Raw genomic sequence first — 259,269 nt, forward strand, 5'->3', positions numbered from 1 at the left:
CATTCTGGCTGGTGCTCTGCATGCTCTCTGTGACCTGGGCCATAGCCCTCTGTTCCTGGAGCTCACACAATGACAGGGCTGAGCTTGGGGGCTCCAAGTGGCTTTCCTGCCGCGGATTGCCCATGAATCCCTGCACCCAGGATGCTGGAGGACTCTAGCTGCTCCAAACGGACTCGCCAAATCCAGCCTGCTCACAAAATCAGCCAAGTCCCATGCACGTCACATCTATTTCTGCCCTGCTGGGTTTATAAATATGTGGGCCTGGGAACCAGCTTCGACAGAATCGGAGAGACTGAAGTCATGGCTATAAATACAGGGCCAAGGCTGTCTGGGGTCAAGTGGGGGATGCCCGCAGGGTCAAGGCCAGCCTGGAAAGACCACACCCCAGGGGTCCAGCACTCGGTCAGTCTCCTGCAGAAGCGAGAGCATGGAAGCTCCAGGGGCAGGGACTTGCCCAAGGCCACTTGGGTAGTAAGGGTCAGAGGTGGGCTTGGAGCACCAGGCCCCTGGCTCTGAATAGAGCCTGTTCCTCACGCTGCCTACTGACCAGGCTCCTAAATACCTCGCCCCAACCCTACAGCTCTCCTGGGCTGAACAAATGCATATTATGATTCAAGTTCATAAAATAAGCTTCTACTAGTAACAGACTGCTTTTTATCCGTAAGATACATTGGGTTTCTCAAAAATTTCAGTTGAGAAAGAGTTTAATGACTAAAGCGTCAGGAAATTACTAACCATATCTAAACTCCCGCTCAATAGGACTCTCCTCCATGTGGGGTGGCCTGGCTGCGTGCTGAGGCCTGCCATCCTGACCCAACAGCCCACTGTGGGACTTTCTTCCCAGGTCTGCACTCGGTGACGTAACTCTGAGAGCTCGAAATTGGCCATGGTGGGACTTGTTACACGGTAGAGATGGGCAGATGCTACAAATCAAGCTTTTGTTTCTCCCCCCCCACCCCCTGCCGGAGAGCCAGTTGTTAAATATTTATCAGCACGCCACTGCTTATGACCATGGCTAGTGAATCCCTACTATGCCCGTTGCCTGGCTCGCTGAAGTCGAGCCAGTTATTTTACCTCCGTGAGCCTCCATTTTTCCACTGGTAAAGTAGGAACCATAGTCATACCTACAGCATGGCTGCAGTGAGGCTAACTGAGCTTGTACCCCTAAGGGTTAGCACAGGGGTTTCCAAACTTATTACTTATTACTGTCTGCATGTTAGAATGCCTGGAGGACTTTCTACAACCTCCAAAGCTCTGGCCATACCCCAGGCCAATTCAATTACAACCTGTAGAGGTAGGGCCTGGGCATCAGAGTTTTTGGAGATTTCCCAGGTGGTTCCAACATGCAGACAGGGTTGGGAACCCCTGGCTCACATTGCCTGCCTCTTTGCAAGCACTGGGCAGCTGTCCAGGGAAGAAGAGAGAGAAGGGGGCAGTGGTGGGAGGGGTTGTTTGTTTGTTCTATTTAAAGACCCAGTCTGCCTAAAGTGTGCAGGAGATGCTGCTTCCAGGGACCACAGAAGGGAGTCTTTGCCCTCCCTTCCAGATGTACTCTTGGACACCCTACACGCTCCAGAGCAGATGGGCACAAGCTTATACACCCCGAGGAGGCCTCACTTATTGGTACTCAGCTGGCCAGCTGGGAGATGAAGAGGCCTTAGCCAGGCCTCTCCCTCCCCTCCTAGAGAGAGTAAGGCTGGCTCTTCTCAACCCACAGGCCAAGGATCCACAAAGTTTGGCTTAGCCTGGGAGACAGCAAGCTGCCGGCTTGGAAGACGCAGATTAAGAATAGAGGTATCAGTGCTTGTGCCAAAGGTTTGGGGCCTCAGCCCCCCTTTGCACTGGACCACCACCAATGAAAATTGGTGATAAAAATAAGTGTAAGAGTGGCCAATATATATTGGATTCTTCATGTGCAGTAGCATATACCACACAAGCACCTTGGCAGCCAGTCTAGTATAGAGCCACACTCTCCAATCCAGTGGCCGCTGGCTGCCTGTGCTACCGAGTACTTGAGCTGCAGCAAGTTCAGACTGAGATGCGTTGTAAATGAAGGATACCACCGGATTTCAAAGATTTTGTACTCAGAGGAAAATGGAAAATGTTTCATTGATAATGTTTTAAGGATTTATGACATGTTAAAATGATGCTATCTTGGACTTAAATGAATGTATTATTAAAATAAATTCCCTAAATTCTTTTTTTTCCCTCACCTCTTGCTTTTTACTTATTCAGCATAGTTGCTAGAAAATTTAAAATTACATGTACTCGCATTATTTCAATAAACACTGCTGGCAGAGCACCGGGGTGGCTTAGTGGTTGAGCATCTACCTTTGGCTCAGGGTATGATCCTGGGGTCCTGGGATCGAGTCTTGCATCAGGGTCCCTTCAGGGAGCCTGCTTCTCCCTCTGCCTATGTCCTGCCTCTCTCATGAATAAATGAATAAAATCTTTTAAAAATAAAAATATAAAACAGTGCTGGCATGGAGGTCAGGAGGGCATACTCTCTAGCATCTCGATCCTGGGCTTTGAATAGCACTCTCCACTCTGCCACTTACTGGCTGTGAGACCTTGGGCAAATTATATAACTCTGTGCCTTGGTTTCCTTATCTGTTAAATTAGGATAATAATAGTAACTATCTCTTGTGGCTCTGGTGTGGATTTAGTGTCCTGGCACAGAGAAAGAACCCATGAAAAGTCAGCCATCGGGGGACCATCTGGCGCACCGCTAAGTGATTTCCTTGGATTATGTCATGCCTCAATAGGTGCCGAGCTCCCTGTCACTGGCAGTGAACAAGTGGAGCCTGGGGAACCCCTTGGCAGGCTGCTCTAGAGGTAGTCAGAAAATTGAATGTGGGCGGGGGACTCATTGATGAGATGGCCTTTGAAGATGGCTCTGGGTGACACTGCTTGTGCTGCTGTCTGCCCCTGGCTTAATGTTCACTGTGAATCTTCTCCACTGTTTCCTTTCCTCTCCCAGATTTTCACTCAACCCAACTGAATGTAATAAACACTTAAAGATGCCACTGGGAGCCAGCATCCTGCAGAACACCTTTGGGGAAAACAAAAATAAAGCAGATGTAGGGACGCCTGGGGGGCTCAGTGGTTGAGCATCTGCCTTTGGCTCAGGGCATGATCCTGGGGTCCTGAGATCGAGTCCCACATCAGGTTCCCTACAGGGAGCTTGCTTCTCCCTCTGCCTGTGTCTCTGACTCTCTATCTCTCTGTCTCTCATGAATAAATAAATAAAATCTCAAAAAAAAAAAGATAAAGCAGATATGGTTTCTGCCTGCAAGCAGTCTGGCATGGGCAGAGGGCATGAGGCAGCGACTTAGATATTTATAATACAAGGCAGAAGGTGACAAGGGCCATGAGCAGCTACCTAACCTCTCCAAGCCTCGATTTCTCCACCTGTAATATGGGGCCAATGACAGAACCACCTTCTAGGACTCGTGAGGAGGATTAAATGAGATCACAGGGGAAAAGCACTCTGCACCATGCCAGGCACCCGGCCAAGCTCAGGAAGTGCTGGTCATCATTCTGGTCCCACAAGTGCCAGCATCATGTCAGTTTTGCTCACTGATGGTTTGTTCATTCATTCATTTATTCATTCACTCACTCATTGAATCAGCAAGCAGTTTTGGAATATGTGCTGTGAGCCAGGGCTGCTCTGGTTGCTGGGAGTTCTCTGGGACAAGTCACTCCCCTGCACTGGTAATGTTGAGAGCTGGGCTTAGTAGGACAGGGAAGACAGACAATAAACTAGTAGATGAATAAATAAGCCAGGTAAATGCAGATCATGAGAAGCACTCTGTAAGTGACAGAGGGAAGAGACACACCCTGCTCTAGTGCGGCAGCTATCATCCCTAGGACCGCACGCCTGGCACCTAGTAGGTGCTCACTAAATGCATGCTGCACAGATCTCAAATGAGAGACACTGTGGGATGTGGAAAAGGAGTGGACTGGTTCCACATGGAAATTTTCTCTGACAGGGGGTGGGGTGGGGCATGAGAAGGAATCAGACTGTCACTCCATCAGCGACCTGGTCGGACAGGGGAGCAGGCACCCAGGTTGGAGACCTGGGTTCAAACTAGAGTTATGATTTGCCATGTCCTACAAGCCACTGACTTCAGGCAAGCCCTTTGTCCTCTCTTGCCTCAGTTTACCCCTCCATAAAGTGAGGAAGTTGGACAAGATGCTTGCCAAGAGTTCCTTCAACTCTGGTAAGTCTGTGGATCTACCTCACCTGAGATTCTGTGTCTTGGTCCCGGAGGGCAGTGGGTGGGGGAGCAGCATGGGGAGGCTGTGTAGCATGGAGACACCTGACTGAGAGAACATACCCAAGGCCCCCTGGGGACCCCCCATTTCTTTCAATGCCCATGTCTCTGCTGGGTCGTGTGGTCCCCCAAAGGCCTCGCTGTATAATTGCTACTCTCATGCCACATCCCTCACATCCTGTATCTGTGCTGTTGGCATTTCGAACCCAATGGAAGATTCTGATCTGCATTTTAGTTAGTTTGACCCTCTATGGAAAGGATTCCCAGTGAGTGGTGGAGTCAAGTTAAAAGAAAATAATTATCACCACCGACACCCACTGCCCCCTGCCCGCACTTACACACACATACAGGATAAAATAAAATAATGGAAGGGAAACATGTTTTGTCAACAGTTACCCAAAGCTATTATTAAGGAAACTCTGAACAGACTTATCGAGGCAATGGCTGGCTGGCTGAACAAGTGTGAGGTGTGTGGCACCAGACACACAGGTGTAGGAAATAGAGGTTCAGTTTTGGGGGTCAGGGCAGGTGGGGGAAAGGGAGTTGTAACAGCAGGTGCAGAAGGAGGAGGCCGGAGGTGCTGAGTCTGACTCTGACCCCCGCTTCTCCTCTCCATGGAAGCCTTGGCCCAGCGCACGCAAGGACACCCAGCCCCGTTCCCTCTGCTCTCTGTGACCATGGGCAGGGCGCTTCCCTTCCCCAGGCCTGAGAAACAGAGGCAGCCTCAGGGTGCTGCTTCATGGGGCACAGACATTGGGGGCAGCACAGAGCCGGAGCCTGGCACCCCCAGAGATAGCGAGGGGCAGCCCTCAGCCAGTGGGCTCTGTGCTCTGGGGGCCTGCTGGGTGGGGGTGAGGGGCGCTGGACAAACTGCATGACATTGGCAGAGTTACTTCGTCTCTCTAGTGTATTTTCCCATATGCAAACCAGGGCTAATTACAGTGCCCACCTCATTGCGCTGCAATGAGGATTAAACCAGTTCATGTAAGTAAAGGGCTTAGAGCTCACCAGTAAATACCCGGTACGTGTTATTGTGGTTGCAGTGAAGGGCTGAGCCAGGGGTTCCAGAAACCCTCCATCTCAGCACCTGCCCTCCAGCTCAGAGTTGCCGCACCATGTGTGTGCGTGTGGGCGTATGTGTGTCTTGTATGTGTGTATGTGTGCATGTCTCTCTGCATGTGACTATATGCCTGTGTGTGTCTCTGTGTGTCTATCTGTGCCTCTGTGTGTGTATCCGCATGCCTGTGTGCAGCTGTGTATGTGTGTCTGTGTATCTGTGTGTGCGCGCGCACGTGTGTGGGGTGGCTGTGGAGTCTGTGTGCAACACTGCTGGGAGTGGCCCAGGAGGTGGCTCCGCCAGACCAAACAACCCCAGTGCTCCAAGCTCCAGGCTTTTCTCTGACTCTGTTTGCTTTCTTTCTCTCCTTTCCGGTTCCCCTTTAACTGGTTCCTGCTTCCAGGGAGCAGAGCTGGAGGGAGGCCCTGGCAGGGTAGGTACAGGGCCCTCCCCTTCTCCCCTCCTCATAAGGTTTCTCAGCCCCTGCTTCCCTGCGACAACCCCGTGCAGGCCCCTTTCCTCTCTGAAGGGGTTCTCTGTCCTCCTGGTTCCCTCCTGGAGGAAGCCGCCCCACAATCCTGCTGGCAATGCTACTGAAGAGCGCTGCTATGCCCACCTACCGCCCGGGATGGGGTGCAGTGTTCCTCCAGGAGGTGGTTCTGGTAGTGTCTGTGGCTAGACCCAAAACCAGTCCCCAGAGGAAAAGCCCCCCTGGACTCCCTGAGCTCTTGACCACCAGCCTTCTACCTGTAAAGGCTGTGGCCCTGCCTGGGGATAAGAGGGATTATTTGGGAGCATTTTGAGGGGCGAGGACCCCCGAGGCCAGCCAGGGGGGCTTCAGGCCTCCAGGTCCCCATTCATTCAGGGCACTGTTCACTGAGCACTCACTACCTGCCAAGTTGGCTCACTTAACCCCCACAGACACCCTACGAGGCAGGTGCTATCCCTGCCCCAATTTTATACACGAGGAAACTGAGACTCAGAGAGGTCAGTAGGCTGCTTAAAGCTACAGACCCGAGAGGAGCAGGGCTGGACCTGGAGCCCGAGGCTCAGAAAGAGTGGGTACTCTCCCCTCATCTCTGAGCAGTCACAATCCTGTTCTCACCTTCGTGAGGTGGTGGTGACACCCTCCACTTACGTCAGCAGAGTTACTAACAGGCCCAGTACTGTTGAGCTACTGTTTATGGGGCGCTCGGCCTCCTGTACCATCATCTCAGGGGGCTTTGTGACAACCCATTTTATAGATCAGGAAAGTAGAGCTTGAGAGATGAGCAGCGATCTGGGCAGGTCCCTCTGCCGCAGCAGGAGCAGAGCACGGGTCCACTTCACCACTTTTCTTTCCTCTCTTTTTTTCCTAACCCCACAGCAAATGCCAGCTTTCCTTGGCCTGAAGTTGATATCGTCACTGGTAGATCCGGGGGTGACTCTATGGGGAAAGTGCCTTGCTGCCGCTCCACGCTCTACATTTTGCAAACCCAGGAAAAGGAAATCCAAGTGAAATCTAAGGAAGCGGAGTGCCCAGGGCATCACTGTGGCCAGGTTCAACTAGAATCCTCTGCCTCTGTCAGGACCCACTGCTTAGCACAGCAAGCGTTACGTGGCTAAGTGGACCCTGGTTGTACGGACAGCTGCATCTTCTAAATGGGAATGTGACTTTAGGAAGGGGTTGCGTTCTGAAGCCCGCTCCTCCCAACTGAGCAGTGCTACCTCCCGCACCCTGGTCAGGAAGATCTCTCTAGAATGATGCCCAGACAGCTGTCCAGCACATTATAAAGCAGGCTTCTGTTTGCCCTTGGCCTTGGGTGTAGCTGTTGGTAGTTCCGCAGGACCCACAAAGCCACTGAAGGCCACCTGGAATGTGATAAGTTCTGAAAGCAGGGACTGTGCCCCTGACCCTGGCCAGCTGCTTCTCCAGAACTTGAAACAGCTGGTCCAGGCCCCAAGGGAACCTGGTGCCAAGGAGTGTGGACACTTCATTTGGTCCACCTCTGCTCCAGGGAGCCCAGCCCCTAACTTCACAACCTCCTAGAGGAACAAGAACTCCCTAGAAGCAGATGGATATTGCTCCATCCTCAGACAGAGCCAGGGAGTTACTGTAGCCTTGCTGAGCACAATGCCTCCTGAGGCTGGTGAGGTGTGGAGGCGGAGGTCCTGGGAGTGCAGGGATCTTGCCCTGGGCAACTACCTCTGCACCTGAAGGGGTCCTGAATCCATCCCCACCCAAAGATGCTGTCCACATCCTTGAGCCAACGTGTGGTGCCCTCTGCCTGCTGCAGGATGAGATAAGAAGGGACTGTCTCAGAAGCCATGCCTCCCGCAGCCGGGCAGGGTCGTGCTCGCCTCCAGTCAGTGATGTGACAAATCACAAATAAAGATCCGTGGGTAAACTGTCATTGTCACGAGTAACAATAACAGCATTGACCAGCCTCTTAGTAAGGAGGGGATTTGCAGGGGGCACATCCTTAACGACACAGCCTGGAGAAGGGACCGAGGGGCTCTATCAGGGGCTCCTCACACCCCCTGCATCCTCCTAGGGGCGGTCCTGGGTTGGCACATAGAACACAGCCAAGTAGCCAGGGAGCCAAGGCTGAATGGCAGGAAAGCTGAAGCCAGGGTGGCCCCTCGCCTACCCGTCCAACCCAGTGATTCAAAGCAAGGCTGAGGCCGGATAAAGCACTTGAAAATGTCAGTCAGGGAACAATCTCTTTTCCCAAATTCCCTGCCTTTGACCTTGGGCACCCAGCCCTGACCTTGGGACGGGCTGATCTTTTTCCCCCCCCCCGGCTCTGCCAATTCCATCCTCTGTCTTTTCACACACACACACACACACACACACACACGCACACTCACACACGGTGTGACAACTGGGCTTTTCACTCTAATCACGGAATAATAAAACTACTCATTTGTGGAGGCCAAAAGATGGTTTACAAGTAGATCACACTGAGTCCTAGACAGCCAGAACCAACATTCTTCTAGGCATTTAAAATGGTAGAAGCATCAAGAGCACCTGTTGGACACTCTTGCTGGAGTGGACCCCAGGGACCTGCTAGCAGTCCCCTGTCTTCATTCATTTGAGTAGTTTATGCTTTCATCTAACGTATGTTTATGTATTTTTCCCTAATGTCAGTAAAAATAACACACAAGCCTTGTTAAAATGAAAATTAGTAGTCCACGTGGCACCATCTCATGAGCTACCAGGGCGGCACACTCCGCACTTCGGGAAATACTGACTTGGCCCAAACTTGCCATTGTAGGGATGGGGAAACTGAGGCTGAGGAAGGGTCTCTTCCATAAGAGACCTGTCCAACATCCACAGGAAGGTAGTGGTGGGGCCCACCAGAACCCCGATCCCTGCTCCCAGCAAGTCTCACTCCTTATGGAGAGAAGACCCAGGACTCAGGTCACTGGGGCCCCCGGGTACCCCTGCTTGCCCCAGAATCTGAGGGCAGCCTCCAGCCTCTTCCCTGAGGCCTGACCCCTTCTGGAGCTGCCAGCCCCCACTGCTGTCTCCCTGATGCTGTGGGAAAGCTGTCCCCTTGCTTGGGCTTGCTTTCCTCACCTTCCAGGGCTTCAGTGAAGATGCCTGGAAGTGAGAGCTTTGAAAAAGATGACAACAGACGTGGGAGAAAAGGCCTTGCTCTGTGCCTCAGCCTTTCTCTCTGGGAAATAGGCAGAGGTTTGCTAGTGTGAGAAGGCTCAACTGGGTTGGAGGAAAAGGAAGGAAGGAGGGGGTGTCCCTGCCTAGAAGGACCAGCGCCGACTCAGCTGGGGTCACCCCAGAGGACCCTTCCGGGAGGCAGCCAGCAGCTCCCGGGCTCTGGGAGATAGGGAGGAGCCTGCCCAGGACGCTGGCCACAGGAGGCCAAGAGGGAGGCCAGTCTGACCCTGTGAACAGGACCACACCGACCTGCAGACACGCTCACACGCACACACTCATCCATGCAGCATGTACACACGCAGGACTCAGACATCCACACGCACTTTCTGACATGCTCTCATTCGTGCAGATGCAAATGACCCCAACCCTTCCTGCCCCCGCCACCCAGCCCGGGCACACAGCGGGGGCCAGCCTGCCTCTTTCCTTCCCCCAGTCCCCAGCCCCAGGCTTGGCGGCGTCTCTGTCCCGCTGCCTGGGAGACACATGTGGTTTCAGTTAGCAGCAGAGCGGGCATTTCCGTCCCAGACAGCCGGGCCCTGCCAGGGCCCCGGCCCCACAGGCGCCCGCAAGAAGGGCCACCTCGCCCCCCGCTCCTCCACTGGCCACCTCGGGCACCCCAGAGGGCTCTCTCCCCTGGAAGACCCTGCTCTCCTCTCGCATGGTCTCCCCCTCACCTGGAGCCGGAATCCGCACCCACTCGCGCAGGGGCCAGCTGTGCCCGGGCCTCCGGCCACGACTGCCCGCCTGCCTCCTCGCTCGCTGTCTCGGAGCAGGCTGAGCGGGATGGAAGGAGGGCAGGGTGTCAGGGGGCGGGCGGGAGGGAGGGGAGGGGGCGTGTGGAAATGAAACTTTAATAACAGAGCCCCTTTTGTTTCCGAGCATATGGGATATTTCATACATACTGAAGACATTAGCCGTCTATATTTTTAAGGGCTCCGGCTAAAGGATGAATAAATACAGCCCATATTCCACTCAGCAAACACGCACATGCAGAGCGCTGACTTCTGGAGCATTTCAAAACCCAAAGAGAAAGCCCCCAGTGACACCGGACACTTTAAAATAAATATGTTTCCAAAACCTCTCGCTCGCCTTGCCCCCCTTACAGCCACCTGGAAGCCTTGGGGCTCCTTTTCTCCCACCCCCCGCCCTGCATGCCCTCTACCTTCCGCTTCAGAGCAGGGAAGCAAGCCCCTGGAATCCAGCCTCCATCCCAGTTCTCTGTCCCAGGACTGCCCGCCCCCTCCCCCAGCCAACTCCCAGCAAGATCCTAGACTGTCGGAGTTCCCAAAAAAGCTTGGAAATCTTTGCCTTCCTCTTTTCAGAGAAAGGGTACCAAGGCCCAGAAAGGGGCAGGGACTTGCCTGAGGTCACACAGCAAATCAAGATCTTGAGCCAAGGGGCAGTGCCTTCTTCTTTCAGTAGAAGGGATCCCTCACTGCCCTGCCTCGGGCTGGGGATGGGGAGACCCCAAAGCCCCAGAGGGAGGCTCTGGGGAGCCCCAAAGCTCCCCAGAGGAGCCCCAGAGGGAGGGCTAAGGTATGGGCTGGGAGAGTACCCGCCTGCCTTTCCCACCGGAGTGCAGCTCTGGGCACCCCTCACCCCCCAACTCTGGGCACGCATCCAATGGAGACGTCAGCAGGGCTGGGAACTGGGCCGGCCCCAGGAAATCCCCTTCAGGCCGGCAGATCCCAACAGGCCTGGAGGCCCCAGGTGAGGGAGACTCCCTCCCTGACAGCACGGTTCCAGTCCCTTGTGCCCTCCATCTGTTCTCCTGGGGAAAGAACGGAGGCCTAGAGGGGGCTGGGCCTTGGCCAGAGTCACATGGCAAGAGGACGGCCGGGTGGGAAATTGAGCGGGGTTTTCAGACCTTGTGCTTGTTGGCATGCTCTGCTGGCAAGCTATTCCCCAGCTCCCCAAGTCAGGGCCCCCATCTCCTGGTCTGTAGTACCTCCCACTGATGTTTATTCACCCCCAGCAGCAGTCTCTGCTCCCCACTCCTGTTAGAATTCAGTCCCTCCTCACCAGCTGTCTCACCATCCATTTAGTTGTGTACTTTACACAATGACTGACACTTAGTAGGTGCCCATAGGTGACTGACCATAACATGAACCATCGATTGCCATGACATTGCCTGAGCTTCTGTGGTGCACCGAGCCTTGCACCAGGCGTGGGGGCTGTGACATTTACTATGAGACAAGTCGGCTTCCTCCCAGGGCTCATGGAAGAGAAAGAGCATCCCCTGTGGCAGACAGCTCCACATTGAGAAGAAACTGAGGCCCAGAGAGGTTCAGATGCTTCTCCAGGCCACATTGGTGGTAAATAATGGGGCTTAGCCTCCAACCAGGATTCCCTGGCTCCAGAGTCAGTGCTTGTAACCCCCCAGGACTTTTTTTTTTTTGCCTTTTTTTTTATTGCCTGGACGCCACCCTGGTCCCAAGACTGCAGGGCTATATTGTTCTTGAAAGCCTCTACATTTAGTAAGCATAGGCAGGTAGAGCCACCTCGAACCCTGCATAAGGAAGGAGCATTGATGCAGGAGCTGGAGGCCTGGGTGCTTGGCTTTGCTGTACCACTGACAGCTATGAGAGGTCCCTTCTCTAGGGACATGACTTTAAAAAAAAAAAAAAAAGATTTTATTTGTTTATTCTTGAGAGACAGAGGGAGATAGAGAGAGGCAGAGACACAGGCAGAGGCAAGCTCCGTGCGGGGAGCCAGACGTGGGACTCGATTCCGTGACTCCAGGATCACTCCCTGGGCCAAAGGCAGGCACTAAACCACTGAGCCACCCAGGCATCCCAGGACATGACTTTTTATCTCTGTAAAGTAGAGATAACCATTTCGCTGAGTTCTAAAGATCATGTGATCTAAGGGATGTGAAAGGGGGCTTTGCCAAATACGTGGTGATTTTCCTGTCTGGAATTTCATGCTGTGGATGGATCCTGGCATTAAATCCTGTCTGGGTTCCAACGTGCCCTCACTGGCCTCCTGGCCAGTTAATGCCCCTCACTGTAACCTGCATTAGCCCCCAGAGTCAGCTTCCTGAAGAAGGCCTTACATCTTGCCACCCCCCATGGCAGTTTCCCACTTCCCCAGGGCAGCCAACAAGTTAGACTCCTGGGAACCTGGTCCCCACCTCAGCCTCCCAACTCTTTCCCAGTCCAGACCCTCTACCCATGTCAGTCTGGTATCCTCAGGCCTCAGGAAGCCTTTCTGTCCCCAAGTGATCTGAACTAACTTACTGATAAGAAAGGCCCTGTGAGCTTTGGTACACAAACTTGCGACTCTATTGGTGAAAGCTCAGAGGACTTTTAATTTTTTTTAAAGATTTTATTTATTTATTTGACAGAGAGAGAGAGAGGAGAATACGCCAGCAGAGGAAGAGAGAGAAGCAGACTCCCCTCTTAGCAGAGAGCCCTACCACTTGTGCCTCGATCCCAGGACCCTGAGATCATGACCCCAGCTGAAGGCAGATGCTCAATCGACTAAACCACTCAGGCGCCCGTCAGAGGCCTTTTTAGAAGGGAAGCTTCATATGAGTCCTTGGCTGGGCTCTGCAAGGTAGGAGGGTTTCCAGGTGAGTGAGAAGTTATTGTCTTAATGCTAGTTATTTCATAAGATGATAATAAAGCAGCCATTTGTGGAGCATTTTAGTCTTTTGTCAGGTACCCTGCTAGTATCTATCTATCTATCTATCTATCTATCTATCTATCTATCTATTTTTAAAGATTTTATTTATTTATTCATGAGAGACACAGAGAGAGGCAGAGATATAGGCAGAGGGAGAAGCAGGCTCCCTGCAGGGAGCCTGATGCGGGACTCGATCCCAGGATCCCCGGGATCACGCCTTGAGCCAAAGGTAGATGCTCAACTACTGAGCCGCCCAGGGGTCCCACCATGCTGGCATTTAACATACATTGTCTGCTTGTTCCTGACAACCTACAACTGTTTGAGGCTGGTAGGTAGGTTAAGTTGTTTCCCTGAAGCCCCCACACCTATCCATGGCAAAGCTGGTATTCAAGTGTGGCCCGCCCGGCTCCAGCTCATGCTCATAAAACTGGCTTTCAGGTCAGTGTTTTCTATCCCCATTGACAGTGTGAGCCCCTGGGGGAGTGAGATTTGGCCTCAGACTTCTCATTCTCTGCACAGAACTGAGTACAGTGCTTTGATCTTAATTGGCATTAGTGAATATTTGCTGGATTGAACACTGGAGCAATTCTGGTGATATTCAGTGATGGAAGGAGGTAGGGCAAGGGTGTGTGCACCTGCGTGCACTACTTCCCCAGCCTGGCAAACCCAGCTCCACTCACACGGAGCCCATAACCATGGTGGGTCACTTGGAGGACAGGAGGCACTCATAGGCATGATTCCACTGCTGAGAAGCGTGACTCGCTCTGTTTCCAGTCCTTTGGGCAATCTGGTGGCCCCAGACTCCTGGCAGGTTACTAAACGGATGGGCACAGCTCACTACACCCCAGAACTCTTGGGCTCAGTGACCCTCCTGTGAATGTGGATGGTGAGGGATGGGGAGGCTTGATATCGAGGAAAATAGTTCTTTAGCAATGGACTCAGCATAAGAGGTTTTAAATGCAGACTTGGAGAAACAGAAAACCCTAAAGCCCACTGCCCTCACTTCCCAGCTTAGGAGAAGCTGCAGAAAGACAGCAAGGATCACTTTAATTTCCCAAGGAGGGTATCCTAACACACAGCACTCCATCCCCGACCCTCACTACTGCAGCCTTGCAAGAAGCACCAGCCTTTACCATCCAGGCTTCCTGCTAGGGGTCGGAATATAAGGGGAATTGGTAAGGGTTACTACCCTCACAGATTCCATGCTGGGCCTTAGCCAGACCTGTTGGTCTAAAATTCAATCACCATCTTCCTTCACCTTCCAGCCTCTAGGTGCTGATTCAGGTCTTGAATGGACAGGGGGCCTGAGACAGAACAGGAGGTTCCAGTCCCTTCTGTGTCTTCAACCCCCTGTTCAGCAGGACACTGCTCACCAGGCCTGTCCCCCCAGCGGCCCTGGGAGGGCACCTCGGGCTGTGAGAAGGGTGGACCACACGTCCAGGAGCTCTCATCTCTGGCCGAGCAACCTTCACCGGGGCCCCCTCTGACACATGAGCCGTCCTGATCAGATCACCGGTAATTGAGTTGCTTTGGGGGGTAAATTCCATCCAGATGTGGAGGGCGGGGCAGACTTCCTGAGTAGAGCAGGGGCGGGGCACTGATACATGGGGGCAATGCAGCCAACTTGCCAAGCACCCAGGAGGCCTGAGCTAGAACATCGTCTTATGAAAAAGCCAGAGGTAGGATTTCAGTGCCAGGATATGAGTCCAACCCCCTCTCTTAGCGGAATAGATGGAGAAACTGAGGTGTGGAGAGCTTATAGAGGAGAAAAGACTGGATCAACAGTGGTTGGTTGGTCCCAGGTCTCCTGTCTGGCCAGATTTCTTAAGTCTGGGAGTTTTTTGTTTGATAGAATGAGGCAGAGTTTCCCATCAGCCCTTGGATGAGGAGGTCAGGAATGGAGGTCATAGAGTAGAGAATCTGCAGGTGGGGGAAACTCTAATCACCTCAATCTTAAACCTCCAACCAGAGAGTTCTGTATTCCATTTGCAGGGATTGGGGGGCGGGGAGGGAGAGGGCTCCCAGGACAAGCCTGGAAACCACATGCCCCCTGCACCCTACCTGGCCCTTGCTGGTAGTGGGAGAGTCTGTGGTGTGGCCTTCTTTTCCCAGGGGAAGCCCCCTCCATCCTCATCTTTGACCTCCTCTGGGCCACATACCTTCCTGGCTCCTTTGGGCTGGCTTACTGGAAAGCAGGAAGGGGCCAGACGGCCGGGTGGGTTAGGTTGGGGGGGGGCATGAGAACTTGCAGAGAATGAGAGGAAACGAGGGGGGGTGTAGTGGGCTGGACAGAGTGAGGCGCGGGGGGGGGGGCAGATTAAGAAGAGAATTTTTTTCCTCCTGCCTCATGTTTTGGCTGCCTTAGTGTGAACATGTCTAGGCGCCTTATCGCAAAGGCCAGCAGAGTCTGCACAAGAAAGAAAATAGTGTGTAGCGGGAAAAATGACATCTTGATAAAATATCCTTTTGGAATGGCATTGTGGGCCTCTTATCAGCAGGCAGCTGGACCCCACATACCTCTTGTCTGACTATCCCCAGGCTCCTACCCCCCTCTTCTTCCCCTTCCCTGGCCCTCTACCCCACTGCATCCCCAGAGCGGCCTGTGCTGAAACTGTGGGGGAAGTCAGGAGACCCGAGTTGTAGTCCTGTCTCTGCTGTCTCTGCTGGTCACACACTGAGGCTGTGTGACCTGGGCCAAATACCTTCCTCTCTCTGGGCCTCAGTTTCCCTTCCGTAAAGGGCAGGGAGGCATGGGACCAAATGGTTTCTAAAGATCCTTCCATCATGAACACTTTGTGATACCAATATGTTCATCCTTTGTAGTTCTATGTGTTGTGAAAATTTCCAACTTCCACCCAAACACCATCACATGCTAAATGTCTCTGATAGAAAAAAAACATGCGGGGTGGGTGGGGGGGATGGGGAAACTGGGTGATGGGCATTAAGGAAGGCACTAGATGAAATGAGCACTAGGTCTGCCTCCCTGTCTCTCTTTCTGTCTCTCTCTCTCTGTCTCTCATGAATAAATAAATTAAAAAAAAAAAAAAAAAGAGAGAGAGAGAGAAGAAAGGGCAGCCCGGGTGGCTCAGCGGTTTAGCGCCACCTTCAGCCTCGGGCATGATCCTAGAGACCAGGGATCAAGTCCCATGTCAGGGTCCCTGCATGGAGCCTGCTTCTCCCTCTGCCTGTGTCTCTGCTTCTCTCTCTCTCTCTCTCTCTTTCATGAATAAACAAATAAATAAAATATTAAAAAAAAGAGAAATGAGCACTGGGTGTTATATGCAACTGATGAATCTCTAAATTCTACCTCTGAGACTAATAATACACTATATGTTAATGTAATTGAATTTAAATAAAACATTTTTTTAAATGTGCAAATCCCCTTCATTTCCATGAGACACCTGAAGCTCTTGCCTAAAGCCCAGGTAGAGCTATGGAACCCAGAGCTTGTACAGCTGATAAGGAGGTCCTCCTCAGCTCCCACCTGAGAAGTCCAAGGCGAGCACAAGGCTTTCAATTCTCTTTCGATACAAATATTTTTCCCACAAAATGCTTCCTACATAGAAATCCATGTGGAAAACAGGCAAACGAAGTAATTGTGCCTGTCTGGCCCATGCCCCCATCCCCCACACTCTAGGAGTATGTAAACCACCGGGGCGGTGGATGGAGGTCTGGACGGGGCCACAGGAGCCTGGCTCAGCCACTATCCCACTGTGTGAACTTGGAAGACCCTTTCCTTTCTCTGAGCTTCCATTTTGTCATCTGAAAACAATTGGAGGGGTAGTGCCCACCAAGCCCACCTCATTAACCACCAGGTTGTCGGGTGATAAACTAAGCAGGAAATAAGAAAGTGCTCTGTAAACTGTAAGAGCTTCTTATTGTTGAGAATTTGCAAATGTGACCATCTAGTCTGGTCCTTCCTCACGCAATGGGGGAAACTGAGGTCCAGAGAGATGGGTAGAGCCAAGGTCACACAACAAGATAGCAGCAGAAACAGGGGCCGGAGGGAGCCGGGAAGGTGGCAGTGCCTCCTTTCCTGACCATCTGTCCTTGGTGAGGACAGTCTGTCCCAAGGCGGGCTGGCTGGTTTTGGAGGCCATGCCCAGCTTGAAGATTGAGTACGAGCCCTCTGAGCTTCCCCTCACTCAAGGGCAGGGCCGGGGAGAAAGCCCCTTTGTGTAGCAGCCAGGCCCCAGCTCTGACTCGTGTTTTTGTTTCCTAAAGACCTTCCCCCTGGCAGAGAAGCCCCATCTGCACCCCTAACCCCGCCCGGCCAGCCGCCCCCCCACCCCCCTGCCCCACCTCCGCCTTCGCCTTCTACACCAGCCTCAGGCCCTGAGTCTTGGCCTGCTCACAGGACTCCACAGAGCACCTCTGTCCTCTGGCCGTCTGGGTGGCAGGGTGTGGGCTAACACACGTGTGCGAGTCTGCAGGCTGGAGAAACCCACGGCCAGGGCCAGCTTGACCATGCAGAGTGCCTCCCCCATACCTGACTTTATTCCCAGACTGCCACCGTCTTGTCCACGTGCTGCCCAAGTTCCCTCTGACCCCAGACCCTGCCCAAGATCCTGCCCTCGTGGAACCCTGGGTGGCAGAACACCCAGCAACCAGAACAGGCACAAGTGTTTTCACCCTACCCTCTATAAGAACAGATCAAGTCCCTCACAGGGCATAGAGCAGAGCTAAGGCCCAGGAGGGAGAGGCGGCTTGCTTGAGGCCACACAGTGAATTAGAGGCCGAGCAGGGACAGACCCCAGGTCTCCCAGGCTCTTCTACAATTCCTGCCAGCATCTGCAAGAAAGAAATTTCCCTCCCATCCCGGTCCTATCCTCTCTACCATTCCCAGCATTCTCCATGGCAGCCTCTTTCCTGCTCTCTGACTAAGGGCAGTACACCAGTCAGGGCCACCTCAAGCCATGTCCCTGTCCCAGGCCCTCCCTAAGCCATTTCCCTGTAATAGAGGACGTCTGAAATCACACTGTCTGAGGTTCAAAGAAATGGGTCTGACTAGATGTGAAAGGCCTACCCTCATGATTGATAGATCTCTGAAGGACTGTCCTGGGCCAGAGGGGTACCCTGTGTTCAGAGGGCCAAAGTGAATCTACAAGGACTCTGCAGGAAGGCAGATTTCTGTTCAGGCCAAGGAGGGGCTTTCTCACTGTCAACACTGCCTAATGATGGAAAGAGATGCCTTAGGAGGTAGTGAGCACCCCGTCAACTGGCAAAGTGCAAGTAAGTTTCAGGTTTCCACACAGGGCAGGCAGGGGCTGGGGGAGGTGTTGGAGGAGACTCCCTCAAAAGCCCTTTTGTGTCCTGAGAGGGTGTGATTTGAGCAAACACACACAGTCTCTCATGCTCACAAGCCACAGCTACTCAAACACATGCCCCTCTGTAGTCTGAGAGCAGGGTTAAGACTGCATCCCTGTAGAGTGTCTTCTGTCCCTCCAGGCCTGGGGGTCAACGGGGGAAGGGTGTGCAGAACTGCACTCACTGGTCGCTGACTGGGACCCAGACCCCACACCGCCCTCTCCGTCATGAAGCCTTTCAGAATTTCCCCAAGTGCATTGCTCCTCCCCACCTCCAAATCCCCATGCCAGCATGCTTGTTGCTTGTAGAATTAGAATTCTACCTGGAATCAAAACAGCTTGTCTCAAGATTATTTTTGGTGGCACAGGGATACTGCATGGAAACATCTAATCTCCCAGCAGTGAGAAACTTATTCCTTTAAAAATTGTCTTTCATTCATCAAGGAGAGAGTTGCCAAATTTAGTAAATAATAATACAGGATTCCCAGTTAAATTTGAGTTTCAGATAAACAACAATTTTTTTTCAGTATATGGATATCCTATGCAACACTTAGGATATACTTTTTAAATTACTATTCATGAGAGACACGGAGAGAGAAGCAGAGATGTAGGCAGAGGGAAAAGCAGGCTCCCTGCAGGGAGCCCGATGCGGGATTCGATCCCAAGACCCTGGGATCACAACCTGAGCCAAAGCAGATGCTCAACTACTGAACTACCGAGGTGCCCACTTAGGATATACTTATATTAAAATGTTATTCATAGCTTATTGGAAATTTAAGTTTAACTGAGCATCATGGATTTTGTCTCACAGCTCTAATCAAAGAGGCAGTCTTAGTTGGATGCCAGCCTGTCTTTCTCTCACATTTGCTCATCTCGTTTGTTTTTATCAAAGAGAGAGCAAGTCTCAGGCTAGTTAGAGTTGAACACTGTTTTGTTTTTATTTTCTTTAACATGGTTGTTCTGCATGGGAAGTGACAGAAGTCTTCCATTTACAGTAGCAATATGAAGTTCCTTTCTCTTTTTTTAAACAATTTCCTCTTTTTTTTTTTAAGATTCTATTTATCTACTCCCAGGAGACACACACACACACAGAAAGAGAGAGAGAGACACAGAGAGAGAGAGAGAGGCAGAGACATAGGCTGAGGGAGAAGCAGGCTCCATGCAGGGAGCCTGACATGGGACTCGATATCCCGGGACTCCAGGATCACACCCTGGGCCAAAGGCGGCGCTAAACCGCTGAGCCACCAGGGCTGCCCATGAAGTTCCTTTCTAAAGAAATGGATTCATGTTTTGAAAAGGAGTCAATTTAAAGAAAAACGTTATATAAGTAAAATCACATGCTGAACACAGATATGACAAAAAACCAAGAAAGTAGAGCCCAAGGGACTTCCTGAGAAGGTGCTTCCCCCCTTCCCCACCTGTGAGCTCCTAGGACAGGGCCCCTTCCTCTCAGACTTGGTCCCCTGTCCCCTAGAAGTCTCCAGCCCTCAGGGCAAGCCCTTGGAGACAGAGAGGCGGAGGAGGCTCGGCGGAGGGGGCATGTGTTGCAATTCTTGGGGGGAGGCTACAGCCTGTCCTCCATCACTGAGGTCCCCCGAGCCCCTTTATATAAAACAGCCTCCCCAGCCTGGGCTCAACTTCAGAGAGGCTGTTTCTGAGGAGGCAGCCGCCAGGGACTTCTCAATGTGTTTCCAAGTCAAATCCAAAGCTTTTCAGCTTTGCCAGGAAACCAACCCCCCTTTCCCACCCTGGCTGCCTCCGGGACTGAGGGCTGCAGGGCCACATCCTCCCAGATGCCCCTCCCCTGGCTCTTGAGCCTCCTGGCCCAGACCCCGTGGGTGCCCCACCCCATGCCTGGTACCAGGTTTCCATCTGCCCCCACGCCCTCCAGCTGAGGCCCAGAAGAAGAGGCTTGGTATCAGAGGTGGAGAGTTAGGGGAGGAGCATAGAAGGATCTCATTCCCTGGAGGCGGTGATGGTCTGGCCCCTCCTGTGAGCCTGACTGGACAGGGCTGCTCCACACCAGCCCCCTCTGCTTAGAGACTCCCTATCACCATCATCAACAGCAATGGCAGGAGCTATTTTTTTGAGACTCTGCATCAGGCACTATGCTAAGTACTTGCAAGAATCTTAGTTCCCCTGAGAACAGCCCTCTGAGGTGGGAATGTCTCCACCCTGTTTCACAGAGGAGAAAGTTGAAGCTCAGAGGTGTTAAGTAACTTGATCAAGGTCGCACAGCTAAAAGAGCCCGGGATTTGAACTCTCTCAGAGGAACTGCCCCTCCTGCCTCCGTTAGAGGGTGTGAGCACCAGGAGGGTTCTAGGAAACAAGGTGGGGGAAACTGAGATGCCAACTGAGGCTGCCAGGTTCTGTTCAGTTACAGTTGAAATCCCCTTCATGGCCTCCCCCCCCCAAGTCTGGGCACGATCTGAGAGGGGACACTTTACCAATTCATTGTGTGGCCAGGGGTAGCTCCTTGCCCTCTCTGGGCCTCTGAGTTCCCTTCTGGGTTCTGGGCCAAGCAGAGATGGTCTCTCCACTCCCCTCCAGGAGCCTGTGGGCCCAACAGGAGGGGAGCCAGGGGGAGCACATCAGGTGGGGAAAGGCCTGGGGACCATCTCAGCTTGACTCCCCTCTTGATCCTCAGCAAAGATGCTTCTCCCCGAGGCGGGGGCAGGCTCGGCCCAGACATCAAAGGGCCTGCATGGCTGGCGCTTTGATGGGAGTCTTGTAAAGTAATAGGAAACATGAGGATGACACTGTGCCCCAGCCCAAAGCACGAGACTTGGAGAAATGAAAAGAAGAAACTCTTGGCAGCCGTCTGCGCGGGTTTTGGCTGAACTCGGGCCCCTCACAGCTGCCGACAGCCTGTCCTCTCTCCACTATGCTGCTTGCGGCCCCAGCGGGGGATGCGGGTCCTGCGCGTGGCCATGGCCCTGGGCCTGGGGGCCTCCCCCACAGCAAAGGAACCTGTCCACTGCTCCCCTTCCTCCCAGCCTCCAGGAGGCATCGCAGAGAACCCTGGAACAGGGAGTTTACAGGGGTTCTGAATTTTGGGGATCTTTTAGCCTCCCTCCACCTTGAGACTCTGTGACCCATAATCATATACCTTGCTCATCCCACGCCCTCCCTCCCTAACTATCAACCAGAGCTCAGAAGCCGGTCATCCCCCTGTTCCAGACTTGCCAGGGGGGCAGTTTGGTGATGTCACCTGAGTGCTGAGCGCCGGCCCCCTTAGACTCAGCAATACCACTTCTAGGAATTTATCCGGTGTGCACCAGCCCCTGCTCTCAAAGGTGGATGCCCAAGAATATATTCACCCTGGGATTGTCTGTGGAACCAAAAGCCTTAAAAAAAATGCCACTGCTCATTAGCAGGGACCGGGTAATGAAGTGCAGAGAGTCCACACAGGGGAGCAGCACTCCGCAGCAAAATCCGTGCTAAGAAATGACCTGAACTGCATACATTGCAACTGAACGGTATGTTGGATATGCTTCTGTTGTGTTAAAAGGAGGGATGGATACATTGAATAAATAGAGTGAAGAGTATCTCTTCAAGGATAGAAAAGATCTAGTACCAAGGGTCACTTCTAGGGAGGGATTTTGGGATAAGGGAAGGGAAACTTAGATTTTACTGAGAATTCACTTGTACTATATGCTTTTTCTTTTTCTTTCTTTCTTTCTTTCTTTTTTTTTTTACAATGAACATGCAACATGAGTTTCTTTAGTGTCAAAAAAAAAAGCGAAAGAAGAAGTTTCCCTGCTTTCTAGGGATAAAGTCCAAAGGCTTCAGCCTTACTTTATGGCCCCAGGAATCCTTGTGACTGCCACCCCAGTCTTCTCTTCTGTCCTTTGCCCCCTTCCTGGACCCCACCCCATACCTCTGCCACGGGGCTGTTGCCTATCTCTGTCTCTGTCTCTGTCTCTGTCACACACATACACACACACACACACACACACACACACACCCTCCAGAATCGCCTTCTCTTTGGACTCCCACAATCCTGTGTCTGGGGCCTCTGTGTACACTTAGCACCTAGTTTCTTCCAGGGTCACCACAAAGCCCCCTTCCTTGCCAACACTTGGAACCCCTTCTCTTGGAGGCTGGGACCAACAGCCCAAGGCTGACTCGGAGGGGATTCTCTACGAGGAAACATGCCCCTCCCTAGCCTCAGAGGCTGAGATCATAGGTGTCTAGGTAGGTGAAGAAGCTCCAGACAAGGCAGGTGGAGCCAGAAACTCACAGAGGGGCCCTACAGCTCCCTTCCTGAGGGCACAGCTGAGACTGCAAAACCATGCCCTGAGATACAGCTGAAGGCCATGCTAGTTCAAGAGGGAGATGGAGGCTGGTCTTCCCACTCCAGACCTGGAGCCTTCCCTGCCCTCCACCCCAGAGGCCTAGCGTCCACTCTAACAGCTCCGTTGGGCTTTGAGAAGGGTGTGGGGAGGGTATCTGTACCCAAATTTGGCAAAGCCCAGTGAGGCTGGCCTTTCCAAGAATGCAAAGGAAATTCTAGATTTTGTAACATTTTCTTCTAAAGAGGAAATAGAGGCCTAATGACTTGTCCCAGGTCACATAGAAGCCATGGAAGATATGGGACTGGAACCCAGGACTTTGATCCCTTCCCCAGAGGCTGTTTTGCACAATGGTTAGAAAACAGGGATGGGGAGCGGGGAGTACTTAATTTTCTGTGTGATCATGGATAAATCTTCTTCACTTTTCTGAGTCTCTCTGCTCATATCTTATAGGAGGAGCTGAGCTCTGTAATTGCCTCTTCTAATTATGATGCTGAGCTGTTCTAACAGTGTAATGCAATTTTTAAAAGTATGACTTTAGCAACCTAGAGTCTCATGGTTATTAATATTCTTATAGTCTAACATTCCAAAGTTCTACTCACCCATCCTTTCACGAGTGCATCTGTCCCTCCACCCCTCCATTCATAACCCATCCGGCACCCATTCAAGAACACATCCTTCCACACATTCACCCTTCTATCACCTATCCATCTGTCCATACACACACACGCATGCGCGCACACATATATACCTACCTGCCCACTCATTTGTTCAACAAATAGCTCTTGGATTTTTACTATATGCCATGGCTGTGGACACTGATGACCATGAATGACTCACCTCCTCCCATCTCAGAGCTCACAGCCAGAAGGGGGCACAATATCAATCAAATAATCCCACAAATGAGAACATAACTACAAGCTATGCTAGGAAAAATCCCAGTTCTAGAAATGCCATTCTGAAGGAGTTTGTACCTCCAGTGTGTGGTAGAAACTGGAAGGTAGATATCGGGGTGCCTTCCCCCAGGAGGGGTCACTTGAGCTGAGAACTGAAGGAGGAGGAGTTCGTGAACCAGAAATTAGGGTGGGACGTGGAGCGTTGTGTGTTAGGAGGTTCCTGGCATAATTATTCCCTGGTTCTTGTACAGTGTGCTGGATCCTAACTCCCCGTGATTTGGGGATTTGACTGAGCACGTCGGAGTGCTGGTCTCAGCTGCCCTGCCCACCCTAGACAGAGGCACGTGGCACTTCCTCCCCCACTTGCCAGCCTCCGCCCGGCACTCACCTCTGCCAGCCTGGCATAATGGTTGGTAGTCGCCGCACACGCCAGGGAGCTTGATGCCAGTGGGTCCCAAGGACCTTCAGAGTCTGGTTCCTGCACCTGACCTGGCTGGGTCCCTCTTCAAGGATGGCACCGCCAGTAGGGGCCTCTTGGCTCCTCCTTCCATGGCACCTAATTAATGACACCACGGAGAACTTTGCCCCGTTCAAGGTTTCCTGTGGTTTCTCTGGGCCAGCCCTGCATGGTCCTCAAGAGCACTCCAGACCAGAGCCGCAGGGCCAGCTTCACCCATTAGTCCCTCCTTCAAGAAAGGATCTGAGACATGGGGAGAGCTCCCCTCACATTGGTCTGTCCCCTTGTTGGTGCTGGGGCTCCCAGGTACCTTAGTGTTAAGCTGCATCCACATCCCACGATGTTCCCCTCTCTCCTCCCATCCTTTTAAAAGCCTGCTCGAATCCCAGCTTGCCAAAGCCTTCATGTGTTGGGTGCCACAGTCCCTTCTTCAACCAAGGCAGTATGGCCTCATGAAAGAGCTTGGGTTTTGGAGAAATAGGCCAGGGTTTGAGTTCTGACTAGCTGTGAGCCTTGGTTTCCTTACCTGTAAAATGGGAGAAAGATGGTAATAACAGGAACTACCTTATTGGGTTGTCAGGAGTAAAGAAGAGAAGACATACAAAATGTGTGGTGCACACAGCACCCCCTGTAGCCCACTGGCGCTACAGTTAATGTTTCATGCTGCTCTGAACTCCTGTAGGATTCCATGTCTGAGCCACGTATACAGGGTACAGCACAACATTAGCTCTCACGGTGGGTCTGAGCTTGTCTCCCCCAGAAAAGCCCTGGCCTTGGCTTAGGAGACTTGGCTGTTAGGCCTGGCTCTGCCACCCACTCCTTGCATGACCTTGAGCAAGCTTGTCCTCTGGGCCTCATATGACTGACTGAGCTCTCAGTCCCTCGAGGATGGGAGCCTGGGCTACCCTCCCTGCCAAAGCCCAGCATTAACCTCAGTGCCAGGCATACATAAGTAGGTTCTCAAGGCTGGCTGGAGAGGGAAAAGGAGGAGAAAGAGGGGAGATGAAGGAAGACGGGGAGGGGACCAAGGATGGGTGGGTGCCACCCCTTCCAGTTCAGAAGCACCGGTCTGGGGAATGTTCTGGTTCTACAAGACGGTGGTTTACAGTCTGGATTTACTGTGTCTCCAGATGCCTGAATCTGGACAAGCCTGGTCTGTTCAACTGTGTACCAAGGTCTGGGTGAGGCTCAGAGGGACTCCGATGGCCAGCACTCACTCGGTGGCCCCCTATAGACTGGGCAGGAAGGCAGCACATAAGGAGCCAAAATGGGCCAGGGTGTGTTGGAGAACGAGTGTGGGAGTGTGGGAGAGGGGCCCCCTGTGTGCCCAGGGCGGGGGTCCTCTGCTTACCACCTCTGTGATCTTAGGCAGGTGGCTTCACCTCCCCTGGGCCATGGAGCTAATGATCTTGCCTGCTCCTGAGAGCATTAAATGGTACATGGGAAGGGTCCAGCACATAGCAAATGCTCAATACATGTGCTATTACAATTCTTGTTATCCTGTTATTATTACTATGTATCTGAGTATGACCAAGTGTGTGTGAGGCAAAGTGCAGGCTTCGGTTTGTGTTTGTGTGTTTTGGGTGGGATGTATGGAAGGAAAGAAAGAGGATGCTGGGATGTTGTCAGGAGCAGTTGACATGTGGGTTTGCGGGTGAAGTTGAATGAGAGTGTGCACAACTGAATGTCATGAAAGGTTCTGGTTCCATGAAGTTCACAGGATTCTTAAGTTCCAGGAATCCTTGGGAGGTCACCTCCAAGCGTGTTCCCCTCCCCTGACACTTCTCCAAGAGGTCACAACTCAGGCTGCATTGTCACACATCCTTCTTCCCAGGGACCCAAGGAGGCAAGGCCCCTGAGGCTCTCAGGCTGTGCCCCTCACCCCAGCCAAGTATTCCTGAGTCCGTCCAGTGGTCAGTAGGCCTGTCACTGCACAGAACTGTGCCTGTGGTAAGTGCTCGGGAGGCGATGTCCAGCCCACGTGCCTACCACAGTCCCCACACCAGTCGCCAGTCTCAGAAGTGCCCGCCAGCTAGGTGGGATCATAGAAGAGGTGCAATCATTCACGGACCATATGACCTGGAGAGAACCGTGATGCAGGCTCCCCCAGTTTGCAGAAGGGCAACGTGAGGACCAGACAGGATTTATCCAGGTTCTCCTCAGTTCCAATCCAGGACTTCTCCGCTGCTTGGTGTCCTCTAGGGAACCTCGGGGAAAGATGTGTCCCTGCAGTCACTGCCAGGTGACCCTGTGGGTACCAACCACCTTTCTCCACCTTCCTCCCTGAGGCCAGGGCAGGGTGGACATGGGACGGAGCCTCCAGGGTGAAACACATGAGCTGAGTTGGGGGAATGAGGTTTTACGTGTGCGAATTAAATTGGTTCAGGTTTCCTAAAGTTCGGTTTGGTCATCTGTCCCTCTAAGCCCCCATATGACATACTCTTCAACCACCTGATTCTACTTCTTGGAAGGTATCCTAAGGAAATAATCTACATGTGTACAAAGGTACAAGAGAGACTCAGTGCTGCATTGTCCTTTTGAGGGAAATTCTGAAAACTGACTGCCCAAGAGCCAACGACATGGGACCAGACGTATCATGAAAAGGCACTACCAAGGTTCGTGTGGATCTACATTTCTGAATGTGAGCAGATGCTCACAGCGTGCTGCTGAGTGGAGGAAGGCAGGTTACAAAGCTAGACATGTATGATGCGCCCACTTATTTGAAAAATATGCATCATAAATATTTATATCCATAGATTCAGAACATAAGTAAAAATGAATTTACACCATGTTAGCAGTTAATCATCATACATGGTGAATCTTAGGGGTAATGCTTAGTTCTTTTTGTTGTTCCTTATATATATTTTTTTCCTGTTTTCTTTTCCATTATGATCCATTTAATACTAAAATCATTAGGAGGCCAGAGATGATGTTCTGCTCTTTGTTACAATCATGGTTCTTAAGAGGAGTATATGAGGCAATAAACCTTGTGTGGATTTTAGCACCTGCTGTGGAGCATCACTTTCTGACCCAGGATCTGCCTTCAGCTCTATTCCCTAGACCACAAATCCAGGGGCCTCCTTGGATCTTTCCACCCTGTGGAGGGCCCAGGCCATGGTCATACCTCTGCCTATGGCTCTTGCCAGAATAACACAAGGACCTGAGGTAGGTGAGACATTTTCCTCTTTGGAGCTTGAAGCTGTTTCTTGGGCAGCTGCACCTCACCCAGCAGGACACAGTGGTTAAGGACCACCATCCCCAATTCTGAACAGAGTCAAGACCCAGGAAGACATGGCCACAGGCCAAAGGTCAACAACAGAACCCAAGCCACCTGAGCGCAGCTGCGGAGGAAAAGGACATAGAGGTCCAACATCTGGGCAGCCGCTCCTGGCCCACTGCCGGCCTTCCCTGCCCCCATCCCAGCTTCCCAAAGTCCAGGAACATCTGGCTGCTGGCCTCATTCCAGGAGGGGTGAGTGGCGGCGGAGGGGCCTCCTTCCGCCAAGCCCTGCTGCTGTGGTTGCAAGGCACATCAATCAAGGCTGCAGGGCTGGCTGGTGCTAGGAGGGGAGCTGATTCCTTCCTCGCCCCCTCCCCAGACATTCCTGCGTAATGGAATCTCCTTTCCTGTCTATTTATTACCAACCCGCCGAGCTCCGCCAAGCTCAGTCTGCAGATTCAAATCCCACCAGCGCTGACTTTTCCTGAGGAAAGGGGTTCCCCATGGGGGATCTGGGAGGAGCACCAAACCCTAACCCTCACCAGTATGTCCCACCCTGCTCTTCCATCCTGCCAGTGGGTTTGCACAAGGGGCCAGATCTGAGTTAAGCACTTCACGTAGGGATTTTGTGTACCTGGATCTGGGAAATGAGCACTTTCTCATTATCTTCATGTTAACGAATGAAAAAAACGTATGCTCAAGAGAGGTCAACTCGCTTACACAGAATCACATGCAAGCTGAGGCTGCCTCAGCTCCGGACCTAAGTTCTTTCCTTGCTCTTTTCTTCCTGCTGAAAATATTGTTCTTTTTCCATTAAATGATCTAGGCACCCTTGTTGAAAATCGGTTGGCCACAGAGATATGGATTTAATTCTGGACTCTCTGTTCTATTCCACTGATCTAAATGTCTAGCCTTGTGCTGGTACCACAGTGTCTTGCGTACTGTTGCTCTACAGTGAGTTTTGAAATTGGGAAATGTGAGTCCTCCTACTCTATTCTTCTTTTTCAGGGTTGTTTCGGCTGTTCTGGATTCCTTGAAATTCCATATGAATTTTGGAATCAGTTTGTCAGTTTGTACAAATATGTCAGCTGGGGTTTTGATGGAGATTGTGTTGAATCTGTAGATCAGTTTGGGGATATTGCCATCTTAATAATGTTCATGAAGTCTTCTGTTCATGAATGTATGATACTTTTCTATTTATTTAGATCTTCCCCAGTCGATTTCAACAATATCTTGTAGTTTTTAGAGATAAGTTTTGTACCTTTTTTGATAAATCTATTTGTATTTTATTCTTTTTGGTGATACTGTGAAAGAATTCTTAATTTCATTTTTGGATTGCTCGCTGCAAATGTATAGAAACACAACTGATTTTTGTATATTACTCTTGTATCCTGCAACCCTGATGAACTCATTTTTTAGGTCTCATAATTTTTTAGTGGGCTCCTTAGGATTTCCTATGTACAAAGTCATATCACCTGTAAATAAAGATTACTTTTACTTCTCTCTTTCCAATCTAGACACCTTTTGTTTTGTTTTGTTTTCTTGTCTTGTAATTCTGACTAGAATCCCCATTACAATGTTGAGAGAAGAAGTAAGAGCAGACATGCTTGTCTTGGCCCTTCTCTTTTTCCTGTCCTACATCTCTCTCTGTCTTTTCTCATGCTTCCTTGTCCTCATCTTCTATCTCAAACAGTGGATGAGAGTAGGGGGTATTAGGAGAGAAATATACACAAGGTAAGTGACAAGAATAAAATGAGAAAGAAGGAAGTCAATGTATTGAATATCTGAAAGCTCAAGGAATACATCATGATTCCTACTGAGAAAACCGACACCCAGAAAAAAGGTGTGACAACATTAAGCACCTACTATGTACCAGATACCCAGGATATGTAGATGAATCAGACACTGAAGGGTTAAAAGCTGGAATCCAAACTGAGCTCAAAGTTCAAGGAGACCTGCACTGTCATCTTATAATAAGGGGAAACATAAAACATTATTGTCACACCAAAACCTCTTTCAGTTTCTAGAAGTGGCAGGCTCAAGAGCTGTCACAAAAGCAACAGGATAGAGTCTGATTCAGGTTGGGCCTCAGTTCCTCTGCTTCCCAGCTGTGGGATGTTGGGTGCACAGTGAGATTCCCTGTGACTTATTTTACTCTTCCACAGAATGGGAAGAATTCTAGTAGCTACTTCAGTGGGCTGTAGTGAGAAACAAAGCAGTTAATATGTGAAATGTTTAGAAGAGGTGTGTACTGGAGCTGTGTGACTGGTCCCTCTTCTGTGTGTTTGGCACCCTTAGACACCAGCCTGGCTGTCTAGAAAGCAGGGAGGTGGGGGGCTATGAGGCTGCCCATGCTGGGGTCTTGGGAAGGGACTTGTCCTTGCTGCTTGGATCCCTTTGAGTCATGGAAGAAACCGACATGACTTCTGTTCCCATGGTGTTTGCCAAGGGCTTACTATATCCAGGACCACTGCTGGACACTTCTCAGAGAAGATGACAAGAATAATGACCATTATTCTTATTTTAGCTTACTATATGTATTAGTCAGGGTTCAACCAGAGAAACAGAATCAGTAGGAAGAACACATTAAGACATTTATTGCAAGGAACTGGCTTATACAAAGTAGGGGCTGGCTAGGCAAGTCAAATCTGTATGTGATGGTTAATTTTATGCCAATTTATCTGGGCCACGGGATGCCCAGATATCTGGTGGAACATTATTCTGGGTATTTCCCTGAGGATGTTTTTGAATGAGATTAACATTTGAATCAGTAGACTGAGTAAAGCAGATTTCCCTCTCTAATGTGGGTGGGCCTCATCCTAGCAGTTGAAGGGGTTAATAGTACAAAAAGGCTACCCTCAGCGGTTTAGTGCTACCTTCAGCCCAGGTGTGATCCTGGAGACCCGAGATCAAGTTCCACGTCAGGGTTCCCTGCATGGAGCCTGCTTCTCCCTCTGCCTGTGTCTCTGCCTCTCTCTCTCTCTCTCTCTCTCTGTCTCTCATGAGTAAATAAATAAAATCTTTAAAACAAGCAAGCAAACAAACAAACAAACAAAAAGGCTACCCCCCTGGGTATAAGGGAGAATTCTTTTTGCCTGGCTGCCTTTGGATGGACACATTGGCTTTTTCCTGTCATTGGACTTGAACTGAAACATTAGCTGTCCTGGATCTCAGGTCTTGGGACTAGAATTGGAACTACACCAACAGCTTATCAGCTCACCCATATGTATATACATACACACATGTATAACCAGTAGAATGTATATATACTTGCATACATAGACATTCTATGGGTTCTGTTTTTTTGGGAAAACCCTGCCTCCTACAGCAGGGCAGGCTGTCAGGAAGGGCACACTGGAACTGTCAGGCCCAAGTAGAATCTATCCATCAGGGACTCCTGGGCTCTGCTCTGAAAGCCTTCTACCTGATTCAATCAGGCCCATCCAGATTATCTAGGATAATCACCTTCACTAAAAGTCAACTGATTGTGGACTGCAATCACATCTATTAGTCACCTTCCCAGGAACACCTATATAGGTGCTTGACTGGATAGCTGGGCACTGCAGCATATAACACTGACCAATACAGTGAGGGCCGAGTGGGACGCCAACCAAGCCCATGGCTACGTGTCAACTAATTTGTTTCTCTAAAAGTCTCATGAGGAAGATTTTTTTAAGACTCTTTTTTCTAGAAGAAAGTGACTTGGGGTGCCTGGGTGGTTCAGTCAGTTGAGCATCAGACTCTTGGTTTCCGCTCAGGTTGTGGTCTCAGGGTCATGAGATGGAGCCCTGTGACGGACTCTGTGCTCATTGAGGAGTCTGCTTGAGGTTCTTTCTCCTTCTCCCTCTGCCCCTTCCACTCATGCTTTCCCTCTTTCTCTCTAAAATAATAAATAAATCTTAAAAAGAAAAGAAGGAAGAAAGCCAGCCAGCCAGCCACTTGCCCAAGGTTGCACAGCAGAGAAGGAGGAAGCTGGGGTTTGAAGCCAGCTGCTCCCAGTGCATGCTCTTCACCACCGCCTCCCCCAACCTCCTCCATTCTGCATCACTACCTGCTCCTCCTCAGCCCTCACATAGCCCTCTGTGGACTTCTTCTCTCTGCTTTAGAAGCAGGTAGAGAGGTTCATAGACGGTAGGTGACCACCCTGGTCGCTCAGCCAGGAAGTGGAGGGCTGTTTCACATCCTCTCAGCTTCCCCTCCTCTCAACAGCCACCTTCTCAGTCCCCTTACCTCCGCTGTCTACCTCAAAGGAAAATGATGGATGAGCTTTTGCACCTGAATGCTCTACGTGTCACAGGAACCCTCTCCCTCCGGGCTTCAGGAGGGGCGAGGCTCTTTTGGGTCTGACATGGGAGGGTCTGGATGCCCTAGAGCACAGGGTGGAGCCAGGGCCGCCTGTCTCCAGGGAGCTCCTATTCTGGGGCTAGTCCACCCTCGGGGATGTCCCAAGTCCATCCTGTGGGAGACACTCAGCCAGGACCAAATGCCCTCAAAGTATCTCTGTAACCAGCCTCAGACTGGACAGGACCTGAGTGGCCCAGTAGAAAGCACATTCCTTGGGAAACCAGAGCGCCTTCTGGGACACCAGGCCTCTGAAGGGTCCTGGCTCAGCCAAGACTGTGGTCACTGCTGGCCCCAGCCTGGCCTGCACACCCCTTCCTGAGGGGCCCTCAGTGCCAGGGAGGCAGCCCCGTGAACAATGCTCTGCTCTGTTCTTGCCCTGGGAGGGGGTGGTTAGTTCAGCCGCACCTCACACCAGCTGGGGAGCCAATGCTCCTCGGCTCACCTCCACTAACTGGAGCCTTTAGGCCTCAGAGGAAACACAGACACCCCACACTTAGCACCCTCCAGACTCCCAGACAAGCCACAGCTCAGAGGTCAGGAGTTAGGGCCAGAATGACTTTAGGAGCCCTAAAGATGGCACCTCAGCAGAACCAGCCACAAACACCCAAAACCCCACCCCAACCAATGTCGTTGTTCAGACCCTCTGACCAAGCCTTAGTCCTCATTTGGTGAATGAGAAGGGCTCAGAGAGGCTAGGCAGCTGGCCTCTGGTCACACAGCTAGGAAGCAGCAGAAGTGGAATTCAAACCCAGGTCTGTGAGCCTCCAGTGCCTATGGTCTTAATCATGGCACCAAACTGCGCTTTAGAAATCCCCAGGTGACAATAAGTCCCAGGGCTCAGGGTGCCCTGCATAGATTTCAGGACACAGAAACACATGCATGGGCACACACATGTGTGTACACACATGCACGTGCATACACACACCTTCCTTAGCAGCCAGCCCTGCCAAGGACAGCCTTTGAAAGGACCCTGAGACTCTGCAGGCCCAGGTCCTCCCTCACCTGGGAGGGGCCTCTCTGCCTCCCAGGTCCCCAGTATGGGCCCAGGGCTCAGGGTCCTCTGGGCGTGTGCACTGTGCACTGGTGGGGGGAGGAGGTCAGCCCTGCCCCGGAGCTCCCCCCAACCCGGCAGGCCTGTAGGTCGGCTGGCCCTCCTCCCCCAATCCTCCCAGGGCCCACAGGCCCAGGGCCAGGCTTGGCTTCCGGAGCTGCCGCCACCTTGGCCGGCTACACCACACATGGTTTCAATCAGCAGCCTGCGGGATGAATGGTGCCTTGTGAGAGCCCTGCAGGGCTCACCTCGCAAACGCAAACATAAGCGGGCAGCCAGGTGGGCCGGCCTCCTGGGGGAGGTGGGAGTGTGAGGGGACCTCTGATGGGGGATGGGCTAGGGTGCAGAATGGCACACACTGAGGAGCCAGGCCCTGTGGTCAGACAGAGAAGAGTGGGATCCTGGCCCTGGCGCCCACAACTCACCAGACATCTCTAGGCCTCGGCTCCAGGAGAAGGGCAGTAATGAGCCCCCTTCAAGGGGGGGTGAGAATCCCAGGAGATGATGCCCAGTGTGCAGTAAGGGGCACCATGCAGGCGCTCTTCCTGGGGTCCAGCTGGACCTGTCAGGGGAGCCAGGGCAGGAGGCTCACAGACTAGATTAGGCCAGGGAAGGGAGAGGACCTTGCTTAGAGCAGGCGACTTCATTTGCCAAGGTGAAATCAACTGCTTCCACCGGCTCCCTCCATGCTTTGAAGGGAGGGGAGCATAGAAGAAGCCCTCGGCTGGGCTCCCCAAGGGAGCAGAGCCAGCACCCCAACACAGGACAGCTTCAGGGTAGCCAGCACAGCCATAACTAATGTTTACTGAGCACTTATTGGGTGCTGTGCTCTGCAGGTCAGGGGCATCGTGTTATTTCATCCTCCGCCTCCTTCTATTAATGTTTCCATCTTACACATAATAAAACCATGACTCAGAAAGGGAAAGCACTCGGGCTGCAGCCACACAGCTGCAGGGAAGCAGAGCTAGGGTGTGAGGCCGGGTGCCATGCTGCTCCCGAGCCCAGACTCTTGCCTTCCACTCCACCTGCTGCCCTGGTGGTGGGCACAGGACACCCATCCACCAGCTGAGAGCTCCTGTTCTGAGGGCCTCCAGTGCACAGGGCTGGTGGGGGCCGCGTTCCTGAGCATCGCTGCTCAGCCTCTTTCTCCGCCCAGAGTTTCCGAGGACCCAGGACCCAGGGCCCAAGGACCCATGTCCTCCTTCCCACCTCTCTACCACCACCAGGCTGAGTACTTCACAGAGAAGAAGCCTCTGGGCATTGGAGAATGGAGGGGAGGGAGGGAGGGAGGAAGTGTCAGGGAGAGGCGAAAAACTCATGTTTCTTTGTACTGAACCAGTACACGGGTCCTGCCAGCAGACAGTCACGTGCAGAATCCTTTCCCCTTGAACAAAGCCCTACAGACCCTGCAAAAGCCTCCAGCTTTATCACCCTTCCTTCCTTAAACCACCCTCCCTCCCCCCCAACCTTCTCTACTCTCCAGGCTGAGGCCCCTCAGGTGCCCAGCAGCCCTTGGCTCTCTGTCCCTCACCTCCAGGCTTTGCTCATGATTTCACCTGCTGGGACACCCCTCTTTTCCCGCCCTGGCTGGGTAGTCTTCCAAAAGCCAGCCAGGCACTCTGTGCCAGGATGCCCAATCTGCCCCCCTGGGCTCCAGAGTATCCTCCCAGGTGTTTCTGGGAGCAGGGCCCTCCCTAGGGCCTCATGGACTTTCTCTGGGACTGGCCCCAAATTCAGAATCTAATCTATCTCTGTGGAGGAAGGAGATGCTTCCTCTCCCCTCTGTTGGAGATGGAACATCACCTTTTTCAGACTGGTTTTCTCTTCTTCCTTTTCTGTTTTTTGTTTTGTTTTGTTTTGTTTTAGGTTTTATTTATTTACTCATGAGAGACACACAGAGAGAGAGGCAGAGAATAGGCAGAGGGAGAAGCAGGTTCCATGCAGGGAGCCCGATGCGGGACGACCAGACTGGGATCGCACCCTGAGCCGAAGGCAGACACCCAACTGCTGAGCCACCCAGGTGTCCCTCTTCTTCTTTTACTGACTCAAATGTCTATGGAGTCAAGGGAGATGCACTCATGTGACTAAGTGCGGATCATTTGCTGAGCGGTTCATTTCTAGCTCTTAGCCTTTCAGTGGTTTCTCTGAGCTCCAATGAGAAACTATCTCTGGAGCATAGTTTATTTTATTTATTTTTAAGATTTTATTTATTTATTCATGAGATTCACACACAGAGAGAGAGAGAGAGAGAGAGAGAGAGAGAGAGAGAGGCAGAGAGAGAAGCAGACTCCCTGCAGGGATCCTGATGCCAAACTTCATCCCAGGACCCAGGGATCACGACCTGAGTCAAAGGCAGACACTCAACCACTGAGCTACCCAGTGCTCCTCTGGAGCACAATTTAAAGAACAAGCCTTGAGCAGCCCCGTGGCTCAACGGTTTAGCGCTGCCTTCAGCCCAGGGTGTGATCCTGGAGACCCGGGATCAAGTCCCACATCAGGGTCCCGGCATGGAGCCTGCTTCTCCCTCTGCCTGTGTCTCTGCCTCTTTCTCTGTGTCTCTCATGAATAAATAAAATCTTAAAAAAATAAAATAAAGAATAAGCCTTTTCTACCATCTTCTTCTATAGATAAAATGTCCCTCTCAAGTAGCACCAGCTCAGTCAGGACCAGGGTATGCACATCTCACATATCCCAACCACCCTGACCCCTTTGCCCTTTGGTGTGATGGGTCAGTGAGGACCACTAGAGAAAGCAGCCCCGTGGGAATAACTATGGACATTCTCAAGGGTTAAGCAGCAAAAACGTCCAGTGTGGCTTTGTTTAGGATACTAAAAATCTAAAATAATGCATGTATTCAACTATTAAATAAAGTGTGGTACATTCACAAACTAAATCCCATGAGGAGGAATTTTTAATGACATCTGAAGATAGTCATAATTTATCACTAAGAGAAAAAAAAAGATTAGGAAACATTATGTTGGAAGAGGAAAACCAGCCTCTGGGCAGATAGGTAAAAGAAGCAAGGTTGTAGGATAAGGATATAGACTTGGAAACTAGAAGGCCTGGGTCCAAGGGCCGACTTTGCCACCCTGTACCCAGGAGACAACAGACTCCAAACCTAAAAGCTGGGCTTGTATCATTTTTCCAAGTGAGGAAGACACCGGTCCTATGATATGTACTAGGCACTTAGCACAGTGAGACTGGCACAGACCAGGCATCCAATAGACATGGGCTTTGCTGATTATATATACACCAAAGCGTGGGCGGTATTTATTGCTATGTTGAGTAATTTTAATTTTCTTAGGTTGGTTTATTTGTATTTTTTTAAATTTCTGCAACAAATGTAAATTACTTGTATTAATTAAAAGAATATAAATAAACATGACCGCATAAGGAAGCAGCCCCACAGAATTCATTCTTGAATTTTTCACTAGCATGTTGCTGAGGACATTACTCACTTTGATGCACTGATGAGATTTTCTGGGAGAAACTAATCTGCTTTTGGTATTAGGAGGTTTCCCAGAACACATGGGCTGCCCGTGGGCTTCAGGCCACAGCTGGGTGCCTAACCTTGATGTCCAGTGCAAGGGGATCATTTAAATAAACTACGACCCAGCTTTACGTGTGCATAGGACAATGTGTGAAGGAGTCCCACCAAAGAGTTGGAAGTGCTACCCCAGGGACCACTGGGACCAACAGGGACACTCATGCTTCAGATTTCGTGCACTGCACTGGTGATCCCAATTCTTTCACAACAATCCTGTCACAATAAAAATGGAAACAACAGAACTTGATGTCATAGAAAAATATTTAATAACACATAAAAATGTTGGCAATTTATTAGGATTAAAAAGAGGTTTGCAGAACAGAATGTCAGTACACTCCCATTTCTACAAGAACAACTTGACACATCAGACAGAAGGGCAAAGTCCTAAAATAGGAACAGTGGTTATCCTGAGTGGTGGGATACACTTTCAAAAATTTTCTTCTCATTTGTATGTTCTCAATTTTCCACAATGGACATCTACAATTTTTGTGATTTTTTTTAAAAATGCATTTTCTTAAAAGGAAAGATCTTGCCCCAAATTTTGCCTGCATTTCTGAGCCTTTATCTTGCCTCCACATTCTCCGCACCCCCCCATCCGCCTGTTTTCTCACCTGATTTTAATTGACGCCATCTTGCTGTCCCTTCTGTGTCCTTGAGAAAGGCCTGAAATCCTTGTTGGAGCGAAGCAAGGCACAAGCCAGGGCACAGGTCCAGCCCCCTGCTCCCCATCAGTGGTCCCCCACCAGTCCGCGCTGCCTCCTGGAGTATTGTTCTAATTAGTGGGGACGCAAAGCAGACCCAAAGGCGGAACTATAAACACCAGAGGCAGAGACCCATAAACAGCTGGGTAACTGACTCCAGCTTGTGCAGATGGTCCTGGCTCTCCTTCACACTACGGGCTGGATAGGGGGCTGGGCTGGCCATTGAGGTCTTCCCTCTGCCTCTGCTCCTTAGACCACAGGCTGCTAACTGCCAGGCAGTTAGACACTTGGGGGGAAGAGGTGTCTTGGGTGAGCTTCATCCACATGGATAGAATGGGGGACCAAGGACCTTTAAGGTCCCCAGAGCCCCATTACCTGCCCTTGGGCCTCAATTTGCCTATCTGTAAAATGGGGGAAAGAAGAGCTAAGAGACTAAATGGGCCTTTTTAAAAAAAAATTTATTTATTTGGGAGAGAGGAGAGCGTGAGCGGGGGAGGAGCAGAGAGGGACAAGCAGACTCTGAGCTGAGTACAGATCCCAGCGTGGGGCTCAACACGGAGTTCAACATGGGACTCAATCCCATGACCCTGAGATCATAACCTGAGCCGAAATCAAGAGTCAGATGCTCAACCGACTGAGACATCCAGGTGTCCCCTCAATGGGTCTTCTTGCTACCCCATCAGGCCTACATGTATGCACTGGGACTAAATGCCTACAATATACCTAACTGTAGTATAAGAACAATATCTACCATGTGATAATAGAAACAGAGTATAACATTATCTGCAATAAAATCCATACATCATATTATGTATTACTATAAAATACTCCAATATTATGTTTCCTTTTTTTTTCTAATGACCATCTATGGATATCTGTGATCAGAGAGTATGTAGAGGCAAGCCAGGAAGACTTCCTTGTACGAAGTAGGATTGAAGGGCTGTGGATTCGACAGGCAGAGGAAATATGCCTCCAAAAATGTCATAATGGAGGGGAAGAGAGGTCTCGAAAGAGAGGGAATTTATGGTGCTTTTTGTGGGGGTCATCTGGGGCAGGGATCCACGTCTGTCTTCTACCCTGGAAGCACATAGCCTGGTGCTGCAGAGGGCAGGAAAACAACATGCTGGATTGGAGTGACCAAGACTTGCCAGCCTCTGGTTACACAACAGAACATCTGGGGAATTTGGTAAAACACAGATTCCTGGGCCCTTCCCAGAGTTCCTGCCTCAGAATCAGGAGCAACAGGGTCAGGCATTTGAATTTTAAAGATTGCTCAGTTGATTTCTGAGGCAAGAAGTGTCCATGTCCGGCACAGGTGAGCATTTGGGAACCTGGGGTCTGGCGTTCCCAGTGGCTGGAGATAGAATGTGGACTAGGGTAGATTCTCCTGCCCTGCCTCGTGCAGTACAGCTTCAGAAGCAGTGGGCTTCAGGCTGTGGAGTCTCACAGACCAAGGACTCCCAGCTGTGTGATCCTGGACAGTTACTTAACCTGTCTGAACCTCAGATCCCTCATCTATATAATGGGAGTGATACTAATACTTAACCTCAGCGAGTTGTAGAGCTAGTCCTTGACAAGCAGAGGGCCTGACACATGAGAAACACTTTTTTGTATTCATATAATTTAATAGATAGTATTTGCAATATTATTCCTCCCCTCCAACCGCCCCCCTCCCTGCCGTCAGTAACCATCAGCCCAGCCCAGTCTTGGGTAGAGAGGTTCGCAGGGCCTCTAGCAGTGAGAAGCTGGGCTGACACTGCCCCTTGCTGGACAAGTGCTAGACTGCGCCGGAATAAGTCCAAATCGAAGCTCCATTTCCTCCCTTTTACCTGTGAATACTTGAGCGTGAACTTCTTCTGAAAAATGATATATTCTTAAATAACAGTACAATTATTAAAAGGAGGAAATTTAACATTGATATGATGCTATATCCAATCCACACAGTCCATATTCACATTTTGTCAGTGGTCCCTCTGGGGTCCTTTAGAGCTGATTATTTCCTGGTCCAGGACCCATCCAGGGTCACACATGACATGTGACTGCCAGATGCCGTTTCCTCTAATTCTGAACCATTTCTCAGCCTTTATCTTTCATGACCGTGACATTTTTAGAGTGCAGGCCGGTTTATTTTGCAAACTGTCTCTCAACAGAGATGTATCTGCCGGCTAGATTCATGCCATGCTTTTGTCAGAAACTTCACAGGCATTCAGCTGGGTCCGTCTCATACCATGTCAGTTGTCCAATTCTGATGATGTGGGCTCTAACTCCCCCATCTGTTAGCACGTGGGAGCTGAGCTCTGAGGGTCAGAGAGGGCGGGGAGACTTGCCTACGGTCTCACAGCTAGTCAGCGTCCTCAGCTCAGGATCTTGACGAGAGCTCAGGGAAACTGCAGCAAGGCAAGAACGTCCCCCCACTGCCCTGAGCTTTGATGGGAGCCCAAGGGCTTGGCCAAGGACACCCATATCGCCTTCATGGCATCACCCCTACGACAATCTGGGTGCCCAGAGCTCTCCTTCTGCTTCACCCATTTCTAGTTATTTGTTATTAAGACTTTCATTTCACAAGTGATGCACAAGATTATCTTTGTTTTTTAAAAAGTGCTGTAGTCAAAGCTGAAGTCCTCTTTGAGCCCTCACCCTTTTCCCAGTCTCTTCTCCCTCCTCCAGAAGTAACCAGTTGCCAGTTTGGTATGAGAGGTATGTATCTGCACTCCCAGGAAAAATACACACTATATAGCATTCCTTCCAAAAATGGTCACACAGTAGGTCAGTCTCATAGAAATTTCTCTGGCAGGACTTGAAGACTGAGCCAATTATTTTCAACTATGTCATCAGGTTGTTTCAGCTTGTGGCTATACTGGAGGCTATTTAGCTGATCCCCTATGGATGGACATCTAGGTTGTTTCCAGCATTTAGCTCTTATGAAACACACTGCCCTAAGCATGTGATCCGGGGCTTCTCTTAGGAAAATGCCTACTTCTGGGAGCCTAGACTGCTCCTGGAGTAGAAGATTCCTTGAGTGGACTCCTCAATTAGAGGATGGGGAGAGGTCTAATGTGCCTTTATTCACTCAACCTATTAGAAATGCAGACTTTTGGGACCTCTGAGAGCAGGCGGGCTGTATTTTCACCATGTGTTTCAAAGAATTTTAGGGTTCCAAGATAATATGAGGGACAGAGAGGAGGAATTAGCTGGGGAGAGTCTAGACCCTGACTGTACCCCAACCACAGCACCCCTTTACCTGGTTTTCAATTTTCTCTTTTAAAAACAAATATTGACTATTTTAAAATTCAAAAATCTCTGATGTGGCCGGACCCCTTAACTGACCCACTGATAATCTCCGTATCACACCTTCTGGAACTGCTCCCATTAACACACCCTCCAGCCATATACTGTTGGTGATGCCACATGACCTGTACCAAGCTCCCTGGTACACAGCTGACAAACCGTAAAAGTCTCTGCAAGCACTGCCCTCGTGCATTGAGTTGTTCCCAGCTGTGTCCTCACACGCCCCTCAGCAGCTGTCCACGTTCCTCTGGACCTTCTCTGGCTCGCACTCAGTGGCCCGGTTCAGCATTCCCAAACCTTCCTGTGTATCAGGGAGTTTGTTAAGATGCACTTTGCTGGGTCCCACTCCCAGAGGTTCTGAATGAGTGGATTTCGGAGAGCCCAGCAATTTACATTGTTTGAAAGCTTCACAGAGGGTTCTGAGGGAGCAGGGTCCAGAGGTCTGTGTGGCAGACAGGAGACTGGGGCCTCTCTGCTCTGCCCCGTCCACCAAATCTCAAGCTTGGCCCTCATTCAGGCTAGGAGGGCTAGAGTCATGTACTTTAGCTAAAGATTTGGTTCCTCGGATGGCGGGGCTCTGAATTAATTAGAATCTGTAGGACTGATGGGTCAAAGCCAGGGTTTCCCACAGTGGGGTGCCTCAGCATGGAGAGGCTAAAATGCAGATGGCTGGGCCCTACCCCACATGTCAGAAATGACTCTCTGGAAGTGCAGCCCAGGCATCTGCATTTTAAGCAAATTCTCCTGGAATAGGCACTGAGTCCAACTTCTTACATACCCCTGAAAGACGAGGGAAACTGAGGAACAAGATGATTTATCCCTCACCCCCACCACCACTACCCAGGGGTGGCCAGACTGCCTGTGGTCTAAACCTCCCTACCTCCACCCTCCCCGGCAGGTCGTTCGAAAAGTTCAGACAGACAGACATGACCAGTGTGTACAAATAGAACCCCACTTTATTAGCAGTTAGTTCGAGATTGTACATTAATGGAGGAAGGTTCCCACTTTTAACACAACCCAAAACGGCTGGTTTGAGAGCCCTGATCAGGTGAGCTGGGTAGCACCCCCTCTCTCCCCCTCCCCACCCCCACAAGGGAAGGAAACCTGTCTGCTCCCCCAGCGTGCCCCCCACCCTCTCCAGGCAGCCCTCTCCTCTCCCCAGGAAATGACATGAATTTCATGCACAAATTACAAAAGGAGCCCTCTTGCTGATAATAAAAGCTAGCACAGTCATAGAAAACCCTCTCCTCCTTCATTCTCCTCAAGGGCCAGGGAGAGGAAGGAGAGAAGGAGGATGAACTTATTAGGATAAAACACAGCCAGAGTCTCCCTAGGCCCTTGACATTGACCCCTCATAAAGCCCATGTCCACCCTTTGTGGGAACTAAAAAAAAAATCTCTGGCTGCCTGAGCTGGCAAGGGCAGGCCCTGGGGAGCAGCCAGCCCAGGGCTGCAAACCAGGCACCCAACATTGCCTAGAGGACGGGGTCTGGGCCCTCCACCCTCCCTTCAGCTAAAGCAGACCTGCTTTCTTCTTTAACATTGGAAAACCTCTGCTCTAGCCTCACCTGTTCATTCTACAAATGGGGAGGTCAAGGCCCTGGGAGGAAAACCATCACGCAGCTACTAATTGTACCCAGTTGGGACAAAATTTCACATCTCCTGCCTCCGGCCCAGGGCTCTTCTCCTTACACCACAGCTTGGGAGAGGCAGTTCCCCAGTGAGGCCCTTCCCTGGTACATCCCAGGGGCCTGGCTCTGTTCCAGTGCACACAGACCACTGGCCTCCAGGAAGTAAAAACCAGGAGGCCACGAGAGAGAAAGAGAGAGAGAGAAAGAGATGCTATTTGTGCCCTGTGGTCCATTGCCAGGATCAGAAGGGGCAGCAGAGGCTCTCCTGAGCCAGAGGCATCTCCTTCCCAGGAGGCCCAGCACTGCCAGCCCAGCCTCCTCCTTCTAGAGGGGCCCAGGCCAGCTGCAACAGGTGCCTCCCTTGCCTCCCCTGAGCTCCCAGAGCTCCACCTAGCCCTCATGTTGGTTTGGCACTTGGTACAGGGGATGGTAGAGGGGCATCTCAGGCTGGGGCGAAGTTATAAAGTCAGCACAAAAGGCAGAAATCCACACAGCCTAAATAACCCTTGACAAGACAGGGGCTGGAGAGATGTATTCTGTGACACTATGAAGAAATGATCACCCAGATCCAGAATGTGGGACTTCAACAGGACAGCAGGCCTGCTCTCCTCAGAAATAACATCATTTAAAAAACCAAAGCGAGCAGAGAGAGGACTTTTCAGCATTTAAGAGATTGAACGAAAACCAAAGTTACAAGATGTCACGTATGCACCTAGATTGGATCCTGCTTCCAAAACCAGGTGTAAAAGTTATCTGAGGGGAACAGCGAATATAGATTGAATAGCAGCTGTTCTTAGGAAATCACTGTTGTCTTGGGTGTGATACAGGCCAATACGTAGGACGATGTCCTAACTCTTAGGGGATGCAGGTGGAGGCATTTTGGTCAAGTCTCGTGGTATGTGCAACTTATTTTTAAACTAATTCTCGGAAAAAACAATACAGAGAGTGAGAAACCAAATGTGGCAAAATGTTCATTTTAAATCTAGATGGAGGAGAGTGAACGTTCATAATAAAATAATTGGTACAACATGTTTTCACTTGCTCTTTCAATAACGAACCCAAGGGGATTGCTCCTACTGAGGCCACCAATCTCTGGGGGTCAGCCTAGTTGTCCTCATTGGGAACAGATGGCTGCTCCTCAGCTGGGCCCCAGAGGCACTGGCTGCTCTACTCACAGGCTTGAGAGAGGCCCATCTTTAAACTCATGCTCCAAGCACGAGATGCCTGCATGACGGGCAGTTCTAGAACACCGAGTAACTGAGGCAGCTGCAGGAGACCATCCTACCTGTGCCCGCCCCAGGCAAAGGCTCATGGGAGGCACGAGAGAATGGATGGTGGAGACTACTACATGATTTAAGCTGTTTCTCTCTCTTTCTCTTTTTTTTGGCCAAGTACAGTGAATTAGTGAACATTGAAGATGCAGAGATGCTGTACCCACTGCCCTCTGGTTTGCCCCTCTCATGAGGAGGATCTGTGTGCTCAGAAGCTGAGCCCCTAGAGGGATATGTCTGTCCCCCCACCCCAATATCTACAGGTCCTGGCAGTGGGTCCACGAGCAAGATTCATTAGTGGGAAGGGAATAAGTAGCAGTGACCACAGAGACATAGAACATGTGGCAGGTCAAGACCCCAGCCTCCCAGAAGGGCCCGTACAACATTCTCCAATATTTCCTTTACTCCCATGGGGTCTCAAACCTGCCTGCTCCTTCCTCGGGCCAGAGGCAAAGAGAAATGGAGCTCCTCGCCCACCAGCCATTCTGAACTCCCAGAGATGGGGGCAGGTGTCCAGACACAGAGGGAGCTGTAAGGTCTGCACAGGCCACAGAGCCCAAGCCCTTCACCAGAAGACGGGAGATGAGGCCCGGGGTTTGCACTATGGAAGTCGCTGCCCCATTCTGTGAGTCTGGTTCCACGGCACTGGCAAGTCTTCCCGAGTGTACAAGCAGGCATGCCACCCTGTCCCCAGACACTCTGTTCCTCATCCCCTGCGGGGTTGACACTGGGCTCTCAGGCTCAAAGGCCCCGATGAGAAGCACGATGGGAAGGCTTCCCTCGGGAGACCATGAACCCACATGCAGCTGTCCCACTGAGTACTCGCCTTTCTTCTCCACCGCTGGCAAAGAACTTGAGGCAAGGGGACGAATTCGGAGGTCAGACAGAGCCAGCCCCGTGCAGACGGGGGAGGACCTCTCAGGGAGAGCAAGGCAGGACTGCACACGCAGACCAGGAACTGAGAAGGCTCAAAGGCACCCTGGCTGGGAAGGAGTGGTTTGTCCCCTATCCTGGAATGACCACGGGGGTGACTGAGGGAGAGACAGGAGCCTGGCACAGAGCAGGGTCCCCAGGATGGGCTCAGAGGCAGTGTGGCATTGGAAGAAGAGCACTGGACTCAGAATCAGGAGCCTCGAGTTCAATTCTCGGCCCTGCTCGCACCCAGTTCCGAGACTTTGGCCCGAGAGGCCGCCTCGCCTTTCTGGACCTGTTTCCATACCCATCAAAGGACCCTTCCAGCCCCAAGATGCTAGAGTCTTCTGCACAAGACAAGGCTCTCCAGAAAGGGTTTCCTGGATGTCGGCTGGAAGCTGAACTGGCAGTGGGAGGGGCTGGGGAGAGGCGCCCAGCCTTAGTCACTTCACATTGTTAATGGAGGGGGTAGGAGCAGACCCTAACCGGAAGACAGCCCCGAGATCCCATGGTCTGCAGGGGGCCTGGAGACAGCTCTGTGGGTCCCAGTGGGCAGCCCAGCTCCCAGGGCAGCTCCCAACCTAGCACCATGTGAGGGGGAGGGGACAGGCCTGCCTTTGGCCCCCAGCCTCCCACCCCAGCCCTGCTGTTTCCTTTGGCCGAAGTTCCTCCAGGGTCACTGCGCTTCATGGAGCCAGGTTTCCTGGAGAGAGTAGGTCTTCCCTGCACATCTCACCACCTCTGTTCAGCTGCAGAAGCCCCAGGGCAGCCACGACACTTGGGGAGGGAACAGAGACCTCTTCCAGGGGCACCTCACCCTCCCCTCCCTGCCATCCCGTTCTCTAGCACTGAGATAGGACACTGGGGCTTGCCACCATTTTGTACAACTGAATTAAAAACAAACCCAACCAAAAAAAATATAATATATATATATACACATTATATATATATATAACACAGTGCGACCCCAGCACCCAGGGTATAAACTCTGGCACCAAGAAAAAAAAAAAAACAAAATATTAAAATACTTTAGCTTCTTAGTATTTGGGGGGTTAATGGGGGTGGGTCTCGAGGAGCCCTTGGCCACAGGTAGCTGGGGCAAAGGCGTGGGTGGCAGGCTCACCCACTCTGCCCAGGGTCTGCCAGGGGCCAAGGTTGGGGGTGGGCATGGGGAGGACATATGTACATTGGGACATGGATACTGGCAGACTCCTGAACCGCCTCAGCCTTTTACCACAGGAAATACCACACGTCCTATCCCAGGGTGAGGAACAGGGGTAAGGAGGCCTGGGTCTCGGGGTCCGATGGCACGGCAGCGCCCCAGGGTCCCGACGAAGGCCCTGAGGACTGGGTCGATGCTGTAGGACTCAGCGATTCTTTCCTCCAAAGAGCAGGTGAGATGGGAAGGGATTAACCAGAATGTGTGTAGAGGCTGCCACCCCCACATCCAGCCTCGTGACTCTGGGTACCCAGCTGACCCCTCCGAAGTGCCTGGCTCGAAACACTCGGGGAAGCGGCCCCTCTCTCTCCCCTGTTTGGCAAAAAGCCCCGTGGGGCTCCTCCCCCTGTTGTCTGGAGGACAGGGAACATATGGCAGCTAATACTGAGGGGACACCCTGCCGGGGCAGGGGCTGACGGGGTGAAGGGGAGGGCGTGGTTGGTAGAACACAGTGAGGGACAGAAAAGGAGTCTCGCAGACTCCCTCCTACCAGGAAGCGGCCCTTCCACCAACAGGGAGGGCCGAGAACGGAATGGACCTCTGGTGGCCAGGGAGGTCCTGGAGGCCCCAGACCCAGCACTGGATGCTCTGAGGCGCTGCGGACCCGCCTGGCCTCTTCTCCTGGCCCTGCCTGGGCCTCCGCTGAGTATTGCTCCTAAGTGCTCGGCCAGCCCAGGCCCAGCTCCCCACCCTGCGGGTCAGTCTGGCTCAGCGTGCGGCAGGCCGTCCAGGCCGGCACAAACGTTCAGTCTGGCTGTGGCGGCCGTGGCTACCTGGTGTTCTGGAGGTCCTCCCGCAGCCAGGTGGGCAGGGTCTGGCCCATCTTGTACAGCAGCTTGGAAAGCTCGATGTTGTGGTCCCGATAATAGTCCTTCAGGAAGGCACGGGACTGGAACGGGAAGGAAAGTTCGGGTCTCGGTGAGGCGCGGATCCGAGGGGGATCCCCCCTCTCTGTGAAACCACCACTCTGTCAGCGCCCACCCACCCACCTATAGTTTATTCACCATCTTCTTCAAAAAGGTGGCCTCTGAAAGAAAACTCCTGTATAGCAGGACACAAGGTCAAAATCCTTGTGATGGGGAGACAAGGGGGAATCGATTAACATCAGGACAATTGAAAGTCACAGCGTGTGACTCCTCCATCGTTGGACGTTGGACGTGCCATTGTCTCCTGCGAGAACACCCAGCCCTCCAGCCTCGGTCCCAATGCTGCCCTGTCCTTGCACCCCGACTCCAGAGTCCCTCCCAGCCACAAGGAGCACCTCTGCGTTCTGAGTTCCCCTAGCACGCGAGCGCGACTCTCTTACTGCCTGTCTTGTATTCTTATGGGTGTGTGTGACCTATTTCCCTCCTAGACTAAGAGTCCCTTGAAGGCAACGAACATGCCCCATTCATCCTCAAAGCCCACAGCATTCAGCCCCAGGCACAAGGTAATAAATACTCACTTGACTAAATCATTTCTAACCTGCATGTCCCAGCTGATATTCCCTCCTTTTAAGAACCCCATCCAATGGGATCCCTGGGTGGCTCAGCGGTTGAGCGCCTGCCTTCTGTCCAGGTCCTGGGACTCCAGGATCAAGTCCCACATCAGGCTCCCTGCATGGAGCCTGCTTCTCCCTCTACCTATGTCTCTGCCTCTTTCTCTCTCTCTCTCTGTCTCTCATGAATAAATAAATAAAATCTTTTTAAAAAAGATTAAAAAATAATAAGTTAAAAAAAAAAAAGAACTCCATGCTCCCCCCTTGCTCCACATGCATGCCAAGGAATGCCAAGGCCATTAAGGTGCTGGGTGCAGGGTAAAGGGGAGATTGAATCCCCGCCAGTCAGGGAGCCCCTCCAGTGATCCAGCTGCCACAGGCAGTGTGTCCACTTACATCCAGGTCCATCTCTGGGTATTTCCGGCCCTTGCTTTTGCCCAGACACTTGGTTTTTCCTCCTTCAAGCAGTTGGCACCAAAATCCTTTCTTTGGATCAAACCTGTGGAGGTGGGGAAAGCCTGTGGATGGGAGCTGGTCCAGCCCATCCGCTTCCAACCTGAAGGCAATGTTCACAGAGTGGCAGTGCCTAGACCATGAAACCCACTCTCCTAAGCATGCTCTGGAACCCACAGATAGATGGATGTGTGGGGCTGGGGTTTGCCCATGGGCTACACTAAACCCGCCTGCCCCCTTCTTCCTCGCCGAAGACAGCTTGCATGCTCTGAATCTCTTCTTGTTCTGGCTGGTCAGCCCAAGTCCCTTTAGCAACCCCACAACACGAACACGTGCCATCCTTCAGGATATGGGGAAATCTTCCCTGAGCATTCTCCTACTCAGGGCCGAGCAACGTTTTTCACCCAAGAACCCAAAAGGGGAAAAAAGTTTCGTGGTATTTTCTGGGTGCGTGTTTCAATAAATTATCTATTTTTCAAGAAATGCAGTGTCTGCAGTTGTACTTAAGCATGTCCATCACTGGGAAGTTTTAGCTTTGGGAGTAAATTTCAGAAGTGACAGAGCAAGACTGCCTTCAGGATTGGAAGTCAAAGGTTTTTTGTGGGAGGAGATGAGATCTGAAGCCGCCAAGGAGAGGGGAGGCACACTGGCATCAGAATTCCACCCCAGATCAGGAACCAGTAGGAGCTTCTTGGGCGTGAGGACAGCCAGAAAAACAGAATTCACATTTGGCAGGTGTGGGAGACAGGGATTTCTGAATGGGTCACAGGGTAGGCATAAAGGAGGAAGAAGATGATGGTGATGATGATGATGAAGATGATAATTTTTGAGCATCAGTACATGCCAGGCACTGAGCTAAGAGCTGCACACGCATGCCTCATTCAATACAGTCACCCTTGGGAGGTAGGAGTTATCTATCACCTTTATCCCCAATTTGCAGATGAGGAAGGTGAGGTCTGAAGGGGCTAAAACACTTGTCCAAGGTCACACAGTTAAAGAAGTAATGGGTCTGGGATCCTAACCAGGCATCTCTGATACCATAGCCCAACACCTTTAGCTGTTGCTCCTGTCTGCATCAAGGTAAAAGAAAGGACTGTTTCTCTTTTTCACCTTCAACTTCCAAGATAGTGAGAAGGGAACATTCTTGCTGCATGACTTTCTCAAGAAGGTAGCCAGGGAAGGTGACTCTTTTCCTCCCTCTTGAGACCCCCCTTCCCTATTCAGCTGCATGAGTCACCTGTCCATATAATATGGCACTAGGAGACACCACTCCCCGGCCCTGAGCTCTTGCAACACAGGTTGGCCTCTACTCATCTTGGAAGGGCATTCCCAGTGCGCTTGTACCAGGTTCTGAGTGAGTGGGATTATCAGTCATTGACAATATTTATAGTTTCCTTTTCCTGAAATTATATTTAGATCATAATCTAATGCTAAGAAACCCTTGTGGGAACTGGGGCAGCTTAATGTTAATCTAACTTACTTCCATAAAAGATTCTGAACATGTTCAGGACAGACTGAAAAGAAAACCCCAGAGGTGGAACTCACATATTTATCACCTCTTTTTTTCTTGAATTGATACCTTTGTTAATGTGACTCAAACCATATTAATATTAGCTTTTCTGCTAAACAGCCATCAGGAACATACACACTTTCTAACACTCGCTAACTCTAATTTATCTGTGTCTCTCCCACCATCATTCAAGACTTTGGCTTTTTGGTCCAGGTGCTTGCTCAGAAAATCACCCTGTTGAAAAGCCAAGGCAATACTCACGCCAAGGTTTTGTGGTAGTCAATAGTGTTGGTCACCCCAAGGAACTTTTGCACTGTGTCCATCACTTTGGCAGGTTCTGTTCGCAGCAGTTTGCCATCCAGGACCAGAATCTGGAGAAAAGAGAAAAGGGAAAAGGATGATCTGTGTTCACTCCAGTGTTCACGTTAGTGGCGAAGAGGTTCCCAGTCTCCTGGTCAGCAGCCACGGTACAAATTGGGGACTCTTCACTCTACAGCCTCCGCCTCCTCTTCCACTTCTGAGCAGTCCCCACACCTCAGGCTTCCACAATCCAACTCCCTGCTCTCTGCCAGCTTCCCTCTCCTAGAGATGTAGCTATCACCCCAATCCTGTCTGCCCCTCACAATCCTACCATATCCCTCTCTGCCTCCCTCCAAGCCTCTGGCCCAACATCACTCTCCTACCTAAACCCTCCAAGGCTTTCCCTAAAATGCCTCATGTGATCTGGCCCTGCTTACCTCCTGGATCAGGCTCTCTCTAAGTCACCACACCCTTCCCAGGAAGGTAGCCTATCCTGGGACTTTCAGGGGCCCCTTAGGGACACAGAACCTGTTATGATGGGACAAGGGCTGAGGGGATTCTCATCCATCAGCCTTGGGATAAACACAAATGAAATTTTCAAAGACCCCAAAGGTCTAGCTGGCCAATGAGGGCATTTCTGGCCCCGTGGCTGACAAAAGAGATTTGTAGCTCTCTGCTAGCTGTCACAAGCCAGAGCTGTGAGTGCCCTCCCAAGGGTCCGGGACAGGTGGCTACCTGGTTGGCATGAAAGGCGCTGAGCCAGCGCTCGATGTGGGTGGCGTACCAGCCGGGGACCAGGCAGCGGTTCTGGAGGGCACGCAGCTTCAAGGACGCGTCGGGCCCAGCCGTGATCACCTCGTGAAAGGTGTACTTCAGGGCCACTGGGTCATCGTGTGCGCGCTGGTGCTACGGGGAAGGGACAGGACGGTCAGTACACCACATGGAAGGCACAAAGGTCTTGAGGCCGCAGCTGTGAAATGGCCAGAAGACCCAGGACTGGAGCCCTCAGTTCAAGACCCGGATCTGCCTCTCATCCTCTTTGACTTCAGAGAGTCATGGTCCCTGAGTGCTTGAGTTTTTCCATCTTTGCAAGATGGGAGTTGGATTGGATCAGAGTTTCCAAATGTGGGTCATCCACTCACTGCCTCTCCTATTTCTGCCACCCCCACAAGCCACCTGTGTTGCCAATGTCAACGTACTTTGATTTATATTGACTCATCTCTCTTATTCACATAAAACTTATTTCAAAATCAAACTCACTATCGCCTCCATAAACAGAAAACCAGAATCAGTTGTCACATAAGGAAGGTAACCATTCATAAATACAATAAAAATAAAACAATGTTCTCAAATGCCAGCCAGACATCAATGTCTGCTCTAGGTCCTGAGCTCACAGCTTGTACTCTTTTCGTTGAAAGTAGAGCTTAGCAACATTAGAAAGGACTTAAGAGCCTTTTACACTAAAGTGAGAATTTGTCCTTTATGGATTAACTCTTTGTGTCCCCTCCCCAAAATTCATATGCTGAAGCCCTAACCCATAATATGATGGTATTTGGAGGTGGGGCCTGGGAGATAATCAGAGGTAGCTGAGGTCATGATGGTTGGGCCACCATGATGAGGTCAGTGCCCTTACAAGAAGTGACACCAGAAGGCACCTGGGTGGCTCAGCGGTTGAGCGTCTGCCTTTGGCTCAGGGCATGATCCCGGGGTCCTGGGATCGAGTACCACATGGGCTCCCTGCATGGAGCCTGCTTCTCCCTCTGCCTGTGCCTCTGCCTCTCTCTGTGTCTCTCTCATGAATAAATAAAGTATTTAAAAAAAGAAGTGACACCAGAGAGAGCGGGTGCTCTCCCTCTCTCATGCTTGCATTCTCTCTCCCTTTCCCTCTCCCTCTCTACCTTGTGAGGACACAGTGAGAAGGCAACTGTTTAAAAGTCAGCAAGAGGGATCCCTGGGTGGCGCAGCGGTTTGGCGCCTGCCTTTGGCCCAGGGCACGATCCTGGAGACCCAGATCGAATCCCACATCGGGCTCCCGGTGCATGGAGCCTGCTTCTCCCTCTGCCTGTTGTGTCTCTGCCTCTCTCTCTCTCTGTATGACTATAATAAATAGATAAAAAAATGTTTAAAAATAAAAAAAAATAAATAAATAAAAGTCAGGAAGAGCCATGTCACCAGGAACCAAATCCGCTGGCACCCTGATCCTGTACTTCTAGCCTCCGGAACTGTAAGAAATAAACCTCTTGTTTAAGCCCCCAGTCCATACTGTTATGGCCGTCCAAACAGACTAAGACAGGACAAGAAAAGAGCCAGAAAGGGGCAAATGCCATGTTTGAAGCACCTACAATAATGCCACAGGCCCTTGGCATCCAGAGACCAGGAGCCTGCCCAGCAGGGGTCACTCTTGAGCCTCCACGCTCACACACAGCTCCGGGTGGGCAGTGAGAGAAGAGAGCAAGTAGGGTCTGTACCCGGCCCCCTGCCGGCACTGTGGACAGCAGTGAGGCTCCGGAGAAGAAGTGACAGGCTCAGAGGGTGGCAGGGAGGTGCTGAAAGTGGCCATACTGAGGAGGTCTTCCCCCTATACCCTGGCACTGGATCATAAAGCCAGGAAGATTGGCAGGCAGGGTAGGAAACCCCCAGAAGGCCTGAGCCTAGGATTTTCCATAAGCCTAGTAGAATGGTGCTCAGATGAAATTAAGTCAGGTCATTGAAGTTAAAGAAACTTCTAGTTCTTACATAGTCAAGTAGGAGTTAGGAGTCATACCCTCTCTAGCACAGACAAGAGTCAGGTAACTTCTTTATCTGATCAGGTGTTTGCATCCTCTACTATAAATGGGGAGTCCTATGCCTTATCCTTCTCTGAATCCCTACCCTCACCCCACCCAGAATCTAGCGAGGAGGCCAGTTAGTATGATCACTGTTCACCAAATCTCACTTTCATCAAGGTAGAACGAGCTTCCACCTCTTGTTGGTGTCAGAATCAGAGGCGGAACCCCCAGTGAAGCTGGCAGGGTAAGTAGGTAACTGTAGGCTGGGATGCAACGTGGATTTCCACCTGTCTCCTCTACTAGGCTAGAAGCACTGTGGAGGTAGGACTCTGGTCTTACCCACCACCCCATTCCAGAAGCCTAGCTTAGGGCTGATCCACAGTAGGTGCTTAGTAAACACCTGCTGAATGAACACATGAGTAACTGAGTTGTGGACAGAGCCCCATGCCCCTACCCAGGGCTCCGCCCCAGCCCCGGCTCACCTGGTACCAGGAATAGGCCCGGTCCGCTGGGTTGATGAGGATGGTCAGGACCTTGGCCTTGGGTAACAGAGCAGCTGCCCGCCGGGGCGCCACTTCCGAATCAAAGTAGTTGGCGCTTTTCTCAAAGTAAAAGTCGGAGGTGGTGTTGGAGGGGATAGGAAAGAACTCCATGTACCTGCAGGAAGCCCAGAGAGAAGAGCTCACAGGCAAGACTCATGAGAAGGGGGTCCGAGGAACGCATCATGAGAGGGTGAGGGTCGGTGGGGGTAGCATTTCAGAAAGCAAGCAGGGCGCATTAATCCCAAGGACCTGCTTCAGGCAGGGATTCTAGATGGATGACCACTTTTTCGAATCCAACGCTTTTCAGGGGGTACTTTGGAGTCAGGAGGATGTGAAGACTTATAGAAGTGATATGAGTTGTAAAAATATGGGATGGGGTCAGTGTGGAGCGTCTTTGAATCCTAAACCAGATGTTCCCAGTTAAAGTGATAGGGCCTCAACTCACTGCCTCTAGGAGGAGAACTGGGACACCTCTGACCCTAGGAAGAGCCAGCATGGACCTGAGGGGTGCCCTGTCTTGCCTCTAGAGTACAGGATTTCTTTCCTGATCTAGGATGGCGCTTTCAACACTGTCATTGTGGACCAGGAGACAGGGGTGGGGGGTGTGGGGGAATAGGGTGTGTGGGTGTGTCACTTTCGGCCAGCCACACTTCTCCACTGGCCTCATGTGGATCAGCCTGACGGTTTTCCAGATGAGCCTCCCATATCCCACCCAGAGTGACTTCCACACCAATCCTTTGGCTCATTTCGGAAAGCTAAATGAACACTCCAGAGCCTCCCAGGGGCACCTACTCATGCAAAATAGTGGTACAACTTCAGGGGTTCATGGAAGCCAAAGGCTGCTGGCCCACCTTAGGTAAGGGTGTAGGATCCCTACTATATCCTGGGAGACAGGGCTACTCTAGGGAGGTACCAGGAACCCCTTTATCGGAACCACCTTGGGGCTTCGGAGATTCCTCACCCCACCCTACACCTATCTACAAAATCAAAATCTCGGGAATGGAGCTGAGGAATTGTTCGCTCTCTCCTATGTCTGAATTTTCTTATTTATTATTCTTTAAAATCCCAGCTAATTAACATATGGTGTTACATTAGTTTCAGGTGTATTTCTGAATTTTCTTTATGAAATAGCATCTGTATGCCCACAGTCCATTGTTTGTGATACCTAAATTGAGAAAGCTCTAAAAACAGAAGCTTTCCCCCTCAAGTTTATAGCAAAGCCATTTGGCAGCAAAACTTGATGTATTAATCTTAGAGGAAGGATTCACAGACTTTTCTATAGACATATTAGCGCATGTACTTGCTAGTGGGGCACCTGCTAATGGGGTGCTGCTGGAAGTGTTGCTAAATGTATAGTGTCCTAGCATACTACCTCCCTAAAATCTGAGAGATGGTGACTTCCAGTGATACACCTGGCTACACTGGTTTTAGACAAGAGATAGTAGACATATTAGAGATACAGACAGGTAGGCATCTAGGTAGGCAGATGATAGATAAATGAGAGAGAAAAAAGTATAGAAAAATACAAACAAACAGAAGAATGCCCATAATCTCTCTAATCTCTCTACCCAGGTAAACTACTGACATGAAAATAATAAAGAAGAGTAATACACGTATAGGCTAAAAAGAGGTGAATAGTAGAGAAAGATGCAAATTGAAATAAGTGGAGTGTAAAACTGTCCCCATGAAGCCGCCCCTCCATATCCTTGGGTGACAGGCTCTGGTGGGGAAGCTGCAATTTCCACCACCTCCTCTGGCAACTCCTCAAAGGCTAGTAAGCCGCCTCTGAAGGACTCACAAGAACACCTCCTGCTCCGTGGTCAGACAAAGTTCAGCCAGCTCTCAGGGTGAGAACACTTGGATCTTAGCCCCTGCTCTGTCCCCAACTCTGTCCCCAATTTTGGGCAAGTCCCTAGCCTCCTCTGGGACTCAGACTATTTTCCTGCAAGCAAGGGATGGGCTGGCTTTCACTTCCAGCAGTCTTTGACCCCAGGAGGTGATGAAAAAGGGCAAAGGGCTTCCTCATCAAATGTCCCGCCTGTGACAAGGCTCCAACATCATGACTCAAGGGTCACTGAGCTTTGTCCCTGTTTACAGGAACTTTAGCTGTGTGAGAGTAAGTGCCAGCTGCTTCCTGCTGTGTCCACAGAAGACCTTCTCCAGGGCAGACTCCATGACAGCCTTCCCATCCAGCTCTGGTCAGAAAGGGCCACTCACCAGTCGATGCCTTTGTGATAGTTGTGGCCATTAAAAAACTGGATCTCCTCAAAGGTCTCTGAGCTGGGGTAGTTGCTGCTGAGGTCCGGGTGCATGCCCAGGAACAGGTAGAGGGCCGTGGTGCCTGCAAGGATGGAAGGCAGCTGATGGAAGGCAGATGGAAGGCCCAGCCCAGAACACAAAGATGGGAGTCTGAGATCCTGGGTTCTGTGTCCAGCTCTCCATGACTCACTGGGAGATCCTGGGAAAGTCCATTGCCTTCTCTGGGGCTTAGTTTCTTCATCTATATAACCAAAGAATTTTACGAAAGCCAGGACAGCAAATACGGGGCATGGGTGTGGGCACCTCCCACTCCTGGCTCCATTGTAGACATCACTAATCAATCATGGCATTTCTAAACACTACACAAGAAATTGGCCTCAGAATCCTTCCCAGCCCTGTACTCTAGAAGCCATGCCCAGTTCATTAGTATCATCTCATAATCTCAGAACTAGATGGTTTCCAGGTCTGGGCCTCTGTCCTCTGATATGTGGGAGGAGCTCAGGGAAAAGGTTGCCCCAGACCCTGCAGTCTGTGGATGTGAAATTCGTGAAGAGCTAAGAGATTTGGCTCAATTGCCTTCTCTTCTGGGCATCCTTCCCTTACCTACACTTTCTGCCTTACTCGACAGTATAGAACCTACCCCCTCCTTTAGAGAATTGATTCCTTTCCTGTGTGTGAGTCTATGGTTTGTATGGCATAATGAGATGTCTTGGAAGAGAAGGAGACTATAGAGTTTAGTTTCCTTAAGAGTATAAGGTTTGGGGGTCAGAGAGATAAGGGTTCAAGACTCAGATCTGTCATTTTCTAACTGAATGTGTCAGGGGAGGTCACTTAACTTCTCTGAGCCTCAAGTTTTCTATCTGTAAAATGGGATTACGCAGTCATGCTTTACAGCGTGTCTAGACAGCAAATACTTAGCAACCATATCACCACTCCTCCCTCTTGCACCTCTGGCAGACATGACTAATTGATTACAGTCCTCTTTGCACTGAACCAGTTTTGCCTGGCACTGCTCAAATGTGCAGAACAGCTGATCTGGGCTTCTTTGCCTAGACTCAGAGACTCCCAAGAAGAGAACTCCCTAAGGTTGTGGTTCAGGACAGACAGGAATATTCTACACCCACCTCCACCCCCTCCCCATTTCCATACTGATAGGCAGTTCATGTTCATCCCAACTTCACTCTCACTTCCTGGGGAAAAGGGGGTAGATTGTTGGGGAGTAGAACCAGGGCAAGGTGGTCCCCAAAATTCTATGGCTGAGACAGCAGGCAGTGGGGGATGCTGGCCAAGAGCAAAGAGACTTGCCTGTTTTCTGGGGGCCAATGATGAGGAGCTTTGGGAAGCGGTCACATGTCTTTTCCTTGGACCAGATGTCTTTGTGGCGTTTGTCCTCACAGGGGTCCTAAAACAATAGTGGAAGGAATGTTGGGGGAACGGGCAAACCCAATGAATGGATTCTCATTGCACATGGATACATGGTTCTTACAGTACTACCAGGTGGAATAACTACATGTGTCCTTGACATATCCCCACCTCAGGACACTGAGCTGCCAGCAAGCAGGGACCACTTCTGGTTAGTCCCAGAAAAATACTCAGTCCAGTGCTTAGCACATAACAGAAGCTCATGGGCCCTTGTTGAGTTTAACTGGATAAGCTGGTGTCTGGACCAGGGGTCAGCACACTTTTTCTGTATAGTTCAGTCAATCTTTTGGTAAGTGCTTAGTAACTACTTGAGGCTGGGGTACTATCGGGTCTCTGTTACAACTACTCAATTCTGTTGTTGCAGCATGAAGGCAGCCATAAACAGTACATACAAGAATGAGTGTGGATGGGTTTCAATAAAACTTTATTGACAGAAACCGATTACAGGCCAGATTTGGCCCATGAGCCATGGTTTATGGACTCCTGGTCTGAAGCATGAGACTGTTTCAATTCCAGCTTTGCTTCAGTTTCCAGATTTTGACAGCCCCAGGGGAGACTTCTTCAAGAACTGCCTGCCAAAACCCTCCCATCAGCCCCCTTTCCATGGTACAGAGCCTACTAGTGTGAGAAGGGACAAAAAGGATGATCTAAGAGTCTAACCGGGCCATACAGTTGCTTTCACCTGCACTTGATCTATACTATGTTCACATATAGTTCTGTAGTCCTTTTTCAGGTATGTGTGAGTGTGCATGCACGTGGGTCTGTGTGGGAAGTGTATACATACCTGTGTGTGTGAGAACAAGTGAGTGTGCCCATGCTGGTGAGCAAGTGCGCACCTGAGTTTACGCTCAAGAGAGAGCACGAGGGGGTAAGGCCCGAGCCCATATCTAGCATGTGTGCCTGCGAGTGGTGGGCATTCCATCTCTGCAACAAGACACCCGGCCCACCACCCCACCCACCCACCTGCCAGAGTGGGTCTTTCTCCTCGGAGAAGATCTGGAAGTACTTCTGGGCCAGCTGCACTGGGGGCAGCGTCTGCAGCCGGAGGTTGGTCCAGGAGTGCAGGAAGCGCACCAGGTGCTTGAAGGTATACAGGCCCAGGCGGTCATTCCCATAGTTAGACAGGTGTGTCATGAAGATGCTGATCTGCTCCAGGGGAGGGGAGGTGGGGGGACAGAGCTGGTCAGCATCTGGAGGTCACAGCCCCACCCCACTTTTGACTCTTCTGGTCTTGCTGCAGCTTACAGAGTCACTCTATGACCAGTCCAAGGTTCACTGGGGCCGTTAACAAACTCGCTGTGTGACCTTGGCCAAGGCACAGCCTGGTGAACCCAGGGGCTGACGGACCACCGACTATCACAACCCTGAAATAGGAAGCTGACCTACTGTGCAGTCATTTTGTTGTTCTTTTGTATTTTTTGGTGGGGTGTTCATGGAAGACAGGAGTACTCAGTTATCACATAAAGCTGAATAACATTACCACTTGGTATCTACTTAATACTATTAAAGCATGAATCATTATTTCCATTTCACAAATAAGGAAAGAGAGAGCCAGAAAGCTCAAATGAATAGTTTAAAAAATATATATTATATATATACATATATATATATAGTTTACAGATTGATGATTCACCGTGTATATGAGCATATAACAACCATATATTTATACACATACACAAAGACTGGAAAGAGAACACAGACAAAAATGCTCACACTATTGCATTGAAGTATGAGATTCTGAAAGGAAAAAGAAAAGACAACTCAGATTCTTTTCCCAAGGTCACGCAGCAGAGCAGGGCCACAGCCAGGGGTGCAGAGTGGGTTTCCTGACTCCCAGCCCTCATACCTGCTGCCACCCCTTCTCCCCGGGCCCAGGAAAGCCAGCCTCGGCCACAGACAGCTGCCCAGCACCAGCCCCTCACCACCAGCCAAGGGCTATGGAGCACTCACAGGATTGAGGAGCACGGTGAGGAAGAGCTCGCCCCCATTGATGATCTTGTCCAGCTCACTGGAGCCACCAGGGTACTCATTGTAGAAGATGGTGTGTGTGAAGAGGCCACATGTCTGCCGCGGGAGGACCTGGGGATGGGGCAGGAGAGAGCTGTGGCATCTCCAGCCATGGGTGGAGGTAGAAGACCCTTCCTCAGGAGAAGGGCCAGGGTACCTCCTCAGAAAGGCAGCCTCTTGTGTGACTACACAGCCCCCACTCTTGGGGGTCTTCTCCCCCATAGACCTCCTGCAGCCTGCGACATCCCCTCAAGTGAGCTCACGGCCCTTGCCAGTTTACATACTTCAACACTATTCTCTGTAACAAAGTGAGCAGGCCCAAAAGTCACAGAGATAGGCAAGCGAGAATGTTTGCCCAGTGAGGGTCCCTGACCTTCTGCAAAGCAGTCCTCCCAGTCACACTTGCAACCCCCTCACAGCGTTAGAACCTGCCTGGGAACGCTCCCAGTCACACACTGGTTTAACTGTTGATTCTCTGTCTCCTCTCATAAAACTGCCCTCCGAGAGAGCAGGGAACTTGCTTGTCTGGTCACCACACCTCATCCCCAGAGAAAATATGAATGCCTGATATTGAGGAGGCCAGTGGAAGGAGGGATGCATGGATGGATGGATGGACAGACACGTGGATAGATGGACAGATGAGAGCATAAATCTGGCCTTCCCACACATATCCCATCTGGACTGTCGACAGTTCATCCTTCTGGTGGCTTAGGCCAACCCTGGCGTCATCCTGACTCATCTCTCTCCCCCACACCCCACCTCCACCTCACCACAGATCCACCTCACCAGCAGATCCTGTTGGTCCAACCTTCTAAATAAGTCCAGAATCTGATCACATCCCAACATTACACCCTCATGGAGCCACCACTCTCTCATCTGGAAGACTGAAGTGGCCTCCCAACTGGTCTCCCTGCTTCCCACTTTGTCCCCTCCAGCCATACTGACCTCCTAGTTGGTCCTCAACACACAGGCTACCTCAGAGCCTTTGCACTTGTTTTCTCTGCCTTCAATACTTTTCTTCACATAGCAGCGTGGTTCATTCCTAAGAAGGCCCTGCCTAATCACCTTATCTATCTACCATCTATCTATTTATTTTTAAAGATTTTATTTATTCATGAGAGACACAGAGAGAGGCAGAGACATAGGCAGAGGGAAAAGCAGGCTCCCTGCAGAGCCCGATGCGGAACTCAATCCCAGGACCCCGGGATCACAACCTGAGCCAAAGGCAGACGCTCAATCACTGAGCCACCCAGGTGCCCTCTAATCACTTTATTTAAAATAGCTTCTGCTCTCCTCTGGCACTCCCTACCTCCCTTCCCTGCTTGACTCTTCTCCATGGCCCCATCATCACACCATCTGACCATGCGTTACATATGCCACACTTTTATGAGCACACTGTCTGCCTCTTGCCACTAGAATGTCAGGCCTACAAGGGCAGGGACTTCTGTTGGTTCTGTACACTTCTGTATCCCCACTGCTTAGAAAAGGGTCAGACACACAGTAGAAGCTCATTAAAAATGTTTAAACAAGCAAATGAACGAGACAGAGGCCTGTTCCCAGAGGCCCTTTTAAAAAGGATCAGCCCCTGATCCCCCATCATGAAAGCTAAAAAGGAGCTCATGAAAGGGCCAGACCAGCAGCCCACCTTCCCTGGAATGGGGAGAGCCTGGATGCCGGACAGGGGCAGCAGAGCCTGGCCTGAAACCCCTAACCCATCCACCAAAACCGTGCTTCCCCAGACAGCGTGCGCACCTGTGCCTCTCGGGGGCCCACTCACCATGATGCCGTTGTGGATAAAGCCACGGCGGTAGCGGGCTGGCTTCAGGTGGGGGTACTCCTCTGTGCTGGTCACGCGGATGCTCCACACCTGCTTCCAGGCCTCGTACAGCTGTACATGCACAGGGTACACCCCCGAATGGTGGGGCGCCACCGCATAGCCCATGTCTGTGGGGATGCCGTGCTCCTGGGGAGAGGAAGCCAGGGTTGGGTGAGTATGCGGGTCCTCCCCCACTGGCTCTTGTTTCCACTTTGTAGAATGGGAGAGAAATCAGAGGCTAGACTGCCCTGGTGCTACAGATGAAAGCTGAGGCGAGGGGAGGGAAAGGAGCCCCCCGATCGGAGGGAGGGCCTGACCTGACCGAGCTGGGGGGCTCTTGGCCCTCAGCACCGCCTGTGGCCATGCCCTCCAGCACCCAGTCGTGAGGGGCCAGGACAGGGGCTTTCCCTGCCTTTCTTGGCCTCTGATTGGCTGGTGGGCCCAGGCTGAGCCCGTACTGGGGCCTCCTTCCCTCTTCTCTGAGTACCAGCTGCAGCTTTCCTGAGCCTCCCACTCCGGCCCAGGCCGGGAGACAGAGCCTGGCTGGACCTCCTCCCAGCAGGCGTGGTCTTCCCTGAGCTTCAATTTCTTATCTAAAAGTGAGAATATCAACAACCACCTCTTGGGGTCTCTGCGAGGCTTCAGAGAGACAGTGGCTATAGAGATGTCAACAAAATGCTGTCAGACGGAACTGCAAAAGCAGCGAGAGGCCAGCAGTCCGGAACCCCCAGCCCAGCCCCTGGCCCACCCAGCTCTGCCCTGTAGAGAATCTTACTCACGACAGCGAACTTCTTGTTCAGGGCCATCTGCTCGGCCAACACCGACTGGTTGTGGAAAAGGTGGGGCTGCATGTGGCTCCACATGTGGGGGAACCACCAGAACTCCTTCACATACGACAGCAGCAGATCATCCCCGGCGTCCTCAGCATCAGTACCTGCAACCAGAGCACCACAGGCAGCTCAGCCCAGCCCACCCGCCGGGAGGCTCTCCAGCCTGAGCTGGCGCCCGGGGACCAGAGCACTGGGGCACAGCCCACTCATGGGCTGCTAGGGAGGGGTACCTGAACTACAGCATGGGAGCAGCGTCTGGTCCAGGGCCCTGCGTTCTGGTCTAGAGTATGGCCTTCACTCAACGGGTGACTTTGGCCAAGTCGCTCTCTTCTCTGGGCCCTGGGGACCCATGCATGCCATCCATGGTTCAAAGACAACAATCCCAGAGGTTTCTCCCAACTCTCACATGCCTTCTCTAATACTATTCCTGCTTTCCTATTGGGCCATTTGCCATTTGTCTTTTACTTCACAATCTGAGCAGCAATTTGTGTATATATATATGGGATGTCTGATCCTGTCTCATACTGTGACTAACACTACCTCTGATAGGCTGAGGGCCGAGAATGTGAAAAATGTATACAGATGACCCAGTATTGGTCCTATTTGGCTTTGGTGCCATGTTGTACCCTTTCTCCCCACAACTGCAGAGTATTAGGGTTTTTCCCAGAACTCAAGAGAGGCTTTCCACACTGTGACCCAAACAGAAGGCAGCTACAGGGAACATTTCCTATAGATGACGACTCAGGGGTCTTTCCCTCTTGCTCCGTCCAGAAGGGCAGCATGTGAGGAACTTGGGAGAGCCTAAAACAGGAGGGAAGGCAACGAACCAGGCAACCTACACCCTCAACATTGACCCTTAAGGCTTGAAAGTGAAATGGCAACGGCCATCTCTGGGGCAGGAACAATTATAGGGCATTCTCTGATTCTATGCTACATATTTCTGCAATGCTCTTCAAATCCAATCAATTACTTTTTAAAGCAGACGTAGGACAAATAATTTTAAAAGACAGTGGAGAGGGGGCGACAAAAGGATGCCCCCAAAAGACAGCACAGTCCAGGGCACCTGAGTGGCTCAGATGGTTAAGTGTCTGCTGTCTCCCAGGGTACTGGGATCGAGTTCTGCATCGGGATCCCAGCTCCATGGGGAGCCTGCTTCTCCCTCTCCCTCTGCCTGCTACTCCCCCTGCTTGTGCACTCTCCCTCTGTCAAATATATAAATGGAATCTTTTAGAAAAATACAAGTAAATAAAAAACAAAACAAAACAAAAAACCCCAAAAGACAGTACTGGCTGAAGGACAGGGAGGGATGAGTGAGGGCTGTTGTTGCATTACTGCTGCCCTGAAATGCCCTCTGCCTGGGGCCGTGACTGCTCTGTGGGCTCTGGATCAGGGACAGGCCACCTGGGTCAATGTGGCCCTAATGTGGGTCCATCAGCCCACCTGCTGCCCCTGTGGCACAGCACTCCAAGAATCCAGCTGCTGAGGGCCCCTGGAAGTTGCTCGTGGGGTCAGAGCCAGGCCCACTTACCTGTGTGGAAGAATTTCCCTGAGTAGCCCAGGTTGAAGGTAAAGTTTGGGATGTGTGTGCGTAGTTCATTCTGCGTATCAAACAGGGCCTAGGAGAGGCAGAGGAGGAGGAAGTGGGTGAGGCGGAAGCCAGGAGCTCCCTGTTCTTCCCACTGAAGGCCCAGAAAGATCCTATTGTTGCAGGACCACCTGCAAGGTTTGTTGGGCCCCACAAAAAATAAAAATGTGGGCTCTGGCTCCAAAACTATTTAAATGTCAAGAAGCCCATGGCAGAGCGCTAATCTCGTGCAGGCCCCTTCTGAGTGCAGGGTCCCACATCCAGGAAGCCAGCCCTGGGCTGCCACCTGCACCAGGTCCCTGGCCAGAGAAGACCTGGCTCCAGCCGGCTCTGCTATGCACCCTCCGGAAAGCTTTGTGACTGCCTGAGGCCTCAGTTTCCCCAAGTATGAAATGCAGATGGTAATTTCTCTCCGGGTACTTGAACAAGACCCTGCGTGTCAAACTGCCCGACATTTTGGTAAGTAATGTGAAATGGTGGCATGGCTGGGTGCGTGGTCACGGCCACTGTGAGCCTTGTATCTAAGTCTGGCAAACATGGAGGGTCTCTCCCAGTGAGTACAAGGCTGATGTCCCAGGATCATGATTTTTCCAGAGACGTACTGCGAACCCAGCCACGCAATGTCCCCGTGCATGGCACAGGCCATGCTGGGCAAGCCAAAGAAGGGATGTGGACGCTTGTAGAACAAACACACACTTGTACTCTGGAGTCAGGACTCCAAAAGTTCCCACCCTGCACACAATGCACAAGGCTGCCAAGAAACCTGCAAGAAGAGCCAGCGTCAGACTCTAAGTCTGCAAATAGAAAGTCCTGGCCTTCCTGGGGCCACCATCAGCATCTTACCAAGGCCATGCACTACCTAACAGACAGGCATGCTCTAGCTGTGTGGCCTTGGGCATGTTACATCACCTCTCTGAGCCTTAGTGCCTTCCTCTGTAAAATGGGACTTGCAATGGTGCTCACCTCATGGGGCTGCTGAGGATCAGCCGAGGCAATACAGAGAGGGCTAAACATAGAGCTTGGATTTGCCAGCCCTGAAAAAGCACCTGCTGCCCCTATGGCCTAAACTGCAGTGCAAGACAGTACTGTACAAGTTAAGGAGGTGACATTCATGTCCCTGAAAGAAAGGCTTAGTTGCAGCCTGTGCTTGGGATTAAGGGACAGGGGAGAGAGAAAAATCTCTTCCCTTTCAGACCCACAAGGATGTTTAAGGTGAATGGGACCCTGGCTGGAGGAGCACCTGGCAGTCTACCCTGAGCCGAGCATACGGAAGAGGGTGTCGCTGTTAGTATTCTTCTACAGAGATAGCTCCAAACTGCTCTCATCCCTCTCACTGTAAAAGCGAGGAAAAGAAGAACTAAGCAAGGCAACCTCAGGCCCCAAGAGGGACACAGTGAGCCTGGTAGCCTGGTTTCCTTGCGGGATCAACCCTGAACCAGTATCAAGGACTCGCTGGACAGGCAGCAAACACTGAGGTTACAGCAGGAGAGAATGGGAAGCACACCCATTAGTAGAAGTAGAAAACAGAGCAATTTGCTTTGTTAGACGTGGGCTATGGCATCGCATGAAGCATCAGGAACTGGAGAGCCTCCACAAGGAACAGTCTTAACACTCAACAGGACGGCCCTCAGCCCTCAAGGAAGCGAAATCTCAAGTAGCAAACACAACGTGTAAAGCAGATCAAAGCGACACTCCCCTGTCCCACAAGATGGGAGCTGGGAGGACTCAAAGCCTGGCCCCGGGGTGGGATGGGGAGGAACAGCCTGAAAGCTTCCCATCTGCCCCTCTTGTCAGTTCACCACTGAGGTTCAGACATGGGAAGGGATGTGGCCAAGAGTTCCAGTTAATTAAGGGTCAAATTGATCTTGACTCTCCAGACAGCGCCTGCTCCCCAACACCACCTGCCACACTCTTCTCCTCTGGAGGTGTGTTCACTCCTGCCCCAGGCAGGAGGACTAACGCTCCCATGGCCTTCCTCCTGGGCTCTGGGGCGAACCCCAACAGTGACTTCAGGAGGACATGGGACACAGTACCCACAACCAGATTCACTTGGGAGGAAAGCCCTCCTCTTAGAAGTCTCTTTTGCAATCCTAACATCAAAGAGGAGTCGGTGTTAATATGTCCTAACGCTTGCTAATCTCCTAAGGGAGGACAGGGTCAACAGGCAGCAGTATCTCTACAGAATTTAATCCCTTGGTTTTGTTTTCCTTGGATCTACTGTGGTCCTTGCCCTCTGTTTGTGGCAACCAGTACTGATTTCCCCCACACACACCCCCTCCCGCATACGCTAGTTATGTCTTTTTCTTTGCAAAGAACTTTGCAGTAAAATAAGAGACTAGATGAAAACTGCATTTTAAAGCCGACTTAATGGTCTTAATTTGTAGGCTTCTCTTTAGTAGTGCTGCATGCGTGTAAAATTTCGTGGTCTGCAAAATGCTTTTACATGCAGTTTAGTTTGGTAAACACTTTTTTAAATAAACACATGCACTCCACTATTTATATAGACCTCAGTGAAAATATGTCCGTGTATGATTCAAGCTCTAATTCTTGTTTCAAAAGTTCTGTGGGAGCTCTGGAACTGACATAAACATTTTCAAGAGTGAAAAATCACCTCTGGATTAAAAGGCAGATAAGCAACCCTGCATAGCTTCAGTGACCGGGTCTCTCCCTCTGCGTGTACATTTCTGAGCTTCACCTGGCAGATGCAAAATTCTTCTATATTCAGTACTTCTATGTAATGTCTAGTGACACTTTTGTCTAGTCAAACAGTTACTAAAACTGCCTGGCCGAGGAAATGGGATGGGGGTGCTCACAGCACTGGGGAGAGGCAGACAGGGAAGCCACGATGGGGCATCCCCAGGGTCGAAGGCTGTCAGGCACCCCTCACCCCAACCTGTCTGGCACCCCCTCCCCTGGCCATACCTTCACATCCTCCACCTTCATGCGCGTGCCCTCCTTGCCCACAAAGATGTCATCGATGTCCACCAGGATGTAGCGGTCCAAAGGCAGCGAGAGGCGCTTGCCCGTCAGGAAGGCCACAGCGTCGACAAAGACCAGCTTGTGCAGCCAGAAGTTGAGGTTGTTGCCAAAGAGCACACGCTGGATGCCGTCGTGCAGGCCCAGGTCCTGGACCACCGTGGCGTGCAGCGCGGCGTGCAGCCCGGCGTCCGCGCCCAGGTGCGGGATGGACTCGGAGGAGCGCGTCTTGGCCAGCAGCACCGGCTCGTAGGTGGAGTGGTTCGACTGGAACACCGTCCAGTCCTCGCCGGGCAGCACGCCCTTCTCCACCTCGCTGGGCCGCGTCACGTAGAGCAGCGGGGACTTGGGGTTGATGCTGCAGTCTTTCAGGCCCAGGTTGGAGTGCAGGAACAGGGGGAAACCTTTGAGCTGCGCGCTCAGCAGGCTGTTCTCGTTGGCCTGCAGCCAGGGTGGGGAGAAGGGAGCAGAGCTGTCAGATCCAGAAGCCCCGAGGGACCGCAGACCCTCAGGTGGGGACCGCTAACAGTCATGTCAACAGTACTCTCTAACGCTCACGGAAGCCTTATCGCGTCCCGGGCCCCGTGCTAACCCTAACCGCGCTGGTGCAAACCCAGCTCCGCCCGGCACAATAATACATTAGCACCATGTGCTGATCAAAGCCAGAAGCCCAGGTCACCCACCTGGCATGCAGGGGTGCTATTAATACTCACAGTGACCCCACAGCCGAGGTGTCACTGTCATTCCCATCTTACAGATGAGGAAACTAAGGCCCAGAGAGGCTATGTAACTTGCCCAAAATCACACAGAGAAAAGTCTAGCGGTTGTGAGTCCAGACTCCACCGCCAGAATGCCTGGCCTTGGGCAAGTTTTGCAACCTCTCAGTGCCTCCGTTTTGTCTGCTGTAAAATGTACCTCATGGGATGGTAGACGATGATGAGAGTTCATCCGGGCAAAGTGCTCAGGACGGGGCCGGAGGCAGAACCAATTGCTCTTTTGGTCCCCATACCAGTCTCAGGAGGCAATTCCTGTGTTATCCCACTTCATGGGGGAGGAAACTTAGGCTGTCCTCGGTCGGGCAGGGTCAGGAAGAGCCATGCCCCTGGAGATGATCTGCCCCTGGAGCCCACACACCTGGCCACCAGGCTCCCCTGCTGGGCTTTCCCAACCGGCTCTTACCACATCATCCTTTCCTCAGGAGAAATCTTAGGTGGGTGCCAATGCAGAAGACAGCAAAGAGGAGGTGTCTGCTGGGGGTGCAGGACCAAAGCCACTCTGGCCCACAGTGTCCCCAACCCTCCAAATGCACCTAGCACCTAGCCCAGCTCGCTGCACCTCCCTTCTCTTCCCAGGGCCTGGTGCTACCCAGCTCCCTGGGATCTGCAGGCAGTACCCATGGCACTCCCCCCTTGTCGTCTTCCCTAGGCTCATAGCTCCTGCTCCTTCATACCATCCCTCCCCCTCCCAGCCACCTGCTGCTGAATATAGCACAATTTGTTTTTGTCCCTGTGTCAGCTCCATTCTATTTTCTTGGCCTGACAAACTCCTGTTCATCCTTCAAAACCCAAAGCAAAAACACTCTTCTTTGCACTGACCTCCCTGGAACCAGGTTAGAGCCTCATCTGCAGCACTTATCACCTTGGCCACTGCATTATCTTCTGTTCAGAGTCTCTCTCTCACCAGTCTGCCCTCTTGAGGGCAGGAGTTGTATCATTTCCACCTTTGGATCCCCAGTGCCCTAAACAGGCTTGATACCCAGTGGGAGCAAACACATGTTTGATGAGCTAACTGGGTTTGTTTTTTCTTTTGACAGTGGGGGGGGGGGGTGTGGACAGAGGGAGAGAAGAGAGAGGTGAGAGGCTCCATCTCACAACCCTGAGATCATGACCTGAGTTAGAAATCAGGGTTGAATGCTTAACAGATTGAGCCATGAGTTAGCTGGAGTTTTAGAAAGAATAAAAAGGAACAGTTCCCTAGTACCTGGCACCTGACAGATATTCAATACGGGTTTCATTTGTTCATTCCACAGCTATTTACTGTGCCAGGTACTATGTTAAGTGCCAGGGATATAGTAAGGCAATATAGACGTGACTCCTGCCCCCATAACCTTAAAATTAAGCAGAGAAGAGAGGCAGCAATCAAAATCACAGAAATAAATATAAAACTTCAATATGACAGGATGCCTGCATGGCTCAGTGGTTGAGTGTCTGCCCTTGGCTGGGGTCGTGATCCCAGAGTCCTAGGATCAAGGTCCGCATTGGGTTCCCCACAGGGAGCCTGCTTCTCCCTCTGTCTATGGCTCTGGCTCTTCCTCTGTGTCTCCCATGAATAAATAAGATCTTAAAAAAAACAAAACTTCAATGTGGCACATGCTACATAGAGCAAGTTCATAGATCCTGAAGAGTCAATAACTGGCCATAGTCAGCTGGCTCAAAGACTTCCTGGAGAAGGGACTTTTGAACTAAGATTTAAAGAATAAGTATCAACTAGGGAAAAGTAGGAGTCCCATTCAAAAAACAGCAAGTCCAAAGGCTCTGAGGAAGGAGGGGGCTCAAGGAATAGCAAGAGGCCAGCGGAGTGACCAAGAAGGAGAGGAGGAGATGAGCCAGAAAGGTCAGGCAGGGCCAGACCTGGGACCCCGGAGGACTGGAGTGGCAGCGGGAAGCCATCAAAGACTCTATCAAAGGGTTTCAAACAGAGGGATGACAGCTTCCAATTTGCATTTTAAAAAGATCCATCTGGCTTCCGTGTGGAGAATGACTGGGGTGGGGCAAAGCAAAGGGGACCAAAGGAGGGCACCAAAGGAGTCTGGAGAGAAAGGTAGGAGAGTTATACCAGGCCATCCAGGAGAGCCGGCCAGGTGAGCACTGCCCAAGGATATTCAGCTGAGGGCCGAGCCACATGCCCCAAGTGGAGCTGCCTCTGCCTAGATGGTGTCTTTTGCTAATATCCACCACGCAGGAGTGCTTGTTTCAAATTCCCACAAAGGCTCTGCAGGGCTCTGGCTTTGTAAAACGCCAGAAAGAACGTGCATTCAATCCTCCACACACCAGTACTTGCCCATGCCCCACCCTCTCCTGAGCCTGAGTGTTAAGACCCAATGCAGAGCGCCAGCCCGAGAGGTCACTCCGCCCGGCCCCAGGGTCCATTGGATCCCAAAACCAGCGCTTGGGCTACGAAGCCAGCACTTGGGCTATGTGGGGGCAGAGCCAGTGGGGTCCGGTGACATTTCAGGCCCTGTCCATCACCTGCTGTGGCCGGGGAGGCCACACTGGACTGCAGGCACTAGGGGATCCTATTTCAAAGCCCCATTCCTGAGCTGACTGCCAGGTGCTGGCGGTTCAGCCAGCTGCCCAGTGGGGAGACATGAAGGAAGGGAGAAAGCCAAGTTGCTAATCACCCACCCCAGTCGGCAATGGAAGGAGCCAGTTGGGGAAGGGAATGGAGAGTATGCCTCAGCATCCCAGAGACCAACCCCTACAGTGGGCCTCAGCCCACCAGAAAGGAACCCCTCTTGCTCCTCAGCACCAAGGACTCACTCCGGAGACACCAAATCTCCCAATAGATTCATGCAGGCAGAGGGGTCCTGGAGTCAGGAGGTTGGGACAATTGCAGGAACCAGGGTGATCAAGGAAGATCTGCCCCCCGCCCCAAGGACCTCATAGGGGTGCATGTTAGAGCCACAAGACAGACAAAAGTGACCACCAGCTGTGTTTGCTGAACATGGGATGACAAAGCAAGACACTTCCATTCATTGGGTGGCTCAGGGTACCACCCACTGCATCTTCGACATGGCCCAGTGAGGGAGGTGCTATGATAGGGCCCACTTTACAGATGGGTTTAATATCCTGCCCCAGTCGGAAAGATTTGAACCGGAGTCTGGACTTTTCAGCCCCTGCTCTTACACTGACCTGGGAATCCAGCACCGGTGGGAATTGGAAAGTGTGGGTCTCCAGGCTTCTGGAGTCCACAAACCCTCTGGGTTTGACAAGCCCAATGCACAGCACAGACGTGGGCCTTGTGGAAAGAGCCAAAAGATGGAGCTTAACCACCAGATGGCTCTGTTTGAGCAGAAAGTCACAGGCCTTTGCTCAAGACCAAGGAGGGGTCTGGTCTTAAGCAATATGGTAGGAAGAACATGAAGACTGGAATTTCCACTAACCTCACAGTAAGACTGTGAGCCTGTCCCTGCTCCCTAGGGCCTCATGTTCACCTTCTGTAGAGTGAAGAATTGGGGCTAGATGGGATCCAAGCTCTGGTGTACCAACTGTGCCCAGTGACCACAGCCCACTGTCTGGTCTCCAAAGACTACGGAAGCTCTGGGTGCTGATGTAAATTCTACTCCATAAGCCACATTTGAGGCCCTGGACTCATCACAAAGTGGTTACAACTAAAGCCTCTGCAGCCAGACTGCCCAGGTTCAAATCCTGGATCTGTGCTTACTAGAGGATGAGGGGAGGCACACTTCCTCATCCCTCTTTGCCTCAGTTTCTTTTTCTCTTAAAGCAGAATGATATCCACCAGCCTCAGAGGATGGAGGGTGAGTGTTAGGTGAGTTCATTCTTCACACAAAGCACAAGGACAGTGCATGGTGCTGGGTGAGCACTCAATAAATGTCAGCCATTGTGATGTTCTTCAAGCCTGGGGCTCTGAATCAAACTTAATGAAGTTCATGGCAGGGAATGGAAGAGTCCAGGAGAAAAGAAAAAACAGACAATAAAGGCAGTCTGAGGTTATGCTACTGAAAAGCCATAAACCAGGCCAGCATTTCCCAGAGGATGCTCTGTGAAATAAAGGGCTTTGTGATCAAACCAGCTGGGGAACAAATCTCACCAGGTTGCTCTACTGCAGGACTTCTAAGGGCCTTCAATTTCTTGGCCCATAAAATCTTCTTTTGGTGGCAGAGCATCCTGCTGCATTAATGCATGAAAGAACACATGGTGGGAACCCTTCGCCTGGACCAGGCTCCTCCCTACACCAAGCACAGGGCCCCGTGCACAGGGGTGCCCACAAATGTCTGGGGACACATGGGCACCCGTCAGCGGACACGGGCCACTTCTGACCCACCCCTGCTCCTCTCCCAGCTCATGCCAACCAAGAACCTGCTTTAGGATCTGTTCACTTACTGTTACTTCTGCCTGGAAAGCCCTTTGCACAGAGAGCCATGCGGCTCCTCATCGCACATCATTCCAGTCACTTTGTCAAAGACATCCTTCTTGGCTAGCAAAAACAGTGTCAACTGCCCATACCCATCACTCCCTATGCCCTTTCCCAACTTTATTCCTTCTTGTACTTATCACCACTTGCCACATGGTACGTTTACTTGTTCACACTGTCTGTCACCCACTCCACCCCACTGCACTGAAATGTCAGCTCCGTGACAGGAGTGACTCTGCACTCTCTGATTACCATTCTGTCTCTGGTACCTAGCAAAGGACTTGGAACACAATAAGCACACAGTAAATATTTGCTGAATGAAGAAACAAATGTCTCCAGGCACCTACCTAGAGTCCCTACCACCCATCTTGAAGATGAGAGTCCTCTGGTCAGAGCCTCTAGATTCCCCGATCCAGCTGTTCCAACCTTCTCCTCCCCATGGACAGCTTCTCCATGACACTTTCAGCAAAGACTCTGATCCCAGCAGTCATTATGGGTGCCCCACAGAGCCCAGAGCAGCTTACCTGCTGTTGGGATTCCTCTCTCCTCTTTCTTCCAATGCAACACGGCTCTGTTCAGGAAATCCATAAATGCCACAGCCCACCATAGCCAAGAGGAAAGAGTCTGGGATCCAGAGCCCAGACTAAGTCTGAGTTCAAATCATGGCTCTCCCACTTAAAGGCTACCTAGCCTCAAATACGTAACCTTCCTAAGCCTTGGTTTTCCCGTCTGCAAAATGAGGACACACCCTGTCCCTTAGGAAGACTGCCATGACAATTAAGGGACCAAGCCTCTCCTAGCTCACACCCATTCCCAGGGCTTCCTTTAGGCGTGTGACTATTGTGTGCCAAGTCCCATGCATAGCAGGCAATCCGCCTGCCATGCACTTTATGCCATGCATAAAAACTAATATTTAAAAAGCACTTATTAGACATCAGGCGTGTGTGTTCCAAGCGCTTTACACATACTCATCCACTGACCCTTCACGACAATCCTAGGAGGTAGGCGCTACCATTATACCCATTTCACAGATGGGAAAAGTCAGACACTTGGCTATAGAGTGTAGAAATGGGACTCAGAATCAGCCAGAGCTATGAACCGCTTGGGGACCCCAGCCCTGTGTACCTTGAAGAAGCCGATGATGCCCACGCCGTAGGCCACACAGTACTTGTCCAGCAGCTCCCGGTTCCAGGCGTCCAGGTTGACGTACTTGAGGATGTTCTCATAGATGATGAGGGCGAAGCGGCCACGGCCCTTGTCGGTGAGCGTGGGCATATCGCCCTTGCCCGGCGCGATCTCCGTGCGGTACTTGAAGCGGCTGGACTCCAGGATGGCCACGACCTCCTGGCCCAGCTGGGAGTAGAGGCTCTCCACAAACACCAGCACCAGCGGGTCCGTGCGGGAGGGGGCGGCCGCCTGCATGGGCTTGAGCGGCAGCAGGCGGCTGGGGGCCACGGGGGGCGGGTCCCCACAGTCAGGCTCGGGGGCGTCCGCCGAGGGCTCCAGGCCCCGCTTCCAGCCATACAGGTAGTAGGCCGAGACAAAAACGCTGAAGAGGCAGAAGACGAACAGCAGGAAAAGGACAGCCTGCGGGGACACGTGCCGACACAGCCTCCGGAGGCGCGCCAGGGCGGGCATCCTGGCCCCCGAGACCTCGGCCGCCGGGGGCCCGCCTGCCCTGGCCACCCCCAGGCCCCACGCAGGAGGAGACACCAGAGTCGTCCACTGGCCAACAAATTCACAGACGCTTAGCAAGCACGGCCCTCGGTGGGCAGCAGGAGGGGAAGATCCGGGCCCCCGGCCCTTCCTCCCAGCCAGGGGCACAGTCCGCAGGCCGGTCGCGCTCCTTCCTTCCTCCGCGCCCCTTTATGTCACCATGGCAAAGCCCCACGTGGTCCTGTGCACAGCAGAAGTGCCCCCAGGGCGTCAGGGCCTCCTGAGGGTGCTGGGCAGCGGGCTGAAGGACTCTGGGCAGGCCCGGGGATGCCACATGCCGCTCACTCAGTGGGGCCCTCGGGGCCAAGGCTGTGGAGAGAAGAGGAGAGCCACAGGTGAAAAGTTGGGAGTGTGGGCTTTCCAGGGGGTCTGCCGACTGTGGACACACAGGACCTGAGCTCACGAGTCCATGCTCAAGTACTGCTGCCCAGCCTGTGTGATTTCACACAAGCTTCACATGATCTCTCTGAGCCTCAGTTTCCCTACTTGTGAAAAAGGGCTGACAATAGTACCTGCCTCGCAAGAGGTTCGGGGCTTATGTCCCTACCTCTAAGGCGTATGATGTGTATAAATCACTTAGAGCGATACCAAGCATATGGTGTCTATGACGGTGGTTGTTATTTATTATAATTATCAGAGTCCAAGACTAGGCCAAGCAAATCCCAGGTCCAGAGAGGACAAAGTGAAACAAACCTTTGCAAGGCCTGGGAGCTAGAGGTGGAATTCTAAATTGCAGCTGAACACCCCACCCTTGCCGTCTCCTCCTCTCTCACAGTGCTTTCCCACACATTTCTCTCTCTGAATGGGCCGAGCAGCCTCATCAGGCAGCCAGAACTTGGGGTTCCTGGGTCCTGCTCAGCCCCATCCCCCACCCAGAGCAGGCCACCTGTATTGGTTTCACTGGGGAGTAAATGAAGACTGCACCCCACATCCACTATACTAAGGCCCCAGTTTCCTCACCCCAAATAGCAGCCCCCAGTCTCCCTTACATGAGTGCTGGAGGCTAGCAGGAGAGAGAGAGGGATGGGGACAGGGACAGAAGGCACGAGGGTCTGGGCAGGCACAGCCAGGAAGACAATGGAAGCCTCAGACCCAGACCTGGGGGTGAAGATTTTGAAAATCCCTCCCAGGCCCAAGATCCACTGCACTGAGTGTTGGCGCAACATACCAGAGACCCAAAACTGCACTTCTAAGAACTTATTATCCTAGAGGTTGTAACTCCAGAAGTGTGTAATGATTTCCCCACAAGAATCCAAATCCCAATGCTGTTTATAATAGCGAATGCTCAACAACAGGAGATTGTCCTTAGCAATTATGATGCAAGTACCAGATTAGAATCCCCGGCAGCTGCTTGCTTACAACTTTTACAAGATATGGAAGAAGGACATTTACTGACATAGAAATATAATTGCCATACATGTTGTTAAAGTAGAAAGCATTTATTTATTTATTTATTTATTTTTAAGTCTTATTCATTTATTCATGAGAGAGAGAGAGAGAGAGAGAGGCAGAGACACAGGCGGAGGGAGAAGCAGGCTCCATGCAGGGAGCCCGATGTGGGACTCGATCCAGGGACTCCAGGATCACACCCTGGGCCGAAGGCGGCACTAAACCGCTGAGCTACACAGGGATCCCCGTAGAAAACATTTATAAAACAGAATGCATGGTTATATTTCTGCTTAAAATTGTTATGCATAAGCTAGAAACTGGTTTTAAATCCAAACAACAACAAAACTCCAAAACGTTAAAAATTATCATATCTGAATGATTTTTTTCTTCTTCTTGTTTCCTAGATTTTCTACCATAATCATTTACTATTTTTGTGAAAATAAGGAAACAAATGTTTTTAAAAGACGTGCTCAGGGGCACTGGATGGCTCAGTCAGTTAAGTATCTGCCTTCAGCTCAGGGCATGATCCCAGGGTCCTGGGATTGAGCCCCATGTCCAGCTCCCTGTTCAGTAGGGAGTCTGCTTCTCTCTCTCCCTCTACCACTCTCCCTGCTCATGCTCTCTCTTTTTCTCCCTCTCTCTGCCAAATAAATAAAATCTTAAAAAAAAAAAAAAAAAAAGGATGTGCTCAGAAGCAAGAGGCAGGAGTGTGAAATGAGATGAGGATATGTCTCAGATACCAGTGCTGCTCCCAGTTCTGCCAATGACATGTTATGTGATGAGGAGCACGCCCTAACCCCTCTGGGCTTCCAGCCTGTTTGGGAGGAGCTTGGGCCAGACAATCTCAGGGGGCTCTTCCGCTGCTGATATTCTTCAATTCAGTCCTTACTATGCATGTGCCAGCACATGGGGAACCCAAGGCAGCCAAGAAAACAAGCACCTACAATGCAGCGGGATGAATGTGATAGTGGGGGAAGGGCATTTGAGAGAATTCAGGGGCACTTAACACTGTTGTAAGTGGGGAAGATCACGGAAACTTCCTGGAGGAAGTGGTACCTGAACTGACCAGAAGAACAAGTGCTAGTTGGCCAGGGGTAGGAATGGGGAAGGGTACATGCCTCAACTTGGAGATAAGGGACTGCGCAGAGCTTTCCAGGGACTCCTTGCAATTCTAGCTGAGAGCAGGGCAAGAAGGGACAGGTTTCCTGGCCGGAGGCTGGAGGGTTGAGGTGACAGGCCTGTTTATCCCCAGGTTGCAACTGCAGTCCTATTTCCCACTGATAAGGGTAGCCCTCTGCCCTGTGGCCATAGTGAGCCCCACCTCTTGGCCTTGGGGCTAGGACCTGATCACAGTGGGTAGAGGGGTACAGCCACCTGGATGATGCCCTATCTGTCTGCCATGCCTGGGGGCACCTGGCCACTCCGGCCACCCAACCGTGCTTCCCCTGCAGGCCTGGGTGCTGTGATCACTGGCCCTTGGTCGATTGCATTAACAGACTTTTACTGTTAATGATGCAACCAGCAGTCTCAGGCATCTGGGGGTCATAGACCCCTGTGGGACTCTGACAACATTTTCCTATAAAAAATATTCATATATGCTGGAAAATCTTGAAACAATTTTAAGGAGTCCAGATTTCATGCCCTCAAACCCACCCATGAACCTAAAGCCCTACATTAAGAAAGCCTTATGGTTACACAAAGACCAGAAGCCGGCAGCTTTATTCAAACCCAAGCACCACCTCCCAGGAGCCATGTGATCTTGGGCAGGTTATCTAACTTCTCAGTGCCCCCAATTTCCTAATCTGTAAAACAGCAAAGTTTGACATGCTCCCAGAGTTCTGAAAATTAAATGAGTTGATACATATAAAGCACACAGACCATGTCTGGCACCCAGCACCGCATGAGGGTCAGCCACAGTGTGGGTAATAACTGAGCCCAGAAAGCACGGTCAAGCCAACTCCAGGCTCTCTCTCTAATCTCTGACAGCCAGTCCTCAGAATCCCAAATCGCCGTTTTCAGAGGCCGTGGCCTTTGCCCAGAGATGGACAGAGGAGCAGGAACCAGATGGTTAGAGGCCAGAAGGCCAGGGAGAAAGCCATGGCAAAGCCTGGGCTCAGGAGAGGGTAAAGGGAGAAAGAGAGTGGGCCAACTAGCCCCAGGCCCCAGAGAAGGTTAAAAAATACTCTGGGGTGGGGTGGGGGGCAGGCAAGATGCTGCTTCTTGTACAAAGTGCCAGCCACCAGCGTGCTGGCTAGAGGAGCCTCCAGCACTGCCCGCCCTCTGCCCCTGCAGCCCTCTTGAAGGCCTAGAGGCAGCCATTCAAGACCCTCCACACCCACCTGCATTCCAGAACTCCTGTACTCAAGGATGGAAAACTGGGGGGCTTCTAATCCCCCTGGAGCCACCAAGTCCTCCAGGACGGCTGGAGGCTGAGGCCTCGATGCCCCCCGCCCCCCGCCCTGCTGCCCTGGGCCTGCCTGACTCTTGCCGACTTTGCCAGCAGTTTTCCTAAACTCCAGCCTCGCCCAACCAGTCACCAATCTTGGTCATGCATTTAGGCCTTTGCTAAGGAACTTCCCATTGCCGGAATGCCTCCCCCTCCCCCTTGGGACACTTACTCATCCTCCAAGACCCCAGTTCCAGTGTCATCACCTCTCTGAAGTCATCCCCATCCACCCATTCCTCAGGCTTCTACTGGCCCCATCCCCACTCCATAGCTCAGGATGGGAAAGTCAGGACCCCTCCCCCCCCAGGCTAAAACAGAACGCAAATGTGCATTCTTTGGCTTGCACAGCATTTTTCTTAAATTTGAGATTAGTTATCGATATTTCAAAATCAGGAGATTTCACATAAAAGTTAGAACTTCTAACTTTTCTTTAAAAAGAACATGTTCGGTTGACACTGGGCACACATCCTCACAGGCCAGCACTGACTGAGGCATGTATTCTCCAGTTAACATGGTCCCACAGCCGACCTCCTTCCTTCATTTGGCTTCCCGCCCAGTCCCTGGGTGCACCTGAGCATGAGGTCCATGCACCATAGACTTGAGGTGTTTCTATACACAGCTCCGCACCCTAGCCTTCAGGTCCCAGGGCGGGACCAGGACTTATTGACCTCTGCCGGGGCAGGCCCTGCCTGGCACCTGGTGCACAGAGGCCCTCCACAAATACTAATTTCATTCCTTCTCCTTCCCCACATGCCTGGGTGCCCCAAAGGGCAGGGACAAGTCTGATTCATCGTGGAAGCCCCGCCGATCTCCCCAGGCAGAGGTCGTCCTAATTGAGTACTCAGGATATGAATGAATCATAATGAGTTGTTATTACTCCCAATTTACAGATAAGAAGACTGAGGCTGCAAAGCGAAATGCCTTGACACAGTCACACAGGAAACCGCTAAATCTTGACTCAAATAGGTTTCCTTCCTAACTTCAAATTTGGTCTTTTATTCCTCCACAGGGAGCCCCTCCAAGGGGGCAGCTATAATAAAAATAGTATCAGTGATACCATTATAATCATCATCATTGTTATTTTCACTGCTACATGTATCAAGCACTTACCACCAGGCTGGCACTGGGTTTATTTAACACTTTTACACACCTTACCTCATTTAAGCCTTATAACTACTACTGTCACTATTTACATTTACAGTTGAGGAAAATGAGGCTCAGAGAGGTTAAAGCACCTGCCCAAAATCACACAGCTAGCCCTGGCAGAACTGAAATTTGAACCTAGACTCCAGGAGAGAGGCAGCTCCAGAGCCTGGCAGGGACACCTTGGCTGCGGCAGGGGAGAGCAGGAGGGGGCCTCAGCCACCAAGACCTCTAGCCCTCGGCCAGGCTCCCACTGCACTCTCCCAGCCCTAGGATCAGCTCTCCCTGCCAAGGTGCTGGGGATAATGAATGAGATGCTCTTGTCGTCATGGAGATGCCATGGCAACGCTGCACTTTCGGGAAATACCACGGTAACTGTGGCCACTGCTCTGGAGTTGAAAGTCACTCCCTACCCCCCCACCCCAAAATGCTCTGCTTCCCTCACCATCCTCTCTAAAACCTAAAGAGAAAGGAGGAAGAGGCCAAGGGCCTTCCAAAGACCAAGCTGTCTAGAAATCAAGACTGGGAAGAGGGTCTAGCTCTGCCCTGGATGAAAAGGTGTACCCCAGGAGTGAGACCGGGAGCTCTCTGAGGCTGAGCTTCCTGTGCCTTTCCTGGTGTGGTGCACCCAATAACCAGCTCTCATGTACTTGGTACCCACTACATGCAGCAGGCCTCCAGTGAAGGGCTGCGCATGCCATTCTGTTGCATCCCAACCATCTGAGAGGTAGCAGTGTGCTAGCTGCTAGCGGTACGGTAAAGGGCTGAGACTGGAGCCAGCCTGCCTGGGCTTGAACCTTGCCTCCATTATTTACCAGCCTTGTGATCTTTGAGCAAATCCCTCAACCTCTCTGAGTCTTGATTTCCCCAGATGTGAAACAGGCTTTATACTGCTTATCCATCTCACATGGCTGCTGCTGAAACTAAAAGAGGTGGTGTGTGTAAAAGAGCTCAGGGCCTGGCATATGGTGCTATGGGCTAATGAAATGATTAGCCATTTAACAGATTTGGAAACTGAGGCTTGGGAAGCAACTGCCCCAACGCCACGTATCAAATTCACAGTGGATCCAGACTACACTAGAGGCTGGGAGCAAGCAGACAGCCTGCTCCCCATCCCCTCATTCTGTACTTAGTGAGCACCACTAGGCACCAAGCATGGCACTGGGCACTAAAGATGGGTGAGGCTTTCACAGGTCGCGAGGTTTTGTCTCTGGTATGATGCTGCTGCAGGGTATATGTGGGAAGGTTCCTACAGCCCTTCGTACTCACCGAGGCCAGATTTTCTTTCCCGTCTGGGGCATCCCTGACCCTGTCCCCATATCCCCATACTTACATGCACACGAATGCACAGGCAAACTCACACGGTGCTGACCTGTTCAAGCAGTGTCATCACAGCCATCTGGGCCACAGGCGCAAGTATGGAGTGGGAAGCAAACAGTCTCAAAAGTCTGTGAATGGGCACCGGGGCTTGGGGGAGGAGGGGTGGCTGCGGGCCCAGGCGCTGGGAGCCCCACGTGCGATCCCAGGGCCACTCCCCACAGCTGACCCAGCCCCTCCCAGCCGGTCACACCCCCAGCACAATCACACCACCACCCACCACCCAGCCACACCCCACAACCGCCCAGCTCCACCAGCCACCCTGCCTCAGACTGCCCCACCCTCCACGTACGGGCACAGCGAAGAAAATCCTCCACATTTGCTTCCCAGCTGTGCAGGAGTTTCTCCAGCCCAATTACACCCCTGGGAGGCCGAACCAGAAGCAAATCCCTTCCTCTGCTGGAATTCACTGCACACCCCATCCCCCACAGGCCCGCAGTGCTGCCTGGCTGAGGGCCAAGCTCCTGCCCATCAGTCACCCCGGAGTCCAGGGCTGCCACCAAGGGACTGTCGGCAGTCTGGCTCAGAGTCTCAGGGTTGCAGAGTGTGCAGTCCACCCTGCAGTGAGCCGGTGGAGGCCCTGAGAGCCCGAGAGAGAAAAGGATCCCCTGCCCCCACCCCCACCTACTTTGACCCATTTTCTTGTCCATTAAAACCCTGCCCAACCTCCCCCACGGCCAGCCTCAGCCTGGAGTTGGACTCTGCTGTATTTCAAAGTCCTAGGCAAGCTCTCCTGCTCGGTGTCCCACCGTGGGACGCCGCATGCATGTTGCCAGATGCCAGCTGCTCTCGCAAGGAGAACACTGGTCCCCCAACTTCACCAAAAGCTCTCCAAAGCAGAAGGGATCTCCTACCTGATGGTAGGTGCCCAAGAGAGATGTGCGCCTGCCAATTACCTTCCCCTTTTTGGATCTGCTATGAGAAATCAGCAAGCTAAATGCATTAGTAATATGAACTTCGATTTATTGGACACAATAGGTCTGTACTACATGCTATTTAACCCTTACCACAGCACCATGACCTACCTTCCTCTCATGTTACAGATGAGGACAGTGAGGCCCAGAGGGGGCCTGCAACTTGGCCCAGCTCACAGAGCTAACGAGTGGGTGACTGGGATCTTACACAGGCCACCCAGCTCCAGAGCCTGGGCTCATCATTTTGTAAGCGACGCGGGCCCTCTGCGTTCACCTGGCATGCTATCACATACCACTGCTCCGCACACCCCACTCTCTGCTCCCTTTGAATGATGTTCTTTCTGTTTTCATCCATTTTATGTGTGCTTTAACATCAAAAGCAGCCTCTCCTGATCCATCTTGGAAGAAGACTCACAAATCATCCGTCAATCAACAAGCAAACAAAGCATAAAGTCCTGGTTTACTCCCAGATTCCCAACCTGGGATTTGTTCTGGGTTTCCCAGCAGGGAATGCTCAACCAAAAAAAAAAAAAAACCCTCAGGAACTTAGACCCCACTTATTGAGAATTTGTCTTTCCTCCAACAGAGCCTGAGTTGAGAGTTTACCTTTGCACCAGCTCTGAAGGGTTTACCGAGCAAACAAACAAGACAGCTTGTGGGGAGGGGCAGAGTTAGGAACAAGGCAGGTCAGGACCAGCTGCCCTCCAGTCCCACCGAAGCTCCTAACACAGACCATGGTGGATAGGCCCATCACAGAGCATGCTCCTCTCTAGCCCATGAAGCTTCCCCAAATAGGGCTCTCTCCACTCAACCCCCAAATCCATCTATGACAGAGTCAGATCCATTCCTATTTTTCTTAGGCTCAGATCATAGGCAGTCAAAAGGAATGGAATGATATTTCCTTGCAAATATCATAACTTAAAAAAAACAAAACAAATATCATAACCTCCCTCGCTGACAGCAGCCAGCACTGGCTGAGCTCCTGGTAACTCACCAGCCCCATGCTGGGACTGTGTTGAGAGCTTTCCCTGATCTATCACACCCAATTCTCACACCCTGAGAATATATGTCACTAATATATGCACTTTACAGAAGGAGAAACCTCGGCTCAGAGAGAGCAAGCAGCTGACTGAAGGTCACACAGCTGGGCAGAAGCAGAGCTTCGGATGACCCTGAGCCAGCCCACCTCGGAGCCACTGTTGGTAACCCCTATATGGTCCTTATGCCCAGCATTCCACACCATTCTTAACCCAGGTCTGTGGCCTAGAGCATGTCCAGAGGAAGGCTTCCTGCAGATGACCAGCCCCAGCTGCCTAAACACAGGCTGACGCAATTTCTCCACGGATGGGAAAGCCTTCACTGGCAGAGAAGGATAGCACAGGTTCCCAGAAAGGCAAGATCTCAGCCAGAAGGTCTTTACCCTCCCTTGCCCCAGGGCCTCTGGCATCTCTGACAAGCAGGTGTCCACATGAGAAAGGGGGCTGCCTCCCTGCCCAGGTAAAGTCTCCATGTGAAGCAAGAAGAGACAGAGGCAGGAGTGAGAGCAAGAAATAGGAGATCTCAACTTCGAGAGCAAATCGAACGATAACTGACCAGCATGCCTCATGGGGCTGGTGCACTCCAGGTACCATGTATTCACCATTTCTTCCCAATAAAGTAGAAACAAGCTTATCGGGATCCCTGGGTGGCGCAGCGGTTTGGCGCCTGCCTTTGGCCCAGGGCGCGATCCTGGAGACCCGGGATCGAATCCCACGTCGGGCTCCCGGTGCATGGAGCCTGCTTCTCCCTCTGCCTGTGTCTCTGCCTCTCTCTCTCTCTCTTTCTCTCTCTGTGTGACTATCATAAATAAATAAAAATTAAAAAAAAAAAAGAAAGAAACAAGCTTATCATGCCCTAACACCTGCCCTGCCCCCGCTGCCACCCCCACAGAGGAGCTGGGCAATGCCAGCCAGCCCCTGCCCCCATACCATCCTTCCACATACCTACCCCAGGTCACTGGGTGTCCCCCTTGAGAGATTCCAAGAAGCAGGCATTCTCAGGAGGCCTCCATCTCCTTGATACAAAAGCCAAAATCTGGTTCATTTCAGGTCATGACCCCAGAGCCCTGGGATCAAGTCCCACATCTGGCTCCCTGTGGGGAGCCTGCTTCTCCCTCTGCCTATGTCTCTGCCTCTGTGTGTGGGTTTCTCATGAATAAATAAATATTTTTTTTAAAAAAAGCTTTAAAAAAAAAAAAGCCAAAATCCAAGTAGGCCTGGAGTCCATATCCATGTCCCAGCCACTCCACCCGCTCCCTATGTGCCTCTGGATGAGACCTTTCCCTACATCTAGCCTCTATTTCCTCAACTGGACAATGAGCGGTTGGACCAGATCAGAAGTTTATGACCTCCTGGGGTTACAGAACCCTATGAAAATCTATAAAAGCTCTTAGTGAGCTCCCCACAGACAAATACCACATTCCAAACAAATTCAGGGTGGCTGTGTCCGGCCCCCACCATATGACAAATTAAAAACCTGTGAACTTTCTAGGGGTCCTTCTGGCTTTGACAAGCTGTGGCTTTCACAGTCTAGACAGGATCAAAGTCATGAATGTGACTTCTGAGCACCCTGGGACCTCACCATTCCAGTTACCTCAAAGGCCCTACGGTAAATCTTTAACTCTCAGAACTGTTGGCTTCCGGCCAGTTCACAGACTTGCTCAGCCCAAAAGAAGCTACAAGAGAAACTGAGACCTTCCTTCCCATCTCTCAGCCACCACCTCCTTCTACTCCACCAGGAATCTGCAGGGTCCATCCTGAGCCATCTCTCTCGGGCAGCCCCAGGGGCTAGGACACTTGAGGAACCTGCTCCTGGTCCCAAAGGCAGACAGGACCTGGTGCCAGGCTTGGGGGCCAGGCTGCCCCCACCCCAGCACCCCTGGACCCCTCCCCCAGGTGGCTGTGAGCACGCAGGCACTACAGGCACACACACACGTCCAGGCAGACCTGGGAGGACTGGACAGGAAGGAGGGGACTAGGGGCCATGGTCAGAGGGTATGGGATGGCCAGGGAGAGAATGACAAGACCCACCAGACTTCCGGCAGCTGCGCTGGGCTCCGCTTCCCTTCACTGCATCCCTTTAATGGCTACACACTCTTCACTTAACGCGGCCGCACCTAATCCCAGAGCTAGGACAAATGGCATTACTCTCAGCCGAGTTCCCTCCCCAGAAGGGAGGGAGGGAGGGAGGGGAGGCCCTAGGGCACCCTGAGCCACCAATGGAGATCCCTCCCAGAAGCCTCCAGGCACCTCACTGACATGTTCCTTGCTGCAGGCCACCAGCCCCTCCCTCCTGGACTTAGGAAAGAGGATGTCCAGCCCGACTCTGCCCTACACCCAGGGGCCCCACCGCAGGCAGAGGCCCCCCGCCTGGAGGCGCCTTCCACGGAAGGGGAGAAAGCACGTCCCTGACCTTCGTGCTGATGGGCCCTCTAGATGCTCTCAAGAAAGGCTGCCACCAGCGTCAGAGGAGCCCACAGCGCCTGCAAGACCTTCTAGTTGCAGCTCTGCATGACTGCCTATGTGATCCAAACAAGGTGCTCCCCACTCCAGACCTCAGTGTCCCCCGCACGTCCTGAGAAGAACAGAAAGAAGGCCTGACATCCTCTACCGAGGCCAAGCTGGTGGTCAAAGCGTTGTGACGCTGGCTTCTGAGCCCTGGCCCCATCCCAACTCAGTGCTTGGGTCCTTCCCATTGCCCTGTTCAGCAGAGGAGGAAAAGGGGTAACTGCCAGAATGTGAAAGGCAGAGAAGCCAGGCCGGTGTGTTGAGGTGTTGGGTTAAAAGGGCCTGATGTAGCCCAGAAAGGAGAAGCAACCAGGCCATGGTCACACACGCAGCTGGAAAGGGCCAGGCTCACTCTTCAGCAGCGTGTGCAAGACGATCCACTTGCAAGGGTACTTGCCTTTTTAGATGACACCAATGAAAGCACAAAACAACTTGCTAATAGCAGAATTTCAGGCCCCCACAGTTGTAGTACGGAAGAAAGACGGAGTTTCCTTATGTGTGGGCCTGGGGCTGGAGACCGAGCTGATGGTCTGAGTCCCCTCATGTCACAATACAAGGGTGGCCCAGGACCCTTGCAGCCCTGAGTAACTCCTGAGAACTTCTGCAAGGAGTAAAGGTCTTGGCTACTCCTTCACAGCCACCTAAGGCCCAGCCAGCAGGCCCAGCAGTGGTGATGGGGAAGCTGCCCCATACAGACACCCCAAGACAAGGCTGCCCATAAGACAGGAAAGCCTTACGGAAACCGAAAAGGCTCGAGGCTCCATGGCCAGAGAGGAGGGAAGCTGGATGTGTTGGCGGCAACAAAAAGGAAGGGAAAGCTTTGAGTCACTTAGAGCTGCAGAAGCTCCCTAATCTCCTGGAGGCCTGGTGGGCACAGTGCGGGCCTGCTGAGGCCAGGGAGGCTTCACTCAGGGCACGCATGAAAGTGGCCTCATCCCTCTAGACTTGCTGGGGCTTGTCACCACAACAGGAGCCCACCGCCAGCATGCATTATGTGTGAGGGGCTCACCATGCTTACAGGGAAGCACAGCTGGCAGGGAAAGGGGCAGGAGGTGGGGGGAGGCAGGTGGGAGGGCCTCACTTTCTCTGGAACACAGACACTAGAGAGCACAGACAGAGCAAAAAGCACCGGTGACCTACTTATTACAGATTCCTTTTAAAGGGACCCAAGGGGCTGCAGCAAGACGTTTAAAAGGTACCTCGTAGGTGCTCCTGCACTTCCAAGGCTTGGGGATCAGTTCCTAGGGTGAGCAGACTGGAGGTCCAGGCCTAAACCTGGCTAGTGAGGCAGCAGGCACAAACCATAAGGAGGCAGCCCTTCCCAGGTGTTGCCGTGTACCTGCCCAGTGCTGAGAGTGAGCACCATCTCCTAGGGGCACCTGAGACTGAGGGCTCCCTAAAGTGTGCCTCTAGGCGCCTCACTTGCCTCACCCCAGGCTCAGCTGTCCTCTAACCTGCTAGTGACCTCAACCAAGCACCTGCTCCTTTCCAGGACTTACTTTGTTCACCAGAAAAATGGATGGTGCCAGATGACTCCAAAGGGCCCTCCTAGCTCCGAGCTAGGCAGCTGACCCCTGCAGCTCATCCCTAGAACTGGGCACGATGGCCCCCACTCCTTGCCATCCATAAACCCATCAGTCCCCACGCTCCAGGCAGAAGACACATTCTACAACCCCCCTGTATCACCACACGCTGGGCCCTTTGCTAGATGATTGGCGTCCACTTCGTTAGGCCTTCATCTGACAAGTATGGAAACTGAGGCTCACAGAACTCCAGCAACTTGCTAAGGTTCCCTGTGGGGGGGAAGTGCTCAGCTGAGATTTGAACCAGTGTCTGGCTGTAATCCTACATTCCACGGCATCGGCCACAGATAACCCAAAACCCAGTAGGGCCTGGGAGATGTCATCAGGTCTTTGCACCTCCCACGTCTCTGAGTGTGCGATGGTGAGGCTAATGTGAAAGGCAAGCCGGTCCGGGGCCAGGAACAGGCAAGCAGGGAGGGGAAGCCGGTGTGGGCGCTGAGCATTTGCAGACCGACCAGCCTCTAGCCAAGCCAGTTGTCCACCACCGTGGCTGCAGTGCCTTCATCACCAACAGCACACCTCAGCCACTGCCACACCATTTATAAATCACTACACAGATGCAAAGCTCTTCCACAGCCATCACTTTACTGTTACATGAAAATCTTTTAAGAACATAGTGGGCATTTCTTCGGCCTTTCTCAAATGAGAGAAAAGTCAGGTTCCCAGAGGAGTGACGTCACCAAATGCACATGGTGAGGCAGTATTTGAGAATGAACTTGGAGCCTACATCTCTGCCTCCTGGTCCAGAGCTTTGTCCTCCTCCCATGCCCTTGACTTCCAGTTCAACCAGCACTTACAGCAATGACCAGTTTTGAGAGCTTACTCTGTGTAGGGATTATATCCAGCACTTCACATACTATCTCATTTAATCATCCTCCTAAACTAAGTACTACTGGGTTCATTTCACAGAGACACTAAGACTTGGAAATGTGGATATCTTGCCCCAGGTCCCCATGCTAGGAAGGGACAGAGCTTGGCTCTGGGGCCAGAGCTCAGAATGTCTGAGCAACTGCTGCTCTGTCTAGGACTCGAGGGGAAAGGAGACCAGACACACTCAAACAGCATGTGCGCCTGGCAGGTTACAGCAAGAGTATGATAATAGGAAGACAAACAAAGCTCTCAGAGAGCCCACAAGACAGAGGCTGTTACAAACATCCGGGCAGGAGGCCAGGAGTCTAAGCAAAGGACATGGGAATAGAGGGAGGTGACAGATAGTAGGAAGGCGGCCTTGTGAGACCTTGGTCAAGTGCCTTGCTCTCTCTGGATCTCAATTTACCGGCTGTTAAGAAAAGTCCCTGGACTATCTCCAGAGCCCCCCTCCATCCCCCAAAACACTTGGACCCTGGGAAAACAAGCAATGCCTGGCTGCGAGCCCTGGGGTCTCTGAAATGTCCTTGGCCCTCCTGGCATGGCTCAACTGCTGAGAAACAGGCCTGCAAAAGCCCAGGGCCCAGCCGGCATGCCTGGGCACCAGTGAAGTGTGGGTCTTGAGGGGGCCACATTCCTCTGCCCGTTGTCAACCTCTCCACGGCTCCACTGGAACAAGTACCACCCAGCCTGGACCTAGCCCAGAAACTGAGGGCACAGTCAAGTGCCCCGTGGAATGCCACTCCAGGCCTGCCCTGCCCCCACTGGCTCTGTGCAGAGCCCTATATGTAACTCAAGTCCCCTCAATGTCACCTGTCCCTCAAAGCCCCGCATTTACATTCCCTAAGGTCAGCCACTGGGATGTACAGACAAGAGAACCTGTAGGAGAACTTATGGGAAATCATCACTTCATCCCCAAGGGTCCCTATGCAAGGTGGAGGCTGCTCATGCCAAGTCCGTGAAGACCCTCAGCCAGAGAAGGGCAGGCAAGTCCAGTAGGGCCTGCCCTTAGTTCTCACTCTGGCAGGTAGAAGGGATCAGGGACTTACCAAGAGGACTCAGGCCAAGTCTCTGCACTCACGGCTGCCCTCAAATCACATCTGTAACATGCTGATACTCAGTGACCTTCCATGGCTCCTGCTGCCACCAGGCAAAACCCCTTAACCTGACCAACTACATAGGTCCCTATTACTAAGAGCCTGTTAACAGGGTATGGGAAGTGCCAGGGCCTTTGCTAAGTGTTTTGTATGAACTTTCTCATTTAACTCTCACTGCAACGCTGACACAGATGGTTGGCCCATTTTCACAAGTGAGAATATTAAGGCTCAGAGAGATCACATCACTGGCCCAGAGTCTCACAGCCAAGGGGCAGAGCATGGATTCACAGCCATACCTGGACTCCAGGCCCAAGTTCTAAACCACTGTGCGATACGGCATCCCCAAGTACACTTGCCCCCCCTCAGAACCCTGGGGCCAGCTCAACCCTTCTGTGTACGAGAGTGGAAACCAAGGCACAGAGTAAAAGCTCTCTCTATTGGCAGCAGAGCCAAGGCAAAGCCTGAGGCCTCCGGGGCTCCCCTCCACGCCCCACAAGAGCCACACTGGGCAGAAAGACTGGGACCACCATGACAATGAGTCCTCAGAATCTGCCTTTTCCCTCAAAATAGAAAAGCAGGAGCAGGTTTGCAAAGAGAGAAAAGAACAGGAACGGTCCAGGGAACATTTGTTCTTAGAGAACAGATTCTCAGAGTTCAGGAGGGTACCCCTCAGCCCCGTGCAGGATTCGCCCCCTTGACAGCAGGAATATGCAGGCTGGGGACCAATCTCTCCCCAAGCACCCCTCCACTCCAGCCAATGCTCCAACTTAATGCATCTGACCTGAAATCTCCATTTCTTTTCCCAAACCTGTTTGTACTGCAGCCTTTCCTCTAGTCCCTTAGGCCAGAATCCTTGCTGTGGACACCTCCTCCTCTCATCCCCCATGCCTAATCCATCAGCTTATCCTGTAAAATCGATCCAGAATCTGACCTCTGGTTGCCTCCTGCACAGTGGTCACACTGAGCCCTTCCACATCTGTGTAACTGTGGGAGTCTCCAGGCCAGGCATCCTGCTTCCACCTTCCAGTCTCTTCTCAGGTGGTGGCACACTCGATCCTTCCCAGATGTGTGCTGAAGCAAGTGTGACCTCAGCCCCAGCCCTTTGGCAGCTTTGCCTTCACTCATGCTGAACAGCAAAGACCTCTCAAGGGGGCAGAGGGACCTACTGTCTGCCCCTCCATGCTCCCTCCAGCCCCATCTCCTGCCCAGGATGGCTCTTCTTCCCATCCCAGCCACACCAGCCTTTTTCCTGCTCCTCAAACACACTCCACACCTTCCCTGTCACCTTTGTACTGCTGTTCCCTCTGCCTGAAATGCTCTTCCCCAGATACGTGGGGGCTCCCTCTCCCCCCTCCCTCGTGGAGCCTGCTGTCTTAGCAGAGGTTTCCACCACCACCAAACACAACAGAACCACTTGCTCAAGTCAGTCCTCTCACCCAACCAAGCTTTATTTTTCTTCCAGGCACCCTTTGCCCCCAGACAAACAGCAAGTATTGAACTAGTATTTGTTGCTCTATTGATTCTATCCCACCACTACTAGACTGTCAGCCCCAAGTCCAAGACAGGGACTGGATCTGTTTTGTTCACTGCCATGTCCCAGGACAAGAAAAAGTGCCTGAATAAAGTAAATGCTTGGAAAAAAAACATAGTTGAATGAGGGACTGTTGCCTCCCTCATCTGAATGCATCTTTTGGTTTCTGCAGCCCCTGGAGACCAGTGTCACTTGGAGGCCAATCACCTGTGCCAGCTGAAACCCTGAGGGTTGTCACATGAACAGTTCCTGGCCAAATCTCCATCCTGTTCTGGGACAACCGACTGCTTGGTCAAGAGCAAGACTTTACCTTGGTCCCTGTCTGGTATCTTTGCCCACCCTTTTGGCCACTGGGGGAGAACTTCGGGCTCTGACAGCTGGGCTCAAGCCGCAGATTCACCCACCAGCAGGAGCAGGGACTCGGCTGCTTGCTCTCCCAGCCCCCCCCCCCCCGCCCCCAGTGCTGCTGGGTCCTGGGTCCAGCATCTGACAAAGGTTGTCCCATGTTCTCAGCAAGAGGAGGCGGAGGAGGGCAGCCCAGTGCCACGCCTGCCCTTTTCCTGTTGCAGCAGGGCCATCAGAAGGAAGCTTTGTTTTCAGAATAAAGAGCATGAAGCCCAGTGCCAGGCGGAAACGGGCACCAAGAAGGCTGGCCCATCAGAGACAGTTTAAGGAAAAACAAAACAAAACAAAACAAAAAATGGGATGGAGAATGAGGGATAATTTGCACACCCAACCGGTTTCATGCCTCCAGGGTGACTGTGACGATGGTGGCTTCACTTTTCCAGGCCATAGCCTGAAGGTCGACCCAGACAATCAGACGATTGTCTTAGCTGGGTGATCTGGCATTGACCCTGCAGTAGGGACTGAGGAGTGTAGCCTTGCCTGGGAGTCAGATGACCTGAATCTGGGCCTGACTTTCTACACTCTTATGTGTGACACTGGAAGAGTCCCTTCTTCTATGCACCTCAGTTTACCCATCTGTAAGCAGCTTATCCAGGCCTGCACTGAAGCCTTAGATTGCCTACCATAGGACCACACAGTGGAGTACCCCTCAGCCTGTGGCCAGGCTAGACCTCTAACTACTCTGGGCTCAGGTCCTCCCTGTGGGGCCTGATACCCCAGGTATAGCCCCTGCCCACTCTGACCCAGGCTTCTCCCATGATTACCTGAAATATGTGAAAGCTGTCTGGGCCTGGCCTCACCCCCACCCAGACACTGGCACCTGTGCTCATCCCCTCTGTAATCCTCTCCAAGGATGGTTCATAAGGCCCTTGTAGCCATGACTACCGAAAGGAACCCAGTATGTTAGCACACAGAGGGCAAAAGAGAAAGCCAGAGAGGGAAAGGGGCATGTTGATGCCACACAGCCCAACTGCCACCTGGGGTGTCTTCCCTACCAGCCCTGGGCTTCATGAGTTAAGACAGGGTCCTCAAAACCTATCTACAGAGCCCCACGTCTGAACCTTCTAGGAAGAGAGAGGTTGTACCTTAGACTAAAGGAACCAAAGATGAGGGACAGAGATCTACATGCAGTTTTTATAAGCTTCCCAGTGTTTGCTTGTACCCAGAATAACCACAACCTCTCAGCCAAGACCCTTTCCAGGAGGAGATAGCTTAGCTGGTCTCAGGGATGGTCAGGATTTCAACTGAAAGAGTGAAATAAACTTTGGATGGACAAACAGCTGGACAAAGGAGCTGATGGATAAAGCATGTGCTCTAGGAGCAGAATGAAGCAGAGAAAGGCTCGAAAGGGGGCCCAGTCCAGGAAACACCTGAACTGATGACCATCCCCTTCCCCCTGTCCCCCCCAGGACGTAGAGGTCTGGACTTGGTGCCATCTGGGGGCTGCTGATTCCCCACCTCCCTCCCTCCCCAGACCCCTCCAAGCCCCCTGGGAAAGCAAAACGTGAGACAGAGCTACAGGTGGAGTGTTCCTCTCTGAGGTTATATTGCAGCGTAAGGACAACACTTTCAGTGACTGTTTATCCACAGCTTAAGAAGCTGCCTGGGTCAGTGGCTAAGCAGCCACAGCTTATCTGGGAGGACTCAAGGGCCACAGGGCAGGCTGATCTGGAGCCCTCTATTAAATGGAACCTTTGCAGCTGGGGGGGGGAGGGGGGCACCACTGCCACACCTTCATTCATAAAGTAAACACTTAATTTGCTCCTGCTGTATACACGGGCCTGAGCCTGAGCACAATGCTTCGAGCAGAGATGAGCCAGCCCCCTACCACCCTCCACCATTCTTAAAGAGCTCACAAAGCAGATGGACGAGGAACACCACCATATAACACAGGAGATAAAGCAGTCAGTGCCTTCAGGATAGGGTTACAAACTCAGACGCCCAGACTGCCAAAAAGACCAGGAGAGTGTGCGAAGAGCTCAGACTCGAGGTTTTCCGCTCTGCCAATTTGTGAGGTCAAGCCAGAAATTGGGATTTTTTTAGGTAAAATCTCCTCTTGGCAATTTACCCAAGTTTTGACATGGGCTAAGCAGAACATGCCCATGGGGCAGACGTGGCCTGCCAGTTTGTGGCCTCTGTTTTCTTGAAAGGGACACAGAACATGCTGTGAAGCTCAGTGGAAGCCAACTTCCCGGCAGCTGAAATCTCTGGGGAAGGCTTCAGGGTGTGTGGGGTGGAAGTGGAGAGAAGGATTGGTGTGGGCTGCAGGATAGGGAGGGCAGGGCACTCCTGGGAGGGAATCCTGGGGAGGGGTAGGCTGTCCCCAGGTGGCAGGAGGAGGGGCCACCTGCCCAGCAAACCTCCAGATTAAATCAATTGGCGGTGGCACAGCACAGGTTCGATTTCATCCCTGGAGCTTGAGGAACAGGTCAGCTAATGCAACAGCTCCATCAGAGGAAGAGACAATGGAGGACAAAACGAGGTTAAGAATCGTGTCCTGCCTGGCCAGGCCTGGCTGGTTACATAAGCCTGCCTCAGGATAAAGCCACGTTCAAGGCACCAGGGAGGGCCTGGGTTAGAGAGTCCGGGAAATACAGAGAGGGTTCTCCCTCCCTCCCTATCTACCCCTACTCTCCCACTTTCCTTGCAGCTCCTGGAAAGAACAACAGAGCACAGAGCTACAGGTGGAGACTAAGACCCCATGATAAGGCACTTAACAGGATCTCCGAGCTGGAACTAATTAATAATAGCACACTTTTACCAAGTGATTACTTTGTATCAGGCACTGGGATAAATTCTTCACATGGATTATCTTCTTTATAAGAGTCAGACCATGAGAAAACTATTATTATTACTCCCATTTTACAGGCAGGGAAAGTGAAGCATAGACACAGCAACTTACCCAAGGTCACAAAGCTCCCAAGTGAAGGATTTAGAACCTGACACTGCCCTCTGAGACTGCACCCTGAACCGTAGTGCTCTGCTGCCCCTGGGCTACTTTCTCCTGGAATACTACAACCCCGCTGCCTCGTCAGCAACCTTCTCACTGCAGTACATGCACGCAGCCTCCTGCCCTCCTGTCAGCACTTGGGGGGACACTGAGTCCTCTGACAACCTGATGAAACCTACAGACTCTCTGTGCAGAAAAAGAATGCAGAGAAATGCCGACAATATGTTGTGCATGATCTCAGGGGCACACAGACTCCTGCATTGGTGAGAACAGATGAGTCAAGATCATAGGATACTCAGGATCGAGAGACAGGAGGTGGCAGAGGAAGAGGACTCCCCCCAACCCCTCTGAGATGCCTCATATCTGTAAACATCCTAAACTACAGCTGCTTAAGTGCATAGGCGTGGGTGCGAACCAGGGCTCGAGGCGAGTCATCCCTTCAGGGCTGGGAGAATCAATCACAGAATCAATCACGACATACAATAGCCCTTGCCTCTGCACCCACTGGGTGTGACTCACAGCTCCCAGCTGCTGGGCAGACGGTGCACAGCTGGGCCATGGCATCTGGACGGGGGTGGCATCAGTAAGCATGCCATCCGGCCTCCTGCCCACCACGCAAGTCACCATCCGGTGAGCCCACCTCGCCGTAGACCAGCCCCGGCCTTGCTCTAACTCCACAGCTCTGAGTGTTTCCCAAGGAGACCCCTCCACAGCCCTTGTCCGCTTCCACGCCAGCCGGACCCAGGGGGTAGTAGGTCGAGACGACAGCCCCTTGCAAGACTCTAGAAGACCCAGGCCCCGGTGCCGAGACTTCTGCTGTCTCACCACGTGATCTCAAGTAGGGCCCCCCCTGCCTCTCAGAGCCTCAGTTCCACCAATTGTAAAATGGGGAGACCACCCTATCAAGTCCTTCCCAGCCCAAAGCCCTGAGTATATAAACAGCGGCATCTGACAAGCTTCACTGAGCCCTGGGATCCTGTTCTCAGGAAGTTACATAAACATCCTTCAGAGAAACAAAAGTCAAACCTAAAGAATACTTTTTTTTTTTTACTACTTTTTTTTTGTCGTTGTTTAAAGGATATCAAGAAGCCCTTTTTATAGTCCAGCTTCTCCCATCCTCCTTCCATTGTTCCAAATATCCTCTCAGGACTTAGAAAACACACTTGGTTTCCGTCTGGGGTTCAGGCTTCTTGGTGTTCTTCCCTTGGAGGCCGCCCCGCCTTCTCTTTGGCAGCTTTCTGCCCAAGACACACCCGCCACTGCCCCCAGCGTCGCTCTGGGCCACCTCAAGGGCTAGGGCTACCCAGACTGCCTAATGTACAGGGCGGGGGAGGTTGGTGACAGGGACAGTTCTCAGGAAACAAACCCTTCCTTGGTCAGAACCAAGAGAACTCCGGGTTCTGGTCCCAATCATGACACCGTGTGTGGCCCTGTGTGGGCAAGTCCCTACTCCTTGGTTTCCCTCTGAGAAATGAAGAGGTTCCCACGCTGTGTCAGGAAAGCCCTCTAGCTCCTGGACTCCTTGGGGACACCAAGGCAGAACAGAGCAGCAGGCTAGACAGTGGGCTCCTGATCTTGACCCCCATTCCCACCCTTCCTGCTAGAACCAGAGGAGACCCATTCTTCTCTCTCTGATTTTTATCCCTTGCCCTGGCTGTGGCATCCTAAACTCAGCACTGAGTGAGTCTCTATGTGCCTCCAACGGCCATCCAAGAGACAGGAAGAATGACAGTGTCTGCAGTGGAGGCCCCAGTGCAGAGGCTTCAGCCCTAATCATCCCAACACAATCCCATCACCCTTGCCAAAACCTAATTCATTTAATATTATATGTATTCTTGCATCTTGAAAAAAACAACCTAAGTTGTGCCTGATAAATGAAAACTCCAAGACAATCCCCCACTTTCCTTCTTTCAAAGAGATCATGCTTCTAAGTTCCCCTACAGAATTCTGTTTTTTTTCTCTTTTACCCCTATAGAATTCTATAGAATTTGGGCTGAGCCACCCGAGCTGCCCAGTATTTTCATCTAAAGAATGGGGACAATAATAGTGCCTGCTTTATAGGATTATTCCTAGTAAGCACTGATAAGTTCTCAAAAAATGTTGACTGGTAATTATATAATCATCATCATTAAAATTATTGAGATGCTTAGAACCACTGGACTGGTGATAGCTAAGGCGCCTTAGCCCTCCCAGACCATGAATGACCATTGTAATCGCACACACGTACATGCACCCTTGTCCCCAGCACACATGCTTCTCTGAAGCAGGACCACGCTCTCTGCCTGACTCCAGCCTCAGAACATAGCTGCCTTGTTCCTGGCATCTACCTTTGCCACCACAAAGCTCCCCACCCATCAAGTCCCCTGATCCTGCCTTCCTCAAGTGGCCCCAGCACTGTCTCCTAGAATTGGGTTGGAGTTCTACTGAACCTTATTACTGTGTCATAAGGTTGTTTTCTGGAGATGGGAGGCTGTTACAAGATGGTGGCTCCTGAAGCCAGAGTAGAGAGAAATTGGGTTTTCTCTGGGTCTTTGACATTTGCTGAATGTCTGAGTATGCTGAGGGCCCAAGGAGAGAAGCTTCTTCTTCTTTTGAAATTATCTAACCAAGTGTCTCTTGAACTTTAGCATGTACCTGAATCACTTGGAGGCTTCTTAAAACCAACTGGTGGGGGCAGCCCCAGTGGCTCAGTGATTTAGCGCTGCCTTCAGCCCAGGGCCTGATCCTGGAGACCTGGGATCGAGTCCCACATCGGGTTCCCTGCATGGAGCCTGTTTCTCCCTCTGCCTGTGTCTGTGTCTTTGCCTCTCTCTCTCTCTCTCTCTCATAAATAAATAAAATCTTAAAAAAAAAAAAAAAAAAAAAACCCAGCTGGTGGATCCCTCCTCACCCTACCATCCCAGTTTCTGATTCAGTAGGTCTGGGGTGGGGCCAGATATTTTGCATTTCCAGCAAGTTCTCAGGTAATGCCGATGCTACTCCTCCAGATAACAACTTAGAGAACCATGGACTTAACGTGCTGGTGAACAGAGAAGAGCTCTCATGAGTATGAGATGCTAACAAACACTCCTGTAAAAGCATGAGCAGGAGCTGCCTTGATCTAAAGGGAGAAGGAAGAGAATCCGGGCAGAGAGTGAGGCATGAGTGAAGGCCCTGTGATAATGACATTCGTTTCTCCACCTGGCCTCTGCCTGGGCAGGTAGCGCAGACCAGGGGTGGCTGCCACTGCGCAATTACAGCAGACCTCCGCTGCCCGCCACCGCAGACCTGCCCAGACAGGTGGATCCATGCCGGCCTGGGGGTGATGAGAATCCCCACCCCACCTCACACAGCCAGGCTTTAGGTGTGAATGAGGCCAGAGTCTCCGCCACGGCTCAATCACGTGAGCGCTGGGATTCTGCTCCACACCTCTAGACACGATCCCATCCATCTTGGCGAGCTCTGAATGTTTCCTCACTTCCAGGCCTCACAGAACAAGTCAGCTTCATCTTGCGAGAGCAGCCCCTCAGAAATCAACAGACCGCAATGGTCATCCCCCGAGCCGAGTCTGCACCTGCCCGGGCTGAGCCATCCACTCTGCCAAGCCCTGGTTGCCACCTCTGCTAACAGGGGGTGATACTAGCACCTATCTCCTACTGCTGTTGGGAGGATGAAATGAGCTCCGTGGCCAACAACATCGCCAACTGCAATAATAATCATAACTAACATGGACTGAGCTTGTAGTTAAGCATGTACCCTCCATTATCTTTCTAAATGCTGTCCAATGGGGACAATTATGATCCCCTCCGTACAGATGAAGATACTAAAGAGCTTGCCCGAGGTCCCACAAGTAGGAGATGGCCCAGCAAGGATCTGAACCCAGACCGTCTGGTTCCAGGGCCTAGCTCCCAGCTTCTGATCTGTCTGTGTCCTAGTCACCTGCCTCCAGGCCTACACTAGGGTCACCTCTCCCTGCCATCAGCCTGTCCTCGTTCCCAGGGCACAGGGAGGCTAGGTGAGAGGCCTCTGAAGGCTCCAGCCCAGTGTGCACAATCTGGGGTATGGGTCCTTCATCTTGAGGACGGCCTCAGGACTGGCCAGCCAGGCTAAATTAATTGGCACAAGTTTTAGATACCATTCAACATGGCCACCAGGGAGGAAACTGAGCCTGCAAGACTTGAGCACCTTCACCCTGATGAAAGGAGAGAAGAAAAACAGGTGTAACCAAGAGAAGTTATCCTGTCAGGCTTCCTGGATAAGAATGCCAGCTCCCACACCCCATGCAAATTGCCCTGACTCCCTGGGCCTCAGTTTCCTCTTCTGAACAAGCCTTCTCAGGCTACTAGACAGCAAGTTCAGAAATTCAAACTCCAAGGATTCTTCCCTTCATCTCTGAAAGGACAGGCCACCCCCTAGGTATAAACAATAACAACCCTATCTATTATCTTTGAAGAGCTCCTACTTATGGACTGTTAGTCTGGACAAGGCATTGATCTGTTCAACTCTCCTAGGACTATTACTTCCCTCATTTTGCAGTTGAGAAAACCAATGCCCCAAAGGGAGTTAAGATTTAGGTAATTTCCTCTAGATCCCACAGCTAATGGTGGCATAGCTGGGATTCAAACCTATAACCTTTAACTCTACTCTGCAATGTTGTCTACCCGCACTGGTGTAGAAATGGCCCACGTGCAGCCCCTGCCTTCAAAGCATGGAGCCTACAAGAAATGAGACATGTCCTTTAAAAAATCAGAATTCAATGCCAGGTGTGTGAAGGGCCCAATGAGGGGGCCATATGACATGCTCTGCCTATGCCAAAGCAGGGAGCAGGCAATGCCAGCTCTGTGGCATTAGAAATGACTGTATAGAGGAGATAACACTGGAGTTGGGCCCTAGTGGGGGAGGACTCGGGGGGGGCGGTGGTGAGGGGAGGTGACTGGAGTGTAGCATCCTCACCAGGAACAGAGATGCACACTGGGGAAGGGATGGGTACATGCAGGGAGGAAAAGGGGGCAGGTTCTGCTTGAGGGTTGAGGGGCCATGGGAGATAGGGCAGCAGCTAACATAACATGGGCTACCTCCCATCTCTGCCCTCAAATAAATAAATGCTCATTTGCAACGTATATTTTAAAGTTAGATGAATCCAATCTGTATCAAGAAATAGAACACGTAGAAATTAAAAGGGCTAGAAGGCAACTTAATATGAACTCTCCCCCATCTAAAAAGAGCTTTGGTTCCCTCTGGGACTCCTTTGGTGGCAGTCTGGCTCTGGCCCCAAGGCCACAGTCCTAGACAGTTATGTCCATACCTTCTACAAAGCTCCAAACCTCCAAGCTGAAGCTAATGGGCAGAACTTTGTAGGCGTACTGGAAAGGCAGGAGAAAGCACCTCTCCTGGTGACTGCCCCCTCTTCCTGCCACCAGACCAGGAGACCCTGCTTTAACCTTTACTGCAGGGAAGGAGGGGGATAGCCCTGCCCCCACCCCAGCCTTCCCACCCCTTGCTTTCAGACCCACTAGCCCTTCCCTCCAGCTCCTACTGATTCAGACTGATTCATGATTCAGGCTTTTTTCCACATATTTGAGGAAAGAGAGACTGAACCCATTTCACAGACTGGGAAAAGGAAGCAGAGGGTTTCCAGCCCTCTGTGAAACCACAGTCCCCAGCATCCCGGGCTCTGGCAGCTGATCCAGATGCCCTGAGGGGCCCCTGGAAGGTCAGCTGTGCTAAGTGGATTCCACGGGTAAGGACTCTCCCAGGGAGAGCACTGCAGGCCAGGCAAGTATGGGGAACTTCCCAAGAAGCACAGGAAGGGACCACTCTGAAGAGCTATGAGAAAAACAGGGGGTGGAAGTGGGCCGAGCACCACCCCAGCTGCTGAGATTCTTGAGAGAAAAAGGGAACTGAGAGAGGTCACCCAGGCCTGACCCTGCTGGTACACTCCTTCTACACCCTCTCCCACCCTCCTGTCAAACTGAATACCTTTAGCAACGGAGCCCTTACGTCCTCCCCAGGCATCCTATTCCTCTGTTAGCCTCCTGTTACCCTTGGTGCTATCTCTGCCCTCGGAACGCACAGGACAAGACTATGCCCTCTGCTCCCAGAGAGCCCCACAGGGGTTCGAAAGTAGTGACATGGCCACTTAAGGGTCCTTCCCCAAACCTTAGGTCACCTATAATGACCCTGATCCCCAAGGCAGCTACAAAATCCTGCAGCCGCCCCCTCCTTTCCTCAATCCCATGGTCTGAGTCGGGCTTTGGTTAGCTCTCTGCTGGACCACAATTAGCACCATCTCTGAACTGGTCTCAAACTACCAGTCTTGCCATCATCTTTGGCCAAATGACCTCTGATTGGAACAGCACAGTAGGGCAGAAACAGTTCCAGCCTGCGTTCCAATACAGTTCTATAAGTGACTCAACCCCTCTGAGCCTCCATTTCCCCATCTGAAAATGGGACAGGGCTGGGGGTTCCTAGCGGCAGCAGCCACTTTGCAGGGGTACTGTGAGATTTCAATGGGCCGTCTGTAAGGAGCCTGGTACAAGACACAGTAACAGGCATCGACTCAGTGAGCTGCTTACAACCCTCTGCCCTGTCCACCGCTACAGAATAAAATCCAAACTTCTGAGCAGGATGCTGCAAACTCCCTACAACCCAATCTTGCCTCCCATTTGCTCCCCTTCCCATAGCGTGCATCCTCATAAACACTTCCTCCCCCAGGAAGCCCAGCCGACATCAACAACCAAAAGAGCTTTTCCCCTCTACTGACCTTCCAAAGCCCATCTATCACTGACCACGTCCTGCCTCTTTACCATCAGTGATCCTTGTCTTCCCTCCCCCACCAGACCAGCAGTCTCTCCACTGAGAAACAAGCGGCACCTCATCCCATTTCATTTCCCCATCACCCCACTCCGCAGACAGTTTCCATACATATTTAACAAATTACCCTAATGTTCCATTTCACGTAAAGCACGTCCAAGTCCTCCAAACAGTCCAGATATTTCAAGCCATACCCAAAACCAAATTCCAAGCCAGTACAAGTCTGCCCAGTCTCTAGGGACTTGCAGGCCTGGCTTTGGTCCCCAAGTATGGAAGACAGGTCAAGCAGGCCCAAAGCCCAGAGCAGAGAGAGCTCAGGGCTCCTGAGCCCAGAGACTATTTTCTGTATTTCTCTGATGCAGGGTCTCTCAGTTGGCCCCTGGGCCAACCCCCGGTGTATGACTCCATACTCGACCGCATCCTCAAGTTGTGATTTAAAATTGTTTCTTGCATGCCCCTTGTTGACAGGAGGCTCACTACCTATCTTTTCTTGCTTGCTGGCTCCCTCCCTTCACCTGTTGATTCTCCCAGAGGCCTCTCTTCCTGCTCAGATCGTGATGATAAGGACCATCTGGCCACATGTCAAGGGTCATCCCCACCCCTCAGGACTCCTTTCGGTCGTCCAGCCCCTCCACTCATTGCCCCAGATTTCTGAGTCCCGCCAAAGTCCAGCTAGTAGTGGAATTTCCACTACTCTTGTTCCTACATGCTGACAGTGATCTGCCAGCGCAGGAGGGCCCCCTATTCGTGGAGTCTAGCAAAGGCCTACAGACCCTGCAAATCCCAGATGCAGTGCTGGCACAGCCCTCGGAGCAGCAGTAATGCACAAATTTGCATCTCCCAAGAACTTTTATCACCTACCCTACTCTATTGTTTTAAGATGTCATTTATTAACTAGCAAGCTGTTTTCCTTTAAAAAAGAAAATTACTCAGGGCCCCCAATCAGAGCCTGATCAGCAGTCATAAGATGGTACCCCCACTAAAAAATTGAGCCAGCACAAGGCACTAAAGCCAGTGGAAGTCTGGGTCACCCCACACATTCACTTACTGGCCTACAATGTGTCCTAGGCTCAGAAACCCCATATACACATGCAATTTCCAATAGGGTTCTATAATCCTGACACTGGCTCAAAGTCTGCCCCCATTACTGTCCTCAGGGACCTCTGGGGCTGGAGCACCTTGAGGAGCCCATACATTTAGCAATAAGGAGGACCCTGTTGATGATTCACACAAGAGGACACCTGGGATATAAATCCCTTGGCCTTAGGTCTCTCATTGCCCCAAGGGCTCCACTTTTTTGGCCCTACCTCTGCCCCCTGCTGATCTGAAAGTGACCTGGCCTGAACGGAGATGAAAGGCTCTGCCGTCCCCTGGGTGCTGGAGAGAGGCCTGTTGACAAAGCCACCAGCTGTCCCTAGCTGGAGCCAGGGAGACCAGCTCCTCCCTGCACCACTCGCACTGGGAGAGCATTCTGGCCACGGACCCAGGCAGCAACAGAAGTTGGACCATCATAGAGCTCCAGGCCCAGGCTCCAGTGGACTTCCCCTCTGCTCCAGCTGCGCACAATAACAAGAGCCAGGGCACAAGAGCTCACCCTGCACCAGTACCAGGCAGGAGGAGCATCACCTGGGGGCAAGAGCAACAGGGAAAGGGGACAAGAGTCCTCATAATTTCAACTGCAAGTGACAGTGTCAGCTCAGTCACAGCGGGACCTTACAGAGCTCTGTAGCTGAGACCAAGGCTGGGGGAGAGAGTCAAGTCCAAGCTCCTCTGCCACTTTCCATGCGTGTGACCTTTACCATCTCGTGCCTCCGTTTCTCCCTTTGTGAAATGTGTTCAATAGTAAAGTGGGAGAATTGATTTAAAAATGTATGCAAAACAATTAGCCCAGCGCCTGGCACATAGGAAACATGCGGTAAATACTTGTTGAATACCAGCATGCCGCCGTTGACTGAGGCACCACAGGTTCTCATTTCATCCTTATTCTAGAAGCTACACTCTATTTGCCCCATTTTACAGGTGAGGAAACCGAGGTGAGGGGAAGGTGAGGAATCAGCCCAAGGTCACAGAGCTGGGAAGTGACAGACGCCCAGGTCAGTCCCCACCTCCGACGGGGGGGCCGTGCTGCCGAGGCCACTCGGAGTGGCTGGGGGTTGGCGGGGAGGAGTCCGGCGCCGGGCCCGGCGGGGGTGGGGTTCCGGATCCCGGGCCGGCGTGGCTCCCGGCTGACCTGCGTGCTCGGGTCCAGGACGGCAGGGCCCGGAGGCCGGTGCCCAGATCCCCGGCCCGGCCCGGCCCGGGGCGGCGAGGAGCAGCGCTCGGACCCCGGCTCCCGGCGCCGGACGGAGGAAGGGAGCCAGAGACCAGGCCGCGCACGGCCCCGGGAAAACCGGTCGGGCTGCCTGGCGGTGCCCCGAGCGGGACCCGGCCTCCAGCCCCCTCCCTCGCCAGACAAAAGTTTCCCCTGTTCGGGAGCGGCGAGGGGGAGGGGGCATTCCTCGCGAGTGACATTATCCGTGACCTACAGCTGCCGCGCTGCCCTCGCCCGCACCGGCCTGCCCCGGCCCCCGCCCGGCCCCCGCCCGGCCCCCGCCCGGCCCCGGCCCCGGCCCCGGCCCCCGCCCCCGCCCGGCCCGCGCCGCCCCCACCCTTTGTGCTCCCGCGGGGTGCGCGGCCCCGCAGCCTGGCCCGCCCGCCCGGCGCCCGCCCGCACCGAACTCGCGCCGCGGCCGCCGGGCCCCTCGCGGCCTGCACGCCCCGCTCGGCCCCGGCGGCCCCGCGGCGGGGGACGGGCGGCCCCGGGCCTCGCAGCCCCTCACCTGCCCAGGCCGGGGCGGCCCCGGGGGCGGAGGCGCTCCGTGCCGCGGCCGTGCGGGCGCCGCGGGCTCTGGCCCCCCGGGCTGGCCCCCCCCGCCGCCGCCTCCCGCCGCCGCCTCCCGCCGCTCGCTCCGCTCCGCTCCCCGCCGCCGCCGCCGCCGCCTCCCCCGCCCCGCCCCTCCCCTCCCCTCCCCTGCGCCCGCCGGCGCCCAGCCCCCGCCCCGGCCCCGGCCCCGGCCCCGCACCCGCACCCGCCCCGGCCCCGCACCCGCCCCCGCAGGCCGCCCGCCCGCCCGCCCGCCCGCACCCCTGCGCCCCGCCGGCCGCGGCGCCTACCTCCCCGAAGCGCGGCCGCGGGAGCGGGGCTCGATCCCGTGATGGAGCGTGGGTGCCGGCCCGAGATCGGCTCCCGAGGCCGCGGCGGCCGGCGGGCGTGCGGCGAGCGCCCCGGGGCGGGGGCGGGGCGGGGCGGGGGCCGGGCCGGGCCGGGGCGGGGCGGGGCGGGCCGGGGCTGCCGCGGGGCCGGGTCGCTCGGCTTCCCCCGGGCTCTCCCGCGGCTCTCCCGGCCGATCCGGGGCTGCTCGGCGACCACGTGACGCGGCTGCCTGTGACCCCCGCCTCCGAGCGGGCGGGGGCGGGGGCCGGGGCCGGGGCCGGGGCCGGGGCGGGGGCGTCAGATGCGGGACCCACGAGGGCCCGGGGCGGCTGCCGGGCGTCCGGGAGGCGCCGACCCCGGGGAAACAAAGCCCGGGGGAAGCCAACAAGTTATTCGAGGTCAAAGAGGGAGCAGCGCTGGGGGTGGGAGAGGCTTCGGAGAAAACCAGGGAGACAAAGACCCTCGCCCGCCGCGCCTCCGGGCCCCCCACCCCCGGGAGCGACCTGGCCCGCCCGAGGGGGGCCTCCCGGCTCTGCGGCCGCTGCGCGTAGGACCACCCGCCAGGGCCTCCCCGACGGCTCCCCACCACCAGGTCTCTGCCAGGGTGACCCCTCCTGAGCTCCTGGGCAGGCCCTTCCCCACCCCACCTTTGCCCTGACTCTCGAAAACCCCTTTAGTCCCTTTATCATGATTATCTGGTTCATTTACTGGGCTCATTGTTTACTAGGATGTCATCTCCCCCAACAAGTTGTTCCCAGCTGAATCCCCAGCGCCTGCGTGGCGCAGAACAGGCGGATGAAGGGGTGAATGACCTTGTAAGGATTTCTTCTCTCACTGAGCCTCAGTTTCCCATCCCGAGGGTCACTTCACCCATCTCAAGGACCCTGCAAGTTAGGCAAGACTATGGTTGTCATCTTCTTTAAACGGATGAGGCCCAGAGAGATGCGATGATTTCTGGGAGTCTCACAGAGAGCTGAGTGGGGACTGTGCTCAGATCTCACTGCTCTAGACGAGGGGGGGGGCGGCTTTTTGCCCTCTATGAACCATCCTGAATAATGAGAGATGGGGCAGGGGGAGGGGAGATTTAATAAGTGAGCCTTAAGGACCTTGCTGATGATGTGGATCAATAGGCCCCTCCCCTGGAGATCCTCACTCTGTGGACCTGGGGTGAGGCTGGGGCAAATTCGGAAAATACTAGATTGGTAGTTTCCTAAGGATCTTTTGAGGCTCAAGATTAACTGTAGGAACAAAGCTCAAAAAGCCTATGAGCAGCCAGAGCAGAGCCAAGAGAGGTAGAAAAGCCAAGCTGGAAATACGGGAGTATTTCCCCTGGGGGGAAGGGGTTTTCAGCCAGCGCACTCCTGTCTGAGAGGGAGAAAGATGCTGAGGCCCAAAGAGGTGCTGGGGGATAGGACTGGGTGCCTGACTCCTATACATGTGCCCAAGTGACAGCTTTGGGTGGATACCATCAGGCAGGAATGAGCCTAACAGTGGTGGTCACAGGCCCAAACTGCAGGCCATGTTCAAAGATGGGCTTGCGATTTCTCAGTGCATATTTCAGCCTTGCCACCAGTTTGGCCTGGAAAATCAGCATCCACCAGCAAATTATCTTTTGTGCTCTATGTTCCTGTGGTCAAGGATTTAAAAGTCCTTGAAGATGCTCTGAGTCCTAGGCAGGATAAACAAGCCTGCTAGAAACTTACTCATGCTAATCTCGGCTTTAGAAGACCATTTCCATCCACATGAAGTCCCATGAGCATCTTCTCTGTGCCAGGCCCTGAGCTCCTGGTAAGGGAGAAGCAGGGTTGAAAGAGACTGAGGTCTGCACTCAAGAATTATGCAGGCATGTTTGGAGATGATCGGCATGCCCCCCGCCCCCCGCCCTCACGTTCAGGGGCTGGCAAAGCTGAGTGCCTCCTGAGGAGGCCCAGGGCGAGTGCTACGGCCTACAGCAAGAGGAGGGCAGAATGGGGGAGCTTTGGGGAAAGGCAGCCTCAGAGCAGAATCAGAAGGAATGAGTGGGATTGGGGTGGGGAGAAGGACATGCTTTGCACAAGAACAGCCTGTGCAAAGGCCACATGGAAAATGCTCAGGAAAAGCTGAGTGTCACATGGGTGGGAGGCAGGGGGCAGGAGGAGAAGGATGGAGGTAGCAAGAAGGAAAGAATGGGCAAGAAAACTGGAGAGGTGGGTTAGGAGCAGATGATAGGTGACCTCTTGAGAGAAGCTCTGCAGATGGGCCATTATCTTGAGGGCCTGATGGAGCAAAAAGGCTCTCCGCAGGTGAAGGAGGTAGTCAGAGCCATGCTATGCAAGGGGAAGGGAGGCCAGTCAGGTCACAGAGCCATCCTCCTGCCCAAGCTGATTGAGATCTGACATCACATCAATGGAGTAGCAAATCCAAAGCATTTGTGTGTGTGTGTGGGGGGGGGGGTGTAACAGTGAACTGGGGTAACCCCCTATCACTGATAGCTACCTCTTCCTACTCTTTCACATCTTCAGCATTGCTGTTCACCAAGCTGGCCTCAAGGCCTTCCAGTTCAGTGTCACCCAGAAAGCCTGTAAGGAGGCAAGCCCCAGGCCAACCAGGGAATTTGCCTCCGTGGGACTAGATGAAGCTGATCTGTATTTCTAACCACACCCCAGAAAGTTCTGAGGATGGCTGTCAAGATGTCCTGCTCCTCCATTCCTTTAGGAACCACCTACACTTGTCAGAGCTACAGGGACTTTCTTTGTGCTGACAACTCCCCCTGCCCAGACCCCCTCCTCAGCCCCAGGTGGCCTCTCCACTGCCCACTTGATATGTCCCTTGGCTGTCCCAAGGTCATCTTTATCCAATTCCACAAGTGAGAAGCTGAATACATTTCTTCCGTCCAGATCCGCTTCTCCCTCTCCTCCTGTGTCCCCAAATCACTTGTGCAGTCCAGACATTTGACACCAGCCTCTTGTCTCTGCATCTCATCCATGAGCCAGTCCCATTGGTTCTGCCTTCAGGTTTGTTTTTAATCTAATACAACCCCATTTCTTCTTCTTTACCACTGCCACCCTAGTCCAAGCTGCCATCTTATCCCTGCCATAGTCCATGTCCACACACAGTCTCTTAACTGCTTTCTCTCCTTCTCTCCCACTTTCCTGTCTCTGATGCAACCTTATCGTGCTCATTTCCTACTTAAAACTACCAATGGCTTCCCATTGATCTTAGGATAAATTCCGTACCTTGATGTCCAACCTCACCTCTTATCCTTAATGGTATGCCCCACCTTCCCTTTTACTTGACTAATTATTTGATAAGAGTGTGGACTCAGCCAGACTGCCTGGGTTTGAATGCTGGCCTTTCCACTATAAGCTGTGTGACCTTGGGCCTGTTTGTCAACGTTTCTGTGCTCAGCTTCCATATCTCTAAAACAGGGAGAATAATATCACACTTCACGGGGTTTTTGTGAGAATGAAATGAGTTAAATATGTAAAGCCCTCAGGGTGGTGTCTGTCACATGATGAACACTATATATAAGTGTTACACATTAATTGTGATCCTTTAGGTCTCAAGCCAAATTTCATTTCTTCCCAGGGCTTTCCCTACACCCCTAATCCAAATCAGGCTTCCTTGTCTCTGTGCCACATCCCCCTCTCCATCACCGTTGTAATTACTTATCCACTGCCCATCTCTCCCCCTGGAATGTGAGCTCCATATGGGGAGGCCCTCAATTGTCTCAGATGCCCCTGAGCCCTACCACCCCACTTAGCACCGGGCAGAGCGTAGGCAACTCACTCACATTTGCTAACGAAACAGGTGAAATGAAATTCAACAGATTCAGCACCAAATATATACAATCTACCTACAAAATGCTCATCAATTGTACTTTATTCATTTACTTATTTGACTTTCTTTTTTTTTAAAGAGAGAGAGCACCATGCCATGGTGGAGGGGCAAAAAGAGAGGGAGAGAATCTTAAGCAGACTCCCACTGAGCAGCAGAGCCCAAGGCAGGGCTCGATCTCACCACCCTGAGATCAAGACCTGAGCTGGGGGACTCTTGGGTGGCTCAGGGGTTGAGCACCTCTTTTTGGCCCAGGGAGTGATCCTGGAGTCCCGGGATCGAGTCTCGCATCCAGCTCCCTGCATGGAGCCTGCTTCTCTCTCTGACTGTGTCTCGCCTCTCTCTGTGTCTCTCATGAATAAATAAATTAAAAATATTAAAAAAAAAAAAAAAGCAAACGAACAAGACAAAACCTGAGCTGAAATCAAGAGTCAGATGCTTAACCGACTGAGCCACCCGGGCACTCCTATTTGACATTTTAGTACCTCTCCGATAGTCTGCCTCATGCCATCCTTAGGGGGGAGGACAAGTAGAGGGACACATAGATGAACAAGAAGAGGTGGCCCCTGTGCATAGGAATGCAGAGGAATGCATAGTCCACTTTAGAGGGACAAGTCAATGCAATGGTAAGATGTTGTTACACGGGCCTGTAACAATTTTGTTTCCCCCGGAGGTCTTTGGAACAATGAAAGTGAAAAGTAACTGAAAACAGACACAGTTGCTGACTTCAGCCAGCATCCCCAGTTCCTAGAAGGGTTGTCTTTAGAGCAGGAAGGGTAAGTCCTGTCCTGAGGGCATTCAGGACACCTCATCACCTCCTCTTTCTCTGTCTGGAAACCTCCTATTCAGCCTTCAAGGTCCCACTTAAGCAGTACCTCCTTCAGGGAGTCTTACTGCTCCTGCCCGGGCACTTTATGGGCCTCAGTCATGGATTTAGTGATTTTCCAGGACTGTAGTGGGATTTGTCAAGGACAATCCAAATTTCATGTCATTTGCTTCTTTAAAAAAATAAAAGGTGATTCAATGAATGTGTAACTACATGTGATTTCATGTTTGGACTCGAGAGAAGGCAGAAAATAGCCTCTGTCTGACCACGTGACCTCATCTGTGGTTTGGAGAATACAGTCACCGTAATTACAGCATTGACCACATGGTGTAAGTTTCCTCCCCTTCCCTCCTCTCTCTCTCCCTCCCAATCTCTCTCTCTCTCTCTCTCACACACAAACACACACACACACACACACACAGTGAGTTCTTCCTGGCAGATCTTGATAATCTCTTAAACAAATAAAGGAGAAAATCTGTGAAATGGGTGGAATAACCATGCTTCGGATGAACAATGGCTATAAAACATTCTGAAAGCAAACGGAGACTGTCTGAAGTGGGGGACAAGGAGCAATTAACAGCCACTCATGACTTGCTCTGGCGCATGCCACCGGCTTTCTGTTTGTTACTCAGCAACCCAGACAGCATGAAGCTCAGAAAGGTGAAGTAACTTCGCCAAGATCAGCCAGACAGGAGTGGCAGAGGAGGTTTCCAATCCAGGTCCATCCAACGAGAAAACTGGGTTCTCATCAGCATTCACCTCACCTCCCAGGTGCCCAGGGGCCATGAGCCCCCAGGTCATCCAAGAGCACCTGGGTTCCCTGCTCCCTTCCCTCCCTTCCAGGCATTTCCTTCCCTGCTATAAACCCACTTTCATCGCTGCTGCTGTTGCTGATCCTTGGAGAGTACCTGCAGCTGGTTTCCAAAGCTGTCCCACATCTGGGGCCAGGTTTCCTGTTTCAGACAGAACCTAAAGATGCGTGTCATGCCTTCCCCAGACCATCCCTCACTCTCCGGAGCTACCACAGACCACTGGCTCATCTAGCACAGTCTCTTTCAAGTATCCTACTTTTCCTTTGTTTCCAAAAGCATTTTCTCATTCTGTTAACCGAGTCCTGAGGACCACACAGAGGTTGAGAAGTAGACACGGTAGAGATTTTTCACCCCCATTTTGCAGATGGGAAAATGGAGATTTGGCTAACCAGCAGGAGATCCCCCAGCTAGCAAAAATGCCAAGCTGCGGCTACACAGGATCTGCAGGCCACCTGCCCGCAGGTGGGTTTGTCTTGACCATGGAACAGATAGAACAGCAAAGGAGGTGAACATCTTCACAATGCTCACGCCAGGAGGTAATGGCTTCTGCAAACAAATGTAAATAGCTTAATGTCCCTCTTTAATGTGTTCATTGTCATGCACCATTTACGACCTGGTGAAAGAAAAACACACAAGGACATGTGGTCTCTAAATGATGTCACTGCAAGGGCTCAAAGTCCCCTGAGGGCAGGGCAGGGTCCAGGGCCGAGTTCAAGCCTGGCAAGCCGAGTGGAAGATTCAGCCGCCATCAGCATGGCAGGTGCCAAGGGCCTGGAGGGCCTGTTCTTTCCCAAAACTCTCTGCTGCGGTCAGGGGTGCTCTGCACCACCTTGCCCTTACCTCCAGGCCATTTCTCATCCACTCCTCCACTCCCTGGCTTCCTCATTCTTCAGTTCTCTTCAATTGATTCCCTGGAGCTAAATACTTCTAACACCACTCAAATCAAAAGATTGCTCTTAGGGCACTGGGGGCCTCAGTGGCTGACCGTCTGTCTGCCTTTGGCTCAGGGCATGATCCCAGGGTCCTGGGATGGAGTCCTACATTAGGCTCCTTTCAGGGATCTGCTTCTCCCTCTACCTATGTCTCTGCCTCTCTCTGTGTGTCTCTCATGAATAAGTAAATAAAATCTTAAAAAAAAAAAAAAAAGATTGTATTCATCAATAGGGAGGAGAATTTCTCTCCAAGATTCCCATCAATTGTCCTAGTTCATTCTTACCACTCCAGTGGGGTAGGGTTAAGCATTATGATGTCCATTCTTTAGTTGAAGAAACTGAGGCTCAGGATCCCAGTAGCCCCACCCCCTGCCATTGCCTCAGTGAAGCTGGGAGAGATGGTCTAGGTTACCTGGTCTGAAGGCTGCTGTCCCATTTTCCTTGGTCCCACTGCTCCATACATATACCCAGCCCACTTTGTTCAGCTGTCCTGTCTTCATCGCCCCTCCCCCCAGTTTTGGCATCATGGGCCCCCTTGGCTTCTTGATTTATGATTCCTGAGCCAGTCTGATCTGCTTCCTTACAGAAATGGAGAAACCAAGGCCCAGGGAGGAGCAGGGCCTGGCCTCAACACCAGTGACATAGGATGACTTGGGGAGGACCCTGCCTGGCAGCCTTCCCCCATTGTCCTACTGTGTGTGTAACAGAAATTGAAGAGGTAGCTCCAGCCAGGCAAGGACTCCCAGGATCAAGTGTAGATACCATTCCTGGGCCCCTGCAAATGTGCCAGCATGGGGCAGGGGGCAGAGCTGACCTGGTGGGACGTTGGCTCAGTGACTAGCATGGCAGTCAGACTTTTGTCTGGGCTGATCTACTCCAATAAGCCTAGAAGTTTTATGGTTCCAAGGCCTCTTTTTTTTTTAAAGATTTTATTTATTTATTCATGAGAAAGGCAGAGACACAGGCAGAGAGAGAAGCGGACTCCCTGCAGGGACCCCAATGTGGACTCAATTCTGGGACTCCAGGATCATGCCCTGGGCCAAGGGCAGGTGCTCAACTGCTGAGCCACCCAGGTGTCCCTCCAAGGCCCCTCTTCACACCCACCTGCTGGGCTGGGTCTGTTCTGAGATGAGTGGGGCTGAAGGAGACAAGAGTGAGGGAGATGCAGGGATGCTTCCCCCCATGCACACACTGCACATAGTCCCACTCACTCCCAGTCATAACCTGTGGTTATGGTATGATAGTCACCATCTACCCCCACCTACCTTCCTTCTCCCCCAACCACCCTCCATCCAGTGCTTAAGAGCTTGGGAGCCAGACTGTCCAGGGTTGGAATCCAAGGTCAGCCTTCTCTTCCTGTCATTGAACAAGCCTTCAATCATTTATTTGTAGAATGGGGATAGTTACTTTTACCTCATAGGGTAGATGAGGTATCAGGAAGCTACTTAGCACCAGGCCATATACAGCTATAGTTGTTACTCTTACTTTCCTTAACTCTGGAATCCCTTCTCTCTGTCGTACACATACATCCCCGGAAGCTAACCCACAGGCTGTCCTCAGCCAGCTGACCCACCCTCGTGGCCCTCCCACCTCTGACCCCTCTACTCCAGGCAGCCTGGGCCCCTCAAGGCCTGGGCACAAGCCATGTCTGCCCAGAATGCCCTTACCTCTACCTCTTCATAACTCCAACTCCCACCCCTTCCTTCAAAAGTCCCACCTCCTCCAGGAAGCCTTCCCTTTCTGACCTCTGATCTTCCTCCTGTGTGTTGCTGAGGCCCTGTGAGTCACTGCCACTTAGTCCTGCCTTGGAATTCCTGATTCTGTTGGAAAAAAAGCCTCTTCCTACTTCCGCTAAGAGTCTCTTTCAAGCAGATTCAGGGCACTCTAAATTAACCCCCTGATTCCTGTGCCACCCCATGCCCCAGTGCCTGTAACCACCCATCCCCCATCTATCTGGAGCTGGAAATAGGGCAGGGTCGAGACCATGAGGTACAGGCTAGTTATCCAGTTGGACAGACAGGACAATCTACAAATTGAGAGAGGCTGGAAGGACTCCCTCTCCTCTGTTATTGGGATCCCAGAAACAGTTCTGCTAAGGGATGGGGAAGGATAGAGGGTTATCTGGAGCTGAAGGTTCCTGCTTGGGGGTACTTAAAAGTCCACCTTTAGGAACAGTTGTCAAGGTAGGCCTTGCAGTCTATAAGACAGCAGCCTGGGAGGCAGAGGGACAGGACTCAGACTCCCCACTTTTCATGCGGACTTGTCTGGGAGGCCCTGAAAGGTACTCTGGGAACCAATCTCAAAGGTAGAAAAAGGGCAGGGGGTAGATCCCACCCAACATGAAGAGATAGCATTCAAGAAGTCCAGTAGCTTTGGCTCCAGGGAACTTTCTGGCAGGTGATCAAAAGTGGTAGGCAGAAGCTTGTCAGCACTGGTCAGGATGGGATAGAAGGATCCCTATATTGGGTGAAAGAAAGACCAAAATTCTCAGATTCTTCTAGGCTCTGAGAGTTACTGTCATCAATGTAAAGATCTGGAAATCTAGCTCTAAAATTTTATCACTTTAAGGTTCTGAAATGTTACAATTTCATGATTCTGAGATTTTTTTTAAGTTTTATTTATTAATTTAAGAGCATGTGGGAATGCGGGGGCTGGGGCAGAGGGAGATGGAGAGAATCTCAAACAGACTCCTCCTTGAGCATGGAGTCCCACCTGGGGCTGATCCCATGATGCTGAGATCATGACCTGAGCCAAAATCAAGAGTTGAATACTTAACCAACTGAGCCACCCAGGTCCCCCTGATTCTGAGATTTTAAAATATGATTCTATGTTTTAGAACAGCTCTGTTAGAAATATGATGCAAGCCACTCCTTGAATTTTAAATTTTCTAGTAGCCACATTTTTAAAAATACAAAGAAACAACTGAAATCAATTTCAGCAATATATCATATTTGATTCAATATACCCAAACTATTAGCATGTTGACATGCAATTAATATAAAGACACTATTAATGAGATGTTTTAAATTCTTTCTTTTGTACCAAATCTTCAAAATCCATTGATATTTTACATTTACAGCACATCTCGATTCAGACTAGTCATAGTTCAAGTACTCACTGGCCACATGTGACTAGTGACTACACTGTTGGACAATGGTTTAGAAACCTAAAATCTATGCCTCATTTTCTAAAACTCTAGGATGCTGTGCCTCCAAGATTCTAAAATTCTGCAGCATCCTATGGTTCTATAATGTTACAATAGTGATTCCACCAGATTTGAATGTTTTTCCAAGTCTGCCCCAAGTCTGCTTGTGGATAAGGCTTGCCCCCAACATGTCTTTTGTGTGGATAGATATCCAGGCCCCTGCAGAGTCCCTGGGGAGTGAGGGGCAGGGAGCCCTCGCCTCGGCTGCCCCCTCCATCTGGCCCAGCCAGTGGCAAAGGGGGTGGGCGTGCCGGTGGGCCCAGGGTGCTGGCCTGTCTGTGTGGAGCTGCCTCACCAGCCATCAATCCGCATCATCATCTCTCCATCCATGTGCAGGAGCCTGGAAGTGAAACTCTTGCCTTTGAATCTTCTTGGGGAGGAGCCATGCCCCTGCCTCCCTCCCTTCGTTTCTGTCCACTCTGGAGAGCATCTGGGGATGGGGGCTACTGCAGCAGATGGAGCGGGGGAGTGTGGTGAAAACCCCAGCTGGAGGCCGTGAGGGTGGAACTGGTCTCCATTTGCTGGAGGCTGCTGCCGGAGGAGCCCCGAGGAGAGCAGAAGTCAGAAACCTACTGTCTAGGGCTAGGAGACCCAGGAGGGCTCCCTGAGGTCATGAGTTGTGCAGATGGGGAAACTGAAACCAGAGAGCAGAAAGGGTTTCCCAATCTGGGCATAAAGCAAGTGTTGTGCTCTGCCAGGAGGATGCCTTCTGGTTAGCCACGGGGTTCCTCTTCCTACTCCCAAGCTCCCTCTCCTGTCTCCGCTTGCAGGGAAAGCCAAGGTGCAAACCTGGCGCGGCAGGATGTCAGGGCAGCTGCGGGGAGGCCCCACAGGTGTTTCCTCCAGGTGAATGACTACTTGGTTGGTGGATTGTCATGCCAGGCCCAGAGACCCCCTGGCTCTAGCCCGGCCCCCAGGCTCTCGGGTCCTTCAGAGGGCCTGGGGATTGGGGGCTTGGGTCTGGGCGGGAGTCTGGGTGAGGCAGAAGCTGGAGCTGGACTTTGAGGGGCTCAGCCGATGATGATCTGCCCGGCCCCATTACAGTAAAATCATTAGTTATGTTTTATGATCAAGGTTTTCACGTAATTTTGCACGTCCTCTAGCTCTTCATCCCTTCGGAGTCCTCCTGCAGCCACAGACAGTCCCATTTCAGCCCCACGAGAGTGCAAGAGGAAAGTTGGACAAGACCCGCCACCAGCACCTAAACTCCCAGCCCAAATGCCATGCAGAGAGGGCCGGGTGCTAGAGCTCGGTTACAGTTCCATTTTCTCCAGGTGGGGAAACTGAGGCCCAAAGAGATGCTCTGACCTGTCTCAGGCAACAGAGCCCAAGAGAGGGACTGGATCTCTGCCACTGGCTGCCTGTGGGGGATCACCTATCTGCACCCATCTGGGCAGCCTCCCCCACCTTGCCCCGGCCCCTGGCACCCAAATACTCTGCAGCTGAGGAGATAAACATTAGGAGTCACCCGCAGCCACATTTTCCATGGGCTGCTTCCAGGCCGGGTTTCCCCTCTGAGGAAAGCCCCAAGGTTGCTCTGCATGGTCAGGAGAACCGGGGAGGAAATGACAAAGATCCTGCTGCAGAGGGCGGCAGAAAACAGCCCAACCTTTGGCCTCTAGGGGTGTGGCTGTGCCAAAGTGGGGGTAGGGGCCAGGTGTGGAGGGGAGGGGCAATTGGAAGGTACACCTGGAATCTAGATTTGGAAAAGCACAATTTTTTTTTTAAGATTTCGTTTATTTATTCATAAGAGACACACAGAGAGAGGCAGAGGGAGAAGCAGGCTCCCTGTGGGGAGGTTGATGCAGGATTCGATCCCAGGACCCCAGAATCATAACCTGGACCGAAGGCAGATGCTCAACCACTGAGCCATCTGGGTGCCCCAGAAAAACGTAAACTTTAGAGTGAAATGAGCCTGGGGTGAGTCCCAGTGCTGCTACCGAGTAGCCATGTGATCTTGTGCCTGTGGCTTCACCTGGACGATCTCCGCTATTAATTGGCAAAGACCCATCTCCAGGCTCGTGGGAATCTGAGCACACGGAAACTGTGCCCACGGCTCAAGCTGAATAAATGTTAGTTTTCACCCAAATGCCCTTCCTCCTGGACCAATCAGTCCTGGGGGCCCCCTATCTGCCACGCTTGGCTACTATAAATATGCTCCATAAATACTCGCTGAATAAACGAATGAATGATTGTTGCCAGCCAAAAATACAACAAATTTAGAGGAGGGCTTTGAAGTAGTCTATCAGCATATCTGACAGACTGTCACAACTCGCTGGGTGGCCTCATCTGTTAAAGAATATAATAGCAGCAAATGTTTGTTAAAGTATTCACTGTGTGTCAGGTATAGCCGAGGACCTGAGAACACTTAGTTCTCCCAGCAGCACTGAGAAGATGTAATGTGTTATAGATGGGGGAACTGAGGCACAGAAAGGCTAAATAGCCCCAAGGTCACCTTGCTGGGTGGTGGCTGCCCCTAGGCATGGACCCAGAGTTCCTGGTCTTTGCTCAGAGATGGCCAAGGACCCTTTCGAACTCTCCCTTCCAGCGTCCCCTGACCAGGACTCCTCCGGGGCAGGGGTTCTCTTTCCTGGGCTGGTGCTAACTTTGGGCTCCCCATGAGTTTTGCAGGAACCTGCAAATCAGCTGCTGGGAGTGTATGGGGGAGATAAAGTGGCGATCGGCCCACTCCAACACTGTCACCCGGGGCCCTTTGTCAGAGGCAACTTCTCATAGCTTCTCGGCTGCTTGCTGCCTAGAGGGAGGCAGGCAGCAAGGCCATGGGGATTTGGACTCCAGCTCCTTTGTTCTGCCTCAGCTCATCCTCCCCCTTCCCTGCTGCAGCTTCTGGACCTTCCTCTTCTTGGTGCAAATGCAGATCTTGAACTTGAAGTTCACTCTCAGGCAGACTTTCCGGCATGAGCATGATAACTCAGGGCTGGGAATCCAGGGACTGAGTTTTCTGCGCTGCCAAAAACCCAGGGGTGCTTTTCTCTCCAGGTGGGCAGATTTGTAGAAAATCTGCTCCCAAATGGTCAGGTATATGCCAACAACGCAACAATACACATCAGTTTACAGAGACGCTCCACAGAGATCACACTGTTCCGTCCTGACCACTCTGGTTAGAGATGGGTTAGATTGTTATCATTCCAATTTAAGAGAAGAGGAAACTGAGGCCCAGGAGAATCCTCCTGGTGCTTGTTCATGATTATGCAGGCATTCAGAGGCAGATGCAAATGTTTCCCCAAGGCTCCAGAGACTGTATGGCAATAATAACTACTATTGTCAACATTTACCAAGCTGACTAGGCCAAGAACTCTTCTCTTATAATCCCCTCAACAATTTTAAGTAGTGACCCCCATGCTACAGATGAAGAAACTGAGGCTTGGAGAAGCAAATCACCTGCTCAAAGTTCAGTTATTTGTAACCACCAGGCAGAGTGTCAAAGTCACATTTGAACTCAAATTCTATCTGGCTCCAAAGTCTCAAGTCTTAAGAGGCAAGACAGGGCTGCCTCCATCTGAAGTGGAGGAGTCACCCTGTTTCCCTAAGTGGGGCCTGGGATGAGCCTGGCCTCACTTCCTGATCATGGTGCTGCTTCAGGCCTGGTACACACAGCTCCTGGGAGCCCCTCTGGCGACAGGTACCACCAGACTTTGGGGACACATTGGGGTCACATCTGAGTGTGAGCCCCCTCACACGTAATAGCAGCCCCTGGTCTAGGCTAATGTGGTCCTGCGACAGCCTCACAGATGAGCTCACACATATGTGCACAGTGCTTCCTTTCCTCCCCACTTACTCCCTCTCTTCTTCCCCCTGCCCCTCCTTCTTTCCTTCCTTCAATCAAACACCAGCCAAGTAGCCCTCTTATTTCTACACACAGACATTCACTTCTTTTGCCAACCTCCCCCAGTGCAAAATGGAGATGTAGAACCCCTGTTCAAAAATAAGAATTTCAAGACAGTGACAGCAGAGCATTTGAACAGGTGTAGGGCCTAGTGTGAGTGCACCAGGGGGTGTGAGTGCACAGGGGGCACACCCATGCACTGGCCTTGGCCCAGCTCTGCTCACTTTCCCCTTCTAAATCTAGCTCCCTGCTCCTTACCCTCCTATCTCATCCTTGAACATTCCAAGCTCTTTCTCACCTCAGGACTTTTGTAAGGGCTGTTCTCCCTGCCAAAAATCCTTTTCCCAATCTTGTCTCATAACTGGATCTTCCTCAATGTTCAGGTCTCAGCCCAAATGCCACCTCCTTGGGGAGACCTCCCTGATCCCTCAGTCTAAAGTGGCCACCATCCCTTCCCTGTGCATGACGATCTGTGACCTCGAATGTACTTGTCAGTTTACTGTTCGTTGTTCCTCTTCTCCCCTTGGATGTTGGCTCCACAGGCAGGGCCCAAATCTGTCCTGTTCATCATTGAACTCCTGGGGCCCAATCCAGTGCCTGGCATCTAGTAGGTTTCAGGAACTACTTGTAAAACAGTGAATGAATGAGTTAATGGACACAGACACCCTAATACACACATACATACACACACCCCCACATCTACTCCCACTCTCCTTCTACCACCCAGACAAGCACTGGGGGCTCCCCAAATATCCTGGTGCCCCAGATGCCCCAACACAAAGATCCGGTAAGACCCAGAAGGGCAGGATCCTGAGGCCCCAAAACAAAGACACATAGAAGTGGCAAGGCCTGGATAAAAGAGAAAGAAAAATATAGAGAAGGAAGGAAAGAGGAAAGAAGAGAGACGTAGAGCCAGAGGAAGGAGAGAAGGTAGACAAAGAGGGGAGAACAAGTTAGGCTTGGTGATAATCCTGTTTCTTCTCTTTATTAGCGAAACTAATAATTACTATTAATACCTGGCCCCTCCCTGGCCCTTTCATCCAGGCTGGTGGGGAAGTTTTGAAGATGAAAGTCTGGGGGTGGGGGTGGGGTGCTCTCAGATGCAGTTTCCAGGGCTTCACAACCACTAATTAAACCTGGCAGCCCCCTCCAATTACCCCTCCCTATGCCCCCCATGCTGTGCCACCTGACTCAATGCCTTTCCAGGTGGGAAGCCAGCTGAGTAGCTGTGGTTGGGGACGAGGGACTGTCAGCAGAGCAGATCATGGGGAGGTGCCAGAAAGAGGAACCTCACACCAGGTGGCACTGAAATTCAGGAACCCTGCCCCCAGCTGAAATTACAGCCTGTCCCTGAGGCTGGCCTCCCCACCCCCACCTCAGGGTCTTGCCTCTGGGCCCTGCCAGATGGCAGTGGGGGGAGTGCCATGGAGAAGGAGGATCTAACCAGACAAAGAGAGGGTCAGCATGTCCAACTCCTCCACACAGTCTCAGGACCACCCGGTCCTGGTCTCTGGCACCCTCAGAGGCTGTTTCGTTCCACCTCCCTCAAAGAGGCCTCCCCTTCCCAGCAGCTGTGATTGACAGCAGGCTCCTCTGCACATCTGCTGCGATGGGGCCCTTGCTACCTTCCATTCGTAAGCCACCTGGACTGCGGGCTGGGTGACCTCCCCCAATCCCTCGACATTAGAACAATCTAGAGGCTCCTAAAGTTACATCAGCAGCCCAGACCTTCCAGTGAGCCTCAACTGTCTGCCCCATCTTTCTACTAGGAGGTCCTACAGGGAGCTGCAAAAGTAACAGGGCCTGAGCTTCCCACCCTCCACAGAAATCATGACCTCTCCAGGCTCCACCACCTTGGTAAATGGCCCCACTGTGCACTCACTGCTCAAAATCCTATAGATTCTACTTCCAATCCAGCTCTCGGATCTGGATTCAGTCCTCCCATCCTTACAGCTACTATCATGCTCCGAGCCACCATCTCTCACCTGCATGACTATCTTTACCTGATTCTCCTAATGAAGGCAGAGTGAAATTTGAAATACACAAATCAGAACAACCCATACCCTGCTTCAAGCTCGTGGCTGCCTTCCCATGGCACCCTCCCCACCAGGGCCCACCAAGCTCCTGGCTTCCTGGATGATCTTACCTCTTTCCCCCTCTTTGCCTGCCCCCTCCTTCAAGCTTTTCTCTGCATTGGCAGCCCTCACGCTAGCTATGTCCTTTGGTTGTGCCTTCTCACCCTCCAGGTCTCTTCCTCGGAGTCCAGTCCCTACCCCCCTCCGAGAGAATGAGGCCAGCCCTGTGGTCATCTGGAGTCTGGGTTGGCCTCTTTCCCTCACAGCATTTCAGCTGGCTGTCTCTGCCACTAGATTCTGCTTTGGGTCTGTGCTATCCATTGCCTTATCATTTGCCAACACCTAGCACAGAGCCTAGCACGTAGTAGGTACTCCACAAGTGTGCTGAATGGGTAAATGCCCCAGAATCCATATCCTGGTACCCCCAACCCATTGCCTTGCTCTTCCCTCCAGGGTGACCCGGAGCAGGTGCTCTGAAAGCCGGCCCTGCAGCATGGTGAAGTGCAGAGCCTAGGTTCAGATCTGGGATGCCTGGCAGCCACCTCTAACCACTTAATCCACTCAGAACCAGCCCCGAGGACCAGACCTTGGGTATGTTCCTGACCTTCTCTAGCCTTGGCTACCTCTCTGGAAAATGAGGATAAAAATCTGAGCTCCTGGGGATAAGATGAGGCATAAATGGAGACTACATTGCCAAGGCCATCTCATGACCGTGTCCCAGGTGGATGTCCTGACTGAAGTACAGATTTACACACACAGACTCACACCCATACCCCCCAACCAACTTCTGGGCTCAGAAACAGAGGAGCGGGTCCCTCACACAAGAGCATCCCCCCACACCAGCCTCAGCCAAGGCCGGTCCTTCCCCGCAATGTGGGGATCATGCGCCATCTAGTGGGGAACCTAGGCGGGAGCAGGCATTCTCAGCCCCTCTGATCCGCTCAGGGCTGGGAGGGGCGGGGCGGGGCGGGGCGGGGCGGGGGGGGGGCGAGAGGGGGCGGGCGTGGGGGGGGGCGTCCTGTTACAGCTCCCTGGGACCGCTGCCTTGGTCTCCCTCCCTGGGCAGAACTGGGCCTAGCAGCACACACAGGGACTGCCCATCCAGGCACTTAGCCTCTCACCCCTCAATCTGGGAGCCCACTCCCCACCACCCCCTCCCCTCTAGCCACACAGAACTTCTCCACGAATGATCCTAAGTAGATCCACATTTTATATAGACTCAAGACCTTCCCACAAGCTGTTTTCTCAGCCTGGGAATCCTCTCCCACCCTCTTCTCCCTGTCCTGGCTGACCCCTAGCCCCTACTCACTCTCTGGGCCTCTATTTAAACAGCACCTGCCCAGAGGCCCCTGACCAAGCTAGACTAGCCTTCTGTTGCCCCCCACAGACATCCCTCCCGCCCTGTTGCAAAGCCTGCTGCACATATGCCGTGCTTCTTGCCCATCTTCCTCCTTTCACAGAGACCTTGACAGAGGCCCTGTGATGCTGCCCTCTGCAGGGTAAGTGCTCAGAGGGCCCGGGGCCTGCACATTCAACCACGAGTGAGTCCTGTGAGCATCAGCAGCAGGCAGGTCACAGCCCGTGGAGGACAGAAACTGGAGGTTTCCAAGAAGGACACAGGGAGCTGCTCTGGGCCCCGCCCCACCTCCAAGCCCTAGTGCCCACTGGGCTACAACGGGTCTCTGATTCCTGGCTGTGTGTCTATGGTGAATTAGCTCACCCTCTCTGGGCCACAGCTTCCTCTTCCCATGCTTCCCTTGCTCCCTGTCACAAAACTTGTCTCCAAGGGGAGCAGAGGATGGAACCCATGAGCAAATTATAGTATGAACTGTTAGGGTGCTTGGGTGGCTCAGCTAGTTAAGCGTCTGCCTTCAGCTCAGGTCATGATTCCAGGGTCCTGGGATGGAGCCCAGCATCAGGTTCCCTGCTCAGTGGGGAGTCTGCTTCTCCCTCTTCCCCTGCTTGTGCTCTCTCACTCTCTCTGTCAAATAAATAAAAACTTAAAAAAAAATATGAACTCTTGCTAGACATGGGAAGTATGGAGCATTCCAGCCTGGGCTGGAGGAACCAGCAAAGGGCTGGGTTTGGATTTCTCAGGGAAATTCCCTATTCTTCATTTCCTCACTCAACAGATACTTAGAAAACACCCAGATTGGAGATTTAAAACATCGGGGCTCTGGAGCCAGATCACCTGGGCTCAGATCCCTGTGTCACTACTACTGATGGCTGTTGGCTGATTGTTTCCTCCATTGTAAGTGAGGGGAATTAAAAAAAATTCTGCCTCCAAGGGTGATTGAAAGGACTCAGTGAGATGCTACAGGCACCTGTCCCTTAGCCCCTGGATGCTCTCATGACCCCAGTCATCCAGCTGGGGCCTGGCGTGCTGTAAGTGTGCAATTAACATAGGGGCCATTGTTGCTACTATTGTTCACCGGGCAGCTGCAGCTTGTCACTAAGCTCTGCTGCCTTCGCCTGCCGCCCTGCACCCAGGGCCTCCCTTGTCGCTGCCACTCTGGTCCCTGTGTGGCCCTGGTAGCTCCTCTTTGGTCCCCCCACCCCCACTCCCGCCTTTGATTCTCCTTCGGTTCCTCAGAGCCTTCTGGAATTCTGCCCTCGGGAATTCCAGGCCATCAGCAGTGGGATTTCCTCTCTCTCAGTGTCTTCTCTGGACTTTCCCATCCTGTCCTAGAAACTCTGGCTCTCCCCCGAGGATGCTGCATCTCCCTGCAGGCCTCCCCGTGGCTTCCCCTTTCTTCTGCAGCCTGTGGCAGCAGGTAGGAACCACAGCATGTGGGCATGTTGTCCTCTTGCTTCTCGTTATTTCCAGGCCACCCCCCCACACACACACAAAGGGCACCAGTTTTGAATCTTGTCACCGCATACGTGTAGCTAGCATGCGCTACTCCACTTCGGTGAAGACATCTACCAGCCCTTGGGTCCCATCCTGCCACCCTTAAGGACTGTCCCTGGACTCAGGATCACTCTCAGTCAGTCGCTTCCTGTTTTATCCTGTTTTAGTTCTTGGTCCTTTCAAGACCAAGAACGCAGAGGATGCTATCACCCTGGCCTCTGGGCCCTTGATCTGTTCTTCTCTACGAAGAGCCACTCCCTCCCATGGTTGTCACCAGTGCCTGCGACTCCTCTTTCAACCGACATCTCAATTCCGTGCCCCTCGGCCCCTGACCTGCACCCAAAGTATCAGCAGGTAATTGACTCCAGCTGTCTCAGCTGTCCCTTGCCCCATCAGAACCTCTGATTGTTTGGCCCCATGGTCTTTATGGTGTCCCCTAGCCCCTGGATGCTCTCATGACCCCAGTCATCCAGCTCCAATGGCATGCTTGGTCATGATCATTGCTCCTGCACACTCACCCTCATTCTCCTGCCACTCTCTCGACAAAACCACAGCTCTGGTTAAATCCAATGCTCTGTTTATGCAGTGGCTGCATCTGTGCAGCTGAACAGGGCTGGAGAAAACAACAACCACCAACCTTAAGTGGGCCCGTAATGCTGCCTCCGAATTCTCCTCTAGTGCCCTAGATCTTAGTGGCCATCACAAGCCTTCTCCCACCTTCAACCTCCCATACTCCCCACCGTCACCCATCTCCAGCCTTGTGCTACTTCCCTGATGAGAACACTCGAGCTCCCACCCCGACACACGCTTGCCCTGCAGCACCTCCCCTCTCCCCCGTTTGCACAGACACACTACCCACACTCCTGTGGAAAGCCAATTCCTCCCTGTGGACACTAAAGCCCAGCAAATCTCACCTGCTCAAGGACACAGCGCCTTCATCAAATTTTCACTCTACTAGTAGACCATTCCCAACAGTGTACAAATATGTTATTGATACAACCTTTATTTTTTTAAGATTTTGTTTATTTTTTTTGAGGGAGATCGAAAGTGAGAGAGAGCATGAGCTGGGGAAGAGGCAGAGGGAGAGGGAGAAGCAGGCTTCCCACTGAGCAGAGAGCCCAATGATGTGGGACTCAATTCCAGGACCCTGGGATCATGACCAGAGCTGAAGGCAGATGCTTAATTGACTGAGCCACCAGGTGCCCCAAGACAACCTTTAAAAAGAGAAACCGAGGGGATCCCTGGATGGCTCAGCGGTTTAGTGCCTGCCTTCGGCCCAAGGCATGGTCCTGGGGTCCCGGGATCGAGTCCCACATCAGGCTCCTTGCATGGAGCCTGCTTCTCTCTCTGCCTGTGTCTCTGCCTCTCTCTCTCTCTCTCTCATGAAGAAATAAATAAAATCTTTAAAAAATAATAAAAAGAGAAACCGAAAGAACCTCTTGAGCTCATCTCTCATCCTGTCCTTTGTACACGTTACTTTCAATCCTTTCTTAAATCTACTCCATTCAAACGTTCCCTTGATACACACACACTGAAACTGCTCTTGTCCAGGTCCCCAGTGCCCTCCATGTTGCTGCATCCATGCACATTCTCAGCCCACCTCACATCTACCCCTCCGTGCTGTGGCATAGCTACCTCCTCCCTTCTCCTTAGTTCCTCTTCTTCGCTTGGCTTCCTGGACACCCCCTCCCCCATATTCAGTTTTCCTCCCATCTGGCCGTTTCCAACTTCTTTTTCCTTGGCTATCACCTCCTCTTATCCCAACGGTCTGATGCTCAGTCCCTGGACATCTTCTCTATCTGCACTCAGTCCCTCAGTGGTCATCAATAGTCTTATGATTTCCAGTAATGTTTAGATGCTGAAGACACCTCTCCTCAATTCCAGACTCATCTATCCCAAAAACCTCCTTGGCATCTCCACTTCGATGTGCAAAAAACGCCTTAAACTCGGACCTAAGATTGAGCATCCAGTCTTCCCCCCAAAACCGACTCCACTCTCGGACTTCTCCAACCTAGCTGATGGCAATGCCATCTTTCCAGTTGCTCCAGCCATAAACGCTGGAATTGTCTTTGACAATTCTCTTTCTCTTGTGCCTCATGTGTAATCTAGCAAGAAATCCTGTTGGATCTTTGGAATATAATCAAATTTTGATCGCTTTTTTCTGCCCCCACTGATGCCACCTGAGTCTCAGCTACTAATATCTCTCCCCTCTAAAGTGGAACCCCTCTTTATATTTTTAAAAAAGATTTTATTTATTTATTCATGAGAATACACAGAGAGGAGAGAGAGAGAGGCAGAGGGAGAAGCAGGCTCCATGCAGGGAGCCTGACGTGGGACTCGATCCCGGGTCTCCAGGATTACGCCCTGAGCTGTAGGCATCGCTAAACCGCTGGGCCACCAGGGCTCCCCAGAACCCCTCCTTCTATGTTAGCCCCTCACCTCCACCCCCATCGGGAGTCTAATCTCCACAGAGCATCTTCAATGATCTTACTAAGTCAGAAGTCAGATTCTGTCATTTTTTTGCTCAAAACCCTCTGATGGCTCCATTCAGAATTTAAAAAAAAAATATATATATATATACACACACACACACACACACATACATACAGACACAACCTACTTCTCGGCCCTTCCCCATATCTCCATCTATACATTCTCTCTTCCATATGTTAGAGAGATATATGGAAGTGGCTATTTTAAACATAGGGGCTTCGCAGTCAGAATTCTAAATCAGCCACAAATGTGTGATCTCAGTGATCCCTTATCTGTAAAAAGAAAAATCAAAACCGTTATCTAGTTGATAATTTTGTGAGGATTAAATGAAGCTATGCATATAAATTGCTCAGCCCGAGCTAGTACACAATAAATACGGAATAACTTCTTATTCTGCCGAGTACACGTAGGAGACCCAATCTCTGATGATCGCGGTTGTTGTTGTTATTACCCTCCACGCCACGAGGAGCGCTGCTGCCCCCGGGCGCACGAGGCCCGGGGTCAGGATACAGGAAGTCCTTCTAGCCGCGGCCGCGACTGTCTTTGCACACTGGTCCGCGTCACTCAGTAGATGTCGCTGCTTCGCGCGGCCTCCGAGGCCGACCCGCTCGCAGCGACATCGCCTCCTTTGGTGCTCTCTTCAGTGAACCGCCTTTCCCGAGGGCGAGTCTTCAACTCCGTGGAAACGCTCAAAGCGGGCACCTTCCGGGAGCCGGCCTCGCGGCGTGACCTCGGGCGTACACTTCCGGGGATGCGGACGTGACCCGTCGCCCCGCCCACTCCCGCTCTCTCTTTCCGGTCGCGGAGTCTGAAGAAGACGCGCAGGTAGGAGGCCTGGGCGAGGACAATCGAGCGGCATCCTGCGGCAGGGGCCACCCGTCGGGGCTGGGGTCGTGGGCCCGGGGGGCTTCGGCGGCAGCCGAGTGAGGTGCGGGCGAGAGGGGCGCGGCCGGCCGCCCGCAGCCCGAGGGGCGCGCCTTGTCTCGGAAGGAGGCGGGCTTCCCTCCAGGAGGGGCCTGTGAAGTGGGAGTGAGGGGAGTGAAGTGAGTGCGGCTCCGGCTCCAGCCGGAGAGGCCCCGGCAGGGGCCGCGCAGCAGGCGGGTGGCGAGGGCGCGCGGACCCTCGTCGGGGGTGGCCTGTCACTTGTGCTCCGCCGGCCGCCTGGCGGCCCCAGGCCCGACCCCGGATAATCTAGTGCGTTTCCTGGTTGGGGATACGGGGTTGACCGCGGCCCCGGTCCCATAGGGGCGGAGTGAGGAGCTCGAGGAGGGAATCCGGAAGGACGGCCCGTGTGGGTGCCCTCCGGGGTGGCTGCGGAGCCTCGCACGTTGCGAGCCCTGGGCGCTTAGGGCGCGCTGCCCCGAGCCGGAAGGGGGGGCGGGGAGCGTGCCTCGCTGGCCTGAGCGCTGTCTGTGGGACTCTGATGCGACCTCCGAGGACCGTTGTCAGCACCGCTCTGGGGCGCCTCGGGCTGGGGAGAATGGGCATTTGTGGAGGGGCCGCTGGAGGGATCGGTGTTCGTGCCCCCTCAGCTGAGATCCGCCGGCGTCTTCCCGGGCTCCTCCCGGCCGACCTTGAAGCTCCACTTCCCGTGAGCGCTTGGCGCCCTCCTCACAGTTCTTGCTCTGCTGGATCTAATCGGGCGCGGGAAGTTAACTTTGGGTACACCCGAGGCCTGCGCTGGTGGCGCTTGCTGCGACCCTCACTAGGCCTGTGGGGAGGGCCCCGGGGCGTCCGGGAGAGCAGCGGAAGTGCCCTCTCCAGCTCTGGAATGCGCGCGGTTCACGGGGCCGGGGCGTCCTGACACAGGAAGGGAGTGCGGGCCTGGGCGTGGGACCGGTGTTGAGGGTCAGCCTGGCTTCACAGACTTGGGCAAGGCCGCGCCTGTCCTCCGGAGGGGTACAGCCCGAGTCACCCGAGCCCTTCTGATGTCCCCCGTCTTCTGAAAACGTTAGGAAATTGCTCTGAATCTTGACTCTCTGGAGGGCCGGGCGGGCCGAGGCTTTGATGGCCAAGTGGTCCTCTCCTAGCGTCCCACCTTATTATCCTCACCTGCGTTCCTCCTGCTCTAGTGTCCGCCTCCCCCAGGGCCTGTGACCGTGTAATTGCACCTCCATTGCCGGCCACGTCAGATTAGAGTTATAACTTGGTTTCGCTGACAATGAGTTTCGGGGATGGGGCATTTCTCTTAGCCTTCCAAGAGGATGTTGGGTATTGCCTTCAATGCTCCATTCTAGTAAAAGTTTAAGAATTTGGTTTTAGTCAGTTTGTGGACTGACTAAAGAGGATAGCGGGAGATTGGTTGTCAGAGGATGGGAGATAGCATTTAAACTGGCTTTTGGAGGCATCTGGTGGAGCACAGGATAGAATAGGGGATGGAGCTAGAGGGATATGTGGGTAAGGGACCCTTGGATTCTAAGCCAAGGGATTGGTGCAGAGTTTAGGCAGCAGGTGTCACCAGTTATGGGTAGGTTATTGGCCTTGGTCTTGCACTAGCCTTTTTGGATGTGCTCTTACAGTCTTTTTTGAGCCTAAACTGTAAGTAAATGGTATGGGGGGTGGAGGGGAGGGCAGGAAACCAGAAGCAGTCCTGGCTTTAGAAGTATTATGAGATGTAGACCAGGAATCCCTAAATTTGGTTCTCTGCTCTGCAGCTGACCTGCTATGTCACCAAGAACAAGTCATCAGCAATTCTTCAGGAGGTATACTGAGGGCAGTAAGGCCCAGGGATGATTGCTTGGCCTAGATTTGCAGAGTGGTCAGTTGAACTTAAAGGTCTCCAGAGACCGAAGCCAGTGTGATGTTCATGCTTTTGAGGCCCACTTCTTAAAAATTTGAGGGCTACTTACAATCTGCTGTTAGAACTCTAAGCTGCTTTCCTATAAATGCTATGAGCTGAGCTTTTGGTAAATTCAGGAGAAGGGTTATCTCAAAGTACTTTGCTTTTTCAGCCATCAATTGAAAGCCCCCTAAATGCAGGGAGAAATGAGTTTTAGGCAGAGATGAGATTACACAGATCAGGGTGGAGGGAAACACGACACAGAGGAGCAAAACTTGGAGATTTCCTTTGATAGCCGGGAAGAAGATTGTGGCAACATCTCGTCTATTACTAATGTTGGATTCTTTTCCTCCTTTCAGAAATGGCACCTCGTAAGGGGAAGGAAAAGAAGGAAGAACAGGTCATCAGCCTTGGACCTCAAGTTGCTGAAGGAGAAAATGTGTTTGGTGTCTGCCACATATTTGCATCCTTCAATGACACTTTTGTCCATGTCACTGATCTTTCTGGCAAGTGAGTACCTGGGTGAAGAGGCACAGACCACACTGGCCAGGGTCTGGGGGAAGAAATGCCCCTGGAACTGGGTGGCTAATGGGATTCTCTTAAAAGGATTAAATAGAATGTTCAGATAAGGAAATGTGTTTGGGTGTTTAGCCACAAATATTGTGATTTCCCAGGCACTTGGATTATGAGAGAAAGAGATATCTTCTGTGCCCTCATGATCTTTAAAGTGTAATTCTTTTTTTTTTTTTTTTTGTATTTTTTTTATTGGAGTTCGATTTGCCAACATACAGTATAACACCCAGTGCTCATCCTGTCAAGTGCCCTCCTCATGCCTGTCACCCAGTCACCCCAACCCCCCGCCCACCTCCTCTTCCACTACCCCTTGTTCATTTCCCAGAGTTAGGAGTCTCTCATGTTCTGTCTCCCTCTTCTGATCATTTCCCACTCATTTTCTCTAAAGTGTAATTCTTGAATCTTCAATCTGTTCATACTTTGTAGGAGGAGGGGTAGACAGGAAGTCTGCTCTACATACAGGTTCTGGCTGTTACTAGCAAGTTTTAGTGACATGTGAAGTCACTCAAATTTGGTTTTCTCATATAAGGTGAGGTTAATAGTGCCTGTCTCATCAAGCAAGTGGGAGGATTTTTTTTTCTAAGATTTTATTTATTTATTTATTCATGAGAGAGGCAGAGACACAGGCCGAGGGAGAAGCAGGCTCCATGCAGGGAGCCTGATGTGGGACTCGATCCTGGATCCTGGCATCACACCTTGAGCCAAAGGCAAGACCCCCAACCTCTGAGGCACTCTGGCTTCCTGTAATTGGTAGGATTAAATGCAAAGGTAAATTTATATTGTCAATACAACGTTCAGTTATTTAGAGCCTTTGAACCCCATCAGGGCAGGACCCACAACAGTCTTGTTAGAAAGGAGTGTGCAGAGTGCCTGGGTGGTACTGTCGGTTAAGCGTCTGCCTTCAGATCATGATCCCAGGGTCCTGGGATTGAGTCCCATATTGGGCTTCCTGCTCAGTAGAGCGTCTGCTTCTCCCTCTACCCCTCCCCCCGCTTGTACTCAAAATCTTTAAAGAAGAAAAAGGATGATACATGTTCAAGTTGACCTTCATCCTCTGCCATACCTGAACTGTGGCACTCTTTACTCTGTAGGATGGGATAAGCACTCAGGATCCTTGATGGATGCGAGAAATGACTGTGAGCTTTTGTTCCCAGGGAAACCATCTGTCGCGTAACTGGTGGGATGAAGGTGAAGGCTGACCGAGATGAGTCTTCTCCCTACGCTGCCATGTTGGCTGCCCAGGATGTGGCCCAGAGGTGCAAGGAGCTGGGCATCACTGCTCTCCACATCAAACTCCGAGCCACAGGAGGAAATAGGTACATAAGGCAGGGGCTGGATGGTGAGATCCCTGGGCATGGGTGCCAGAGCACCTGGATTTGAGGTTTGGTTTTTCTTTTGTGACTTTGTGCAAGACATTTTGTGTTTGTATTTTATAGTTGATTGCTGCACCACTGCTTCTACTCCCTCCCTCCCTCCCTCCCCAACTTACTGTGTTTATTGGGCACTGAACTGCATAGTTGATATATTCTAGGCACTAGAAAAGAATGATGGAAAAGGTCAGCTGTAGCCTTTACTCTTCCTATGTAGAGATGCCTAGGCTGGTAGGAGAGTCTGACTTTAAACAGCCTGAGTAGGGGAGCATGTGCTTTCCATTTGTGGCAAGTGCTGGGAAGCAAGAAGTACAGTGTGAGGGATGGGAGTTAGTGATAAAGTGTAATTTCATCTAAGACCTAAATATTGTGCCAGGAATTAGTCCAGTGAAGGAAGGGCAGGGGGAGAGTATTATAGCCAGATAAACCTGCAGGGAAAAGGTCTGAGTGGGAATGAACTTGGCACATCTATGGGAAAGAGTTGCATGAAGTGTGATCAGAGAGATAGGGAGGAGCAAGTTCCTGCTAGATCTTGAAGCAGTAAGGATTTGGACTTTAGCCAAAGAGGGTGGGGGGAGCCTAAGAACTTTTTAATAGTAATGACTTGATGAGACTGGGTTTTGTTTTGTTTTGTTTTGTTTTTTTGTGAGAGAGCACACATGAGGCTGGAGGTGGGAGAGAGACAGGAGGAGAGAGAATCTATCCTCAGCACAACCCTGGGATCATGACCTGAGCTGAAATCAAGAGTCAGACACTTGGGATGCCTGGGTGGCTCAGTGATTGAGCATCTGCCTTTGGCTCAGGGCGTGATCCTGGGATCAAGTTGCACATTGGGTTCCTTGCATGGAGCCTGCTTCTCACTCTGCCTTTGTCTCTGCCTCTCTCTGTGTGTCTCATGAATAAGTAAATAAAATCTTAAAAAAAAAAAAAGTCGGCCACTTGACCACCCGAGATACCCAGGTGCTCAAGAGATTGGGGATTTTAAAGATGACTGCTGTATCGGGGGCCCTTGGCTTTCTCAGTAACAGAGCACATGACTCTTGACCTTGGGGTCATGAGTTCAGGCCTCATGTTGGGCATAGAGTTTAATGTTAAAAAAAAAAAAAAATTCTGTGTGGGCAGTAGACCCGATAAAATGGTCCTCTGGAGGGATGCTAGTGTCTTGGTTTGGGGGGAAAGGAGGAGCTAGAAATGGACAGATCACCAAAAAAAAATTTACAGCCTTTGGCAAGAAGGACAGTCCCTTAAATGGGCTGCAGGCAGAGCAGAGCACAAATTGATCCGTGGGCCAGAAAGTATGAAAAGAAAACATACATGGCCCAGTAAGTTTTGCGTGTTTATTGTTTGGCCCTTTTCAAAAAGTTGCAGATTCCTGAACTAGAGGGTTGTGGGATCTTAGAAAGAACTGCTGACAAGTTGGACAAAGCTTTTCTTAATGTAGATCCTCATTTCCTAGAACCAAGACCCCTGGACCTGGGGCCCAGTCAGCCCTCAGAGCCCTTGCCCGCTCAGGAATGAAGATTGGGCGGATTGGTAAGTACCCCCCTCTAGCTAGCACTTGGATTTGCTTTGAATCATTGACCCCAGAATGCTTGTGTTGTACCATTGGGATGCAGTGCCTGGTCTGAGGACTATTTGCAGGTTGGATTGTCGATGGGGGTCTCAAGGGGCACCATGTGATAATTTCTCCCTAAGCACCCCTACCACCTTGATGTAAATGCTGACCTTCCTTTCTGTACTGGGACAGCACAGTTTGGTTTCTGAACTGTTTCCACACTGCCTGGTGTGCAGGGCTTGAGACAGTGGCTGGTAGAACCTGAAGGGAGATGAATTGTCTCCCCTTTTCAGTGTTTCCTAAAGGAGCTGGCATTTTGTATGGTCTGTCCCCGAATTATAAGACCATCAGCATCCTTGGTCCCTGCCTACTAAGTATTAGAGCATGCCAGTCATTGTGATGATGAAAAATGAATGCAGGGAACAGCAACTCCCATGGTTGAGAATCCCAATGAGTTCCCTACGTCTGTAATGCCTGCCCCCTCATGCCTGTGAGCTCCTGGCCCCTTAGAGCTCCTAAGAAGGTGTTATCCCTCTTTCCGGGCACATGGTAGCACCCTTCCATCTAGTGTTCTGACCTTTTCCTTAAATCTTAAGGTTTTGTTTTTTCAGAATATTTTCAACTTTTTATCTATTGGAAAAGAGGGAGTCTTTAGTTGCCCCTGTTAGGAGAATCTTTCCACTAGAGAGTCAGTGGGCTGGGTGTCAGAAAGCTGATTTCCCACTTGCTTCTGGCATCATGTAAGTTGAGTGCCTTTTCTGACCCTCAGTTTTCCCTTCAGAAAACTGAGTTCAGACCACATTAGAAATTTTGAAGAAGCAACAGATGGGGCAATCCATGTCTGTTATATACTGAAAATTCATGTGGGGAGCAGCGGGACTGACTGTTGGTGTGTTAGACCACTGGTCTAGGGAGGCCTGGACTCTTTCCCATCCATCTCTAGGCAATGATGTTTTCTCTTCCTCCCCACAGAGGATGTCACCCCCATCCCCTCCGATAGCACCCGCAGGAAGGGAGGTCGCCGTGGTCGCCGTCTGTGAACAGGATTCTTCAAACTATTTTCTGTTAATAAATTGCCTTTGTGTAAGCTATTTTGACTCTAGTCTTCTCTCCTTTGGGGATATTTGATTCTTTTCCTAACTCCATTTGACCAGGGCATGCGTGCGACTGACCTGCAGTCACGGGTTCAGGACAAAGCAGGAGGCATTTAGTAGATATGAAAGGATGTAGATAACTTGCCGAACAGGAACATGGGAGGGATTGGTTAGGCCCCTGACATTGGACAGGGTGAGCCTGTGTTCTGTGAAGTGACTTCTGGGAGGACTAGCCTAAGGAGAGGTAAGGTACCGGTGCTGCATGCAGTTGGTCTTTTCCACGCTGCTTGTTGTGGCATTGTTGCCTCCATCATCTAAGCCGACCGAGGCCTTAGAGACCTTGTTTTGAAAGCAGAGATGTTGGTTCCAAAAATGGACTAATTCTTAAAGAGCCGGAGCAGAGTGGAAACTGTTGAGCCAAGTGTAGTCTGAGCAGAAGAGGAGGCTTCCAGACTTGAGCCATATATAAACACATGTGGGTGTATACTCGCCCCCCACACCTTCTGTGCAAATTGGGAGCACACTCTACCGCATCTTGCTTTTTCTCACTTGGCAGATCTTAGAGATTGTTCCACATCAGTACATAAAGTACATAGAGATTCAGTCACCCCACAAATACACACTAAGCCCTATTTTCATCAGTGATTAAAAAAAGTTTTTGCTCTCCGGAAGCTTGCATCCACCTCCGAGGACCCAGTGGCAGCAGATGGTACGGAGTGTTCTGCAAAAGATTAGCATAGGGCCCTGTGATGGTGGCTGCTACACTGTTGGATGGTTAATAAAGTGAGCTAGAGAGAAGAAAATTATTAATGTTCTGAGGAAGAGAACATAACATTTACAGCACTCTATCAAAAAAATCCACATGTGAATACCCACACAGTTCAAGCCTATATGTCGTTTGGGGGTCAGCTATACTCCTTCAAGGAGATGAGAGCGCTTCAGCTTTATGGTACTCTTTCTAAAAACCCATAACGCAATTAGAGGACGTTCTGCAAAATACAGGGTTTAAGTCATCAAAAGTGATGAAAAATGAGAGAAGACCAGAGATTACAGAGACAATTAAAGGCAGCATTGGATCCTGAACCAGAAAGAAGGTATTAGTGTGAAAATTGGTAAAAATCCGAGTAAGGCCTGAAGTTCAATTAGTAATGTACCAATGTTAGTTTATTAATTTTGACAAATGTTTTGTGGTAGTGTAAGATGTTAATATTAGGGAAAACTGGATGAGTGGTATACAGAAAAGCCATATGATAAAACTTTTGGGTAAGTTTAAAATACAAAGCAAAAATGTGAGGGAAATGAATGAGGGTACTTAACACAGCCTGGTTTCTAAGGCAGGATATGGTGTATAGACCCTCAAATGGTAAACTTGAGATTGCGGCTTGAGGGGAATAACCACTCAGCCATTTAATGAAAATTCCCATGATAACAGGCTGCCTCATGGGTTATAAAAAATAAGATGAAAGTGTTGAGCACAGTGCCAGGCTCTGAAGAAGCTACTGGTATTATGCCTGTTGAGTTCTTATGCCAAGGAGCTTGAATGACAGCTGGCTGGAATCCTGGTGGAAAAATGCTGGCGGTTGTTAGAGCATTCTTTTTTATTTCCTGTGATGGGACTTTGCAACTTGTCCTGCTGTTTCCTGGTAACCAGGGATGCAGTCAGTCAGGTCTTTGAAAGCAGTTCCTTTCAGGGTTTTGTTTGCAAGGAGAGCCAATTTGCGCAGCTTGGGTTGGAACAGAGCAGTCTGTTGGCCACAGGCATGCAGGGCAGGATTGGATGAGCCATCGCCCACCTGTGACACGGATCATGAGAGCCCAGCCTTGGCAGGTGAGCCTGATGCCATGAGCTACAGCTGCAACCTCAACCAGGACCCTAGAAAGGGTCCCTACTGCCCACCTGCCTCCTTTCTCTGTCCTGAGCTCCTATGAGTCTCTCAAACAAGCCTCCCTGTCTCCCCTCTGGCCCCTACCTACCCCTACACCACATGTTTCGTTATCTGGTCCAGCCACACACAACCCTCTCTCTGCTCAAGTCATACCTACTTCCCTTCACTTTTCAATTCTCTGGCCCTTCAGTCGTCTGCTCATGTTCCAGCTTGGCTCCTTCAGCATCTCTTCCCCCACCCCACCTCACTGTCTTCTGCTAATCTGTTAGAGTCAGTTCTTCATCCCTCTCAAAGTCCCCCTTCTGGCTGCCCCTCTAGGTGCTTCACTGAATTCTCATGGCACCCCTATTTCCCATGTGCCACCACTGTTCCCCTGCATTCTAATAGCCTATTTTCCCCAATAACCTGTGAACTCTGAGAGGGCAAAGTAGGTCTCATTCAATGTCTCCGACCCCAGCCCTCAACGCAGTCTCCAAAGTATAGGCTCAGTAATGATTTGTTTAGTGAATCACTGAAAGAATAGGTGAACGGGCTTCCCACTTCTGTAAACCAAATAGATTCTATAAACTAGATAGTTTAAAGAGCCTTTCTGGATCCTCAATAACATAAGTATATGCATTCCTATGCCTCAAAGAAATAAAGGAGGGACTCCTGGGTAGTCAGTGGTTGAGCATCTGCCTTCAGCTCAGATTGTGATCCCACGGTCCGGGGATCCAGTCCCCTATCGGGCTTCCTGCGAGGAGCCTGCTTCTCCCTCTGCCTGTGCCTCTGCCTCTGTCTGTCTCTCGTGAATAAATAAGTAAAATCTTAAAAAAAAAAAAAAAGAAAGAAAGAAAAAGAAAGAAAAGAAAGGAAAGAAAGAAAGAAAGAAAGAAAGAAAGAAAGAAAGAAAGAAAGAAAGAAGAAAGAGAAAGAAAGAAGGAAAGAAAGAGAAGGAAAGAAAGAAGAAAGAAAAATCTCCAAGGGCATTCAAGAAATGAGGGGGAAAGTCCATTAATAAGAAATGGCTGAGGGAACACAGAGCTCTTAGGCAAAGAAAGTTGGGGTAGCCCTCCTGGCAAATACCAAGTCCGTGCCAGGAAGTTAAGTTTAGGCTCTGTCCTTAACTCTGTCCTCAGCCTCCAGATGAGGGCGCTGAGCTTCACCTTCACAATAAGCCAGAAGTCCTGAGATTGGGCTAATTAGTCCTGAGTAGGACTGTTCCGTGCTCTAGTCAAAAAGTAAAAGCAAATCTGGAAAGAACCACAATTGAGGCCCTCTGGGTTCCCACAGATAAGGTTCAACCAAATAGGAGCCCTCCTCCCCCCAAGAAAGATACCAACACTTGAAAGTAGGTACCCAAACAAGAGTCAACAAACATTTATATACCCCAAAGACTCCACGTTAGAATGAACAAAATACAACTACATATGAAATATTTAAAGAACCAATGGAACCCCAAAGTAGGCAAAATAGAAGTAATCAGATGTCTGAAAAGGAACCAAATACATTAGTTATTGAAATTAGATATTCAGTGGATGGGTTCAATGGCAGATTAGAGCCAAGAGAAGAAAGAATTACTGAACTGCAAAATCTAAAGAAATTACAAAACAGGGATGCCTGGGTGGCTCAGTGGTTGGGCATCTGCCTTTCATCAGGGCATGAGCCCTGGTCGAGGATTGAGTCCCACATCGGGCTCCCTGTGGGGGGAACCTGCTTCTCCCTCTGCCTAGGTCTCTGCCTCTCTCTCTGTGTCTCTCATGAATAAGTAAATAAATAAAATCTTAAAAAAGAAATTACAAAAGTCCAATGGGATTAGAACTGAATACGTTCCTGCTTTGCTTCCTTCCTGTTGTGCCTGAGTGAGAGCACTAGCCTTCCAGTTAACTTTCATTGACCTGGGTGATGTGGCTCCCTCTCATCTAAGAGGTTACTATCAAGGTCATTTTCAATCTCTTAATGCGAGATCAGGAAAACCTTTCCCAAGACATGGCTTCAGGGGAGACATTGACCCTAGTGGTCCAAAGACACTTAATATTGGTCAATCTGTTTTGGGGAGGAGGGGCAATGAATCATGTGTAGTCCTAAAGTTGTAGGATTTGGCCTTTTGGAAGGAGGTTTTTTGTTTTTGTTTTTTTTTCTCTCACTTGAAAATTTTATTGGTCAGGGAGAAAGGAAGTCAGGCAGCCCCTCAGCTTCCCGCCCAGGGTTCCACAAGCTCCCGTTGCCATTGATGGGGCGGTTCACATGCTCAGGGGATGCCAGGAATGCCTCGAGCTTGAGTCTGGCACTGAGGTGGGCCACATAGGCCGAGAGCAGCGGGAAGGAGTCCAGGCAGCTGGGGGCCAGGACCTGGTGAATCCACAGCAAGTCCAGCAGGTTGTAGTCCACAAAGGAGATCTGGTTGCCCACAATGAAGGCTTGGCCCCCCTCATTCTGGGACAGCAGCATCTCAAAAGGCTTTAGGTAAGCTGGTAGTGCCCTCACATACCTTTCCTGCCTCCTAGTTAGTGTAGATGAGGAGGACGTATTTGCAGTGGAGATCCTCCACACCATTGTTCACGACAACCAGCAAGGCCACCTCCTGCTGGTCCTTCCCATAGAGCCCGAGGGAGCGGCCCAGGTGTCACAGGATGGCATTGGACTGGTATAGGGTGAGGTCTCCGTCCTGGAACTTGGGGAGCTGCCCATAAAGACAGGAGGCCTTGAGTGAGCCCTTCATCCAGGTCTCCATGGTCACCTCCTCCTCCTTCCAGCTCTGGCCCTGGTCAGCCAGCAGCATGTGCATGGCCTCGCAGTGCCCTCGAACAGGGAAGTAGATGATGGTGTAGGGTGGCATGGTTGCAGTGCGGGTGGCGGTGGTGGTGGCAGTCAGCAAGGAGTTGTAGAGAGGTAGACTTGAGTTATCAAGGAGTTTTCTAAAAGAGCTGTTCAAAGAGGGAATAAAACTGCTTTGTGAGATAGGAATCTCCCCATCATTGGAGGCATACAAGTATAAACCAGGCCCCTAAAGACTAGTTACATCAGAATCTCTCAGTGTGGCAGAGACCATTGTTTCCCAGTATGCTTTTTCTTTTTCATTTTCTCTTGTAAAAAGGAATCTCAATTTTTAGCTAGATGTACGGTTGATCAGACTTCAGTGGCACCTGGGTGGCTCAATCAGTTAAGCATCCGACTCTTGATCTTTTGAGTTCAAATCCTGTGTTGGGCTCCATGCTGGGCATGGAGTCTACTTAAAAAAATAAAAATAAAAAGACTCCTCAGGCAGTTAAGTGTAGTTCATATGACTAAATTGTGGCCAATGAGATGTAAGCAGAATCTGTGTGTGCAATTTGCAGGAAGTATCTTTTGGAAATATTAACCACAGTCACCTGTATTATATCCCCAGGACTTACTATAAATATAGGAAGTGTCTGGAAGAACAAAAGGCATACCCTTTAACCTTTTCTCTAAATAATTGCTTTCAGATCTCTGCTGGAACTTGTCACCTTATCAGACAGGCTCGGCCAGACCACCGATCAGTTAGCATTCCATACTTACCCCACCCCCCTCCAGCTATTATTCTCAAGATATTTAACCACTTATTTGCCATTTTCATAGCACTCAACTCCACCCGATACATACCTCTATGTGTCTAAGTCTGCTGGTTCTCAACCTTGAGCATGTATCAGATTTAGTAGATCTGGGATGGGGGCCTGAAGATTTTCATTTCTAACAAACTTTTAGGTGCTGCTGCCTATCTGTGGTCTAAAGACCACACCCTGAAAACCACTGGACTTTTTAGGCTCGCTGCTATATCCCAGTACCAGGAACAGTGCATAAGTGGTGGTGCTTTGTAGATATTTACTGACTCAAATTACTGGTGTTGCCTCATGTAATCACTTTGAGGTAAGTATTGTTAATACCCACATTTTACATATGGGGAAACCAAGGATCAGAGATAAGTGACTTGTGCAGGGGCACATGGCGAGAAAGGGACAGAGCTGGGATTTAATCCTGCACACTTCATACCCCTGGCATGCTGGGGCCGGTCACAGGCAGACTGGCAAGGAGGTGGAGAACGAGGATCTTCCCGTCCTCGCTTCTGCAGAGAACAGGGACGTAGACGGCAGCCAAGTCTTGCTCCTTGTTAGAGCGCTCACTCATGGGTGACCACCAGGTGGCAGCATCATTCTAACAGGGAGCTGCCTGCTGGAATGGGGAAGTCTGGGTTCTGATCTGAGGTCCGCCCTAGGCGTTATCCCATGGGCCTGTGAGTAGGTCTCAGTTTCCCCATCTTTACAGAGGAGATTGGATCTCCTTAATCTCCAAAGAGCCCTTGCAGCTCAAATACCATCTATAAGAGACAGGTACAGCTGCTGAAATTCAAATACCCCAAAACCAGTTGTACTATTTTTTTTTCTCCTCTACTAGAAAGAAAAAACCCAACCATTACCACCATCACCCCCACAAAAACAACAAAAGCTCAGCTGTAATAATAAACTGTCCAAAAGAAATATAATGCAAACCACAAAACTGAGCCACATGTAATTTCAAATTTCCTAGTAAACCTGTTAATAAAGTAGAAAAAATAATAGTAATTATATTTTATTTAATGCAATATATCCGAAATATTTTCATTTCAACATAATAATATGAAAATTATTAAAATATTTTACATTCTTTTCTTATACTAAGTTTTTGAAATCCAGCACATCTCAATTTAGACTAGCTACATTTCAGGCTTCAACTGCCACTTGTGGCTAGTGACTGCCCTATTAGACAACACAGCCCTAAGAATATTCATGGCAAATGTTGAGGTAGGAACTGTGCTGAGTGTTTTACACGCCATGCACTGTCTTCATGCTCATAGCACCTGATGAAGTAAGCAAGGTGGTTATCCTCATTTTTGCAGATGAAGAAGCTCAAGCTTGGGGACACTGAGTGCCTTGGCCAAGATCACACATTGCAAATAAGCAGACGAGTCTGAATTTGAACTTGGCTCTGTCTGTCTCCAGAATCTGGGCTCTTCATCATCACCTAATCTTGCCCTGATGGTAGATATGCAGTTATGGGCCCCCACTGACAAGATTCTAAATCCAGGGAGTGCAAAAGCCTGAGAGCCAACAAGAGGGCCTACGAGGGGAGGAGGCAAAGCCTTCAGCTATCACTCTCCCACCCTAGTTATGTATTTGGCAATGTTGAGCTTGCCTGGCAAACAACCAGGGACTCTGTCAAGGAGAAATAATCTCAGGAAAACCATGTTTGCATGATGAATAACTGGGCTTACCAAAAAAAAAAAAAAAACAAAACCCTAAAAACAAAAACAAATCCAAACCCTGCGTCCGGAGAAAATGAAAATTGAGAACTGCAGAACCGCAGGTGAGTGCCGAAGAGGGTACTATTCCAAGGGCCCAATGGGTGGAGACTATAGTAAGGTAAGCTGTAGCTTTCCCTCAGGAAAAACAGTGATGATGATGTTAATAGCTGAAATGTATTACATGCTTACCAAGCAGCTTAAATGTAGCATCTTCTTAATCCTCATAATCACAATTGGAAGTGGGTACAACTATCATTGCCATTTGCAGATGAGGAAACTGAGGCACTGGACACTAGTAGGTAGCAGTTGAGATTCACCCACAGCAATGTGGGCTGGAATCCGTGTTTTGATTAGCAATAATCGCTCCGTGGATAAACCTCATTGGCTCCGATACTGCCACTGCGCAAAGCTTGGAGTCCGTGTTTTGGATAGCTATGCTATCATACTGCTTAGAATAGGCTGTTCGTGGAGGTAGTGAGCTCTCTGTCCCTGGAGGCATGTAAACATCAGGGATGTGAGGAAATGCTCGAAAGAGGTCATTCCTGGGTAGGACAGAAGCCTGGTGAACTGATACTGAGCTTGTCTGGAGAGTAATTGTAGAAATTGCCACCATGAAACAAAGATGGGGGAAGGATCCCATCTGCCTTTCAAATCTATCCCATGGGAATTAGGGGTACAGGAGGCATGGTCTTCACTATGACTGGCCGAAGTGAGTAAGAGGTCTGTGGAGGCTGCATGACATGGTAGTTAAGAGAATGGGATCTGCAGATAACTCAGACCTGCGTTCAAGTCCCTGCCACTTACCAGCACGCTTAGCGCCTACTTATAGATCTCATTATCTCCCTGAGGCTCATAGGGCTGTTGTGACAATAAAATGAGAAACCATGTGGGAGTCAGTTATACTCAAAGAGGTGAGACACCAAGAGGGAATGAAAGCCAGGACTGAAGGCCTTGGTGTACTTCAGGAAGTGCCACTTTTTCCTCAAATCCAGTGGATGGTGCTGTTGGTGGCAGCACTTGGGAAGTGAGCTGCCGTGCAGAAGCAGGACAGCTGAGTCCCGAGGAGCAGAAGAGACGTGTCAAGGAGCTCGTTTGGCTGCCACAGACAGGAGGCACTGGGAAGGAGGCTGGGTGACAGAGCGGCCTTGCTTGGAGGGGCAGCTTCTGCGGAAGCACCTCAGGACTTGCTGTGTAGGAGTCGGCAGGACCCCTCAGCACCATCAGCCCCTGCCCATTCCCTCCTGAGTCATTCCCATCCACAAACATACTCAAAAACCGTGACCTGAGTCCTCTTCAACTGCTGCCCCCCCACCTCCCTGCTCCCCCTGCATGCTGGCACCACTTCTCCGCCCAGTCACCCTCCAACCCAATTCACTGACCTCCTGTCTTCGTCTCCCATGGCCTCCACGTGACCAAGCCCAACGGGCCTCCTCCTCCACCTTGTCCTCGCAGCGGTATCACACAGTTAACACTCCTCCTCCGCTCCTTTATTGGCATCTGTGAGTGCACCCTCTCCTGGCTTTGCTTCTTCCTGATGGCTCCTCCACCACGGTCAGGGCTGCTCCTCCATCCAGTCTCTAAATGTTGAGGGTCCCCAGAGGTCAGCCCTAGTCCCATGGTTTTAAACCATCTGCGAGTTGATCATTTACAGACGTCTACGTTCACTCTTTTTAAGTGTCAGTCTGGTACTGTCAACCATCTACTGGATGTCTACATGTGGGTGTCACACAACATAGCCAGAACCAAACTCTGGAGGCTGTCTGACACAGAATGTGCTCTCCCATCTTCCCGATCTTGATGAATGCCACCATCTATTGTGCCCCAAACACAGGCACCATCAGTGATCTCATTCCCAAAGCTGGTGCTGACATCTCTCCCTTCAAAACAGCTATGGAATCCATCCACTTCTCCCCATCTCCACCACCACCGGAAATCACCATCTTTCACCTAAGCTACTTCATTCCTAACTGGTCTCCAAGCTTCCACTCCTGCTCCCCTTAAATATATATGCCACACATCATTTTAAAACATAAACCAAAAGCAGCCCTTTCCTGCCTCTCACCCTCTGCTAGCTTCCCACTGTGTTGAAATAATACCCACTAACACCCAAGCCTGCATGATCTGGTCCCTGCCTATTCCATGAACATTTGAAACCACTCTCCCCCTTGCTCAAAATGCTCAGACGTATGCCGTTTCTTTCTATTCCTCAAATGTGCTAAGGACTTCCTATTTCCGTGAATGACATCATCTTCCCTGTCACCCACGTAGGAATGCTCAGCAACATCTTGGTCCCACCCCTTTCTCCATATCCAGACTGGCCCAAGTCCCGTGGACTTTCCTCCTGATGTTCTTACTCTTCGTCCCCTTTATTCCATGCTCCCAGCCGTAGGCTCCACCAGGCCTTGCCTTTCTAGTCTGACTTCACTACGGCCTTCTAACTGGTCTCCCTGCCTCTAGCTTCATGCTGTGACCTGACCCCAGCCACAGACTGACTCCTGATCCCTAAGCTTAACTCCAGCCACTGGTAGCCTAGTCTCTGATTGGTATCTGACTTCTGTTTCACCAGAGACTGGGGTTCAGCCTTCACCAGGTATTTTCAAATGCCGTTGTATCCTAGTGCCCGGCATAGAACCGGTGCTTAGCACATACTTGTTGGGTGAATGAATCACAGGGGAGGACTACTCAGTCAGTCCTGTTCAGAGGCACTAGCTGAGATCACAAGTCCAAAGGCTATTTACCTACCTGCCAGATGGCATCTGGGAGAAGAGTCTGGGAGTTCCAGATCCTAAATTGGTTGTAGAACATCTGACCTTGGGTGAGTCAAGTCCTTTCCTTGCTCAATTGTGCCTTTGGTAAGGTGGGAAGAAACAGAATAGCTAGTCTCTTTTTCCCAGAAGCGTTGGACTATATTCAGGGCCTTTTGTTACAAAGTGCTTTCCATCCAGGCTCTCCTTAGACCTTCAGAGCAGTCCCACGAGTCAGTGGAGATTATCTGTCCCTATTGCGCAGATTCTCAGCATAGCAGCCCAAGAAGCCCTTTTATTTTTTATTTTTATTTATTTTTTATGTTATTTTTTATTTTTATTTTTTCCAAGTAGCTCTTTTAAAACACAATTAGATAACAGCACTCTGGTGCTCAAAGACTTCCCGTGGCTCTTGATATTTCACTCAGAGTAAAAGCCAAAGTCATGAAAATAGCCGCAGTGTCTGGCTGCATACATCACTGACCTCATGTCCATTCACTATCCAGCTCCGTGGCTCCACTCCAGCCACACTAGCCTCATTGCTCTTCCTCAGCCATACCAAGCACATCCCCACCATGAGGTCTTTGCTCTGGCTTTTCCTTCTGTTGAGGACCCTCTTCCCCAGACATGGGCTTGGTAAACTACCTCACCTCCTTCAAGCTTATGCTCAAATCTGGCCTTGCCAGTGAAGCCCATCCCAGCACCTTATCAAGTGCTGAAACCTGCCCTCATCCACCTGCCCCAGCAATACCTTTTTCCAGCTTGCTCATCTCTCTCTAACAAACAATATAGTTTACTTGTTTATCTTCCTGTAGAATGTAAATTCTGTAAGGGCAGAGATAGTTCTCTGCTTTGTTCATTAATAAAGCCCAAATACCCAGGATAGTGTCTAGCACAAAGTAGATGTACAATAAATAATTATTGAACGAGTGAATGAAAGAAGTAAAGTAAGTAACTTGCCTGGAGCGGCTGTAGCAGATAGACTGGAGCCCAGATCTGCTCCTTCCCCACAAAGAGCCCCTTTCCTGGCTCTGTGTTCATGGCTCAAGGGTACTAGGATCCACTGAAGCCCCACACCAAAATATGGCTGGGCCGTGTGTGGTATGGACAGCGCTGGACATGCACTGCCTGCCTGCCACCTGGGGCAGCTCTTCTTTGTCAGGGATTTAGGGACGAAGGAAGAGAACAGCGTGGGCCTGATGTCCCGGGAGACTCCACCCCCAGGCTTACCCAAGTGAACTGGCAGGAGCTCATACCTCTGGAGCCTGGAGTACTGAGACCAGGGGAGGGCAGGCATTTCAACTAACCAGCTTGACGTGTACACTATGAGACTCCCAGGAAGGTCCCAGGTGGGAGGATAAACATGCTCAAACAAACATGCTTGCTACTCTCTTTTGCTGAGCAGCTCCAAGTTTCTGTACACAGACAGGGTCCCTGATTCAGATTTAGCAAGTTTTCAGGAAAAATCATAGAGCTACCGAAATTTTACTGCACACTTAGTCTCTGTGTCAGGCACATGTGTATTAACTCATTTAATTCTCCCAGAAATCCAATAAGATAGATTCTATTGTATGCCTATTTTACAGATGAGGAAATGGAGGCAAAAGGAAGCGATCTGCTTAAAATCACACATCTAGTAAGTAGTAGAGCTGGAATTTTTTCCTGTGAAAAAAGACCAAAAAACTTTTTGATAGTTACTGAGAAAGTCCAACAAAGATTACAGCACATATTATGTGCCTATGCTGCAAAAGAGCCCACTATCCCCACAAGTGTCAATATAACAGTGATGAGAATGTGGTGTCTTCTTGGCACCCAACACAGTTCCTATATAGGATTTGTATACAATTGCCTTTTTTCCCAACCATTTATTATGAAAAATTTCAAACATATAGAAAAGTGATCATTCCTATACCCCACCATCTATAGTCAACTATTGTTAATATTATCTATTATCTATCTGTATCTTTTTTGTGAACTATTTGAAAGTAAGTTGCAAACATCATGTCATATCATCTCCAAGTATTTCATTCAGCCTTCAGCTCCCAAAAGATATTCACTTATAGTAAAGAATTTCATTATCACACCTAAGAAAAGCAATAAATCCCAAATATCCTCTTAATATTCTATCCAGATTCAAATTTCCTCAATTTCTCAAAAATGTCTTTTTATAGCTTTTTTTCAAACCAGAATCTTGTCAAGATTCACAAATTGCATCTGGTTATTACAGTTCTTTCATCTCTTTTTTTGTTTTGTTTTTTTTTTTTGTTTTTTTTTTGTTTTTTTTTTAGTTTTTGTGTAATCTCTACACTCAACATGGGGCTTGAACTCACAACCCTGAGATTGAGTGGTATGTTCCACTGACTGAGCTGGCCAGGTACTCCTACATTTCTTTGATCTTTTAAAATATAAAACCTTCTACACACACACACACACACACACACACACACACTTTTTTCATGGCATTGACTCTTTAATGATAACAGTCACTGTCTTGCAGACTGTCTTTGAATTTGTTTCCTCGTAGTGTCATTTAACTTGTTCTTCTATCCCTCTAATTACTATAAACTGGAACTTAGGTTTAAGGGTAAATTCAGGTTAATGATTTTGTTAGCAAAGATATTTCTCACCTGATGCAGAATATTACACCCCATTAGGAAACATAATGTAGGGTTGTCCCACTGTTGTTAATGCTAAGTTTGATCACTTGGTGGTGACAGCAAGACTGCATCATTGTAAAGTGCCTTTCCCTCTTTGCAACCAGCAAGGACCTTTGGGATGATACTACAGTGTGTGGGTATCCTGTCCCCCTCCAACCTTTGAACTCATGGTTTTGGCATCCATGGGTGGCTCTTGCCTGAACCAGCTATTACACTGGGGTTATAAAAAGGTGATTTTCTAATTCTATCTTTTATTTTATGTTAGTTTTCTTGCATTCTTCTGTAAAGAAGAATTTTCTTTATCAACTGGGATTGAACTATAGTTTCTTCTAAAGAGGCAAGTTAAATTATTCTAATTGATTCTGAAATTGTCCCCTATTTGGCTAACAGGTGCCCATTCAAGTTGGATCCTGGATCTATCTTTTTTTTTTTCTTTTAAGGAGTCTCCTTATAAAGATTTTATGTATGTATGTATGTATGTATGTATGTATGTATGTATGTATTTATAGGGAGCATGAGAACTGGGGAGGGGCAGAGGGGAAAGAAGGGAGAGAATCAAGCAGACTCTGCACTGAGCACAGAGCTGATGTGGGGCTCTATCTCATGACCCTGAGATCATGACCTGAGCCAAAATCAAAAGTCGGACTCTCAGCCAACTGAGCCACCCAGTCGCCCCACATCCTGGATCCTGACATATCCCAGTAGTCTTTAAGCATTTCCTTGCTTTCTGGAAAAAAGATGTCTCCAACACACCTACTTGTATTTTCTTTTCCTCTGCCCCGTGATCCAGCTATTGGAACTTGGATGTGAATACAGGAAGTCTGCCCAGAGCTCTTTTGTTTAATTGCAGGACTAGTCTCAGCACTGTGCAAACTTGGGCCAGTTCTTTTCCCCTTTCTGAGCCAAGCTTTCTCCACCTGAACAATGGGGGAGCTGAATCCTGCTTTAACCTGTATCCCTCTAAGGGTGTATCAGATACCAAGCTTTCCTGCTTTCCATCACTTTATCTCACTTCCCCCATGCAAGGAGACAGGTGGCACAGGACTCCTTCCCTGGGCAGTGGGGCCTGTGACAACTGGGACCTCTTACCCTGTTAGAAAAATGGAGGGAGCCCTCTCCTGCCTACCCTGAGGAAACTCAGGTTTGGAGTCCATCCTCCTGGCTAGAATTAGCCTCCAGCCCCCTCTGGGCAAGGCCAGGTTGGTCTTTGGGGTCATCCTCAGCCTTAGCCTAAAGTTGCTTCATAAGGGAGAGGATTTGGACTGCCATTCTGTTTTCACAATCAGCTTAGAATCGATTGACTTTGATGCATTTTTTTCTTTATTTTTAAATTTAGTTTTACTTTGTATCAAAGGACAAATTTACATATTTAAAGAATCAAATACATCTATAAGGCTTGCGTGAAAAATAGCATTTCCTCACCTTCCTATTTCAAAATTTTTTAAAGTTACTTTTATTTTTTTTAAAGATTTCATTTATTTATTCATTGGAAACACAGGAGAGAGAGAAGCAGAGACAGAGGCATAGGGAGAAGCAGGCTCCATGCAGGGAGCCCAGTGTGGGACTCGGTCCCAGGACTCTGAGATCACGCCCTTAGCAGAAGGCAGATGCTCAACTGCTGAGCCACCCAGGCGTCCCTCAAATATTTTTTAGCTAATTCTTTGGATATTTATCTCTGTATCTCTGAATGACTTCCGGTATTACTTCCTGATTTTTCAATTTATACATTATCTGGTTGGTTTTTCACAGTGGAAGATGAAGATTTAGCCCTTTTTCATCCTCTGTTCCTCTATGTCACTCTTTCTGTCCTCTCATCATCCCTTATGCCTCTAGTCTATATTTGGTTATGTATAATTAGCATTCAAAGTTTACCATATTATGACAATGTATACAGCATTCAATTTGAGCTACAGTGTACTAGGATTACTATTCATTTCCTATATAACTTTCATTTTCCCAACACTTAATAATTATCTTGGTTTTTCATTTACTTAATTTTCTTTCTTTTTTTTATTTATTTTATTTTATATTTTTATTTTTATTTATTTTTTTTTATGATAGTCACACAGAGAGAGAGAGAGAGAAGCAGAGACATAGGCAGAGGGAGAAGCAGGCTCCATGCACCGGGAGCCCGACGTGGGATTCGATCCCGGGTCTCCAGGATCGCGCCCTGGGCCAAAGGCAGGCGCTAAACCACTGCGCCACCCAGGGATCCCTCTTTCTTTTTTTTTTTTTTTAAAAGATTTTATTTATTTATTTGAGAGAGAGTGAGAGAGCACAAGCAGTGGGAGGCAGCAGAGTGAGAGGGAGAAGCAGGCTCCCCACTGAGTAGGGAGCCTGATGCAGGGCTCAATCCTGGGACCCTAGGATCATGACCTGAGCCAAAAACAGACACTTAACCAACTGAGCCATCTAGGTGCCCTTTCTTTTTTTTTATTTGTTTTTTTTTCTTTTTTTTGTAATTCCAGTACAATTAACATACAATGTTATATTAGTATCAGTGGTATAATATAGTAATTCAACAATTCTGTACATTACTCAGGGCTCATCATGCTAAGTGTACTCTTTAATCCCCATTACCTCTTTCATCTATCCCCATCCCCAACCTCCCCTCTGGTCACCATCAGTTTGTTCTCTATAGTTAAGAATCTGTTTCTTGATTTGTCTCTTTTTTCTTTTCCTTTGCTCATTTTCTTTTGTTTCTTAAATTCCACATATGAGTGAAATCATATTTGTCTTTCTCTGACTGACGTATTTGCTTAGGATTATACTTTCTAGATCCATCCATGTTGTTGCAAATGGCAAGATTTAAATTTTTTGTGGCTGAATAATATTCCATTGTTTTCTCTTCTATCTTCTTATCCACTTCTCTGTTGATGGACAGCTGGTCTGCTTCCATAGTGCAGTTATTATAAATAATGCTGCAATAAACATAGGGATGCATGTTATCTCTTTGAATTGCTGTTTTTGTATTTTTGGAGTAAATTCCTAGTAGTGTGATTGTTGGATCATAGAGTAGTTCTATTTTTAAATTTTGAGGAACTTCCATACAGTTTTCCAGAGTGGCTGCACCAGTTCATGTTCCCACCAAGAGTGCATAAGTGTTCCTTCATTTACTTAATTTTCTATGAAATTATCACAATTTAATCTCATACTCTTAAAAAAATATCTAAATTTTCTCTCTACATCTAGGCATATCAGATATCTATCAAGTTTGTCATGTTGAAGAGCTATCTTTCAGAGCCTTTGGGCCTGATCCGATGTAGGTGTTTTGTTTTATTCCTAGAATTTCTGTGTGCCACCCTTCTGGGAATCCCCATTCCCTCTCACAAGTTGAGTTTCATTTCCCATGTCCCAGATCTTCACTTATTTTTAGTGAACTCCTTCATTTTGGTAGAGTATAACCTCCTGAAGTTTTCTGAGAAAGGAAAATTTTTGACACATTGAATATCTGAGAATATTTTAATGACATCCTTAATGTGTTTGATAATTTGATTCAGTAAAGATTCTAGGTTGGGAATCATTTTCCCATAGACTTTTGAGGGCATTGCTCCATTATCTTCTGGTTTCCAGGGTTGCAGTTAAGATGTCCAAAGTCATTGTGATTCCCATTTTGTTTTTTTGTTTATTTTTGTATAAAATTTGTTTTTTTCCTTTTTGGAAATTTAGAATTGTGGAATCTTTTCTTTGTCACTATTTTTCTGAAACCTCAATCATGATGTCCTTTCATTTGAAACTATTTTATGCCTTTTCCTTGGTACTCACTGGGCCCTTTCAATTTGGAAACTGAGTTCTGAAAATGATACTGAATTATTTCACTGATGATTTTTTCCCCTTGACTTCCTCCATTCTTTATTTCTCGAACTCTGATATTTGACTGTTGGGCTTCCCAGACTAGTCTTTAATTCTCTTATCTCTTCTTTCTGATTTTTCTTTTTATCCTTGTAGGAAATTTATCTAAGAGATAAATCTAAGAGATTTAAAAAAAACTTTATCTTCCATCTACCAGTTGTTTAATATCTGCCCTTGTACTTTTAATCCTCAATAGCTGTATTTTTCTTCTAAGAGTATTTATATCTTTATAGCATCCTATTCTTGTTTCATGGGTACAGTATCATATTTTATGTCCCTAGGGCTAGTCATAGCCATTTGTTTCCTCCATGGAGCTTTTTGGGGGTTTGGGTTATTTGTTTATTTCATTCTCTTTTATGTTGGAGGCTTTCTTCAGAGGTTCTATGATCCTTGATTGTCTAAAAGACCAAATGGATGCTGTAATGAATAGGGCTTATCCACTGAGGGCTTCCCTATAGCATTATCTGTTTATGGGGGAACCCCCAATGTCAGAATATTTAGGTCATTCTTACTGGTACGGTCATGTTCTCCAAAGAAGGATCTTTCCATGTATTACCTGGAAGGAGAGGCCTGCCTTTTAGCATTCTGAGAACTGAGGGGAGGGGGGGGAGAAGGCTGGGACTCTTAGCTTTAGTACCAGCCTATGCCCTTTACTATGCCTGGGGATAAACTTCCAGTCTTCTCTGAGAAGAAGGGGATATCCAACTGTTCCATGAACAGACTTCCAACCAATCCTCCTCTTCTTAGTCCCACCTTTACTCCCACCCAGTTACCTAAATTCCCAATTCCTGAGCCTATTCTTCCATGTAAATAGGTGGCTTCTCAGCTTTTCTAGCTGCAGGTTTAAAATTTAGTTTTTTGGGGTCTGCTATGGTAGTTACCACTAGTCCATACATGCTCTCTAGCTTCCAAACTTCTGCTGCTGTTTTCTCTTCTGTCCTCTTTGTTCTTATAGTTTACAAAAAAAAAAAAAAAAAAGTCATTTGAGAGAGGAAGCAAAGCTATATGCATGTTCTAGCCATCCTTACCAAGAAATCTTTTTTTAAATTCAGCTATAATTCTCATAGCACTGTATTCAAGCTTTTAAAATTGTACAACTCAGTGGTTTTCCACATATCCACAAAGTTGTATAACCATTACCACTATCTAATTCCAGAATATTTTCATCACCCCAAAAGGAAACCCTGTACCCATTAGCAATCATTCTGTATCCTCCCTCCCCTACCCCCTACCCCTCCCCCAGCCCCTGGCAGCTACTAATCTACTTTCTTTCTCTGTGGATTTGCCTATTCTAGACATTTCACAGAAATAGAATCATACAATATATAGTCTTTTATGGCTGGCTTATTTCCTTTAGCATAATGTTTTCCGAATTCAAACATTCTGTGGCATGAATCAGTATTTCATTATTTTTTAAAAACAACAGTTCTGTTGAGATTTTAACTCCTCTTTATGGCTAAATAATATTCTATTATATGGGTATACCACATTTTATTCACTCATCAGTTGGTAGCTATTTGGGTTGTTTTCACTTTTGGGCTATTGAGAATAATGGCACTATGAATATTTGTGTACAGATTTTTGTGTAGGGCTTTGTTTTCATTTCTCTTGTGTAGATACCTAGGAGCAAAATTACTGGGTCATATGGTAACTCTGTGTTTAATTTTTTGAGACACTATCAAATTGTTTTTCAAAGTAGCTGTGCCATTTTATTTTATTTCTTAAAGTAAAATCTTCCTGCATTGTGGTCCTCGAACTCATGACCCTGAGATCAAGAGTCACATGCTCTGGGGATCCCTGGGTGGCTCAGTGGTTTAGCTCCTGCCTTTGGCGCAGGGAGTGATCCTGGAGTCCCTGGATCCAGTCCTACATCGGGCTTCCTGCACGGAGCCTGCTTCTCCCTCTGCTTGTCTCTGCTTCTCCCTCTCTGTGTCTCTCATGAATAAATAAATAAAATCTTAAAAAAAAAAAAAAAAGAGTCACATGCTCTACTGACCTAGCCAGCCAGGCATCCCAGCTGCACCATTTTACATTCCCACCAGCAAGAGCCGACAGTTTAACTTTTTCCACATCCTTGTCAACACTTTTTATTGTTTTTTTTTTTTTTAAAGATTTTATTTATTTATTCATGAGAGACACACACAGAGAGAGGCAGAGACACAGACAGAGGGAGAAGCAGGCTCCATGCACCGGGAGCCCGACGTGGGACTCGATCCCGGGTCTCCAGGATCGCGCCCTGGGCCAAAGGCAGGCACCAAACCGCTGCGCCACCCAGGGATCCCTGTCTTTTTGATTATAGCCATCATAGTGGGTGTGAAGTGGCTCCTCATTGTGGTTTTGATTTGCATTTCCCTAATGACTAATGATGTTGGAGCATCTTTTCATGTGCTTATTGACCATTTGTACATCTTTGGAGAAAAATCTACTGAATTCCTTTGCCTCTTTGAAATTAGGTTATCTTGTAACTATTGAGTTCTAATACCTCTTTATATATTCTGGACATTAGACCCTTATCAGATATATAATTTGTAAAGATTTTCTCCTGTTGACAGAACATGAAAGACTCCTAACTCTGGGAAACGAACTAGGGGTGGTGGAAGGGGAGGTGGGCGGGGGGGTGGGGGTGAATGGGTGGCGGGCACTGAGGTGGGCACTTGATGGGATGAGCACTGGATGTTATTCTGTATGTTGACAAATTGAACACCAATAAAAATAAATTTATTAAAAAAAAAGATTTTCTCCTGTCTCATAGGCTGAATTTTTATGTTCTTTATAGAAACATTTAAAATACAGTATTTTTCTTTGTCACTTGTCTTTTAAGAAATATTTTTTAAAAGTCTTATTTTAAAAATAGTTTTATTGAGATATAATTGACACATATTAAATTTTCTGTATTTAAAGTGCATAATTTGGCAAGCTCTGACATATACATACATTATGAAAATAGCTCTACAATCAAGAGAATGCCTCCACAGTTTCTTTGTGCCCCTTTGTCATTTCTCCTTTTTATCCCTTCCTGCACCCCCCCCAAATCCTTAGGTAACTACTCATCTCTTTTCTATCACTGTAAATTAGTTTGTATTTCCTAGAATTTTATCTAAATGGAATCTTACAGCATATTCTCTTTTTTTCTGGCTTCTTTCATATAGCATAATTATTTTGAGATTCATCCAGGTTGTGTATCAATAGTTCATTCCTTTTTATTGCTGAGTAGTATTCCATTGTATGGATGAGTCACAATTTGTTTATCTAGTCACCTGTTGAAGGACATTTGGGTTGTTTCCACTTTTTGACTATTATGAACATTTGTGCTCAAGTTTTTTTTTTTAAGGTTTTTTTTTTTTTTTTTTTTTTTTTAGATTTTATTTATTTATTCATGAGAGACACAGAGAGAAAAAGAGGCAGAGACACAGGCAGAGGGAGAAGCAGGCTCCATGCAGGGAGCTCGACATGGGACTCCATCCTGGGTCTCCAGGATCGCACCTCAGGCTGCAGGCGGCGCTAAGCCGCTGCGCCACCAGGCCGCCCTCAAGTTTTGTTTTTTGTTTTTTTTGTCTTTTTTTAAGATTTATTTACTTATTCATGAGAGACACACACAGAGAAAGGCAGAGACACAGGCAGAAGGAGAAGCAGGCTCCTCGCAGGAGCCGGATGTGGGACTCAATCCCAGATTCCAGGGTCACACATCTGAGCTGACGGCAGCCGCCCAACCGCTCAGCCACCCAGGTGTCCCTGTGCTCAAGTTTGCATGGATACATGATTTTATTTGTCTTGATGATGTAGAAGATATCTTACCTAGTAAATATTTGAATAACAGTTTCATTTCTTGAGCATCTCCTATGGTACCAGGCTTTGTGCTCATAAATGCTTATTTAATCTTACAACTCTGCAAGTTCAGTATTATTGTCCCTCTTTTCCAAAGGAGAAAACCGATTCAGAAGGGTCAAGGGACTGGCTCGGGTCATGTGGTTAGGGTCTTTCTGACTTGGGATTTGAACTCAGGTCTGGTGCATTGAAGACCACGTCTGCTCTTTTTCCCTCCCCTCAAAATACATATACTATCTCCCTTGATTCTTGAAATCTAAGATGCACTGAATCTACAAACCACAAAGTTTTTTGCTTTTTAAAGATTTTATTTATTCATGAGAGACACAGGCAGAGGGAGAAGGAGGATCCTCGCAGAGAACCTGATGGTGGGATTCTATCCCAGGATAGAATTTAATCATTTAATCTTTACAGCAACACTTTGTTGTTGTTGTTGTTTTTAAACATTTTATTTGTTTATGAGACACAGAGAGAGACAGGCAGAGACCCAGGCAGAGGGAGAAGCAGGCTCCATGCAAGGAGCCGATGCAAGACTCAATCCTAGGACCCCGGGATCACGACCTGAGCCAAAGGCAGACTCTTAACCACTGAGCCACCCAGGTAGCTTTTTTCTTTTCTTTTCTTTTCTTTTTTTTTTTTTTTTTTGAGAGAAAGAGAGTGAGAGGGAGAGCACAAGCTGAGGAGGAGGAGAGAAAGAAGCAGACTCCCCTCTGAGCAGGAAGCCTGATGCAGGGCTCGATTCCAGGACCCTGAGATCATAACCTGAGTTGAAGGCAGACTCTTAACTGACTGAGCCACCCAGGTGCCCCTAAACCACAAAGTTCTTAAATTAAAAATTGTTAAAAAAACTTATTGATGTAAATTTTGAAACACACAAAAGACATAAAGATTAATAAAAGAAATATGGTAGGTAAGCCACAGATAGTAAGAAATAAAACCTTGCCAACACAGTTAAATCTCCACCAGCCCCCCTTTTCAGGTCCTCCGCAGAGGCCTCCACTGTCCTGAATTTGAACCACATGGTTTGGACATCAGCATAACAGAAGAGGAGAGTGTAAACACAGACTCCCTACTTCTGGTATGCATGATCCTGGGCCAGCACGGAGCCTCTCAAAGCCTCAGTGTATCTCCCTAATAAATGGAGAAAATAAAACAGGCCTCAAAGTGTGGCTGTAGGGACGCCTGGGTGGCTCAGCGGTTGAGCGTCTGCCTTTGGCTTGGGCTGTGATCCTGGGGTCCTGGGATTGAGTCTCGCATCGGGCTCCCTGCATGGAGCCTGCTTCTCTCCCTCTGCCTGTGTCTCTGCCTCTCTCTCTGTGTGTCTCATGAACAAATACAATCTTTAAAAACAACAACAACAAAGTGTTGTTGTAAAGATTAAATGAACAAAGTAGGGCAGCCCCGGTGACACAGCGGTTTGGCGCCACCTGCAGCCTGGGGCGTGATCCTGGGGACCCGGGATCGAGTCCCACATCGGGCTCCCTGCATGGAGCCTGCTTCTCCCTCTGCCTGTGTCTCTGCCTCTTTCTCTCTGTGTCTATGAATAAATAAATAAAATCTTAAAAAAAAATGAACAAAGTATGTAAAATGATTAGCACCGTGTCTGGCACAAAGGAAGGCTTAGTAAGTGGCAGCAAATATTAGACGAGAACCTTAAAACCATGACTCAGGTTCATAAAATGCTCAAGTTAGAAGGGAGCATGGGGGACACTGGGCCCATCATTCCCGCCCCACCTTCTGCATCCACTCATCAGTGGGGAAGAAGGGGAGACAAAGGCATTTTCTGTTTCAAAGTGATTTTCCTTCTAAGGGGTGAATATTTGCCTGTTTCTCAAAATATCCAAAGTGCCTTATGAATCCAAAGGTCTGCCTAGAAACAAGTGATGCCGGTCCTGAGCAGCCAATGGAAGTATGCGGGCCTTTCTACCTGCCTGGGGAGCCCCCGCCTCCCCATCCTGTCCTGTTAGAGGCAGCTTTGCCCAAGGGGGGTATTTCCAGCTTTGGGGTTTTCACTTCCACTTTTACGAGGTGGGCGGAGTGGCCTTCTGTGGACAAATCAGATCCCTCCTCAGCTCCAACTTCAAGAGGTGAGCCAGGGGTTCAGGGTCCCAGATACACAGGTGGTGGCAGCAGCAGCAGCAGCAGCAGCAGCAGCAGCAGCAGCAGGAAGCGTGGGGAAGACCAGAGGCCAGAACTATGGAAGACCAGCGCGACCTCATCTCCAACCATGAGCAGCTGCCCATACTGGGCCAGCGCCCTGGTGCCCCAGAGAGGTATGTGGGAGCCGCAGGAGAGAGCACTGAAAATCCTGGGCCACACAGATGTGCCGCAGGAGGACTAGACGGGGAGCCACAGGAGGGACAGATTCCGGCCCTGACTCCGGGTGACCGTGAGCAAGTCTTTGGCCTGCTTTGGGCTTCTGTCCTCGCTACTGTAAAATGAGGGGGCTTCTTTGAGGCCGGGGTTTTACATTTCTTTGTGTGATACACTTCTCTTCTCAAAATCACAAGAGAACCCTGGATTCTCTCCCTAGGGTCTCACACAATTTTGGGGACCTCACAGACCCCCTGATGCTGAACCACAAATCCTAGGTTAGAAACCTTGGACTAGGTTAGAAACCTTTGGAAAAGTGTTATGGATCCTAGATGGAGAGACAGAGTTCCTCAAAGAGGATGGTGGAAGCAGCTCATCACAGTGGCGTTTCTCCCTAACCACCATGGCTGAGCGTCTGAGTTTGTGCCAGGGAAGGTAGTTGCAGGTGTCTGTCGAGTAGATGGACACGTCCGCCATTACAGGAGGGATTGAGAGATGCCGGAAGGGGTCAGGAAAGGGAAGCGGGGCTCTGGCTAAGTTTTTAGAAGGGACTGAAGGTTGATGTGGGTCATGCCCGGTCCCTTGTGTCCCTCTCCCTTGCAGCAAGGGGCCAGCGCGGCCATCCAGAGGGCCCCGGGACCCCTCTCCCAGCCCCAGGATTGTCTTATCCAGGTGTTTCCCTGAAAAAAAAAAAAAAAAGCAGGGTTAGAATGCAGCTACCCCATGGCCCCACTCTCCCCAGTCTTCAAAAAAGTAATTTGCACATTGAAGGGGTTGGCTGGCTCCATCAGTAGAGCATGCGACTCTTAATCTCAGGGTTGGGGGTTTGAGTCCCATGTTGGGTGTGGAGATGACCTGAAAATCTCAAATTTAAAAAAAGTCATTTGCAAATTAGAGGGACTTATAGCCGTGACGTCAACTGTTGCCAGGCAGAAAGGGGGTTTGGGAGAAACACTCAGAGATGTCATGAAGAACAGCATTCTGGGGAACAGGTGACCAGATATAGACCATTAGAGTATATCTGTGAAAATCCCAAGGAATCCCAGGGCTAGGAGGGCTGACTCTCCTGTGAGGGCTAGCTTCTGGTCCAGGTTCTGCTACTGCCACATGTGACTTGAACAAATCACTGTTTCTCTCTGGGTCTCAGGAATAATAAAAACAATGATGACAGTAGTCCTGATAATAGTTCCCCTTCACGGACTACCTGTCACTGGTCCTCAGCCACACTTAGTAATTTCTATGGTTAGTTATGTGCTAAAAACCCAACCCTAATTTTCACAGTAACTCTATGAGTCGGATACTTGTATCATCCCCATTTTTACACAAGAGAAAATTGAGGCTTTGTTAGTTAGCATCTTACCTAAGTTATCACAGCGAATGTTGGAGTCAGAATTTGAACCCAGGACTGGCCTGATTTCAAAGCATGAGTTTACCCTACCATCTGGCCCCCTTTTGGAGGCAGGATTTTCGGAGAGGACAGGGAGAGCCACCTGGTGAGTTGCAGACCTAGTGTGATCTCAGGGTACAGAGAGGGTACCCCCTCCTCAAATCCTTGCCTGGTTTTCCTGAGTTCGGTTACTGCTTCTAAAACTGGCCCTGGCCCTGTGTGCTCAGTCCATGCCAGCCCTGAGCCTGTTTCTCAGACCCCTTTGTGAACGCTTCTGCCTCACGACACTTGCATCATGATTCCTGCTAGTTCTGGTTGGCTCCTGACTTCAGCCAATTATTATTATTATTTATTCAAGAAGGAGGCAATGGAAAGGAGGAAATGAAGAGACAGGTGGCAAGAGTTGGCAGCCATCCAGAACCAGAAGGAAGGCCCGCATTCAAGAGGCAAAAAGAGGAAGGATACCAGACGCTAAAGTTAACAAATAACTCCCCTGAGAGTAGTACTCAGTGCTGACTGTGTACCTAGGTATGGAGTGAAGAGCTTTACTCTCATGATCTTATTTTATATAACAACCCATTGGGTAGCTGTTCCTACCTCAAGTTACTCACTCAGAGGGGTTAAGTGACTTGCCCCTGGTCCCTGAACTAAGGGGGTAACAGAGCCAGGATTCCACTCTAGGTCCCATCTCCAGTGTGACTCTCCAGATTCTTAGACCTCATGAGAAACTGAGGTTCAGAGAAGGAATAGTGGAAAGTATACCCAGATTGAGTGTAGGGTTGCAGAAGGGGTGAGCATGTAGGTAATGAGCTGGAGAGCTTGAACCCAAGCAAGACCCAGGCTTGGGTGGACTTTCACAGAGGCCAGGCCACCCCTGTTCCTGCGGAAGGCCAAGAAATGGTACTTGGGTTCCCCTCCTGCCTGGTCTCCTCCTTTTCTTCACGTGGCGTTTTTGCTTTTCTTCTCACAGAACAACAATCCTTTGGGCTGGACCTTGGCCCAACACACGCAGGGGACTGGCAAGTAGAGAGCCAATGAGAATGAGCTATGTGTGTGATGTCATGAGTTACTAGGCAGATGGATCTCCTAGAGTTTCCTGAACTGTCCTTGTTGGTTCCTGGAGTAAGGGGGTGCAGTGTCATCCTGACGTGTCTAGCGGAGTTCTAGTAGCCCCAGCCCTAGGGTGAGGTGGCAGAGAAGAGGCCAGGAACTCTCAGGGTCCTGGGGCAGGATCCTTACATTCCCGGAGCTGGGACTCACGTGCCCCCAAAACTGTATCCTCGGCCAATTGCTCCAAGGACTGAGTGTCTGAGGCCTGGCCATCCCTCCCTGTGCAGCCAACTCGTTTAGGAAATATGAGACACTCTCCGGTCACACAGGCTCAGGCACTGTACCCCTGCTGAAACCCCCTGGGTGGACAGTACCATTTGAAATACTTCTGTGGTCACAGTCAGATCTTGCTTCAAAGAAGAAAACCACCAAATCCTAGAATTGCTGAGGTGAGAGGCCCCCACATGACAGGCCCAGAGAATGGCAGAGACTTGCTCAAAGACATGGAGAGTGCGGAGTGGAGGATGTGTCCCCAGAGGGTGTGGTACCTGACTCTGCTCCAGCTGACATCATCCACTGCCCCCTGCCTGCCCCTAAAATGTCAAGGCCACACTTCTCATTTTCAGGTGGGCCACCCACTCTGCTGTCCAGTCCCACTTAGTTCCCTTTTCTCTAATTTCCCTGTAGTCGTAGGGTAGGTAGGGGGCACCTCCTTCCCCTGAGGGCAGTGCTTGTCCTCAGGAGACCCCCTGGCAGACCCCGTGGTACACAGGTGGGACAGAGACGCAGAATGGACAAGGGCTCTCTGTCCCTGGCTCTTCCCCACTCCTCCTAGGTCCGGGGGCAGCTGTGCTTAGGAGGCCTGCAGGAGCAGCAGTGGTTGGATTTATGGGGCTGGGGGAGTGTCTTCAGGCTGCATGGCCACTGCACTTGTTGTTTGTGCTTATGTGTGTGTTAGGGGGAGCGGACGGAAATGGGGGGGCATTGCCCCACTCTCGGTCAGTCCTTGGGGCAGCCGCCTCTGCACTCTCCTCTGACCTCTCTCTTTTTCCCCAACAGCAAATGCAGCCGAGGAGCTCTGTACACAGGCTTTTCTGTCCTGGTGGCTCTGCTCCTGGCTGGCCAGGCCACCACGGCCTACTTCCTGTACCAGCAGCAGGGCCGGCTGGACAAGCTGACAGTCACCTCCCAGAACCTGCAGCTGGAGAGCCTGCGCATGAAGCTTCCCAAGCGTGCGTGCCTCCCCTCCAACCTCCCCTCCCCCACTCATCATCCTTCACTTCTGAGACCCCATCCTGCCCCCAGCCGGACCCACTGTCTCCTCCCTCTCGCCTAGAATTCCACACCCTCATCTGGTCCCTGATCTGAGTACTCCCCCCCCCCCCCCCCCCCCCCCCCCCCCCCCCCCCCCCCCCCGGTAGCACTGGGCCACACTCATACTGTACCTCCTGTTCCCACAGCTCCCAAGCCTTTGAGCAAGATGAGGGTGGCCACTCCCATGATGATGCAGGCGCTGCCCATTCAAAGCCTGCCCCAGGGGGTAAGGACAACCCCAGGGTGGTGGAACAGGGAAGTGTTATCTAGTCTGGGTGCAGGGCAGGTGCCGAGGGACAGGGGAGAACAGCTGCGCCAGGAAAGGCCCAGCTGAGGGGTGGGGGCACGGATGGCTGGAGGAGGACAGAGCCCGCCTTAGGAAGAGGAGGGCTCCCGGGCTGGAGAGAACATCCCATCCCTGGGAGGTTTACAAAATGCTTCTGCAGAGCATCTCACAGCCCCCTCCCTTCCCAAAGTCCTTGATGTCCTATAGGGTCATGTTTGTCATAAACAATCTGCTGGGCAGGCACAAAGCCCTGGGCAGTAAAGCTTATGCAGATTTGCCCAGTAAGGACCTTGCCGCAGTAAGGTAAAGTGACTTGCTGGAGCTCTCATCCTTGTCCTCACACTTGGAGGTGGCAGAGATGGGCCTGATCCTGTTGAGCACCTGGGACCCCAGCTGCTGGCTCTGCTCCAGGACCCCTCCTCTGAGGGTCAGTACTGGTAACCCCCTCTTCTTTCCTTCCACAGCCCACACAGAATGCCACCGAGTACGGCAACATGACACAGGACCACGTGATGCACCTGCTTCTGGTGAGTGGGATCTGGCTGGTGGTCCTGCCTGCCCAACCCGGGGTGCCCATGACAGTACGCTCCATGGTCTGCACCATTCTGGGCTCACCAGATTAGTGAAAGAATACCAGTGGGGCCCTTAAAATGTCATATGGAGTCTAGCCCTGCCATCTACTTTGTTGACTGTTTGGAGAATCTGAGGCCCACAGCCCGAAAGTGACTTGCTCAAGATGCCCATCTTTCCTGCCCAAATTTCTGCTGCGCATCTATTCTACACCAGGCCCTGTGCCAGGCTGTGGGCTTACACTGGGAAGCAATCAGACTGTGCTTCCAACCCCATGGGAGTCCCAGGCTAACACAGACATGCGGAGAGCTTAGTGAGGAAAGAGGCCAGGACCCAACTGAGTGGGGGGAGGGGAGGGAGTGTTGAGGAGGGGAGACCTGAAAGGTGAGTGGGAGTCTGCAAGGAGTAGAAGACTGGGGCTTTATGGGTAGATCCGGGTCTGGAACCTGGGTCTCCAAACTCCCAGCCCTGGGATCACGTAGCAGAGCAGCTGGAGGGCCCTTGCTGCCTCCCCACTCTTTGGCTCCATTATGCAGAGGTCCAGGGGAACATGGGCTGCACATTTCACCTTGCCAGGGAGCTCTGTTTGGACCTTCCTTCCTGCCTTGCTACCCCACAGGAGGCGGACCCCCTGAAGGTGTACCCAAAGCTGAAGGGGAGCTTCCCAGAGAACCTGAAACACCTTAAGAACACCATGGAGACCCTGGATTGGAAGGTCAGCAGCTTTCCCTGCGCTGGCTCCCTCTCATTCCTGACACCTAGGATAGGGCTGGGGAAGGCGCCGTAGGAGGTGGTTCGGGAAGCCATCCTCGGGAAGCCAGAGGAGGTGCACCAGCACCAACAAAGCCACAGACATGAAGAGGGCCTGGGGTTGAGGAACTGCCTTGACCCAAGCCCATGAGTCTCTAGGAGGGAACCAGGCTGTAGCTGGACTCTGGGGTGTTGGGTCCCCTCTTGGATCCTCCAACTCTGTCCCCAGGGGCAAAGCCAGGCAGGGTTGGAGGGGGCTCTGGAGTCTGACCCCTTGCCTCTTTCCCATTAGGTCTTTGAGAACTGGATGTATCAGTGGCTCCTGTTTGAAATGAGCAAGAACTCCCTGGAGAAGAAGAGCACTGAGGTTCCACTAAAAGGTATGGGGAGCAGGAGCCCTGGGATGCCAGGGTTTCTGGAAGCTCCCTCAGGGCTCCCTTGGAGCTGTAGAGGTTAGGACCTAGAGCTTTCCCAGTTCCAAGCACCGGGACTCCTCGTGTCTCTCAACTCTTATTCCTGTCTCTCCTGCCTGTTCCTTCTGGGCTTGGCTGCTCCTCCTCAGTTCTCCCTTTTGAGGAAGACCTCCCTTGTTGAGGATGGCACTGCATAAGTGGGACTGGAGCAAAATGACCTGAGATATCCCAGGTGTCGTCACAACGACCTTCTCCACTCAGCACTGCGTGGGTTCTAGTGAGGGGGCTGAGCGGGCCTCATGACCCCACCACCCTCAGAGGGACCTCTCCAAGCTCACACAGCCAGCAAGTGCCAGACAAGAGGACGTGGGGTTTTTCCATCTTGTGGACAATGTATGTTAAGATTTTCAGCCCTAAAGTCTCAAGAGTGCCATGTCTTCATCCTGGCACTAATATGCCATGCAACTTTAGGCAGTGTCTTCCCTCTGGGCTTCAGTTTTGGAAGTGGAAGATCAATGGCCCACCCTAGCACAGGCCTCCAATTTTCTAATCATAGATTCATAGAAGGCACCTTTGAGGCCATCTTGACCAACTCCCAGCTGATGTATGAATCCTCTACAACATCCTCAAAGCCCCATTTGTACTTGGATAACTCTAGTAACAAAAGCTCAGACTTACCAAGATGCCTATTGTTTTTCCCTGAAAATAAGAGTCACAGGTGTAAATCCAAACTTCAATAGGCATTGAGGGCCACAATCAGCGAGTTCTGGGATAAGTTAGCCACATGGCCAATCACTTCCTCTCTGATCTCAGACCTTGTTGGTCCCTGCTTTAGTTTCCCCATCTATGCAATGGGTAGAGTGAGTCCAGCCACTTGGGCAGAAGGCCGTAGGCCCACAGCAGTGGTATGTGGCTCTCTGGTTCTGCTGAGATTCTGGCCCGGGGCCCACTCACTCACTGTGTCTTCACCATGCCTGTCGCTTCAGCACTGACCAAGTGCCAGGAGGAGGTCAGCCGCATCCCCGATGTCCACCCTGGCACGTTCAGGCCCCAGTGCGACGAGAACGGCAACTATAAGCCGCTCCAGTGCTATGGGAGCACCGGCTACTGCTGGTGCGTCTTCCCCAACGGCACCGAGGTCCCCCACACCAGGAGCCACGGGCACCATAACTGCAGTGGTAAGCAGTGCCTACCTGGCCAGGGAGTGTCAGAGGAGCAGAAGGACCAAGAAGGCACACGTGGGGCCGGACACTCGAGCTCCGGTCGGGGGGGCAGCCACTCAGCTACCGCTTTGTCCATCCACTTCATCACCTGCCTGTGCGCTCATCTGCTCATCCATCCTTCCTCTCCTTACATTCACTCATCTACCTCTCATCTGTCCTTCCGTCCCGTCCTTCATCGTGGACGCTCACGCAGCCGTGCACCACCCACGGTGCACCCAGGAGCCCGCAGGCCCACCCATCTCACGTCATCACTCCCTCCGTTGGCCTTCCCCGACCACACCTGGTTGCTGCCATCCAACAAGAGTCCTGCCCTTTGGCGCCTGCTCCACCAGCATGAGGCTGGTGGCCAGGCTGGGAAGGATGACCCAGGCCCCTTGTCAATGGGTGTGGGAAGCTGGACTGCCAAGTGACAAATGCACTTGCTGCTCCCTTGCAGAGCCACTGGACATGGAAGACCTGTCATCTGGGCTGGGCATGGCCAAGTAGGACCTGGGCCAAGGTAAGGGCCCCTGCAGGGGTCATCTGGTCCCCAGCAGCTTAGCCCCCCAGGGACCGAATCCCTCATGGATGGAGGGCTGGCATGGCCTGACCCCGGGCTGTTCTCCAACCTCCCCCAGACATCCATTTCACACCTGAGGACCACTACTAGGGATGGGAGGGGTGGAGAGTCCTCAACTGCTTTGAGGTCCCAGGATACCGGGAAGGGGCAGGGACAACAGGTGACCCCAACCCTAACCTGCTGCTTCTCTTCTCCTTAGCTATCATTTGAGAACAGCAGATGCGGATGCCAGCACGTAGCCCACGCTGCGTGGCCACTGCTTCCTTGCTCCCTTCTATCCTCTGACCCGACCCTAGCCCCTCTTCTCCTTCCCTTACACACTGCTCCCCCAACTCACTGTCTCCCACCCCGCAGCTCCTTCCACAACACCCTGGCACCTGGCTCTCCATCATCCTGGGACACAGGTCATGTCAGAACAGCACAGATTTAACGATGCAGGAACGTTCTGTTGCCCAAGCCCCCATCTGTCAGGAGTGTGTGGCCCAAGGAGGTGGCCCAAGAGCTAGGCGGACTCCCATTTCATCCTCCAACCTGGAGCCCCAAGACCCAGGCCCATGGACGAGATGGAAGGTGCAGGGAGAGGGGACAGTGTTCCCCGACACCCAACATGTTAGCTGTTCCTGCCCCTTTCTAGCCTCTTCAGCTGGGGAGCCACCCCTTCCCTCTCTCCAGCAACACTCACCCAGGAAGAACCAGCCCCTCCACAGCGATGCCTCACTTTCTGCCAACCCCCAGTTCCCTCTCCGCAGCCAAGCTTGTCATTGGCCCTCAGGGCTGAGAATAAAAGTAGTGAGTAGAACACTTCTGGCTCCGACTGTTACTGGGATCTGGCTCATTTATCCCAAGGAGATAACCGAGACCTTGAAACCAGTGGTCGGGGTGGGAGGTCAGAGTGCAGGGAGCCCAACCCAAGATGCCCATGGGGCAGGCAGGGCAGCCTGGGTGGCTCAGGGGTTTAGCGCCACCTTCAGCCCAGGGTGTAACCCTAGAGACCTGGGATCGAGTCCCACGTCGGGCTCTCTGCATGGAGCCTGCTTCTCCCTCTGCCTGTGTCTCTGCCTCTCTGTGTATTCTCATGAATAAATAAATAAAATCTTTAAAAAAAAAAAAAAAAAAGAAACCCACCCCCCTTTTCCATTTCTTGCCTCTGGATATCCGCCTGGCCTTCTCTAACAAACCGACCATGACGATACATGAGGTCCTCCAGAGCTGAGATGCCATTTCCTCCAGGTAGCCTTCCCCACACAGATTCGGCACCTGGGGCACTTTGCAGAGTCTCGCTCTCTGGCAACCTGTCTGTTCCACTCACCACAGCGTCCCAGAGCCCCGATGTGTAGTTGAGAACAAACCCGGAGCGACGGTTTGTTCACCTCCAAGGGCCAGCCAGACTCTCCCTTCCAAGAATAAGTGTAACACACTTGTCCCGGATGCGCTGGGAACTCACCTTTCCTTCAAGCCTTTTATTTTCCGAGTTGTTACAAAAAACCACAAACAAAATGTGAAAAACAGAGAGGACAAAGCCTCAGCATCAGCCAGAGACCAGAGACCAGGGACATGGGAGGAGCTGCAGGCTGGGCCTTGCTGGGTCTGCAGGTCAAAGGATGGAAGGTCCCGAGGCCTCTGGGAGTGTCAGTTTGAAGGGGGAGGGGCAGGTCTCTTAAAAAAATATATATATACTGTACACATCTCTATGAAGCATTCTGTGTCAGGACAGAAGTCAGACGCGGAGTCAGTGAGTGCCAGTCATTGGAGCTGGAAGCTTCTCCTCCTCCTCGGACCAGCCTCTGCAGGGCTCACTAGCTCGGCCAGCGTGGACACTGTGGCTGGCTGGCCTCTTCTGGGGAGGGGGGAAGCTAAAGATTCAGTTCCAGCCCACGGTGGGCACAGGGCAGAGGCATGGGGCTGGTCACCACTTGGCTAAGAAATCCCTGGGTGAAGGAAACACATCCAGATGTAAGATTTCCTGACCCTTTTCTCCCAAGAGAAGAAAATCAAATCAAAATCTGGTGTCTCTGGTGCAGGGAGGACCATCAACAGCGGCAGGCACGTTAGTCTGGACCATGTCCCAGGAACCGGGCCGAGCGCTTCATGCTCCGGCCAGGCGGGCTCTGGGTCTCCCCCATTCCCAGGAGGCTGCAGGGGTCCAGTCAGCCCCTTCACCCACACCCAGAAAGCCCAGCTCCATCAGAATGGCTTACCCCAAGGAAACCACCTTCCTCCCCATGAGGAATGCCCTCCAGTTAGAGAGTCACAAGGAAGACAAAGTGGACGATGGTGGGGAGCCACTGAGCAGTGCTTGACCTCGAGACTCTCCTCCTCTACAAAGAGGAACCAGCCGAGTGCCCGCACCCAGCGAGCACTGTGTAGGTCACTGCCATCGCCATTCTGGAGCCTTCGGACTCTGCAGCTCTGATTTCTGGCATCAGCTCACCAGCCCCACTGACCTTCAGGGATGGAACTACTTTCCTGAGCCCCTGCGCCTTCCCTGCCTGGCCCCGGGGACCCCGCCGGATGCTAGTTACCCTCCCACCTTCACTACGGATCTCCAGGCCAGGAAGCATACCTGTCGCCTTGTGCCCCTCAGACAGTTTGCTCTGCTGTCTTCTTCTGTGAGGAGAGAAGTACGAGAGGCTCTTGAACCTGAAGCATCTCCCCCCCCGCCCCCCGCCATGCTGCCCACCCCTTCCTCCCAGGAGCAGTTGCAATGGTTTTCTCCTGAGGATGCATGGCTCCCCCCCAACAGATAGTGGGTATACAGGGACCTCCAAGGGCAGGGATGGGGCCCCACTTGCCCAGGAAGGAGCCCAGGACTCTGAAGCCAACAGATGCCCAGCTCTGAACACAGCTGAGGACCTGCTGGCACAGTGAGAACTGCACCCATGTAAGGTGTGGAGGCTCCCCTATTCTGGCGATCAGCCTTTAGAACCCATAAAGCAGAGGGGAGTGGGGGTGCCTGGGTGGCTCAATAGGTATAAGCCTCTGCCTTGGGCTCAGGTCATGATCCTGGGGTCCTGGATTCGAGCCCCACGTTGGGTTCCCCACTCAGCAGGGAGTCTACTTCTAGCTCTTCCTCTGCCCTACCCCTGGCTTGTGCTCTCTCTCTTGCATGCTCTCTCTCCCTCTCAAGGAAATAAAATCTTAAAAAAAAAAAGAAAAAAGAAAAAAGAAAAAAAGAAAAAAAAAGCTGAGGATTACGTTTCTGCAGAGAGGATACCCGGCCAGCTGGGATACATACAACCCAGGGACTGTTTCCTCTCACCTCTGCTGACCCGGCTGGCCTCCCTGCCCCTGCCCCTCCTGTCTTCACCCAGCCCAAGAACATCCTTCTACCTCACAGACAGACGGGGTCACTTGCATGGCTTCTACACACACAGACCATGTCCCTCCTCAGAGTGGCACCTGCCTTCCACCCAGCTTCTCCACTGTGTCACGATTCACGGGCCCCCCAACCCCTGGCACCTGAGAATGGAAAGGGGCAGGGACTGGGTCTGGCCCGCCCCATGGGTACCCTGACACGCACAGGATGGAGCTGATCACATCCACCCTGGGGACCGGGTGTGGGTCTTTCTTCTGGCTGAAGACCCCTCAGGAACTCACGCTACCTTTTTCTTCTTTTTCTTCTGGAATAGTGAGTCAGGGTCTTTGGTTGAGGCCTTTTTTGCCTTCTTCTTCTTTTCCTTTTTTTCCTTGTCTTTTTTTTCTAAGAAAAAAAAAATAACCCCCCTAAGTAAACAGATGCTTGTGGGTGTGTGTGGTCAATGTAATGTCAAGGGACACAAGGCTGGTCTCAAGGGATCCTCAAACCACTCCTCCCAATGCCAGGTCCCCTGCTCTCCCCCTCCCCCCCACACTCTGGGGACCCATCAAAATACAAGCCCACAGACCTCCGTGACTACCTGCCCTGGCCTGAGAGCCCCAAGGGGAACCTGCCATCTAGGTGTCTGGGTCACAGAAGCAGGAAGCTGAAGTGCACGTGCTGACTGGCCACCCACTGTGAGTGAGGACCTGGGAGCAGGCCACGCCCCGCACCCTGTGGCAGCCTGCATCTCCCTGGCAGCTCAGCCCACCTGCTGGGGACTCTGGGATCCAGCTCTGGCTCTGCCACTATCATCCCACCCCAGCAGTTCTCAGCCTGTCCCTTCCGTGCCTGCTGAACCTGCCCCTCCCCGCCCCCCCATCACATGCTGACCTCAGCAAGGGCCTGGAAGTCTGCTCCAGCCTGCAGCCCGCCACTTACTCTTATCTGATTTCTTTTTCTCCTTCTTGATCTTTGGGTTGCCTTGGTCTCCACCTTCAACCTTCAGTGTCCCCGGCTCCCCTTCCGGCTTCTCCTTGGCCTCTAGAGAGCCAGGAGACTCTTTCTCCTTCTTCTCCTTGATGTCACTGCTTGCTCCATCTCTCTTGGCTTTCCCCTTGGGAGTCCTGAGGGCCTTTTCTGGTGAGCCAGCAGCACCCTCCCCACCTCCCCCGGCCACGAGCTGCTTCTTTTTCTTGCTCTTGGGGACTCTGGCTGCTGTCTGGTCCCCCGACAGCTTCCGCTTGCGGCCCACCCGGCCCTTCCTGTTGCTCTCCTTGGCGGCATCGGCGGCCTTCTTCCGTTCCTGCTCCAGCAGCTCTGTCAAGACCTTCACCACCGAGGCCTGGACCTGGGCCTCATTCAGGGGCCAGGGCTCACTCAGGAGGCGTCGGCTGATGTCGCTCTGCAGGGCCAGCGTGGAGGCTTGGGGGCTCCCGGCCTCCTTCTTGGGCTTCCGGGGCTTCTGAGGCGTGGCATCAGCCTCTCTCCTGCCTGTGGAGAGAGGACGTGGGGTCACGGACCAGGGAGTCGGGAAACAGGCTCACTGACTAAGAACCAAGGGGGTCTAGGGACCCAGTCAACCTCCTCTGACCATGGTACAGACAGGGAAAGGGCGGGCCAGTGGTCACTCTGCCCTATCCGGGTCTCCTGGCCCACACCTTTCCAGCAGTTTCTAACTGAGCTTTTTTCTTTAACTTCACTCTTTTGTCTCCTTGCACTAAAAATTTAAGTCAGGTTGGACATGGAAAAGGACTCTAGAATGTTAAAGAAGGGGCATAAAATCTATCAACAAAATGAAAGGTCGGACAGGAGATGGTATTGTCCAGCCAGAAGTCCAGAGCTGGGAAGCAAGAGACTTCTAGGTTTGCCAACCACCACTTGCTGTGGGACCGCGCTCCTCCCACAGCCTCAGTCTCCTTGTTTGTAAAATAAGGACTTAGATGAACGGTGAGGCCTCTAAGTCAGAGACTCATGACAGAAGCTGGTCAGGGGACAAGGCAGCCAAGGGGCGACGGGCATGGCGCAGACACACGTGGTGGCTGACTCAGCAGGATTGCTGCCTGCCAGAGTGACTTCTGGTGCAGCCTTTGTTTAGAATTTTCCACGCCTCTGCTCTCCTTTGATAATTGTGTGCTGACTACACGTGTGAAAAAAACCTTCCACAGCCCCCTCGAAAATGTCTCCCTGTCGCACCCGCCTCTCACAAAGAATGCTGGGGAGGAAAACGAGCTCTGCTGACCCAGCACCGGGAGCTGCAGCTAAAGTCAACGACGGTGGTGGTGGGTTGACATCGGCAGTGCCCCAATGCCGCCCCTAACTTCCCAGGTGACTCAGTAGGTCTCCAAAGACACAAGAGTGCCTCCATGCTGGGCTCTGAAGGACACCCAGCTGCTGCCCTGCTCCATGTCCCGGGCTCGGGGACTGTGCCTGCAGAGGGTGGGGCCCAGGTGGGATCTCCAGCAGCTCTGGCTCCAGGACTGTGGGGAGCTCGGGGAGGCACACATGGCAGGCTGAGTAGAGGGGGTCCCAGGACAGACGGAGGCCCAGTTCAGTCCTTTGGTGCTTCTTGGCCAAGGGCTGGGGGTGCTGATTGGAGAGGGAAGCTGAGGAGGGCACAGCCTGTGTGCTACAACCTCCTTCCCTGCAGCCCACTTCTGTTTCCTGTTGACAAACACCCTCGAACACCAAAGCTGGGGACTGCCCAGAGCTGTCCCAGGCATGCTGGTCGGAGATTCCTGTCCCTCAGCACTGGCAAAGTCAGGGCCGGCGGATGCCCCAGGCTGGGTGACCTCAGTACTCTGGTCTGCTCCCCAGACACCAGGTGACTGCTTTCTGTGTGTGCCACGCCTGGACACGGACTGGATGGATCTCCCCTGAACTGTGTGGTTAGGGCACAGAGGCCTAGAGTGGCCAGGGTCCTGAGGCTTTATGACAAGCCAGGCCATCACCTGGGGGTCTTTGCCATGTGCTAGAGACTTCTCCACAAATGGCTCCTGCCTTTTGTCCGAGTTCCTACAGCCCATACCAGCAGTCTGTCTGTTAGGAAGGAAACTCAGCGGGGACATCTAGAGAGAGCCAAGGCCGCTTTAAGGCAGGGATCAGCCTATCAGGTGCACCAGTGTCCCACAGAACTGGATAACCCGACCTCCAGGCCATCCCAGGTTGTAAGAGCCAGACACCTGTGCAAGGGGCCCCGGGCAGTGCTTGGAGAGGCCCTTGCGACAGACAAGACCATACTGGTGGGAGGGAAAGAAGGGGCCCAGTGCCTTGTCCCTCGTGTCCCACTGTGTCTTTCCTATGGCCCTTAACTCACTTGTTTTAGGGGATACAGTGCCTGCTACGTGTTGGGGCTCCACTTCCTGCTTGCCATCTGGGGCATCTTTGCTGATGGAAGTAGAGGAAGCCGACGGGTTGAGGTCTGGCCTAGGAGTGGCCTTTGAAGCCTGGGAGTTGGCCAGAGTTGGCCCAGGGGTCACATAACCTGAGAGGAGAGACTGAAGAAAGCCAGTGTGAACGAGGTTGGAATCCTGCCCAGCCCCCCTTCCCCTCCAGTGCAGGGCCTGCCGTGAGGAAGCCATCCCCAGAGCCCCAGAGATCGGGCCAGGCGGCGAGCACTTGAGCCCTCTGTAGGTACCTCCTGCACCATTTTAATTAATACAGATTTTCGTTGGGCACAGTTAAGAAGACAATTTCTCACTACTAACGCGAACGGAAAATCACCAGCGCTTGCCTTGTACAGAGGATAACCTTAAAGAAATCCCATCTGTTACAAAATATCCTTTTTTTCTGGGACTCCTCTAAAGTCAAGGCAAGTCTTTGCTACAGACTCCAGGAGTCCACTGCTGGTGGCTTTATGCTGACACGCGGCCCTGGGGGTGGCCTTGAACCCCCACCCCAAGGCCCCGAGGTAGGTGCCAGTCCCCTCCCTCGCAGTTACCTGAGAGGGTGCCACGACCTCATCCTCGCTAGACTCTGCTGTGGTCTCCTCCACCAAGGTCTCCGTCGCAGAGGGGGCTGGACCTACTGGGGGAGCATAGGTCAGCTGTTGGGAGGCCCCGGGATGATGGCCTGAGCCTTCTGCTTATCCCTCACCTTCCTGCCCAAGGCTGTACCTGCTCTCATGACTCCCTCCAAGGTCAATGGCTGTTTGCAGCCCTCTAAGCAAGACACGTGAATGCTAAAACCTTTCCTCCTAATTCCTGAGGCCCTACTTAGGTGGCCCTGCTTTTCTGTGGGGTGGGGGGATGACCCTGGGAATGGGAGCCTGATACCAAAAAGTCAGCAGTGGCCACACTGCAGAGCTGGAAGGTATTTGGTATCATGTAGACCAACCTCCTCATGGAGGGGGAGGGAAACTGAGGCCCAGCACGGGATGATGAGGCAGACAAGGAAGATACACAGTGGAGATGCTGCAGAACAAGGAGATACACAGTGGAGGCCCAAGCTTAGGGCTCCGCCCGGCCGCCACTCCCCTGCTCCGGGCCCACCCAGCCTTCTCCTGCTGGGACCCTCACCCCGCCTGTGGGCCTTCTGGGGCCCGTCAGCATCCTCCTCACTCCCTGAAGAGCTGCCGCTGCTGTCCTCGCTGTCGTTGGAGGTCTCAGAGGCCTTGGCTTTGGGGTGTCCCACAGGAGTGGCTGTGGCTCGCTCGACTGCAGGGACCTCAGCCTTTTTGAGCTTGTTGGTCATCTTGGCCTGCACAGGGGTGATCTGAGGACTCATTACGGGGAGTGTGCCCAGAGCATGGTCAACCTAGTTTGGTTAAAAAAAAAAAAAAAAAAAAAAAAAGGGTAGAAGAATAAATGAAGGGAACTAAGACTTGGTGCAACTGAGCATCCTAGTCACCTCAGGACCAAATGCCGCTTAGCTCTTCGCACCCAGGCCTCACTTCGTAGCCTTCCCACAAATGCTCAGATGGGCAGCAGGGGGGAGATGGGGAAGAGACACGTGTGCATGCTACACTCACAGGGCAGGTCAGTGCTGGTGCTGGGACTTGAGCCCTGCCTGGGCCCTCCCTTCTATTTTCTGTCATCTTTGATCGCTGTCCCCCTCCAGGGTGGGGCCTGGCCTCACCACCACCCAGCTCCCCAGCTCACCCCACTTGAAGACGGGGTCCTGGCAGCAGGAGGCTGGGCCTCACTGGCTTTCTGAGCAAGGACCTTCAGGGCAGCCTGGGTCAGCGGGAGGTGAGCAGGGTTCCTCTTTGTCACCTGTGGACAGCCACAGGCAGCCCTGAGACTCTCAGGTTCTCAAGATGCCATCTGTGCCATGCCCTGGTCAGATCCTGGCTGGGGTAGGAGGGGCCTGTATGTATCTGCACAAGGAGCCATGGGGCTGAGAGTGGGGGACGGACGGACAGTCACAGGGATACTGCCACATGTGGGCAGAAAATGGGGCCAGGCTTCAGGTTCTAAGTGATCATGATGTTCTCAGAGGATCCAAAGACAGCTTCTAGCCTAGCGGAGGGAAGCAGCTTGGGTCCCACCCGAGGCCCCTCAACTCAATCTGAGCTTGCACTGGGGAAAAGTCTCTGGCCTGGTGGCTGCAAAAACTTCCTCAAAGGTCCCCCTGATGCCGCCTGGCTTCCCACATCTGCCACCAGTCAGGGAGTGAGAATGGGAAGAGCGGGGCGGGGCTCCCTGCAAACCCCCCAGGCCCTCCCAGCACTTCCCTAGAGGGTCCCAACACCTGTGCTCTCCTGCCTGGAGGACTCCCTTAGCCTTGATGTCACCTCCTTGGGGAGGCCATTCCTGCCCATCCTTCCTAAAACAGCTCACCCCATCATTCTCTAGTTTATACTCAGTTTCCTTCAAAGCACCCACCCAAAATACTCAGGTATTTTTTGGCTTCCTTGTTTCATGGCCCACAAGGGAAGGGACTTCCCTGTCTTCTTTCTGCATCGCCAGTGCCTGGTGCGGGCAGATGCTCAGCACCATCTGCTGGCTGAATGGCCGAATGGATGCAGGCTGCTGGGTGCAGTGACCACAGCACAGCTACCCATGGCACCCGTGCTCCCAGGCAGCTTCTCCTGGGCTGCACCTCATGATGAGCCCCTCTGGGACAGAGGTGCCCCATTCCATCCTGCCCTCTTTGGTGGTGGTGGGGAACGGGACACAATGGGACAGGAAAACTAACCCACGTGGCCCAGGAGCTGTGTACCAGGAGTGAGGAGACCTGGGTTCTGGCCCTGCTTGACCCTAGACGGGCCTCAACAGTCTTGTTGAGGAGCAGCACTCAGTTCCGCCATTCACACGGTGAGCCTCTAACCCTATCCTGCTCAGGCTGCAGACTTAGGCAAAGGCCTAGCAGAAAAGCATTGAAAACAGTGAAAGCCAGTATCCACACTGAGAAAGGGCAAGGTTTGTTCATGGCATTTCCGAACCAAGAGAGAAAAAGACCAAAAGCACAACCACACTGGAACGGCTGCCAAGGGACACGCGGAGCTGCCCTGGTTCTGCCTGGGGGCCATGCTCCCAGACTGCTCTTCTTCACACCTCAGAGGTACCCGGGAGCCGCTTCAGGCCTGCAACCAAGCCAGGGAAGGGCTGGCCACAAGGGGAGGCTACTTTTGGGGGGTGGCGCGGAGGGCCAGGGAGGTACCTTGCCCCCAGGTGGCCTGCACAGCCCTCCCCTGCCTGCCAGGTACCTGAGTGATGGGTGCCTCCTGCTTCTTGCCTTCTGACACCCGACCGGATGCCTCACCGCCGCTGGCCCCAACAGTGCTGGCTCTGACAGCCGGCCTTGGGTGGGCCGTGAGTGGGGTCACGTTGGTTCTACCGGCTGAAATGGAGTGGGATGGGGTACAAGTCAGGGCACCCAAGTAGCAATCCCCACTTACCAGCCCTTATGGGGACGTGGCCCAATGCTCACGGTATTTGCAGCAAAAGCCTGCCTCCCCCCACCTCCCTGAGCCTCGCAGGCAGGAGCTGTCACTATCTCTGTGTCACCAGCTCAGGGGAGATCACAGGACTGCTATGGCAGTGACCCCAGAATTTCTCCTGGCCCCTCCCCACACTTCAGGCCTAGACAATGTTGCCTCTCAGCTGGCCAGGCCAGCGCTTTGAGCAATGATGGGGAGCACTGCTACCAAACGGGACCTTCTGTGCTCTCAGAAGTCTTCCTAAGAATATCACGATCATTTGCAAAGACTCAGTGACGGGTGTTCAATGTAGTGCTGTCAGTGATAACCCCCCAAACCATGAAGCCCTTAACTCCCTCCAGCAAAGCACCGCTGGCATAAACCACACTAAGCCCACCCTGAGGACTGCTCTGTAGCCAGCAAGAGTCACACAGTAAATATGTAGCGTCACAGTACATCAAGGAAAAATCAGGGGCATATGTGCCCAGTAGGACCTCGACAAAAACAGATATAGCTCCAGTTTTTGTAAAGTTGACAGTTCTAAAATGTCAGTCATTATTCCAGACAGTGGATTATACTGACATTTTCCTCTGGTGTTATTCTGTATTAAATGAGCCTACCAAAATCAGGTATTATTATCCTCACAGCATCAGGACAACATTAGCCATTTTCCTGATGGCACTGGGAATATCACAGATGCTCAGAGGTCAAAGAAATCCCAGATGTAGCTCTGTCTCCCACTGACAGATGGAATCCTTGCCTACAACGTCTGGTTAGACTACCCTGACTCACTTTACATGCCAACAGGACTGGGAGGCTCACCACCACCTCAGAGCACCCTTCCTCGTTCAGGCAGGCGGTTAGTTGTTACAAAGCTCTTCCTTAGATTACGTAGAAACCTACTATCTGCAGCTCCTAGCCACTGGTGTGGTTCCACCCCTTGGAGCTGGCAGAGAAAGTCCTGGCAAATACTCCTCCGGAAACAGAGGTCAGAGGTAGTTCCTCATCGGCATGAACCAATGTAGGCTGCAGGGACCTGGCCCCAAGCCCTTCCTGGCCAACAACGTGCCGGGTAACTCAGCCAGCAGCCTCAATGGGGCTTGAGCGTGCACATGTGTGTGTGCTGGCGAGCCCTCCCAGGGGAGCCTGGCAGTTGCGGCACAAGAGTCAGCCCAGCCTAGTGGGCCTGTGCTCACCAGGAACGGAGCACTGCGTAGCGGGGATCACATCCTCATCCTCACTCTCGGAGGAGGAGCTCCTGGCTGTGCTCTCCGAGGCCTGGGCCTTCCTTGGGGTGTCTGCAGCTGGAGCTTGTGTGGCGGTAGCAGCTGGGCCAGCTGGACTACGATTAGGGTCGACAAAAATCAGAGGGGGTTTAATCACCTTGAAAAACAAAAACAAAACATACCCCCCCAGTGATTAAAGGCTTGGCCAGGCAAAGGGGAAGCTGGGGAGGGACTTTATAAGGCAAGGGGTCCAGGGGACCCAGGGCAGGCAGAGGTCACTCGGGCTGCCCATGGCACCCTGTGCACCCCTAGTCCAGGCACCTCCTAAGACCCACACAATAGCTCACAGTGGCCCCTGAGGTCAGCAGTACTAGCTCCCCTGGATGGGTTGGGGGAGGAAATTAGACATCCAGAAGAGCTGCCCAGGGTCGCACAGTTTCACTGAAGTGAAGCCAGGGCCAGAAGAACCAGTGCAGCCTTCTTGCCTCTGGCTAACTTCAGGGACAGACGCTGGCCGAGCAGGGTGCTCTAAGCAGCACAGCCCTCAGCTGCCCAACCATTACACACGATTCAGCTGGGGACTGTGTGTAACTGAGCTGCTCCTGCCCAAGAGATGCTGATGTGGCCTCCTGAGCTGTGGCCTAAGGTGCAACCACTCAGCTATACTGACCCAGTGTCTTCAGCAAAACAAAGTGCACAGGAGAAAAACCAAGGTGAAGACTTAAGGAACCCAATGAGAGTGTGGCCCCGTGTGAACTCTTATCTAAACACACCAGATGTAAAGACCATCATTCACGAGACAATCTGGGAAATGGGGACACTGACTGTGCAGGCCAGTTTCTTAGGGGGTGATGCTGTGCGGTGGCTGTCCTTTAAAAGAAAAGTACCCCAGGGTTGCTGGGGAAGGAGGGGAGGGCTTGCACAAAGTAAGCCTGGTCACGAGTGCAGACCCGCTGAGGCTGGGGAAGCACGTGGGGGTTCTTCATGCTGTTCTATCTTTGGGCAGGCTTTACATCTTCCAGTGAGGCACGAAAAGAGAGAGAAAGCGGCCGCTCCCTGGGATCCTGCGGACCAGGCCGGGGTCACAGCTCAGGTGGATAGATGCCTGCTGCACGCAAGGGCGCCTTGCACACATGGAGCCAGGGAGCTGGATGAGGCTGCATCTCCTGTCCTCAAAGGTCAGACTTTGTTGGAGATCCCCCCCTTCTCCGGCCTGGGGGCGGGGGGGATACACAGGGCAGTGGCAGGAAGCTGCCCTAGGCCAACCTCTGGGACCCGGTCTCGCCCATCACACCAGCCTGCCCACCTACGGGGCCCAGGGGGCAGTGGGAGAGCTAGCATGAAAAGTAAAGCAGAGAGGTGCCCGCCTGAGGGGGGAAGCTCTGCTGGGCTGCGGCCCTTCCCACCCTTGCCAAACGGCCTCCCCCGCGGCTGCTCTGATCTGCCGCTTCCAGAGCCTGCCTTCCCACATGATGAAAGAGAGAAGGATGGAAAGTGGGAGAAGGCTTACAGTTGAGGGAGGGGGGGATCTATATATATGTGAGAAGACAGAGGAACAGATTGTCGGGGACGAGGAGAGGCACCGAACCCACCGCGGCAAACAATAACGTCTGGGATGTTAAAAGCAGCTCAGCAGCAAAAGCCTCCTCCCCCCGTTCCACCTGCCCACACGGCCTCCGGGCTGGGGGCGGCGCGGGAGGCCTGGCGTCCGGGGGCAGGGACACGACAGGGGTACAGGGGCAGGGCATCATGCAAAAGTGGGCCGTGCGACCCAGGGAGACGGGGAAACCCGCCTCTGATCCCACCTCTGCGGGCCAGCCCCTGGGCTTCCTCGGCCCCAGTTTCCCACCTGTTGAGGGGCCGTTAGTAATCTCAACCCGGGCTCGCTCACCGGAGGGGCTCTGCTGCGCTTTTTTTGAAAACTGCAAAGCACAGCACATGCAGGGGTGACCAAGGCTTACGGGGAGCTGCTGCAGCCTGAACGCTTGGCCGGACCTCCCGGCAGGCACCAGGCAGCCAGGGCCCACAGGGGGTGCAGGGGCTCCCCTCCTGCTGAACCACCAACCCCGGGGGGAGCGGGGAGCTTGTCACAGCTGGGCTCATCAACTCTGCCCTCATTCCAGTCTGGGGCTGGCTGGGAGTGAGGAGCTGACCAGCCCAGGTGGCTAACTCTGGGGGCAAGGGACAGAGCCAAGGAGGCATCCGAGGGCCCCTCACAGAACTGCCTCAGGGCCGCTTCATAGGTCCTGGGCCAGCCCCACCCTAAGGGGCCAGGAAACCCCACTGCCCAGGGGTGGGCCTGGAGCCTCGTGGTTCACTGGCCCCCAGGGAATGTCACTCCACAGGTTGAGAAGGCTGAGGCTCAAGAGAGGGCAAGTGGCCACACCCAGGGTGACCAGCAAACTGTGCCAGAGCTGGGCTGGAAGTCAGCTTTCCAGGCACCAGACAGGAGCTCCTACCAGAAACAACCATGCTAGGGCTTCAACTTAACACACTAATATGGTACCTACCCCAGCACAGACCCCGTTCTGGGGTTCATAATGCCAGCACAACAGGGCTGAGCCACAGAACACCACCCCCTGAAGTATATCTCAGAGAAAGAGGCTGGGGCCCATCCTTTGTAGCTGGGGAGACTGAGGCACAGTGAGGGAGCCTGGGAATGGAGCCACAATCGCCTCCACCTCCCAGCCCGAGACTCTGCCTACCACCCTGGCATCCATCCGTTTTCTCCACTGATAGGCTAATAATAACAGAGTGAAACTTGTCAATAGAGAAGTACTTGACAAATGCATAATAGTGATAATAATCATAATTAGTGAGCTGGGGATTAAGGAGCTAAACATCCCCCAGCAGTGAGGAGGGGCTGCAGTTTCCTTAGGCTGTGCCGTCTTCCCTGAATCCTCCTAGGGAAAGGCACAGAACGCCAACTTTTCTCCTGCTTCTTTTTTAATAGGGACTCCAGAATCTTCAGGACTAACGTACCAATTAAACGGTTCAGCTTAAGCATGATGTTCATTTTAATTGTGTTAGTCCGCCCCCGCAAAGCAGGGCGAGGCAGCCCCCTCCCTCCCAGCTGTCCCGATCCTGCTCAGAGGAGGCGGCGGCCTCCTAAGGGCGCCCGGCCAGCCAGAGGGCAGGGCCCAGCTGGCCTTCCTCTCTCCTAGGAGAGGGGACAGTGCAGATAGCAGGCACAGCGCGGACGGCCTGCGTTCAAATGTCAGATCTGCCCGCTTGCTCCTGGACAGGTGATGCTGGGCAATTAGTTCACTCAACTTCTCCGAGCCTCCTCCTTAAGATGGGGATAAAAGAAGGACCTACCCTCAGAGAGATGTTGTGGGTACTTAATAGAATAAGGAGGTACGGGGTTTGGCACAGAGTGGCTGACAGCGTTAGATGGAGCTGTTCATTAGGATTTTTATAACCTGGTGTGAACACCCCAGCCTGTCACAGGGTGGCAAGCACCTGACCTCCCTGGTGGGCAGGTCAGCACGTGGTGTGGAATCTGAGGGAGATGGTTACGGAGACCCCACTTATGGGACTGGCAGTATGTCCAGGCACCTGGGGCTACAGGACAAAGGGCACTGCCATCTGCTGGACAGGTGGGCCTCACCCAGAGGCCTGACTTAGCAAGCTGGGGAGACAAGGTGGCCTTGGTCCCAACCTCAGGGGGAACAGTCCGGGGAGGACGGCGGGTGCAGCAGAGCATGTGAATATGCGCCACGGGCGCTGAGGCGAGGGCCCGGTCGTGCCCACTGGCTTCTGCCAAGCTCCGCAAAGAAGCCTCCCAGCCCCAGACAGGAAGGGGAGGCACAAGGAGCCAGGGGCCAGCGTCTACCTGGTTTGTTCTGAGTCATGACAATTTGGGGAATTGACTTCAACTCCCTGGGCTTTGATTTTTGATGCATCAAATGGGCCACAGCACGTGCCCTCTTGCAGTGACAGGTGCTCCTCGTCAGGCAGCACACGGTGCCCGGATGCGGGAGGGAGGACAGTTACCCTGCCTGCTTACAGTGCAAATATCCAGGCCTCAGAATGGTTGGGGTGTGCCCAGGGTCACAGAACTGGTGGCTGGGAGAGCCAGCACTGAGCCTACATGGTTTGGCTCTGAAGCCTGGATGCTCAATGATGCTCTGCTGCCTACCTCCTGGGGTTACTGCGAGGATGAATGAACCAACCAGGAAACCGTAAAGTGCTGTTAAAATGGCAAAGATCTGCCCTCGCCCTCCACCTCCCCAGCCCCCTCCCCAGGCCCTGCTGCCCTACTCTGAGCTGCAGTGTCCCAAAGAGAAGGAAGGGCATACCTGGGTGGCTGGCAGCTCGTCGTCGCTGCTCTCGGAGGACCCCTCTGCGTTCTTCTCCGGAGGTGCTGGGGCCTGGGCCTTGCTTTTCGCAGTTTTGGAGCTCCCCTCTTTCTGAGGGGACAAGCACATGGGTAGGGGAGAGGAGCCATTAGCTGAGGGGGAACACACCTGAGGGACTAGGGCGGGGAAACTGTGGCCAGTGAGCAAGGACCCTCACGTATATCGGCTGTCCACGGAAAGCAGCACAGCCCCTTACTACACGCACAGGAGGATAGTCGCAGGCATGTGCCACGGCCACTTGGAAACACAGGCTTCCATTTTGCTAATGCTCCCTCCAGAGTTGGCTCTGAACTTGAAAGGGACGTAGGAGTCAGCCACCAGCTGCCACTCAAACCTGAGGGCTGGAGTGCTGTTGGTCAGGCCTCTGAATGAGAGGAGACAGCAGCCTGGGACTAGGTTGCAGAGGGCAGGCAGTGGTGCCAGCACGCTCACATCGGCTGTGGCACCCCCAGGTAAAAGCCAGACCCACCTGGAAGTGTCCCAAGGCTGCCACCCCTCCTACCAGGCCAGGAATAAATGAGGGGGGCTGGCTGGGCAAGAGCTGAATCAGGGGGCCAGAAGAGGAGAGTATGGAGAGGTAGGCACTGGTAGTGACCAGCTCAGGGGAGCCCGGGGCGGGGGCAGAGTCCAGACACTACAGCGGCTGAGCCACGCAGGCTGCCCAAGTCTAATTTCTCAAGAGCTGCTAGATCTTGATTTATGTCATTTCCTACTTTTTAAACGGGTCAGCTACAACGCACACCGCAGCACACCGCAACAGCCGCGCCCCCATGTCTTCCTCGTTAACAGAACCCGGACTCTGATAAGCAGCACCCCCGCACCAGGCCCTGGGGGAGGTGGCCCTTTCTCCCAGCCAATCACAGAACCACAAGCCCCTTATCAGTGAGCGGCTTTTTTCTGTGTGTGTGTTGGGGGGGGGGGGGGGGGAAGCACATGCCTTAGATCTGAATGAGGAGGGGAAGGGGGAAGGGAGGTCAGCTGAGGGACTTCCTAGCTCTTGTGGAGGTGCTGCAGCCCTGCCAGGACAATGAGCAAAAGATGGAAGAAATCTGGGTCACCCATGATGTCGCACCCAAGGAACCACCTTTACCCCAAAGCTTTGTGCATTATGAGGTAACCAATGCCCTTTAAGCCTTGGGAATTAGGTTTTCTCCTGCAGATAAGTGGATTCTTGGATCAGGGCATCCTTAAGACATAAAAGAAACCCCAAAATACTGTCTGAACAAGGCTGGGACCCCTGTGTCTTAGTCTGATGTGTAGGCCTCTGTAAATGTGACCGGTAACAAGCAACTAGAAGTAACTGAGGCCCAAAGGATGGCTGGCCTTTGTGGAACCCACCTGACTTCACGTTCCCTCCCCTTGGTCATCCCCTGCCCCGGAGTGCCTAGCTCCACTTTTTTGTCTAGCGAACCCCTGCTCTTCAGGCTCCGCTCAAGCGCCTCTTCTGGCCTCTAAGAGACCTGTTCTCCCAGCTCCAGCAAAGAGCACGGCCAGAATATTCTCCAATAAGCCAGCTACTTCGTCTTGCCCACGAGGCCAGGGCCAGCATCTTTCATCCCTTTATCTCTACCAGAGAGACACAGCGCTTGTACTTGGTCTGGTCTGATGCATTGAAGGCAGAGGTCAGAGCTAGGAGCACTGTTTTACTCGTGAAGAAAACAAATCTAAGAGGGGATGGAGCTCAGCCTGGCACAGGAAAGGAAGATGTGGCCACACAGGGGGCACATCTGGGTGCTGGAGCTGACAGGGACCATCTTCCTAGATGGACCAGAGCTCTCCAGTTTGCTTTAGCAGCCACCACCCTCTTCAGCTTCTCCTGACACCCAGGCTAAATGTTGACTACCAGGCCTGTGTAAATCACTTCCAGCACACGCATGAGCCCTCTGAATCCTAGAGTTGGTCTCCCTGAATTCCTGCAGGACACAGCCGTTCCTGCTGCTTTCTGCACACGGACAGAGGGAAAATCATCCAGATAAAAGCCAGTTCCTCATTCCTTCCTTCTCACTCCTGAGGTTTCACACCAGTGGAGCTCCACCTGGGGAGACACACATGCCTACCTGCGGTCCCAGGCCCAGGTGAGGGAGGGGACTTCTTCTAGCCCCCCAGGACCCCCTGGAACCTGAGATTCCTAGTGACATCCTGGGATTTCTGGCCTCTTTTACCTTGGCAGGAGGTGCTGGTCTAGCCTTCTGTGGGGCTGAGTTGTCCACTCGTGTTGTGGAGGCCTCGGCAGATGCAGGAGTGCCTGAGACACCTTTCAGCAGGGAAGCCTTGGTTTGGGGAGGCTTTATACCAGGTTTTACCTAAGGAGACACGGAGGACAGCAGCTGATTAAGGACCCGGGAGCCACAGCTTTAAACTGGTCTTCTTTCCTCACCTGGCCCTGCACCAGTCCTGAGGGAGGAGTGGGTTGTATCAGCTCAGAGGCCTCGTATGGTAGCAGCTTCCTCATCAGGCCTCACCTGGGCCGGCGCCTCCTCCTCGCTGTCAGACTCCTCCTCACTGCTGCTCTCAGAGTCCTCCTCCGGCTTCCCAGCCTGGGTGGCCACGGCTCCTGTCTTCCTGGGAGGGGCTGCTGTGGCCCCTTTCCTGGACAGCCCCTTGCTGGGGGCTGAGGCAGTTCCGACCTGGGGGGTCTTCCCTGAGGGCTTCACCTAGAGCCAGAGAAATAGAATTAGGGGAGGGAGGGACAGCAAGAGCTGCTCTCCACTCTCCCCGGGCCTCACCGGAGTGGGGGCCTCCCCATCACTGTCGGACTCCTCCTCACTGCTTTCCGAGTCCTCCTCTGGGTTCTTGACTGGCCCTGGCTGGGCCTGGGCTGCTGTGGCCACTGCCTTCCCCACAGCTGGCACAGCGCCCTGGCCCCTCACTGAGACAGCATTGCTCTGGGAGGTTCTTGCTGGTGGCTTTACCTGAATAAGAGGTAGTGGCGTTAGGGAAGGAAGTAGGTAGCACAGCTCCATTTAGGTTAAGCCCTCCCATGGTGTGAGTGTGCAGAAGTCCCTCCCACCTGTGCGGGGGGCCTGTCTGGGCTTAGCCAACTGCTTGGTCCTTCTCTCCACCCCACCTCCAGCCTCTCCTGGGCTTCTGGTTCCACTTGCCTTGGCCGGGGACTCCTGCTTGATTTGAACAGCTGCACTGACAACTTTTCCTGGAGCTGATGCTGCCCCTTTGGCTGAAGTTGCTCTGGTGGGAGCTTGGTTGGCCTTGCTCTGAGGGGTTTTCACTGCGGTCTTCACCTAGAAGGAGAAATAGGAATTGCAGAAGGGAGAGGGTAAGATGCAGCAGAGTAGTTAGCCAAGGACACTGATTCTGGAGTCAAATGCCTGAGTTTGGATTCTTGCTCCTCCATTTAATAGCTGTGTGCATCTGGGCAAATCACTGATCTCCTTGGGCTTCAGTTTCCTCCTCTGTAAAATGGGGCTAACCACAAGGCCCACCCACAGGATTATCATAAGGATTAAATGGGAGAGTCACAGTGTTTAACACAGTTCCTGGTGCATAACAAGCACTCGCTTAAACTTGTTACTGTGAGCACTTTTCTTGTGTCGGCTAAGCATGAGTCTACCCACAGCAGAAGTGTTTTCCAGGCTCCCTTTCAGCTAGGTGGCTAGTTTAACTTCTGGCTAGCAAAATCGAAGTATACAATTTGACTTTTTTTTTTTTTTTAAGATTTATTTATTCATGGGGGGAGGGGGGGCAGAGGGAGAAGCAGGCTCCATGCAGGGAGCTTAATGCAGGACTCCATCCTAGGAGCCAGGATCACAACCTGAGCTGAAGGCAGATGTTCAACCATTGAGCCACCCAGGTGCCCCACCATTTGACTTTCTTATATGTGTAGAAAACATGGGTCTTCTTCCTCCTAGATAGAAGAAATGCTGAGGTAACAGCTGGAGCTCTAGCAGTCATTTTGGTCTATGAAGCAGGAGCCAGGTACTCAGGATGCCAGAATAGAGAAAATCATGGCTATTTGAGGTTTTCTTCAGTTTAACCTAATCTTAACTGATAGCCAAGGGATCCTCCGAAACCCCCCTCAGGGCATCTAAGCAAACACAGACCGAGAGACAGGAGAGCAACAAAGAATTAAAATCTTTGATGGGAGATCGCTGACAGGTGTGTGAAATCAAACTCTGCTAATGAAAAGCAAAATGAGGAATCTGGTGGTGTCTCTAGGCCCCTGACTCGTTCAGAGAGGTCATCTGATCACTGATTTGTCCCATAGCTCAGCTTTCCTCATCCACACAAGACCAAGTGAAACTAAGAATTGGGACTTTAAGAAAGCAAGCCCTCTAAAGCATAGACTGTGTCTGGCTAAGCCAATGTGCTCAGCACAGAAGAGCCATCCAGTGGGGAGCAATGTCTTTTACATTCACTTAAGAAAACACAAAAGGGATCCCTGGATGGCTCAGCGGTTAAGCATCTGCCTTTGGCCCAGGGCGTGGTCCTAGAGTCCCAGGATCAAGTCCCATATTGGGCTCCCTGTGTGGAGCCTGCTTCTCTGCCTATGTCTCTGCCTCTCTCTCTCTCCCTCATGAATAATAAAATCTTAAAAAAAAAGATTAAAAAGAAAACACAAAAGATACCAGCACTAAGCTGACCTCACAAGTCTCAATAAATTTAAAAGGACTGAAATCATACAAAATATGTTCTCTAGTGCAGAGGGATTAAACTGGAAATCAATCACAAGGGGGCACCTTGGTGGCTTAGCTAAGTAACTGCCTTCGGCTCAGGTCATGATCTCCTGGGCTCCTCGCTCACCCTCTGCAACACCCCCCTCAGCCCCCCGCTCATGTTCTCACTCTCAAATAAAGTCTTAAAGAAAAAAAAAAAAATCAATCACAAAAAGAAATCTGCTGTCCCAGGTATTTGGAAACTAACCCACTTCTCAATAACTCATGTTCAAAGAATAAGAATAAAAACCCCAACATTTCAAAATTCACAAGATGAAGTTAATGCAGCCCTTACAGGGAAATTCATTGCTTTCAACTCTTAAATTAAAAAAAAAAAGAGCTACAATAAATAATTTAACATTCCATCTTAAGAAGCTAGAAAGAGAAGACCAATTCAAACCCAAAGAATAATAAAATTCAGAGTGGAAATTAATGAAATAAAACCCAGAAAATGACAGAGAAATATCAATGGAACTAAAAGTTATTTCTTTGAGAAGAACAACAGAATTGCTGTCTTCAGCTAGGCTGACCAAGAAATAGAAGACACAAATTACCAAAAGTTAGGAAGAAAGCAGGACATCACTATAGATCCTATGAAAATTAAAAAAGATTACAAGAGAATATTATGAATATGCCAATAAACTAGACAACTGAGATGAAAACACAAGTGTCTAGAAAAAGCACAAAAGATTTACTTATTTTAGACAGAGCAAGAACATTACAAGCAGGAAGGGCGGAGAGGGAGAAGGAGAAAGAGAATCTCACTCAAGCAGACTCCATGTAGAGTGCAGAGCCCAACGTGGGGCTTGATCCCACAATCCTGAGATCATGACCTGAGCCAAAACCAAGAGTCAGATGCTCAACCGACTACACTACCCAGACACCCCAAAAGGCACAAATTATTAAGTGTGCACAAAATTACCAGAAGGTAAAACACATATAACTGACTCAAGAAGCAAAAAAACCTCGATTAGGCCAATAATAATTTTCAAAATTGACCTAGTCATTAAAAATCTTCCACATTCAAAAAATTCCAGGCCCAGATGGCTTTATTGGTGAATTCTATTAAGGAAGAAATAACACCAATCCAACATAAACCCTCAGAAAACAAAAGAGAATACTACCCAACCTATTTCATGAGGCCAGAATCATCCTGATACCAAAGCCAGATCAAGGCATCACATAAAAGCTACAGACTAATATTCCTGATATAAAGACACAAAAATCCTTAAATGATTAGCAAACCAAATCCAGCAAAGAAAAAGGCGTATACATCATGACCAAGTGGGATTTACTGTAAGAACAAAAGGTTGACTTAATACCTTAAAAAAAAAAAAAAATCAACTAAACGCAGTATATTGCATTAATAGAACAGGAAAAAAAACAGTAAGATCACTTCAATAGAAAAAAACATTTGACAAAAATTCAACTCCAATTCATAATAAAAACTCAACAAACTAAGAACAGGAAAGAACTTCCTTGGGGCACCTGGCTGGCCCTCTCAGTCAGTGGAGCATATGACTCTTGATCTTGGGGTTGTGAGTTCAAACGCCACCCTCCCCCACCACGTTGGGTGTAGAGCTTACTTAAAAATAAAATCTTAAAAAAACCAAACTTCCTCATTCTGATAAAGGGCATCTTTGAAAAACTTAGAGCTAAAACCATACTAAATAGTGAAAGAATGAATGTTATACCCTAAATTAGAAACAATGCAAAGGTGTCTACTTTCACCATTGCTATTCTACATTGTACTAGAGAGTATTGCCAGTGCAGCAAGGCAAGAAAAAGAAATGCCATCTAGATTGAAGAGGAAAAATAAAACCATACAAAACATGGTTTGAATATAGAAAATCTTAAGGAATCTACAAAAGTCGGGAAAACAGATAAGCAAATGTAACCAAGTTGTTAAGATCAACATAGAACACAAGGTCAGGCTCCAAAGGCGCCCTAGCGCTTATTCCGCCATTCACCACATGCTGACTGACCATCTGCCCCACCCTTCTGACACCAGGGCTCTCTTCCTATGGCATTTCAATCAGGAATCACCTCCTTCCTCAGACTCTGGCACATCTGGTTTTCCAGAAGCACTCCAGTCTTTGTTAATTTGTTTTGAACCTCAGCTCTCTCATGGAAGGTTTCCTTTGAGCTGGCTGGGGGATCTGAGCAGACCAGAGGCCATCTGACTCACTTGACCCCAGCAATACTGAACAGTGTAGGACCCACTGAGTGTGAACAGACAGCATTTTGAGAGCGAGGCCATACAAGTATTCTCATTTCATCCTCACGGGAAGTCCACAACAGAGACTTAATTATTCTTATCCTCCAGACAAGACTCCTATCAGACCTGCCTGGCTCAGTAGAGGCAATTCAGGCTTTCTGAAGCTAGGCAAGACACCATCTTCTGACAGGGCATCAGGCTATAAATCTGAGCCCTAGAGAGGGATTAGCTGCTTTATTGGAGGGAGGGAGAGGGAGGGAGAGAGAAGGAGGGGGAGAGAGAAGGAAGGGGAGAGAGAAGGAAGGGGAGAGAGAAGGAAGGGGAGAGAGAAGGAGGGAGAAGGGGGGAGGGAGAAGTGGGGAGAGAATGGCCCCAGAGCACAATCATGTCTGTGGTCGGAAAAGTCTGGGCCAAGATATAGTAGAAGGATATGTGAAAGTCAAAGGCTTTTGAGGCAGGCACACTGGGGCCCAGGCCCAGCTTGGACCCTCACTGGCTGGCTGGGCTGAAGCAGGTCAGCAAACAACTCTTCTAAACTCTAATCTCCTCCTCCAGAAATCAAAGCAAATGAACCCCCGTCTAATGGTACTGGTGGGAGGCTCAGATGGGAAGACAAATACTTAAGCAATGAGTACAATTAAACTTTTCAGGCACTGGTCTGGAATGTGTCTGTAGCTTGCAGATGTGATAGGAGCTGTTGGGCTGGGACACCAGCAAGGCTCACACAGGTCAAAACCTCATGAGGCACTTAGGAATTACAGGAACCTGGGTCCCACAAGGCAACAGTGAGAAGAGGACAAGAAAAAAAATTCAAAAAAAAAAAAAAAAAAAAAAGAAAAAAAATCCATAGAAAATGTATGCTCTGGTATAGGGGGAAAAAATGACTAATCTCTTGAGTGGTTATGGCCGGGGGTTGGGGGGTGTGACAATTACAAATAAAATGGTGAGTGTTAGCCATTACACAGGGTGTTAGCCATCTTCACTCTTCCCAACTTAACTCTTCCAGGCTGGGAGGGGACTCCTGATTCTGTTCCCTATCAGCCCGGCCCACCCTCAGGGTGGCAGATGAGTGAACTTGCTGTGTGTGATAGGTGAGATCTCGTTAAATTCTCAATCCTGTGAAGGCTGATTCCCAATTTACAGAAGAGTAAACAAAGGTCTTGGATTTCATCACTGGATGGAGCAGAAATTTGAACCCAGGCATCCTGGCTCCAACCCCTGGCTATCTGCCCCTGCCACACCACCTGCCCCAGTGATCCTACCAAAATGCTCCGCTTGGGGCAGTTTACTCAGGCCAAGCATGCTCCCACCCTCTGGGACTTCACATAGGCTAGTTTCTTTGACTGGAACACTCCATTTCACCTGGCCAGCTCTTTCAGCCCACAGTTCCCAATGCCACCTCCTCTAGGAGGTCTTCCTCGCTGGAAATCCTTAGATGCTATCACCTACCATGCTGCTGGCCCAGGTGCAGGCTCTCTACTCTCAGCTTTGGCTCACCCTGCTGGAGGAACCTGTGCACACGCCCACGCCTCCACCTAGGCTGGGGCTCCCAGAGGGAGACTCAACAGCACCTGACAGATGGGGTGCCCAACAGAGCTTGTGGAAGGCATAAGGGATCTCAATGGAAGCTCAAAAGGCCAGGGGGAGACCCTCTGACAGGCAGAGGAAACAGAATGAAAAGTGGGCAAGGAGGCTGGGTGAAGGCCGCCAACAAAAGCCCCTCCTCCACCCTGCCCTGGGGCTCTGGTGTGGGTGGGATGGGCTGGCTCCTCCTCAGCCTCACCTGAGCAGGAGCCGCAGCTGCCTCCTCAGCCTCCTCACTGCCCGATTCCTCCTCGCTGCTCTCTGAGGAGTCTTCCTGCACCTCAGTTTTCACTGGGGCTGTTGCAGGCCCTGCCTTCCCAGGGGGTGCTAGGGCAGTGCCTTGGCCTGAGGGCCTCTTGGTGGGTGTGGAGGCAGCCTTCACGGTGACGCCTTTCCCCACAGGCTTTGCCTGGAATGACAGGGAAGAGATATGTGTCACAGGTGCCCAAGTGGCCACATGAGCTCTGGCCCTGAGTCAGCTGAATACACTTGGCCTCACCTGTCCTGCTGCTGGGGCGGGAGCAGTCTCCTCCTCACTCTCAGACTCCTCGCTGCTTGAAGAGGCCTCTGGCTTCTGGGCGCCCCTCGCCATAGCTGGAGACGAGGCACAGGCTGGAGAAGCTTCTGCTCTCGCCTTCCAAGGGGCTGGTGTGCCCACTCGCACTGGGGGAGCTTTGGCAGGTATAGGGGTAATGGGGGTGCCCTTCTTTGGGGAGGCCTTCGTCTGGGGTGTTTTCACAGTTGATTTTGCCTGAGAGGAAGCAGAAGTCAGAAACTAGAGAAGGAGCCTGAATGCAGAACACCCCCCTCCCCCTCTGTTTTCGGGTGGGACCCTGCTGCCGTCCTTCCCCTTTGCTCTCTGGGGAGCTGAGTGGTGGGGGTGGTTCAGGTAGGGCTGCACAGCGGCCCCTCCTGGGCCCCACCTGGACTGGAGCCATGGCTGCAGGCGCCTCCTCTTCACTCTCTGACTCCTCCTCACTACTCTCTGAGTCATCCTTGGACATCTCGGCCTTGGCCTGGGTGGCTGCAGGCCCTGCCTTCCGAGGGGGCCCCTTGGCAGGACCCGAGGCAGCTCTGACCTGGGGGATTTTCCCAGAAGACTTTGCCTGCAGCGAGACACACGGGATCAGGGGAGGAGCATGGCTGTGTGCAGAGACATAAGAAACCGAGAGGGCCAGCAGAGTGCAGGTGTGTATAGGTGTGCGCGTGGGAGAGTGCTACCAACACCGAGGAGGAGAAGAGCCTTCTAGACAGGAGCCTCACCTGGGCTGGCGCTGCCCCCTCGCTGTCTGATTCCTCCTCGCTGCTGCTCTCTGAGTCCTCCTCCTGTTTTCCTACTGGGGTGGCTGCAGGCCCTGCCTTCTGAGGGGGCCCCTTGACAGGACCCGAGGCAGTTCTGACCTGGGAGTTTTGCCCTGAGGGCTTTGCCTGGGAATAACAAAATACAGGATCAGGGCAGGGGCCCACAGGGGACTGTTTGGGAGGGGAGACAGGAGGTGAGGGAGGCAAATGCAGGGCATGGGGCCCAGGTGCGGAGGGGGAGGACAAGCCAACAGATGGGTCCTCTGAGCAGGGGCACCTGCAGCCTCACCTGAACAGGGCTCCTGGTTGGGGGTACAGCTGTTGGTGCCTCCTCCTCGCTGTCAGACTCCTCGGTGCTACTGTCCGGGTCTTCCTCCCCCGCCCCCTTCTTAGCCTGGCCGGCTGCAGGCCCTACCTTGCCGGGGGGCACTGGAGGGACCCCTTTCCTAGGGGACTCCTTGGCAGAAGCTGAGGCAGCTTTGACCTGGGGTGTCTTCCCTGAAGGCTTCACCTGGAAGGAGATAAATGGAATCAGGGAAGGGAGCCCAGGAGGTGGACATGAGGAGACACAAGAATCCAGACAGGGCAAAAGATGCCACACGTACCACGGGTGAGAAGGGGCAGAGCTTTGAGCATGTCCAGGGCTCGTGCAGGGGGGCAGAACAGGTCTCAGAAGGCCTTCTGGGGAGGGGCCCGGGCTGCATGCACTCTCCCTCCCCAGGCCTCACCTGAAGTGGCGTCTTGGCAGCTGGTGGCTCCTCCTCGCTGTCGGAGTCCTCCTCACTGCTATCTGAGTCCTCCTTTGGCTTCTCTGTCTTGGCCTGGGCAGCCGAAGGCCCTGCCTTCCCAGGGGGAGCTGGAGTGGCCCCTTTCCCAGGGGTCCCCTTGACAGGACCCGAGGCAGCTTTGGCCTGGACAATTTTCTCTGAGGCCTTCACCTAGTAAAGAGAAAGGGTGGTTTGTTCCTCTTCTCCTCACCCTCTCTGACTTGACTGGTGCTCAGGCCTGGCCTATCAGCTTCACCCTCTCACTCCAGGGGCCTTCGCAGCCCTGCCCATCTCACTTGGCTACCACTGCCTCTCCTCTGGGTCTGAGACAGACACCAGTTCATTTGGCAGTGCTCCCTGATGCCCCTGCGCTCCTCCCCAAGTCACCCATAGGCAGGGGTCAGAACCTCCCCGGGCTGGCCTTCCTCGTCAGCAGGATAGCTCTGTGAGCACAGGCACCCGGTCTAGCTTGGCTCACTGCTGTATCCTGTGTGACCCCCCCCCCTCCCGGGCCACATCAGGGCCTTGGCACTTGCTGTGCTCCCTACCGGAATGACTTTCATCCAAATGTTCACGTAGCACATGCCCCCCCACCCCACCCCCTTTCAGGTCCTTGATGTCTCTGTAAGGCCTTCCCTGAGCACTTCATTTTAATCGCCCATTTCTACAGCCCACGCCGCTTAACCTTCCTCTTTAACACCCAGCAAAACAAACCATATTTATTGTACCTCCCCCTTGCCACCCGGCCTGGGCCAGGATGCAGCAGGCCTCCCCACCCCCCGCAGTCTCCCCTGGCCAGCTCAGGACTGTGGGGCCTTTCCCCACCGAGGTCTGATGCTTCCTCCTCCTGGCTCTCCCACCCCAACAGCCTCCCAACCCCCTGCTTTCCCTTCACATGTGCCCAGAGCCCTGGCCACTTGCCCAGGGGAGGGCATCCCAGCAGATGGAAATGAACAGGATTCCTGTTAGCTAACAAGGCATGAGTTGGCCTGAGAAGCCAGAGGACCAGGCAATTAAAACTGAAGTCCCTTCACTATAAGATCAGCTGGTCACATCCTATTCATAAGACAGGGAAACTGAGGTCCATGGGAGTTACTGACAGGGTAGGGTGCAGGATCACCCTGTGAGAAGCAGCCTGTCTAGGATAATTTACACGGCTGGCTGAGGCAAACCCAGCTGCCAGTGCTGTTTAACTCACGCCCCCAGCTCCCACTTCCCAAACCCCAAGGTGAGTCTGTATCTGGCAGAGGAGATGCTCACCATGTAGCCATTTGGCTGGCCCCCAGGGGGCAGGGGAGTCCCGGGGACACCAAGGGGTAGCCCGGCCCCAGGCCTCACCTGGTGGGGTGGTTCCGCGGGGGCCCCATCCTCACTCTCAGACTCCTCCTCACTGCTCTCTGAGTCGTCTTCTGGCTTCTTGGCCTTGCTGGCTGGGGTCAGGGCACCCCCTCTGCCTTGGGGTGTCACATCCCCTGCCTTCCCAGGGGTTGGGCCTGCCCCTCTCCCTACAGAGTCCTTGGCAGGGGCTGGTGAGGCTTTGACCTGGGGTGGTTTTACTGAAGGTTTCACCTGGAACCAGAAAATGCAATTAGGGAAAAATGATCTTTGACTCTGAGGGGCAGGAGAGGCTTCATGGTTTACAAAGTCCTTTCCTAGTGTCATCTGATTCTCAATCAACTCCCTGAGGCAGATGCTGTCTTTATACTCCTTTTCTAGAAAAGGACAAGAGGCTCAGGGAGGTTAAGCCACTCAAGACCAGCATTAAGGGAAAAGTCATGACTAGAACCCACATCTGTGTAGCCTTGGGGACACAACCCTCGAAAACTATGCTCCTCAGCCACCTAGTACACAGAGTCCAGTCTCTCTCAACTGGGAGCCTCACCCCATCTGCCCCTTCAACAACAGTATCTGATTGGGATGGTCATCCCAAGGACTGAAAGGCCAGGATTTGAATTCCAGTCTTTTTTTTTTTTTTTTTTAATTTATTTATGATAGTCATAGTCACAGAGAGAGAGAGAGAGGCAGAGACACAGGCAGAGGGAGAAGCAGGCTCCATGCACCGGGAGCCCGACGTGGGATTCGATCCCGGGTCTCCAGGATCGCGCCCTGGGCCAAAGGCAAGCGCCAAACCGCTGCGCCACCCAGGGATCCCGAATTCCAGTCTTAACCAAGAGTCTTCTTGGCACATTCCTTTCCTTTATGGGCTCTTTCTTAGACTTCTAAAATTCTGACATTTCCAGGACCGGCAGTGCCCTACCCTTACCTTCATCAGATTTCACCTGACCCTGAGTTCCTGGGGCAGCCATCTCCCCAATCACAAACTCCCCACTGCTGTTAGGGCTCTGTGCTGGCCCCTGACCCACCAAGGCTGTGTGTTTGACTGCTGGCTTTCCGGAGTGGCCCCCTTTCCCGTGGCAGGGCGAGGAGGGATGGGCGCCCGGGGCGCCCTCATGGCTGTATCCTGATGGGGTGAAACATGGGGAGTGGCCTGGGGTAGACAGGAGTACGGTCTCCATCTTCACAGTTACTGGGTGAGACAGGAGGCAAGGGAGAAGTACTCTGGGCACCATATAAAGCCACCCCTGAATCCTCCTGGCCCTCCCTCCACACACCTTTCTATTTCTAGCAGGAGGCCTGACACCTGCCACCAGCTGCATCAATAGTCTTACTATACCTTCTTTCTGCCCTGTCGTCCAACCCTGGCCACAATCAGCCATCTTTCTCAAACACAGATCAGGCCCTCTTGCCTCCCTAAAACCTTGAAATGGCTTCTCACAGACGCTAGAATAAAACCCAGTGCCTCCTGGTGGTCCTTACGGTCCAACAGCAGAACATGGCCCCTGCCTGTGATCTCCTCTGCACTGCAGGCAAACTCCTGTGGGACCCCTCCACGTCCCCACGGCCATGGGAAACACGCACTCCCGCCTGCCACTACACTCCCAAGGCCTAGGCACACATTAAGGGAGGACTCCCTGGCCACAGTTCAGGGAAGAGAGGAGGCCCCAGCCCAACACCTGACCATCTCTGACCATATGCCTAGGCCTGGCATTGACCAACAGGCCCAGAACCCCTCACCCAACTCACCCTGACCAGACGGCAGGATGGCCACCCTCCTGCATCTGGGCCTTGGCTTGTGTAGCTCCTCCCACTTAAACACTCTTCCCTCAGACCCCTTCCTGGTGAGTCCTGTGTGCACCAAGGCCTCCCAGTGCTGCCTCTCCCAGAAAGCCTTCCCTTGTCTCACAGACACGATGGTGTCTCTCCCCGCCAACCTTAGACCTTTTTCATGCCCGAGGTGCCACGAGCAGCATCTGGCTCTGCTCTGCAGGCCTCAGCCTTTCCAGCTCCCAGTGCCCCTGAAACACTTGCTGAATTGATTTGGCCACGCTGGCGTGCAAAGCCCTGGCCAGGCGTCTGGGAGGGTTAAAGGTTTGCAGAGGGCAGCTCCTGAGGATGGTGGCAATTACCTCCACATCGGTCTCATCACTGGAGCTGGAGGTCTCGCTGGAGCTGTCGGCCTGGTTGGCTGATGCCATTCCTAAGGGAGGAAGAGGGAGAGGACTGAGCACTTATCCTTCAGACTCCCCTCGCCAGCACTCCGCCACGCCAGCAAATGAGAGGCAGGTGTTGTGTTCTCGCCTCTCCCACGCAGCGTTTCAGCTCCACCTTTCCTGAAGCCCCACAGCTGAGGCGCATGCCACTCGTATCCCTGTGTTCCCACACAAGTCTCTGTGGCCCTGGGAAGGGTTATAATAGGTCCTAGCACACACAAGCCAGCATCTGATGGCTCAGAGATCTTCCTCCATCATCACACTGAGGCAGGCAGGGCAAACGCCTGTTTGACATGAGAAACTGAGGCAAACCCAGGCCTCTCAGTTTCGTCTCAGCCGCCATAGTGGGCCTGTACCCACCTGCGCACCATAAACTAGAAGATGATCCATCATCATCCAGGCTGCTCCAATTTCCCTGGCAAAGCCTGACATGTCCCTGCAGCAGACCCTCCCTCATCAAGGCATGGGGCTCTTACTGCCATGGAGACAAACTTCTGAATTCCAGAATGTCCCAGAGCTGGATAAAGCAGTGCCCGAGGCTTGCCTCCGCAGCCCAAACTCAGGGGGCTTGGCGTCTAGAGGTCAGGGCTGCTCACCAGGCTTGGCTGTGGTTCCGAGTGCCGGGACACTGCCCTCTTCCTCAGTTTCCGAGACCAGGATGGTATTTGCCGAGGGCCCTGCAGACTTCCTGGGTGATCTCCCAGACAGAATGTGGGCCACTGCCTTGGCAGAGGCCGGATGTGGTGTGGAGTTGACCATCTTGCTGGCTTTGTTGGTCTTTGCCTACAAAGAGGAGTGACAGACACGCTGGGTACGGCCTGCTTAGCAATGAGCATACACCTCTTCCCAGCCGTGCAGAGTTCGGGCAAATTACCTCCCTCAGTCTGCTTCTTCATCTTTAAGATGGGGCTGACAGTGGTACCTGCCCTCACAGAGGCAGGGAGAAAGCCTAATTACAGTTCCTGGGACACAGCAGTCACTTGTTAAGCGGTAACCAGCAGTCTGCTGTGGTTCTTATCACTACTTCTCATGGTTGCTAGCGTGCCAGGCAGCTCAGGGACGCGTCCTTTTTGTGTCTGTTAACACTGCTTTATGGACTACCAGCAAATGGTATTCCACTCTCTAAGTGGTTTCAGTCTAGAAAATGATCTTTGAGCTTTCAGAACCACAGGTGTCTTAGTGCTGTGGTGCCCCCACTGCCTCCCAGAGTGCTTGGAAAATAACTGGATCAGTAACAAGTTGTTGGCTGAACAGGCCAATGCAGGGATGATGGGAGTGGGGGGATGGGAGGGAGCTATTACAGATGCATATTGTGCCCAGGGGTCCAGAGCAGTGGGCAGTGTCCCCATCTTATGGAAAAGGAAACTGAGGCCCAGAGAGGTAAAGAGACACTCTAGGATCACACAACTGGTGATAAAGGCTAACATCTGAATCCATGTTGGGCAATTACCCACAACACTATCCTTCTCTGATGCAGGGGACTGTCCCCCCATAGGGCAATTCACTCCCATAGGCCAGAGCTGGTCCTACTCACCACGCCTTTTTCTTTTGTGCTTGATGGCAAAACCGGTCCTGGAACTGAGGAGTTGGTAGATGCTAGTCTTGGGGCTGCAAGATAGGAACATCCAAGGGATGAGGCAGATGAGCTTTTTCTCATTTAAGAACAGCCAACAGGTCTCAGCTCACCGAACAGTGCAATTGGAATGGCTGCCTGGTCCTGGCATGAGGATGTGAGGCTGAGCCCAGACTCACGGAAAAGAGCTGGGGCGGGGGGAGTTGGGAGGTGGTAGTGGGAGTGATGTAGGCAGGAGCCACATCCAGAAGGAGCGAGAGAGCTGGGCAACACAACAGCCACAGGTCCACATCCCCCATGGAGTCCTGAGACGCGGAAGCCCCACGAGAAAAAAGGGCCGGCTCACAGTTGGGCTGCATACCACTCAACGGCATGGCACGACTTCAGGGCGGGCCACCACACCACAGCCCAAGGGCCACCTAGCAGGACAGGGACAGTGGCAGGCCAGCCAGCCCCGAGACCACAGAGAAAGCTGCTCAGGATGTCAACAGTTTCTAGTGGAAAGGCAGCTGAACCATGGAACTGGGAACTAGTTAGATGTTGAGACCTAGATTCCTGGTGCTCTTACATCAGGAGGTACTGTCTCCCCAGACCTCAGACCAGGCAATATTTCTAGGGTGTGCTGTGAACCAGAGAGGACACTGAGGAGATGAACTGCATGGTCTAACTCTCTTCCGGGCATTTAATTCCATCTCCTTCTCTCTTTAATTTTAGACACATTTGTAAGTAGAAGTACAGTGAACCATACAGCTCCAGCCATTACCAACTTGTGGCCAATGTGATGTCGAGCAGCCTCTCTGGCACCCTTCCTCAACAAGGAGGACTCTGAAGAAAACGCCAGCCATCGTATCACGCTGCCCACAAATATTTCCCCATGCTTCTCTCGACAGGGACTCTTTTAAAAAGGATAATTCTGATCCCATTAGCACAGGGAAAATTCATTAAATATCACTAAATAAAATTCATTAAATACAAATTCATTAGCGTCAAACGTCGGTCAGTATAAAATTGGCCAAGCTTTATACATAGTGCCTAGATAGGGGCTTGCGCACATATGCATGGCTGTCAGCAGAGATGCAAAGGGAGGTTTCAAAGCTACCTGCCAGGATATATTAAAGGGGCGGGGGAAAGGGAACCAGGATAGGATAGAAAACCTCTCATTTTTTTCCCACATGCTTTTGTATTGGTTCAAAGTGAACTTGTTTTGCATTTATAATTTTAAAAGATTAAGAAAGCATCAGAAAAGACCCCGAATAGCCAGGGGGATATTAAAAAGAAAACCAGAGCTGGGGGCATCACAATGCCAGATTTCAGGTTGTTCTATAAAGCTGTGGTCATCAAGACAGTGTGGTACTGGCACAAAAACAGACACATAGATCAATGGAACAGAATAGAGAACCCATAAATGGACCTTCAACTCTATGGTCAACTAATATTTGACAAAGCAGGGAAGACTATCCACTGGAAAAAAGACAGTATCTTCAATAAATGGTGCTGGGAAAATTGGACATCCACATGCAGAAGAATGAAACTAGACCATTCTCTTACACCATACACAAAGATAAACTCAAAATGGATGAGAGATCTGTTAGACAAGAATCCATCAGAATCCTAGAGAAGAACACAGGCAACACCCTTTTAGAACTTGGCCACAGCAACTTCTTGCAAGATACATCCATAAAGGCAAGAGAAACAAAAGCAAAAATAAATTATTGGGACTTAATCAGGATAAAAAGCTTCTGCACAGCAAAAGAAACAGTCAACAAAACTAAAAGACAACCTACAGAATGGGAGAAGATATTTGCAAATGACATATCAGATAAAGAGCTAGTATCTAAGATCTATAAAGAACTTATTAAACTCAACAGCAAAGAAACAAACAATCCTATCCTGAAATGGGCAAAAGACATGAACAGAAATTTCACAGAGGAAGACACAGACACAGCCAACAAGCACATGAGAAAATGCTCCGCATCCCTTACCATCAGGGAAATACAAATCAAAACCACAATGAGATATCACCTCACACCAGTGAGAATGGGGCAAATAAACAAGATAGGAAACAACAAATGTTGGAGAGGATGTGGAGAAACGGGAACCCTCTTGCACTGTTGGTGGGAATGTGAACTGGTACAGCTATTCTGGAAAACTGTGTGGAGGTTCCTCAAAGAGTTAAAAATAGAACTGCCCTATGACCCAGCAGTTGGACTGCTGGGGATTTACCCCAAAGATACAGATGCAGTGAAATGCTGGGACACCTGCACCCCGATGTTTACAGCAGCAATGTCCACAACAGCCAAACTGTGGAAGGAGCCTCAGTGTCCTTGAAAGATGAATGGATAAAGAAGATGTGGTTTATGTATACAATGGAATATTACTCAGCCATTAGAAACGACGAATACCCACCACTTGCTTTGACGTGGATGGAACTGGAGGGTATTATGCTGAATGAATAAGTCAATCGGAGAAGGACAAACATTATATGGTCTCATTCATTTGGGGAATATAAAAATTAGTAAAAGGGAATAAAGGGGAAAGGAGAGAAAATGAGTGAAAATATCAGTGAGGGTGACAAAACATGAGAGACACCTAACTCTGGGAAACAAACAAGGGGTAGTGGAAAGGAAGGTGGGCGGGGGATTGGGGTGACTGGGTGATGGGCACTGAGGGGGGCACTTGGCGGGATGAGCACTGGGTGTTATATATGTTGGCAAATTCAACTCCAATAAAAAAATAAAATTAAAAAATTAAAAAATAAATAAAAGATTAAGAAAGATAGAAGATATATGTTCAATATGATTTTGAATTTTTTTAAAAACATGTCCAGAAAAAAAAAAATGCCCAGGAAAAATAAATGGAAGAATAATTTGCCAAATCGTAGGTGGCAAGAATATGGGTAATTTTTTCCTGCCTTTTTAACCAGTAATTTTCATATACCCTCTAATGAATAGCCTATGATGAATCCTGTATTTCTTTCACAATCAGAAAATACGTTTAAAAACCAAGAAATTACCTTCTATGTAAGTAAAGCCCAGTAACCTTGCAGAGAAAAAGGACGATTCCACTGTGGAGTTACAACTATGTTGGTTGAAGCACAAACTGTCTCGAGGAATTGGGGAGAAGGGGCTGCAGAGGCCTCATGGGGTCACCCCTGCCAAAGCTCTGAAACCAGAGCCCCTGGGAACACCTTGCCTGTGTTAACTCCAAAACAAGAAGAGCAGCCCCTCTTTCAGCAGCCCAGAGGCCACACAGAAGAGGTGCCTGCTAGCTGTCCTCTGAGATCCTTCCAGCAGATCTTCTACAAATGTGGGCCTCTTTCCATCTTTATCAGAAGCATCCAGGGGCTTATAACAACATAGCTATTGTACCCCAAATTAGACTGTAAGGGCCCAGCTCTGTTCTTGTTCGCCACCAGAATTCCAGTACCTGGGACACAATGTTTGGCACAAGAAAGGGCTCAACTAAATACTGCAAAAGGTATGTGAGACGCTTCCAATCTCTCTCTGAAAGCTCCTGGTCTTCCCAGGGCTCACTGGAGGAGAAGCTGGAGGTGGACTCTCCCCCTGGAACAATCCAATATCTGAAAGCCTGCTCCCCAGAGCTACAGGGCCCTGGGCTGAGCACTGCCCCCCACACCAACAAAGCCTCCCCCAGCATGCAGGACTCTTACTGGTTTTGGTGGCTTCAGCTTCTGTCTCCTCCTCCTCCTCCTCTTCTGAGCTCTCTGAGCTGCTAATGGGGTCTGACACTCGGGTCTTCTTAGCCAGCAGCGCTGCATCCTCCTCTGCCTTCCGCTTCTGGCCAACCTCTGAGGTTCTGCAGGACGAGGGTGACTGGCTATACCAACCAGGTGGCAAGGGCACCTCCAGGAGATTTAAAAAGAAAGACACCCACCTCCTCCCTCAAAGGAAGTATGCATACAGAATTTGAAAACACGGTGTAATATACTTGTATTCTGCATCTTCACCCATTTCATAAACTATTTTTATAACTATTAGTCTTCAAAATAATCAAGAAGGGTTGATAATATTATATAATGACAGTGGCTAACAATCACTGAGTGGGAATGTGCCAGCACCTGTAGGCTGCTCATAAGAGCCACCCAGGCTCCCCCTTCTCCAGAACTTGCAGCACCTGCAGTGCCCTCTTTCTGGAAGACTCTCCTTAGGTCCTCTGGTGCTTCAGGCCTCAGCACCAATACAGCCACCTCAAAGGCCCTTCCCCTGCCCCCCAACATTCTCTGCCCTGCCATCCTGTTTCATTTTCTGCAGAGCACTTTTCTCTCTCTTGTTATTCTACTTACTTCCTGCCTGACTCCCCCACCGCGTGGTCAAACCTAGCAGAGGAGGGGAGCAGTGCTGGCAGGAACCTCTGCTGGCTTACTATGTATCTTCAGCCTGTAGCAGACATCTCAAGAAACTATCAACTAAGTGACTTGTGCTCAGGGTCAGAGTAAGTTTGGGGCATGGGCAGGAGAAGCACTCTCCTGGTTGAGCAAGTACCATCCCTTTGACCTCACCCTCCCACCCTGAGGTGGTGTCACTGTCTCTGCCCCATGTTCCCCAGCTGGGATAGATACACTCTGCCATAGTTTGGGATGTGGATCCCTCATTCCCAGGAAGGCTACTTTGTTGAGACTCCTCTGAAAACTAGGTTTCATTTATTACACATCAATTCATCCTGCCCCTCTCCTCCCAACAGAATGTAAGTTTCACAAGGGCAGGGATTTTTCTCTGGTTAGTTCCAGGTATATCAAGAACAATTCTGGCTCACAGTAGCTGCTGCTCAATAAATTTTGGGGGGCGGCACGGCGGTAGGGAGGATGCCTCCAATGGTCAGGTTTAGCACCTTATTTACTATCTTTATCTTACAGATGAAGACATAGATTCAAGGAAGCCAAGTTTGCGCAAAGTCATACAGCTAGCCCCTGGGTTTGAACTTTGCTGGGAACCATTAGGCCAGGCTGCCTCTAGTGGGTGTGTGAGGTCCTCATTCCATTCAGTCCCCCTCATCCACAGAAGGGACCAGTGACAAGGAAGGACTCACTGGAGTGGTTCTCTAGGGAAGGAAGTGCTGTAATATCCAGACACCTGGGCACGCTGAAGAGGGTGAGGGAGAGGGAGTGCAGGCATGTACTGTGCTCTTAGCAGCAGAGGACAGCAAGAACTGATTGCTGACAGGGCCCTCACAGACCTTAGCTCCCACAGGAAGCTGGATCTCTTGCGCACCATTCTTGCCTTTACTTACACAACTCTGAGGACAGGGAACCGTAGCCTACCTCCTTCTTGGATAGCTTCTATTCAGAAGCTGCAACCCGTCTCCCTAAAGCGGTACTTCTGGGTCCCACTTCAGTCTCTCAGAGCCCCGGAGAATACCCCACTCCCTTTGTCTTCAGAGATGCACAGACACATCACCTGTCCCTTTGCCTGTCTTCTTGTCAATCCTGGACAATTCAGGATTTTCTAATCATTCCTCATGGGACATGACAGCAAGTCCTTCACTCCACTCCCCTGGTTGACTATGGTCAGGCCAATTCACAGAGAGAATGGTTATCCCCTCCCTCCGTCTCAAACCAATCCTCTGTTGACAGGTCCTTGGATTATCCCCCCTTTCCTTGTTTCTGCATGTTTCACAGACATTTCACACTCAACATTCCTCCCTTTCCCTCCATCTTTCCCTCTAAATTGGGTTGGCTTCCTGCTCCATGCTCAGGCCCACATTCCATGCAGGTGCACAAGCCAGGCACCAGGAGTCAACAAGACTGCCCCTCCAGACCATCCACAGCTCCTGGTCTCGTCCCCTAATATTCCTGGAATCCACTGTCTGACTCTCTACCCCTCTGTTATTCCTGTCTCAAGCCCCATCAGCTCTTGCCTAGATGATGGTGTCCACAGCCCCAACCAGCCATGCCATCCTGCAGAGTGATCTCACCCATCTCTACTTCACCCTTTCATGGCTCCCACTGGTTTTGGGGCAAAGACACAACTTCTCACCATGGATGATGAGGCCTTGCCTGGGATGGGCCCTGCCAACCGTCCAACCTCCTCTATCCTGTGGCTGCAGCTACAGGTCTCTACATCGGCAATTTCCCCTGCCAGGTCTGCTCCACCTTCATCTCCAGACCTATTGCCTCGTTCACTCCCCCATTCTCTGCAGCCCTTAAATCAAAGGTCACCACAGGGAAACCTCCCCTAAGCCCCCAACCCCCCCAAACCTCCCCCTAAAGACGAAATGAGGCTTGGCTAACCTGTTTATGGGATTTGTCACTGGGTCCTTTTTCATAATCTTCACTACCATTTTAACTTTACATTTATTTGTTTCAATCTTTGATGCATGCCTACTTCCCTGACTCCAATGTCAGATCCAGGAGAGAAGGAACCATGTCTGTCTCACTCAGGACAGTATCTCCATACTTAAAATAGGACCTGGCACTTACTGGGTAGGTACTCAACAGATGTTTGATGACTGAATGATTAACAAGCCACTGAAAAGCTGGGGTCCTTACTAGCACTGATCACACCTCTCTCACTATCAGACACCCATACCTGTGACCTGGCTCTCAGGAGCGATACTAGCGTCCACAGTCGGCTATGCAGCCAGATTGTAGACCAGATTAGCATCCTAGCTTATTTCAAGCTGATGGTTTGGGGTATCCTTATTCTACTCTTTCAGACCTGCCAGACTTACTGTTGCCAGTGAGTATAGATGTCCATAAGGGTCACAGGCTGAGTCAGGAAACTTTTCTGCGGAGAAGCAAAAAGAAAGCAGCAATTAAGCCCCTAGGACAATACAGGTCCTCCTTGGGCCCAACTCTCCATGACCTCATGGGAGGCTTTTTGCTCTGAGAAATAGGTCTGCTTGGCCATGTTAGTACCACTCAAACCTTCCAGAGACAAGGAGGGTAAGTACTTCCAGATAAAACCTTTTAAGATAACATGTTAGGGAGAGGGACCTCTGGGAGACTGGAGTTTGAATGTTCCAGGCTAGCATTTATCCAGCAGCCCCCAACTTCCCTGGTGCTCTCCACACTTAGAGGCCACAAGACAGGGCTCTTCTCACCCCTGACCTCTCAAGTCTTTTACAGGCCAGGTGGGGCGATCTTCCCAGGGTCGTACAAACCACAGCCCAGACATCCAAGGCACCCAGGAGGCACGACCGCAATCCATTCATCCACTGGGAAGAGACTAGAACCAAATGGTGCCAGTTTCTTGGTAGAAGCAGAGGGAACCAGGTGGAATCCAGTCCAGTGGAGCCGAGGCCAGATGACCCACTCTGTAAATGTCAAGAACCCAGGGTGTCGAGTGCCCCAGGGAGGTTGAGCGAGCAGTGTGAGGTGAGGGCAGCATCTGAGAATCTGAGATCTGGGCAGAATGGCCAAGAGGGTGCATATGGAGTCAGGCAGAGTTCCTCTGTTAACTGGCTGGGCTGATCTCTTCACCTCTTCAAACTTCAGGCTCCTTTATAATACGGGGATAAGAGGAGCACCCGCCTAGCAGGAAGCTATCAGGCCTGAATGAGATATTCTAGCCAGCGCGCCGCACATGAGCTGGTAATACAGATTCCAATCGCCAATTTCACTCTGCTCTGCCCCAGACACACCTGCCTCCTCACTGTCCTTCAAATGTGTCAGGCCACCCACCCCATCAGGGCTTGCTACTCTTTCTGTCTGGAATGCTCTCCTGCTAACTGCATGGCTCGCTCCCTCAATTCCTTCAGGTCTCTGCCTTCTCAGAGGTGAAAGTTCAGGTGAAATGTCAGGCCTTCAATGGGGCTTCCCCATCCTCCTATTTATAACTGAACCCTGATATTCTTTATCTTCCTTGCCTGCTTTATTTTTATAGCTAACACCTAAGATCACCTGACACACTCTATCATTAACTTTCTTCTTCTTCTTCTTCTTTTTTAAAAAATATTTGTTCATTTACTCCTGCTACAGTACAAGTTCCATGAGGACAGGATACAGGATACTTTCGCCTAGACAAATGCCCCAAAGAAGATAGGTACTATCTCTTGCCCCACTTACCTGTTAAGTGATCTGAATGGAGTAAGAAAGCAAAAGCAATGAAGGTCGAGAGGGTGGAGAAAAGCTTGGATAATAACGTCTTAGGGCCCATCACCCTTTAGGGAGATTCTGGGAGCCACGCATCAGGACCAGACCCCACGCCACAGCCAAAGGGATGACTAATCAGGTCAATATCCACTTTGCCAGCTTAAAACCCTCCAGTGGCTTACCGCTACTCCTCAGATGAAGACCCAACTAACTACAGTAGGGCTCCAGCCAGCTCCCCACCTGCTCTGTCACCCTGTAACTCCACACTTCAGCCACAATAGACTTTCCAGAGGCCACTACAAATGCAACAAGTTGCCTCCGACCTCAGGGCATTTGCACTTCTGCCCGGAATATCCACTTCCCTTCTCTTAGGTCTCAAATCAGCATCCACATCCCCAGGAAAGCAATGCTGGGTATCCCTGATGTGGGCAATTTGCCATCCCTGTCTTATCACCCTATACTTCTCGTTTTTGGCACCTAACGTGTTAAGTGTACAGTTACCTTTGTGATTCTTTGATCTGTGCCCACCTCCCCTACTAGATTCAAGACTGTAGACCCTGGGAGGGCTGGGGGACCTGCTCAGCCTTCTATCACCAGCACCCTGGGCGCCAGAGACAGCTGCGGGGAAAAAATGAAGTAGGCAATGACTCCACCACAAGCTCGCATCCCAGAGCTGTCTACCTCGGTACGGGAGGGATGAGGGCCTGAGCTTCAGCTCCATTAGGGGCCACTGGCCCCTCCTCTTGGCGCTCCCTTTCGCCGCCTCCCCCTTCCCTGGGGTGCGGCCGCAATCCACCCCTCCGACAATCGACAATCTCGGCGACCCGACCCTCCAGCCCACCCGCCGTCCCGGGCCGAGCTGAGCCACGTGGCCGGGACTTGGGAAACTTTAAACCGCCACTACCAGGAAGGGGGTGGAGGTAAGGGGCGCGGGAATTACAAAGCCCTGCGCGTCGGATCTCACACCCCGGCCCGCCCACTGCGGGGCTGGGGAAACTGAGGCCCAGGGCAGGGAGCCACAGGGCGGCAGAGGCTGCGGCTCCTTCGGGACCCCCGGCCGCCCCCCGGGGCGCCGCAGGGTCGGGCGCTGGGCGCCGCCAGGCCGCCGGGGGAGGGGGCGCAGGCAGCCGCTCTCCAGCCCTTCCTGCACGCGGCCCGAGCGCACGGCCCGCGCACGCTCACCTGGCCGCTCTGCTCCTTCACTTCCCGCGCCGCGCGCACGTAGCCCGCCTGCAGTAAGTGCTGGTAGATCAGGGGAAGGAGCTCCCGGCGCTTCCTGGCCTCGGCCATGCCGGCGAAACTCGGCCTGTCCGCTCACCTGCACGCCCCCCTCGGTCCCCGCCCGCCACTTCCCTCGTGCCCTTGGACCTCGCGCGCCCCACTTCCGGCTCCTCTTTCTCCCGCGCCGCGCGGCGCGCCGGGAAATGTAGTCTTAGCTCCTGGAGCGGCCGGCCCCGCCCCGGCGGACGAAAGGGGCGGAGGCTCGGCGAGTAACAAGGCTTCCCATTGGCGGGGGGGCGTGGTCCCGCCGGTCCCGCCTCCCGGCCTAGAGATGAATGACTCCCTCTTAAACCCTCCGGATTTGCTCACCGCAGGGATTTGCCCTCCTTGTTCGCTGTGACGGCCGCGATAGGGTTTTACTCATCTCTGAACATCTTAATCTGCATTTCTCTCGGGTCCCGAACTTCCAGTTACCCACTCATGCATTCACTTCCCATAGATTTTACGATCCATGACTATTTGTCATTGTTCATTTACTGCATAAATCGTTTTTGAGCACCGTACCTTAGGCTACTGCTCACCTAGGAAGGAGAGATAAAAAGATGGATAAGAAATGGTGGCTACCCTCAAAGCTCACAGGGAGATCTGGTAACCAAGCAACTGTGGTTCAATGCCTTGAGCGCATTGTCCAGGACTGGCACAGCCTCGGGAGCACAGAGGAGGGGCACCTAACCCCAAAGAGGCATCTCATCTGAGGCTTAAAGACGGAGTAGGAATTTCTAGGTGCAGAAGAGAGGACTGGAATTCCAGGCAGAGGGCACTGCCTGTATATAGACGGGAGAAATCGCCCTGGTATAGGCTGGGAAGCCCAAACATAGAACCCAGTCTGTGTTGGTGGGCTGCAGTTGTGGGTAAGAGGCGATGAGTAAGGACAAGGAGGATGGAGAAGTAAACAGGCCCTACAGCACCCTCTCCTGCTAAGCAGAGCTTGCACTTTGTTCCAAGGGTGATAGATAATCTCTGACTGGTTTTATGGAGGAGGGTGACCCGGGTTTGTGTTTTTAAGAGATTGCTATCATCAGAATGTGGAGGATGGATTTGTGGAGAACAAAACTAGATGTGAGGCTGTTGTACTTGTCAAGGGGAGGTTGGCAGGGAGAGGATGAGGTAGGCTGGGAAATATTTGAATCAGCTCTTTTTAACTTCATGGACCCATTGAGAAACTGAAGACAGCGTGAACCACCTAGACTTTGCTGTAGAAAATTTTGAATGTGACATAACATTTTCAAACCAGTTTTAGGACATGGATAAGCACATAATTGAATCACCTAGAGTTAAGAACTCCTTCTCCAGGAAGAAACAGGAATAGGACCAGGTGACCAAAGGCAGTGAGGAAGAAAGAGGGAGGAGACTAACCTGCGTTTAGCCATTGAGTAAAATATTTATTCAGTACTTACTATTGGGATGAAGTAGTCTCCACCCCAACAGAGAGTTTAGAGTTTGAAGGAAGAGACACATGCTAAACAGTGTAGGAAGTTACAAATTGTTACAAATAGTGCATACACGCAGAGAGGAAAAGCATTGAGTTTTCTTGTGGAACAGTAAATATTGTGCGGAGTCACACAGCTAGGGTTCAAATTCTGACTTTGCTTCTTGTTAACTAGGGAACTTTGGGTAAGTTACATAACTTCTCTGTGCCTCAGCTTCCTCATCTGTAAAATAGAGATCATTGTAATATCTACCTCACAGGGTTGTCATGAAGAGTAACTGAGTTCTAAGCAGAAGAGCGTCTAACAATAGTGCTGTGCCTATATATATGCTAGCCATTATTGTGAAAGCACTTAACAGGAAGGAGGTATCTATCCTTTCTTGGGGGTTGGGGAAGGATTCTCCGAGGAAGTGATATTTGCAAGGAAATCTGAACTATGTGTGGATGAGGAATGGCTGGGTGGAAGGTGTGGGAAGACCCCCGGGGTAGAGAGAAGAACCCATGCAAGAGAAAAGAGGTGAGAAAAGGCCTTGGTAGCAGGGTGTAGAGGAAAAGCAGGGGGATTGAGGAAGGTGGAAGGTGGACACAGGCAAATTCCATGTTAAGGATCTTTCGTTTCATCTTAAGCATGATACGAAGCCACTGACAGTGTAGGTCCACGAAGGACAGGATAGATTTTTCATTTTAATGTGACCTGTGTGAATGCCCAGTGGAGAGTGGAATAGGGTACATATGTGTATGTGCCGGAAGACAAGTTAGGGTTAGGAGTGCAGCCAGGCATCCAGGCAGAATTTAATAGGGCGATGCTGGTGGCAGCAGAGGTGGAGAGTGGTGGAAGATTCCAGAGTCATCAGGAAGTAAAGTTGTCATAGAGATGTGTTGGAATGGAGGGCAAGGCAGAGGGAGTGTCATCGGATGGACTGCAAAGTTTCTGTGCAGCCTGGCAGGAAGCCACTTTCCCTGAGAAAGAGGAGACTGGAGAGGACTGGGGTGGGGGCAGAGCAGGGAGAAGGTGACAAGGGGGAGCGGGCATGAAAAGCACAAGTTCCACTTTAGCCAGGTGGAGTTTGGAATGCCTTTGAGACATAGAGTACAGATGTCGGGTAGGCACTTGGGAGCCTGGGTTTAGACCCACAAGAAGGTGGGAAGTTGTCAGAGGAGAGATGATAACTGAGGCTGTGGCTGAGGGCCAGGTTGCCCAAGGAGCAGAACACGGACAGAGGAGAGAAGGTGGCCCAGGAGGGAGCCCTGAGGTGTACCCCCAGGGTAGGGCTGCACAGACAAGGATGTGCCTGCAAAGGCCAAGAAGGAGCAAACAGAGAGGTAGGAAAAAACCCAGGAGGGTGGGTGTAGGGAAGGAAGGCAAGGGAAAAGTTTCAGGAAAGTGGGGCAAGCCCCTGGGGAATGGTCTAAGAAGTCAGATGGGATGAGGATGGAACCGTGAGCTTTGTTTTAATGACAGTTGTGGCAATTGTTGATGGTTTTAGGGAGTGCTACCTCTTGGAGTGACAGAGAAGTTCAGGTGGCAGTGGTCTAATGAGTGAAGGAGGGGTAAGGGAGGCAGTGAGTCTTTTGAGAAGTTTCTGTATGAAGGGGAGAAGAGAGACAATGTGACAGGGTCAGTGTGTGTGTCGGAGGAGGTGTGTTATAAGGTGCAAGAGAGCTGGGTTTGTTTAAAGGCAGATCAAGGGGAGAGAGATTAATTAGGGGTGTAGGGAATAGGGGAGATAATCAGCAAGTGATGTTCAGGAGCATGTGCAAGAGGGAATGGGATCAGGCATGTGGGTGGAGGGGTTGGTCTCGGAGAGGAGGAGGGATGACTTCTCTAGAACCAAAAGAAGGAACAAAGAGAGGATGGGTGCAGATGTAGATGTAGGTTTGTAGTGGGATGTTAAGGGAGATTTCATCTTGAGCTTCTATTTTTTCTTCAAAGTGGGAGGCAAGGTCCTCTGCTGAGAGCGAGGAAGAGGTGGTGAAGAGTCTGGAGGAAGGAGGAGAATGAGCATTCCGACTTGGGAAGCAAACTTGCCCACAAAATCCCCAGTTGCCTGACAATGTTGACAACCCATTTGAAGCTGGTGATCGTTAATTTACGTGTGTCCTATCCCATCTCACTGAGAGGTTTCCTCCTTCACAGCTCACCTACCCAGGTGCAGGCAGGGGGAAAAGTACTTAGTAGGGTTTATCTAGAGGCCTTGGGTTTTGCCAGATGGGTGAGGAAAAGAGGCACAGGGGTCTAAATGTTGGCAAGAGAGATGCTCAGTCTCTGGGCTCCGGGATCTAGACTGGGCAGGGAGGAAAGTAGAGACAGATGGAGTCTCAATTTTCAGGGAAAAAGCAGAAGCCACCATGGATTGGGCCACCATGAGGTTGGTAACCAGCAGCCTGAGCTGGAAGACAGTTGACAACTCCAAATGATAGCAATGCCTGGGTTCCTGATTGGGTGGCCGGATGGGCCACTGACTGAGATAAGTCAACAGGCTGATGAGCATACAAATTTGTAAATAAAAGCTTCTTTTCACCCCTCCAAAAACTGATTTTCACCCCTTTGGGGCATTATCACCCTCATTGAGAATGAATGCTTTAGTAGGGAATAAATTCCCCTATGGCAGGTTTGAGGTTGTCTTGTTGGCTGTGTTATTCCTAACCCCAGTCAACAAATATTGGAAAATGCAAGGGTGGTTATAGTCTGTCTCCTGAGGAAGAAAGGAGGGCAGAGCAGGTAAGGCACATATTGTGAGTACAAGCCCAGAAGCAGAAATGTGGAAGCTTCTAGAAGTCAATGGAGAGGGTACTGGGTCATGAGTCTTTGGCTGACCTTGGAGAAAAATGAAGAACCGATATTAAATTAAAAAACAAAAACAAAACCAGGATGGTCTAATACCTTCTGTCTGGCAACAGGTTGTTTGTTTTTGTTTTGTTCCTAATAAAATTCATTTTAGGCACTTATGCTTTGTCCTTGGCTCCTGGGAGGCTGCCTCTTCTGTGGACAATTTTTTTATTTCCTTGATTTTCTAAATCATACCCTTCACTGAATTGCCTCAGGGCCCAAGCACAAAATTAAAACATTAAACTGATAAAATATAACATGGCAACAATTAAGACAGCAGCAAACAAAACAGTGGATTTAAAAAAAAATTAGCCTCCGAGCATTTTTTTTTTTTTTTTTTTTTTTTACCAGTTAGAAAAAGATGTCTTTGTTAGTGGGAGAAGGCAGAAGCTTCCAGACCACTCGACTGTGAGTGTCTCTCGGGTAAGCAGCATGACTTAGTCATCTTGAATTCTCAAGCAGGGCACAGTGAGGGCACTCAGGAAATGAGTGAAGGAGGGACTATCAACAGAGGGAAAAGAAGCTAAGCTGGTGGGACGTTATAACCTTCTTTTCCCAGCAGGATGGCTGCTGCACAGAGTGGAAGGTAGCATGATACAAGGGAGAAGCTACTGAGCCAGGAGTCAGGACACTCCCTTTTTTGGCCAGGCTCTGCTGTGTGACCTTGGGCCAGTCTCTTGACCTCTCTGATCCTCAACATTTCTTCTCGTTGGAGAGGTTGGACAAAGGCCCTTCTGGCATTGGAACTCTCAAGAGAGGGGCCTGTCTGGGAAGGCTGCCTTTGCCCCCAGGACCCAAAGACGGCCCCTTCATCTACTGTAACAATGGGTTCTCCCTGGGCCAAGTCACTTAGGCCAGTAGGTTTCTCACCGCCTCCTTCCCTCTCCTGGGATGACAATTTCTTGCTTTCTTTTTTCTTCAATCTCACTGGAGATTTTAAAGATTGACAAAAGGTTTAAAAGTGAATCCTGAAATCATTAGTCAAACGATTCAGGGCTGTATAAAGACAAAGCTGGTCCTTCATGTCATTCACTCCCAGCCCACTTCCCTACCCTCTAACACCCCATCCCTCCACCCCCACCCTCAGCAACCTCTGGGGTCCCGTGTCAGGTCCCTTCACATTCTCCCTCCGGGCTCAGACAGACACAGACACCCTGCCATAAGGCTTGAATCCTCCCTTCCCATTTCCCCGTTTTCATCTCTCTTTTCTGCTTTACAAAAGGGGATCATATTAAACACACAATTCTGCAACTCGCTTTTTTTTCACCGACTGACATATTAGAGCCATTTCTCCAGAGACTGGGATCTGCTGCAGCCTTTTGAGTAAGAGTGGCAGCTCACCTACCGTGAGCTGGCGCTGCGCTGCGAGGCATACCCACACTTACGGGTTTAGCCCTCAGAGCACCCTATGGAGCACCTTACTGGTTCCCTGCTCTGTTCCTAGAGAAGGAAGGTGAGGTAAGGCCCAGGCCAGGAGCTCTGAGTTAATGGGTGAGGGGCAAGGTTTGGATGGAGGCCAGCTGCCTGCAGGGAGGCGGGGAGGAGGGGGACTCCTGGTGACAGAGTGGGAGACAGCACAGGACAGGTTACTTCTCTTCTGGCTAATACAACAGTGCTGCTCTCAACACCCTGCTAAACACATCCTTACGGACCGGAACTTTAATTTCTGTAGAATGGAATGAAAGTGGGCCAGAGGGGATGCTCTGGTTTATTTTAATAGCTAAAGCAGAATTAACTGCCAAAGGGGTGTAGCGATTCACAACTTCATCAGCATAATTTCCTATTTACGTGGTTTTATTTCTCAGAGCTGGAAGTGTCCTTGGAGAGCATGACGCCTGGCTCTCTCTTCTCACTGATAAGGAAACAGGCCCCCGAGGCAGGAATCAGCTTGGTGAGGTCCCCGCGGGCTCGAGGCGGAGGTAGGCCCGTCCCGCTTCACGCCTCTCTTCCCTCCAGCTGTGTCTGCCCCACTCTCTCCTCCCCTGTGTTCTCCGCACTGCACTTGGCATCGCTTCTCTCTCAGGCCTATCAAATCTCCCCCCTACCCGGGTCAATCACTGACCCTGAGGACGAATCACAGCTTCCTAATAGGCTCTCGAGCTTGGCCTTGTCTGGTCACCCTTCAGAGCCCAGTGCGAATACCACCTCTTCAGGGATGGCTTCCCTGACTGAAGGCCTCAGCTTCACACCTTCAGAGGAGGCCCTCTGTTCTGGATGTTCCTCCCAGGAGCCACACTGCAGAAGGGCCTACCAGGAGGGGGCAGTGCACCACCAGAGAAAGGTCTCCCTAAAGGTCAAGGTCACCAGGGTACCCTTGGCCCCATCACAAGCCCTTTGGTGCCCCCCCCCCAATCTCCAGCGTGGACATCTGTGGGGATAAGGGGTTCCATCCCCGTGGTATGGCCTGTGGCAGCCCCCCCTCGTCCCCCGTGCCTCAGTCTGCATCTCTGTAAGTGGAGAGGGTTGGACCAGCTCCGTGTTTCTGAAAGCGCAGTGACGCACAGAGTGGCTTCAGGAGATAAATAGATGGACATTTTAAAATGGAAATCTTTATGTATTTATTTTAATGTGTATTCGACAAAAAAATAACTAGCACATCAAACCTGTTATTTCACAGATATTATTGCTTAGAATGGGGCTAAAGTAGACATTCAAGAAAAAAAAGCAGTGAGTCAATGTAAAAGAAAGTAGCAATTAAATAATAGTACAGGTGGTAAGGCGGCCGTGAATGGCTTCCATCAAGAAAACATGGGTCTGCCTTTGACGGATGTTCTAGAACTCTGATTTGTGGTGATTCCCTGCCCTTGCTGAGGATGGGGGGCAGGGAGGGAGGCACCACTTCCAGTAGCTCAGCCACTGGGCCTTGGAACAGAGGGGTGGGAATTCAGCAGATGGGCCATGTCCCCCCACCAGACCCTCCTCCACCTGTGGGGGGGTGCAAGTGCCTGCCCCTCCTCCCCGCCTTCTTTCTCAGCTTCCCTGCGGTTACTAAGGAGTGGGAGGCTGAGAGGGGCCGCATTCTGGAAGCTCATCTGCTCCCTCATTCTCACCCAGCACCCTGCTTGGCATCAACTATTCAGGGTGATGATTAACAAAGATACAGGAAGGCACTGGGGGTGGGGAGAGAAGATAAGGCGGCGTGGACAGAGTTCTCTCACATATGTGAATGTCCAACCTGGAATGACTGTCTGATCCCCAAACTTGCCAGTGCATTGGCATCACCTGGCAATTCAAGAGAAATGCACTCCCAGGGTCCCACCTCAGGCAATTGCGATTATCGGGGCCCTGGCCTCAACACTTTCAAAAGCTCGCCAGTTGATTCTGATGCTTCTAGGTTTGGAACCACCACACTGGACCACACGTTTTAACTGGCATTCCTGTGGCGAGACCAAGGCTCAGAGAGGGTTGTCGCTTACCCAGAGTCACCCAGCATATCAACAGCAGATGTCCTGACGCCCAGCTCAGTTCTCCCCACTGAGCATCCCTTGTTGAGCCTCGTCCGTGGTTAGCAGGGAGAACTCCACTGACAAATGTGGTGGGATTTCTTTGAGCCTCCTTTGCGTCTGGGCTTCTCAAGGACTTTCCACAGAAAAGAACATGCTGTTTGAACAGCCATCTGCTTTAAAGACTGGAAGGGGTGGCGAGGGGTGGAGGGGGTGGCGCTGGAGGGGGTGGCTGGGAGATGCAGCCTCCTCTCTGCACTTGCCAGCCTACACAATCGCACGGGATCCTCAAGGAACAGAATTAGGAGCAATGGCTAAACTGCAGATGAGATTTTCTAACAGTGATCTGTGACCTGGGAGGCGACTGACCTGGGAGCCACAGTCTGGCTCCCTGCTTTTTGAAAAAATTAAACATTTGACATGTGAAAACTATAGGTACGTATACATACAGCTCCCATGTTCCCGGAACCTAGGTTGTGAAAAAAGACATCACCAATAAGTCAGAATGTCTCAGCCTATTCCCCTCCCTCCTGCCCGGAGACAGTCACCACCCTGTTCCCTGAGGTTGGCATGACTCTTTCCTGTACATATTTTTATGTTTATGCTATATATGTATATATCCATAAAACATGCAAAGTACTGCTTTGCAGATTTTTTCAAGTTTTTGTGAGTGATATAATATTGTACATAGCCTTCTGCAATTTGCTTGTTTTCTTTCAACATTTTGTTTGAAATTTATCTGCGTTGTGTGATCCGAGTTGTGTGCAGAGCTCAGTACATACGTTGCCACTTTTTTAATCCGCTTCATTGTAAATATGTACTACAATCTATTAATCTATTCTCCTGTCCATAGGCATTTGAGCTGGTTGCAGTTTTTCATGATCCAAATCTCACTGCCATGAATGTCCTTGCACACGTCTCCGCATGCACCTGGGGAGGGGTCCCTGGGCACAGGAGCTTCTTCCCGTCCCCCACTGCCACCGCCTGACTGCATCTGAAGGGCTGGCCAGCTTCTGTCGCTCCACATCCAGACTCACGCTAGCAATTGTCAGACTTTGGAATTTATGCTGTTCTGATGGGGGCCAAATGCCTCTCATTGGTGTTTTTAATTTGTATGTCTCTGATCAGTGGGGCTGAAACGTTTTCATCATTTCTCTGGTCCCTTGCATTTCCTCTCCTGTGAATTGCCTTTGTATCTCTGGCCCATGTTTCCATTGGGCTGTCTGTGTGGTTCTTCCTGATTTGTGGGAGCTCGAATTCTGGGCCTGTTGCTACTACCTTCTGCCAGTCGGTGGCCTGTCTTCGCACTTTATTTATGGAGTCTTTTGATGCACAAGGATTTTTACATTTTAAGATAATTACAGTGTCAATCTCTCCCTCTGCTTCTGCAGTCTGTGGTAGGCAGAGGCCATTTTGCCGGCATAGCGCCCTCCGTAGGAGGCCTTGTGCTGGGGTGGGAAGAGAATGGGCTCCCGGGCTGGGCCAGCTTGGAATTCCTTCCTGAGAGATTTACGGGTGTGGTGAACTTGGGAGTAAGTTATTTTACCACTGGTTTCCAGTCACCTCTCTTGTAAAACAGGGATAAGGACAGTCTCGAGCTTCAGGGATGCTGTGAACCTGGAAGGAGGAAGGCCGTGGCAGGAGGGAGAGGGGAAGGACTCATTGACAAGAGTCTCCAGAGAGGCTGCCATCTGAAGCCCATCTAGCATGGACGTCCCAATGTTTTCTGGTCCAAAGGGATTGATCCATTCTCTTCAAATCTAACTACATCTCAGAACTTGGCTAGGTCTCAGGAGGAACCGGGTGTGTGGAATCCAGGCTCACCACTCCTCCCCTTGCACTCTGGCCCTGGGTCCTGAGCCCATGTCAGGTGACTCCTGAGGGAGGGGTGAGTATGCAGTTGCATTCCTGATCTTGTGGGAGAGGCGGGAGGATGCACACCACGGCAGCTGAAAGCCGATTATCCATGGTAGCAGGCGTGGGAGAGCATCTGAAGGCTCCAAGGTAAATATTTGGGGAAAGAAAAGAGCACATGTGCCCGGTCACTGTCACTCATACGTGACCACATGCCAGCCCACACAGACAGGTCTCTTGAGGCCACAGCAGGGGGGTACCCCCATTACCTCCAAGCAATTCATCCTGGGCCCAGCACCCTGCTGGGGCAGGGTCAAGCCTGGGGGGGAGGTGGGCAGAACCCTCTGGGGTGAGCAGCCATTTGGACAAGACCACAGAGCCCGTGGAGAGTAAGGCCAAAAGATTCTTACTGTTCACTCTGCTCACCCTAAATCACTCCACCACCAATACCACCATCACAGAGAGGTTGGCCCGCTCAAGTGACCAGAGCACTGGGATGGCAGTCAGGAGTGTTGTTTACAACTGAAACTTATTTCTGGCATCGCCAATACACACACATGATGTAAAAACTAGAAAGGTACAAAAAGGATGTGGAGAAAAGTCTCCCAGCTTCCCACCCTTCTCCCCAGCCGCCCAGGAGGAAGCAATGTTATTGGAGGGTATATACATATATGCATTTATATAACATTGAGAGTAGCACATTATATACATTTTGGTAAACTTTGCTTATTTTTTTTCCACCCTATCTTCTCTCTCCCAAATTTAGGACCTAGAATATAACGGGCAGGAGTGAATATTTGAAGAACGGATGGGTTAGTGGATGGGGTGGTGGAGAAATGAATGATGTTCATCCAGGTTTAGGCTTTTCGGACTCCTTGTTTTGAGACTCATCCCTGGGCTTGGGAGGTTCCCTCTTCCTTTGGCATGTCACTGCAGGTGGGTAAATTCAGGCCTTCTTGACCCTGGCACGGAGCCATAATGGGGGAACTAAGTGAACCAGGCAGCTGAACAGCTTAATTGTCATTTCCACCAGCAGATGGTTACCAGGGAAACTCAAAGAATGTTAGAACTGGGAGGGGTTTTCAGGCAATGTGAAGGCAGCCTTACAGAATCTCAGATTGGGGGGTGGTGTTCCCCACAAGTTCCTTTAGACTTTAATTTTTTTTGTGTGTTTGTTCCAGTGATAAGCTAAAACAATTAAGGATAATATTTTTGGATTGTCTGGATGTCTGCCTGATAATGTCGCATGGTCTTGTGACTATACCTGTGTTGGTGTTTGCATTTATGATCGCTTTGGCACTGGGATAATCAGTGATGCTACAGCCCCCTCCACAAACCAAGATTTCCACAAAGATCAAACTGAGAAGGTTCTTATATTTTTGTGTCTGTAAGATCCCTAAGGTCCCTGGAAATATTCTTAAGGTCAGTGAGAAATTTTTTAAGGCATATGTCCATTTCCCAAGTTTGAGAAACCCTGGTGAAGACAAGAGGATGGCAGACAGGGACTGGGAGCCGGGATTGAGGTCCTGTCTCTGTTGCTTATTGGCTGAGTCATCTGGATTCTTCTGACTCTTCTGCTTTCATTTCTCCACTGATAAATTAGGACCAAAGAGACTTCCTCATAGAATATCATGACGGCAAAATGAGGTAGCGAATGTGAAAGTTGTCTTTCTGAGCGGCTTCAACTCTCGTTTCATAAAGGAAGGAAACAGGCTTGAAGAGGCCAAATGAGTTTTCCAACATCAGTTACTGGTAGAGCTGTGGCGGGGGCTCAGGAACCTAAACCCACCTGGCACTTCCCCACTGCCCTGGGCACTGAAGTCATTAGCCGCAGTGGTGTGATTTTAATTCCAGAAGTGTCATAATAACACATCAGGTGGAGCCTGTCACTATTTGGGCAAACACATTATCTTTATTTTTATTTGTTAAATAGATTAAATTAAGGAAACCAAACAAATAAATGAGCACGTTGGACTTTCCATAGCTCTACCTCTCTTCCCGGAGCAAAAACAAATTCTTTCTCAGGCAAAAGGTCAGATAGGAGGCATGTGGGGACAGAACACCCAACTAAGTGATGCAGTGCCAGACAATTTGATTGACCACTTTGACCGGTTGAAGGGCCACTAAGCCAAGCACATGGGCTTCATTTCAGCACCCGCTCTTTGGGAGGATGTGGTTTCAGGGTTGGGTCACCCAGGACAGGCTGAGAGCTTCAGAAAGCAAGGATGATTTCTGGTCAGTGCTGTTTTCCCAAGCTGAGCTCTGCACTTCATGTAGTAGGTGCTCAATCAACATCTAAAAAATAAAGGAATCCATAACTAGAGTCCAGTTCTTTGTGTGTTTTTTTTTGTTTTGTTTTTTGTTTTGAAGATTTTATTTATTTATTCATGAGAGACACACAGAGAGAGGCAGAGACATAGGCAGAAGGAGAAGCAGGTTCCCTGCAGAGAGCCTGATGTGGGACTTGATCCCAGGACCTTGGGATCACCACCTGAGCCAAAGGCAGACGTTCAACCACTGAGCCATCCGGGTGCCCCAAGTCCAGTTCTTTGTGTTTAAATATTTGGAGGGGCCTCTCCCAGAGACATGACTAACAAGCCCAGGTTCAAAGTCAAGAGATCTGGAAGCGGAATTGGAGGGATACATGACCTTCTGGCCTGGATTTCAGGGACCAGACAGGAGCAAGGCCAGGCCAGAGGCTGAGGTCTGACACAACAGGCTGACTGACTAATTTGTGATATCAAGTCTCTGTTTGCTGAGCATCTTCCATATGCCAGGCTCTGTGCTAGATGCTGGGGATTCTGAGGAGAGCAGGTACTACACCCCAGAAGCCCCTACTCTGTGGCAGTGAGCCCACAGTGGTGAAGAAGAATTTGGGCTTTGGAATCCAACAGACGTGACCTCAAACTCTAGCTTGACAGTGTGTGACCTTGGGCAAACCACTGTACTTCTTTATGTTTCGGCTTCCTTCCCTGTGAAATGGAATGAAGCATGGTAACTGCCGCCTCAGCTGGGAAGTAAGATACAACCCTAAGGAATGTAACACCTGGCACAGAAATGAGGGCTCCGTACCTGCTATCCAACATGACATCAGATGGGGCTTGGGCCTCACTGAAAGGCCCACCTGTCTCCTTCATCTGCCCAGAGCCCCTGAGCACTTCTCGGACCCAACAGAAGGATGAGGCTCAGATGGGCATCTTCCGTCCACGCACATCAAGTTATTTATAGTTGATTTGTTATTGTGGCTGTTGCAGTTGCTCTTGTGTCTACCAAGAACACTGATGCTATGAATAAACTTGTGCATTTCTCTTTGTGCATGTGAACAAGACTTTCTCTGGGGTGTATATAATAATAACAAACAATCGGAAGGGTAAGGGCACCGAGTAATCAGAATGAATACCATGGAGCTGGAACCTAGTCCTAGAGGTATTATGAGAGGCTAGATGTTAACCTTACTGTTGCTGGATCATGGGAATGTTGGAAGGGTCCCCAGGAGAGGAGCTGGGGCAGCCAGAACATGGGGAGGGGCAGTAGGGTCACACGGTAAAGGGGATGGGTGGACAGAGACTTGGAGTAGCAGCTATTTACCAACTGGCCTGAATTTATTTCAAAATTTTAATAACCAGTGTGGTCCAAATGATAAGCATTCATGTATACATACCTTGGAATATACATGCCCGGGAGTGGAATTGCTATGCTGTAGGGAAAGTGAATGATCAACTTTATAAGATAATACCAGATGGTTTTCTGAATCACTTATCCCCACAGACACTCCTGTCAGCAGTACCCACATCCTTGCCAACACTTGGTATTGTCAGGCTCCTTATTTTTTTGCCAATCTCGTGGGTGTAAAATGGTAACTCACAATGGTCTTAATTTGTACTTCTCTGAATCCCCATGAGGTTGAACATCTTTTCATATGTTTTTGGAGCCTAGAGCTATTTGCTTAAAGGGTCCAGGCCTTGAAGAGCTTAGAGAGCATTCCGCTAGCTACTCATCTTGAACAACAGCCAGGTAAGTGTGCTAGATGGGAAGCCAGGAGATCCCGGCTCCAGCCTCGGCGTGGTTACGTCCTCATTCTGTGGCCTTGGGCAAGGCATTTGGCCTTTTCTGAGCCTCAAATGTATCATCAGCCAAGTTGGGGAGAGCCTTACTCTCTGTTCACAGGGAGGACAGCTAAGAGACCCAGTGAGGTCATAGAAGTAAATGTGCTTTGGGCACTGAAAAGTCCTGTAGGAGGCAGAGATTAGTGCTCACTCTTTGAAGACAATTTAAGAAGGCTTTGAAGCTTAGAGGAACAAGCAAACAACCTCTTGGAAGCAAAGAGCTCCAGCTCCAAGGCTTGAATGAATGCCTCCTTCCTCCCTAACCCTCTATCAGCCCCTCTCTACCCTCATCAGGCAGAGAAGGAACAAAGTCCATTAACTCCTGGCAAAAACATGCCTTGGGCACTCTGGGGGGTTTGGGGACCCAAAACACATGCCTAGGCTGCTCTGATATGAAGACAGCCAGCTCCTTGGTGCCTGGTTTTTCCCTGGGAGGCCAGCCATTGCAATCTCTTGGGCCAGCAGGTGGCCACAGGCTCAGCTACCCTGGCCAGTAAGCAGAGATGCAGGCATGTGACAGTACCTAACCCTTAGATTCATGGCTTTTCTCTCTGTTCCTTCCACGCCTTGCCTGTTCAGTAGCAGGGGAGTTAGCCTAGACAGGCATTTCTCAAAGCATGTGCTGTGCAGCAACAACTATCATGGGTGGTAGTTAATGGGGAGGCAGGGATGGGTGAGAGATTCTGCTTCAAATCAAAATGTTGAAAGTTATTTTTGCAGCTCACATTTGCTGAATATGTCAGGCATTGGGCTAGACATTTTACAAGCATTATCTCATTGACTCCTTACCACAATGTTACGAGGCAGGCACGATGGCTGGCTCTGTTTCACAGGTGAGGAAACTAAGGTTTTGCAAGGCTAAGTGACTTACCCAAGGTCTCTCAACTGGTAAGTGGCAGGACCATGATTCAAACCGACATTTCCATAGCACCTGTTCTTAACCAGGTTGAATTAATAGGGTTGAGTGATTGATCAGACTGTGGAGGTCTGGGGAAGGAGAAAAAATTTATAAGCCCTCTGATTTAGTTCTATGTCATACAGTGTCCTTGTGGCTGTCAGAGAAATGCAATGAAAAAAAAAAAAAAGAGGCCTCACTTTACCCTCCTAGAACTTCAGCTGAGGGGGTAAATTCAGCAGAGCATGAAAGCACCCTGAGGTGGGTACCAGGAGACAAAGCTTCCTGGTCTCTTTTAGACCAAGATGTAAGGGACCACTGAACACGGGAAGACGGCAGGGAAAAAAGAGCCCCAGGCAGAGGAAATAGCATGTGCAAAGGCCAGGAGCTCAGCGAGAACACACAGTCACAGACACAGTGGATCGAAGGGCTGGGGGCACAGAAGATGAGTCCTGGATGTCAGCAGGGACGCAGTCACCCAAGGACTTGACTTGGGAGCTTCTAGAATGAGGCTGGGACAAAGGAGGGGGAGATTATCCAGGAGGCAGTATTTGAGGAGGAATGGGGCCCTTGGCTGATGCTGGGAACATGGGAGGAGGACTGAGGGAGGGGGCCGAGGGGATGGTAATAACGGGCTTAGTTTCGGCCTCCTCAATGTTGAGGGGGGTCACCACTAAGGTCTCTTCCTGCACTGACCTTTTCAACTTCCCTGGAAGGAAGGAACATCTCCCTGCGGCCCCTGCATCCCCAAATATTGCCGGCAGGAAGGAGCGGGATCTGTTTTGTCAACGCAGCTTGCAAATAAAGAGTCTCATTCAGGGAGGCAAACAGCTGCTTGACTATTAATAGGCAGGGGCCTCAGCCGCAGCCTGCTGGGAGGGCCTCGGCTTGTAGTTCTGGAAAGGTGAATCAGTTCCTTCTGCCTGTCTGGATTTTGCACCCTGCGGTGGGACGATTGGCCAGGTGCTCATTTCTCAGAAGGTCACTCACTCTGAGCCTTCCTGGGGCAGCTCGGAAGGTGGCATGGCCCTGCCGGGATGCTGACCCTCGCCCTTCATGCTGGACCCAGAGCTGCCCAGAGAGGCAGGCATCCATGTGGATGGGGGACTGTCTGGTCGGGGTCTCCATGGCAACTCTCCCGGAGGATCAGGGGGTCATGGACAGATCAGAATCGGTCAGTCCGGAAAACAGGAGGACTGACGGAAGGAAATGAGGGATACAGAGGGTGGAGGTTGAGTCTGGGGTCACGGAGAACCCCGGCATGGTCATGAGCCAGACCAGGGCTGAGGGGGCCGGAAGTCCGACCCTGAGAGGGTGAAGCCTGAGGAAGGCCACAGGCTCCCGGCTGCCGCCGTCAGGGCGCAGGAGCTGTCTGTGGCCGGCCAGACCACCCATCCGTACAAGCCTGCGGACAGGGTGGCTGGGATGGAGCTAATGGAAACCCGACGGGCGCCCTGGGCCCCACCGAGGCCGAGTCTCACCGGGCCAGCAGCCCCGTGGCGCCTGGCCCAGCGGGTGCGGGGCTCGCAGGCTGGCTTTGTGCCCGCCCTCTCAGGTGGCCGCTTCAGGCGGTGGCCACTTCAGAGGAGCCCCATTTAAAGCAGGGCCTGGCCTCAAGTCTCCTAAGGGCCCTGTCCGGGCTAATGAGATCATTAAGAGGCTCCTTGTTAAGTGGGTTTAAATAGAATTTGCCTGGATGGGCTCTGGCTGAGCCCAGTGCCCGGGGTACAGTTTTCTTTCTTTCTTTCTTTTTAAATTTTAACATATGTGAATTGGTGTCTGTGGATGTACGTAACCATGTGCTTGGGAGTATAGGCTCCGGCCTCAGGCTGCCGCAATGGAATCCTGGCCCTGCCACTTTCTGGTTGTGTAACCTCAGGCCAGTGACCTACTGCTCTTCGGTGCCTCGGTTTCCCCATCCATAAACGGGGATGAGTGATTGTGCTGCTGAATTGTACCGTGGAACCCTCAACTGCCCTCAGAAGAGCCCCCCGCTCCTTAGAGAGGTCAACCCTCTGTGGTCTGCCCCTGGCCTCCTTCCTCACTATGCTAATTTCCCACACTTGTGGCTTCGACCTACAGACCAGTCTTCTTGATCCAGACTGCACGCGAGCTGTTTATCTATCTTGGAATGCTTGCCCTCCTGGCCTCCCTTCTCCTATGGGTCTCTGCTGAAGTCCTGCCTCGGGGGAAGAACTGCTGACGGCTGCCCCCCTGACAGTGCCCAACAAGCAGTGATGGAATGCCAGCACGTAGGCTTTCTTGGCTAGACTGTAAGCTCCATGAGGGCAGGGGCTCGGCCCTGATCCTCACTGTGTCCCCAAGGCCTAGCACTGCCCCTGATGGTTTTGTAAGAGGCCCTGTCACTTGCAGTTCATTTGAAGGTTGGGGCTGCTTCTGGGTCTCCTGTCATTGGCTATTCCTTGAAATGTCGCCCTGTTCCTTTTCTCTGGCCTTGACTTAGAACCCCACTGCAGCAAAGCCTACACCAGGAAGAAGGCACAGGGAGGCCCAGACCCAGGTGTCCAAGCTAAGCCCACCTGGAAGCAAGCTGCCTTTCCTTCCTCTGAGAACTCTAACCTCTGGATTAAACCTATCCCAGCCCAGCTAGGCCTTTCCTTGAGGATAGTATGAAGATTTGGAGAGCAGGCCAAGTCTGTGACTTTCCGTCTCAGGATGCCACGACATCATTGTTTGTTCAGTGTCTGGATTGATTGACTGGTATGGCCCCCTGGCCAGGGAGGTAGGGAGGCCCACAGAGTGGTGCCTGGCTCTGAGTAGGAGGTCTACGGGCTGTCTGGCTGGCAGAGTAAGAAGAGTAAAGTTGAGGTGTGACAATCAAGACAGAAGCAGTGCCAGCTTGGAGAAGTGAGCAGAGGCTGGTGGCCAGGACCAAGTGTGAGAATAGAGTGAATGAACTCATGTTGACGCGTACCATCGGGGAGAGTGGGGTGGCTTACTGGGGCCACTCAGGCTACACACCCATCTTTCCACTAAAACCAGGAGCTCCTCAAGGAGAGAGGGACTGTATACTCTTCGCATCTGGGTCCCCTGGTTCACAGAATGAATTCCAAATCTTTCTATGCAGTCAGCATTTAACAGAAGCATTCTTTCCCCTGGATGCTTAAAATGGCTGATACTCCTCCCCCTCCTAATAAAAATAGATATCATTTGTTGAGTGCTTACCATGTACCAGGCCCTGTGCTGATGACTTCACATCCATTATCTCTAAGATTGTCGAACCCGGCCCTGTTTTGACTCACCCCTGCATCCCCGGGGCCTGCCCAAGCCTGACACAAAGTTGACACTAAATACCTATTTGTTGAATGAACAAATAATCCTGCCTCTAACTCATATTTGATAGGTAAGGAGCTGAGTTTCAAGGAAGCTCAGTAATTGAGGTTAGTTAGCTAGTGGAATGGGGAAGTCAGGATTTGAACCTAGGTCTACCTGACTCCGAAGTTCATGGGCTTAGCCATGCTCTGCTGTCAGGGCCATTCCCTTGAAGCTTGCTATAAAAGCATGGCCTGAGAACTGGTGTCATCAGCATTACCTGGTAGGTTGCTGGAAATACAGATTGCCAGGTGTACCCCAGATCTATTGAATCAGAACCTGCGTGGTAATAAAAAGCTTAGGCAATTCAGATATACTGCAAAGTGGGAGAAGGCGGTTTTCAGCAGCCTGAACTTCCTCTCTCCTCCCCAGCCAGTCCGCCCCCACCCTCACTCAGGGGGTCCGAGCCCTCAGCTGCCAGGCAGCCTCAATCAAACTGCACTTGGCCATTGGGTCCTTTGTCCTAGGCCATGAGACTGCTGGGTGTAATTGTTAGTGTTGGCGGCTGTGGCTGTGACTTTCAAAATCATTACCACTTAAGGATCAAAAGCATATTTCACTTGAAAAATCTTACTTGTCCATCAGGTTTCTAGCACTCCAAGGAACATGTTCATGGCAAGGAGGCAGAGTTTTCCAGCTGGTGGTCTTACTTGTGAGCAGGATCATTTTGGGGGTCTCATCCCAATGGGGACCCTTCCTGATTCTCTGCCCTTCTCTACCCAATCACAGAGGTTGTGGACTCTCAGCTCAGTCTCTCTTTATTATGAACAATGTAATCCAATAATTATATTCATAGACAATTCCCCAATGATTTAAGAGGCTCTGCTTGTTTATGTTTTGAAGCTTATGAGTTCGGTCTTTTAGAACAGCTTAAAGAATTGCTTTGTCTAGTAGAAGGAACAGAGAGGATGGCTCATGGTTTATTTTATCTAAGCTTCCTCCCCACCCTCCCTTTGCTACCTCATCAGCAACCCCTGCCCCCGAGTTCCAGGGGCATGGACCCTGTGTGGCCCTAGTCTCTCCTAATAGCCTCCGTGGTGGTTTTGTTCAAGAATTCAAGTTAGGCATTTGCTCCAGACCTGCCTGACATCTGTTGATGGGTTTCTCTAAATAAAGAATTCTTAATCTGAGGTCTGTGAGATGAATCAGGAGACCTGTGACCACCAGGTAATTGGACATAAAATCTGGTGCATGAGGACATCCTGCCAGTGGCAGTTAGTCCTTTTCTCAGATTCTCAGTGGGATGGGACCCCTTAAAGGTCACTGACGTCTTGTCTGTCTCTGAACCTTTAGAACCCATGTCTGTTTTTTGCCTTGTAGTCAAGTTACTTGGATTCTATCTTATTTGCAAAACTGTAAGCTCCGAGAGAGTTAGGACCAGAGGGAGACAGGGCGACTCCTGGTAGAGGTTCTACCTTTCAAAGTTGGAGCCCCTTTTGTGAAGTGCATTAGCCATCCCGCTCCAACACACATGCAAGGAGATGAGTTATAATTTCATGTATTTAGTTTGCAGATAATGCTTAATGCATGGACAACTTCCCAGATCCTTAAGAAAATCTCCATTCCTTCCCTGCAGAGGGACCTGCAGCTTGATCACAGATAATAAGAAAGGAAAGAATCCTTAGATGATATCATCAAGTCCAACTTCCCAAGTTTAGAGATGAGGAGACAAGACTACTATGAAGAAACTTGTCTAAGGTCATACAAAAAGTGCCTCTCTGAGCTGGGGCTAGGAACCAGATCCTATCCATGCCTATCCCCCCAACCCTCTCTGCAGCCTCAGCAGCACAGATGTTCTCAAGAAATGTTTTTGAGATAAACGAATGAATATTGGGTGGGGTAAGGTTGCCTGTAGTTGTGATGTTTCCTCTAGTTAGTTAAAATAAGTTACTGGGTTCTTGTTCTCTCCCCTCACCCCCCCCCCCCCCCCACACACCTCTAGACTGGGCTGATGCAGGTGTTTGAGCCTGGAGGCAAACACAAAGGGGAGCGTTGGTCAGGGGCTTTCTCTCTTTAAAGCTTATGGTTAAGGAGTTCTAGCTTGATTGCATCTGACTCCAACCTCAGTTTTTACTAATAATACCTACCATACTGCTTTTCAGACATACGTGTATCCATTTGCTAATTATTTATTGAGCATCTTTGGTGTTGAGCACTGTGCTGGGCTGAGGATGTGAGGCTCAGTAAATGTAGGTGTAGCCCTGTCCTCTGGCTGCCTACACTCTCTGCGGTGATGGCTATTAACTTTCACAGGCCATACAGCCAGTTGTCCCCACTCTCCTGACTGCAAGCCTGACAGGTCATCAACAAGCCAAGGGAGTTCAAGTAGCCAGGATCATATCCTTCCTGTGGTGGGCACTACAGCATCTACCATTCTCAATGTTAGGTTTGGGAGGAACTTGGAGGACATGCTTAATGCTTTATTTCGTATGGGGAGACTAAGACCTGGCACAGCCATGGGACTTACCCAAAGCCAGAAGGAGAACCCGTGATCCAGCCAGGACCATCAGTGAGGTCTCCGAGGTTGGCCCTGAGGGGCTGATCAAATAAGGCAGAGAGAGGAGGGCATCCCGGTGGAGGGCAAGAGCTAGGACAGAGGCCAAAATGTGAGAATGCCCATAGGGTGAATGAAAGGAGCAGAGAGGAAGATGGCTCTGGCTTTGTATGAATTGCTCTGGAGTTGGTCAAACAGAGGCTACCTTGGATGTGGGGTCAAAGTGACTGTCATGGAGAAGTTTTCATGTGGCCAGCTCCAGAAACGGAATTCAGTCTAGGGACTGATGTTGCTCTTAGGCACCAGGAGACTGGCAGGAGGGAAATAGAATTTGTTATCAATTTTTTTTTAAACTGAGTTTTCCTTTTTTTTTTTTTTTTAAAGATTTTATTTATTTATTCATGAGACAGAGAGAGGCAGAGACACAGGCAGAGGGAGAAGCAGGCTTCCTGCGGGGAGCCCTATGTGGGACTTGATTCCAGGACCCCGGGATCACACCCTGAGCTGAAGGCAGACGCTCAACTGCTGAACCACCCAGGTATATGCCCTGTTATCAAATTTTTGATGTGCTTCTGTGTACCCAAACATTTCAATGTATTGACCTTGTCAATGAGAAAATCACTGCCCACCCTACCCTTTCCTGACAAATCATGAGGCTCAAGTAATAATTATTACTCTTTTAATGATAATAGCAGCAGCCATTTACTTAAGTGTGAACACATGCTTAAGATAGAGTGTCACCCAAGAAGTAATTGGAACTGATAGTCAGACCAGTGTGTCCATCCCAATTTTACAGTGAGGAAGTGACTGCACAGGGGATAAAGGATTTGCTCAGGGTCCCACATGGGGCCAGCAGTGGCAAGGGGATTATGACTTGGGTCTTCTTGCCCACGGGTCAGTGCCCATCCTGATGCCACTCTAGCTGTGTAGCCAGCTCCAAAGAGGGTGAGCCCAGCCTTGAGCTTGCAGGGATGTGTAGGCCACACCAGAGTCTTCCCACAGCCTCCACCTTCCCTAACCCTGGAGGTACAGCACAGCCCGGGCTGCGCCTCCTCTTTCTGTCCTGGAGGCAAAGGCATCACCGTAGGCCCAACTGTTGCCAGATGGGCTTGGAGTCCTGATGTTGGCTCTGGAGCCACTGTCTCCAGGTGGAAGGCTTCGAAGTTTCCTCTAGCTTTTTTGAACCCTGACAGAGATGAGCAGAGGGAAGCCCCAAGGTGAATTCGAGAGCCTGGTTTTGTAATGATGCAAAGAGGACTTGGCTCAAAGCTCAGAAGAGAAGAAACTAACTGGACAAATTGTGGACAGTTGTTTCTGGACAATGTTTGTGTGGCCTGGAAGGCAAGAATTCTAGGTTCTGTTGCCTATGTGTAGTCGAGCGAGGTGATTTGCATGCTGAAGGGACACACTTCGCAATGAACGTAGGTGGTATCCAGGGCCAGCACCAAACACACAAACACTTAAGGAAAAGGAGATGAAAAGTTCAGTGATATTTTCAAGTCCTTCTCACTATACTGTTTTAATTTGATGCTAACACGTTTTTAATACCTCTCTGAGCTTGCTCGTGTGTGTGTGTGTGTGTGTGTGTGTGTGTGCGCCCATGCATGTGTGCTAAAAAAAAAATAGATTTTTTTTTTAAGAGCAGGCCTTGGGCTCTGAGCCTTTGGCAGGCAACAGTATCTAGTTAGAATTTAATAACATTGTTTTTATTGTATTTATTTTTACTTTTAGGTCCTATTTATGGCAGGTGAGACTGGTTTTCCATTTGCAGTAGTGATATAAAGTTTCCATTTTAAAGACATTTATTTAAGTTAAAAAAGAGTCTATTTAAGGAAAAATACTAAATGAATAATAATACAGGTGGTATGCAGACATAGCCTAGGCGGTAAAGGTGGTACCAATACGATAGAAACTTGGGAAACAGTGACATACACAATCATGCAACAAAAAAGTCATATATTCCCAGAACGAAAGACCATTGAATTTTAGAAGCCAAAGATTCTAGAATCCCAGAATGCAGAATCTTAGCATCATAAATCCTAAAACGAACAATAAAATGTATCAGATACCATAAAGCAAAATATTAACATGGGAGACAAAATGCCTTGAAGGTCCAATCCCTTCATTTTGATGCAAGGAAACTGAGCCCCCAGGGGATTCAGAATAGAATGAGGTAACATATGTGAAAGAGGCTTGTCAAATGTAATGGGTTCTTCAAATATTAGGGATATTTGAAGAAGCGCCCCCTCAAAGTCACACAGCTTTCTAGCAGAGAGATCAGCTTTCTTGACTCCTGTTCCTACATCTGTTGCTTTCCTGCCTGCAAGCACCTCACCCCCCAGCTCTGATGAGGTCCCTGAAACTCCTCTGGCCCAAGCCCAATCTCTGCTGGGAGCTGGGGGAGCGTGTGCATGGTCATGGCATGCCTAGCCCTCTCCAGAGAGGGGAGCAGAGGAAGGGAAAGGGAGTCCTGGGCAGAGGGAATCATGCAGTGCTGTGGTGTGGCAGGGGTTGGGGTGAGGGGGAGTCAGAGGCATGTTTAATCTTCTCCTTTCTCTGAGCTGGAGAGGTCCCACCTGCAAAATCAGCCTGTTGCCAGAGGACCTCCAAGGGAAAAATCCATTTTATGATCTAATTCAGTTTTGTTTTGTTTTTTTCTGGGGCCTCAGGTTCTTCTTTCCTAGTCAGAAACCTAAACAATCCTTTTCCTGACCCCTGGGGCTTCAAGTATAATTCCTAGGGTCTAACCTGTGAAGAGAATAGGGCTCTATCCCATGGGTGTCTTGGAGGACCTTTTAAGGTCCTGTGTCAAGGTCTCAAGAGCTGTTGATGCAATGAAGGGAAAGCAATCCATCACTCTCTTGGGAAAGACCCTATCCCTCAGCTCCTATGACAGTGACTTTCATTTCTCCATGTACCTGGAATTTATAGGCTCTCTCAAGCCCTAGCCTTTTAAAATTGAAGCTCCAAGGTATGGTGACAGGCTGGGCCAGTGGGGTAGTCAGGTATGCTGCTCTGGCTTGGTGGCTTGGTACCTCTGGGTACCCGACTTATAGAATTGCCCACTAGCCGCAGGTACAAACTGTAGCCCTGTCTGCACAGCAAAGTGCAGGAGGAGGGGACCTCTGGTAGGAGTGTGGTGGGGTAGCAGTTTCCTCTTGTCACACAGCCTGTGTGCCCTTTCTCCCAGTGACCAGACCCAAGGGAACTCCTTCAGACTAGTCTCCGAGGCCACAGAGTCGCCCCCTTGTCGTGGATGGCACCTCATCTACCAGGCTCAGATTTTCACACCCACTTCTGAAGTGTGTTCTCTCCCTCTCCCCTGAGAGCTGTTTCATGTGGCTTGTGGGAGGGGAAATGCCACGGGCTTCTCTGTAGTTGCCTGGCTGGGTCCACAGCAGCCCCCCCTTCTTCAGGGAGCCGGGTGGGGGGCGGGGTGGGGACTGGGTGTTCAGTGATGTGGATCCTGCACCAGTTCCAGGCAAGCCTGCCGCAGACCCCACCAACACGGCTGACCCTTCCCGGCCCACCATCCTCCAGACAGGCGCCCGAGGAGGAGGGAAGAAAGGGCCACTTCTGCTCACAGGCGGCCCTCGAAGCGTCTAAGCCATTCTCTCCACATTAATCATGGAAAAGCCAGCGCGCCGAGCCTGGGAGGGAGAAAGCGCCTTTCTCATCTGTCTGGCTACAGGGCTCTCAACTCCAAAGTTCAGCCCTGGCTAAGCTCTTGCTCTTGACAGCTGTCCTGACCCATCTCCGCCTCTTCCGCCCACACCCGCAAAGGGTAACAGGATTAAGTCAATCTCACTTTTCTGAGAAAACGCTCCATAGCCTGTCCTATCCGCTGTGCCCTGGGGGCCAACTCATGGCTCCTTGGCACCCATCAGCGGGCTCCCCGCCCTCCCTGGCCGTCACCCTGGGCTAGGACTGTTAAGTATTTCCTCATTAAAGCCCTGGCAGCTCGGCTCAGGTCTGCAAGCCAACACCAATAGTTACAACCGCCCCGGAATGTTTGGACAGATTTCTGCAGTTACGAGTTTATGAAGTTGAAAGGTTTTATAGATGGGGACTATGTTAGTATTAAGGGAGACTATTTCTCCAGGGGGCCCGAGTTTGCTATCTTAAGATCCCAGTGGCTGGAAGAGGAGGGGACAGCGCCAGAAGGAGCCAGGGTGGCCAACCAGGGAGCAAGAGTAATGAACCCAGACTGCAAGGGGGCTGCGGAGTTAGGGACGGGAGCAAGAGGGAGCACCAAGGGGTACCTTCACCTCCAAATAAGGAAACTCAAAGGCCATGAAAGGGGAGTGTCAAATACTGAGCACCTTTTGGAACCAAAGGAACAGCCCCTTGATCTCACGGTTTTCTGTTCTCAAATCTGAAAACCTCAGAGCAAGATCAGGGAATCTGAGGTAAGTTTCAAAGAGGTTGGGGACACCCTCTCCGAACTTGACGTATAATGTTGTGTGTCTAGGGTGTCTGGGTGCCTCGGGTGGTTGAGGAGCTAACTCCAGATTTGGGCTCAGGTCATGATCTTAAGGTTCTGAGACTGAACCTTGCCTCAGGCTCCATGCTCAGTGGGGAGTCTGCTTGGGAATTCTCTCTTTCCCTGTGTCTACCCTCAATCAATCAATCAATCAATCACTCAATCAATCTTAAAAAAATGTTCTGTGTCTCTACTGTCTCTGGGAGGAAATCCCTAAATTGTGCTATATTTGAAAAGGCATCGGTGACCAGAGCTGAGTAACACCTATACTCCCATTGCATCGATAGGCAAATGGAGGTCCATGATGGTCATTCATCCACTTATTCATCAAATATTTATTGAATATCTAAGCATAAAGCCACAGTAGGGAACCAGATGGAAGGTGCCTGCTGGCATGATTGCTGATTGTCACAGAGAGGGAGGGAGGACACATACATCTGCAGATGAGACTGGCAAGACAGGTCATATAGGGTCATGGTAAGGAGCTCAGGGTTTATTCTGAGTGCTAAGAGGGGCAGATGGTACCCACCTAGTGAATCTCCAACTGAGAATTCCTGATGGCAGGCTCAGCATTCTGCACACTATACTGCCCCACCTCTCCCTTAGGCTGTCTTGCTTTACTCCCCACTATGGTCTTTGTGGAAAAGGAAGACACTCAGAAAGGATCTTTGTGGGTGGGTGGGTGGGGTTGCCTCCTTGACCACTGCCATAATTGATCTTTAGGCCACTCTGTATGAAAGGGCCCTACTATATACCATCAGGCCCAGAGAGGGTGAGGGGCTTACCTAAGGCCACACAGCACATGCATGACAGAGCAGGAAGTAGACCTAGTTTCTCTCCCAGGCTGTGGTCTTTCCATTGGTCCATGTGCTCTGGTTTATCACAGCCTACTCTGGTCCTGACAGGTAGCCACAAGTGACCTTGAAAGGGAAGCTCAGAGAATGGTCAGGAGACTCCATAATTCTTCCTGTTGTATAGGTAAAACCACGAAAGTGACAAGGCAAAGAAATTTATACTTGTATTAAAAATTAGTTACATAGAAATGTGGAAAAAATTCACCTATCATCTTAGCTCCCCAAACATAGCCACCGAGGAACAATGTGGTTATACTGTCGGTCTTGGTTCTGTTTAACTTAACTCTTCCATCTGATGGAAAGCAGCGGAATATATAGAGCTAGACTCCGGGCCAGGTGGCAGGTCTCGGGTCCTGGGAGTATGACCCATGCAGTCACACTGGGCCCTGCACGTAGGAGGGCCCTGCGCTTGGATGAATGTTCTGCTGTCACCATTTTGAAGATGGCAATAATGTTTAAATTCGCGGCCCCACGTTTTCCCTGTGCACGGGGCTTACAAATTACACAGCTGGTCATGCCGGGTGGCCTTGGTGAGAACTCAGCTCTACCTCTATTTGCTGTGTGACCTTGCCCATGACTTTGTTCCCTAGCGTGTCAGATGGCGATGACTGGGGTACTTTTCTTCCAGGGTTGTCATGAGAAGTACATGAGATCAGCTTGAGGGAGCCTGTGGGCAAGCAGGTGTCCCCCAGGGCCATTCTGCTTCTTCCTCTACTGTCCTTCTCTCTCCCTGGAGCTCTGTCTTGGCCCTGGGGTGAGCAGTGGTCCCTGCCCTTCCTGGCCTGATCTAGAGCTCCTCCTCCAAGAAGCCTTTCTCCTTGGATCTGTGTCTGGAGAGATCTTCTCTGAACCTTTTTGGCACTTTGGTGGAGTCTTAGGAGGCCCCCCATTTCTACTTTGGATTATGATAACTTGGGGTCCAGCTAGTTCTTCTTCCCCAACTCTACTCTCAGACCTGGGATTTCATAGACCAGACACATTCCAAAAAATTTAAAAACTAAAGGCTGGGGGCCAAAAATAGGATTGGCAATGATTTTCTTTTGCTAAAGACACTTTTAAAAGGCTATCATTGAATATAGTCACGATTTCCCTAAAGAGAGTACTTCCTGACATCACACAAACCAGGAAAGGCATAACCCGGGAGTGAAAAGCAATCCTTTAGACAGAGTGAATGGAGCTTTAGGAACAATTTGGTTGTCCCTCCTCTGGCTTTGCTACGATCTATGAAATCCCCCCCTCAGACCACACTTGGGGCTGTTCCTCATCAGTCTCTGCCTGGTTCTGCTTACGGAGGCCCTTGGCACTGCTCCCTGCCCTCGCGGGCTTCTCCCCCACCAGAACCCGACAGCTGTGATATTCAAGGGGTTATTTTTTTTTTCACCTTGAAAAAGCAGCAGGGTCGGTGGATTCCAAAAACTGTTATTAATCCTTAAAAAAATTCCACGTTCCAACCAAAATGTGGACATGCTTTGAAATGTTTGCCGTGCCTCCCTTCCCTCTCAGCTTTCAAGAAGTGAGGACTTCAAAGGCCATCTCCTTGCTGAAATAAACACTGGGGCTGGAGGTAGGGGAGAGAAACATGGGCTTGTTGAGTGGAAAAGAAAATTGTATTTTTCTTCTAAGAGGCATCCAGACCCATCACTGTGAACAAGGCCTCTGGCCTGTAAGACAAGGGCTGGGGGCGTACGTGGGCTGTGATGACCGGTCCTTTTGCCCTCGTGTGTTCCATGCTGGGGTAGCGATGAGCCTGGACGAGTCTGGCTGCGAGGGCCATGTTGGTGACTCGGAAATGCTATACCAGTAGAGCTTAAGAGCTTGACTCTGGAGCTGACTGACTTCCACCGCAGCCTAGTCGCTCAGTAGCTGTGGGGATGTTTGGTCTTCTGTAAAGTGAGGATCACAGTTTTTATGAGGATCAGGCCACTAACACATGTGGAATGCTGAGAACAGCGCCTGGCACCGGATGGTAAGTACTAGATAAAAGGTACCGGTTGTTGGGATCCCTGGGTGGCTCAGCGGTTTAGCGCCTGTCTTCGGCCCGGGGTGTGATCCTGGAGACCTGGGATCGAGTCCCACGTCGGGCTCCCTGCACGGAGCCTGCTTCTCCCTCTGCCTGTGTCTCTGCCTTTCTTTCTCTCTGTGTCTCTCATGAATAAATAAGTAAAATCATTAAAAAATAAAAAAAAATAAAAGGTACCGGTTGTAATTACCATTATTTATGGAATGTCAAGAAGGCAGGATGGTTATCTAATTCCCTTCTCCAAGGTTCTGCCCCACGTTGGAAAGATCCATGATTCTGACTGCCTCTCAACAGTATCCTGCTCCCTCACAAGGGAGCACAGCTGCATTCCCTGGAAAAGGAGCAGGCCTTTGGCTCACTCACTGGCCCCAAGAAGCCCTGACATGAGGGTGTGGAACAGTCGGGCCCTGCTCTTTGGCAAGGCATGGAGGGCTTCCGTGTCACAGCCCTGTCGCAGAGCCCCTGCTCAACCACCTACTAAGACAAGTGTCACAGGGAAGCACTTTGTGATTGTTGTCCTTGCTACTATTGTTGTTGTTGTTGTTGCTGTTAAATGGAGCCTGCCTGACAGCAGCCTCCTTGGATGTTCTTCAACACTACCTGGGGTCAGTCAGGTCTTGACTCAGGGGAGAAAAGGGGGGTTACACCCCAGCTACGGGGGAAGGGGAGTCAGAGAGCCACTGCAGGGGAGGTAAGATGGGAGAGGAGGGAGGCCATCTGCAAGCTGCAGCAGGGCAGAGGTCAGGGAACACCTTGGCATGTGTCAAAGGGAGACAAAGAGGGAGAGCCCTGTGGAGAGGGCAGGCAGCTGAGCCCACGTCAAGGCAGGGACAGCTCAGAGAGCAAGGATCTGCTGTCTTGGGGTGCAGACAGAGGAGAGAGGTCCTGGCTGGGTTGCAAGAGGGTGTCCCGCTGGGCAGCTAGGGAGCAAGGGGCCTCAGGAAAGCAGGCCAGACCCTAGCGGCTGGGGTGTGTGTGTGTGTGTGTGCGGTGGGGGGGTGTGTGTGTGTGTGCGGGGGGGTGGGTTGCCACAGGCTACACCAGGGAGCCAGTCTCTCCTCCTGATCCCAGGACTGACCACTCAGGTCTCACATCATTTCTTTGGAGAAGCCTTCCCTAACTCCTCCCCAACCCCCAGCCTGTGACCAGTTCCAGGGTCGCGCAGGGCCTTGCTCTCCTTCCCTGTACTGACCACAAGTCTAGTTTACCGTTTGGGTAAAATGTTAAATTGTCTCTTCCTCAGAGGATGTAAGACCCAGAGGAGATAGCCCCCATATCCCCTGGGCTCAGCTCCACGCCTGGGGCAGAGCCAGCTGGCAATAAATATTGGTTGAACAGATAAATACAAAAAGACATCGCTTAGCAACAGCAATGGTGAGAAAGAAAAGGCATTTTAGGTGATCTTGGCTCAATTCACAGATGTAGGTAATGTTTCATTTCTTCCTTCCTTCCTTCCTTCCTTCCTTCCTTCCTTCCTTCCTTCCTTCCTTCCTTCTCTCCTTCCCTCTCTTCCTTTCACAATATGTCAAGCACTTTACTATGTGGCCAGTCCTATATTAACCACTGGGGTGCTATCATTAGAGGCTTTATATTCTAGTGGGGGAGCCTGGGAAAAAGTAAGCTCCAAATAACTCTGAGGTACAATATCAGGTAATAAATGTTTTAGGGAGAAGCAGTATTAGCGCTGTGTATATAGGTGTGGTTTTAGGTAGGCTAAAAAGGGAAGGCTTTGCAGAATGCGAAAGAGTGGAGTCCTGGCCTTCGTCTGAGCTCTGCCCACCGTGCCTTTGCTCAGCCCCTCCAGGTCTGGGGCCCAAACTGCCTTGAAGGGCCCCTGTGGGCTAGAATCACACAGCAAGCAAGTTGCTGAGGCCTGCCAGAGATCGCCCAGGCTAATACTCTCATTGAACAGGGGAGGAGACTAAGGATCCGAGACATAGGGGCCATTCTCAAGCCACACTGTGAGCAGAACTGGTGGGATCTCCCAATAAACCAGGCCCATCCTTTCTGAGGTCTGGCATGACGCTGAGGAGGGGCCGAATCCAAGGCTACAGGATGAAGGCACGAATGAAGGTCCCCCAGCTAAGGGGACATGCGGTGGTCGCAGTACATTGTGTATCTATGTGGTGGGGGCTGTTTCTTACAGTGATGATCAAATCAATATTAATGAATGTTTATTCAAGTTTACCATGCGTCAAGCACTGTGCTGACTTAACTGCTTTGCCTCTAAATTTAATCCTTGCAACAACCATATGTGGTAGCAACCTTCTCCCCACTTGAGAGGGGAGGAAACAGACTTTCAGAGCCAAGGAACTGAGCTAAGGAACAGGAGAAAGGATGAGTTCATGTGAAACCTGGGGATAGAGAGGGGGGGCGTTGAGGGCCTAGCCTCCTGCAGGCTTAATTAGCAGGGCTGGTGGACAAACTACCATTTCAGTAACGTTGCCCAGCTCAAGTGAGAGGATGAGAAGGTGAGAGGATGAGAGGGATGTCAAAGGCAGATGGCTAGTCTTCTCATCTGTGTATGGATTTCCAGGATGTAAAGCATCTTCTCAGCCCCTGCCTTATTTGGGTCTCATAAGAACCTGGTTGAGGGTAGGCCATGCTTTTCCTCACTTTACCATGAAGAATAACAAGGCCTAGAAGAGGGGAGTATCCGAGGTGACCCTGGAAGCTGCTGGCAGAGACCAGGTGTCCTGGTACCCAGATCAGAGCTCCCGTTCACCTTCTCCCTCCAGTTTCTATGCCCCCTTTCACCCACCAGGGAAAAACCAGAGGCCAAAGGGCCATGCCTTCTGATTCCTGCCATTGTGGGTTGAATTGTGTTCCCCCCAAAAGATATGTTGCAGTCCTAACACCAGCACCTGTAAATGTGACCTTAATTGGAGATAGAGTCATCCTGGATTGGGGGTAGGGTGCTAATCCAATATAACTTTGTCCTTATTAGAAGAGAAGAGCACCATGTGAGGATGTGGACATTCAAGGAGAGGACCATGCTACATGATAGAGGCAGAAATTGTGGAGTCACACGTCTACAAGACAGGGCATGTCAAGGATTGGTGGCTGCTACTAGAAGCTAGGAAGAGGCAAGGAAAGATTCTACCCAGCATCTCAGAAAGAGCATTGCCCTGCTGACTCCTGATTTTAGAATCTAACTTCCAGAACTATGAAAGAATAAATTTATGTTGCTTCAATCTACCCAGTTTGCAGTGCTTTGTTATGGGAGCCCTGGCAATCTAATATACTTGGTTTCCAACCTTTCCACCCAGGATGCAAAGTGTCCCTCAGAATCAGGGGAAAAGTGGCCCGATCTTTAATGCACAGTCCAGGAGCAGGGCCGAAGCAGGATTTCAGCAAGCAAGGATCACACTGATAGTTTAACGCTTATAAACCTCTTACTATGTGCCAGACATTGTTCTATTGCTTTACAGATAGAAACACATTGAATCCTCCCTCCCAAGGGTTCTGTGAGTAGTGGAGTCCTATTGCTATCTCTACTTGAGTACTTTAATATTCCCATTAGTCCATTCTAGAGAAGCAAAGTGACTAACCTAGGATCACATAGCTAGTAATAAGCAAAGCCCAGATCCAAATCTAGGCAATATATCTCTACCATGATGTTGGTTTTGGCTAATATGGAGATATCATTCCTGCCGGAGAGAGATGCATAAGCAAAGCAAGTCAAGGGTACTTTGGGGAAACAGTTGGTTTTCCAAGGTAGTGAACCCAGGGGAAGAGACATGGCTTCTACAGGAACATGAAGGCTCGGACTTGGCCAGTGTCTGCACAGCACAATGGATGAGGCTGTGGACTCTAAAAAGGGGGCCGCATCTTCGGCATGATTCTGGATGGTATGCCATGTTAGTCAGAACACTTAGATGACGCTGCAGTAAATGAGCACCTGAAAGTCTTGATGGCTTATAATGACACGGCTTAGTTCCCACTCCTGTTACATATCCACTATGGCTCCTCCTCACTCTGGAGCCCTCACTCTGGAAAAGAGAGCATTGGAGGGCCTCCCCCCAGTAGTGAAATGCCCCACCTCATAATATGGTACAATCCGGAACCAGCACTTGTCACGTGGCCCCACCCCACCACAAAAGGATGGGGTGGCGTCATCCTTCCATGCCCGGGAGGCAGAAACCCAGAAACGCTTGCTGGACAGCACAGATGAGGACCACATAGCCAGACTGCACTGAATAACAGGGAAGCACACAGTGAAAAGCTAATCTCCTTTCAATCTCATTTTAGCTTTGAAATTCTTTCAACGAGGAACCCTCCTTTGGTACTGGCGTATCACTGGCCCCTTTCGACACATTCTGATCTCTCTCATCAATTGAGAGCACCTCTCAGGTCCAGGTCTTTGAACAGCAACGGTATTTTTAGATTTTAGTTAGAATTTACTAACGTTATTTGGTTTTTCTTGCATTTATTTTTCCCTTTCCCTGACATGGGTTTTTCATTAGTAGTAGTAGTAGTAACAAGTTTCCTTTGAGGACAAATTTAATTTAAGCAAATAAAACACAACAAAAAACATTAGAGTGAGCTGTAGAGTCAGAAGGCCTGGGTTCGAATCTGGATTCATCCTCTTAGAAGTTCCTCGACTTTGGGCATGTAAGTGAACCTCTCTAAGCCTCAGTTTCTCCCCTGGAACATGGCAGTAACATGGGTGGCCACATCACAGGATTGTTGTGAAATGTTGGTCAGGCTCTTACCACACTGCCTGATACATAACAAGTTCTCAATGGTAGCATATTATCCAGTTGGGTGGCCCCTTCTGGTCCCTGGGCCCAGTTTCCCTGCCTATGAAGTGGGCTCAGGAGATGATCTATGGTCTATGGCTGTCATCCCTGCTTAGAATAGTCAAGGAAGATGCAGGTCTTTGAGTGCCAGTGTGATTGAACTTGAGGAGGCAGGGAAGGACCCTGACCTGGACAGGGCAGGGGAGGGGGATGCCGGTGTTGTGCCGGGCCTCTGACTGACAGCTGTGTTTTCTCTGCTCTGCAAAAGTTTTCATCGTGAATAGCAGAAATCAGGCGACCTCCAGCCCCAGAATCCTCAACCCAGGGGCCTGGGTGAGAAAAGGCTCCTTGTGTCTAGGATAGAGGTGGACTCTGCATTCCTCAGGACCAACTACTGAGGCCGATTTGCTCCCGGAATGCAGCTGGAGGGCTCGGCCCCCTGCCAGAAATAGCCTCCAGGTGGCTTTGCTGTGGTCTCCCTGCTTGAGGAGGGGCTGACCTCCAAGGGTCCTGCTGGCGCTGGGAAGGCTGAGAATCACAGCGGCCTGGACAGAGCACAGACAGCCCCCGTGGGAAAGTGGCCAAGGTCTTGCCAGCTTAGTTCTGATTCAGGCACTGGGGGGTCTTGCCCTGCCTGGAACCCCAGCCTACAGAGGCATGGAATCACCTCTAGGAAAAAAGAGACACATTTCACATGGCTTGAAAGGCCCTGACACTCCCTGTCCTCTCCAGCCACTCCCCTTCTCACTGCAGCGCCATGCACCTCCTTGCCCTGCTTCCCCAACAGACCTTCTGGCACTGGTCCTCACCTTTGCTCTTGCCCTGGCCTGGAGGCCCTCCTCCAGCCTCCTTACAAGGCTGGCTTCTTTTCACGGTTTTGCCCTCACGTCTCAGCATAAACATCACCCCTCAACCCCCAGCCCCAAGAGACCTCTTGGCCATGCCATCTGCGTGGGCTTCCCTAGACACCCTCAACCATATATCTGTAATTTCCTTTCTTATTATCTATATAACTGTATGGTCTCTCTTTTCCCCAGTAGACTGTAAGTTCCATGATGCAGAGACCGTGGTGGTCAATGTCTGTATTTTCTCAGCAAAGGCTTTAACCACGAACATCCTCTAGCAGGTGACCTCCCCTCTCCGGAAAGCCCTGTTCCAAGCTCTGTCCCCACTCAGAGGCACTCAATGAACACTGGCTAAGTGAATGAATGAGTGAATCAGCGAATGCATAAAAGGAGAATGCCAGAAAAGACTCTGGATAATATTGACTGCCTTAATAATATCTACCAATTCTTGGGGTGCCTGGGTGGCTCAGTGGTTGAGCATCTGCCTTTGGCTCAGGTCGTGATCCTGGGGTCCTGGAATCGAGTCCCATGTCAGGCTCCCCGCAGGGAGCCTTCTTCTTCCTCTGCCTATGTCTCTGCCTCTCTCCGTGTCTCTCATGAATAAGTAAATAAAACCTTTTAAAAAATAGCTACCAATTCTTGAGTGTCGTCTCTTGTGTCCTGTCCTGTGCTAAGTGCCCTCCATGCACTGTCTCACTTGGTCCTGCTGTGGGCCTGCGGGGTTAAGTAACTGGCCACAGTCACGTGTGAGCCGGAGGCTAAGTTGGGGCTTCAACCCTGACCCAAGCTTGTCTCATGGCAAAGCCTGTGCTCCTGACATCCTCCTCTGCACACAGAGGTGGGGAGTGACTTGCCCAAATCTGGGTAGAGAGGGTGTCAGAGAATCTTCTCATTGCCTCCCCACCACCTCTCCCAGCTGGGACAGTGGCCAGGGCCTTCCACCCCAGTCTCCTTCAGAGAGTGTGTGGGGTCAGAGCCAGGCTCCCAGGCAGCACAGAGGCCGCTGGGGTTTCTCTGAGTCATTCAAATCCCTGAGGCCCCGACAGGTCAGCTCCCAGGCTGTTGGCCGTGACCCGAGGCCACTCATCTGGCTGACTCTCTGGCCTCGCTGGAGAATGTGCCAGGCTCACCGAGGCACAAGGCAGGGCCTGCGGCCGCACTGCAGTGCTGTCAGCCCCCAGGAATGCTGCTGACTCACAGCGGGCTGACGGTGACTCAGGGTGGCGCAGGCACAGCCCTCAGGAGGAGAGGAGAGGGTCCCCAGGTGGGCTGGAGGCCAGACCCCAGCTCGTGGCCTGACATGCATGCGGGCTGTCTCCATGAAAGTGATCGTTCTCCTCTAGCGTGGTGATCCAGACAGCCTTTCCTCCTGTGGGCCTCAATTTCCCTGTCAGTGCATGAAGCAGATGCACGGCATGATCTATGATGGGCTGTCATCTGTCATTAAGACAATGAAAGGGAACAAGAACCAGGTGGTACAGGGCCTCAAGTGCTCATGGGGTGGGGGGACTCTGGGCTGGACTTTGTGGATGTTGATGCCGTGGATGAAGGGCTAGGGTCCTGGACTCAAATCTCACCCTTAACACCAACTCACACGTGACCTTGATAGAATTAAACCCTGCCTCTGGGCCTCGATCCCCTCCTCTATCGATGGCCAGCTTTGTGGGCAGAGGGGACTGACCTGACTTTTGTCTGAGTTGCCTCCTCTGCTGAGGTTGCCCTGGCTACCATCTGCCTCCTGATCCTTCAAGGGCCTGGTCAAATGCCATTTCATCAAGTAGCCTTGCAGAACCTTCTATTCAAAATTCATCTCTCACAGATGTTAAAAATGATGACATGAATCTACATTTGATTACATAAAAAAATGTACAAAATATATTAAGCGAAAAAAGCAGGAGACAGAATAAAGTGTATAAAATGCATTTTGATCCATATATATGTGTCTATAATTGGCAACGCAGAGAAAAAAGAGGCCTAGAAGGATATATATATAAAAATGTTAACCATGACAATCTCTGAGTCATGAAGATTATGGTGATATTTATTTTTCCTTAATATTTTTGAAGCCTTCCTAAATTGCATGCAACGAGCATGTTGCTTTTATAAACAGAAAGACATTAGAGCTTCTTTCCAATTAAAAATTTCATCTCCATTTCCCCTACGTTTGTGTGGCCTTTTGCCAATCATCCTCTCTGTGGCGTACACTGCTTTTCCTGGCGTGACTGGGTGCCTGGCCCTCCATAGCCTCTCAATACTATCAGTGAAAGGAATGAAAGGGGCTGCCCTGTCATTCTTGTGAGCATGTCTCCTCTCCCATGAAGCTGAGAACCCCCTGAGGAGAGACAGCACCCCACTGTGTGCGCCACCTTAGGGAAAGCACATCATCAGGATAGGGGTTAAAAAGCCTGAGTGTTGGTTCTGGCCAAAGTCCTAAACTGCTGTGTGTATTTATGTAAGTCCCCTCCTTCTCAGGTCTCATTTCTCTCACCTGCAAAATGAAGGGGTTGGACTCTATTACCTTTAGATTATTGCTGTCCCATAGAACTTTCTGCAGTGACGGAAAAGTTCTATATCTATGTTGTCCAATATTGTAGCCACTAGCTCTTGAAAGGTGCTTGTGTCACTTAGAAACTGAATTAATTTAAATCTAAATGGCCATACTTAACTAGTAGCCACCAAACAGATAGTGTAATTCCAGATTCTCTTTTAGCCCTGATGTTCCCTGTCATCAGAATGACATCAGAATGTTTTAGCCATTCTTTCATTTATTAAACTGAAGTTTCATTTTCCCAGAAGAGTGCCCTGTCTCCCACCTCTTCAGGAAATGTAACTTTGCCCAACTGCAACCATGTGACCCTAAGGAGAGCTGCCCTGTCTTTGTAGATCCCACCCCTGATCCTTGTTGGTTGGCTAGGTTGGGCACTTGACCCAAGATAAGCCAACGAGAGAGTTCTCTGAAGCTTTTAAATTTTATCATAGTGAAGTTAAGACAACCTAAAATTAACTTTCTAAAAGTGAGTCAGCAATTCAATTCCATGTTGTACAAGCACCACATCTGGTTCGAAACCTTTCAATCACCTCCAAGGAAACCTCATGCCAGTTAAATAGTTGCTCTACATTTCCTCTTTCCAATTCCTCTGGCAACCACCAATCTGCATCCTATGGGTTTTCCTATTCTAGCTGTTTCACACAGATGGACTCATATAATATGGGAACTTGGGTGTCTGACCTATTTCACTCAGCGTACTGGTTTTGAGGCTCGTCCACACTGTAGCATGCATCAGATCTCCATTCCTTTTTATGGCTGAGTAATATTCTACAATTTGGTTACCCATCCTTCCGCTGAAAGGCATTTGGGCTGTTTCCACCTTTTGGCGATTGTGAATAGTGCTGTATGAATGTTTGTGCGCAAGTATACGTTTAAGTCCTCATTTTCAATTCTTTGGGGGCATATGGTTAGGAGTGGAATTGCTGGGTCTTAAGGCAATTCTATGTTGACTTTTGTTTTTCGCTGTGGCTTGACCATTTTGAACATCCCCATCCCCATTTTGAACATCCCCATCAGAGCCCCATGTGTGAGCTCTCTGGGACTTTTTAACTTGGGCCAAGAAAGTGTCTCTGAGTTTCCTCCTGGTGAGCCCGGTAGAATAAAAGTGACATCCACAGAGGGACAAAGGTGAAAATGGAAGAACACAAGTCATCCCAGCAGTCCCACTCTTCCCCATCTCTTTCCACTTGGCTCCACCAGTCAAAAAACTCCCCCTTCTTGTCTTAAGCTGGCAAGTTGGGTTTCTGTCATTCCAAGGGTCCTGGTCAATCCCCTCTTCTCAGTGCTGAGTCCAGGATCTTGATGAGTCAAATTGTACCCGAAAGTGCTCTAGATAGAACCCTGTACATTGTGAACCACTGAATCCCTGCCTGGACCCTGCAGCCCAACCACCCTGGAGTTCCCTCTGCTTCTCCCTACATCCTTAGCCAAGAGCCTCAGATTGACGTCTAAGAAAAACAACTGGAGCTGGTCGTCTGATAAGAGAGAGCAGGCTGGTGGTAAGCGTGGTGGGAAGTGGGTTGCAGGGGAAGAGAGGGCTGGGTTCCCCTGAGGACACTGTGGGGCAGGGAATATGGAAGAGAGGCTGGAGGCCGGGCCAGGGGAAGGAGGAGGAAAAGGTGGAAAGAAAAACCCAGCAGAATCGCCAATGTTTAGATGGCCTTTCCAGAGTAATTGAGAATGCTTGCCTGGGGCCAAACATGAAGGCACTGTTCCTTCAGGGTCTGAGAGGAAAGAACTCTGATTTGGTTTTCTGGGCTCAGGGAAGGAGTGAAAAGTGATGAGGAAGGGTGGTTTGGGGGGATGGGGTTCAGGCCACTCTACCCTTTAATTCTCTAGAATCTCAGATCTGGGATCTGGGCCCATTGGAGCAGAGCCCAGCTGGTTGCTTTCTAAATATGATGTGGGGAGCACACACAGGTAACAGGATGAGGCTCTGGGGGTGGAGGTAGGGAAGTCCTAGTTGCGGACAATGAGAGAAAGTTCCAGATGGTGGGAACAGCGTAGGTCTTGGAGGATGGAGGGAAGCTACAGGTGCCATTTTAGGTATACTCGTGGAAAGATAATTAGCTCTTCCTTCTTGCATGGTTAACTGAATTTTTCCTTTTGATTTGTGATTGTTGGAATGCATGAAACATAGGACTTCACACTTGGATGTACTCACTGTGTGTGCTATTGCCCCAGGTTTGTGGTCTACAGACATAGGTCTTCTGGCAACTTCTATTTCCATGGGTATTTGTTTACTGGGACCACCATAACCAAGTACCATGCTGGGTGGCTTAACTACAGAAACGTACTGTCTCCCAGTTCTAGAGGCTAGAAGTCTGAAATCAAGGTATTGGTAGTATTGGTTTCTTCTGGGGGCTGTGAGAAAGAATCTGGTCCAGGCCCCTCTTGTAGCTTCTGGTGGTGTGCTGGCAGCCTTTGGTATTCTTTGCCTTGTAGAAGCATCACCGTGATTTCTGCCTTCATCACTATCTGGGATTTCCCTGTGTGCCTGTCTCTACATCCAAACTTTCTTCCTTTTATAAGAGCACCAGTTATACTGGATTAGGGCCCATTCTGAGGGCCTTGTTTTAATTTGACTACCTCTATAAAGACCCTATTTCCAAATAAGATCACATTCTGAGGTATTAGGAGTTAGGATAACAACATACCTTTTCAGAGGGACACAGTTCAGCCATAAACAACAAAAAAGAAAGGGAGGGTTGTGGTACATTTATCATTGTATCCATTGTCTTACTGAGAATATTCTCAACAGGGAATAACTTCCATTTTGTCTAAGTATTTCTGAGCACCAAGTCTGCTTACCATTGTAGAGGCCTGGTCATTGGAAGAACTATCTACTAGGCTGGAAGCCTCACTTCCAGCTTCCTGGATTTCAAACTGTCCCTCCTTTCCAGCACACACAGTTCTGCCACCAGGTCCTGGAGGTCACATTTCTGTCACCATGCAACTCTGAGCCTTCACCTCTGTGTCTTTATGCCAAGTAAGTGGGCTCAGTAGACAGCAAGGGGGTCCTTCAAGACATTTCTATCCTGAAATAGCTGACTTAACTATTCATAAAACCTAGACAGCCACAAAATGCAAACTAAATGCAACTTCCCCTTAGCCAGATCCCAAAAAATGCCACGGCCATTCTAAAGCCATCTGACATAAGGAAAGTCTGACAGTAAGGAGGGCAGAATGGAAAAAGTGAGTGATCTCAACTGATTACAGTTAAAATGACTTGTGCAATTTTTACAGAAGCACATGACCATGTGAACACATTGCTAGGGCCCCTCCCAGGACTTAGAGTGGGGCCTGTGCCAGGGAAGGGTCTTGAAGCTTAAACTGTATTAGTTTCACAGTCAGTTTGCCTCAGGATGGGCATCTTAAACTCTGCTATGAGTAAAAAAACCAACAAACAAAACTTCACAAACATCCATTTAAGAAAAACTTATTCATCCTATTATATGCCAGACCCTGTGCAGGATCCAGACGAGTCAGAGACAAACAAAGCAAGCTGAGAGCAAATCCAACTTCTAGACATCACAACCTCCCCCAGGGGCCCAGCCCTGGAGAGACTGGGCTCTCCCAGAGGTGAGTCATCAGATGGAGGAGAAAAACTTGCCTCAGCTTGGGCTGCAAAGTGGGCCTTTCCCTTTGAGAAGTATAGTGAAAGATCCCAGAAGAAGCAGCCTCCTCCTAGGATAATCTTGATGCTAGAGAGACTTTATTAATCAGAGTTGTAGCCCAAGAGGAGAGGCTATCCAATCAGCCAGGAGCATGGGAATCAACCAAATCAGATTTCAGAGCCACACTGTTCCCAGGAAAATGTCCCTTGTCCAGACTCCTGGACCCAGGGGACTGGAGTCTCAGCCTCTGTATCCAACCTCTTGCTTTTGGTCCAGAACCTTCCTGCTTTGACATGGCATGAGTAAAAACTCATGAATTCCTAAACCAGTCCTTCGTACCAGTGACTGGCCAGTCCTAGCTGCCTCCCCCAGCTCCTACCCAGCCTCATCTGGGACCATGGCACCCTGAATCATTTGAAGGACACGTACTTTCGGGGTGTCCTCCTCTCTGAGCCTTGGTTTCTTCCTATGTCAAGAGGGATGATAATGGACCTCTGCTCCAAGAGGGTTGGGTGCTTTGTCTTAATCCATTCCTACAGTGTCAGCCCGGGGAAGTAGGTGGCACATAGTAAGTACTCCAGAAGTGTCTGTCATGTGATTGAATGGAATAGAGAGATCCTTGATCTCTGTGTGGACGACATAGTATATTTGCAATGGTTGGTATTCATTCAGCTGCAAATGGCAGATACCAACACAACCTGGCATGAGACAGAAGGACTGTATCCGTTCCCACTGCCAAAGTCCAGGGGTTGTTATATCTTTAGGATTCCTCGGCTCAGCTGACAATATAATGAATCTGTCTTCACCTCTGCACTTGGCTTTCCTCTGTGTTCAAGTTAGCCCCTAGAGTTAGCCTAGAGTTAGGCTTACAGTCCAGCAGCAAAGAGACAATCTTGTTCTCAGAAATTCAAACAAAAATCTCAGAAGTGAGTCTCCTTGGACAGACTTGGGTCCCCTTGCCCATCCCTGAACTAATCACTGTGGCTAGGGACATCTGACACTGATTATCCAAGCCTGCCTCAGAGTGGACCCACCAGTAGGAAGGAGTAGTTCTGCAAAGGGAAATCCAGGTTTCATGACCTGGAAAGGGGAGACGGAAAGGCCCCACAGCTGACAACAGGTATCCACCGCAGCACTTGAATAAGGTCTGAACATTTAGGCAGAACATCCCCTCTCGGAGCCTCATCCTCTTCACATGCCCTTGGTGACACTAACAAAAGCCCTGCACTTCTCATCCTAGAGCTCTTGTGGGGTCCAAATGAGACCATGAGTTATAATAATGACTAACATTTTACTGAGGCATCACAAGCATCTGGCCCTGTGCTAAGTAAACTCTTTACACATTTATTTTAATATTTACAACAATCCGTTTTACTGATGAGAAGCAAGCTGAGAGCAGTTACAAGGCTTGTACGCTGTCACAGAGCTAGCAAGGGTGGAGCTGGGGTTTAAAGCAGTGCCCTCAAGCATGAAGCTATATATAAACTGTAAATAATTTTACAAGCATAGGGATTATTAGTAATGGTCTGTACTGTTAATAATAGTAATTTTTTAAAACCCTGAAAGGGAAATTCAAATAAATTCAAACAAATGTTTGTTTAGCACCTACTATGGGCTGATCAGTCACCAGGGGCTCAGAGGGAGACACATAAATAACTGTGAAACAGAAGACTGTGATCTAAGAGAGCCGTAAACATGCCCCAGGGGAGTGTGGGGAGCAAGAGATTGACTCCACCTGGGGAGGCGCAAGGGGAGGGAGAGACCCGGAAAGGTCTCTTAGAAGAGGTGGGAGTTGAGCTGAGCTTTAAAGATAAAGGGACTTCGACAAAGGGAGGAAAGAGAAAATCAACTTTATAAGCGATCTGGAAGGATCTAAAGACCCAGTGCAGAGTTCCTGGGTAAGAGTTAAGTATGTCTATGCAAAATAACTCTCACACCAGCAGGAGCTTCAAAAAGTGATTGACTAAGTGGAGCGCAGCAGTTGCCATAGGAACAGAGGCAAGCCTCATCCCTGTCATTAGTGAGCATCCCCAGCTTGGAGCTGTCTAGCCAGGGCCAGGAGGCAGTGGGGGCTGGGCTGCACTGTCCCTTAGAAGAAAAACCCGGCAAGACTGCTGCCCTGGGAGACTGGCTAGTGCTCCACAGGGAGGCAGAGCTGACAGGTGACATCTGGTTCCTAGAAGACAGGCAGCCAGGGGAAGCCTCTGCCTCAGAGGACTTTGGGATGTCCCGAAGCCACTGGAGCAGGCACTGGGACCTCAGGGAGAGAATGAGGAGGGCAGGGAACGGGCCCAGAAGCCAGTAGTGGCCAAGCAGTGGAGCTCTACCCAGGATGTGAGGGTGCCTCCCAGGACCCCTGGGGACCGCCAGGGGCTGCCAAAGCACTGAGAGAGTTGGCATCTAACCACGAAGGGCACAGGGGGAACCGTAAGTGAAGCCTTGTGAGAGACTGAGGGTCTCTAACAGGAGAGTGAATCGTGGCATATTCAATATAACAGATGTTTGAACAGCCAGTTCAAATCCTGGCTCGGACATAGCTTTCTGGCTGTGTGAGCTTGGGCAAATTACTTACCCTTTCTTTGCTTCTCAGTTTCTCTGTCTGGAAGATGCAGATAATGGTAATAATTTTACCTGTGTCATAGGCTTGCACGAGAATTAAGTGAAATAATATGTTCACACATGGCACCTGGCACATAGTGGGTGTTCACTAAAGGCAAGCTATTATAGCACTATTACGACCTCCAAATTTCAATTTGGTATTGATTCAGCGTCTTTCTCCCCATGGGCAGGGTTTCCTTATATTGAGGCTAAAAGCCAGGTTCTCCAAATATAGTAGATGAGGACAGTCACAAATGGCAGTGAGAGGACCCATTTACCCTTCACACTTTTAGTGACTGTTACCATGAAGGAGGGAATCAAGTTTTTGTCCCCTGAGAGCCAAGCCAAGGAACTCGAGCCCTTTACTATAGGCAGTGAGTAGCCAGCCATTGAAAATTTTGGAAGAGGGTTGCCTAAGTGGTTAGGCGTCTGCCTTTGGCTCAGGGCGTGATCCTGGGGTCCCAGGATCAAGTCCCACATCGGGCTCCCTGTATGGAGTCTGTTTCTCCCTCTGTCTATGTCTCTGCCTCTGTGTGTGTCTCTCATGAATAAATAAATAAAATCTTTAAAAGATTTTGGAAGAGAACAAGGACTTGATCAAGGGAATGCTGATTTTTGTTCCCAGGGCTCTGCACTTGTAGGAATAGACTAAGTACAATGACAATAGAATCTAAATATAGTAACAATAATAACAACAGCTATTATTTCATGAGAGCTGATTAGACACCAGGCACCGTGCTAAGAGCATCACGTGCCTTGTCTGTTGTAATCCTTACAACAACCTGATGAGGTAGCTACTATAATTATTCCTGCTTTACAAATAAGAAAACCAGGGCACTAAGAGGTCGACTTAGGTAGCTAAGTCACACAGCTAGCAAATGGCAGGGCTAGGCTGGAGTACAGCCATCAGCTCCAGGGCTCTCACTCGGGGAACTGTTTCCTTCCCTGAACCCGGGAGGGGATGCTAGTGGGCAGCCTGGAACCCTCGCTTTTTGGAGCCCCTCTACTTCTCTGGATCTCTGGATCAGCCAAGTGACCCCAGATCTCAGTCTGCTTCTCTGGGGCTTCATCTCTTTCTCTGAAAGTCCCACCTGGTGTGTGTGTGTGTGTGTGAGAGAGAGAGAGAGAGAGAGAAAGAGAGGGAGAATGAGAGAGAGAAACCCATTGACCAGTGAGGACAGAAATCTCCAGACATAGGGGGATCCCTGGGTGGCTCGGTGGTTTAGTGCCTGTCTTCGGCCCAGGGTGTGATCCTGGAGTCCTGGGATTGAGTCCCATGTCGGGCTCCCTGCATGGAGCCTGCTTCTCTCTCTGTCTCTCTGTGTCTCTCTGTGTCTCTCATGAATAAATAAATAAAATATATATTCAAAAAAAGAAAAGAAATCTCCAGACATAAAAGTGGGCAGAGCCCCGGATGGATGGGCCGGAGGCAGGCCTGGGTCCCATCGGGCTAATTCCTCCCAAGGCTGGCAGAGGCCAAGGCGGGAACTTCTGAGAAGGTGGAGAACAAGTCCTTTCATACGGCCTCCCTTTGAGCTGGCCTCGAGGTGGGGCCGGGGTCGGGCGGCGGCGGGCGGGAGTGTGCGGAGAGGCGAGGCCGCAGTCGAGCTGGGCAAACAGATTGGGCAGCGGCTGTGAGCACAGAGCGCCCATTGTGGGCCTAGAGCTCTGCTTTCAATAATCTGCTCGGAAGAATGTTTCATTGAGCGCCAGAGAAAGGAGCCATTGAAATGCCCAGGACTGGGGCCCCGTGAAGGGTTAAAGGCAAGCGACTACGGTGCCCTGGCTCTTGCCACTCTCGGTTCCGATGTCTGATATGGAGATCCTGACGCTAAAACATGAGGACTCGGTGAGATGGCCGAGAAGTCTGGAAGCAAGGGTCAGGGGTGTGTTCCCCCACCCCACTCCAGAAATGCAAAAGGAGGTGCACCAGCTTCAAGGAGGAAAATGCTCTTTGTCCCAGAGCCATTTTGCCCAAATAATGACTAGCAACAACCACCAGGCCTCAGATGCCCCTTTGGCGCCCACTGGGGAGCATAGCTTATCCAGGTGGGCAATACAGTCTCTGTGATGCGGCCAGCATGGCTTTCTTAGACACCTCTGACCTTACCTTTGATCATTGATTTATTGTAATTCATGATGCACTAGTCGAGTGTGTGACTTAAAGTGAGAACCAGTGGCCACTAGACTAGATGACCAGGAAATCCTGTGGAGGCATTTTTCGAATCAGGAAATGGCTCATTAGGAGGATATGGCCTAACTCTTGGCAAGGGTGCAGAAGCAGACTCTCGTGCTCCCACTTGGTGTGCTTCCTTCCTGGGTGCCACACGCTACATGCCCTTTCCAGCTCCAGGGGCTCGAGGAGCTTAAAGTGCAGGGAATGTAATGCTGTTATCCATGGGCTCTGAGGAGAGGCAGGAGGGGGAGGAGTCGGGCCTGCCTCTGGGGAGCCTGACCTCCATCCAGCACCATTGCAGGGCGCTGGCATCCTTCTCACCATGGAACGCAGAGCGGAATGCATTGCAGCCAGTACTGCTGCCCGAGCCTGCATCTTTGGGGAGGATGCTCTACAGGGGAAGCTGAGCTTACACCATGAACCTGTCAAAGTAACCATCTTGGATAGAAACCTTAAAACATTCCTGATGCCTTCTCTAGCCTTTTTGAAGAGAGGATCTTAAACAGAACTTAAACACTGAAGGATGATGCCTCATGCTCTTCTGTGGCTTGGCTGTGATTTGGTGGTGCCCCCAGATCTGTTCAGGTGGACACAGCTCTTGGCTTTTGCACCAAATGGCCCCAAAATCCCAGGCTTTGGGAATTTACCGGTCCAATTTTTCTGTGTATTCTTTTGTTTGACCCTGATGTTTTCACTGTGAAGCTGTATTACTATAAAACAGGCAAGTGCCTCAAGCCACCTTCTCATCCATTCCTTCTGAACTGCTTCCAATATTCCTAGGAAACAAAATTGTGAGCCTTATAAGAATTGCACACAAAGCAAGAGTCAGTAGGCCTGGAGTGAGGAAGGCCAGAGAAGCTCTCCTCTGAGTCCACGGATCGAACTCTGTGACATGTTTGATTGTTCAGAGGCCTTCTATGTTACCTTTCGGATCCTTGATTTGGCCCCACCTACACAAACTGACCTCCAGAGGACAACAGCATGCATAACCTGTGCATAAATCTTTGCTAAGGTCGGGGCATCTGGGTGGCTCCGTTGGTTGGGTGTCTGCCTTCAGCGCAGGTAGGTCATGATCTCTGGATTCTGGGATGAGTCCCACATTTGGGCTCCCTGTTTGGTGGGGAGTCTGCTTCTCCCTCTCCCTCTGCCCTTCCCCCTGCTTATGCTCCCTTTCTCTTTCTTTCTCTCTCTCTCTCAAATAAATAAATAAAATCTTAAAAAAAAAAAGATCTTTGTCAAGGTCAATTAAGTCAGAAGAAAATAATATCTGTACTAAGTTAATTTTAGCTCAAAGATGGCCAAACATACACACACACACCTACACCTACCCCACACATAGCAATGAAAGACAAAGTCACAAAACAGACTCACCCACTTTTTCACTTTTATATCTCTGCAACCTCACAAGTTTTCTGTGGATAAATAATCCGAATCATAACATTTTCAAGTTGGAAAGAACTTTCAAAGTCTTTCGATTTTGCTCCCCAATTTAATTTGGAATCTCTCTAACCTCCTAGATAAATGGCACTTTCTGCTCTTCTTGCATTGTGCTAGTAATGGGGAGCTCAGTGCTTTCTGAAATCTGATGGGAAGTTAACAACACTATACCCCTGCCGTATCTGATCTGTATTTCATGTGCAGATGTTACATTTCTAGCACTGTTTTAATGCAGTTGCTCTTTGTGAATGACAGAGGAGGCACACACCTGTGTGAATGAGGGGACAGATTTCCCCCATCTCTAGGGGACAGATATTCCTGCTGTCATTCCTTGGAAACAGGTGGGTCCTGAGACAGAAACTGCAAAAGCTAGCTGAGCTCAAGAGGGAACTTCTGCTTCTCTGAGACCTACCTATTGGGACTGAACTTGAGGCATTTTGGAGTTCTTGAGTCCATCTGGGTGGCAGTAGGGCCGACAGATGTTGTCTCAGGGAAGAAGGTGGGTAGGCATCCTGTAAAGGGAAGATGAGTGAGTCACATCTCAACAGCCATATGACCTGGATTCACGTTCTCATTGTTTATTTCCCCACTGGCATCCCTGAGCCTTTGGAAACATCAGGCTTAGATGTTCCAGCCTAGCCCTGCTGTGTGATGGCATTAAGAGTTGAGGGTTAGTAGTTATTTCCCTAGAATGTTAGAGGGGGTTGATGCCCCCTGAGGCCACCATGGGTTTGGGGGAGTACTGAGGGTGCCCTTAAACATGAATACTGGGGAACACGAGTTGGGCCCCAGAGTGCCACCTACTTCTCTCCACACGGTGATTCACCCATCACTGCCGTCCTCTGATTAAGAAAGCTGACAGATTTCCTACAAAAGTAACCCCTTAAATTGGCCTGAAATCTGCCTCCCAGTAATGGTCAACCCACAGGACTTGGTCTTTTCTCCCTGAACCACAGAAAACAATCATCATAATCATTCACATTCATTGAGTACTTACTCTGTGCTGGCACTTTACTGAACACTGTAGTGTGTCTCATGTATATTGTTATCCCATTTTACAGAAGAAGAAATTGAGGCTGAGGGAGGCCAAATAATCTGCCCAAGGCCTGGCCCCAGATAAGTGGCAGGATTTGAACACTAGCAGTTTGATGTCAGAGCCCATAGTCTCGAACTCTTAGAAATTCTGCTAGGATGCTCCCTAACCCCCTTCTTCAACCCCACCTCCCCCTGCCCCCGGGAGATCTGCAGGCTGTGAGCTTCCCCCCCAACCAAACCTTTTTTCATCCAGGCTACATCCCCACCCCACCTCCCTTGCCATTTCTGCCTGTGCTGTTTCTCCACATCCTCCTGATGGAGGTCTGGGACAATGCAAAGAATGCAAAAATCCAAGTCCATCTGACCTCCTGTGACTTGTCCCACTTTGACCCCCAGGACAGCCTTCAGGCTGAAGCCTCTGGAAGCACCATTTTAGCAGCGTTTCCCTCAGGAGGCTGTATTTTTCCTGTCTGTCCTCAACATTTCCTTTGCCAGAACAACAGGCTCAGTTTTCCCTTCTGATAAATCTGGTCACCCTAAATATGGGGCTTTGAGCAAACAGGAGCGGCCGGCCCCACGCAGCCCTCATTTCAAAATGTGGATTCACTCGGGCTGCTATTTTGGAGGTCTGGTTTCTTTCCCCACACACAGTGGTTTTAAGGCAGAGGGAAGGGATCATGACAGAATGCTGGCAGGGGAAAGATGCTAGCAGAGAAGACCCACCTGGGCAGTCTTTGTTTCCCTAAGTACCCCAAACACTGGCCCTTCTAGAAGCCCTGTGAAAAGGAGGGCCCTGGTCAAATAAAATTGGAAAATACAGCTTTGCCAACTCTCCTCCTGGAGGTCAGCATATCCGACGTCTGAAGTCCTGGTAGTAAGGATACCTAACTGGTTTTGTTTAATTCAGTTTTCCCATTTAAAAATGTAGCCTAGTAAAACTTGGGAAAACAATGAAGTAGAGTGGAAGTTGCAAAAGGCGCCCGACGGCCTAACATATTACTCAGGTTTGAGTTGGCCCGTGCAGCGCTTACATTTGCTTTAAATTAGTTGCTAGCACTTAACAGTTGGAATATTTCTCATAATAATCTGGATTTGGGTGTTCTTGGAAAATCAGGAGATCTGGAAACATTGGTCTGCATTCTTGCATGACAGTGGTCAGCTGGACCCAAGGCTGTGGTCTTTGGCTCACTGTAGCCCCTGCTTCCTCTGGCAATAGGGCCATCCCCCTGCTTTACTCCTTTATGATACCTGCCTGGCCCAGGAGTCCCTCCAGCATGCCTTCTCTGCCGCGGAGATTTCCTCGGGTGGGAGTTGGCCTGCACCCATGCTGGAGGCCCATTCATTCATTCATTCATTCGTGCAACATGTGCTGATTGAGCTTCTGGACTCTGTGGATACAAGATGCATTCAACAGCCCCTGACCCCTGGATTTGAGCACTGGCACTCTAGCCTCGGTCTTCAGAATGAAGAGGGGGAGGGGAGGACACCGGGAGAGAGAAGCTGGCAAAGGCCAGAATCTAGTTTCCAGATCTCCAGCCCCAGGTCCTTGCTCAAGTCGTTCCCGTTCTCCACTGCTGCCTCTACTGTCACTCTAGCAGCCACCGAGCCCCAGGGAAGAAGCTACTGACATGCCCTGTGACTTACACGAGTTCCCACCTATCCCAGAGCCTCAGTTTCTCCAACTGTAGAAAGACAGGATTGGAATAGGAAACTATGAGCGTCCCTTCCAGGGCTGGCACGCAGAGATGCTGAGAGTCTCAGATGGAGGACCGTCTGACCGGGCCGCGCCGGAGCCGTCCCACTGAATTCCAAGCAGCCCCTCTCCTTCCCTTTCCCGGCCCGGGCCAGGAGGGGGCCGGAGCCAGAGGGCCGACCGGGCCTGGGCTTCCCGCCCGGGGGCGGAGCCGCCGCTGCACGTCCCGCCCCTCCACCTGGGGTTCAGCCCCGGCAGATGTTACAACTTTCTCGCATTCTCTCCCCGGTGTCCCCCCCAGGCCCGCCCAACCCGAGCCTCCCTCCCCTTCCCCGTCGGGGTCCTGCCCGCCTCCCTGCGGGGAGCCCGACTGTTCTCGGGACTCCGGGCGGGGCGAGAGGCCGGGCTGGGGGCCCGGAGGGTCGGGAGGAGGAGGAAGGGAAAGCAGAGGCGAGAGAAATTAGGAGGCGGGAGCACTCGAGGGCTAGTGGGAAGGGGAGAGCCGGAGGATGGTGGAGAGCACTTTTTGGAAGCAGCCACGCCGCGTCTCAGGCTGGCCCGGCTGAGCTGGGGGAGCGGGAGCGCGGGCGGCGGGAGGCAGCTCGGCGCGGGCCTGACCCCCCCGGAGCGCCCCGCTGCGGCCGCGCAGGGCCGCCCGCCGGTGCCGGACCCAGCCCGGAGCCGCCCCCCGGGCCGCGGCACCGTCCAGCGCCGTGCGGGCCGTGCGCCCTGGGCGCGCGAGGCGGACGCGCGGGCCGGCATGGCGATGCACGCCCTCACTGGCCTCTCGCTGGTCAGCCTGCTCAGCTTCGGCTACCTGTCCTGGGACTGGGCCAAGCCGAGCCTGGTGGCCGACGGGCCCGGGGAGCCCGGCTTGGAGCAGCCCTCGGCCCCTCCACCCCAGCCTCCCCATATCATCTTCATCCTCACCGACGACCAGGGCTACCACGACGTGGGCTACCACGGCTCAGATATCGAGACCCCTACACTGGACCGGCTGGCAGCCGAGGGTGTCAAGTTGGAGAATTATTATATCCAGCCCATCTGCACGCCTTCGCGGAGCCAACTTCTCACTGGCAGGTAGGCATGACCCAGGCTGCTGGGGCTGGCGGAGGGAGCCCCTAATAAATCCGGGCTGTAGATTTCCTCTGAGTCCACCTTCTGGGACCTGGGAAACCAGGACCCGGCCAATTCTGTCCCCAGTGGCCCCTGTGATCATGAGTTAAGTCTTTGCCCTCTCTGGGCCTCAGTTTCTCCAACTGTGCACTGAATGGATTGGATCATCTTTGAGGTCTCCTCCCTCCCATGTTCTAGGACACACACTACACACCATGTGAAGGAGACATCTGGTCATCCCTTTGTTAGAGAAATAGAGAAACATGGCAATCTCTGACACTTAAGTTTTAAGGCTGCTTCTATTTACAGACCCTGAGGCCATGAGCAACTCATTTAACTTCTCTATAAATGGGGTGGAGAGCAGTGTTTAATCCTGAAAAAGAGTGGTGAGGATGGGATGAGTTGTGTGTAGCTTGCTTGGCTGTCCATAAGTGGCAGCATGAGGGATGTCACCAGAGGGATTAGGGTCCCCAAATTGATGGATGCATGGAGAGGAAACCAAGGAATGTATAGGTGGTGCAGAAAGACACACACACAGGATGCCGTGACCTATGGAGCCTCGGCTAGTTACTTCATTTCTCCAAGCCTCTGTTTTTTCATCTGCGGAATCCTCCCGAGTTGGCTGGGAGCCGCAAAGAGACGTGCTGCTTTCTCTGTAAGGAGTTGTCCACAGGCAAGGCGACGGGATTACAGGATTAAAAGAGCAGGGAAACAGGAGGTGGGGGTGTGGAAGGCAAACTCTGGCCACTTAGGAGAAAATCCTTTGGCAAGGCTGAAGCTAATCCTCCTTGGATGGGATCCAAGGCATGCCTTCTTCTAAGTTCCACCCAAAAGCCATTAGTATGATCTCAGGAACAAGAGCCTGGCTCTCCCTGTTTCCTAGGTGGGAGAAACTGAGGCATGGAGTCAGGGAGGGCCCTACTCATGCCTCTCCCCAACTTTAGGGTCTGTAGGAGAAGGGGCTGAGAGGCCAGGTGGTTGGCAGAGGTCCCAGAGCTAGGAATCAAATAGGTACCTTTTTTTCCTTCACTAGGGCACAGAGCATTCAGCTCCAGGACAGAGAGAGAACTGGAGAAGTGCAAGAGGGGCTGGTGTACGTGCTGTGGGTGGGGGCGTTGGTGGTGGCGGTGAAGACCAAGTGTTGACTAACCCCCAGAGGAGGGAAGATGAATCTGCATTCCCAAGAATTGTGCACAAGTTAGCGTCTCTCTCCCGAGAGGTGACTTTTAGTTCGAGCAGGGGAATGAGCAGCCAGCAGGGCAGCCTTCCAACCCCCTGATCTGTGAAGTTAGCCGAGCGTGGCTGGGCAGCGTCTGCCCTCCGCCCCCTGCAGCTGGCTCCATCTGACTGATGCTGACTACTCTCATTAGTGTTTGTTAATGCATCCAGTCGTGTTTGGTGAAGCTGGAGAGACCGGTGTTTCTCATGTTACTCACTTGCAGACGGGCTTCGGTGACTCTTAGCTGGCCCACCCACTTTACAAACCAGTGCTCCGTGGTACCGAGCCCTAAGAAGAGGCTCCGCCGCTACCTGGCCATAGGGTGCTTCCTGTATTAAATCTAAATCATTCATTAGCTTGATTGAGGTCTGTGGAGCCAGCACCACCGAGAGGTTTTGGGCATGAGTTGTGTAGACCTGGGTTCAAAGCTTGGAGCCACTGCTTGATTGTCGTCTGCAGTAGGGCCCATTGCTATACTTTGGAGAGCCTCACTTTCATCATCTGTAGGATGGGGATAATCATAATCTTCCTGTAGATTTTTGATGAGGATTAAATGAAATAATATATGTGGCAAATAAAAAACGACAATAGTAGTTAATGATACCTAACAATGGTAACAGCTTTAATTAAGATAAGGAAACCAAAAACAGGAGAGCTCACTCTCATGCTTGGGTTAAAGGTGTCAGGTATTCTGGTTCTGGCTTAACTTGGATTCCCCTGGGGTGAGAAAAAGGTGTGGGATTCTAAGACCCTTGTGAAGTTCCAGGCTTCTTATTTACTCTGGGCTTTCAAGACTTGAGTAAAAGCTGGACACCATAAGCAGATCACATGGGGGCCTTGACCACAGAAGGGATTTGAATGAATAGATGAGGAATGCAGAATTCAGCTAACCATTCACTCCTGCCTCAAAGTATTAGCCTGGGTGAGTGACCCAGATCCAGGGGCCACATGAATTTGTAGGTAGGCACATGAAAACTGGTCTAATAAAATTTAGGAACTGGAAGGTTTTCAGAGTTCTACCCAATTCACCCCATTACATGAGCAAACCGAGGCCATTATGGGGCAAAAGATATGTGGCAGCCTCATGTGCTGGAAAAGAGTCTGTGTTCAGACTCTGCTTGGACTTGTGTTCAGGTCCTGGTTTTGCCCCTGATCACTGAGTGACTTTGAGCAAGACCCTTCCCCTCCTCTGGATATGTGTTTTTCTTTTTTTAAAAAAAGATTTTACTTATTTGTTTGGAGAGAGAATGAGAGAAAGAGAGAGCATGAGCAGGGGGAGGGGCAGGGGAAGAAGGAGAGGGACAAGCAGACTCCCCACTGAGTGTGAACCCTGGTGTGGGGCTTGACTCCCGGTTTGGGCTCCATCCCAGTATCCTGCCGAGATCATAACCTGAGCCAAAGTCAGACACTTGGCTAACTGAGCCACCCAGGCACCCCTGGACCTGTATTTTTAAGACAAGGTAAATAGAATTTGACTTGAGTCCCTTCTGCCTTTAAAATCCTCTGAGTGCCATTCTTCATTTGTTTCATTCATTCATTCATTCCATTCATTCATTCCATAAGTCATTGAATATCCTTTAGATATCCACTGAATGCCAAGAATACAAAGTTGAGTAAAGGACAGCCCCATTACATATCACTGGGCCCAAGAGCATGTACAACTCAGGAGAACTCCATGGCCGAGTAGGACAGTGATCATGTGTACTAAATGTTAACCCAGAAGCAAGAGTGACTCATTTTTGAGAGAGTTATGAGAGACTTTACAGAGGGGGGAACATTTGGGCTGGGCTTTGAAGAGTGAGTAGGAGTTTGTCTGGGAGAGCAGGACTTGCTCTAGGCCCCAGAGCAAGTTAGAAGCTTAGAACTTAGGGATTCTGAAGTCTCTGAAGACCACCTGGGATATAGATCCCAGCTCCAGTTACTTATTGTTTGAATCACTGGGCAAGTAACTTAATTTATTGAGTCTCAGTTTCCTTATTTGGAAAATGGGATTAATAATGATATGCATGTACTTCCTAGGTCAGTGAGAATTTGGTGAGTTAATTCATATAAGGGAGCGTAGCACGATGCTGAGCCCCAGAGAGTGCTTGGTATTAGCTATTACTATTTTGTTGTCATGATTAACCTGGGTTCGACTCTTAATTCCCCATCTTCCTAGCTGTGTGATCCTGGGTGAGTGGTTTAAACCATCCCAAGCTTCAATCTCCTTGTCTGTAAAATGACGGTAAATACCTGCTTCAATTGATTTCGAGGATTCTATGAGATAATGCATTTGAAGTGCTTATCACGTGATGAGACCTGCTGGCTACTACTGTAGGTTTGCTGGAAGTGCTGGGGCCAGAGCCCACCTCAGGGAGAGAAGTGGGACTTGGTTGGCCAGAGCAGTGGATTGTGGCTCACCTGTGCCCTCTCCCCACCCAGGTACCAGATCCACACAGGACTTCAGCACTCCATCATCCGCCCTCGGCAGCCCAACTGCCTGCCTCTGGACCAGGTGACGCTGCCGCAGAAGCTGCAGGAGGCAGGTTACTCTACCCACATGGTGGGCAAGTGGCACCTGGGCTTCTACCGGAAGGAGTGCCTGCCAACCCGCCGGGGCTTCGACACCTTCCTGGGCTCGCTCACGGGCAATGTGGACTACTACACCTATGACAACTGTGACGGTCCCGGGGTGTGCGGCTTTGACCTGCACGAGGGCGAGAACGTGGCCTGGGGGCTCAGCGGCCAGTATTCCACTATGCTCTATGCCCAGCGTGTCAGCCACATCCTAGCTAGCCACAGCCCCCGGCGGCCCCTCTTCCTCTATGTGGCCTTCCAGGCGGTGCACACGCCCCTGCAGTCCCCGCGTGAGTACCTGTACCGCTACCGCACCATGGGCAACGTGGCCCGGCGGAAGTACGCAGCCATGGTGACCTGCATGGACGAAGCCGTGCGCAACATCACCTCGGCCCTCAAGCGCTACGGTTTCTACAACAACAGCGTCATCATCTTCTCCAGTGACAATGGTGGCCAGACCTTCTCGGGGGGCAGCAACTGGCCTCTGCGAGGACGCAAGGGCACTTACTGGGAAGGTGGCGTGCGCGGCCTTGGCTTCGTCCATAGCCCCCTGCTCAAGCGAAAGCGCCGGACCAGCCGGGCGCTGGTGCACATCACTGACTGGTACCCAACCCTGGTGGGTCTGGCAGGTGGCACCGCCTCGGCGGCTGACGGGCTAGACGGCTACGACGTGTGGCCGGCCATCAGTGAGGGCCGGGCCTCGCCGCGCACAGAGATCCTGCACAACATTGACCCGCTCTACAACCACGCCCGCCACGGCTCCCTGGAGGCTGGCTTTGGCATCTGGAACACGGCCGTGCAGGCCGCCATCCGCGTGGGCGAGTGGAAGCTGCTGACGGGGGACCCCGGCTACGGAGATTGGATCCCGCCGCAGACGCTGGCCGCCTTTCCGGGCAGCTGGTGGAACCTCGAGCGTATGGCCAGCGCCCGCCAGGCGGTGTGGCTCTTCAACATCAGCGCCGACCCCTACGAACGGGAGGACCTGGCTGGCCAGCGACCCGACGTGGTCCGGGCCCTGCTGGCCCGGCTGGTGGACTATAACCGCACAGCCATCCCTGTGCGCTACCCCGCCGAGAATCCTCGGGCCCATCCCGACTTCAATGGGGGTGCGTGGGGGCCCTGGGCCAGTGATGAGGAAGAGGAGGAAGAGGAGGAAGAGGCGGGCAGGGCTCGAAGCTTCTCCCGAGGGCGCCGCAAGAAAAAATGCAAGATTTGCAAGCTTCGATCCTTTTTTCGAAAACTCAACACCAGGCTAATGTCCCAGAGGATCTGATGGGAGGGAGGCGAGGATCTCTCCCCCTAGATGAACTTCTCCATTCAAGCCTGGCCCTGCCCCTCCCCACGGAGGGGTCTGAGGTCAAGTCCCCATCTGCAGGGAAATGGAGGGCATATAGTGCCCCTCAGTTGAAGGGTGGGGAGTTGACTTGGGGAAGAATAAACTAGATTGGGGTACCTGGATTCCAGTCCTGGCTCTCCACTGACTTGCTCTGTGACCTCAAGTGGCCCGTGTGAGCTCTCCAGGCCTCAGTTTCCTCATCTGTAAATGAGCTCTAATGACTTGGTGGCTCCGTTTGTGTGAACCTGGTACCTGAGGCCATGATGGAGTTCCCATTGACCTTGCCACCTCCCAGCTCATTTAAGGCCTCACCCTTGAACCCTGCATCTCTGTGGTACTGCTTGGGTGTTTGGGTGAGGGGCTATGTGGAGGCAGCTCTCTAGGCCTGGCCCCTAGCAGAGACATGGCAATCTGGCCACTCTTAAGGGATCCTCTGAGTGCTGAGGGTGGAGGTCCAGGGAGGCAGGCTGCCCTTCCTGGTCTTCCCATGGCTTGGGCCGGTCCCAAGGCCAGACTCGTACTGGGGGATGTTGGGGAAAGCTGTCCTTCTGGCCCCCAGCACCCAGAGAATTGACCTGGCTGTTAGCTGCTGCAGGATCAAGGGTGGTGGGAACAGCTGTGTAAAGAGGCCCTGGCCAACAGGCCACTGAGTGCTGCTTTGACCTTGGACCCAATCCTTCCCCTTTGGGCCTCAATTTCTCCATCTGCAAATGGGAATGTTAGCCCCTGCTCTGCCTACCTCACAGGGCTGTAGAGAACTGGCTAAGGTAAGGGTTGTGGAGGAGCCCGTTAACTTGATTAAAATGCAGTCACACGGAAGCCAGGGCTGGAGTGCGGTCTGTGTACACGCTCATGTGTGCATCCTGAGGGCAAGGATGAGCTCACCATTGACTCAGCAAATGGGAGAGGAGGTGAGCAGTCTGGCCGGGAAGCAGAACATATGGGTTCCGATCCAGTCCTGCCACAGGCCCACCGTGTGACCTCTGGCAAATCCCAGGCCCTCTCTGGGCCTCAGCGTCCCCCTGTATACAATGGATGATTTAAGAGCCCTTCCTTCTTGGTCATTCTGGGGACCCCTGCGTGTGTGTGTTGGGGGCCATGGGCTGAGGGGTGGGAGGAGGGGCGTGGGGGGGGGTGCTGTTCAGGGCCTGCTCGCTGCACAGCGCGCCTCCATGCACACGCTGCACCCTGCACATCTACCTTCAGGTTCCAGTCGGTGCAGCGTGTGTAGGCGAAAGCCCTGCTGTGAATTTTGAAAATAGTTATTTTTGTCACTGGCAAAGGAGGCCTGTTAGGACTCGTCAGCTTGTGGATGAGCAGGACGGGTGGGGTGGGGTAGGTGCGGTGCAGTGGAGGGGGTTTGGGTACGGGTTCCAGAGCTGCATGCCCTCTGCAGTGGTAGCTGAGCCCAGCAGCGAGAGTCTGGCCTGGGGTGGCAGGACGGAGGTGACTGTCCGTGTCCCGGGCCCTATCCTCTGCACCACCCCCAACCCCGACCACCCCTGGAGGATGTTGAGGCCTGGGCTGTGGGGGGCAGGGGCCAGGACTGGCTGAGGTCTCTGGATTCCAGCCACCCCCCGGCATTTCTGCCTGCTTAGGAGGGAAGTCCTGAAGAGGTCGTCCATGGGGATGGTGTCCCAGGCCCAGCATATTCCACAGATGGGTTGTTCATAGTCTGCCCATTACCCAGGATACTCCAGCTCTACTGAGTGCTTCTCCCGGCTGTATGGGCTGTGCCCTTCCAGAATGGCATGGTGCCAGGGCTCCCCTGCAATTCCGGGCTTGCAACAGTTGAGTGGAAGCCTCTCCTGAGACTGGTGTGTTGGGCCTGCCTTATGTGGCCTGACTTCAAGCTCTAACCCTGCTTCTCTTCCTGGGCCCCTGCCCTTTAGGGCCATACGAGCAGGACCATAAAAGGCCCTTTCTGATGTTCCCTAGATGCCAAGGCCTACCCCCTATGGCTAACCTGGCTTCAAACATAGAGAGTCCAGCTCTAGGGCTAGGGGCTGTGCCTGGGAGGACGTGCGGTCTAATCTTAAAGCCAGCCTAGAGCTTGCCTGGCTCAGAGTCCTACCTAACCCAGGACCCAGCAGACAGCCCAGGAGCCCCACTGAAGCTTCAGCCTGCAACCTGGTCCATAGTCCAGCCATCCCCAAGCCTGCCTACCCAGGGTGCGGGCAGCTGGCCCAGGGCTGAGATTGGTGGAAGGTATTGGGGTAAGGAGCCACCAGGACTAGGGTGTTATGATGAGAGGCCCAGTGTGCTTGCTGTGGTTTCTGTTCTGTCCAGCAGACCGCGTGGGTCCTGTCCACCTCCTCCTGCCTCCTGTGGTCCGAGTTCCCCCCAGTCAGGGTACCTGGATCTGGACTCTGTATAAGACCCCTGGCTGGCATTGCTGGGCAGATGCCTGTACCACTTGCGGTGGGGTGGGGTGGGGTGGGAGAGAGGTAGTCTAGAGGCAGCTCTGGCCCCTTGGGTCACAGATCAGATGGAGTGGAACCTAAAGATGCCAGACTGACCCTCAGTTTCCCACTTGGCTGGATCAGACGGCAGCAGATTGGTCAGGCAGTCAGGTTAGAGCCAGGGATGTCCCTATCCAAGCTGGGGAGGGATGATGAGTCCCCAGGGAACCAGGAGGGAGCCCCAGACCTGACTGGAGGGGCAGGGCTCTGAGCCCCATCCTGGGCCTCACAGTGTTACTTCCTCTCACTTGGTACCTCCTGGCTACCTTGGAACTTAGGCCTGCGGTGCCAGAAAGAGGGTGGGCAGAGCAAGGGAAGGGAAGGAGCACTGTTCTTGGAGTCCAGAATTCTGGATTATATCCTGACTCTGCCCCTAACTTCTGGTACCAAGGGAGGGCAGCTTCCTCTCTCTGGGCCTTGGTCTCCATCTGTCAGGGCCCTTCCAGCCCTTATGCAGGCCAAAGAACATAGGTCGGAGGTGCAGAAGTCACACAGACTGTACATGGCTAAGTCCCGTCACACCTCTGCAAAATAGGCAGCGGCTGAACCTATTGCACAGATATGTATTGTGAGGTATAAATTGTGCAGTATGCTGAGCACAGGGCCTGTCTCTAAGGCAGAAATAACTATTTTTCATATTTTTGGAGTCAGTGAAGGAACATCTTGTCCCCATATTTCTCAGGAGGAAGTGGAGGCCCCGGGGGGAAAAGACCTGCCATGAATACCCGTAGCCAACGGCTGGATTTGAACTTGGGTCCTCTGATGCAGGCTCTGCTGTGCTGTGACATTGGTCCAGCAGCCATGGCCCTCGGTCCCTTGACTCCCTGCTTACCTCTGCTCTGCAAGCAGTGCCTCCTACGTGGTGCTGCTCCCTGACCCCTGACTTCCCTCCCAAGTATAAGCCTGGCGTTACTTACTGACATTAATTAACCAAATCACCCTCCACCTAGACCCTCTGCAGGAGCCCTTCTCTCTTGGCCCACTTTTTCACCGATTCTGTCCCCCACGCTCACTGCCCTTAGTGGGACAGGCCTCGTGGGGACCCTTCAGATGGCACGTTTTCTGCGGCACTTGCCCAGGCCCTGCAGGACCCTGAGGCACCTGAGCATGCGCGTGTGGGTATGTGTGTGGGCTCTGGAAGGTTGGATGTGAGTGGGCTGTCCCAATGCTACCAGGGCTCTGCTTCCCCCCAGTACCCCCACTGCCGCCATGGCCCAGGAACTTGGCCCAGGTCCCAGTCTTTTCCTTCCCACCCCATATACATGGGGTATAGCTTGTGTTCACGTGCCCTATCTTAGCATGTCAGGACTGTGCTCAGCGACCTCCAGCGCTCCCACCCCTGGCCACTAGCCTGGGGCTTTGCAGGCCAGCTCCTGAGTACCTCACGCCTGTTGCAGATGGGAGCACACGTGCTGGCTCGCATGCCTGCCATGGCCCTGGGGAGTGGGGCGTTTGGCAGGAACAGCCCCCATGCAATCATAGGCTCATTCTCTCCGCGTCCCAGGGGCAGGCCTGGCTCCTCACTGCCCGCCACCACCAGGCACAGCTGCCAGCCTTGTGGGCACAGGGGAGGCAGTCAATTAGCTGGTGTGCAGGGCTGCAGCCACATTCAGGATGGGGGTGCCTGTCCGAGGCAGTGCCCACACCCCTGAGTTAAGCTCTCCAAGGTTCCAAGGGGGTGAGAGTTGCCAAGGAGACCTTTTGGTCTTATCCTTCCTCCTCTCCAGTCATCTCTGCCACTAGGTCCTGCCTGTCCTGTCCCACAGCCCCCCAGTCCCCCTTCCTGTGCACAGGGTCTAGGCCAGGGAAGGAGAGAAGAGGCAGGAGGGAGGGAGGTAGAAATAAGAAAGGAGGTGAAAAGGAACAGGAAGGATAGGGAGGCTTGAGAAGAAAATGCTCAAGGGAAGGAGGAAAGTGGGAAAGAGTAGAAGGAGAGGAGAAAGGGGAGCTGAAAGAAGAGATAGAGGAAGGGTGACAGACAGAGGGACGGGGTGGGGAGGGATGGGGGGCAGGACAGAGCGGTCTGGAGCCTGGTTGGCCTTGCCCCCGGAAGCCTCATAAACCACCTCCATGGTCCCTGTCAGAGACAGGGAGAGAGTTGGCCATTAACCTTGGTCCCTCTCATCCGCCCCACCCTCTTCCTGTGACCTAAGGGCACGACCTCCTAACCTTCCACCAGGTGCTCTGCTGGCTTCTGAGAGTGCTTCCTTTCACAAGTGGGGGTTGGGAACGGGGCCAGCTGGGAATGGGGTGGTCAGGCCAGCT

General features: G+C 51.3%; 5 protein-coding genes, 3 long non-coding RNA genes and 1 pseudogene across 25 annotated transcripts; 6 read left to right on the forward strand and 3 right to left on the reverse strand.

Moving 5' to 3' along the window:
* The first annotated feature begins 5,692 nt into the window (after window positions 1–5,692).
* LOC144311908 (uncharacterized) lies at window positions 5,693–7,727 on the forward strand. Its single transcript, XR_013377390.1, has 2 exons — window positions 5,693–5,767; window positions 6,701–7,727. It is a non-coding gene; the product is annotated as an uncharacterized LOC144311908 (long non-coding RNA).
* Window positions 7,728–40,664: 32,937 nt separating this feature from the next.
* NDST1 (N-deacetylase and N-sulfotransferase 1) lies at window positions 40,665–100,886 on the reverse strand. 3 transcript variants are annotated; one of them, XM_077895892.1, is made up of 15 exons: window positions 100,769–100,886; window positions 70,986–71,885; window positions 64,650–65,144; window positions 61,671–61,758; window positions 60,092–60,246; window positions 59,274–59,459; window positions 57,440–57,568; window positions 56,453–56,635; window positions 55,373–55,469; window positions 54,026–54,149; window positions 51,749–51,923; window positions 49,234–49,404; window positions 48,460–48,569; window positions 46,632–46,734; window positions 40,665–45,647 (listed from the first exon to the last, which is right to left on the reverse strand). In XM_077895892.1, the coding sequence occupies exons 2-15, from the start codon at window positions 71,496–71,498 to the stop codon at window positions 45,528–45,530; spliced, it is 2,649 nt and encodes an 882-aa protein (XP_077752018.1). In that variant the 5' UTR covers window positions 71,499–71,885; window positions 100,769–100,886; the 3' UTR covers window positions 40,665–45,527. The 3 variants fall into 3 exon arrangements, with proteins under 3 accessions (XP_077752018.1, XP_077752020.1, XP_077752019.1); XM_077895894.1 differs by lacking the exon at window positions 100,769–100,886 and adding an exon at window positions 100,435–100,524; XM_077895893.1 differs by lacking the exon at window positions 100,769–100,886 and adding an exon at window positions 81,914–82,059.
* A 21,443-nt stretch (window positions 100,887–122,329) lies between these two features.
* Window positions 122,330–129,029, forward strand: RPS14 (ribosomal protein S14). Of its 2 annotated transcripts, none has more exons than XM_077895895.1 (5): window positions 122,330–122,490; window positions 124,804–124,954; window positions 126,172–126,333; window positions 127,844–127,920; window positions 128,915–129,029. In XM_077895895.1, exons 2-5 carry the CDS (start codon window positions 124,806–124,808, stop codon window positions 128,980–128,982), a joined length of 456 nt encoding a protein of 151 aa, XP_077752021.1. In that variant the 5' UTR covers window positions 122,330–122,490; window positions 124,804–124,805; the 3' UTR covers window positions 128,983–129,029. The 2 variants fall into 2 exon arrangements, with proteins under 2 accessions (XP_077752021.1, XP_077752022.1); XM_077895896.1 differs by having other exon boundaries at window positions 122,447–122,593.
* Window positions 129,030–132,253: 3,224 nt separating this feature from the next.
* LOC144312810 (glutathione S-transferase P-like) lies at window positions 132,254–138,877 on the reverse strand (annotated as a pseudogene). The gene is made up of 2 exons (XR_013378440.1): window positions 137,580–138,877; window positions 132,254–133,828 (listed from the first exon to the last, which is right to left on the reverse strand). The product of XR_013378440.1 is annotated as a glutathione S-transferase P-like (transcript).
* Window positions 138,878–151,234: 12,357 nt separating this feature from the next.
* Window positions 151,235–159,944, forward strand: CD74 (CD74 molecule). 4 transcript variants are annotated; one of them, XM_077895908.1, is made up of 9 exons: window positions 151,235–151,551; window positions 155,088–155,260; window positions 155,489–155,568; window positions 156,093–156,155; window positions 156,818–156,913; window positions 157,241–157,328; window positions 158,348–158,539; window positions 159,021–159,083; window positions 159,498–159,944. In XM_077895908.1, exons 1-8 carry the CDS (start codon window positions 151,475–151,477, stop codon window positions 159,068–159,070), a joined length of 819 nt encoding a protein of 272 aa, XP_077752034.1. In that variant the 5' UTR covers window positions 151,235–151,474; the 3' UTR covers window positions 159,071–159,083; window positions 159,498–159,944. The 4 variants fall into 4 exon arrangements, with proteins under 4 accessions (XP_077752034.1, XP_077752033.1, XP_077752036.1 ...); XM_077895907.1 differs by having other exon boundaries at window positions 151,236–151,551; window positions 159,343–159,944; XM_077895910.1 differs by lacking the exon at window positions 158,348–158,539 and having other exon boundaries at window positions 151,240–151,551.
* A 644-nt stretch (window positions 159,945–160,588) lies between these two features.
* Window positions 160,589–199,972, reverse strand: TCOF1 (treacle ribosome biogenesis factor 1). Of its 10 annotated transcripts, none has more exons than XM_077895901.1 (29): window positions 199,543–199,684; window positions 199,104–199,220; window positions 197,240–197,295; window positions 194,223–194,368; window positions 190,514–190,587; window positions 189,576–189,762; window positions 188,896–188,966; window positions 186,767–186,997; window positions 185,390–185,599; window positions 184,951–185,172; window positions 184,623–184,787; window positions 184,283–184,465; window positions 183,859–184,110; window positions 183,559–183,768; window positions 177,989–178,126; window positions 177,614–177,799; window positions 177,350–177,541; window positions 177,050–177,190; window positions 174,828–174,938; window positions 170,497–170,683; window positions 169,088–169,221; window positions 167,538–167,651; window positions 166,956–167,193; window positions 166,379–166,464; window positions 165,755–165,935; window positions 163,381–163,932; window positions 162,746–162,843; window positions 161,707–161,750; window positions 160,589–161,071 (listed from the first exon to the last, which is right to left on the reverse strand). In XM_077895901.1, exons 3-28 carry the CDS (start codon window positions 197,263–197,265, stop codon window positions 161,724–161,726), a joined length of 4,362 nt encoding a protein of 1,453 aa, XP_077752027.1. In that variant the 5' UTR covers window positions 197,266–197,295; window positions 199,104–199,220; window positions 199,543–199,684; the 3' UTR covers window positions 160,589–161,071; window positions 161,707–161,723. The 10 variants fall into 10 exon arrangements, 9 of the variants coding, with proteins under 9 accessions (XP_077752027.1, XP_077752028.1, XP_077752026.1 ...); XM_077895902.1 differs by lacking the exon at window positions 199,543–199,684 and adding an exon at window positions 199,507–199,525; XR_013378442.1 differs by lacking the exons at window positions 199,104–199,220; window positions 199,543–199,684 and adding an exon at window positions 199,785–199,971 and having other exon boundaries at window positions 162,746–162,832; window positions 163,369–163,932.
* Window positions 189,494–191,528, forward strand: LOC144312815 (uncharacterized). The gene is made up of 2 exons (XR_013378443.1): window positions 189,494–189,790; window positions 191,267–191,528. It is a non-coding gene; the product is annotated as an uncharacterized LOC144312815 (long non-coding RNA).
* On the forward strand, window positions 199,337–212,703 carry LOC144312816 (uncharacterized). 2 transcript variants are annotated; one of them, XR_013378444.1, is made up of 4 exons: window positions 199,337–199,522; window positions 204,494–204,565; window positions 205,948–206,061; window positions 207,477–212,703. It is a non-coding gene; the product is annotated as an uncharacterized LOC144312816 (long non-coding RNA). The 2 variants fall into 2 exon arrangements; XR_013378445.1 differs by lacking the exon at window positions 204,494–204,565 and having other exon boundaries at window positions 199,340–199,522.
* A 36,315-nt stretch (window positions 212,704–249,018) lies between these two features.
* Window positions 249,019–255,361, forward strand: ARSI (arylsulfatase family member I). Its single transcript, XM_077895911.1, has 2 exons — window positions 249,019–249,395; window positions 253,072–255,361. Exons 1-2 carry the CDS (start codon window positions 249,076–249,078, stop codon window positions 254,477–254,479), a joined length of 1,728 nt encoding a protein of 575 aa, XP_077752037.1. The 5' UTR covers window positions 249,019–249,075; the 3' UTR covers window positions 254,480–255,361.
* The last annotated feature ends 3,908 nt before the right edge of the window (window positions 255,362–259,269 follow it).

Source organism: Canis aureus, chromosome 4, assembly GCF_053574225.1.
Source record: "Canis aureus isolate CA01 chromosome 4, VMU_Caureus_v.1.0, whole genome shotgun sequence".
NCBI lineage: Eukaryota > Metazoa > Chordata > Mammalia > Carnivora > Canidae > Canis > Canis aureus.

Excerpts from the sequence above, each read along its gene's own strand:
- NDST1 (XM_077895892.1), bottom strand. The coding sequence starts at position 71,498 with ATGCCCGCCCTGGCGCGCCTCCGGAGGCTGTGTCGGCACGTGTCCCCG. Across the intron at positions 49,405-51,748 it reads GGGCCTATTCCTGGTACCAG|CACCAGCGCGCACACGATGA; the intron begins GTGAGCCGGGGC and ends CCTTCCCCGTAG. Across the intron at positions 48,570-49,233 it reads GCGCCTTTCATGCCAACCAG|ATTCTGGTCCTGGATGGCAA; the intron begins GTAGCCACCTGT and ends TCTTTTCTCCAG.
- RPS14 (XM_077895895.1), top strand. The coding sequence starts at position 124,806 with ATGGCACCTCGTAAGGGGAAGGAAAAGAAGGAAGAACAGGTCATCAGC. Across the intron at positions 124,955-126,171 it reads GTCACTGATCTTTCTGGCAA|GGAAACCATCTGTCGCGTAA; the intron begins GTGAGTACCTGG and ends TTTTGTTCCCAG. Across the intron at positions 126,334-127,843 it reads CGAGCCACAGGAGGAAATAG|AACCAAGACCCCTGGACCTG; the intron begins GTACATAAGGCA and ends CTCATTTCCTAG.
- CD74 (XM_077895908.1), top strand. The coding sequence starts at position 151,475 with ATGGAAGACCAGCGCGACCTCATCTCCAACCATGAGCAGCTGCCCATA. Across the intron at positions 151,552-155,087 it reads CGCCCTGGTGCCCCAGAGAG|CAAATGCAGCCGAGGAGCTC; the intron begins GTATGTGGGAGC and ends TTTCCCCAACAG. Across the intron at positions 155,261-155,488 it reads GCGCATGAAGCTTCCCAAGC|CTCCCAAGCCTTTGAGCAAG; the intron begins GTGCGTGCCTCC and ends CTGTTCCCACAG.
- TCOF1 (XM_077895897.1), bottom strand. The coding sequence starts at position 199,892 with ATGGCCGAGGCCAGGAAGCGCCGGGAGCTCCTTCCCCTGATCTACCAG. Across the intron at positions 184,111-184,282 it reads CAGCCATGGCTCCAGTCCAG|GCAAAATCAACTGTGAAAAC; the intron begins GTGGGGCCCAGG and ends GCTTCCTCTCAG. Across the intron at positions 163,933-165,754 it reads CACTGTATCCCCTAAAACAA|GCAGGAGAGAGGCTGATGCC; the intron begins GTGAGTTAAGGG and ends CTCTCTCCACAG.
- ARSI (XM_077895911.1), top strand. The coding sequence starts at position 249,076 with ATGGCGATGCACGCCCTCACTGGCCTCTCGCTGGTCAGCCTGCTCAGC. Across the intron at positions 249,396-253,071 it reads AGCCAACTTCTCACTGGCAG|GTACCAGATCCACACAGGAC; the intron begins GTAGGCATGACC and ends CTCCCCACCCAG.